Here is a 223,257-nt window from a genome sequence, read left to right on the forward strand (position 1 = left end):
GAGTCCTTTTGTGACCCAAGAGCTTTGGAAGGGCCACAGTAGGAAAACAATCAGTCCCAGTAAATTTGATCACTCCTTTTTAGTGCAGCTAATAAGCAAATAATGGAACATGGACATCAATTTTCCCCACAGAAGAACAGTGCAGCACCTGTGGCATCTCTTCCTCATCCAACCTGCACAGCATCCACTCCTGGCTGGAGCTGTGTGGCAGCACAGGGACATCTCCTCCTGGCAGGGCACCGAGGAACATAGGCACAGAAAGAAATGGGTGCCCTGTGCCCACCCTGGTGACAAGCAGAACTCAGCACTGGGGGAAAGGAGTTGGGCTGTTGGACCGTGCTGGTGTCTGCTCCAAATCCAGAGATGTTTTGGGCTCTTGGCAAATTCTGATTGTTTCTTGCCAGAGGGATGGATAATCATCACATTGTTTCCACAGTCATTCTACAAATTATTTTGATAATAAGGGACCTCCTGTGACATTAAGTACATTTTAATTACAACATTGTCTGTAATGCATATATCTAATTGCAAATAATTATTTTATCATATTTTGTCTGTAGGCCTGTTAGATGTATCAGATATTATCTTCTGACTCAGTGGTACAGGTTAATTAAAATTTCTCTTTTAATACTGTTTCAAAGCTAACCACATAATTTCATCTCAACACCAGCTGTGTTGGTAAAAAAATATTTTTTATGTTTTGTCATGCTTGTCCATGGAGGAAAACCCGAGCTGTTTCTGCAGGCTGTAATTACTGCACTGCTTTCTGCAGTTGTTCATTTGCAAAGGAAGAAAAGAAGGAAGAATGTGTGGAACATCAGTGGCCAGTGGTTGCTTTGTGTGTTACTCGTTCATTTTGAAGGATTTTTTGTTCTCCTTCTCATGTACAAAAAGCATTTGAGATCTTCTCTTCAGAAGGAGAACTGAAGATACCACACAGCCTGGTCTGTCAGAATAAACTGCACTCAGGGCTAAGAGAATCAGAGTGATCATTCTGGGTGTAAACAAAGCCCAGCTTAAGGGCGATCCCAGTCAGCTGCTTCCTTCCTCATTTATTTTTCCTCTGAGTGATAAAGACCCAACACAAGATGAGAGAAAAATGAAAGTATGAACATAATGTTCAGTCAAAGCCAAAAAAGAGTTTAGGTTAAATACATAGCAATATAAATCCAAGAAAGCTGAGGAGGGGACAAGAGGAAAACAAAGACTCTTTCTGCAGATGGCAGGACCCTTCCTGTGTAACTTGCAGGAATAAGTGACCCTTATTTCACCCTCTGAGCATCATTTGCTAGGAGCAGAAGTGTTTCTGTAAGTCTGCCCAGCAGCATCTTAGCACTGTTTCAGACCCGACACACTGTGCCCATGTGTTCAGAGCCAGCCCCGGGAACGCGGCCGGCAGGGACAGGGTTAACAGCATCCCCAAAGGAGGGGAACAGGGCTCTGCCTTACCAGGCCAGAGGTGATCGCTGCCAGAAGGAAATTGCTGCTGCAGCTCCACTGAGATCACAAGTGACCTTTCCTCTTGGAAAGGGGCGAAGTAAACAACACTTATCTCGGATTTAATGCGGTTGAGACAAGCAGCACTTTATCTCTGTTCTTCCCCACAAGGAGTAGGGAAGAACAGGGATGATTTTCCTGATTTTACCACATAAGCCATCTCTTAGCCCAGTCTCAAGTTGAGCTGAAACACTTCCTCATGGAAAGATCTCGGTTGCAGCAGTAGGTTATGGGCTTGCACAACGTGCCACAAACTTCTTTGCGCAGTTCAACCTCTGGCAAAGGCACTCTGAGCTCTCCTTAGTGGGTTGATATTTTTACTCCATGAAATTTTCACATCCTCCATAGTGTTTCCTTTAGGAAGGTATCAGGGGACACGCAACCCCTGTTCTTTCTATTTTGGAATTTTTTCCATCAATAGACATAAATCCTTCCCTTTCCCCCTCTACACAGTTGGAGATTCTGGCAGAAGGAAATCTGACAGGGTTTTTTGACAGTGGATTTCTCCTCTCTCTCATTTTTACTATAAGAATGACATCTGACTCTCTCATCTGCTGCAATGGGTGGAAATTTTCCACCAGGTTTTTCCTAAATAAAACTCCACAGGCCAACGGACAGTGAGAACTCCTTTGGGTGCCAAATGAGAAGGGCTGGAGGAGTCCCTCAGTGAGGGTTAAATGGATGAGAAACCTTTGCTTCCATAAACTCCAAACCTTTGCAGAAGCTGATCCACGGAAAGCAAATCGCAGGATCCAGACTTAGAGGAAATCAGGCATTTAGCAGAAATTCAGCACTTACTGTGTGGTCTGAGCCTGAAAGCAGAGCTTTGCAGGAGCAGGGGTCCATGGCTGCATGCCCTACAGGAACAGTGTTAGGAAAGTAACCCCTCAAACCCAGAGCCCACTGGAAAAGTCTTTTCCACATGCTTAGTCACACCAGGGCAGAGAGGGCAGTGCCTCGTTTCCTTACGCAGCACGCTGGCACAGCACCAACGCTCTGCCAAGCGCCTGTACCTGAGCCAGGAAGCACCCAGGGAGCTGATTCCAATGCAGGGATAAGCAGCTCGGGCACCTTAATGGATGTGTTGGACCAAGGATATGCAAGGGGACACAAAACCAACTTTCAAAACACAATTTGAAGCATTTGGTTTGAAGGACAGAAAGTCAGTACTGGCATTCCATGCTAAGGAAACCATTACCTCACCTGTAGGTTGTTCAGGAGGCAAGTCTCCTGTGTTTACTTTTCCCCTGCCTTTTTTCCCAGGCTCAGTATAAAGCGTTATGTTGACACAAGCAAGTGGAGAAGTTCCGTAATTTAATCTCTGCCATTAAAATTTCAGGCTCCACGGGAAAAGAAACCCTGCCTGTTCATCAGGTCCAGCAAAATTCAGGTGGCAGCTGGTGTCACATTTCCACAAATTCCACAAACTCCACAGCACCAGGCTGCTTCCAGGATGGGGGGAGGAAGGAAGGGCATGAGGTGTGCAATTCAGGGAGAGCGTGCTGGCCCGTGGTGCAAATGCATATTAATAATTCAAGCCATTCTATTTTGGACTGGGAATGTGCTGCCCCTCACCTGTACTGCTTAAGGCAATGCCTGAAATAGAAACTCCTTTAGGAGCAGCCCAGAGGGCAGTGCCAGCAGCCTGGTGGGGTGGGCACTGCAGGGACAGCCTTTGCAAGGTCAGCCCTTCCCTTTGATCAGTGAGTCTTGGCTGAGCTATGACACTCCAGAACTCTCCCTCAGACTGATGGATGCTGGTCTTCCTCCCTTGGGCCCAGCCAGGGAGGCAGGGTCCCTTGGGATTTTCCCAAGGAATACTGGACCCCTGCCCAGCGCTGCTGTGCCTGTGCTGGTATTGTCACCTCCTTCAGGACACCACACGGTGCTGGGGCCCGTAACAGTTCAGTTCTGCCACAAGTGATTACTGCTCTGTTGCCTGAAGTGACTGCTTTATATAGATTTTACCTCAGATCCTGAAAGCAGAATGACCAAATCTCTTTCAGGAAATTATTCTACCTTAAGCACTGGCTTTCGGAAGTGCATCATCTGACTTTCTGGGAAATTGAAAATGTTATATTGGTAGAAAATGCAAGTCACAGGACTTCACAAGAGGTTCTCCTGCACAGGTTGAAGTCACTGCTGCAGGTTTACTGGCATTCTCTGGCTTGTGCTGTCCTACGCCATCTCCTAAGTGAATAATTAGAAAAGTTGTGTTTGATGATGTTTGAACACAAAGGGAGAGAGCAAGGACTGTCCTAGAGCACTGTGATTCCAGGCATGGCATCTCTGTTCCCTGGAGCTTTTCACAGGCAGAATTTCTGGCACACCTCAAACAACTGAGTGCTTAAAGCTATGCAGTTTGGTGCTAAGCACCATAATGATGCCCTGCTTATCAAACAAGTTATCAGGCATCAGAGCAACTGTATCACCACAATTCCTGAATCTTCAATGGCTCCTTTTTTAACAAAGCAGAACATGATAAAAATGTGGTATTGTAAATGCAGGTGAACCTGGTGGGAAGAAATTATGTTTGACTCCAGTTCAGAAGGCTGAATGATTTCTTTATTATAACTATGCTATAATACATTAATATACTATTTAAAGGAAATACTAAAACTACGAACCTACTTGTTCTAACTACCATATCTAACGCGTGACCCCCTTCGTGAGAGACCAGACACAGGTGGGTTGGATTGGCCATCAGGCTCAAACAATCCTCACCAGAATCCAATCAAGCAATCACCCCAGGTAAACAATTCTCCAAACACATTCCACATAGGAAAAACAAGGAACAGAAATAGAAATAGTTTTCTCTCTCTTTCCTCTGTGCTGCTCTATGAAAAAATCCTGAGAGAGAAAGAAATGTGCTTACCACAACGTGGAACAATCAGAAACCACTAGAAGAGACAAACTGGAAGCTGATAGTTTTGTAAATCAATTAAAATAAAAGGGAAGGAAAAAAAATAAACAAGAACAAGCCTAGACTTGAGCTATGTGCTTCCTCAGCCAGAAATTGATTTGTGCCAATGGAAGGGGAGAGCCAGAACAGCCCAATTCACTCTGCTCAGGAAGCTGCTGATGCTGAAATCACATCACATGACCCAAAATTTGAGACAATTGCTGGAAAATGATAACTGCTCCAGAAGGAGATGGTGTGTCATGGTGTGATGGGAAGGGTATGCAACAGGAATTACCGGTGATGGGAAGGGTGTGCAATAGGAATTACCTGTGATGTGCAACAGGAATTACTGTAAGCCTGAGCCGGGCTCCAAGGCAAGGGATGATGTGACAGCAGCAAATTTTTCTGTGACTGACTCCAAGCATTCAGCCTTTCTGTGTAAGAAAAGGGATTAATCAGTTTTTTCATTTTCAACGCTGTGCATCATCACTACCCATCTTCCATCATCTACAAGTGATTTCTCAATTCTTACCAGAGGATTTGGTGGCACAGCCAGCCCCTGCTCTGCCCCTTCCAGAATCCAGCTGTGCTGCAGAGGGGGAGACCTGTGCCATGCTCAAAAACAGGGCGTGCAGGAGCACTGCCTGCAGCCCCCTCCTCCAGCCTGCTCCTTTATTTATTTGTCCACTGCAACTTCCATGCAGAGCTTTTCCCCGCTCCTGCATGCATGGGGCCATCCCAGAGCTGGAGGAGCTGGGACTGTCCTGTCCCCAGCAGGACGTGTTGAGGGCTTGTTGACCTGTTACTCTGGTGACCTCAGGCCTCTGCAGCAGAAAGGATCATTGAGAGGGCTCAGAGGAAGTGAGATGTGCCAGTGCTCTGTTTTCAGCTTCTAACAATAGTAATTCCGGTGACATTTTATTTTCTACACCAATTCATGGCTGAAAAACAATTTCTATGTGATGTGTAAATTTATTTTTAAGACATTTTGTTAAAAACTAAGAAGCATGTATGCAAACCATTTCCCTGAAACCCCTTGTTTTCTTTTTTAGGACCACAGCCTGCTTTGAAACTTACTAGAATTTACTTTTTTACCCAGGAATTTTTACTGAGAGCATCTGAGGGCCTTTAACTGAAACCCTGCTGGCTTCTGCTTCTGGGATGGATCGTGCTTTTGCTGTGTAACTATGAGCCTGTTCTTTTCCCTTCCTTGTGTGTAAAGACAGCACATATTATTTATATACTTCTATATTTATATACTTACAGTGCAAGTGATTATTCAAAACCTGAATGTTTTCCAGTGGAGATCTGCACTGAATATCGGGGAGAATTTTTTCCCTGTGAAGATGGGGTGGCCCTGGCACAGGTTGCCCAGAGCAGCTGTGGCTGCCCCTGGATCCCTGGAAGTGTCCAAGGCCAGGCTGGACGGGGCTTGAAGCAGCCTGGGATATTGGAAGGTGTCCCTGCCCATGGCAGGGGTGACACTGGAAGGGCTTTAAGGTCCTTCCCACCCAAACCTGTGGTTCAGTGATTCCATTGCAAATCAAGAGCCTACCTAAGAGCCAGCTCCCTACGGCGCCTCCATTCCAGCTACCCTGCTCGGAGCATTCCCGCGCCTCTCTCGGGATTCTCCGCTGCGCATCGCGGGGGATCCTGGAGCCGCGCAGGGCCCCGCGGTGCCCGGGGCACCGGCCGGAGCTGGCACTGCCGGGGCCGGGGGTCACAGGGTGGCCCGGGGCGCGGGCCCCCGGCGGCCGCCGCGGTGACGTCAGCGCCACGCCGCGGTGACGTCAGAAGCGGGGCGGGCGGCAGCTCCCGGCGCGCCCCGCGCAGAGCGGGGGGCGGGAGCGGCAGCGTGGGGAGCGCGCCCGGTGCTGCGCCTCCATCCCTGCCCGCCGTGCCGCCGGCATGTTCTCCAGGAAGAGCCACGCCGACGTCAGGAAATCCACGCAGAAGGCGCTGGACCCCAAGCGGGACGTGCTGACCCGCCTGAAGCACCTCCGGGCGCTGCTGGGTGAGCGGGGGGTGGGCGCGGGGGGACCCGGACCCGGGGCCCCGAGCCCCTCGTGGGGTGCCTGGGCAGAGGCGCGGCCGGGTCTGCCAGCGCTGCTCGCCCTCCGCTGCGGTGTCCGGGAAGACAGCAGCGAGCCCGCGGTAGCAGCTCTCCGTGCTGTGGGCAGAGAGCCTCCCCACCCAGCCCCGGGCTCCCGAGCGGCTCCCCGGGCTCTCTCCGCCGCAGAGGCAGCCCCGCTGCGCGTCCTCCGTGGGGCGCTGCGGGAGAAAGTTTGGGGTGCCCGGGGAAAGTCGCGTGTGCCGCTGTCCCGCGGCTCGCGTTGGGCTGGGTGCGGAACCGCGGGGAAATGCGCAGCCCCGGTCAGTTTCGGAGGCGCGCTCGCAGAAACTCTGCTCTTGTCACTAACATCAACTCGGGGCTCTTTGTTGGATGTTTAAGCTCTCAAAGAAGTCGCGGTGTGGTGTTTTGTGGTGACCCCATGTTTGGGGACGTGCCTAGGGGCGCCTTGCGGGTGACGGCTTCCACCTTCATCGTCGTGGAAAGCCGCTGATGAGTTTCAGCTGTGAGCTGCGGTTCCGGGAGGGTTTGGGTGGCCTCTGTTCGCTGTTCAAATGCGGCAGGAGCAGGGTCTCCTGAGGGGAAGAGGCTGTGCCCGGTTAGTGCTTTACGGGCTCCTGCTGATTGCCAGGTGATGCCGGTTTGTTCCAGGGGCGAGCGATCATCGCCGATGTGCCGCACTTGTTCCTTGTGATCTGCCGCGCTTCGGGAGCTGACTGGGAGCAGCCGCTTGGGAGACGGAGCGTCGGGTAGATGTGGCCTGGTGTCACGCTGTTGCGTTTGGTGGCTTCTTAAAGGTGTTTGTGGGCGCTGGTTTCAGGTGAAGGCTGTTGCAGAGCCGGAGGGCTGGCAGGGGCTGTGATGTGTCCAGCTGCCTGGCGGGTCAGTGCAGGCACTGTCCGAGCGGCTCTGGGTATGCTCCCGACATGTCTGCTCTTGGCAGCACCAGTGTAAACATGAGAGGTAGCACGGGAGTGGCTTCTGGAAGATGCTCTCTTGATAGATACCCTCATCCGGGTGTCTTCCGTGGTACTGTTCAACACTGAAAAAAACTCCGCACGTGGGAGTTGGAAAAAGAAAACTCCAGTGTGTAAAGCTTTTGGTATAAAGGCTCAAAAGTAGTTAAATTTCCTTTTTTTCCTTCTCAGATGTGTCTCTCCTTGCCCTGGCCAAGGGTAGGAATATGTGTGTCTGTTACTCCAACTGCTTCCCTCAGCCCACAGTGCCACACGTTCTCCAAATAGCTGTTCCTGCTCTCCTGTTTCCTTGGGAGATGCCAACTCCTCTTCCTTTGTTAGTTTAAATCACAGGAATTTAATTGTAAACAAAATGTCAGTTACTTTTCTGTGATCCCACTGGTGCAGGAGGATATAGATCAGAGGGAAGATGATCATAGGGGAGGGATGAGCAAAAGGAATGTGTGTTTCCATAAATAAGGGCTCACGTGAACTTTGGATTGCTTCAGGTCCCTTAGTGGCACCTATGTAAGTTTGTCCAGTGTCCAAAGTGAAAGAAAAGATTCCGCTTAACTTGGTGTTGGTCATGACATCTCTCAAGCCCCCAGTGGCCTTTAGGATCCGAGTTCCAGCTCTGTGGGGTGCTCTGTCCACATGGCAGGACAAAATGCTACCCAGATCAACAACTGGACTTAAAAGTGGGTGTTCAGGTGTGTTTGGGAAATATCCAGAACATTTCCCTTATTTCTTTATTGCTATGGAGATGTAATCATGGCCGGAACTTCTGATAAAGTTAGTAAAGTTCTAAATACAGTTTGTGGAAGTGCCACTAGTGTGGCCTTTTTTTTTTAAGATAGACTTAAAAAGTAATGGCCTGACAAAGAGTGGTGCAGGTGTACAGATTTGGCTCTTCCCCACTGCCTGGCCACAAATGAAGCCTCTGCTCTTTCCCAGAGTGGTTTCTGTGGGACTTTTGTACAACAAAAATGGATTGCTGCACCTTAAGAATTTTTTCTCAGGCTCTTCTTGGGTAAAAATATCCTTTTTATATTGAAACTTCTCTTTCTATAGTGTTTTCTTCTTGGGCACAGGAGTCAGAAGTGCTGCTGCTAACAGATGTAGGATGCTGCTTTGTCCAGTGCTTTCAGTCATTTCTCTGTTGACCAGTGGGCAACGGCTGTGGGAGACACACAGAGTTAAGACTAAATGTGAAATTTGTAAGGTTTCCAAGTGCAATCCTTAATTGTTGCCTTTAAAACATACCCCTTAGGAAAGCCCATGCTTTCCATGGAGCTGCCTTGATCAGAGAGGGATAACAAAGGAGAGTAGCGGGGTTTCGGTTCTGGCACTGCTTGGCCTCGTATCTGTACCAGGACAGGACCAGTAATGGCTGGGTAGAAACTTTCATTTTCAGGTAGGGGATGTGTGCAGACTTCCTGCTGAATTCAGGGCTGAGATTGTTCCGTAGAGCTTGTGTGACATTTGAGGTGTTAATGTTATTTTGGAAGTTGTTCCAGTTGGAGGGCTGTTCTGGTAATGGGCTGTTTCATGCTGACATACTTTTTTTGAAGATAAGTAAGAATTGTACATTATTTCTGGGGTGAGGCTGGTCATAAAAGTTTATCATTAACCAGGGTGTGGCTGCAAAATTCTCTTAATCTCCTTTAAATTTTCAAGTACTTGAGCATTAAGAGAGCTTTAAGAAAATAGCATAAAGTGACTTTGGAAGTTCATGGAATTAAGGGATGATTTCTAACAGGTGACCGTGATAACATTTGGCAGTTAACAGGAAAATAAAAGGCAAATCTGTGTGCTAAGGACAGGCTTATTGTCCCCTCTGGGTTTTTTTTTAGCATGAGGAAGAGCAGTGAGAGTTTGTCAATAGACTCAGGCTCTTACTAAGTGGTACCTGAGTATTACCCTAAATTTAAAATTTAATAGTAAGGCGAGTTATGTGACTGACAGTTATCCAGTGAGCCAACATGTCCTATTTATAGAGAAGAAATAGGGTGTGACCCTCGTGAGTGTCTCACTCTTTCCTCTATGTTGCTGCAGCAGCTACTGTCAGGTGTTAGCTAGACTTGTGAGTTTGTCCTGTATGGGAATGGGGGAAATTACTCGGGTTTGGGATGGCTGCTGGTGCTAGCCTGAGGGGTGAATGCTGGGTGCCTGTGTGCAGCCTGTGTGTAGAAACCTGGGAGCTGTCTGGGAGTAAATATAAAAATAAAATTCCTGTAGTTCAGCCCCGAATTCCTGTAGTTCAGCCTCAAGCTTGCTGCCTTGTTTCCTCAGGTGCTTCTAAATACTCCTTCAGTCAGTGCATTTCCCCAAAGTCAGGGTTTTATTTTGTTACCTCGGGTGATGAATGGCGCAGAAAACTTTCCCCGATGTTTCTTCCATGTAAGAAGCAGGAGTGAGCTGTGTCCTGCTGCACTTTAAACACATCTCTGAGAAAGGGCTGTGGCTGTAGGGATGCAGCTCAATCACACTCACCCGTGAGTCACCACTGAGATGCCACATTTAGAAAAATGGAGGATTTGCTTTCTTGGTGAGGCAGTTCCTTTCTCTTCCCTTTGCAATTTAGAGGGAAAGTTTCCTTTTTGTTTAGATTTTAATGACCTCATTCCCTCATATGAAATCCTTGTAAATGAAAGCCTTGTTTTCTCCTGGAGTTGTGTTTAACAGGATGCATTCATGGAGAGGAATAATTACACTTAGCTTGCAAATTCAGACCAGTAGTTTGCAGGAAACAAATATCACGTTAAAGTTTCCCTGCTCTAATTGTTTCCATAGTACAAGCAGCCAAGCAGAGCCTTACTGCTGGAAAGGTACTAATTTAAATAAAAATCAGGTTGTCCAGGGCTAAAGTTATTCTTTCTTCCATAGCTGTGGGATATTATTGAGCCTTCTTGCTGGAATTGGCTTTATTTTGGGTAACAAATGGGTTTCTTGCAAGGTGAGGCTTCAATGAGAAGACGTGATATCAATTTTGGCCCTTCACCCTCTTCTGGGGGAAGTGACACAACTTTCCTTGACCAAATCAGCTGCAGTAAAGACCAAAGGGAGGAATTAATGTGTATTTAGCAAGTGTCAGGCTTAGAAAACAGTGAACTTTTTTCTTTGTACAAAATAAACTTATTTGAAATTTCAGACCCAAATTAACATAGGAAAGTGCTACATGCTCGAGTTTCCATTATTCTAAGAAATGTATTGAGAATATGCTGTTTTCTGGTTTGATCTGCTTGCCAGATGAATGCAAGGACTGAATTTTCATCCAACAATCTTTACTGGTGTTTTTCTCCAGCAGTACCTGCTTGTTTTGGTGGTACAGAGGCCATGTGGTTATACAGCTAAGACTCAACCCATCTTTTTTTTTTTTTTCTTTGTTAATGGAAAGCAAATGAACCAAAGCCCCACTGCAGACTCTCATAAATTCAGTGAAATTCTTTGCAAGGATGGACTGACAGTTTAGTACAGAATACTCAGTGAACTCACTAAAATAGTTTTGTATTGCATTGATTTCATTCTCTAATGCTAAATTTGCAGAATGCATGAAATTCTTGTCTTTCTGCTCTTGTGTAATTGCTCTGCTCCTCTTTTCAGATAATGTTGATGGAAGTGACCTGAAGCAGTTTTTTGACAACAATTATTCTCAAATTTATTTTATATTCTATGAAAACTTCATAACACTGGAAAACAGCTTGAAACAAAAAGGTAAGTTTTAGAGTTTTTCCAGGAGCTGTTGGTCAGTGTTCCATAACTGTGCTCTAGGGCATTCCATTAAAGCCTGTCCAATGGTTGTCTAATCCTTACTTATCTGTATTTACACTAATAGTTTCCTGCAGTACAGTGTGAGTATTAATCACTTTAATTTTATGGTAGCAGGAGAGATGAGCATGGAAAATCACTCTGAAATGAGAGCAGCAGCTGATTGCATTTCTAGGTTCATTTCAGCATTTACATACCCGTCCTCTCACCTTGCTCCAGGCTCCTGCAGCTCCCTCTGCTCAGCTGAGACACGGCCAGAGCAGAGAGAGGCATTGCAGCTTGGGCACAGCTCACACTTGGGATTTTTATTTAAGATGAGAAATAAGTTGAGTAGCATCTTTGACTTTAGCTGAACAGCAACAGCCTCATTCTGCTGTCTTTTATTGTATATTTCTGGCAAGCAATGTTGTTTTGTGTCTTGCAGGGAATAAATCACAAAGGGAGGAGCTGGACTCCATCCTCTTTCTTTTTGAAGTAAGTTTTCCATACCACGAAAACTAATTTGTATTTTAAATCTCACTGTCATTCTGTGCTTACTTAGTGCTTTGGAGTGAGGGGTAAAACCAGGTGTCAGTTGCCTGAGTTAAGAGATGTTATCAAAATGCCTTGGAAATCCAGCTGTCCTGAGGATCTGGGAGCTGATGCTCTGAAAACAAGCCAGGGGTTTTGGTGGAATTTGGGAGCGCTACTGCAAACAGTAATTGCATTGACTCTGTTAGGCTGAGGCATTCACAAAGTCTGCTTTTCTGTTTTAATTAATCAAGAGTTTGCTCCTGTGTTTCATGGAGGGCCAGTTCAGAAGAGCAGCACTTTCCCCCTCCTCTGTATTTATTTGGCATGTGTCACAGCAGGAGGCTGGGCTCTGCTCCTCACATGGAGGAATCTGTTACGATTGCAGTGTTGGCTCCTGCAGCTCAAGGGAAATAAAAGGACAGGAGTTGTCAGCTACTGCACATCAGTTTGATCTGAGTGTATGAAATGCTAATTAATTTGGGGTTTTTTCTTCAGTATAATATCTTTTGCTTCCAGAAGCATATCCTTCCCTCCTGCCCAGCACTGGCCATCAGAGCATTGGCAGTGTCTGGGGAAGAAATGTTGCCTAGTTAACTTTTGCATAATCAAATTAGGATTGTTTTAATTTAAGTGAGAATAGTCTGGCATAGATCATTTTCCAAGGTACCTCTTTGACTGGAGTTATTACCTAAATGTTTTTGGATGTGAGAAAATATCACTGGACCAGATGAAAGACTGACACATTAAAATGTTCTTATAATGCACACTGAAATTCTCAGCTTAAGCTTTGCCTGTCTCTAGTCAAAAAGGTCTGGCAGTTAATTAGGTAAATAATTGGCCAGATTTCTCTCTTAAGGTTAAACGCACATCATCTACTGATTCCATTCTCTTTTCTTTATTTCTTTCTCTGTTATTCCAACTACTAACATTTTACCTGAGTATTGCATCATATAAATGTAATTTTTGTTTATATTTTGGTGTTTGTTTGGTAGGAAAAAGCCTTTCAAACTTTTAGTGGGACTCTAGAAATTGAAGCTAAAGGTTAATTGTTCTCAACTCCTCTCACTCCCTCTGAAACACCCTCCAGACCCTCAGAAGTATGTGGCTTCATGGTTTTTTATTAATGAGTAGTTTGTAGTTGAAATGGTATTTATAGTGACAAGAAAAATGATGCCGTTTAGCCTAATGTGCCTGTTGTGGAAAAATGGCCATGAGAATGATGACGTGGTTTCCCGGGGTTTTGTGATCTTGAATTCTCACTTTGCTGTCTCCCTTTTCCTCTTCTCCCTCATTTCCCCCTCTATGAGGCCGCATTTTCACCCTGAAATCCGAGTCGTGCTTTCTGCTCCTTGTGACATTAGCACAGGTTTGCACTAGGGTTGTGCCTGAGGCAGTGGCAAAGAACGAGAGCTCCTAAGTTTTCCAGGACCCTTTCCAGGAGGAGAAACTCTTCATCCTCCTCCTGCTCCTCAGTGCCCAGCCCAGCAGAGAAGGTGTCACTGTGTAGCTGAGCAAGGCTGTGCAGGTTAATGAAAGCTCGTTAATGCACTGGGCCTTGAATAAGGAATGACATTTCTGTGCTTGTGCCATTGAATAGGAAATAGCCAGTGCTTGCTCATCCGGGTAGAGGGAGTAACTGGGCATTCCCAGGCCTTGGAAAGGGGTGGCGAAAAGCCACCCCTTAATACTCCTCAAAAGCAGTGGGAGAACTTGCTGTCTGAAGGAGAAAAGAATCAGTGGTTGTGTCTGAACCAGGAGCTGCTTGGGGGTCCCAGTGGAGGAGAGCTGTGCAACAGCCTGGTCACCCTGGGGGAGAGGAGATCCTTTCAGTGTTTGTGTGGGATTCACACATGGGATCCCCCCCCCATGGTGGGGATCTGCTGGATTGAATATGCAGTCCATGGATAGCTAACCCTGGGTGAGAACAGCCCAAGAGCATCAGCACAGGACAGGGAGTCAGAAATGTCAAGTGATGAAACATTCATACTCTAAGCCATAGGAAACAGAACTAATTGATTGTTAAGCTTTCCATATTTAGTGTGATGTCAGCGGGAGCCAGGGGATGCTGCATTTTCTGCTAATTAGCTAAATAGGTAGTTACTTAGGATTAACAAATCCTGAGTCCCCATGCTGAGAGTTAACAGCTTAAAAATCAATAAAAATATTTATGAGGGAATTACTGCCTTTGCCTTTCCTGGAGGTTTAGTGGGATTGTGCTGCTGTTGTGGGGTGACACCTAGTGTGTGTATTGGGCAGCAAAGCTTTTCCCACAAATCCTCTGGAAACTGACTTGGCTTGGTAGTAATTTATGGAAGTTCTAATTTTACACATAAGCTGCACAGCTTGGCCACACAGCAACAACTTCAAATAACATGTTACTCAAGAAGAAATGTCAACCAGCAGGGAGGAATGCGAAGGGGTAATTGTTGCAATTAATACTGCAAAATGCTTGGCTCTAACTCTCTAAGGTGTTTTAGCCTTGTCTTTTCCCAGATAGGTATTTGTGATGTGATATGGCAGCAGTGCTGTTATTTTTCACTGTTTCAGCTAAAAGCCCAAAATTATGTGACACTCCATTTTCTTCTGCTGAGGCGTGGCTCTGTCTGTTTGCAGCGCATTTGCAGAACAGGATGCTATTGTTCCTTGTGTCCCCGCTCCCTTTTGAAGGAGCAGCTCAAAACCTCAGATTTGAGGGCAGCTCTGAGCCCTGTGTGTCACAGACTTGCCAGGAGGTGCACTGTATTTACGTCCATTTTCTGGCACCACAAACAATATTGTTAGTTATATATCTATATATATATATATATATTTATATCTATATATCTATCTATCTATCTGTATCTGTTTGTGAGAGTTTGGGGTTTTTTTAAATAATAAAGTGTTTTTTCTTTGTTGCAGCATTAGGTACTGATTCCCTCTGACACTGTGTTTTTAATTTCTAATTAAGTAAAAGCAGATTGATGATTTTGAGATACATAGATCAATTTCTTTGTATTCTCTATAATTTTTCTTCATTAATTAAGAACAGCCACATCTGTTGTGCTGATAGTGTCATAAAATTCATTCCACTGATCTAACAAGTTCACCGGATGAAATGTTTTATGCTCAGAATTTTTCAGATGTAGAAAAGCTTCCCCAAGTCTGTGTTTTGTGCGGAGTTTGTGGTTTCTTGAGCCTGCTGTAGATGTGAGCGCTGAGTCTCAAGCTCAGTAGAGTAACAAAGGAGCTTTTTTGTTTATAGCAGTAAAAGTGCTTATAGCTCTACTTCTCTACACATAAAAATTACTTTTAGAGTCATTTTCAATTTGTTCTGCTGTAATTCCAATAACATTGCTGCTAACCCTAATCCTATTCTTACAACATTCTGTGCTAAATGCTAGCTATATGTTTCACATATTTTACTTTAGAGATCTTACTGTTTCTTGTTATGCCTGGGACAGTGATAAGTGCCCTGGGTGCTTTGGGCAGCATTTTCCCTGAACAAATAACTGTAAATAATTTATTAATGCAATAAATGGAGTATCCCTTCATTGAGATTGAGCTGCTGCAGGCACACCGATTCCATTGGCCTCTTGGCTTGTCTGAGTCTCTGAATAGGAGATGGAAAATTTCTAAATTGATGCAAGTTTTGGTAGCTGAACACCCTGAAACCACCAGCAGCGCTTGACCACAGAGGCCTGGGAGAGCTCTTCTGCCTTGACTTGGCTTGAAGTAGATCCACCTGCCGCTGACTCTTGGAAATTCTGAATCCGTTCCCCTGGGGGGGGACATGACTGCAGGCTTGCCATTGGCACCGCCACTGGTTCTGCCTCCAGGAGTGGGTTTGCTCAGCGAGGGCACCTTGGGGGTGGCCGTCATTGATCCAAGGCCAGCCTGGCACATCCAGAGCAGCAGAACGGCAGTGCTTTCTGTCCCCCGTGGCCGTGGGGCTGGGAAACATCTGCTGGGATCCCAGGTGGGGCTTGGGCCCAGCCTCAGCCTTCCCTGTGTCCTGCAGCAGGGCGGCCAGCATGCGATGATGGGTACAGAGCTACCAGTCACAGCGGGATTCAACCAGGGGGGCAAAACCAAAAGGCTTTTAAAAAGAAATAGCAGTTTTGGTTAAGTCAGAGTGAGTCTGTCGAAATACGAACCTTGGTGGTTTTTATTTTGCGTCAATAAAAGAGAGAGACACAGCTTTCAAAAAGCAGCATCCTTTGTAAACTAAGGTTTAAACTTAACATTATTCCTAGTCATGCAGGAAGTCCAAACGAAAAAGAACTATGGATAATCAGTTAAAAGAACTGACAGATACCCTGATGTGTTGATCAGTAGTAATACCTAATTTCTATTTCAAGTGTGTTATAATGGATTACCATATAGATGCAGCAAAGCACTAAGCATTAAATAGATCTATGTGTTTTCTGAAAAAGCAATATTATTTCGCACTGTGGGGTTTCTTAAAATATTTCTTATTAGTGTAGTGTGAAACTAGGAACAAGATGTCAATAGCCAGCTCAGATTCACAGCGGTGTGGCTGACAGCCTGGGCTGGAGGGGAAGAAACTATCATTTGTTATATAGCAATAGCAATGCATGTTCTTTAGAGCACCAGGGGTGGGGAGGGTGTACAAAATATTGTTGGAAACATGAAGTTGCAAAGGGAACAACTGGAGCTGGTTCATAACTTGTGCAGTCTCGTGTCATGCTGCAACACTACCTCAGTATGGGACTGCAGTGCTCAGGGCAAAAATCACCGGCTGGAAGTTGTGCTGGTGGGACTGGGGCTTAGCTTGTAACCTTCAGAATTTATATTTAGTGATGTAGACTTTGCACCTGGGTGACTTCTTTTTGCATTGCAGGAGGAGATGTGAGCTCTGCATTCCTATCACTTAAAGTGGCCCTGCTCTGCTGCAGAGCTGTTCTGTCTGCAGTGCAGGAGGGGGACAAGGCTGCTTTTTCAGAATGCCTGGTTGCTGTGGGGCAGGACCATGCAGGTGATCAGTCACACCCTTGCATTTTTTCAAAATACATATAGTTATTGTTTTCCTGGTTTTGAGATGATGTAAAGGAGATCACAAGGGAAGTGACTTAAGTGTCTACATTTTTTTGCTGTGTGAAAAGACTTTGGGATATGGGAGCTTTTCTCAGATAGGAGCTTCTGTCCTCTTACTGATGGTTTGAACCCTTGAATTGTTTTTGATTCAGTCACCTGACAAGGGTGTTGGATTCTGTGTTTTGTAAAGAGAAAAGAATGGTAAGCATGTTGTTTTCTGCCCTGACCCCACCAGTTTTGTGCAGTTTAGAGTTTAGGCTTGGTTTTCCTGCTTGTTGTTGAACTGTGCAACAGTATTTGTTTTTCTGCTTTTCTCTGGTTACAACCTAAAGTTCGCTGAGACTTGGATGTGAAAATTGTTATCAAATTCTTTTTCAAATGGGTCTTTATTATGGAGCTTTGCACTTTTCCACCCTTTGTAAGTTATGCCTTGTCACAGCTCATTTTCTGGTCACAGCTCACTTTCTGGAAGGGAGCCTCATTTTCAAATTTAGGTGAAACTGTGTAACAGACTAAAACAATGAAAACAAAATACGCATGGTTTTGTCTGGTTTTCCATGATAAATGTGCTTCCTTCCTGCAGTGTGTTGTGTGACACCTGAATCCAGCCCAGTTTTTGTTGCTGGCTTGCCATAGGGTTTTGTTTCCTGAAGCTTTTCCTTGCACACCTCTGGCACGCGGCTTGTGGTGAGCCTGGGCACAGACCCAGCTTCCATGCAGAGCTCCTGGGTTAGGCTGGGTTAGAAGTGCTCCTGGGCTAGCTTGGGATTCCTTTCTGCACCGTGCCAAGTTAAGTAATGATTAATGCCAGAAATAGTCTGGAGGAGTGGTGGGCTGCCAGTGTTTTAATGTTTAGCTAGATAATGATAACTCTTTGTCCATGGATCCTGCAATCTGATCGGCAGAAGCCTGGTGCTTAACTAACAGCTAAAACCCCAGTGTAAGTCGTGGCCTCATTTTCAGCCAGTCAGATCCTTCATCCCAAGCATTCCTGCTGCCCATGGACAGGGAGCTCGACCTCTGGACCCCTGCTTCTGGGGTCCTGCTGCCATGGTGTGCTCGGGAGGGAGCTGGGGCAGTGACACTGAAACAAAATACAAGGAACATGGAAAGGACATGCCTGGTTTGCATTTTTATTCTGGTAACCTTTCAGAAATGCTATTTACTGTGTGGGGAGCACATGCTATGGTGAAGGTGTGGAGGAGGACCAGCCTGTCTGTGACCTGAGGTCTAGCTCCCTATGTCCACGAACTTGTCATGACTACCATCCTCTGCCGTGGAGAAAGGAATGTTCCATGTTCAAAAAGACTGTTTTGAGTGTTGAATATAATTTCTGAAGCCCTTTATTGTCAAAAGCAAGAGGTCTGTCCTGTTCCACATCTTGAGCTCACGCTCTGGCAGTGGTGGTGACTCTGTCACCCTGGCTCCCAGGGCTAGCCCACAGTGCCAGCTGCTTTCTGGGCTGTGATGCTTTGTTTTTTCCTGTGAGCTTCTGTGTGCAGAACACCCTCAAATGGGCCACTGGTGCTTAGGTGACCTACCATCCATTTGCATCCTGCATGTGGTATTACGGAGAGCTTAGAGGTGCTTTGTTGTGCAGAAATGCATGCCAGTCATTTTGTTTGATAATTGCAAGGAGCTCTGTCAGTCATTTATAACATTGTTTAATTTCATTTGCTTTCCAAACGGAAGTGTTCAAAACTAGTTTCCTGTTTAATTATATCTTCCTAATTTCTCATTTCAATGGCTGGAAAGTTGTAAGTTGGAGACATTTTTTGTGTGGAACCTGTGTGCTGCCAGACCTTTGCGAGGCAGGGCAGCAATAGGTGAGCTGTGCTACTGCCACACCCGTGGCCGAGCCCTAGTCCGTGCTGCCAGTAGTTTAAAAAGAAACTGTGTGTATATTCCCATCTCATTTGTATGTTGTGTATCTCTTTCTCTGTACTCCCTGATGAATCAGATTTATTCCAGAATATTTGACTAGTTTTGTTTCCTGCAGAAAATATTGCAGCTACTACCAGAGAGGATTTTTTATCGATGGCATTTTCGCAGTATAGGTAAGAAGAAATTATTTCTAAAAAAAATACAGACTTTTTAGTAGTTTTTTCAGATCAATTTTTCTTTTAATGAGCGATATATGAGTAGAGTTATGGATACATGGTATTTGTGCAAGTTTGGCCCAAGGTGTCTTTCCCAGATTCTCATGAAATGGAGGATTTTCCTAGTATCCTGTTAAAATATGGCCTTGGCCATGACAGACACAAGATAGTCATGGGTAGTTTCCTCAGACCAAGACTATTCTTTCCCCACACTCTGGTAGTATTGAAGCTTCTGGAAGAAGGGAGGGAGTAGGAGGAGTCTGGCAGAGAGCAGCCTTGGGTGGCCAGAACACCGTGAAATCCAGTGAAGTGGTTTAACTTGATAATTCCCTCTGAATCAAATGCCTTGGATTCGTCACTACTTTTCAAATTCTGCTTCCAAATGCCACCAGTGTGGCACCAATGGGTTTTTATGCTGCTTATTAGAATTTTATGGGAGGGGTTCCCTTCCTTCCAAGTAGGACTTTTTGGTTGATGTTGGTTTGCAGCACTGTCTGACCAGCTGCCATTTTTGTCATCAGAACAAGGAATTGCTTTTGCAGAAGAACAATGAGCGGAAGTTAAGGGTCAAGGGAAGGGCTGTTGTCACATTTCCACTCAGCACTGACAAAAACAAGAGGAGACATCTGCCTTGCCACTTCATAACGGTTCAGCTGCACTAGTCCAGACCAAATTGTTTCCACTCGGTTGCTCTGTAGCTGATATATTCATTATTCTTCTGTTGAGTGGTCATAGTGGCAAAATTTTTAATTGGTGTCCAAAAAGTGATGTACAAAATTTGGCAGAGCATTTATTTACACCTCTGCCTTGTGATTTTCTTTTGCTTAACATTCATGTGCCTTAATGTGAATTTCCTATATATGTCAATAATTTCTGTATAATCTTGTGAAATGGTGAGATCTTGCGGGAAGGAGGCCATTTAAGGAATGCGTATAATTCACAGATCTCAGTATTAATGAAAATAATTTGAGACATGGTCCTCTGACGAAACCCAGAGGACCTCACTCCTGTGAAATACACATCACATTTAATCTTGGGTGCTGGTGATTGTAGCTAGATTCAGTTGGAGGTTTCCCCCCATAGTTGTCTTAAAACCCAGCGCAGTGGCCCCAGAATAAATTAAAGTAGGCTTCCATGAAATATTTTTTAAAACATTGTGGTGGGAAGTGTCTGATAATGTCTACTTAATTTTCCTAATCCAGGGTCGATTCTGAAGAAGCTTTTGCATACTGGAAATTCTCTCAAGGTATCGTGTTGATGTTTTCATATTTCTCTTCACTTTAATTCCTGTGAAGTATGCTACTTTGGAGCTTCCCAATAGCAGTGTTTTCCAGATTGTTAGGCTTTGTAATTTTTTTTTATTTACCTTTTAATAGTAAGTTTTATTATTGTGATCCTTGATTATTTTAATATGGGTTTGCAGTCATTTTGCTGCTCTCATGACCTTTGTGAAGTTACCTGGAGAAGGTATTAATGGATATTGCTTAATATCTAATTTTTGAGCTTTGTCTGGCATTAGAGCTAGGATTATGTTGATAATGTGAATACCCTTGGTATGATGGCAAGACCTTGCAATGGGATGAAGCTCTTGCCCTGCCTGTTGTGAACTATTTACCCGTGTTACTGCACTTACAGACCTGTGTAACTGCCTTTTTGCCCAAATGCACCCCCTTGCAGCTCAGGTGTGAAGGAATCCGCCTGTTCCTGCTGTGGCTGCAAGCCCTGCAGACCAACTGTGGCGAGGAGCAGATCCTGATGTTCGCCTGCCTGGTGCCCGGCTTTCCTCCGCTGCCGTCCTCACGCGGGCCCTGCACGCTGGAGAGCCTGGTCAGCCCCCCGGCTGCGCCTGACGGTGAGCCTTCTCCTGGGGTGCCTCTCCTGGAGGAGGAGGCAATGGGTGCTGCTAGCTGCCCCTGGAATTTCGGGCTGGCCGCAGCGTGTGTCCGGCTGCTGGGCTGGTGCGGCTCTAGAGCCGCCCGCTCCTGTCCCTCTGAGCGGTCAGGGTTTGCTCTTTGGCTCTGGGGTGGTTTTAATTCAGATGCAGCAGCAGCAGGAGCATTTTACTGCCCCTGAAGCAGCTGTGGAGGTTTCCTCCTTGTTGGCTCACTGCTGGCATCAGCCCTTCCAAGCTGCCAGGAATCTGGTGTCATCCTCGCTGGGATGTGTCAGGACTTTGGACATCCGAGCAACTGATGGACTTGCACAGCTTGGTAGTGCCCTAATGGGTATTTTCAAATCAATCTTTTACAGAAAATCGCTTTTATTTCAGTATTTTCATGTGTTCTATGCTTAAAATACTTGATTTTAGCCAAGATATTTCCAGAAGAAATAACACCACTTTTGCCAGCTGTCTCTGGGGAGAAAATTGCAGAAGACCAGACCTGCTATTTTCTCCAGCTCCTGCTAAAATATATGGTAATTCAGGTGAGGAGGATGGATGTTTGAAACTGTTCATATTTGGAGGATGTATTTGTGGTAGAAAATTACACTGCATCTGTGTGGAGCTGGGCTTACCCGTCCCCAGCACATTTTGTACTCTTAAGTGGAAAATAATCCCAAAGGTAATTCCTTGTGCCTTTTTGGGTGAAAATAAGAAGTTTGTCACACTTTGGTGGTAAGAATTATTGAACGTTATCCAAACTTGCAGAGTAACTGACTGTTTTATGTGCTCGTGGTTGCATTTAGAAAATTGATGTGGGGTAAAGATTAAGTTTGTTCTCTTTGGACACATACCTAGATGAAAAGGAATGTAAAGGACCACTGGAGGAAGAGATAAAGAGAGATGGTTTCTGTGATGTTTTTTAAATTATGCAAGTAACATGTACATAAAATTTAATTAGAAGTGGATCTGATGAATCTGTACAGGAAATAAATTAAGATAATGTATATATTTTAAAAGTACAAATTAACCAACATTTGAAATAAAGTGGAAGCTGTGCAGACAATGAACATTAAAGAGCCTTGTTATTAAAAAAAGATAAATTATAATTAAATACTTTGCGATATACTTTCTAATATGAAAAGGCAAGACCAAAATAATATTTGGAAAGGGTTTTGTCATCTTGAATAAGTGCTTTATTTTAAAAAGTGGCTGTATGAAATTATCAGCTTCCTCCACAGCACCCTTTGTTTTACATATCAGAGTCTCACAACACTTTAGTTAAAAACCAAAATGTCACTCTTCTTTTTATACTCTTGTTACCTGTATGGGATCTAAACAAGCCTGCTTACTCTACAAATCCCATTGCATAGTGGTTCCAGTGTTTGTTTATTTGTGTTTATTCTGACAAAGAAAATACTAATGGTAAAAGCAGAGCTCAAAGTGACTTTGTCAAAATGTACGCGTAAGAAGCAAATTTATTGAGAGCAGAACAGGACAGTTGCTGTCCTTCTCTGGTTAGAACAGCTGAAATACACTGGCTTCCACTGAGCTTGCTGGCTTTGGGGGGATGCTCTATTCTTACTTTCTATTCTTACTGCAGTTTGTAAAGGTGGTTTTGGGGCTGTGCTGCTTTTTCTTTTCTTACTAAAGTGTAGTTGCTTGTTTTGTTGTGTTGAGGGGGAAACAATTGTCAGTATAACAGATTAACTTAAAGCTTTTTGTTTGTTTCTCTCTAACTCTGTGACAAAGGCTGCCAGCTTGGAGTGGAAGAACAAGGAGAACCAAGACACTGGGTTTAAGTTTCTCTTTACTTTGTTCAGAAAATACTATCTTCCTCACTTGTTCCCATCTTTTACAAAGCTAACCAACCTCTACAAACCTGTGCTCGGTAAGTAGTGGGTTTTGCCTTTGAAGAAGAAAAAGCCAGAGCCTGCTCTCGGCAGCATCTCTGTTACCTGCTGATGTATCGCTACAGCTCTGAGGGATGAGGAGTTTTTTCTCCCTGGTTTAGTGTAAAACTAACTTATGTTGTAGCAGGGCTGGTTCTTTGTTTCAGCTTTTGCCCTTCCTTTTGCAGCCCTTCTCTTTTGCTTTCCTTTGTTTTGAGTGATACAAGTGATAACCTCAGGAAGGAGCTGTGCTGTTACGTTCTCCTGAGGAGCGATAAAGTTAGGATAGAATACAAGCATTAATAAAATAACAGCAGTCAGTCATTGCATCGGTTATTTCTTGGGTGATGTCTTTGGTACATTTAGCCACAGCTGGGAAGCAATTGCTAAGATTCCACTTAGTTTCTCCCTTTTTGTCCCCCCAGACATCCCTGATATCAGGCCGAGGCCAGTGTATGTCACTGCAACACGGAACAATGAGAGTGTCTACAGCACAAAAATCCCCTACATGGCAGCTCGAGTGATTTTTATCAAGTGGCTCGTTACCTTCTTCCTTGAAAAGAAGTATTTAACTGCTGTTCAGAATACAAAAAATGGAGGAGAAATGCTCCCTAAAATTATTCAGGTGGGCTTTAAAGTTTACCTCTCTTCTTGCTTGTGTGCTAACCTTGCAGGTGATCTCGCTGCACTGACAGCTGAAGCACAAAGAAATGCTACCCCATAGAGAATAAATGATGTAGCTGTTTATTTGATTTTCTTTTTCTTTGATGGAGGAGGGAATCTCCAAGCAAAACCCTTCAATAATTCACTAGAAGTTTTTTTTCCCCTCATAACTTCAGCAGTATTATTACCAGCTTCAGCAGTATTACATTTAGATTTCTGGAATTTACTCTGTAAACTGTCATACTTGGTGGCTCCATGGACCATTTCCCAGTGACACCAAAGGCTGCTTTGCTTTCTTTTCAGTTATAGCAGCTGTTTACAATGAGATATTAGAGAAATATTTCATTTATAAAATCATGCTTGAGACTCCTCTGGTGTCAGATACCTCCCAATGAATTTAATAAATCAATACTTTTGAGAGACTCTCCAGCTTTCTGTTAAGAATTTAGAATCAATCTCAGCTTACGTTTGGTCTTGAACCATAGGTGAGTGTCAGCTGTGGGCTCAGCAGAGAAGCAGCACAGTTTGAGAGGTTGCAAAATGTGCGCAGTGTCAGAGCAAAACCTGGCAAAAAGGTGTTGGGCCTTACAATGTGTAGTGCTACAATCCATCTTTTCCCCAAGATAAAGGGACTTGGGGATTCCTCTCCACTGTGTCTGTGCCTTCCTTTACACTCTTAGTGTGGAGTGGACAGTTCAGTTGTTGTGTGCTGTAAGGAAGTGTCCAGTTTATAAAGACCACGTTCCTTCTTGGATGGAGTGGTAGACTGAAATCTGTTGTGTCTGACTGCTGGGATGGCAGTGTTGAGCCAGACAGGGTGTCCTGAGCTCTCCATGAGGATCCCAGAGTGTGGTGGGTGCTGCTGCAGAGGGTGATGGGCTGTGCTGTGCTGTGCCTGCAGACAGTTGCCGTAGGCCAGGAGAAGAGCGTGGAGCTGGAGACCGTCGCAGCGCCCGCGGGCGAGCAGGAGCACAGCCACTCCAGCAGCAGCAGCCTGTCAGACAGGAGGCTCAGCAGCTGCAGCCTCTGCAGCGTCGAGGAGCAGCACCGCGGTGTCTACGAGATGGTGCAGGGCATCCTCCTCTCCACGCGCGGATACGTCAACTTCGTCAATGAGGTGTTCCGCCAGGTCGCTGCCCGCGGCTGCTCGCTGCCCTGGTTTTTGGTTCTGAAGGGAACGGGTGTGGCAGACACCGTGGGGGGCTGGTCACTGGGCAAACTTGGTGCTGGTCACAGCAGCAGCCTTTGAGGTCAGGCTCCTTCCTAGGTCTGGTTTAACAATCAGATTATGGAATTGTTGAGGGAACTGAAGCTTGGTACTTAAAATGGCAGTGTGGGTGGTGGTGTGTGTGTTTGTATGCACCACATCTGTGTCCTGTGTGGAGTGAAATCAGGGATCTTTCCTTTTCAGGCTTTTCTGTTGCCTCCTTCTGATATATCTGCAACACGGAAGGTTGTGAAAGTGTACCAGAAGTGGATACTGCAGGAGAAACCTGTGTTCATGGAGGAGCCAGACAAAAAGGAGGACAGCCAGGATGCTGTTGCTCCCTTGGAAGACTCCTCAGTGCAAACAGATGGTAAACATGTATGGTATCCCTGTTCCTTACTTTGTCTGCTGCAATATGGGGCTTTTCACCTCACTCTGTAGAGGAATAACAGTTTAAGGTGTGGGGGGAATAGAGGTTAAGAAATGCTTTTAGTTAAGGACTCACAGTTGAAATAGTTACTGAGTAGCACTTAGAGTGCAGGGAGGGTTGCAGCTGATTTGAGAAACATCATTTGTGGTTATTCCCTGCATATGTAAATATGACAGCAGGAACTTCTTGGGAGAAACACTGATGGGTTTTACAGTGCTAAAATTGACTGTCTGCTGGCCTAAGGCATGGAGAACTATTTCATTTTGGTGATGCTTAAAAACTTGACAATATGTATTAATTTCTGTATATTGTAACTGGATATCTGAATCTAGAAAACTTAACTGTAGATACGGTTCCTGTGCATCATCTTGTAATATCCTGTTTTGAACTATCAGTAAAAATTCTTTGACACTGTTGAGATGGAGACACTGTTTAAAAGGGAAGTTTTCTAGTATTGAATAAGAGGTTTGATTTGTAAAAGAGGGAGGATTACAGGGTTTTTACTTTTTGTAGAGAATTTATAGTTTTGCCAGTCTTAAATTCAAGTGTTAGTACAATCAGTGACTATGAAAAGTGGTGAAAAATATTTTAAGTAACATACCTTCTAAAACTTTTATGAGCCTTCAAATTCCATGTATGGAAATGAAGAAATAATAGCCAAGAATTCCCTGTGGAAATGAGTGTATGCCATACCAATTCCCCTACTTTTGCTGCTGACCTGAGGGATGGTTTTGTTTCAGTCGTGATGTGTTCCTTTGTGCCCTGCCACTAACCAGGCTGTTTGGCAGCTCTCCTCGGAGCCCTGCGGACACAAGCGCTCCTCCAGCTGGGGCAGGACCTACTCCTTCACCAGCGCTGTCAGCAGGGGCTGCGTGCTGGAGGATGAAGACAGGGATGTGAAGGCTGGTGCTCAGGCCGCGCTGCAGGTGAGCTAGGTGGGAGCTGTGTGGGAGGGGGACACGTGGGGCCGTGGCCTGCCTCGTCACAGAACTTGCACTGCAAGTTCCATTACAATCTCCAAGATGGAGGGAAAGAAATACCAGGGCTTGACTGGTTCTGTAAGACACAATTTGGACTTCATGTGTCACATGTATATTAAACCACACGTCCATGTCTTAAGGCCAGAGATCTGTATTTTAACACAGAAGGATAATTTTTTTCCTCCTGTGAGTACTAGGAATTAATCAGAACCATGCATTTACTTTTTCTGAACTTCATTTATCGAAAATACTGGTGGTTGTTTAAGCATATGATGGCAGGAAATGAGTGGCTGAAGGAATGTCCCCTTGCCTGCCCAAGCAGAGGAGACACCCACAAACTACATACTGAGCCTCGGTGGGTATGTGACAGCAGCCACCTGGCTCCTTGCTGGAATAACAGAAAAATAAACTGATGGGTAAAACATGAAACTTCCTCTAAGGAAAGGGGAAGATTTAACTGAAGGAGCACAAGTATTTTGTTGTAAGTTTTGCCTGTTTTCATTCCTAACGCTGTTCAAATGGACTGTCAATGCCAGGTATTCCTGACAAACTCAGCGAACGTTTTCCTGCTGGAGCCATGCACTGAGGTCCCTTTGCTGCTGAAGGAGCAGGTGGATGCCTGCAAAGCTGTTCTCAGCATCTTCAGGCGCATGATAATGGAGCTGTCTATGAACAGAAAGACATGGTAAGGTTAAGATAGCATCATTTAAGAGAAAATGTTGTTACAGTACACAACCAACCAAGCTATTTTATGAATGATCTGTGAAGTCTGAAGTGTGACTGCATTCTCAGTAAATCAAGCTTTGCTGCAGGATTAATGAGCAGGTACAACTAATAGAACACCTTTTGTTTTGGAATCAGGGAGCAGATGCTGCAGATACTCCTCAGAATAACAGAAGCTGTGATGCAGAAGCCAAAGGAGAACCAGACAAAGGACACGTTTGCTCAGAGCATGGCAGGGCTGCTGTTCCGAGTGAGTGAGTGGGGCTGGTTGGTTTGCTCTGTCACAACTGCCCACAGTTTTAGTTGAGTATGAAACCTACTTGCATTACTGTGTAGGAGAGGTTTCTCATGTTTTGCTAGTGATTACTTTGTAAACTGTTACTAGCAGAGGGAGAGTTGGGTTTGCTCTGTTCTTCAGGGCTCTGTTACAAACTGTGGTAACACAGATGGGATATTTTCAGTGAATGTCTCTAAAGTGTAAGAATCAAGTAACTGTTTTCCTAGAAGTCCAGCTGGCAAGTCAAAACTGAGTCACACTGAGTGAAAGAAACATTTATGCTTCCTACTATACTTCCAGCCTGGATAGTGTAACTGGGTGTGTAGTGCTGCCCCAGGGCTCAGTTGCTGCAGTCTGTGGGTGTGGGACAGTCATTCATTCTGCTGTTACTATAGAATGTCTTATTTCAGTTTTCCAGACAACATTTAGCCTGAAATTTTTCTTAATTTCCTTCATCAGTAACTTTCCCTATTATTTCTGGGAGTGGTTTTTGAGGGAAAATAGCACTGCACCTCAGTTGTGCCTCACCAAGAGCCCGTGCTGACGTGCAGGTCGGAGTTGTGGGTTGGGCTTGGTGTGCTGTACTCATCTTGTCAGCCCTGCCCGAGCTGCCACTGGTGTCTCTTCCCTCAGACCCTCATTGTGGCTTGGATCAGAGCGAACCTGAGTGTTTACATCTCCCGGGAGCTGTGGGATGAGCTGCTCAGTGTCCTGTCCGCCCTGACGGATTGGGAGGAGCTCATCAACGAGTGGGCCAACATCATGGACTCCCTGACAGCAGTGCTGGCCAGGACTGTGTACGGCGTGGAGATGACAAACCTGCCCCTGGACAAGCTCAGTGAACAGAAGGAAAAAAAGCAGAGAGGCAAAGGTTCATCTTTGTGCTTCAGTGCTTTTTTGTATCAAACTGGTTAAATATTGAAGTTTAACCTTAAAAATTAATTTAATGTTAAACACTACTTAATCTGGTGTAAGAACCTGTTTAATCAAATGTGAAGCAGTTGGGATTTGTGTGTTGTCATCCTTCACTGGGGAGGAGAGGTAGTTGGGGCAGGCTGGGGTCTGCACCTACTGTCAGGATTTTTTGGATAGAAGAGATTAAATGTGGGTTCCTGTGCTGTTGGCTGGCACTGGCAACTCTGTAAAAATTCCTTTCCGTGTATTTTTAGTAAAGTTTCTAATTTACAGTATTTTAGGTGCATTTGCACGCCACCTTGAGATCGATGCACATAGTTTGAACCACCAGTTGGTTTTGATTAATAGTAAAAGTTAACCTGTGTTGTTTAAAGTACTAATATTTGCCATGTCTGAGTCCATTCGTATTTCAGCAAAAATACATGCCAAAGCATCCAGTGCCAGAAAATTTTGTGTTCTTTGTCCTAAGGTGGTGTTTTAGAGCCTCAGAAGACAGCTGTAGTAGGAAGATCTTTTTCCTTAAGCTGGAAAAGTCACCCTGAAGTTGTGGAGCCAATGAGATTCAGAAGTGCCACAACCTCTGGGGCCCCAGGAGTGGAGAAAGCAAGAAACATTGTCCGTCAGAAAGCCACAGGTTAGACCACAGCTGAGTGCTTTGGTACCCAGACACTCAGTAACACTCAGGTTTTAAATCTGCCTCTGAGGGGTGGCTGCTGCCAAAAGCAACTCAATAATTAACTACCTCAACAGAAAGGTTGCACGTCCGTGTCAGGATGTCTTGGCTAGTGTAAATCAGAGAGTCAAAGTATTTTGGTCAAAACTATGTTAGTCAAAGCTATATAAGCTTTTAGCTACAGGACATTGAATTGTGAGTTAAACCTGTTCACGTTAGGGGTTTTTCTAGAGGTACATGGTTATTTTTATCAGCTCCTAAGAGAGCATTTATTACTGTCAGGCAGATAGCAGGTATTGATACAGCTATTTCCTAGGAGCACAAGGTAAATCAGGTATTTAATAAATAATATTATCCTTTCATAGTTGCTTTATGTGCTCTCTTTTTCTTGGCATGATGAAGTTTTCCTCTCATGTGTACTTCTGGAAAGAGGAAAGCAGGAAGGGAGACTGGGGTGAGGAATGTTCGAGTAATGACTGAGTCCCCAGACATGGAACAGATCTCGGTTTGTTCAAGCATTTCAGCAGCCTGAACCTGGCCTATCTTTATGTCACGTCAGCATGTTTCCATGTGCTGGTTTGCTGGGGCAGACTCCTGTGGAAGCCCCCTGCTTTGAGCAGGAGCTGCTGAGCTGCACAGCTCCTTCCCCAGTTCCTCAGCAGGGGAGCTGGAAGGAGGGAGAGCACTCGGGGTGGTTTGTGGCTCCATGGCTTAGCCATGGCCTCCAGTCTGGATCACAGAGTGCTTTGGCAATAGAGCCAGTTCAGTCTGAGTTTTATTTCTAAATTCAGTGAGTCCCTGTTTGTGCTCCAGTGAAGGGTTCTCTCTACTGCTGCAGCATTTTCCCCTTTGACACCCTGCCAGAGCAGTAGGGAGAACCTGGAAGTGTTGATCCACAGCTTTTCTTGTTTGTGTGTGTTCAAATAAAAGACACTTCCACACTTGCTGTGGATCAGAAATCCCTGATTATTACCATTTCAGTGTGAGAGAGTGTTGCACAATATTAACTTACATCTCAGGGGAGAGGGCCCTGGGCTTACTGTTAAAAAGCTTTATCCCAAAACTCTGGGTTTTGTTGTGTTGTGACACTCACAACTGCAATATTTCACTGTTTTCCTGATATAATTGTTGCTCTATTTTTTCCTGTAAGCTAAGCGAAGCCAGTCTATCAGCAACTGTGTCCATCTTTATGAGGCTTTGCCAGCCACTAAAAGTGTACCTCTTCTGCTTCACACTGTGAGCTCTCTCTTCCCTGGTATCTCTTACACTTCTTGCTCTCACAGACTGTCAGGTACTGTACTTTAAAGTCATCTGTGATATCAGTGTTCTTTATATTTTTAAACTGCTCTCTGTCTGTTCCCTTTCCGTCCGGTTGGTTCTTCTCAGAATGTTTGCAGCAGTGCAAGCAAAGCAGTTTTTGTTCGTGTTGATATTAAAGACTGCCATCAATTGCAATTAAATCTATATTGCCTAGTAACTAAAGTAAAAATTCCCATGTTTCGCTTTCTGGGAGGGATTTGTGACTCCTGAGTCCTGCCCAGACTCATTACCTACAGTAGCAAGAGAAAAGGAGTGTTCTGTACATGGTGCTTTATGGCCCTGTGGGGATTCCTGCTCAGTGAAACATCTTTGGTGTGTTTTCATCTCAAGTTATTTTGGGGGGAACACTGAAATTGTTCCAGTTAGTGAATTGCATTGAATGTTTTATTTTATTGCTTTCTGTAAGACACTGAAAGTCAGCTGAAGCCAGTCAGTACCAGAAATGTTTGTTTTTGTGCATGTGCCTCCTGAGATAACTTTCTGAAATACCTACAGTGTTTATTAAGTAGTACAGCAATATTAAAACTTGCACGCTGCTGGGTGGAAACACCGGAGTGTTACTAGCTTTTTTTGTTTTTTAATTTTTTTTCCCTAAATGCTAAGATAAATGAATATCTAATAGCTCTGTGTTGCTCTGCAATCTCAAGAGTTCCCGTTGCTCCTTCCCCAGCGTGCCAGTTTATTTTCTCTTGGGGATCTTCGTGCCTCTCTCTCCTCCTTTTGTTTCTCGTTTGCAGTTACAGTCAAACCAAAAGCTGCCTGGTTGGATTTGTCCTCACAAGCTAAACCCAAGTTATATGTAGCTCAGAGCTTTTTTTACTCTTAAGTTTTTGCCTTTCTTTATTCCTCCTCCCTTCCCCTCTTTCTGGAGGCACGCAGGGAGCGCAGCCGGCTTTGCCGCACACTGCATTTAAGGGAGTTCTGTTGCCTCTGCTCTGTCTGTCTCGAGAATGAACAGGGTCCAGCTGGGGTCTCCAGCACTGAAAACCCAGCTTTGTTCATGGGACCTCCTCCTCTTTGTTAACTCCCAAAATCACATCTCTGCTTTTCTAGACCTTTTATGCTGCTCATGCATCTCTAAACTACAGTTTTTCTAAGGATATTTTATAGAACTTAAGTTATAACTTGTCAATTTTATCTTGGGAATTTTAAATATTTGCAAGGGTCACTTTTTCATCGAGCTTAGGTGAGGAGTTCACAGATGTACATATGAGCTCCTGCAAATATTTTGTGTTGTAATTAAATCAACAGAAGTTGAAGAATCTCAACAGCTGGAAAATTCAGAAGGAACAGAAACTGCAGGCCTATTTGCAGACCAAGACCAGCAGCTAACTCGAAGCAGCAGCACTTCAGATATTCCATCTGATTTTTTTCAAGGTAATTCTAATAAAGTACAGCAATACTGTGTTTTTCAAGGAAAAGATTTGAGACTTGTTCAGCCTCACAAATGCTGCTCTTAATTACTTTGGTTTCCAGCTCTCCTCTAAAATGCTTTTTTAGCTCATTTTCTTAGTTGCTGCCGAAGTTAGAGACTATCAATGCAAGATGTGACCTTTTGTAAAGCAGAGAGGCCAAAAATGAAACCTGGAATGTGTGTGCACTTTGTATGTAACTCTTTGACTTTTCCCCTGACTTGCATTTGGATTTTGTGTATTCAAGCTGCAGTTGGAGTTCACTTCTCTCCTGTATGTTGTGCTTCTGAAGGATTTGTCAAGCTTCTTGTATCCCATTTAAGTGTTGTATGGCCCTTAACTATAAACATGAGATGAGTAAACATAGCTGAAATTTACATTTATAGTTCTTGTTTCCTTTCTGAAACTTGTAGGTAAAAAGGCTGGAAATTCAACTTCAGACTCCAAATCAGTTCAGGAAAATAAAGGACATGCAAAGGAGCATGAAGCCGAGCAAGTAAGGCAAACCCAAAAGTAATGTCTGTAATCAATGTTTTCTTAGCAGTGTTTTGTTTCTAATCAGAAGCTTTTTAGCATTCAGAAACTCTAGGAGATGAAAGTGTGAAAAGTGATTAATGTCATTTCTGGTGTGGAATCTGGAAGTGAGCCCCATAGCAGGTTATTGTCCTGCTGAGTGTGATCAGTTTGTGTCTCCCGATCTCATCAGCTGCTTCTGCAGTTGTATCTCTGTTCTAGTCTTACACAGGGCTTTGGTCCTTTTTTGAAATAACAAGACGTTCGTAACTTTTAAAAGATAAATAATTCATGGCTATTACAGAGCTACAGTACACTGAAATAAATGTTTGATGGTTTAAAGCACTGATGAAAATGCTTCTGTTCAGCACAGTTCCTATCACCAGCCTTGCATGGCATATGTTACTGTGAGTTGACATTAGCACAGGCAAACTTCATACATTTTTAATGGCAACTTCTGACTGAACAGTTGAAACAATAAATGACTTAGCCTGATCCCCTCTGTGAAATATGAAGTCTGAAAGATTTTTTTTATACCTTAACAAATTATTTCAGCTGTGTTTGAAAAACATAGGTTAAAAAATCTTGCTTGTAGGTGTGAAAACAGGTTGTGAAAGGGAGGATACAGAATGAAATGGAAAGCCTGATGTTTTCCTAAGGACACTGACAAACACTTGGGTACTCTGAATATTCATGAGAATGTCTTGACCAGATTGTGGTTAATTTCTAATGACTGTGTGAGTGTGAAATTTGCTGGAGTGTGGTGTAGTGCTCAGAGCTGTATAAGCTGAGATGAATTCTTACTCTGCAGGTGCTAATGCAGAGGAGCAGCAGTACAGCTGAGTTGGATCTGAAAGCAGACTTGCAGCAATCACATGGGTATTACAGAGAGAGAGAGAAAAGTGAGTGCCCTGAGAGTGTTTTTGTCAAGCGCGGCGCCTGAAATCTGCTGTGATTTTGTTGCAGACAGCCGAGACGCTTCTCTGGGGCGCTCTGCTACCGCGGCCTGGGGCGCAGGTGTGAGCAGCGCTGTGCTGTTTGCAGGTGAGAGCGTGAGCAGCGACACATCCCTGGGCTGTGGAGCTGACGTGGACATCACGCTGGTGGCCTGGCAGGCGGCCGAGGATGACCCCGAGGCCGGGTCGGCCGCGGGAACGGGTGAGGATCCTGCAGCGCCACGCTGGCTCCAGCTCAGCCCCTCGCAGGAGCCCACCAACCTCACAGGTACCATATGCCCCACACTGTGTGTGAGCTCACACGTGTGCCCCAAAGAGGAGCTTGTGCTCCTCACTCGGCTTAGGTGGCACATGGCACCAAGTACCCTTCCTTCATCGTGCTCACTCAGAATAGTTTTGCACACCCAGAGTGGAAGGGGTTTGGATCATCCATTGATTTGCCAGTAAATGATGATCTGGAAAGCCACCACCCACCCAGCTGAAAATAACTGTGCTTCTTACAGTGCCCAGCTGGGCTGTGGTAGCTGGGCACTCATGGGCCTGCCCCAGTGTTGAAGTACAAAACACTAATATTTGTTTTAAGTGAACAGGTTTTATTTCATAGCAGCATGGTCTGAGGAAGTGTCTTGCTATATTTTTTGACTGATAGGAAATAAGTGGTTCGTTCTTTGCCATTTGTAAAGGTATCCTTCATCTGGTAGTGCGAGTCAGATGCTAGGTCAGGAACTTAATGCAGTAATGTAGGGATGTCTTACAGGCTGCTTTCCTAATGGATACACAATTTCAAGGGTAGTTTTTCATGCTGACTTTTCCTTTGAAGTATCTGTCCTTTAATGAACCAGCACACCTAGTCCTAACTGCTCGGACTGCTGCTGTAAAAAAGGTAATGCTGCCCATGGTAAGAACGATCACGTATGGTAAATGGTTTTGGCTGTGGTGCAGGAATTGCTCCTTTGGGGGTACAAAGAGAAAGAACCACATGTAGCAACCTGGCAGGTAATGTGGAGTGAAAGGAGAAGTGGGTTAACAGATGTGTCATTGCCCAGCAGAGCCGAAGTGCCGTTAACTGCATTCCTGCCTCTCAGCCAAGCCACAGCTCGCTTTGCTGTGGAAACCTGATAGGGTAAGGCAGAAGAGCACTGACACTGCCACTGAGCAGCAGAGATGCCTTTTCCCTGAGCACAGATCTGTGGGAGGTCATTCTAATGTGCTTAGCACATTCTAATGTGTGGTTTAGCACTTTGGGACTTTGTAATTCTACAAAACAAAAAGGGGGAGGGGGGGGGATCCCCAAAGTTGTTTTTTAAATATATTTGAACATGAAAGCATCTAAAATGCCTTTTATTTCACTAACCTTCCTTGAGTCCTCAGAGGACATGAGTTATTTCCTTCTGCCTGTGTAGAGGTTTCCTGCAACTTCCTTCCATGCCTTGGTTGCTGCAGGTACACCTGGAGCATGGCTGTACTGCTGTGACAGGAGAGCAGCTACCAGCTCTTGTCATTAAAATGTGCACTTCAGTGTGGATTTGTACTGTTTAAGAGCATAAATCCATTACCCTGACAGCCTTCTCCGAGCTCTGCTCTCTCAGGAGCTGCTCTGCATGAGTGGTGGTGCCTGAGCACATTCCTCAAGACTCTTCAGCTGTGGTTTTTTATTCCTTTGTCCAGTTGCATTGCCAGGTCTTGGTACACTGTGTGATCTTAAAAAAAAAAAAAAAAGGACTTTTACAAATATAGAAATATTGCCTGTAAGAGCGAGTTATTGATTGAATACATCCCTCAGGTACCTGAATGTTGCATTTAGCTGCATTTGCCTTCCTGCTGAAAAGCCCTCTGGGGTTGGGACAGTGTGGTGTGGCAGTGCTGTGCCCTGTGGTACTGTCACCTGTGAGCCCCTTTGCCTACGTTTGCTGCCGTGTTTTCCTTTGACTCAAAAGCAGCTCCAGCAATGAAGGAGACAGATTTGGGGGAGAGAATTCTTGTGAGATGGAAGATGGTTAGGAGGAGTAATGACCAGATTTTGTTGACCAAATTCATACTTAGGCTGCATTTCTAACTTGTGGAAATGGAACACTTTAAATTTACAGACAGCAGTGAGTTCCTGGCTGACGATTGTAGTGTAATTGCTGGTGGAAGCCTTATTGGTTGGCATCCTGATTCTGCTGCTGTGCTGTGGAGGAGAATCCTGGGAATTCTTGGAGATGTGAACAACATACAGTCACCTAAAATCCATGCAAAAGTTTTTGGCTACCTTTATGAGCTGTGGTATAAACTTGCAAAGGTATGTGGTACTTACAGCTAATGATAACAACACATTTCTTTTGTTGTGGAAATGATTATTAAATGGGATTCAGTGTTAGCACCTGGAGCATAAACATGGCATGGGAGGGCTCTGTCATAAAGGAAGCTTTGTCTCATTTGATTTCCAGCAGCAAACTCCAACAGGGAATCCTGTCCAATGACAAGAGAATTTAAATGGGGTGAAGAAACAGTAGCAAAGGAAAAAGAAGTACAGACATTGGTATTTGTGTAAAGGCCCACAGTGTGACTCAAACTGGCAATGTTTGCTTTGGCCAGGGAGCAGCAACACAGAACAAGCTTTTCTGGTGGCTTTGGTTAAAGTGGGAGCTCTGTATAGCCCCAGGTGTAGTACCTGAATGTAAATAAAGTAAAAGTAAAACATAATCATACAAAAAAAAAAAAGAGTGTTAAAAAGATACTGGTTTTATTAACTCTCTTCTTTAAAAACTGTCAGATCCGGGACAACCTCGCTATCAGCACTGACAGTCAGTCAACTCCCTCTCCTCCCGTCCTGATCCCTCCTCTCAGGATATTTGCATCATGGCTGTTCAAGGTCAGTTCTAAAGTTCTCACACAGGAGTATCTTCTTCTATATCAGAGCTGAATGGGTAGGCATTTAGTTGCCTTATTTTTAACTTCTACAATCACTACTGGCCAAGACAGCAAGTGCCCTCTAAAAGCTCTTTGGAGCAGAATATAAGGTAATGCGCGCTTTGTGGGAGAGCTGCTGGACACACATTGCATGGGCTGGCTGGTGGGGAGGGCAAGGAGTGATGCAGGGTTTGTTGTTGTTGCAGGCAGCCATGCTGCCCAGCGAGTACAAGGAGGGGAAGCTGCAGGCATTCCGGCTGCTCTGCGCCATGATGAGCCGGCGCCAGGACCTGCTGCCCAACTCTGACTTCCTGGTGCACTTCTACTTCGTCATGCGCCTGGGGCTGACCAGCCAGGACCAGGTACAAGCTGTGCTTCCTGTGCTGCTGCTGTCCCGTGCCATGGCAGCAGGAGAAGCTGCCAAAACCTGCTGCTGCTGTGGGCACAGCAGTTGTTCCAGGTCTCCCTGTCCTGGGGTGGCCTCAGGAATAAAGTGTTCGGTGCGAGGTGAGGAAAACACTTGGTCGGGCTGTTAAATGATGGTTGTCTCACAGAGACAGCTCAGTGCTCGTGGAAACTCTAAGAAATATTCTTTGGACAAAATAAAGACTATCTAGGAGCACTTGCATGTTTTTATATCTGTAGGAATGAGAGCAAGGGCTGCAGCTCTCAGGGGGTTGGCAACAAAGGGCACAGGGACTGCTCAGGAAATTCTGGGAGTTACTGATTGTGCCTTTAGGAAGCCAGACAGGTTTGGTTGTTTCTGAGATGATAGAGGGAAAGAAGGAATTGTTACCAGATTCTTGCCCCTTGGTTTCCCTCCTGAAAAGTTAGAGCATTTACAAAACACCCCTTTTAAATAGATAAGAATAGAGAGACAAAGGTTTTCTCCTGGAAAATCCTAGAAGTCCTGCTGCAGCTGCCCATCACTCCAGGGTTCCCCAGGTATTTTGCATCCCCCACACTGCCGCCCCTCCATGGTTTCCCTGGATATTTTGCAGGCTGCCGCTGCTCTTTGTTCTTGCTCCCCACTCTTGTGGCTGCATTTTCCTCTTGGTGGCACACTTGACCACAGGTTGGCTGCTGTGTGTGTGTCCTTCCCGCCTGCTTTCCTTAGCTGTAGAACTGGATGAGGTGTTAAGTGGCAGTGTCTTGGAGCAAGGTGTTGATGGGAAGCAAGATCCTTATTCCTGCTCCTCTATTTCCAGCTCGATTGGCTCCAAGGTGCTTGCTGGGTGCTCAGAGAGTGGGAGCCTTTTTATCAGAGAGGGTGTGGAATCACGGGGAACAGGATCATTGGAACAGGGATCCTAGCATGCTTTCCGGGATTTCAGAAATAAAGTAAACTTGGGGTGGCCTTTTTAACACAGAAAGGGTTTGTCTGCTAAGCTCAGGCATAAATTTCTCCCTTGTAAGGAATGTTCACAGAAGGAAGGGTAGGAGGTGTCTCATGGAGGAATTATCCTTCTGTATGGATCACTAGTGCAACTTCTAGCATTTATGTGGGAAAGCCACAGAAAGACAGCTCAGCTCCAGGCAATCACCTTGGCTACTTCAGAAGAGCTTTTTAGGTGGCTACATAATTAAAAGTATTACAGTCAGCAGGAACCTCTTCGACCTGAATGGTTTTCAGTATTTTGGTTTGCGTGACAAATGTTTTTTTGAACTGTATTTCTCTTTTCACTCCTTACTCACTTAAGGATGTGGAAGTAGGAAATTGCTGCTGTGGTGTGCAGCTTTTGGTGCTGCTAGAAAAAAACAAAATAATCTGATTTTGAATATGCTATAAATGAGTACAGTATTATTCCCAGCAAGTGCAGCCCAGCTTTGCAGCCTGGTCTTGGGGGGGGTGTGTAAAAGAGCAGTGTGAGGGTGTATTTTACAGGAGGCTCCCGTGGCACTCCGAGCCCGGGGTGTAGCAATTAACTCAGCAGAGACGACAGCGGCGTAATGAGCTGCAGCTAATTTATCCATGTGGAAGTGTCTAACAACAAACATCCCTGGAGAAGTGAACAATTCTCTGCAAGAATTGCATCACCTCTCCAGGTGGGAGAAGCCCGGCACTGGTGGCTGCAGGGAGCCAGCCGTAGTCAGGGAGCATGGGAGGGGCCCAGGGTCAAGGGCCGAGTGACCATCTGTGGGGTGCCTCCCTCCTGAACTGCTCCAGCCTGTGGCACTGCTCTGCTGGGCTAGTCTGGGCTTTTTTCCTGTTTTTTTATGAATGACGTTCATTTTGGCTCACAGCCTTCCCTCCCTGGCCTGCGGCGTGAAGGAAAGAGAGCTGGGATGTTCACTACCGCACTGGGGATTGGGGAAGGTACTTTACCTTTGGTTAGGGGGTTGAAAAGCAGGAAATGTTCCTGGGGAGTGGTTGGTAGGGATGCTGTGGGACAACCTGCTGCAGTTTGGGTGGGCATAACTGCCTTCTGCTGCCAGGTGAGCCTGATGGTCAGAAAACTCCTGCTGGAGCAACTGCAACCGGGTTTAGGTAATAAATGACCAAGTCTTTTGGTTTGGGCAATAAATGTAGCTTTGTTAATCAACCCAAAATTTGACACTGCAACGCACAGGTTTTGCAAATACCTGAACCAGGAAAAGAAATGTATTTTATTATTGCTGTTTTATTACTGTTGCTGGCTGCTTACTGTAACAGTACTTTTTGCTTTATTCACCTGAAAAAGTCGATAAGCATCTCTTTGCTCCACAGCTTCCTCCTTTTTGCTGAATAACAAAAGGACCAAAACACAATCCCCAAAAGCTACCAACACTTCTCAGAAAATCAACTGTTGCCATAATTGGGATTCTTCAGCTTGGGTCTTTCTGGCACTTAAATAATCCTTTGAGGTTGCTGGTGGTTGTCTCCTAAGAATTCTGTGGACTTCTGTGTTGCCGTTTCTTATTTCTGTCTGAATTTCTGCCCTAGTCTGAGAGAAGAAGGAAGTGCAGGTGAGGTGCTTACCTTGTAGAAACACTGTAAAAAGAGGCAGGTTTTCAATCCTTTTTCAGGTTTCAACCTGTGGGAATCCGGGGCATCCCTGTGGCTGCCCTGGAAGGTCTGGGACCCTGGCAGGGGGTCAGGAACCCCCCTGTACGGAGCCCCGAGAGACACTGTCTCTGATCTCTGTCCATGGAAGAGTTTTCAATCTTACAGGATGAATTACAAGCTCTGAGTGTTTGATATAAGTAGTAATTAGTGTGGCACAGGTGCAAAAGTAGAATTTTAGGATTCTAGATAAGGGGTTCAAAGGGGGCAAGATGGAGGAAACTGGGCGTGCCTTGTCCTTTTTCTTCTTCTTCATGCCCTCCATGTTTCACTGTGGTGTTGGCATTTTTCTGTTGGTTTAGGCTGGGGACACACTGTCCAACATGGGTGATAGGTATTGGCACATTATTGTAAATATAGCACACGTAGTTTTTGGTATATAATGTTTGTAACATCCCGCTGAGGGGCAGAGCCCCGCACACTGTCCTGCAAGACAGACCTGCTGCAGGTCAGAGAGAAAACATTTTAGATAAGAAAGAATAAACAACCTTGAAAACCAGCATAGATGGATTACGACTCCTTCTGTGGCAGTGGGGCTGAAAGACAGAGACTTTCTACAATCTCGGGATCATTTAAATACCGCAGATCCCGACATCAACCCTCTGCTGCTCAGTGTCCTTTTTTTAGCCAGTCCCACCCTTCTACCAGGGTGAGCATCAGTTACTGTGCCTGGTGCCACCTGTCACCAACGCTGAGGTGTCACCTGGCACTCAGAGGTTACCAGCAAAGTGAGCAAGAGGGTCACTTGTATTCTTGACTTTGAGAGTGAGTTTAACAAATAAATTTAAATTGTAGTCATGCTTACTTGCCAGAGGACCTTTGGAGTGGACACTTCTGGTTTTTGAGAACATAATCAAAGGTAGAGACTTCAGAGGTTCTCTGTGGAAGGGACAGTGGATGGCCAAGGGAGGAGACTCTGCTGGTGGCTTTTTCAGTTCAGTGATATGAAGAGCAGAACAAACTTTAAATATGGAATAAGAGGAAAATCGCCACAGTCCAGCCAAGCTGGCAGATGTCCTGGGTGATTAAATGTCAGCACAAGCAGCAGGCCTGCCTGTGGAGCACAGCCTGGCTGCAGCCAGGGCACTCAGCAGCTTTGTTTTAGTTCAGTTCCTTTTAGCAGTGCAAGGATACTGTGGATGAGCAGCTCTGTCAGTAGAGGTGCTGAGGTACCAGTGCCCGTTGTCCATAAGCCTCTTTATTTGTTCCAAAGGCATTATAGGTGATGATGGAAAGGAAGCTGCAGCAGCTCTAAGCTTCTGTAGAAACACCCACTAGAGCTCTCTGTATGGAAAACAGCTAATTTGTAATAGGAAACATTTCTCAGCAGAGCTGCTACTAGAGAAGTCATTAATTATCTGTTTGTGTTAACATAGGTCTGACATTAAAAAAAAAAAAAAAAACAAAACAGCATTTGTGGGCTTTTGTATCTTTCTGCCTGACGGTGGAGGTACAACTGACACCAGAGAAGGCTTCAAGCATCAGCACTTTCTTGTTCTTCAGTAGAACCTTTTGTACCCCTCATGTTCCTGCATTACACCTGTCTGCTCTCTGTTCCCTTTGGTGGTTGGTCAGTACACCTGGGCACTCCATGGCTCATTGCCTTCCATACTCTTCACCTGTCCTGCACAGCTGTGGCCCCACTCCCAATTACCACAAACTGAGTGCCTACATCTGCCCAGTTGTCACTCAGCAGCCAGGAGCAGGGTGCAGCAGCAGCCATGTTAAAGGTGCAATAAATGAGTAGCTTTGCTTTTGTTCCCTGTGGAATGAGTGCTTCTTGCCTGGATTTCTGCCTGATGGTGTTGCACATGAGGGCCCTTAGTTGTACAGAAACCATTGTGCTGTTTAGATTCTTTAAACTGCCATTTAAAAGGAAATAACCTTAATGTAGTCTATTAAGGCTTAGATTCCCCTATTTTAGCTTCTCGAGACTTCTTTCCAATGGCTGCCATGATTTTCTCCCTCTTTTAATTCACCCTTTATCTCATTTCCTGTGGAAAATTTGCCTGTGTGCTCCCATTATGTTCTTTGAGTGCTTTGAAAAAGTGTTAACAGACAGCATGTTTCCAGTGGGGGCAAACAAAAGTCCAAATGCCAGGGTCTCATAGGAACTCTCACGTCCCCCTCTGCTCACCCACACCAGGCTAAGTGGGAAGTGCTGGATAAAAGAGCTGGAAGATTGACTGGAAGCAAGGGGGAGCCAACTGCAGGAGCTGTGCATTCCGGAATAATTTTGGTAGTTTTGTTCTTTTCTGTTTATTTTGCTGTAATTCATTTGCCCTTTCTAAGTTGCATCCATCCCACCCAAATTCTGCTGCTGTGGTCCGTGTTCTGTCTGTCAGAGCTTGGAGCAGTGCTGCCCCAGGCTCTTGGGAGAGATGTGTGTGGCGACACAAAGGCACCTCCACATTCCAGGTAGTGCCGTGACCTTGGCACCCACACCCTTGTACCTGTATCCACTGCGTGCTCGGGGAGTGCTCTGTGTGTGCACAAACCAAAATATTTATTCTAGTCCTTTATCCTATTGCTCTTCCCACTTGTGAAAATATCAGACATGCTCCAAAATGGGAGAAATTAAAAAAACTCCCTCTATTGTATTCCAGCCTCAAGGGACTTGGGCTATAAAATGTGTTTTGGGGTTAGGTTTTACCTGGCACATGGAAATGGAGCTTTCTGATAAATTAATCCTGGGTCTCTCAAGGTTGTCAAAATACTTGATAAATTTGTGTTGGATCTTATTTTTTGACAAGTTAATTCTTACATAAAACTTCATGGTAGGTAGGAAAACTTGGCATAAATAAATGGAAGCATTTGTTCCTTTAAAGTAGAAAAGAGAAGTCTTAAGCCTTCTGTAAATTACTAATCTTTCCCATGCCATAGATCTCAGCTGCCAGTGAGGTGTCTGTCGGTGAGGAACAGAGTGAACTTTCAGTGAAAAATCCATGTTGTTCCTGTCGAGGGACAATTGGAAACATGAGGAAGGCAGCTGGCAGGCTATTTGGTTACACCTGTAATCTGCAAAATCTTGAACAAAAATTAGGTGAAGAATATTTTTGCAATTGACCTTTCAGTGAACTTGCATAAATTTATTTCGCTTACTCAGTGGATGTTTACGACCTTATAATTTGAATTACTAGATTAACCTACACTGAAATATGATGCCATTTATAGGGTTAATGCATTTGAGCAGGACATGCATGCAATTTCCCCCTCCTCTCCCCTCTTCCCCAGCTTTAACACCACAGAGCATCATTCTGAATTGAAATAGTCCATAATGGTCCTTTTTTTCACTTTTCTTTAACAACATGAACACTAAATTATAGCTGTGCAATTATGTAAACAATGGAAATGCTTCCAGAATGAATACTTCCTTTTAAATTTTCATTTTGTGTAATTGCTGAAAGGTTTGGAGCCATAATAAACCAAAATTATTTTACACATTTATCGTTCTAAAGGTCAATTATGAAAGAAGTAAAGCAACAACACTGTGCAGAATGAGTAAACCAATTTCCACGGCCATCACCGTATGTTTTTCTTATGGCTTGTGTTTTCCAGTTGCTGTGTACATAGCATTCAATTAAAGTGATTCATTGACCAGGCTGGGAGCTGCTACCCGGAGTTTACGTTTGCAGGAAGGGAAGGAAGCCCGGCTCTGTTTGAATTACCTGATTTTGCCATATCACTGATAGCACAGATGTCCTGGCTCCCTCGCCCTCTCACAAGCCTCTCTCTGCTGATAAGCTCCCTGAGCCCCCGGATTGCTGCCCCAAATTCTGTGGTGTTGTGAGCTGGGCGCTCTGCTGACTGGGAAAGGGGACAAACCTGGCAGGCTACGTGTGAGCGCTGTCCTGGGCTGGTGCTGACCTGCCCGAGCAGAGCCATGGTGCCAAGGGCAGGGGACAGCCTGCCCGGCCCGCGTTGAAGGGCAGTGACCCGAAATGCCCAGGGTGATGTGCTCAGTGCCTGGGGTGAGCCCGGCTGAGCGGGTTTTTCTGCGGGCCCTCCCTAGGGAGATGGTTCCTGGGTGTCTGTCACTGCAGCCTGTAGCCTGTGCTGGGAATTTGAAGGGAAGCTGAGGACTGCTGCAAGAGCTTTTCAAAGGGAATTTTTGAAAGGTTTATTGCTATGGGAAATGATTTATTTTTAGTAGCACTACATCTCGTAACTGGCGAGTAAATCCCTGCAGCCTTTTGGACCGTGTGTGCTGTCCCAGCGTTCACGTGTGACAGTAATGTTTTGTGGCTCTCCTTGCCCCACTATGGGAAGTGTTCTGTGCAGGGAGCGTGTCTGGGATCTGTGCCCTGGTGTGTGACAGATGGGAGCTCTGGGGTGAGGACAGGACTTAATGCAGTTGTTTGGAGCAGCTCCCTGTGCCACCACCTCCCCGGCCAGGTTAGCCCGGGCTCTTTTATTGTGGCATATGTCAGCAGCAGCCTGCTCCCATCTGCTGCCCTGCTCAGGGCTAGCCCAGCCTTACCTGGCCCTGCTGTACAGGTGTGCTGTGTTGGACCAGCACAGAACGTTAATCAGCCCTTAATTATAACAAGGTATGTCCTTTGTTCTGCGCCAACCGAGAGCTTACCACCCGCTTTATGAGCGGCTACGTCCATCTGCTCTGCTTCTCAGTGTTTGCATTGACCCATATTGACTTAAAATGTATCAAAGGAAGTGATTAAAACAAGTTTAAACATTAACTTGAGTGGCATTTTATCTTATTCAAGAAAGTGAAAGCATTATCTGCTACTACGTTAAAAACTAATACTGTATATTTGAATTTATAGCAATTTCTTCATAGGGCACTGGTGTTGCAAACACTTAGTGGAACACTAAGTAGGGGCTGTGCAGGTGTTTAGAGGGCTTTGAGGAAATAGTGGTGATGTTCAAGCTTCACTTTGTGAAAAGAAAATTGGGTTTGTCAGCTTTAGCTTCTGCTATAAAGATTGAGCATGTGGGCACATTATGGGGGTCTCTAGCTCAGGCTGTCTTTGGCACATCATGAAACCAGTAAGGATGGACATGGAAAAGGGTTTTCCCTTGAAAGTTTTCAAGATTTTATTGAATGGAAAATAATTATCTACTCAGTATAGAAATAGCTTGATGTAACTTTTCAGCAAATGCAGTGTCACAGATAAAGGATTATATAGATTTTATGCCTAATTTTAAACCTGCTGAAAGCTTGCCGGGAAGAAATATTAACTCAAATATAGGAACTTTGGTCTAGTTTGGAGAGACTGTGAAGACTTAAAATGTGGAAGGACTAAAGACGAAAGGCTTATCTGGAATGTGTTCTGTACCACAGGGTGATGGCGAGCAAAGCTGGGGCTGCTGCTCTGTTCCTTCAGGGCACCTGAAGCAGAGAGCAGGCCTTGGGGGCGAGCAGCTTGTGTTTTTGTGGCACAGAATTCTGAGAGATTTGAGGAACTCACTCCTCTGGACTGCTGCAGTACTTCATGTTAAGTCCATTAAATGTTTGGATGCTTGATTCCAAAGTCTTGTTTAACAGAATGGTTGTGCTTAGGCACTAAGAGACCTGAATGGCAGTGTGGGCTTTGAATAGGAATTTGGGGGTACAAATGTTTTACCAAAATACCAAATGCACTTTGGCTACTCCACACCCCTGAAGTGGAAGGTGGTGATTATGTGGAGGTCAGTTTGCACACAGTGCTCTGGGAATTTGCATCTCAATCAGTGTGGGACTAGGGAGCCTCAAAGTTAAATCTTCTCAAACCTCAAAGTTAAATCTTCTGACACTCTCCCTTTTGCTTTTGGGCTTCCTGGATTTCCTCACAGGTGCTTTCTCTTGCAGGACATCCTGAACACCGTCATAAAGCACTGCCTGCCGTGGTTCTTCTTCCTGGGGCTGCCTGGCTTCACAATGCTGATCGGGGACTTCCTCGGAGCAGCGGCACGCGTGCTGAGCACGGACACGCTGGAGGTGAGCGCGGCTGGCTCGGCACAGCCCTGCTGACAGGGCTCTTGGGGTGGATCCTGGGGCAGCTGGGGTGGGAAATCCTGGGATAAGGCAACACGCTGGTGCTGCAGAGGTGTTTGATTCAAATGCTGAGGAAAGCGTGTCCCAGCTGCCGCTGCCACACACCTGTAGAGTCCCGTGAGTACCACTGCAGCAAGCAAACACCGAGAGAGAGCGGGGAACTCTCCGGGTGACGCAGCATCTCAGGCTAAACGTCAGCACTAACAGAAATGTGACTCTAAACTATTAAATTATCAAAGGATAAGTAAAATAGCAAATCAATGAGGGGTTGCCAAAATAAAGGTAAAGGTCTGGCAGTCCTGGGAGAAACAGGAAAGCTGTGTTGCATGTGAAGCACTGGCTCACAAGAGACCTTTCAGTCTGTTCCGGCTCAGGGCTTTTGCTGCTGCTCTTGACATTTGCATGGCTGAGCAGGTGGCCCTGCGCAGGGCCACAGCCCTCTCCTGTTTCAGCAGAGCTGGAATGGTTATCCAGCCACGCTTCTTCCCTTGGTACTCAAAGAGCTTGGTCAGCCTTGCTGTTGATCCAAAGCTTAAATGCTAATAAGAAATGGATGCTCAATTTTCCAGGGAAAAAACACAAAGCAAAACACCCTCTTCCATTTCTCCAGCATGCATAAAACTGGGCGTGCATTGCGTTTTCAACATTATAGAGTAGTTAATGTGTTTATAGCTTATGCTGTGGTGCTTTTGATGGCTCTGTTGGAGTAGGGATCTCTCTGCACATTGGTATCATCTGTGCAGTGAGTGTGAGTGGGTTCTGCACTCACTTCTCTCTGTGCCGCAGGATCATCTCATAGCAGTGCTGGATTAGTGCTTCAGCTCCTCACTCAGCTGCTCTTCAGGGGGTTCTGTACTTTCTGTTGGCATCAAATGGCTGATTGTCAGATTGAGTAATGGGGGGAAGTATTAAAGATGTGGGATGTGCTCAGGAGTGGGGCCAGGTGCCAGTGCAGGGGCAGTTCAGCCTCACCAGGAGAACAGAGCAGCACAGCAGAGAAAGCACGGGCAGGAAGGTGTGTGTTAGCTACTGCTTACACACGGCTCTTGCTGGAGTTGCAGAGGAAAAGCTCCTGGGTTGTGTTCCCTGGGACAGCTGAATGCTGCAGAAATCCTGTGTGAATCTAACAGGCTGAGTATGGCAGTGCACACTGGCCTCAGAGCTGAAGGCATCTCCACATCTGAAGGCTTTTCAGTGACTATTTTAGTGAATATTTTTTTAGTGACTATTTCTGCCTACTTGTCCTTTGCCAGGCTCCCCGGTCCGAAGCTCACACCATCCTTGGTGCTCTTGTGTGCTTTCCAAACACCTACCAAGGAATCCCAAGCTTGGGACCCATCTCAGAAGCTGGCGAGAGCATCACAGGAACTGCAGATTTGAAGGTAAAGCCACATTTATTGTAAATCCTTAGGTAGCCTAACATGGTTTCCCTATGCACTGACTTCATTCCTGCCCAAGTGGTTTTCTTCACACAAGCTTCTGTTGCTTTTGATAAACGTGAGGCACCACAGTGATCCACTGCTCAAAGTTACGGATAGCTGGAGAGGAATCTCCGAGTTCCTCATGTAGCCTGAGCAGGCAGAACCAAAGGGGATGCAGAAATCCCTTCACATGCTTGGCTCCTGTTCTTGCTTCTTCATCAGGCCTTGGAGAGTCACTGGAGGTGTCTTACTTCTAAAATTAAGACAGCTTTATCTTTTCTGTACTAAATAATACACTAAATTCTTTGTAACGTGTTGTGGTTAGAATCTAAACGCTACAGTTTATATGGAGTGACCACCACTTGTTTGTAACTGCCCCTTGACACTGTAAATGAATTGATTTCCTCTTGCTGCCTATACATTAATTGTAAGCTGATTTGATTTGTCCTCAAGGGCCTGTATATTTGAGTTGTAATCCGTGTTTTTCCCTTGACAAAGTACAACTAGCATGAGGTAAAGATGCTTTAGCAACAGACAGAGAATTAAAGTGACTTCACCTGTAACTATGTCAAAATTAAACAACTTTAAAGTAGATGTATGAATAAGATGCTTATTCTAATTTATTTTGTTATTTTAGTATTGCCTCATAAATATTTTATTGAAGAATGCTACAGAGGAGCCAAGTGAAGCTGCAAGGTAAAATACTGAGTAAAAGAAATGGAAAAATATAGTAGAATTAGTTAGGTTGGAAAAGACCTTTAACATTATCAAGTCCAACCATTTATGGCTTGGAAAAGTCTTTCTTGCTGCTTATCTTCTGCTGCTGCCTTGTGGTTTGGTCCTGTGAAGTTAAGCCTTACTCTGCACTGTGAAGGTGCTGGCCTGTCGTGTTGGAGGGGAGAGAGAGATCTCATCTTTGTCCGTTTTTTCCCCCTGAATATTCCTCTAAATCTCATGACCAGCTCCCTTTTCCTTTTCACAAAGATGCATAGCCATCTGTGGCCTCGGCGTGTGGATCTGTGAGGAGCTCACGCAGTGCACGAGCCACCCCCACGTGAAGAAAGCCATCAATGTCATAGGTGTGACACTGAAGGTATTGCTGTGGTGGGCTCTGATCAATGTGCTTTGGGAAAAAAAGGCATTTTCACTTTGCAAATAATCACTGATAATCTGAGGCACAGGCTGCTGCTGTGGTGTCCTGGGCAAGCGTGCAGGATATTTGCAAAAATAGCCTGTGTGCCTATAGACTCCTTACCCAGCAAACTCACATAAAAGATCACACAGACAGTGTCAAACCTGCTGGTTCCTAATGCTGACAATGTGCTCTCACAACACTAACATTTTTTATTGTTTGCAAAGATGCCAAATAATGAAATGTAGAAAAACTGAATGCAGTGTATTGTACCTGAATGTTTTATTGCACTTTTAATCACCTTTTTTCTTCCAGTTTTCCAACAAGCTGGTAGCTCAGGTAGCTTGTGACATCCTTCAGCTGCTGGTGTCTTACTGGCAGAAGCTTGAGGAGTATGAATCCTCCCTGTGCCGGAAAATTACGGAAGTACGTCATATTCTTTAAAATATTTGTATGGAAATCGTATGCAAAGTTGTCTTAATCCCTTCCTTGGGCTGCTGTGACTTTAACTCCTGTTTTTTATTGTTAGAGAGGTACTTGCTACACTCCCTGGACCAGTGTCGGTCCCCCGTTTGTAGTGACTTGTGTGCAAAGTGCTCAGTAAAATGTTTTCATTGATTGGCATGGGCATTTGGATGCTCCTAGGAGAACTTAACCTGTTCCACGCCCTGTGCAGTGAAGGTCTGTCTCTGCAGAGGAAGAAGCTGAGTACCTTTCTGATACTTGGTTTGTTTGGCTGCAGATCCTGGCGGCTACCATCGCGTTTCTTCTGCCCGGTGCCGAATACTCCTCCGTGGAAGTGGATAAGAAGGTGTGTCACTGAAAAGAGCTGTCTCCATTCTTTGTGCTGTTTGAGGGGGGGTTTTAAATGAGGTTGCTCCGAACCAGAGCTGAATTTTAAACTTTCCAATTCATACCCTAAAGTCTGGGTAAATTTAATAGAGTGTACCTAAACAGTGTGGTCCGTGTTCTTGTTCAGTTCATAGTTTCACTGCTGCTTTGCTTGCTGGACTGGTGCATGGCACTGCCCATGAAAATGCTGCTGGAGCCCGTGTCTGCTGGTGCTGTGGAGGATCAACATGCATCCAGAGCTCCTTTGCTGGATTATATTTACAGAGTGAGTAGCGGGAAGGAAGATGCTTTACTCTGCCTGGCTATTTAAAGATGCCTTTCACACACCCAGAAGGCACAGAAGCAGCTTTGTCAAGCACTAGAAAATCATGTCATCCAGGTGAGAAGTTACAAATGCAAAATGTTAAGAAGATAAGATTAGAGATGTAGAACAGACAGGGGATGGTGAAGACAAAGGTAAAATGCTTAAAACAACGAGCCGGGGAAAATAATCTTTGCAGAAATATTTGGATTATTTGAAGTGGGCTGTTAAAATACAGAACAAGCCCTGAAGTGAGCTGTTAAAAGTACAGAATCGGTGCAGATGGAGACTGTTAATTTGGAAATGCTGATTTTGGAGGCAGGTGGATTGTGTAGTGTGTCAGAACTGGGAGTCCTGCTCGCTGGGTGTGTTGGGGACTGTGCTGGGTTGGTCACTGGCTCCGTGTCCCTGCAGGTCCTGCACTGCTGCATCAACGGTTCCAGCACCTACACGCAGCAAAGCCACTATGTGCTGAGCCTGGCCGACCTCTCCTCCTCTGACTATGACCCCTTCTTGCCACTGGGGAATGTCAGGAGCTCCTCAGAGCCAGCCCAGTGCCCCTCCTCCACCGATTTGGGCAACCTGCTCACCGTGGCTGAAGGTAAGGGTGTGCCCAGAGTGTGGGCTGGGTCAGTATATCTGTGCAGCAGTGGGAAATAGTGTTCTAGGTTCCATCTCTGCCCTGGAAACGTGCTTCTCCTTACTGCATGTAGCAACTGTTCCTTCAAAATTGAGCACAGCTCTCTCTGGATGAATTCCATTTGCCTCTGTGATAGGATGTTTGATTTCATTGCCAACGCTGCTCCTTAGAACAAATTCATGTTTAGAAGATGTAAAGGGAAGGAGAAACACTGTAAACCACAGAGAAATAGTTTTACACTGAATATGAAAAAACCTAGAAATGAGATTTCTGGCTATAAAAGGAGCAACATTCCCATGGGAGAAGTGGAGGCACAGCAGTAGCTCAGAGCACAGTCACTTTATGAAATTACTGATGGATGTGCCTGTGCTGAGGGGACCATCTGAGCATCCACGAAGTCTCTCCCTGCCTCACTTTCCCACCTGCCAGGGATGGAGGGGCATTGCTTTGCAGTGATATCTCTGGTTTTCCTTGGCTTTTCTGTGGTATCACCCTCCTGCTCTGATGGCTGTGGGGATGTGGTGAAATAAAATAAAACTGTGGGATGGGTGGGATTTCTTGGGAAGCTGTTGGAAATATTTCCTTGAACAGGAAGTATCAGCAGGTCACATAGGGCAAGCTGCTGCAATGTGGCAGAAATCTGCGCGTGCTCCTTCTGTATTGCCTCTTGCTGCTCTTACTGATCCATTGTGTTTTCCTTGATGGTTTCAGAGAAGAGGAGGCGGAATTTGGAACTGATCCCTCTCACAGCGCGGATGGTCATGACTCACCTGGTGAATCACCTGAGCCACTACCCGCTCAGTGGGGGCCCCGCCATCCTCCACAGCCTCCTGAGCGAGAACCACGACAATTCCTACGTGGAGTCCTCTGAGCTGTGCTCAGAAGTCTTCCGCAGCCCCAACCTGCAGCTGTTCGTGTTCAACGACAGCACTCTCATCTCCTACCTCCAAATCCCCGCCGAGAAGAAGGTGGGCGCCGAGCCGGCAGCGGCGCCCTCGGACGTGCGGGTGATCGTCCGGGATATCTCAGGGAAGTATTCCTGGGATGGCCGGATCCTGTATGGGCCTCTGGAGGGCTGCCTGCCGCAGCGCAGCACGGCCGGTGCCTTCGTCATCTCCAGCGACCCGCAGCAGCATGTCCTTTCCCAGAACGATGTCTCCCAGGTGGAGGAGGGAGAGGATGCCTTGGACCAGCTGCTGGAGAGGATCGGGAGCAGCAGCCCCGAGTGCCTCCTGCACCCGCAGCGCAAGCTGAATGAGCCGGCGCCGCCGCCCTGCGGGATGAGCCCCGAGCAGGAGCGTGCCATCACCGAGGCCCTGCTGCAGCAGAGTGCCCAGGAAAGGGAGTTCATTCTGAAATGCAGCTCAGACTGCAGCATGAGCGTGGCCCGCCAGGAGCCACCGCCTCCTGCCCAACCCCAAGCCTCCTTTTATTTCTGTCGGCTGCTGCTGAACGACTTGGGAATGAACTCCTGGGATAGAAGGTAGGAAGAGAGGATCCAGAATGTGCTTAGGGTACTCTTCTCACTTTTTACCCCTGAATGTGGACATGTTTAAGAAAGTGAGGATCATATAGCTGGGGGTTAGAGCAGACTTTTGAACTTCAGTGATTATTTGAAATAGACACCAATAGATTGTGTATAACAATAATTCTAAGTAATCATATCATGTTAATTCTCTTAGTTATTTAGATGATGAAATACTGTGTCTCCACTGTGTTGCATTTGCCTTCAAACTTTTTCTGTTTATTTTTAGAAAAAGCTTTCATCTGCTGAAGAAAAATTCAAAGTTGCTGCGAGAACTGAAAAATCTGGATTCCCGCCAATGGTAGGTGATGTGTACTGAACATTGATAAGGTTAGTGTTTCCCAAGGAAGAATGAGTCACCAGAACCAAAACTTCATTCCTGTTGAATCCAAATAGTGGTATGAAAAATGGACTGTTTGTTTCTCCAGAGTTCTGTAGCCTGAATGGAGAAGCCATCTGCACTGGCACATTCTCTGTGTAGAGAACTCCAAATCAGTGGCAAAGAATAAGAGATTTTTTTCAAGTTTGCTTTAGCTGAGAGGGAAGGGAAGGGAATCAAATTGATTGTGACCTGGGTACAGCTGATACAAAACAGTATTTTATACAGAGTGATCCTGGTGTCAGGAGAAGTACTTTTGAGCGGTGATCCACCCAGAACTGCTCCCCAGCCAGGAAGTGGCAGAATGAAGTTCTGCATGTTACGGTTTTTTTTTTTTTTTCATTATTTGACATAGAGCTGTTTGAAAAACATCAGCAGCATTGCAGAGTTCTCAGTTTCTTCTATCCCAACAATTTCCACATCAAATGTGCTTTGCATGTTTTCAGATAAGCCAACTGAACCTGTCAGCCTTGTAAAACTTTGCCCAGGGTCTGAAAGTCAATAATGCCTCTTCTGCCTTGTATGTCATCACCCTGTAATTAAAATTCTGTAGATGAAATTATGCTCCCATTAACACCTGTGCCACCTCGCTGTCTGTGCAGTGCTGCACAGATCTGAGTCATTAACCCTGTAATTGGAATTTGGCCACCAGTTCTGTGGCTGATGTACAGGAGGACCAGGCTTGACTCTGCTCTTGGAACTGGGGTGTCTCTGCAGTGAGGTTTTTTGCTGTGGCAGAAAAAGTGGGGGGAATCTGAAAGTGAGTGATGTATTTGTGTGCAGAAAAGAAGTCAACACATGGAGCTAAATGTGGGCACCTTGTCATATGTTTGGAGTGCAGGGGGATCGGAAAAATAATTTTGAGTTGAAGCTTGTTTAATTTTGATTTCTTTTTCCATCGCGTGGCAGTCGTGAGACTCACAAGATCGCCGTGTTCTACATCGCTGAGGGACAGGAGGACAAGTGTTCCATCCTGGCCAACGCCAGGGGAAGCCAGGCCTATGAAGATTTTGTTGCTGGGCTGGGCTGGGAGGTAACAGCCATCATTTAGACAAGCTATCTTGTTGCTGATGGCACTACGCAGTTTTTAATTCACCAAAAAAAAAAATTTGCTACACACTGATGCTTAGCTGCTCTTGCCATGTTCAGAGCACACTGAGCACAGGAGTTCTTTATGAGATGTGTGGGTTTAATTTGCTTTGTCAAAATGGTGTGTCATAATCTAAATGCCATGAACATTTTGGTGTTTGGGAAATCCAGAGTAGCTGTGTATCACATTTAAGGATCCAAGTGCCACAGCAAGATGCAGCATCCTCAAGCTGCTGCTGTTTGGAAAACAAACAAGCCTTTGGACTCAGGCTTGACTTCAGAGAGGTGTTTCTTCTGAATAAACTTCCGGAATAATTTATTCTAAGGGTGTTTTTTCTGTACAAATCTTCAGTTTCTTCTGCAGTTTTTCTGGTTTTCTCTCTCTGCCTTTTGTGATGCTCCTGGAAGTGTGCGTGCTGAGCCCCACAGAACCCTTAGCCAGCAGTCTGTGGCAGAACGCTGTTGTCTCCTTGCTGCTATTTGCTGGAGGGAGGTAAAATAGCTGGATAGATAATGACTCAGAACCTAGTTCAGAGAGATTTACTTTTAGTAAATGTCAAATACAGGCACGGTAAAGACAAATCTAATGGAAAGATCGCAGAGCTGTAGGGGAAGACTTCTTTTTGTCTGGGATGGCTATGGAAACCTAGGGTGGTGATTTCATCAATCTTGAGGGAGAAGCAAATCCTGATGATTTGTCAGTGTTTTCAGACGGCTGCTGTTTGTGCCTTTGGCTCCCTCAGGTCGATCTGTCCACGCACGGCGGGTTCATGGGTGGCCTGCAGCGCAATGGCAGCACGGGGCAGACCGCACCCTACTATGCCACCTCCACTGTGGAGATCATCTTCCACGTGTCCACAAGGATGCCCTCCGACTCAGACGACTCACTGACTAAAAAGGTAAAGGCTTTCCAGTCTGTTTCACAGCACTGCAGTCACCCCTTCCATAAAAGTCTGAACTGAAAGCAGCCTTTGCTGACTGGCCCTGGCAGCCTGTCCCTGCGTTGCCACATGGTGCTCTGCAGCTGGGTTAGCTGAATTAAGTGGCATCTAAATTCTGGGTTCTGAAACACAATTAACATTTCCATGGTAGCCTCAAATGCCACCATGAGTAATAATATTAGCAATAATTTCATTTGTACATTGTCTGCCTGCCAAAACTGCTGTAGGTTGGTAGAACAAAGCAACCAAATGCAGCATCATCAAACCGTCCCGTGTGATGGGAACAGCGAAGTGAAAGAGGGCTGACAGGCTCAGGAGCCCAAGCTGTGGGAACCCAGGGCATGGGGAATATCTCTATGTCTGCCCTGGGGTGCTCTGGCTCCCAGGAGGGCACTGACCTTGACCCTCATTCATGGAGAAAGCTTCCAAATCTTCAAAGGAAACTAGAAACCACAAAAGTGTGAAACAGATCGTAGAGAGTGGTTTAGTATATCACATGGGTGAGAAATTTAGGTTTTAGGATTTTTAGCATAGTGTAGATGGATACAAGATGGAGGGTACAGGGTCTTCTCTTGAGTTCCTTTCTTTTTTCTTCTTCCTCCTTCTTCGGTTTGGGTGGTGTATTGTAATTGGGTAGAAAAATCCACATTGCGGGCCTTTAGGGGTCAGTTATTGGGTTAGAAAGGGAAATAATCTAGGTGTCACTCCTTAATTGGGTAGTTTAGTTTTAGATTAGACTTAAAAAGGCCTTGCAACACGAGGTTGTTAGCCATTTTGTGCTGTTTTCCTCATGCAAGGTCTGGGTGCAGACAGTGTGTTGGAGTCATGGTAAGATAACAATAAAACAAGAACACGAAGACCAAAAAAAATCCTGTGCATCTCCTTTTCCTAATAAAGAACTGCTTCAGGAGGGTTTCCCCCTGCCAGGGAAGCCCCCAGGGAGTTGCCCAACTTGGGGCCTGCAAACTCACACCAAGCAGCCAGCTCAGAGTTCAAGACAGTAGCCAGTTAGGCACAAGTCTGACAGGCAGCCTCTGCTTCAGACAGCCAGAACCCAGCCCAAAATTCTGTTGGTATTGGTACTTAATTGTTTGTCTTTCCTAGCGAGGAGTGATTTCAGATTATGCTGCTTGCCAGCTGCTGCTTAGACTCAAAGATTTTTGGGGCATACAAAATCTCTGCCTTTTAAATTAGGATGGGCAACTTGTCCTGCAGAAGTTGTTAGCATGCATCAGTAATTCTGCAGCAGCCATCCAGTTGGTTTCAGAATGATGTGTGCTTTTCTTTGAAATACAAAGGTGGGATCTCTGATTACTGGTTCTGAAAAACTGCCCAGTGTTTTGTATTAAAGTCAGATCTTGTCTTTTTTATTGTGATATCTGCCATTAAAAAAAAATCAGCAAAATGACGTCTCTCTTTTTGTATGTAACTCTCTGCCTTCATGGGTGCAAGGCTATGGAGAGAAGTACTCTTGAGTGCTTCAGGATGGAGCAGAGAGGTAGTGGTGTGTAGGACAGGGCTGTAGAGTCTCTGTGACCATACCAGTGTAGGATTGTTTGTATCTTTATTGTTCCTGACCAGTATTTGTCCAGCTGCTAGACCAAAACTCCAGTAATGAATGATTTACAGTTGCCCTAGGCAACATATTCCATATACCTGTGCTCCACTTCTTGTACCACGAAAAAATCTCTGGTAGTGCAGCGCACTTATGCATGTCTGAGAGCTGCTGCCATGTCTTTCCCAGATTTAGTTTCCTACACAAACTGTGGCCATTTGTTTAGTCTAACCTTCCCTTGTAAGTCCTTGGTTTTGGGGAAGCCTGGCAAAGACAATGGGATATGGTCTGGCTGTTGAGTAATTCATCATCTGGGAGAGGAGAGCACAGTGGGGTAGAGCTACCACAAGGGGAAGAGTGGGATTTAGCTGCAAACAGCCCACTTATTCTCCTTATTTTTATCTATGTTACGGGTTATCACAGACTCTGAGGCTCTTGTTATTCTATTTGTCTTCTCTGTGTTTGCTCTAAGAGAATTCCTTCTCTGTGAGAAACAGAAACCAAAAGCAGTTAGTAGCTGCCAGTCTCCAAGTTCTGTACTGCCAGGAAACCAGGCCAGCTCCAGCACATGCTGTCTACAGAAAATAACTGCAAAGGAATTGCTCCGAGACCTTTTCAAAAAACCTGAGATCTGCTCTAGGAATGGAACCCTGCAGGGATCAAACTGGGAATTCCAGCGAAAGACAAATGTCTGAGCAGGCTCATGGGCCTGAGGAGCTGCAAGAGTGGCTCAGACCAGATGACTTCCAGAGGGCTTTTCAGTGTGTACTCGTCCATGGTTCCACACACAACAGTTTCATTCAGTTTGTCGCAGCTTCTCTTGTGAGCAAATATGCAGTTCTGTGGAGATCAGCATGGACTGTTGACAGATTTTACGGACCTGCAGTTGTGAGTGGAGAAAAGGTGCATTTCAGAAGCACTGGAAGGTGAACAGCTCTCTGAGCTTAGGTCCTTACCTCACATTGTTGGGGCAGAATGTCCAGGGTAAAAAGATTATTTCTTACTTCATATTTATTACTTCTTGCCATCAATGCTTTTGTTTTGTGGGAGTGTGGGAGAGAAAGATGGAAGCCCATGTCATTCATTCAGTTCCTGCTCCTACAGTTGAACCGTACCTGGTGATATAGGACAGTGGTGCTGGGAGGAGAAAAGTTCATCAGGATGCAATGGGGGCCACAGCTTCTTTTTTTCTTGCCCTCCCTCTGGGAGCTAAGGTTCCCCTAATCTCTGAAATCTTTTTGATTGCTGGGGTTTCTTCCCTGCTTCTTTTGCCTCAGACCAAGAGAGGCTTCATCCCTGTCAGCACACTCCCAGCTGAACAGAAGGACTGACCACCTGCTGCCCTGGGGAGCCATAGCAAGGCCATAAATTCTGGGGGCTGGGGAATTCAGCAGATGTAGTAATTTTACTTAAATATGTTATTGTGGTTCTTTGTTTTTACTGAATGCAAGGATAAATTAAGTTCTGATATGAATTTTCCAGAATAAGTGCATTTCCACTGGGGATGAGCTTGGCCCCTTGTTTTTGTGCAGTAGAGCTGTGATTTGCAGTCTGCATTTTTTTATTTGAGGTATATGCTGTCATTATATTGCTAATTCAGAAGTGAAGAAAGAAAAATAAAAAAGAAAGAAAAAGAGAAAGAAAAACTCCTCTCCAAATAAGTCTTGGCCCCAGCAGAAATCTTTCCTAGTGGAGTAAACAAAATTCAGCTGATCTCTTTTGCTGCTGTAGGGTTCAGCGTCATTGGTTCCAAACTTTATCTGCCTGTCTTGTGGCAAGAGTGAAAATCAATCCCAGGAATGGCATCCTACCACCCCTGTCTTGTTCTGCTCAAATTGTGCTTAATGGTTTAAAGATGTGCTGTCGATTTTCTCAGTGATTTATTTCATCTTCTCCATTGTCAGAGCAGAACTTTTTAAATTCAGAAATCTGGTTGCAACCCCATACTGAACTCTTGCTCCTTTGCTGCAGAGATTTGTTAGCTGGGGCTAGATTAGATTTTTAGCAGCTAATCTGACTGCTGTAGGGGTTTCCAGAGTGGGGACAGAGCTGTGCTATTGGATTTGTCCAATTCATTTGACTCCAGGACTATAATTGCACTTATGTCTTACAAGGCTTTTATGGCCTCGGGCTGGCGAGCAGCAGAAAAACAAATTGGCAGTGATACAGTGAGAGTGAAAGGGAATGAAAGGCACACATTATCAGTCTCCAGGCAGCCCTGCTCTGGCAGGAAGTTTCTTGCTTAATTTACAAATAAAACTTAGATTTTAGGATGGGCACACAGTCGGCCAGACAATGGGGATGTCAGGCCCCACTGTTACTTAGCAAAAGTAGCAGCCATGCCTCCCCAAAAGCAGGAATTCTTCAGTCAAACAGACGACTCCTCTCTGGAGGCAGCTGGCTGTGTAATGCAATTAGAAGGGAAAGGAGGTCATGCTGGAGGTGTGCACCGTGACCAGTGTCAGCACTGCCTGCCCAGGGCTGGAGAGCGCGGCCCCAGGCAGGGACAGTGGGGCTGACCCGGGGCTGGGGCTGTGTCCCTGCACCCCGTTAGCCAAACTAGGGCCAATTCCTGTGCCTGCCGAAAATTCCTGTGCACCGGGGAGGACACGCCGCCGGTGCCAGAGCAGCAGCACCTTGTTGTGCGCAGAGCCATCGCTCCAGACTGGTGGTGGGGTTTGCTTTTAAAACCAATCTGATTTCATGTCTGCTTTGGGATTTTTTTTTAAATGTAGCTTTTTTTCTTTATTCCCCACACCCCTAAACTGCGTGGGGAGCACAGCCTGGAGCTCTGGCTCCACACGTGTTGGCCGTGGGGCTTTGGACATTTCAGCACAACTTGAAGTCCTTCAGGGCACTGAGTTTGCCCCACAGGTGCTCTTTTGAATAAACAACACAGGAAAATAGCAGCTGGCTTACTGTCACTGATGAGATTATTGTAAAGGCTTTTTATCAATGGAGTTACCCCTCAAAAACAAGCATTTTTGATTAATGCCTATTTTTTCTTTGTAACATTATACCTCGTAACTGGTGCTTAAGGATGTGTGGCTTCAAAACAAGGGCAGTAACTCAAGCTCTAAAACAAGTTTCTGGCACACACTGGGGATTGTGGCAGTCTCGTGAGCACAGCAAGTGTTGGTTCAGCTAAGTTCCCTTCTTCACTGAATTTTGTTCTGAAAGGTGCAATATTGGTACAAAGTGTTTGATTGTTATCAGAACAGTTCCTTGGGATCTTAAAAAGGGTTCATCAAGCAGTATTTGGACATATTTTGATGACTGTTTTTATAGCAGTATGTGCGATTTCTCACCCCAGAAGCCATAGGAGGCACAGCAGTACAGAGCCTTTTCTTCAGAAGAGCTGAGCTGGGTTTGTGAATTGCCTTCTGCACCTGGGCAATGGAACTGCCTTATGGAATTTCGTGTCCACATTTATTTGTTGCGCTTCCTTCAGGCAGAGGTTGCTGGGTGCCACCATTGTAGGCTCTCTGTGCTGGGAAGCCAGTGCTGGAGCTGGCTTGGGCTCAGCCTGGCAAATGTGGGCACTTCCAAATCCCTGGTGGGGGTTCCCTGAGCTCAGCTGGGCTGAGCTGGGCCCATCCTGGAGTGGGACAGCCTGGCCAGGCATCCTCAGCATCTGGGACCTGCTGTGCACAAGGTCTGCTCACCCAGATGGATTTTAGGGATATGTCCGACTAAATTTGACGACTCGCTTCTAATCACTTTGGAGGTGACCTGGCTGCACCTGGTCACAGAGTGAGATCAAGGTTTTGTCCTATGTGTAAATTCCTGCTGCCTTTGGTAAGTGTCAGTTCGTGACATTACCAATGTGAGTGTTTTCTTGTGTGTTGCTTTGTTTTTATTAAGCTTCTGCACAGATATCAAAGTGACCACAAGAACAGCAATTTCTACTTGTTTTGTACCTGTAAGAAGCTATAGTAATGGTCTTGTTAATGTTCCTGTGTTTTTCCAAGACAAAAATAGTTCATGTTTTCTTCAAACAGAGCTAAAATTACCTTTATTCATGGGTGTAAATAAAACACAATTATTATCTTCTGTTTAATTTAAAATAAACTGAGAATCTCAGTCCTTCTGGGAATTGAGCTTTACTTCATTCTCCTGGAACATGAATTGTAAGCCGAGTTCACAGTTGTAACTTTTTAAATTTTTTCACAGTATGTTGGTTTTGCGACGTTTCTCTCGTGACTGAGGGGTCCAGTTTGCCACCAATACGTAGGAGTGAAAGTTTTTCCTTCTAAAGGCACTGCCTGCTTCTGAATAGGGAAGCCTCATCAGCACAGTGTAGGCTGATCCAAAGCCTGTTGGGGTTAGTTGTTATTTACCAGTGAAAATCACCACCTTCTTTTCCCTTTTTTCTCTCCCTCTACACAGAAGTAGCAGAGCTTCGTTTTGGCTTCTTTGTTCGGTCTGTTGTGCGCATTGTTCCGGGGGTAGCACCAAATTGGAGGGGGGGTGTCTTTTAAGCTTTAAGTGGGACTTAAAGTCTCTTTATGCTTGGAGCTGGCATTGTGTGTGTGGATTACATTTTAACTTTAAAGCTTACAGTTGAAACCATTGTGTGAGGCTTGTACGTGATTGCCAAATAGTTTTTGCCATCTGTTAGATCACCTCCAGCTCCTCCAGCAGCAGAGCAAACACACACACACACACACACACACACACACACACACAGGCTCTCAGATGCTTTCTGTGTATGTCATGTTTAAATTTTATCCGTATTTCATGCAGCTCTGCTCCAAATGAAAAGGTGTAACTCCCACAGTATTTCCCATTCTTCTGTACTTCACACTGCCCAGATATTTTACTGACGTTTCAGGCAGGAGACCCCTCCAGACATAGTCAGTGAGGAGATGTTTGTGGATAATAAATTCCGTTATAGTGGTTCATGACAGGCAGTTTCTTGACATTCTGAGTCAAGGCATTTCATATCTCTGTGACAGCTGCCTTATTTTAGCTGGAATACAATGCTCTGTTGGTTAATGCTTTGTTCCAGTAATTCAGTTTTCCATCTTAAATCACTGTAGGTAATGTACATTTACATATCATGCTAATGGCTAGTTTGATAATGACTTAATTAAGCCATCAGACAACAATGAGTTCTAAATGAAGCAAATTATTGAACTGATGCTTTCATGAGCAACTGGAGAAAAACAATATTTTAACTTTTCTGTAATGAAATATTCCTGCTATCGAACATTGTAATTCAATTTGTGAGCCATGACCCTTTGTGCAGCGTGGTTATCACTCGATTAATAAAGAGCCAATTTATTGTTGCAGCTCCGTCACTTGGGAAATGACGAGGTTCACATCGTGTGGTCTGAGCACACCCGCAACTATCGCAGGGGCATCATCCCCACTGACTTCGGGGACGTCCTCATCGTCATCTACCCCATGAAGAACCACATGTTCTTCATTGAGATCATGAAGAAACCCGAGGTACGTTCTAGGTGCTTCACTGGCTCTGTTGTGCTGTGCCAGTGAACAGCAGTTCTGTTGCTTTAAGAGGGCTCAGTGGTTTAGAGTTTGGGGGCTGTTTTTTCCCCAGAGAGTATGAAATCAGTCTGTCCATGTCAGGTGAAAGATAAGCTGAGCAATGAGCTAACTTTAAAACTGGACTTACTCATCGTGATCGGAGTGATTGCTCGTTCATTTTATAGCCATACTTAGCGCTGAGCGAAATACTCCAGAATTCTCAACCCACAGAAGTTACTGGGCAAAGAACAGTATTTAAACCATTGTGAATGTCTTCTGAGGCAGTGAAAGCAAACCATTCATGATTTGAGTTCCTTGTGTGGTGTTGGGTCACTGCTGTACACACGGCACCAAGCAGAACCTCACACATCTGTGGGACTGTCATTGTCACCTGACTGAGTGGGATGATGCAGACATTGGACATCCTGTCATCAAACAAAGTATGGGAGGTTCACAGTTGAGACGTTTTTTGGAAAAAAATGCATTTTTTTGCAAAACGTCAGAGGTGTGTGTATGTACATCTGTGCATGTGTGTGAAAAAGGCACTTCAGTAAATACTCGTCTGGTACATTATGGATGCAAAAATATGCATAAAATATACTTTGTGAAAGTAGTCATTGTGATAAATACCTTTTGCCTTATACGAGGGACAATATTTGTCCAAAGGAATAGCCAACTTTGGTAAATGCCTCCATCATACCCCATATTGACCAGGTGTAGACACTATTTTTTGAGTTGTGCATGATGGAGTTGTTGGATATTGAAAACCAGTGCCTTGTCAGTAGACATTTCAGACTTGAAAATTTTCTAATAGTGGGTTGTTGGGGTTTTTTTTACGCTTGGTGTTGAGCTGTGCAGTTTAGTTTTTGAGCATTTTAGCTTTTAGCTTTTTTTAATGTTCCATCAGGGAAATTAGAATTTAGTGTTAGGAACACGCTTGAGACTTCTCTGGAGCGATGGAGAAAAGCTGTGTCATCTTACATGTTAGTCAAAACCACCCGACGGGCAGCCAGAATAAGAGCTAACTGGAAATTTAGTGTTATCCCTACATTTAAAGTACAAACCATTACAATGTAATAAAATTAATCCAGACATTTCCAGGCCAAGTGTGGCTGACCTTTTGTTCACCAGCTACTGACCCCAGGGTGAATGAACGAGCCTTGCAGAGAGAAATGTCTGTTGTTTGGCTTCAGTCCCTGGCATTTAAATTGCATTCCCTAATCGAATGAAAAGGCTGTCCTCTCTATCAGGTTACAGAATCCATGGCAACATTTGGCCTTTTATATCCATAATGTTAGCCTTTTTGTTTGCAGCCAAGTAGAGACACCTGGAGCAATGTTAACATTAACCGCTTTAGCATTAATAGCTTCATTATAGAAGAATTTCTGATCAGATAGCTGTTACTTTTGTTATATTGCTTCAGCTTGTATTGTTTTCATTTTTGATCTCCCTGCTTGGCAACGCAGCAATGATTTGCAAATTTTTTTGTCTTGATTAATTAAGCAATATAATTATCAGGAACTGTGCTGCAGTCTTTGCCCAACAAAGCTTCGGAGGGAAGACAATAGTAAGTCTGTTAGTGTGAATGCATTCCATGCGTCACAGATGCACGAGGATATTGGGAACAATGAGAGGAAAAGCTGCCTGCGAGAGGGGACAAAGCATGCCAGGCAAGCTCCGCACTGCACATACCGCCAGGGACATGCTGAGGGTTCCCTGGGACACAGATGCCTCGTTAGATTGCAGCTCGTCATCAGAGATTAATTCTCAGCCATTTGGTACAATAATTTACCTATTCCCCACTCTTTTAACTAGTGCTGCTTGCTGTAGAGAGGAAGTCTTTGTGCTCAGAAGGTTTATTTAACCTTGCCTACTTTTACTGCGGACAACAGAAATAAAGGTTTTGCTGTTGGAAATTGGAATGAAGCAGGTGTTTGCAGTGGGCTGAATATTAATTTTTGCTTCACGGATAACTTGCAGTGACATTTGGAGTACTCACAGAAGGGGATCTTTCCCTCTATTTTTTTAAATTGATTCCTGTCAAAGCTGGCTGATTGTGGTGGCCACCGAAGCCCTGTTTTCCTGGGCAGGGTGTTGGGTGCCAGATTCGGAGCGGAGCCGAGTGGGGAGTGTGCCTTGCACGTTCCACTGGCCTCCCCCCCAACCCTTGTTAGGGCAGAGCCCCCGTGCAGATGGAAGCTGACGAGATGCAGCTCCATTGACTTTAATGACCCTTGGCAAGGCCGCTGTATGTGCTCAGGATTGAATAATTCCGAGCCCTGTGCATGCATGTGGTCCGGCTGTGTGGCGCTCGGATCGAGGCGGGCTCCAAAGCCCTCGGCTCTGCTGCTGCTCTCCCCGGCTAGGATACACCCACCCTGTCCCTGGGTTACATCTGTAAATTCTGTAGTGCAGTGGTGAGAAAGTCTGCCCCGCTCCCCAGTTCCTGGTGGGTGTGAAACTGTGAATACAAGTGCTGTAAGCAAAATGTACTTGTCCAAAAAGCCCAGCAGGGAATTTCCCTGCCCCAGTAGCATCTGCTGATCTGACTTTACATGTCTGGTATTTGTGTGGTGGTATCACTTTAATACTAGTATGTACTTAACCTCCTTATGTGTACTTTTGCATTCTTTTCTCTTGCTGTCAATGCTTCTAGACAGTGCATGGGATGAAAATTTCACTTAAAAACATTACTGCCTAGAGAGGCAAAACTTGATGCTCCATAATGCTATCATTTTGGTGGCATTGATTTTCTTCTGTCCCCTTCCCTTCCAACTGCCTGGATAGCAATGCCAGCAGTAAATAAAAAAATTAAAAGAAGGCAAAACCACTATGGAAACATTTTACACTTTTCTGTTTTATTGGGGGGTGGGTAATTATTTTAAGTAAAGGAATGACAGAATAAGTGTGTGCAGGGACAGCTGTCATTTCCAGATGTTACATTAAACCAAAATTTCTTCTGTAATTCATTGCCACTTCTAATTAGAGGAATTCCCTAGATGCAGGGGATTTATATTATTCCCTTTGTCCATTTATTGAATGACTGTCACAGTCGCCCACAAGCAGTTGGAGAAGAATAATAAAGGGTATTTATTTATGTGATAAGCCTCTGTACAGATGGAAAAAATCCGTAGCTTAAATATTGATAATTGTTGCTGGCTTCTGTCTAGGGCTTTAGTTGGGGGGTTGGTTGTTTTCATTTTGAGTCTCTGAGAAGGAAATCAATCAGGTCTGTTTTGTGTCTGCCGTTCTGGACACGGTTTACTTTTAGAAAGCATCTCTTGTTCGTAGTGTGGTCTTTATCTGCAGAGCCTTAGGTCACCAGAGGATGTCACACAGGGGTTTCCTGCGGAGGTGGCCCTGAAGGAACAGCATTTGGGTACCTTGACCCACTGGGCTGGGCCCATCTGTGCCTGTCCCGACCCTGTGTCCTGCCCTTGAGAGAGCTCCTGCTCTGCCATCTCCTCTGCTTTCCACACACCTCCTTGTCTTGGACCAGCTCAAGGTTTTTTCTCTTCTATGAAGTCCACGGAAGGAGTTTATAGAGGATTATCTGAAGTAAATACATCTTTGCAAAGCCTCCTGGCAGTGTTGGAGTCAGCCAGTGAATCAGGGTCTCCTGTTGGGATCCCAGATGGAAAACAACTCCTAATATTCACTGCCAAAGGCATATTGATTGCAAATTCATAGATGGCCTCAGTTTCTACATCACCAAGCTCGTGCTTAGCCAGCAGAATGTTCTGAGACATGTGGACATGTGTGTGTCTGTGTAGTGTGCTGAGGGCAGTCAGGGGGAATTTAAACACTCACCAGCTTGGGAGATGAATGTCACACTGCAAGTCTTAGTGTGGAAAACAATGTGGTCACACTGTTGTCATGGCAAAATGCTGTACCAGTCTCCTGCAGTGGTTCTGAAGCCTGCTTTTCTGTTTTGGGGCACCCAGGTGCCGTTTTTTGGTCCCCTCTTCGATGGCGCCATCGTGACTGCGAAGCTGCTGCCGAGCCTGATCTGTGCCACGTGCATCAATGCCAGCAGAGCTGTCAAGTCCCTCATCCCACTCTACCAGAGCTTGTATCCTTTCTCCATGGGGCGAGGCTTCCCTTGGTAGGGTTCTCACTTGGAGCATCATCCTGCAGAGAGGTAGGCTGGGATGAAAATCCTTCCTGTTTGATTTCATTGGTAAAGGTCAGAGCTTTCTTTGCATCCAGCTGGATGTTCTCAGTGATTCACGTCCAGCTGCCATCCGGCGTTTTCAAAATAGAATGGTAACGTCACAGGAGTCTCTCACCAGCAGCTTCTGTCTCACTGCTGGTGGGCTTGGGCTTAGCACTGGTGCTTTGATCTGTGAGAAATGGTAACTCCCAGCTTTCTTTCACACTGATAGAAGTTGTGGACTGTGTATGTCAGGCTGGTAGCCAGAGCTCAGCCATGCTCTTATCATCTCCAATTAACTTTACTTGGACTCTTTACATTAATAAGACAGATAGGATTTGTCCTCAGATACAGATGTTTCAGTTCCCAAATTCCAGTTTCTTTCCAGTCACGCCTGTTTGGGCAATTTCAGAACCTGTTTTCCACCAGTGGCTGGAAGGTAGCTGGAGGATGTGCTTCTCTGGGACAGGAGTCGTGACACAGACTGTGGTTCTTGGGTGCTACACAGACCCACAGTGTTAGCAGTGGTTTGCATCCATGCTGGGGTCTTCTCATAATGCCATCATAGCTTTCATAGCTTGTTTTGCTAATCACATCACTTACCTCAGGACAAACACTCACTGCACTTTGCTTTCTCTGGGGAGCATTTGATTTGAGTAATTTTCTAATCACGTGACTTTGAGAAAGAGTTTGTGAAATGTTTTGATCTTTGAAAGAACATTGAGGGATTAAAGATACACATTTTTAAAACATGGAATATCCTCAAGTACTCGTTAGGGTTTTTCTTAAAAATTAAACTAAAATAAATAAATTCTATCCAGTATTCTTTGTAAAAGTCATTGGAGATTAAAAGTAGCATTGCGGTTAAATAGGTTTGTGTTAATAACTAATTGTGTACTCGCTGTAAAGCAAATGGTGGTGGTTGTGCAAACTGTGGCAATGCCTGACAGGTGAGTCAAGGCTCACTGTGCTTTCTTCTGTTTCTTGAGAGAAATCTAACAAATTCCTGAAACTGTGCTGTGCAGAATTTAGCTTAATCTGTCTGTTTCTCAGTGTTTAATACTAAAGTAAGAGTGTAGTAAAATGGACATAAGTAGCAGCAGTTATAAGAATGAAGCTGTCCCAGCCCCTCACTCCCAGCTGGAGTCCTCCCATGTTTTGGCACTGAGCATTTTGTGAGTGAACAGCACTCACCAGCTGGCCATGCTCCTGCTGTCCATGGGGGTCTCCCTGAGGGTCCCTGTGCATCCCTGGGGTGACAGAGCTGCACAGACACTGCAGCACAGGGCACTGCTCTGCACAGGTCTGAGGCAGCATCTGTCGTCACGTTCTTTTCCGATTTTTATTTGTGTCCGCTTTTGCACCTGTGCTGTCCATAGTGAATCAACTGCCACTTCTCTGTCTGATAAATGGAAGTGGATTGAGAAACTCCTGAAACAGCACAAAGGGGATGTGGTGGGCAGATCCCTTCGGGGCGATACTGGGGCAGGGAGCAGGAGAGAAAGCTATCTGTAATTCATTCCCTAGATAATGCAGAATCTGAGATAGCCTAAAGCCAGCAGCTGGAATGTGAGTGTGTAGATGTGAAAAGGTGATGTTTGGGCCTGTCCAATGCAGCTCCCAAAGGGTGAGGGAGTCAGGTCCGGTGTCTGCTGTGCCAGCTGCTGCGAGCAGGACAGGAGGCAAGCAGACCCAGCAGTGCAAACAGTAAATGGAAGTGCCATTATCGGACTGGAGATGGAAATAACTCAAAAAATATCAGTGAGAGGGAGAAATAGAAAGCAGTGTTCCTGGCAATGTGAGGGATGATGTTTGGCACACAGCAGTCATAACTGTAGTTGGGATGAGGGCTGCAGGCCGGAGTGAGGCAGAGCTGAGGAGGATCTGCAAGCTTCTCTTTGGCACACTGGTCATGTTAAAAGGCAACATCCCTGCTAAGGGTCAATAGCTGAAGACGTTTGGACTCCAGTGTGGTTACAAATGGATCAAACACTTCATCTGATGAAGTGCTCGTGCTGGAGCACTGGTAGGGTGTAAAGTACCCTCAGGGACTCATCCCTGTTCTGCCCTGGTGGTGCTGGGAAGCCGGGGCAGCTTCTTGCCAGCAGTGACAGCTGAAGTCACTTGTTGGAAAGTCTGTAAACTCAGGCTACAGCTGCACTTGTCAGGAGCTGTAAGGGAAGTGTAATCAGCCACAGAGATTAATTTGCATCTCAATTAGGAAAGAGTCAGGAGGAAGCTGTAGGGTCTGTTGCTGGAAGGTTGTGGAAGAAATCTCATCAGGCACAAAAGGCTCCCGACTTGGTGCTCCTTCGAGCGGAGGACAATATCTGAGTCTGGTTTCCATGGGGACCGGGACTGCAGAGCCGCGGGAGCATCTTGCTGCCCGCAGTTGCTTGGTCATGATGACACAAATTCCACTGCCGTTCCCAAACACAGATTTCTGTTGGAAATCTCTTTGGAAATTAAGAAGGTAACTATGGCAGACCACATCAGACTTTTTTTAATTTATTTTTTTACGTTTATGTAATGCTTTTGGTTTTAAGGAATTCATTAGGGCAAGAGATTAGTTAAAAAACAATTCACTATATTTAAACTTCTATTTAGACCCGTTCTGGCTACAGATTCTTTGTGTCCATCAAAGGGCACATGATGGCACTCCCAGGGTGATGCATGCACAGCTCAGTTGTCTTTGGAACAGTGCTGTCTCTGCCACTGCCGCAGTGCTTCCATGGGCGGGGATGATTGTACATCAGTTTATGTTCCAAATTCCCATTTTATTCCTCCTTGGTGCCATGGAGCAGTGAGGCAGAGTGGCTGCAGCCCCTGCTAATTGGGACTCTTGCCATCCTTGAGTAACTGCTGAGCGTGAGGCAATGTGCTCCAGCAGCCTCTCCAGGCTGCTTTTTCAGGCAGTATCTGATTTTAAATATGACTGGGACTTAAAGAAATCATGAGTAATAAGATGACTTAAATTTTACAAGAACAAAAAATATTATTTAAGCTTACTGCAATTATTGTTTTGAAAGGAATATATTTATGCAGGTTTTTGAGCACATCCGAGCCTCTTTTGTATGTGCTGGGGAAAGGAAGGAACAATCTCTCTTGCAAACAATTAATTACATGTCATAACTAAGCAAGGGTCTGTTCTGTTTCCAGCAATGCTGAATTTTTCAAAAACTGGTGGGAGTGGGGTTGTAAAAGTGCATCTCTGAATGCTCTTCCAGCTTGTGTGAAACCAGCTGTGTGCTGGGAAGGATTTCTGAATACTTGTGTGATCTGGAGTGCCATGGCACTAAGCTGCAGCAGAGCTCCTCTCTGGGAGCTGCTCTTGTCTGAGGATAAATACTGGGGGAAACCAGGGATTGCCTGAAGTATTACAGGTGTGATTGGCAACTGCTGTCTAAGCTGACTGTTCCTAAGCTCAGGTGCTAGTCAACCTTCAGACATGCAAATGTAGCTAGTTTGGCAGGTATCAAGGCCTTTTGGTTGGCCCGTAATTCAATCCCAGTCTCAAAAAGGACACTGGGATTTGGAGATAGTGATGTCTGAGCAAAAAGCTCCTCTTAGAATGTCCAGGGAAATGCAATTCTCACTGCCCAGCTTATCTTTCCAAATTGAGCCATTTGTTTTTGCCTCAGATTGAATTGACTTAATTTAAAAATTGCTTCAGTGTTATTTTGAGTATCTTACCACTTTGGGTTTTTTATTTCCTCCACCACTTTAAATCACTCTTGTACTCTAAGTCCTTCCTGACTGGGATGCTAACTGAATTTAGAGAAAAGTAGGAAATACCCCAATGTGTCTGAAACGTTACCTCAGCTTTGAGGAGCTCTTTGTAATCTGCCTTGGGGAGGGTGGAATGTGTCCTGTGTGCCAGCACCAGTGGGTTTCTTCCCTGTGTTTTTCAGTGACTTCTGGTAGTCTTCAAATTATGTTCTTAGCAAGTCAAGCTACTACATGTACTTCCTGTGAATGAGTAAATAGGGAGCTAGTTCTTGTTGGGTTTTATTAACACACTGATTATAAAATTGTCTCTGTGCAGAGTCTTGCTTTTGGGATGAGTTGTTTGTTTTTATGGGCAGCAGAGGGGTTTGATCTCGTGCTGCCTGTTGACTCCTGCACTCTGCTTTGCTGTGACATCGGGCACTGGAAGTGTCTGTGCATTGGAAGAAGCAAAAACGAGCATTGTGGGGATGAGAGCTCCTTATGTAATATCTGAGCACTGGATGTCACCGTTTCCCAGCTCACAGTTTGCACTCCCTTTTGTGGACCTGAGGAAAAGACAGCCCTTACCCTGGAGAAGTAATTTACTACATGAGTCACTCTCTCACTTTTTCTCCACTGTAGTGGCAGTGGTGTGCCTGCTGACCTGTGCCAGCCAGCAGCTCATGGGGGTAAAGCCAAAACTCCATCTAAACACATAACCAAAAAGACATCCATAACTTTAATTCATTACAACTCATCCAGATGTTGACATACTAATATATCCTAGATGTGTTAATATCTGGAACCAAGAAGATTAAGCAAAGAACATCAGCTTCAAATTCTGAATTAAATCCCTTTCTTGGCTTAAGCCAATTTCTGATTAACCTAATAGAGAGTGCCCAATCTGCTTACCTGCTTTTCTGTGAAAGAAAGGTATTTGCTATGATGGGCGTAATTGTGTGAGTGGCTGTCAAATGTTCCGGAGGCTCGTGTGGTGTCAGACACGTTTTGTGTCCCTCTCAGTGTGTGTTTTGTGGCACTGGCATTTGGAGCTCTGCTGTGGGTACAAGGCAGTGTTTGATCCTGCCGGGGAAATGAGATGGAAAGCCTGTTATTCCTTTCAGAGAGGGTTCACAGTTTGTCCCCTTTATTTCATCCCAAGAAGTGGTGCCCTCCAGCTATATCGATGCTGATAGAAATGGCTATGAAATTCTAAAGCATGTGTCACAGGAGCTGTGACAATTTATGTGACATGGCACCTGACGGTTTTCTGCCGAGCGGCCAGCCCTGGCTGGCTTGAGTGCCTGTCAGTGGCCAGTGTTTGTGGGGAGCAGCAGGTCCCACTCAGCGCCCTTGGCCAGGGTTGCCCAGACCTGAGGGGGGCTGGGGCTGCACGAGCAGGCGCTGGCAGCTCTGCCGTTCATCCTGCGCGGCCCCTGCCGCAGCCAGTCGATGGCCAGGCTGCCTGTGTCCCCTGCCTTCCCTCCTCACAGCCAGAACCTTCTCCAGGCAGCGATCGATGCCTCTAATCTGCTCCAGCCTGTAATAAGTCATGCGAGGCAAAGCTTTTAGGTGGCATTACATGGGATTGTGGAGGCGGCTCCTCAGCTCCAATTCATAGAGCTCTTCATGGACTCGCAGAGAATCCACTGCGTCCTGTCGGTGCATATCTAAAGAGTATGAAATGCTTCTGCAGGTCTAAACTCCACACGCTGCTGCACTGTGCAGACACAATGGGATCACATTCTCTATTTTCTGTTTCGTGTCCATTCCTGAACCTGCTGGCAGGCCCTTGTTAGACACACAGCTTGTACCCGCATTGCTGGGGTAGCAGGGAACAGCCAGGGGGGCTGCACGGCAACAGTGCAGTTGATTTTGTCACTGTAACATGAGGCACCACTATCCTCCCCCAGGGCTGGGAGCTGCCAAGTTTGCTGAGGGCTGCTGAGAAAGTCCCAAGCTGATTCTGACATGGAGTTATAAAGAGCTGATCTCTCGGCAGCATCTGTGCTCTTCAGTAGCACTAAATAAACCCCAGCAGTGGTAGAGGCTCTTCTTTGCTGGCTGATGTAATGGAGAGTTCCAAAAAGAAACCTGGAGTTAAGTGACATCGAGAATATAATGTGTTTTTAAATGGAAAAAACTGAGTTCACTTTGTGATACGTGTCAGGGAAAAAAACAAAACAAACTCAACCTTGGATTTCTAAATGACATGCATAGTAGTATGTGTGTACTGGTTGCAAACAAGGGTCCTAAAGCACACAGCCACGCCTCTTTAAGCCCTGCCAGAGCCTGGGAAGTTCTGATCTTGCTGGAAATGGTGTGCTTTGGGTGGTGTAATCGTGCCCTTCCCTGGAGCCCAGGACCGGGGTGGGGGGTGCCTTGCAGGCAGCTTGCAGGGCTACACTATGTGGTACAGGGCTTTGTTTATGAGCAGCAAATATCCCTTTCACGAGAAGGTGTGGAGTACACAGAGGTGCAAACACCTGTCCCACGGTGCTTAATGTTTTCTCTTGGGTTAGACAAAGAGCCTCCAATTCGCGTTTCATGAGAGGAGCTTGCTCGTTCTTTGGTTCTTTGACAGAAGCAAAATTGGTATATTCGGGTTACTGACAAGTACTTCATCACATCTAGTGGTGGTTCTTGCCGATTTGCAAGGGGTTCACATTCTGTGTCTTCCCAAAGTAATTTTTGCTGTTGCCCCCCCATGAACTTTGAAGGGATGTGCGTAGCTGAAGCTCCATTGTGTCTTTCAGAAACTTCACCGCGAATTCCCGCTTGCACTCGGGGGCTTCCCGAGGTTGCTTTTGTTTGGGTTTTGTCACAAACGGGTCGGTGAAAGGCAAAGCGGCTAGGGTTTCCGTGGCCGGGCTGTGAGCGGGTGGCGGCGGCAGGAGCGGGCCGGCGATGCCAGCGGCGGGGCTGGCGGAGCGGGCGGCGGGGGCGCGGGCCGAGCCCTCGCACGGCTCCCGCGGGCCCCGGGGTCGCTCCCCCGAGCGCGGGGCTTTGTGCGGCCTGGCCGGCTCATTAGCATGCGGGCCGGGCGAGCGGAGCTCTGCTGGCTTACCAGCTGTTCCTGCTGCTCCCGACAATGTCCGGCGGGCCGGGCTGGCCGCGCTGCGCGGCCGCCGCTGCGCTCCAACAGCCTTTCCGCTGGGGATGCCCACGTGGCACCGCAGCGCCGGCCGGCCTCGCATGGCATATGGTGTCTGGATTCATACAAGATGCAAAACTATTCTGCCGCTAATGCACAATGACTCATAGCATTGCTAATTTTTCCAACAAAAGCCCACTTCCACACCCACACTTTTAACCCCTCAGGCTAAAAAGCCTCTTCTTTAGTTTCAAAGCCATGGAAATGTAAGGAGGTGGCTTCTGGATCAATATATGAAACCCTATATTTATTTAAAGCATATGCACGCTCTAACGCGTATTTTAAATTTCAGTGAAAGCCGGTTTGCAAATTGCCACTATAACGTGCGGCAGGTTTTTTGTTCCAAAGTGGATTCGTTGTCAAGTGCTAGGATTTTTAAATTTTTTGGTAGTTAACGTATTAAAAAATAATCTGAAGTCGCCACCACAGATAATAAAAGGTTATTTTCATTTAAGACAAGGGAATCCAAGCATTGTAGCCAGTGGATCTACAAGGATTATATATTCCAGCACAAGTTCCCAAGCCGCCTGGTGTAAGCAGTTTGTAGTATTCGGGGATCTTTGCTATTTACTGGCTCTTCAGGGACAATAATAATGCACTTTCCAACTAGAGGGAGCTGCTGGTATTCCCGACGCTGATTCTTAACCTTCCTGTCTAATTCCTTTGTGCTGAACGTATGGCGATCGTTCCAATGTTTTAATAAAATCAAGTTAAATTACCCTGAGTCATTTAGATTAAAAGTACGCGTCTCAGTTCTTGCAGTGCAATCATCAAATTAAACTGTGAAATTCGGGGAAAACTGAAGCAGATCCTCGTTGCTTTTTGTGGAATTATATAGGTCATGAAAAGGCTCGTGCAGAGTGTAACAAGACAAAAAGCGTGCGGGAGGTAGGAGTGCGGGGCAGCAGCGGCGGCGCTGCGGGAAGCGCCTGCTCCCGCTCCCTCTGGTGTAACAAAGGAACAAAGGGACCTGTGGCCAGGCTCCGAGGTGGCCGAGCTTGGTGCTCAGGCTCCCCAGGAGTCACTTGTTACAGGGTCCCCTGTGGGCAGCGCTGCAGCAGGTGAAGGCTCCTGCCAGCAGGGATTTAGGAAGAGTCTTTCCTAGGGAATGGTTTGAGGGCTCTTGGGGGGCTGATAACTCCACGGTGGCCTGTGGTGGGTCCGGTGGGATGCACTGTGTCCTTGCCAGGGCCAAAGCCCAGGTGCTGGCCTTGGAAAGGCAGTTTCCATCCAGCAGGGCTGTTCCCTTGTCCCAGAAACAGCAGTGGGAAGCCACAAAGGCTGCAGGAGAGCAGATCCACTTGTGGGCATTTCCATGGGTACTTCCCCAGCGCTCCAGGAACTGGTGGTAACATAAACATGCAATTGCCAGTACAGGTTTATGGCATTTTTCAAACTTCTCTTTTTCTCTTTTGAAGAGACACTGACTTCAGTGTGTGGTTTTCATGAGCAATGCATGCTGAAATTGCTTAATGAAGAGTTAAGGAATAACTTTCTAAACAGGAAAAATGTTTTTAGGCTTAGATTTGTATTTTCTTTATGACTTTGTTTCTCTGTTATTGAAAATGAGTGGCTGAGTTGAGTGCTGGCCATGCTTTGAGGAGGCAAGACAGATCTGACTCCCCTCCAGCCTGACTGGCTCCGTGCAGCTGATACCAAAAGGACGGAGGCACAGAAATTTTTGTGCCTGCTATAAAAAAGATACTTTGATGGGCAGCACCATAATCCTACATCGTCCTTTAGAGAGGGAAGGCTTCCCCTCCACCTGCACTTGAAAAGCTTTCAAAGCCATCCTGTTACTGGGGACATGAACATGGTGACATCAAGTGAGAGGAACAGGAGAAAGCTACTTTTTGTAGCAGGTTTTCTGGCTGGCGTATTCAATTTTTTTTTTTTCCTCAGTATCGTAATTTTGTGTGTATTTCCCAGTGCTTTTAACTGTCAGGTTCTACTGTGTAAATGGGAGCAGATGGCTTTTGATGACTTCTTAAACCTAATGTTTAGTAACAATCTAGTGCATGTACAGTATTTCCTATTAAACAAAGACTGAGGTAATTTACTGGGTTTTAGTACTTCCCTGAATTGGCCTGGCCCAGTTTTTTGGAGAACTGTATCTGTAACTTGTGCTGAACAGCTGGATTTGTGGCACCTCTTTAGGGTCATCCACCTGGCTGATTTTCACCCATGAGACAGTGTGGATTATCTGACACCTTGCTGGCCTATGGTTTGTGGCTTCCTGAAGTAAAACAGGCTGCACATTTCCAGCTGGAAATTCCTGAAGGGTTGTTCGGGGAGCAATTATTTCTCTGAAATCTTAGTGTCACCTGTGTAACAAACTTGGGGTTAGCTCAGCATCTCAGTACTGCAAAGCCTCAACACCAAAAATGTGCCGTGACAGTGAATCCATTACAGCTTAGGGAGAAAGCTCAAGCTCCCATGCCCTTTGCTTTTCTGTGTTTCTGAAAGCTCTTTCCTGAACTTGTGCCATCCCTATGACCCTGACTGGCTTCTTGGTATTGAAAGGGGCTTGTGAGGACTGTGCTTGCCAGATTGGCACCCTTCAGGCAGTGTGGCAGTGCAGGCAGGATCACAGAGGCTCGGAGCACTTTGGAGAACAAGCCCTGAGGCTGATGCTCAGACGGTCCCCCAGATCATAAGTGAACAGGGCTTTGCACTTTGAATTTCTGTGTCCAGCCCACCACCTTCCTCTCCCTACTGCTAGCCTCTCTCAAAGCTGGGAAATGTGAGGCTTTGAAAGCACCTTTACCCACAGGCAGCTCCGGTGGTAAGAAATGGAAGATTTTTCTGTCCTTAACTGTTGAACACAAGTCTGTATTATCTGAAGGTTTCAAGTTGTAGGAATAGCAGTTGCACGCACATGTGCCAGGCTGAATAATTGAGGGAGAGCACAACCCTCATGGTTAACTCCCTGAGCCTGGCAGGAGAGAGGGATTGTTCCAGTCCAGGAGAACGGTCTGAATTCAGAAACCTTTTCTTTCTAGGCTTTTGCAGAACCTGTTGGGTTTTGTCCTCCCATGTTTTATGACTTGTTGCCATGATAATTCAGCTCATCTTACAGGTTTCTCTAATTGTGATTGATGTGTAATCATTCATTTTATTGAACCTCATTAAGGTCTGTGAACCTCTGTCCCAACTTGCAGTAATTAGAGCCCAGATAGCCATTCCATCTGTTCCCAAGCACTGGTTAATTAATGAACTTTTAACGTGTTCTTTGCCTTGTAAAAGCCCTCAGTATTCTCAAGTTGCTGAATAGGATTTGCATGCCAGCATTTCCGTTTGTTTCAAATGCCACAGCAATGTGCAGTTTGGAATCCCAAAAGTCAACACACAAAGTCCCAGGATCTCGGAAAGCAAAGTGGAGAGATTTTACTTTCTGTTCCCACTTTGTGCATCAATTACAGTATCTGTGAAACTGGAGTTTGCAAACAAATGCCTCACAGGGTCTCCAGTGTTCTTTACTGCCCAAACCAACAGGTTTGAATCTTCCCTTGTATTGCTAAAGAAAATACACAGACATCAGTAAACCAAATGTTTCATTTTTCATGTTAGTACTTACTGGAAGAACATTAGAAACATGATACCTACAGACACACATTTTCCTGTCCTCATATTTCATCCTTTTGTTGCATTTTGAGCATCAGGCCCGAGACAGCTTTGCTAGTTTTATGTAGCATTCACTACAAGGAGATTTTTAGGATGGAGCAGAATCCACCACTGCTGCTGGAGTTGTCAGAGAGGCTGCTGTGGTCCAGGACTGCGAGAAATCAGCAGGACCCAATCTTCTGAGAGTTTCGCTGCTTCATATCTGTGCATTCTGACTGTGCAGTAACATGCTGAGTCAGCGATCTATGTGCAGAGACTAAATCATTGCATTTTTAAAAAAATCATTCCATTTCTGTTTGCTGAGCAGACAGGAGAGGCAATATTTCCAGTGGCAGGAGTTACAAGAAAATGTTGGGGTTTTTATGCATTGTTGCATTCATGATCTGCTGCTGGTTTTTACACACAGGACAGTGGTGTAGGGCTGTAGCTGTGCTCTCATTTGGATTGATCTGTGTTTACCTTCAATATTCAGGACAAGAATTAAGTCATACTACTCAACTCCCTCAAAATCCCTTTAAGCATCCAAAGGCCAACCATCTGTCCGGTCCAGCCATTCTTTCCTCCCCCAGTTTGCATTTCAGCCAGTGCTTTGAGCAAGGCTCAAAGGTATCCTGAAGAAGCAAAATATGAAGGGAAATAAAGGGCCTGGGGCCATGTTGAGCAATGCAAACCCTGTAAATTGCAGATAATTTTTGTGAAAGAAGTGCAGAGAGCCCCTGGTTCTGTGGTACTTCAGCGTGCTGGTCTGTGGCACAGTGGGTGTCCAAGGCATAGGCAGGCTTCTCTGTGGAGAGGTTTCCAGAACAGCTACTTTTAATTCCTTTTCCAATATTTCTGTGTGCCAGCTCGTCATCTCACCATTGATCCCACATTTCAAACAGTCCGCTTGGCGAATCTATGTGTGCTCCCCTGCTCCTTTTTAGGACTGGAGTGTTTTAAGTTACTGGCAGATCTGCAAGAAAAATGGATTTTTTTCTCAGGCATTTTGGGAAGTGTGGGTGTTTTGTCTGGGAATGTGCTGGCCTGTATGCAGTGTCAGGTTTGTGGGGCTCAGTCATGGTTCCACCTCTTCTCCATTGCTGATGTTCTGCAAGTCCAAGGCTGGGATCTTGTTGAAGTTCTTCCAACACGTTGTTCCTCTGGCTGAGATTTAGTTAGGAACAAATCCATTCAGCATGAGCATTTACTAAGGCATGTTTGTAAATCATGCCACTCCATTACAGCTGATATTTAGGGGGTGCAGTTCTGTTTACATGAAGAAAACTGGGATGCTCTTCCTGGGCAGTCCCTCTCCTGCTCTCCACAAGCATTTGCACTCTGTTTAACCCATTTTCAGATGAAAAAATGTGCAGACAATCTTGGTGAGGTTTGAGCAGCAAACAGGGCATCCCGGTGAAGGAATGAGAGGAGGGACCTCTTGCCCCTCTCTTGTGGGATCGTGCTGTTGCCTGTGCTCTAGTTTTCTGGATGTGCATAGATGTCCCAAGTGTTCACTTCCTGAGGCTGATGGATGCGAGTCCTACTGCAAGGACACCTACAGGCACAAGTCTCTGCTTTAATGCAACAGAATGAGTTTAGATGCTGCATACGTTTTTTAGCAATATTTTCTTTTAAATCTGTAAGCAGGAGTCACATTCCACCTTCAGTTAGCTAAATGGAAGTGCTAATTAAGGGAATTACACTTAAGGCTGTTCTCTGTCAGGTAACTGATTTTATGTAACAGGCATTTACATTTAGATTTTAATATTGCCTGTATTTTGTTTAATATAACTTATTTTTATTTTTAGATTAAAATATTTTAGCAGCCTTTCTGTAGGTTGCCTGTAAAATGTTTGATGTTATTTGGGTTTATTAAGAGAGATAAGAAGGATGTTGTTCTATCAGCTGTTAAATATTATTGTATGTTAATCCATATTTTAAAAGTTCAAAGTCTGTGCTAGCTCATGTTTCTCTGTTCTTGTTGCTGTTGGTACAGAAGTGCTCATATGGAGCATTCCCATTTGTGTGAAAAATAGAATTCAGCTCAGGCTATGCATAGATTGTCAGAAAGATTAAAGTGTGCATCGTGCAATTTTTCCTCTTTCAGAAAGGGGCCTTTGATGTGCTAATGTTCACTTTCTCTCTTTTCATGGCGAAGTGCTGGGCATTGTTTCCGGCTGCAGAGCAGTGTCTGCTTCAGAGAGGCAGATTCTAACACCCCAGAGCCGAACCTTGCACAAGGTAGCAGCATCTGCAGTGATACTGCTGGCATTGTCCAGGGGATCAGATAGCAGTGTGCCTGCACAGATAAACACCAGGGCAGGCAGTGAGGTGTTGCCAAAAAAGCCAGATATTTAATATCCAATATCCCACTTCTGTGTGCCAGTGTTCCTGCTGTTACACCGAGTCACATGCTGCAAGTCCAAACTGGAAAGCTTGGCAGTGCAAGAGGCGCTCACTGTAGCGCCTGCCAGACACCCAAAGACAAGGTTGTCATGTATTTCCAAAGTTATTTGGCAAGTGAAATTATTTGGATGGGCTCATCTTGGGTTGCAGTGGGCATTTTCCAGCTAATGGATAAAATTCTGCAGGCTGCTCACAGGACCACAGGACCAGCTTAAGTTGATGTAGCAGGGGCCTGATGTGGGTGGTGACAGTCATAGTGACAAAGTTGTGTGGAGAATGAGCAGCTATGAACAGCCTTTCTTATGCCAAAAGACACCAAATCTCCTTTTGTAATAGACTGGGAAGAAATTATTTCCTAAGTTCCTCAGAATGTAAGAATGGGAAGAGACAGTGTGTAACTGGGCAGGAGTGAGTGGAGCTGGTTGTGTCCCGCAAAAGACGGATTAGTTGGTATTTGAATGATAAAAGCCTTTCTTTTCAAACTGGGTGAAATTTGAGACAGTAAGTTAAACAAAACCTGGAAAAAAAACCTTGAATACAGGAAAACCTGACAGCAGCACGAAGTGTTCCTGCTGTGTAGCTTCTTTCCCGGGTTGCCATCCCTGCATATTCCCCCTTCTCTTCCACCAACTTTGATGCTTCATTAAAAATTCATCCTGTGCTCTGTGCCATCTCTTTGGGATACTCACAATCTCCCTTTATACCCGACATGACTCAGCAGTTAAGGATTTCAAAGAACTTCAGAAGTTTAGCTTTTAAAGGGCACTGGCTGGAAGCAGCAGTGAGAACACTGAGGAAGTGATGGGCTTCAGCGGAAGCTTCCCAAGGTTTGTGCTCAGGCGGGGTCTGTGGGGAGGCTGTGGCATCTAGGCACTGCGTCCCCTGGGCACCAGGACCGAGCTGCTGGGTGCACACGCTCCCTTAGGGTCCTTTCTGTGATGTGTGGAGCTGCAGACGGTGCTTAGAGGCACGTGCCGGGGAAGGGTCCGCCTGTGTGGTGATTTGTGGTCCCCTCACAAAGGAGCGTCTCTGTGCTGGCTGCAGAATGAGACGTGTCAGAAGGGCCTGGCAGGAAGCAGATGGAAGGGGCTGTGTGCAGCAGAGTGGCTGTCGCCGGGGGCTCCGGGGCAGGTTTTTGGTAGCCTTGGAAAAATGACTGGAGCAGCTCACTTGTCACCAGTTGCCATCCACCTCTCCTGCCTACGCTGGTTTGCAGGGACCCGTGATCTTCCTGCAGGATTCCCCCCCTCCCATCACAGCTGTCTGTGCAGCAGCACTGGCTCGCTCATTTGCCAGCTCAAATCAGATTAATTGTCCATTTTAACAAAGTGCTGCCGCACTGCGAGTCAGCTGTAATCTCATCGGGGTGGAAGTGGGTGTTCCATAACCCAGACACCTCGGGGATGCAGGAGTGCATAGCCCCAGTGCTTGCACAGCACAGTTGCTCACTGATGCTCTTCCCTAGTGTATCTGTGTGACCCCAACCTTGTGAGCACCTGGCGGTCTCACATGGGCACAGGTCATCGCACCTCCCCCTTGGTGACATGCAGCTTTCCGGGCCCAGCCCCAGCCTGCTCTACTCCTGCACTGCTCTTCAGTGGCTTTTAACCTGGATACACAGAATGCCCCCAGCTGGGAAGGGTTCCATCAGCACCTCAGCTTTTCTTTGAGACTACCTTGTGTTTTGTCACTTCTTGTTTCTGCCATATTTATTCCAATAGGCAGGAATTTCTCTTTTGCACTGCTGGGTTCAGCAGTTCCATTCCTCTTCCCCTGTGTGTTAATATCTGTATACAATATGTACCTGTATACCATCGTCTGGTTTTTGGTCTCATCCTCACTCCTTTTCAGAGCTGGTTTGAACCTGGCCAGTCCTGGGTGCTAAAGCAGGCTGTCAGCTCAGGTGTGCAGCCAACCAAGCAGCCCTCCCCACTGCCCTCTCTCCACTTCCACCATCGTTTCTCTTGTGCTTGGATTTAGAACTTGGTTGTTTAATAGTGTATTGCACCGCTCACTCAGGAACTTATCCTGTAATTAATTGTAATGATAAGACTTCATGGCCATCCTGAGTTACTTAAAACTTACGAGGAAATTTTTTCAGAAGCAGTAGAACATTTAGAGGAACTTAACAGCAGTGAAAGCAATGCATTGACTTGCCTTTTTGTGAAGAAGTCACTTATGTTCTCAGTTTTGTTCCCTCTGCACTCACACATCCCACCTCATAAGTTTAAAAAAGCAGATTTTATGGGAAATGGGGAGCCATCACAGCATGCACACTAGCTGAGCTGTGCTGTGGAAGTGGAATCCAGTTTCCCTACTGGGAGGTCATTTTCAAGGGAAAAAAAATGTTATTTTAAATGCTGACTGAATCATCTGCTTTTGGAGACGCCGTTTGGCTGAGGCAGCCGGCAGTGAGTGCGTGCTGCTCTACCTGTTGTGGGCTGTCCGTTGAAAGGGTATGTTCATTTAATGGATTTTAAGCAACATTATTCAAAGATCAACAGAAGGCATTCTGTGTTATATGAATAAAAGATTTCCCCGTGCTCCTTGTTAACCCTACAATGACAGTCAGTGTCATTGAAGTGCAGCCACCTGGCAGGGTGCTCTGGCCTCAGCTGCTGCAGGACCCGTGCTGGAGGCAGTGCCAGGTGTTGCCGTGCGGTGCCAGCCGCTGGTCACCGTGGCTGGGGTGGCCAGAGGAACCCGCTGGGAGGCACAGGTACAGCATGGAAAGGGACACTGAGAAATGGAGCCCTCGCTGAGCCCTTGCAGCCTCTGGCACTCAGTCAGACCTGGGAGCTGTTTGTCTATGCCACCCACAGCCCCGTGCCTGAGGCAGCCCATGCACAGTCCCTGCATTGGAATATCTACAGATGTGTCAGGTGATAATTTTAAACCTCTGTCCTCCTTATATTGGTTTAAATTTAAAGCTGGGAAATCCCCACTGGCTTCTTGCTTGGCTTTCTCAAATTTGTTCTTCCTTCCTACCCTCTAACATCGAGCAATTTCCCAGCTTGTCTCACCACAGCAACAAGTCTGTTTCGTGTTAAGCATCTTGCAAATGGTGTCACTCATAATGGATGTGATAATAAGCCCCAGTTACTTGTCCCTGATTGTAATAAATGTAATATATAGACCTATAATAGACCTGAAACTGAGCCATTTAGTGTTAGACCTAGAAATAATGAAAAGATCTGTAATAAACTAGAAGGGGCAAAATTACTTTGTGTAATTGTATTTTGTTCTGATTGTAGCTGCCAGATCATCATACTCTTATCAAACTGACAGGGTTTGGTAACATTTAGTAGGTGATAAAATATATTTATAAATTGAAAAGACTTGTTCCTTAATGACTGAGTTTGACAGTCCATCAGTTATATCTAACGCACAGAGGTGCCCCTTTCTGAGATGTCATTCCACTGACTGTGATTCAGTTAAAACTAAATTAACTGAGCTTCTTTTAGGAACAAATTCACTTGGCATGTGCATTTATATTCCATATAATTCCAGAAATCCCTCTATCTGTGTGCTGCTCAGCAGCAGCTCGGTGACGCTGGTCTCCTGAGCACATAAAGCCACCTTAGTGTCACTGCAGTTGCTCTGTGGGGTGAGACTCACACCCCATGAATGGCAACGCAAATAATTTTGTTCTAGACTGTATGTACACATTTTTGTGGCATATTCTCATTTAAAAAGAGTCTGGCATTATCTCCCCTTCCCCTGTCTCTGGCAATTTAGGTTCAAAGCTGGGAATTGCAGAGGCTGGCACCTTCAGGTTCTGAATGGTTTGGAGTATGGCATTATCCCAGGAGATTCTCAACTGTACCTTCACCTGGGTACTGCTGTGATGGAGCTTGACCTGTTCCTTGTCTCCAGGTGGACTGTGGAGCAGATCTCGTGTGGCATGTGAACTCTTTTAGTGACATTTCTGGCTTTAGAATATTCTTGTGTTTGGGGAGAGGAGTGGCAACAAGTATAAGGAATGTTAAATATACATGGCTGTTAAACTGGAGACATTGCAAGTCTGTGTGTTTGTGCAATGACCAAAGCATAACAGCACCAATTCAAAAACCTTTATAACTCTCTGTCTTTTGCTTTTTTGGGCATTTTTTTAAATTATAAAATTTTAAGATATACGTGAATACCAACAGCATTTTTCATCAACGGATATAATTCATAAAATAAAATCACAAACCTTGTGGGCAAGTCTACGCCTTTCCTACATGTCTGGGTACAGGGTAGGAAGGTGTAGCAGGCCCAGCACCCCCCTGCCAGCAGCTCCTCTTCATTTATGGCGGGAGAATCTCATTGCCCAGCTGTCCTGGCTGCATCACCTTGAGATCTGGAGTTTGGCTGGATCTCTGTGAGCTCCACCTGGAATTTCACAGTGGAGCTAGTGCGGTTCCCGGCCGAGTGGCTCGCTGTGGTCCCAGCATGGGTTCTTGTTCTACCCAGTGCCCTCAGGAGAGAGGAGCTCAGCATCACTGCTCTGGGGCACTGGGAAGATGGCTCTCAATTAGACCTGGACAACTCCTGTCCCTTTATCTCTCAGGATTGAGTAGGGAACTGTATGGCTACTTCCAGAGAAAGTATATTTGTGAGGAATTATGCCCACTAATTTTCACAAGGTGAAAACCTTGTGCCCAGGTGTCACGGTACAGAACTCTTTCATAAGCAGCCTCTCGGTGGTTAGATCTTGGTGTGCCCTGCAGAATGAGTTACCAGTCAGAGCTCCTGCAGCTCTGAACTGGTAACAGGCCATTATGTCATCATTGTAATTGAAATATTTTCATACAAGCCGTGTTAGTACTGTGCTAATCACAGAATGCAGTGGCCAACTGGACCTTGGATGGGCAGAGGGGTGGTTGCACCATGGAAAATATAGAGTGCCATGTTTTAGGCACAGTTGTGTGTGGTTTGTCACCTCTGTAGTACATGAGGAACATGCTTAATGAGAATAAAGTTAATGAAGGGAATGAGGCCCAGGCCCAGCTTGTTTTTCAACAGAGCAGGTACAAGCACGACGAGCTGGGAGGAGAGCATTGCAGGGACTCTGATAGAATTACAGAGCTTTGGGTAGGGATGAGCTCTAGTGCTGTCAGAGTACAGAGTGGAATGGGAGCAGGGGGGTGACCCAGTGTCCCTTTGCTCCTGCTGCAGAGCGGTTGATCTGTAACGGTACGTGTGTCGGCTCCTGAGGGCTTCCCGCCTGTGGGAGTGCTTGGAAATTTAAATGAAAGCTTCTTTTCTGCTTTATTCCTAATAAATTCGAGTTTCTCTCCTGAAGCACTTGCCATGACTAATGTGCCACATATTCTTGCTATCCCAGAGCAGTAGGCGAATGCTTCTGCCAGACAGGTGCTCGCAGCACACCTTGGGCCCCGCGCTGCCCAACCATGTCAGGAGCCAGGTGCTGGTGTGGAACTCCCCACAGACAAGCGTGAGCTGGAGCTTTTAGCCTCAGGGCACCTTCAGTATGGCTTTGCTGTTACACTGCTTGATTTCCACAGAGATGCTTTGAAACAGTGTGAAACGTGTTTCTGTTGTTGTTTTGCTGCACTTTCCCCTTTAAAGCAATTACTGGCGACCGTCTGCGTGGGAGCCGCTGTTTTGCACCATGCACACTGGGATATGCTGTGGCAGCGTGCCCTGTGACTCGGAGCACTCGTGGGTTCTCGGGGACCTGAGGATCTGAGGCCCACCTCCATCAGTCAGCACCGAGGTTCTTTTGTGATCTTTGTGAGGGACCCAGGTCCCGCAGTGGGGAGGAAGGTGGCAGAGCTACAGGCACCATGCCGAGGCGCTGGGTAAACAAACGCTCCACAAACGAGGAATCCATTTGCAGACCTCTCTGTATACTTGCTGGTCTCAGGGAGAGTCATGTCTCTTCCACACCAGGGTGTTCTGGGCTCCAGCCATCCCCCCCAGCACAGAGGGCTGCCTGACAGTGTGACTGGTGGCACAGCAGCAGAAAATTATGCTGCAGAGAGGATGTGCTCTTGGTTTTGGCAGCAGAGAATCATCTGCCTATTTTGGATAAGGAGGAGGAACAGCAGCCCTGGCACAGGCCGGCCCGGCTCCGCCAAGGGAGCCCTGGCTCCCCTGGCTGCAGTGTGGACAGATGGCCGTGATGGGGGCTGGCTGTGGGGAGAGGGGGCCCACAGACCCCATCGGTCACACAGCCTCTGCTCACATGCGTCTCATGTGTTACATGGACCGATTTAAGGCAGGCGTCACTGGAAAGTTTCCATCTCAGATGCTTTGGTTTATAAAAAGCACATAAGTCTGCGGTGGCTGACAGGTATAGTTTAATTGCACCTGTTTAGTGAAGGATATACGTTACTAAAATTCCCCCAAAAGTTCTCGGTGAAATTCGTACGGTGGTGGTGGTCACTAGACCGTAAATGATGGCGAGCCCAATCAAGCAGATGGAGTTTCACACCAAAACTGCCTAACACCACATTTTAAAAGCACAGTAACTCCATCCTTATCAGAGCTGGGGAGGACAATTAGGTGCAGAAAGGTCATCAGCCAACACATCTCTGTTAACCTCACTTTTATGGTTCTGGCTTTAGTCTGCTTTGGTAAGTCCCAAACATTTATGTTCTTGTTTTTTTCCAAACCACTGTTGCAGTGTCAGGAGCAAACCCTTTTTGTGAAGCATCTTTGGGCCCTTTGATACAATCAGGAGGAAACTGAAATAGATATTTCTTGCATTGAAGAGTAAATTCAAAGATTTTCTGTAGGTCTCTCTAATTGGATAAAGAAGGAATTGGCATTGTGGACGTATAGCCAGCCTTAATGTCCGATGGGCTGGAAAGAGCTGTCTCCCTCTATATTTTGAGCTTCTCCGCTGGCTTGATGCCCCGAAAGCCCTTCTCTGGGTGGGCTGCACATCGCAGATGGGAGTTGCAGGAGGTCCATGCCAGCAGGCCGCATTAGGGTCCCTCTGGAGCTGCAGGAACAGGCGTTGCAGCAAGTGCTCTCCATAGACCCTGGCGGTGTCCTGAGTGCCAGTCATGGCACTGGTGCCCTGTGGTGTTGGCACGACCTGTGGGCCATGGAGAGCAACCAGGCATTTCTCCCCAGCCTGGCCACAAACACTCCTGTCTTTTATTTGCCCGCTGTGTCAGCAGAGCGCACTGTTCTTTCTATGTATCGGTGACAGCATATAAATACTGCCAAAATGTTTTTATTTTCAAACAGTAGTGTGCAACAGGATGGGTTGCCCATTACGATCAGCAGGAGTGGGACCTTCAGAGCTTTGCTTGAGGTCAGCATGGAATTAAGGTTAATAAGCAAAAGTTCTGTATTTTCATGATCTGCTTGAGTCATCATCTTTATATTCCCTTGTTTCTCAACAGGGCAGTTTGGTATGGTTTAGTGTTGTGTATGTGTGCAGGGAGGGAAACAGTGGGAAGATCCTGGCCCTGGGATGGCTTAGGTCACCTGCAGAACCCAGATTATAGGGACTTTGAAGGGTTTTCAAGGTCACTGTCTTTTAAACTGTGTGTCTGAAACTGGCTCTGTGTTGTAGAGGTTAAGCGTAGAAGTGATGCTGGTGCGTGAGAGCCGAGTGCTGGCTGGTATTTGCCTCTCCAGTGAATTTTCAAAAGCTTCTGCCTTTTGTCTTCTTTTGCATTCTCCATCTGGAAGGACATCCTGCGTGTTTCACTTTGCAAGTCATCCTGCTGCTACAATAAGATGTGGTTTTTTGCAAATAGCTGATGTTTACACTCTAATATGTTGGGTTTTTTTTTTCAAACAGCCTTCAATGTGTGGTTGAAATGTTAAAATAATTGGTATGCTGATAAAACACTACTAGACGCTCATAATATTCAAATAATGAGATTTGATTGCTGTATTCAAATAGGACCTAAATTCCTGCTCTCCCACAGTTTTATGTGTTAATATATATCAATAATTCACACCTTGTCATGGCTGTCAATGTCATTATTTGATATGAAATTAAAAAACCAAACCTGTTTGTGTCTGTCTAAAAGATTTTGCTCTGGAGTTTTACCTTGGCAGAAGCAAAATGTAAAATAATGAAGCCGTGGAGGGGTGGGTCAAATTGCCATACATATTAAAAGAGGAGCTTTTGATCAGCTTCTTTGAGGGTCTGGTATAACTCCATTTATCTGCAGATCTCAGGGGACACCCCAAGCCCCCAGATAATGGGAGACTTAGTTAATCAGGGCAGCCAGCTGTCCAGCTTTCCGTTGGGGTAGGGTTCAAGCTCACAGCCCATCCTCTGCATCCAGGCCTGCCACAGCAGTGGATTTGTGTGTTCCCTGCAGTGCTCCAGCCCTGAGGCTGCTCTAGGAAAGCCAGCCAGGCACTCGGGGCTCCCTCCCGGCTCTGCTCAGAGCTGAGGGGTTACTGATCCATGGTTGCATTTTAAAACCAGTAGTGGCACTTGATCTAAATTCAGCTTGGTGTTGGGGCACCTTGGTGACAGGTAGGCTCTGCCCAGAGCTTGCAGGAGAGCCGTGACACAAAGGTCAGGCTAAAGAGGTTCAGAGTGAGGTTCTCATGTTTGTAACTCAGTGATATTTCATGGTTGGCTCTTAGGCTGAAGGCACAGCACATTTCCTTGGGTCGGCTCTGACAGAAGTATTGCTCCAGAGATTTTTGGGACAGACTCATTCCTACAGGGCAACAAATAGGAAACCTCGTGATGCTTTTTTTACAGGACTGAGGTGTTTTTCAGAGGGTTTTTTACAGCTTGTTCATGATACCTCCACATTCAAATTCCTAACTTCAGTAAAATTTCATCTGACTTTCTCTTTTTTTAATGAATCCCAACTGTTTTCCCAAATGTGCGGGTATACTGAGTCAGAGATAGCAGGGAATTTAATTTCACTTTTCTGCAGTCACTTAACTCTCTTCTGATTAAGCTGTGAGCACAAACAAGCACGGGCATCCCGCTCACTGCCCATATTGCAGGAGTTGCTGTGCTCCTGCTGCTCCAGAGAGGCCAGGAGGGCATGGGGAGCGCCAAGCCAAGGTGGCTGGTAGGTGGAGCTGGGCTGTGCAGCACTAGGCCTGCACTAGGGGTATCTCCACCCACTGCTTTTGGCTTTTCAGCGTGCAGGAGAGGTGCTGAGCTAGGGTCTTCCTTGCGTGCCTCCACAGTGCTGGTGGATCTGCAGGGCTCTCCAGATCTTGGAGAGTTCTTCCTCGGCTGCCTCTCCTGTAGCTGCTTAGCTGTTTGTCCAGGCGGTTTTTCCCAGCCTTTCGTGTGGTGAGCAGCATCCTCCAGCCCATCCATGGGATTTTACCAGGTGCAGAGCAAACCTGGGCAGTGTTTCTGTGCAGCATTTATCTGAAGCCGGCAGCCCGGCGCGGTGCTAGGGTGTGCTGCTGTGTGAGATGTGCAGAGCCGTCCGGGACCCAGCGGGGCGTTATCAGGCTGAGCCTTTTCTCATCCCCCCAGCCTGGTTGGAAGCCCATGAGCAGCCCCGGCTGGGGCCGAGCGATGAATCGAGCGCTGATGGCTGGCCCGCAGGCTCAGGTGTCGCTAGCCCCCGGTGTCGCTGAGCCCTTTCAGCAATTTGTCACGCCCGGGTCTGCTCCCGTTGCGGCAGCACGTGCCAGCTCCGTGTCACAGGGGCTGCTGCCAGACGGGCGCAGCCCCCGCCACCCTCGGCCGGCGCTCGCCAGGCAGCACGCTCCACACGGCCCTGGCAACAGCCCAGCGCCGAGGAATCAGCATCTCCATAATGAGGAGTGAATGGCATCCATCAGTCCCTTTAGAATTGGGCCCAGGCGTGTGCCTCCTCTCCGAGGAAGTTTGGCAGCCTATTCATTAACAAGAGTCATCAGGAGTTCAGCCCATAAAGGGGAGGCAGCCCCGCATGCTGCGGGCTGGCGCTGTCAGGAATGCGTTCTCCCGGCTTCAGGCAAGGCAGGAAAACTGAGCAAATAACGCTGTCAGCAGGTGCAAACGCTGAAATGCTGGCTATTGATTTTCTTTCTTTAGGCTTCCACGGGAAGTTTATAAGAAGATTTATCACATATCAATCGTTCTCTGCGAGTGTTAAATGCAAAATTCTTCCTTTCTTTCTCTTCCCTTTGTTGCCACCACGCCTGCAGGAACTCGCCGTGCAATGAGAAATGCTTTGCTTATTCCCTTCGAGGTCGACACCAGACCACTGTCTCCTGGCTTTAAGCACTGCTTTTCTCTGATTTTTTTTTTTAATAGTGTTTCAGAGTGGTTTTGTTAATGTACTGCAAGTCACAAATGGCACTTCAATATTAATTAGTAATGCTTTTCAATTCTAAATACCCTCACCTGCATTCTGTTGTCACTGGTGTTATTCTCTTGCTCCTAATTTCTAAATTCAGCTTGGCCTTTGCTCCCACTGAACAGCCTTGCGGAGCTCGAGTGCATTTCCCCATAACAGAAACACAATGAGGCACTGAAAACTTTTGTTTTCACTGAGGAAACGGAGAATGAGATGTCATCCTGGCTCCTGCGAGCCCTAATTCATAAAGTCATACATGAGGCTCTCCAGCCCATTGTAGGTTTGTCCCAGGCGTTATCCTGTTATTGGAAGTGTATGATTCACCTTCTGAGCAGACAGAAGCTGCACACAAAAGGGGAAGATTTGCTTTCTCCGCTGTGAAAGGCTGCCACAAGCAGGGGTCCTATTAAGACAGCTGGAAAGTTGCTTCAGCTTGTTACGCTTGTAAGTTTTATTGGTGACTGGTTTTTGATTACACATATGAATGCTGTGTGTTCCAGGTTGCCGAGTTTTAATTAAAAGGCAATAGTCTCGATGTTAGCTCGCTTTGTTGTCTGCATTATTCAGGCCATAATGCATGCAAGTTGTGGGCTGGGTTTGTCCACTGTGGATCATTTATTTGGGATACATAAGGTTGCACCTTCTAGCACCTGCCCTAAATACAACCGTCATGCTTTTGGAATTGGTTTATTGTGCTTAATTTCTTCTAAGAAGTCCAGTGATCAAATGAATGTGGGGGGAGGGGGGTGTATCCCTCTGTCCTGTAGCTTTTTTTTCTCCAATCTAGTTACTTTTCTGGTCATTGGAACAGGAATATTGTGTGCCAGGAGCTTCCCATAGTGCCACAGCCTGTCTCCGATGGTGGGTTTTGATCTGGGGCTTTGCTCTTGTACTCAACAGCTCGAAGCTCAAGAGGTGTTATCCTGAATTTCCAGCCCTGATTGTATCCCCTCCTTGTTGCTCCCATTCAAAACCGTTGGACAGTTCTGGTCCGGTTCCCTGCCCATTCCAGCCTGGTCAGTGTGGATGTGGGGCTGGGGGCTGGTGCTCAGGGATGCCATGGGACAGCCTTGAGTTCTGCACGCACCTTTCCTTAACGGGGCATCGCAGCTACGAGGAGAGAGCTCTGTATCTCGAAGCCATCATCCAGAACCATAAAGAAGTGATGACGTTTGAAGATTTTGCGGCTCAGGTCTTCTCTCCCTCTCCCAGCTACTCCCTCAGTGGAACTGGTGAGTTCTGCACATTATTCTTTGTAGCCCAAAGAAGCACTTGAGCAGCAGATGTACACCTGTTTTTTATAGATAAATGCTTGCAAATTTAAGACAACTATTCTTCCTCTGAATCAACTAATGAATATCAAAAGGAATGATGACATTAATTTTAATTTGTTTTGCATCAGAGCTATTCACACTGCTCCTTTCTTCAGCTATCCTGTTAACCTCCAACTCCAGCAAGGTTAATGAACTTTCTCGCAGTGATAGGCTCGGGCTCATTCAGGACTGTGGGTTCTTGCTGAGCTGGGAATATGTTGTTCAAAAGTGAGGCCTGAATTGGGGCTCACTTATCAGAAATAGTTCCTCGCAGGGGAAGCTGCTGTTAATGCTAAATGGGGATTATGCTGCTGAGCTACCAGGGTCAGGGATTAATGCACAAGAAACGCAGGAATGGGGTGCCGTTAGGGAATCGCAGCAGCGTACAGGATGCACAGGATGCAGGCGTGTCCCTTCAATGCAGGCAAGTGCATTGCAGGCTGCCCTGCAGCACCTGGCCTGGAGCCTCTGCAGGGTTTGTGATGGGGCTGTGGGTGTGGGGGGCGTGTGTGGTGTCTGTGCACGCACATCAGTGCTCATCAGTCATCCGCCCGCTGAGAGGTGACAGCATTGTGCTGAACTCCGGGAATTTATTCCTCGTGTGCCTTGTGGAGGGATAGGTTAGTGTGCAGTCACAATCGCTGTCCGGCTGGTTTAAGTTTAAGTGAACCTCTCCTGAAAGGGAGCTTTGGCTCTGAAATGCACATTTCTAGTGCCTTCAAAATGTGTTTTTCTCCAGCATCCAGAAAGTATCTGGTCAACATGTGCTGGACTCTCTAACAAAGATTCCTTAATCCGTCGTTGACACTCCTAGGGTGACACTGGCACTTTCTCATCATTCCCTGCTTCTCTTTTGGACTGTTGAATAGATTATTTCCAACCTGTATAAACGTTGCAGGACATCTGCTCTATTTCTCTTTAGCCTGACTTGTTAGCAGATATCTTCCATCTAAACTGAAACACTGAAGGAAGAAATTAAATTTGCTCACATAAATCACTTAGGAATAAAACCAGCCGTGCAGCATTGTCTGGCGTTGCTGGCTCCAATCCTGTCGTGCTTGGAGCTTTGTGAGGAGATAAGAGGCCTGTGCTGGCCCGGCAGTGGTGGCCAGGAGCAGCAGGCAGAAGGCTTTGGAGATAAGCGCTGGCAGGAGGGGGGAGGATGCCGGGCCCATTTACATAATCGCACCTCTTGTCCTGGAGAGGAGTCAGGGAACATGGGATGGATCTATTGATCTCTGCTGAACTGGAATACTAAACAACGCTAGGAAAGCTTATAACTTAAAGCTTTGATTAATGTTTCCTACATTAAAAAGTAGAACAGCTGTGCATTAAATTCTTTTATACACTGTGCCAAAAGTCTGAGACAAAAAAAATCACCCATTTCAATAGGAGTGCGGTGCGTGCCCAGGGCTGGTTGTTAGCACTTGAATCATTTATCTGTCGACATATCAGCAAATAGAAATGTAGATATAGTGATCTGTTTTAAACGTTTTGCTCTGTGCATAGTTGTGTTTCATTTTCATGCTGTTCTTAGCACATGGTGTTGTGTCACATGTGGTTTGACAGGGCAGACCCCCTCCACAGCCCCACTTTCTGAAGGATAAGCTGTGTATGCCAAACACATTTAAACCGTTTCCCAGTAGCTGAGGATTTCAGAACACTGTTCAATCAGGACAGAAGTACCCAGGTATGATTTCATTATTTTAATCGCTTTTAAGTGCAAAGCCTCCCCCAGTCAGATCCCAATTTTCAGACTTCTGAACCTCAGAATTAATTTCCTGCTCATGAACTGGAGGCCAGCCATGACTTCTGGTGTCAGAATCTCCGCTTCAGAGAGTCTCCTCACATTACCTGCTGATTCTCCTGCATATTTAGTCAGTGATGAGCAGGGGCAGTGTCAGCTGTGGCCATGGGGATGTGTTTTCCATCAGATGCCCCTCAGCAGTCAGCAGGGAGGCTGGATGCAGTCCCAGCAGCTCTACTGTTCCCCACCCAGGCCTGCTCCAGGCATAGATCCACCTGTCCTGCACCTGCAGGAATCACCTGTCTGCCACTTTGGAATACAGGGGGCATTTTTATATTCTGTAACAGAAAAAAGGAGTCAGGGAGCAGTTAATAAAAACAAGCACTTTTCCCTGAAGGATGGTCAGGCACTGGCACAGGGAGGCACTGGGTTCCCCGTATCTGGAAGTGTTCAGGAGGTGTCAGGACATCATCTTGGGGTGATGATGGTGTTGCTGGGTTGGCCACTGGACTTGTTGATCTCTTCCCGCCTTGATGATTCTGTGGGATGCAAGAAGCAGGCACAGGTGGCAGTACAAGCCAGCTGGTACTGCTGACTCTGCTGAGCATAAACTGCTCAGGTAAATTTAAGATTAATTCTCATCTGACCCGATTCTTATAATGCCCCTCAGGTGTGATCCTGTCAGTGCTGCAATTGTGTGTGTGCAGCAGAGAGGGTCAGGGAGTAAGAGTGCTGCTTATCACAGTGCAGCGTTCTCAGGAGTTACCACAGCGTAGGGAGAAATCAAACACAGCTCCCAGTGGACATACTGTGGTATCACTGATAATTCTTGGAACTGGATGTTTTTGTGTTTTCTGATGCTGTCCCTGGGGATGCATCCCCAGACTCATGTGGGATGTGGTCTTCCTGCCCTGGTTTAGTCTTCCTATCACCAGTCTTGCAGGTGCTGCATTTTCTGCAGGAAAATTGTCCAGTTGATTTCCTTTCCTATTTTGAGGAGCAGAACCTTAAACTCCCCGTATGGATTACAGATAGCCCTGACACCTTCAGCGTTGAAAGTGCAGCCTCATAGGCAGAATGGCCATCCCCAAACTCGTGCAGGGGATGTGCAGATTAGGAACAAAAGCTGGGAATACGGCCCTTTGTTGTTAAACTGGTGCATTACATGCTGTATTTTAATTAGGCAGGGATTGAGAGGCAGCCCAGGAAATCCTCCATAATCCAACACTATTGAATTATTCTCATTCTTTCCCTCTGCAGATTTCTCTCCTTTTAGTGGACAGGCTTTAAGCTGCTGTTCTTGCTCTCTCAGCCAAAACCAGAAATAGTTATTCAACAAAATACTTGTGCGTTCTTTTAAAAAAATCGGTGAAGCTGAAGTGGGCAGAGCAGCACCCCAACTTCAACTGCCTCTGTGGCTCCTTGGGGCTTTGGTCTGGTTTTGTGTAAGATCAGCAGACAGAAGCACAGTGTTAACCTTTGGAAGTGAAAGGGGCCGCTGGATATTCCAGGAGAACTCTCCAGTCATAGCTTTCCCATCACAAGGATCCTGTCCGAGGGGCTTGTGCTGGCCATGGCAGGTTCCTGCATTCCGGGGAACCCCCTAGTGGCCGGCACCTCAGGGGTTAATGGGAACGGGGCACACTTGACTGCTGAGAGGACTGATCTAATCACTGCCATATCCAAGTGCATCTGTTCACCATGAGGTCATTCTTGTGCATGCTAATGACTTGGAAAATAAAGCACAATGCTCAGCGTTATCAGGGAGGATATAGTGTAAATCTTAGCTTTTTTAGTTGCTAATGGATAGTGTGGAATGGGCAGAGAAAGCATCTCGGAATCTTGTGTTCCAGCTTAATGTTTTTAAAGAATCCTTTTCAGTAGATCATCAGAAGAACTGTGCTGGAAAACTTGGACATGTGGTATCTGTTGATAAATGGATTCTTAAATGAATATTATGGCATTGCCCAAGCGAAACACTTGAGTCAAGGAACTATTGAGGTTTTCAGCATTCCCCGGTGTTAAAGCCTCGGAGCTGTGCCTGCTGATTTGCATAAAACCGAGATTTTGCAGCCTTTTTGTTGCAAAGGTGACACATGCTTTTCTTTTGTCTCTGGACTTTTATGTGCATAAAGTTCTTGTAGAAAATACTTGAATGTACAGCAAACATGATCTTTATTATTTAGTGGTTTGTTTTAAACCACTTTTTGTTCCGTGTTGAGCTTTATCTTTCCCACTTTAAAGCAAAAGAATTATTTGAATTGAACATGCAGGTTTAAAATATATTTTTGAGAAAAAAGAAAAAAACAAACCCGGAGTAATTCTTCTTCTAAACAGGACTAATGTTTTTTGTAACAGTTACTGAGCCAAGGATTAATTTTGCGTTAGTTTGGTTCTTCTGGGGTTTTTATACTACTGTGGGGTTTTTTATCATTTTGTCTTTTTCATTGAAGCTCTGTAGGGTGTTTTGTCAGATTTGTGTCCATGTTCTGCGTGCGTGTTTGTGTGTGTGTGTGTGTGTGTGTGTGTGTATATATACACACATAAATATATATATGTGTGTGTGTGTGTAGAATTTTTGCCTATTTTCCTGCGAATATTAAAAACATACACATCTGAAACTGAGTGCCACGGTATCAGAGCACGTGCAGTGTGTGCCAGGGGTTGGGTTTTAATCCGTGTGTCAGTGCTGCCTGAAAGTGATCAATTTATTTCTAATATATGGGATTTAGGAAATTCTTGACTGTCCTGGTTACTAGCAGAACAGGGAATTGCTGCTAGCATGGAGCGTGTGTGAGGTCTGCTGGGCGTGGTGCTCAGCAGGTGAGGTGGGGCACTGTGCAGCCCTTGGTGCTGTGTTGCTGCCACAGTGGTGCAGGTTGTCCAGGCAGTAAACAAAGAGGAAAAGCTGAGGGAAGTGGAGCAGAGGAGCCAGGACAAGTTACCACAGGAGGCAGGACTCAAGGGCTTTCTCTTCTTCCTCCTTCCCTGTGAGGACTATTCAGGATGAGGCACGGTGGGCTGTCTGGCTTCCCGTGTCTGTTTAATCCAGGTAGTTCCTCATCCTCAGCAGACTGGAGCCTGCTGCAGTTGGGCTGCCCTTGGGAAGTTCCTGCAGTGGCACCAGCAGATGTGGGAGCTGCTCCTTGCCTGGGTGCTCTTAGTTATCAGTGCTCTGCCCATGTTTGGCACAGCTGCTGCCTTAGTGTCCCCATGAGGGTCAGGAATGGTCTGGCATTAAGCAGGGCAGGGTCACAGGTACCACAAAGTGTTGGAGGCAGCAGCTCTGTCCCCCCATCCAGCTGCTGTGGCTGAACAGGCTGATTGATGCACGCGTACGCCCAGGAGCCCAGGCCTGGCTCCGGAGGGTCCAGATCCTTGCAGAGCCCTAAGGAAGTGGCCCCAGTGTGCTGAGGCTGTCCCAGTGCCACCACTGAGGATGGACAGTCCAAACTTGTCCCCCGAGGTTGGGCAGGTGCTGGGACTGCTTCCCCCTCAAGCCTGGTGTTCCCCTCAGGATCTCCAACAGTGGGGCGGTGAGAGCCACATCAGGGTTCTCAGCCTGGCCCCTGCCTTTTCCATGTAATTAATTGGCTCAGGGGGTGCTCCCCCAGCTACGCTCTCCAGGAGAGGAGGTGGGGAGGGAGGGCTTAGCCTAGCAATCAGTGCTGGGATGGGCAAAAATATGAGCTTGATGGGCCATCTCTTCTGCTGGGTGACAGCTCCAGCTGCTCGAGCTGTCAGCTCACAGAAGGCTCCAGGCAATATGGCCCCTTCCTATTTTCCCTCTGCACTGAGGCGCTGGCAGAGACCTGCAGCAGAGGCAGAGCAGAACTGGGGCAGAGCCATCCTGCGGCCTCGTGCCGAGGGCTTGGGCTGCCCTACCTCTGACACCCGCATAACCCCCAGCACGTGGTGGGGTCCTCCTGCCTGAGTTTGAGCCTTGCAAAACTAATCAGCAGCTGCTCCAACTTGAGAGTAATTAAACTTCAATGTGTACATTTCAGGCTTATTTCTGAGGTGCTCAAACCATGGAGGCCCACAGTGGTGCCAGGCACTCCCACCTGAGCTGGGAGCTGTGGGTGTCATTTTAAGGTCTGTTCTGCCCCAGTTATTAACCTGCAGTGTCAGATTCTCTTTACTGTGTCACTTACAGCTTTCCAGGGCACTGGAGGAAGTGTGTGGCTTTGATTACCCAACTTCATTTATCCATGGGTTTTTCTGTGCAGGCTCAGGATGCTGCTTATAGTGTACTTGGAGCCTGTCTCTGGGAGTTGGAAGCAGGAACGCTGTTTATTTTTGATTTATGACAACTGTTCTCTCTGGAATTTTATTACCTTTGCATTTACTATGAAGGAAAACAAAGATTTCCACAGACCTGTCCTGGCTGAAAGGCTAATAGGGGGTTGGAACAGGTCACAGCCCATGTGAAAACTTCATGGTTCTTCTCAAGTACCTTCAGCATCCTTACAGGTCATGGTCTTACCCACCCTTGCTTTCAGGAGTGTTCAGCTGCTTCATGAGCAGTGGCTAAAATGCCATTCCTAGAGCACATGCCCTGGGGAAGGAACCAGGTTTATTCTGTGGACTGGATTTAAGATGCAATACACCATCTCTCTCTGGCTTCCTGCAAGGTAACCTTGCATTTAAAATGCTATCATCTATATTTTAATTCTGTTTTTAATCCCTCTTGCAAGAAATGTGTTTTAAAAGCTTAATGCTCTTTAAGCAGCCTCACCTGTGAGAGGCCCTCCACTCTGTGTGTGTGTGTGTGTGTGTGTCTTGTCTGAGTGCAGGTGTGTGACTGCTCATGGACAGGTTTTATGCATTCAAGGAGTTCCTCTTCTGGTACCAGGATCGCTACGCTGCTCGCTTCCCGGAGTTTTAACCTGGCTGTAGTGTCACAGACAGGTCTCTATGAACCCTCAAATTTTAGCCAGTTTCAAATGGTGTGGCCAGCAATAGTGCTGGATGTGGAGCTGAGGCATGAAGCAGCTGCACGCTACCATCCCACAGCAGCAGGTTTGACAGAAGGTGAAGCACAAATGAATATTCATTCCAGTTTTTGCCAACATTCCCTCCCTTGGTTGTTTCAGTCCTCAGACCCCAGGAGAAAGTGTATGCATGCTCCCATTCCCGCCTTTAGTGGGGTGTGCTGTGTCAGGTTGATGCAAGCGCAGCAGTCACAGGGTGCTGGTCCTGCACTGACATGGTTTTGTTCCCCCACTTTGGTCCTTCACTGACATAGTTTTGTTCTCTCCCTTTAGATTAGAGTGTTAATGCTCTCGGTACAGTAAAAGCCACAGGTAAGAGCAATGATTCCCACAGGCCCCTCAGCTGCTGCTGTAGTTCATCAGTAGCAGCTCTCCTTCCCCTCCTCCTCCCTTGCTGCCTCTGCTCCATGTTCAGCTCACGCCTCCTCTGCTCTGCCTCCCAAGCTCTGGTTCGCCTTGTACCTCCCATACTCCGCGTGCAGTTCTGCCTCCTCTGCCCTGCGTGCGGTTCTGCCTCTTGCGCTCTGCGTGCGCCTCCTGCGCTCCGCACGTGGTTCTGCCTCTAGGGTGCAGTTCTGCCTCCTACAAACAACGCAGTGATGCCTCCTGCAATCCTCATACAGTAATGCCTTCTGTGATCTGCGCACATTAATGCCTCCCATATGTGGTAATGGTTCCCACAGTATGTGTACAGTAATGGCCCCAGTAATGCCTCCCACGATCCGTGATCCGTGATCTGTGATCTGTGAACAGTAAAAACTCTTTATGTGCCAGGTAATGCCTCCCGTGATCCACATGCGGTAATACATCCCACGATATGCGCCTGGTAATTATTTTTTACTTCTAAGCTGCTTCAGCTTGTCCATTTGGAGAAAACTATTATTTTGACCATCTGCCATTCTGCCTCACTGCAGGAATGTCAAGCACAACACCTCCCTCAAAGCCCTTCCCTCCCCCATGCTTTTCTCCCCAGCCAATAGCACCACAGGTTTTGTTTTAATCTAAAGTTGACAGCTCTCCATTTTTCACAGAAAATGCCTTTACAGGCTAAGTCACACTTTCCACCTTTTTAAAATGTGCTATTTCCCCTCAGTCACTTTTCTCAAAGAACCAATCTGGTAAGTAAGGGCTGTCTTTGAGATGCAAACGCAGGGCTGCAGGCAGGCTGAGGGGGTTCACACTTAGGGCTGTGCTGCTGCTGTTCCACTCTTGCTTTCAGTCACTCAAACACCCAGAGCTGCTCAAGCAGAAGCACAGGTTACACCTCACCTTGGAAGTGCAGCCCAGAGCCAGGGTGAGTCTTTGTCCTCAGAGAGCAGCTGAGGGCTCATCCTGCTGCCACACTGACCTATGGCCATGTCCCCACCTGTCCTGCAAGGACAGTGCCCTGCTCACCTGTACCCGAGGGCTAGCTCAGACATGGGCAGCTTCACCCAAGGTCCTGGCTGTGGTCTGGGGTATTTTGCGCACGTTTGGGATTTACCTGAGCTAGGAAGGTGAAGAGAGGATTGAAGACTTGTGGCCTGGCCAGGCACAGCTGAGAATGGAGTCAGTTGTTGCACTGGAAGTAGGTCTATGCTTCAAAACACAACTATCTCTCAGGTGGTTCAGAGGACGTGCCAATGGTGCCAGCCTTCACAGAGTTCAGAACATTCCTGTGGTCTCCCTGCCTGGCTGCAAGGCTGTTTCTCCCACCTACCTGTAATAAAAAACTTGTGTTTACACTTTGGGAAACAATTGCAACATGGTTTAAAAATACTGTTTCCTTAGGGAGCTGATGAAACAGTTCCCCCGGGAAATGCCTTGGGACAGGGCATTTCAGGAGCAGGGCAGGGCGCATCCCTCACAGAAGCTCCACCTGGTTTTGGTCATTAGTGTCTCATTTAATGACCATGTGCTCACCTGTTTCCCCTCAGCCAGCCTGGGCAGGCCTGGCCTCCAGGGAATAACCAACAGGTGACTCCACTCAACAACAAAGCGTAAATCCCCCCATACCCAGAGCCCCCACAAGACCCTTCCCCAGTGGTGACCATAAGCACCAGTAACAAGGGTACCTGTTAAGTAGTGGAAGAAATAGTGATTCTGTAGGATTTTCCCAGAGGTTAAGGCACCTTCCTGGAGAGTTCTGTGCCAGCCCTCACGCTGGGAATGCTTGTTTCCAGCTCTTTGTAGCAGGCCAAATACACAAGAACAGTTTAATGACACACACCAAAAACCAGTTTTGTATCCCCCAGACAGAATTGTTTTATGTTGGAGCTTCAAGTGAGCAGGATGGGAGCTTCCCACCTCCTTCCCATAGGGCTGTTGGGGCCCTGAGAGCCATCAGGGGCTGCAGGGGCTGTGCAGACCAAAAGGGGGTAATGCTGGGGGGCTCAGTGCTCACCTGGACACTGACGGCCTCTCAGGGCCCCACTGCTCCTCACTTCTGGGAGCTGGCCAAGAGAAATCCCTGATTTCTCTGGGAAGCACAGTATGGCAGTTCTTCAGCTGCCTACAGCAGCTTCATCCTCTGGAGGTCAAGTTCACCTGAGTGATCCCCAGGAGAGGCTGGGCAGAGGGCTGCACTGTGTCACACAGTTATTCTGAGGACACAGGCTGTTTTGTCCTGACCTGGGTTTTCCTTGCCCATTCTGTTTTCCAGGCTGCCTCATCACAAGTGCGAGCGCTGACCTCACTGACACCACTGGCGTCGAGCTGGTGGAGCCGCCCTCGCCCACGCTGCCACGTGCCTCCAGGAGCAGGGTCTCCGGGAAGCTCTGCCACTCTGCTAGTGCCCTCAGCAAGATGTCCACCTGATGCCCTGGAGAACAGAACTGTGGCCGGGGCAGCCCACGGCACCTGAGCACAGATCAGAATGGGCAGTCTGGGTGAATATGTCTTGAAGGGGCCAGGCTTTTAAAATTTGCTCTGTGAAATGGGCCTTCCCCAGTCTGGTCAGACATGGCTGAGGATCGGATGTCACCTGTGTCACCATCACTACTGCTCTGGCACCAGGTGAGCAAGGGTCCCAAACCCCTGGGTGCAGGTGCTGCAGCCAGAGGTCATTAACCAGCACTGAAATTAGTTATTTAATGTACCCTTAGAGCATCGCTTTAGTCATTCCAGGCAGCACTTACCTGTGCATTAGGGAATTTCTTCTAAAGAGAGGTTTTCCTGTGACTGGCCAGGTAGCAAATGTTCCCTGCTGAAGCACAGGTGGATGAGGGAGGAGCTCTCCAGTTGGTGCTGTCCCACTCTGGGAGTGCTGTGGCCTTTCTGTGGTGTGTGCAATGGCTGTGCACTGAAACTGCTCCCTAGAGAAACAAAAATAAGCAAATCCTTTTTAGAAGAACAAAAGCCGCACTCCTGCCATGACCCCTTCCCAGCACAGTGTGAAGAACTGGGTAACCTCCTCACCTTGTCCCAGCAGGCTGTGACCTGTCTCTAGCCAGAGTACAACACAGCTGAAGGCTTCTGAGGACTTGGGGTGTCCTCCTGGCACCGCTGTAGTGAGCAGAGCTTGTATTGGCAGTAGCTGATATGTTTTGGTTTACACGTGTTGTAGGTTGATGGGGTGAACATTTTTATAGTTAAATCCCGAGTATTTTAAAGCAACAGAAATCTGAGATCCAGCAGCCACAGAGCCCTGTTCTGCTGCTGCTTGGCTGCTCCTGGGCACACACACGCACACCACCCAACAGAACGGGAGTTGCTTTAAGCAAAGAGATCACGTTTTTTTGGGAAATGCGTGGTTGGGCCCCTCTCTGTTTTTGCACTTACACTTGGTGTTACAGCCGTCTCTCTGGCCCTCTGAGTGCCAGCACCTGGCCAGAAGCCACCCTGTGCCCGTGGGGCACCCCCCAGCCATGGCCAGTGATGCTGAGGCAGCCCTGGGGCTCTGCAGTGCGCTCTGTGCCCAAGGGGCAGTAGCTCAGCCTGGTGCCCAACAGGAACTCACCTGGTGCAGATGCAGGAAGGAACCTCTGTCACTGAGGGCTTGGACAACTGGTTTGATTTTCTGCCTCACAGCTGGGTTTTGCTTTCTGTTGATTTTCTGTCAGTGAAGGAACCTAGAATATAAAACATGCATTTTAATTTATTTTACATTCAGGGCCAGACAGTCACAGCTGTCTGGCACTTAAGTAATCCAATAGCTGGTCTGAAACAATTTCAAAGGCATCCTTCTGAGTAAGGAGCCCTTTCTCTGTAGAGCAATATGTACCTCTAATTCAGGGAAGAATTAAGACATCAATGAAAATCATGTTTTCCTGATGTCAAAAAAACTATTAATTTGTATAAACTCCGCTGTGGTTTTGCACCCTGGATGACAAAGCCACTCTGTCACCCCTCACAAAATTAATAAATCTTTGCTCACAATAAAATTTCTCCCCAGAGCAATAAAAGGCAGTACCTGTGTGGTGTGTGTGGCGGCGGGTGGGAGGTACTGGGGCTGGAACTCCAATGACACTGGTGGTGCTGCTGGGCCCGGCTGCTGGAGGTGCCACGGGTGTGCAGGGCTGGCTCGCAGGGGACAGGTACAGTCCCTGCTGGACGCGGGTTCTGTCCCTCTCTGCTGGGGCTGCGGCTGCAGGAACAGCCGCCAGATGTGGAGCAGGCAGCGGCGTTCCCAGAGCAGAGTGCTCTTGAGGAGTTCACACCATGCTGTGACTGACAACAGGGGCACCCACGGTCGTGTCCTGCGGGCCCCCACATGGCAGCAGTGACCTTTGCCACCTCCTGCCAGCCCGACCCTGGCCACGGTGCCAAGCACAGAGACAGACTTTTGGGGCCCCCAGAAGCCACTGTCCATAACCTGCTTCCCTGCAATGTCTCATAGCCCAACCATCTGCATTAAAAACAAGAGGTTTTTAATGGTGATTTTGTACTCTACAGCGATATTCTTTAAGCAAATGCAGGGGGCTGCACTCAGCCATAACGATGTCTGAAAAGACAAAGGAAATCTCCCTTCCTTTCCTGAAGAGCCACAGCAAAATCCTCTCCTAAATTGCTTTCAGGTGCTCTAACCAGAAAAAGAGTTAATCCAGCTAGCTCCAGATAAAGGTACCTTTGCAGAAGTAACTCTGCACACACTAATGAGCTGTTGGGAACCTGGCTTCCACCTACCTTTCCCAAGGAGGATCCCTGCCCCAGGCCCAGCACCACCACCCTCGAGTGAGTGGAGAGCGGGCTGGGGCTGGCTGCTCTGTGGACCAGGGCTCACCGCTCAGGGGCTGCGCTGGCAGCACTGAGCCGGCGGTGCCCCTCACGAGGGCTGGCACAGCCGTGTCCCCACTGCCCTGGCAGCAGGCAGGCTCAGGCTGGAGGGCATGTGGCTCCCGCACAGCTGAGGGCCCAGCACGGCCTGGCACGGGCACCCACGGGGCCGGGGGGCACTGGGGCCCCGCCAGGCAGGACACGGCCACAGCCAAGGGGCTGTAGCGGCGCTGGCAGAGCCAGTCCAACATGGGGCAGGAACATGGGCCCAGGGCACCCCCAGCTCTGCACCTATGGCAGCAGCTGCAAAAATGGCATTAAAAATAATATACTAAATTAATTAACATATAGACTAGTTTATACTTAACATGGAGTCCCAGAATGGAGTGTGTTGGAAAGGAACTTAAAGTTCATCTCATTCCACTCTTACCATGGGCCGGGACACTTCCCACTATCCCAGGTTGCTCCAAACCCTGTCCAACCTGCCTTGGAACACTTCCAGGGATGGGGCAGCCACAGCTTCTCTGGGCAAACTGTGCCAGGGCCTCCCCATCCTCACAGCTAAGAATTTCCTTCCAATAGTTATACCTTCCTTCAGCTTTAGAAGGATGCCTAACATTTTTTACAAACATTTGTATAGGTATTACCTTATTCCTACACCTATTAATATGCTCTCTTTCGCTACAGAATATATAATAGGGATCTCATCCTATGTTCTATATACTGTATGCTACAGTATTTCAAAATATATATCTAATATTTGATGTTATGCATGTCAATATGTTTCTATTAGCCAGAGTATATGTGTAAGTATTAAAAACACACAGATACAATGTGTGTATATTATTACATTAAGGAAAATATATGCAATCTGTGATCTATAATCTAGGTATAATACAAGATATATAATGTGATATGCATTATATATTATACAATGTATTATATGCACCATATATTTTATCCTATTAATACCTGGTTTTGAATATTAAATATTGACTATAAAGATAATAATTATATTCAAAAATTGGTTATAGTTTACATAAATACAACATATCACCTTTACATTATACGTGTGTATCTACATATGCACCCATCCCTGGGATGTATTTTAGCTATATGTACATATTATGGCAAAAACTATAACATTACTTTGCTAACTGTAATGTTAACTGTGTGCAAATACATGCAGTATACTTTTATTTAAAATGTATATAAGAAAATAATATAAATCATATCAGCAATGTATGAATTCTATATAACATGATATAATGAACATGTAATATTTGGCACATGTATGATGTGCATCATGGACTATTCAGTGCAGTATATAGATATAATAACAGTATTTCAGACCATGAAATGTATGTATAGTGGATATGCCAGGTGTGCACACATATGAGCACCTACACTCTGTCCTCCACAGCACACAAATCCTGGCTGCAGAGCTGACAAAACCTCCTGTCAGACAAGTGTTTCATTACATCAACTGTACTGATAATGTATCAGTAATTATGTATAATGCATAGATGATATTATGTACTGCAGATAATATACTTAATATGCATTGTCCAAGTGGCAATATATAACAGACATATATTAGTATCTATTGTATAATACAATATGCTTTGGTATAATACATGTAATATATTATTACATGTGTTATTACCTACATATTCTGAAGTGTACTTATATAAATCACCTATATTGAATATACCGCTATAAAAGGAATATGTTTTTTACATTTATTTTATCACAGAATCCTAGAATAGTTTGGGTTGGAAGGGCACAATATAGCTCCTCTCATTCCACCCTTACCATGGGCAGGGACACCTTCCACTATCCCAGGTTGCTCTAAGCCCCATCCAACCTGGCCTTGGACACTTCCAAGGATCCAGGGGCAAATGCAAAATATAATTTATTGTATGTAATAAATTCTGATTTTCTTCTCTGTGTGTGTAACTAAGCCAAAACCTCCCAGCTCAGACACCCCCAACTGTATATCATTTTCCTTACATTTGTCATTGAACTGGTGTTGCACTATAGGTAATTTCCCTGTAAAAAACTGTAAAAATGAGCCAATAAAAACACCATGGTTCCATATCTTGAGAAAGTAGAACCTGTTTTAAACTGCAGCTAAACCATGCTCCTTCTCTCCCCCGGCCCAGTGCCCTCAGCAGCACAAGCAGAGCCTTTGCTCTGGTTAAATTCTCCCTGTCACTCACCTTCCCCATTGCCAAGGGAAGGCTGAAAAGCCTCAGCAGAGTAGTACAGCACAAGAGCCAGGCGGGAACAGGTTGGGCTGTGCATGCCCTCGCCTTCAGAGCTGCGAGGGGGCTTTATTAGAGCTTAAAAACAGTGGTTCTTTTTTAAGAGGAACAGGTAGTTTAACTGGACCTGGCTGCTTCAAATAATGTCCCAATTACCGTGTCAGGAGGATGTGCTCCTAGGAAGGTTCCTGTGCTGGTGTGGGGCTCCCGCGGCCGCCACTGTGCCCAGCTCTGCCCGGCTTCAGTCCCTGGCTGCCTGTTGAGGAGAAAACAGCATGGTCAGAACAGTGCTAGGGGCAGCCCAGCACTTGGATTCAATGGCACAGATAAGAACCAAGCCTAGCAGTGTCCGGTGTGGAGCTGGTACCACATTACAGCCCACACTTGGCATGTCCCATTTCAATGATTAATGCATCAAATGTTGCCAGAGGCAGACCTTTTGTTATGTGGACAGTAAATGACATTTTATTTAAACCATTTATAGCCCTGATGAGGCTTCTTACCTGCATGGAAGGATCTGAGGTGTTTGTCGCCGTTTGCAAGGATGCACCTGCAAACCCAGATCCTTCACCAAGGGGAGCTGCCTGGGTGCTTCAGGGAACTGCTGTCACACCCAGCCTAAAACACCACAATCCAGCACTCCTGACCCAGGAGCAATGGGGCAGGAGATGTGTTGGCACCAGCACACCACAGCACCCTGTAGCACCCTGCAGGCACGGCACACCCCAGAGAAACACCTGTGACTCCATGAGCCATTTCCCAGCTCATCAACGGCAATACCTTTTTTTAAACAGGCTTGTGTTGTGTGAGGAAGAGTGAAATCCAAGGCAAAAGCCAATGTTTGCCCTGTTTCCAGGCATGCCCTAATTCCATGGATACCTCCCAGCTGCCCACTCCAGAAACAGACCAGGAGGTTTTGGGCAGGGCCCCCCAAAACCCTGAGCTCTGCCCAGCTGTGTTTCCCAGTGAACGCATCCAGCAAGGCAGCTGACAGATGCCTTACTGCACTGATGGCTACGAGGGACTGTAGTGTTGGTACCAAAACTTGGAAAAACCTTCCCTGGGGACAAGCATCCTCCAGAGAGTCTTATCCTGTGGGCAGGAGCAGCTTGCCCCATCTCCCCACCAGCTCTGAGCCCATGGGGCAGGGATGGCGTCTGTGCTGTGTTTCTCAGGACCCTGCAGGTTCCTCTATCTAAATCTCCCAGTTCCTTTCCCTCTGCTCACAACACTCGGTCCCAGACCACATATTTCGCTCTCAGCAAGCTCAGAGAGGAGGAAGGCTCCGGCACAGCAGGGAAACCCCTCTGCCTGAATGCATAGAGTATGAGCAACCTCTGCACCAGCTGCCTCCACTGCGTCATATTTGGGACAGGATCAGCGTTTTCCATGGTGCCCAAACCTGTTTCTGCTAGATGCACCGAGAGCCATCAGCAATTGATTTGTTAGCTGACAGCAGGAGGCTTTGTTTGCGCAGCGCTGGCTGGCCGTGCTGCCAGGTGGCCAGAACATAACACCCACCAGGCAACACCTGCATTCCCAGGGTCTGCTTCTGAGAGCACTCTGGGTTCAGCCGCACTGCTCGGCCCCTGGGACAGCCACCAAGCTACATGTGGGCTTGGAACTTCACAGACACAGAGCAGGAGACAGAGCCCAGCAGAGGCCCAGTGCTGGGAGCCTGGGCAGTGGGACAGTGCAAGGCAGGAACTAGTGAGGGGCAAAGACAGATCCATCCCCAAAATACTGTCCAAAGGATATTGGTGTAAGTGGAAGGCTTTGTAACCTGTCACGGTGGTGCAATGCCCTTCACTGCCAGGTGGCATGAGATGCAAAACAGTAATGCTGATGGCTCCCTGCAAAACCCCTCACAACCAACCTCTCCAGAAACCCCTCAAGCCATCGGGGCTCACCCTCACAAGGAACCTCTTCAGAAACCCCTTGGCTTGGCCTCACAAGGACCCAGCGGAGCAGATGAGGGGAGAAAGGCTGCAGACACAAAGGCACAGCCGCTCTGCCCAGGTTGTTGCAGCCCAGGGATGTCAATAGCAAATTATGTCCATTTTACAGGATGCTTGTGAACAGAGCTGTTTCCAGTGTACTCTGCTGTCACCTCTCCTTACTCCTCCCCAACACAGGAGTCTCCACTAATCACCCTTTCTGCTCAGTAGGAGATGCAATACATCAGTGCCGATGGTTACCCAGACAGTTCAAAAAACCTGGGGAATTCTGGTCCTCAGAAATTTCAACTGATTCTTAGCAGGACAGACATGGATTTATCTGACTATTAGGAAATGGACAGCGGTATGAAGCTGTTGTTTTGTGGCCTGCTGGTGCCACAGGCTTTGAGCACGGATTTCAGCAGGGACACTGCTGTGACAGTGTGGATGGAGCCATTAGGCTTCTCCAGAGGATGTGCCGGGCATCATCTGGAAATGGTGTCCAGTGGCCTGAGAGGATGGCCATGTGTATTGGCAGAGTCCCCTCAGGGAGCAGAGAGCCTGCTCCAAAGACAGCTGCAACACCGTCTGCAACAGCCCAGGATCTGGGGCTTTCCAAGACCAGGGAAGCCAGGAAAGGCAAAACTGCACCTCTTGCCAGGCAGGCTTTGCTGCCTGTGTCTCTCTGGCTGTGCTCTTTTCCAGTGTATTGATTTACAGCTAAAACCACAGCTTTGCCTAGGCCTGAAGTCAGCCCTGGTACTACCAAGTCAGTTTCCTAGGAATCAAGACAACAGGAGCATACCCATACACTGGTACTGTTCAGCCTGACTGAACAAAAAATCCCCAAAAAAACAACAAAAAACCCCAAACAAATCTTTCTCTAGAAAGACGTTCTTTCCCTACAAGCTTTGCTTTATCATAAAATACCGAGCCAGTTCCTGGGAAACTTTTCTCCAGGAAGCTCAACCACCTGCCTTTCCCACAGTGAATCAGGGTTAGGAGTCTTTAGGTGAGAGAAGATAGCAGGAACAGGCTAGAAACCTCTTCCAAGGAGCCAAAGTCTCAAAGGCATTGCTACCCCAAGATGGAGCAGCCCCTATGCCCACACCAAGCCCTCACATCTCCCTGGCCTTTCATACACCAGTTTGGGAGCAGGGATTTGCTCTTGGGGCTGCCAAGCAGATTTGCATGCCGTGAAGTTGGCTCTGTACCCGCTCCTGCTGGCAAAGGGGGAGATCATATAGGTGCATACAACACCTGTCTGTGAGAGGGGTTTCACAAACCCAGCATGCACCTTCCCCACTTACACAGATTTTACAACAATTCTGACCAAACCCGTCAGGATTCCCACATACAAACACAAGCCCTGGAGATAGATCCATCTGCACAGATATGTATATATCTATATATAGAGCTATTGAAAGCTGCTACAGAAAGCCCACTCCAGGGCACAAAGGACCAGGCAGGAGCCGGCTCTGGCCCCGCCAAGAAGCAGAGAAATGCCTGGCCTTCCTCGCACCAGCTCCACAACTCACGGACAAAGCAAGATGCCGCAGCAGCCACCCAGCAAACAGCACAGCCCTCGTAGACAGGGATTTCTACAAATTCTCCACTGACAGGTGCTGCCTCTCCTTGAGCTATCCCTACATCACCAGGGAAGGTACCTTGCAGCTCTCCCCAGCAGCAGAGCACAGGGCAGGCTGTGCCCACTGGTGGCTAGAGCAGGGGCAAGGCTGGGGCTCCGGCCCATGGCGAGAGGACCCCTTTGCTCAGGGGGCAGCCTTTCCCCAGAGCAGCCATGCTGCACCCTGCTCTTCTTCTCCCTTTAATTCCTTTTTAATTAATCTCATCAAATGGTGCAGAGCAGGCTGGTGCCTATGGAGGCACCCTGCCAGCTGCAGTGTGGAGCCGGGTGCCAGCCCACCCCCCCACCCCCACCTCCCACCCCGAGCCCCCAGGGCCAGCCCAGCAGGGAGAAGCAGGAGGGGTGGGGGCATGCTTGAATTTGAAAATATTTTATTTGAATAGTAAATAATTATACAGTTGAAACAGTTCTATTGAAGCACTCTATAAATAGCTAACAGTTAAGAAAATAATGTGTGTAGAAAAAGAGATTGCATCTAAAATTAAGAGCTGTTGGTTGCACGGGATAAAATGGTTAAGATCATGTGTTATTCTAGGTATAAAAGTTAAAACCTTTTTAGCAGATCCCTTAAGAAAAAAAGATCTTCTAAAACGCACAGTGAAATGGCAGGTGGGGAGACAAAAAAGCACATTAGAATATCTGCAATCAAATAATATCAATCTTCATAATTAATATAAATAAATAACGAATAAATAACATAATTACTCAAACCAACATATACAGACAGACAACTCATGAGCTACCTTAGTAAGGGCAAACGAACAGAAACAGAAAGTTGGCATGTCACAGTTAAGGCAGTTTCTACAGCATTTTCTGGAGACCATCAACAGCAGAGTCAAGGCATTTGTGGCTACACTAAAGGAAACGCTTGTTTCTCTCAAGCAGTTTGATCTGTTCACATCGATAAAAACAGAGCAAAGGAACAAAATTAAAAAAAAATAAAATAAGAAAAAAGAAAAAATAAGAGAGAGACCCCGGGAAGGTAAGTGTAAAGCCAGATTCCAGCAGGTCACAAGCTGTATTAAAGCTAATTGTGTGGCGGCCCCGGGGGAGCAGCGCGGGGCGGCGGGGAAGGCACGGGCGGCTCAGCAGGCAGGGCGCAGCGGCACCTGGAGCAGGATGACCTGCCGGTTCTCCGAGGGGTGGCACTTGTTGATGTGCCGGGTGAGGCCGGGAGAGCTGTAGAAGGTGGCCGGGCAGTACTTGCAGGGGAAGACCTGGGCGGCGTGCAGGAGGCGCAGGTGCCGCTCCTGGCTGCTCTTGCTGGGGAAGGTCTCCCCGCAGACGGGGCAGAGGCGGCACTCGGCGGCAGGCAGCTCCTCGGCGCTGGGCTCCGGGGCTGGTGCGGGTACCGGGGCTGGCGTGGATGCCGGTGTAGCGTGCCCCAACAGGTGCTTGCGCAGGTAGGCTTGCCGGCGGAACCGCTTGGCGCAGCGGGGACACTCGAAGAGCCCCTCCTCGGAGCCCGCCTCCGAGGCTCCGCCAGGGCTCGGTGTGTCCCGCTCGCTGCCACTGCCACCGCTCGCCTCCTTCGGTGTCTCCTCCGCCGGGGCCGGGCCTGGGCACGCGGCCGGTGCCCGGCCTGCCTCGGGGCCGCTCTTGGTGGCGGGCGGACGTGGTTTGTGCCAGCGGCGGTGGGAGGCGAGGTTGGCGGGGCAGGAAAAGACCTTGTCGCACTCGGGGCAGCGGTACTCCACCCGGACGATGCGGGAGCAGCGGTGCTGCGCCAGCGCGAAGGGGTCCCCGTACTCCTCCTTGCAGAGCTGGCAGATGAACTCGCCCAGAGGACGGGCGCAGCCGCCCCGTGCCTTGGCCGGCACCTCCACCGGGCCCTCCTTGATGCGCAGCCCCAGCACGGGCGAGGTGGTCACTTCGTCCTCGAAGGTCAGCTTGCGGATCGCCTTCGTCTTCTTGCCCGACTGGGTCTTCTGCCGCCCAGGTTCGGAGGCACCCGGCGGGCGCTTGGCGGGCAGCGGGCGGCCCGAGGCAGGCGGCGCGGCCGGGGCGGGCGGCGCGGGGACCCCACCGGGGCCGGGGTGGGCGCCGGGCGGCTCGGCGTGGCCAGCAGCGGCCCAGAGCTTGAGGTCAGCCGGGGCGAAGAGGATCGGGTCCATGGTGCCGGGCACGGCCGGCGCGGGGAAGGACTCGGCTGAGACGGGCGAGCCCAGGCTGAAGCCGCGCTCCAGGTACTTGTCCCTGCTGACGGGCCGCGTGGGGCTGTACAGCGCCTGCACGGCGGCATCGGGCGTCCCGAATGGCACCGGCGGCGGCGAGTCCCGCGGTAGGGGCGGCGGAGCGGCGGGGCAGGCGGGCGGCTGGGCGGCGCCGGCGGGGAGCGGCGGGCCGGCGTCGGCCTCGCGGCAGCAGCGCGCCCGGTAGGACACGGGGGTGGGCCGCCGGCTGCGCTTCACCAGGAAGCCCCGGGGCATCTTCGCGCCGGCTCCGGGCCGGCGGCGGCTATGACGGAGGCTCCTAGCTCTGCCCGCGGCGCGGCCGCCGCCGCCTTTAAGCGGGCCGGGGCCATTGTTCGGGCCGGCGGCGGCGGGACGGGCCAATCAGCGGCGGCGGCGGCGGCGCGGCCGCACCTGAGCCCGGACCGGCACACGCCCGGCCCCGCCCCCGCCCGCCCGGCACGCGCGGCCTTTGTGTGCCGCCCCCCGCGCCGGCAGCGGGGCCGGCAGCGGGTGGTGCTCTCGGGCCGCCCGCCAGCCAAGGCTGCACCTCCGGGAAGCTCGGCACGGAGCGCCGTCCGCTCTCGGCGGGCGGACTGCTTGCGGGGGCGGCCGGCACCGGGGTGCGGGGAGAGGGGAGTTCGGCGCAGGAGGAGGCGAAAGCGGCGCTTGTGGCAGCGGCGGCACAGAGGGGAGCGGGGCTGCCCGCCGGGGGTGCTGCCCAGCGGCGGCAGCAGCAGCAGGTGGCCAATGACGGGTCTGTCCGAGCGGGAGGAATAACGAACGGGTCATCAGGGCCCGGCCGAGCCCGTCAACCCTACGAACGGAACAACTCCGCGCTGCTCTGGGGTCAGGGCAGGCGGAGCCACAGCCCCGGCCCGGGGGTAACCGAACCTGTTACTCTAACCCGAACGGGTCAGGCCCAGTTCCCGGTACAGGCAGGGACGGCGATGGTGGCGCTCGGTTTCAGCCCGAAACGCTGCGCGTCGGGTACGAGGTGCGACGGGGAACGGGCAGAGGGTCCTCGCTCCCCGCGCTCCCGCACGCCGCGGTCGGTGTCTCAGCAAACACGCCCGAAGCCCCCGAGGATGCGGCAGGTGCAGCCGTAGCGGGGAGAGCCCTGGGCTGCGGCCCCGCTCCCGCAGCCCTTTGTCCGCGGCGCGGGGTTGCGCGCGGGGGGTCGCGGGGCCGCCCCGCAGGTGGCGGGAGCGGGGGAGAGGAGCCGCCGCCAGGCCGGGGGCGCGTGCGGGCAGCGCCCTCCCCGCCCCCCGCCGGGCCCTTTGTGGGGGGCGCGGGGCACGCGGGCGGCACGCGAGCGAGCGGGCACCCCCCCGCGCGCGCCTTTGTGCGGGCCATTAGCATAAAGCTGCGCGACCCTCGGCACAAAGGGCGGCGAGCGGGGGGGCGCCGGCGGCCGCCGCTCCCCCGGACACCCCCGCGCCGCGCCGGGCCGGGCCAGGCGGCGGGGGGGTTCGAGGGGCCGCCCCGCCCGCCCGGGTGGGACAGGCGTGCGGCGCGGCGGGGCGGGGCGGGGCGGGCGGGCCGCGGCGCATTAGCATACAGCTGCGGCCCCGCGGGCACGCGCCGCCGCCTCCCCGCCGGGGCTACGGACTGAGACTCCACCGATGGGGCTGCGCACCGAGATCTCCCTTCACCGAACGGGCTTCGCATCGAGACTCCCCGTCACTGGCGGGGATGCACACCGGCACCCCCCTGCCCACGGCTGGGGCTGCGCACCGAGATCCCCATCTCTGCCAGGCCTGCTCACCGAGACCCCACGCCACGGCGGGGGCCGTGGCCCCAGACCCCGCTGTCCCACCATCTCTCTCTTACCTGCAGCCGACAGCACTCTGTAGGCATCGGTCGGGGCGTACATGGGCAGGTGGGCGCGGTGGTGGCGCAGGTAGCGCAGGACGGGTTCCCGAAGCGAAGGTGTGCCGGGTTTCTGCTCAGGGTGCTGCTCGGTGGCGGTGGGCTGCCCGGGCACCTGCAGGACAGAGCTGTCAAACAGACAAACGGGACTCGGGGCACGCTCCAGAGACACGGAGCATGGCAGCGGGGTCCAAAACCAGCCTGAAAACACGTCGGGGCTAGAACACAGGGGGAAGCGGGGTGTGGAGTGGGGCTCACGCTGGTAGCACTGAGCACACCTTGGGGCTGGTGGTGCTCGACTGTTTGTTCACCTCTCCCTCACAAACGGCTGGCCACAGGTGCAAGGGTTGTGGAGAACAAACCCGTGTGGAACCCCTGGATGTCCGACACGGCCGGTCAGAGGGGTTTTGCCAGAGGAATTCCACACTTCCCCCTCGCCCCCTCTCCATGCCCTATATTTACTGTGGCTTTTAACCGAGTCTCAGCATGGCCCAGCTGCAGCCAGAGCACCAGGCCATTATTCCTGATGGACGACAAGTGCTGTTCCGGTAGGTCTGGCACGGCACATGTGCCCACGGCGTGCGGCAGCATCCAGCAGCTGATGGAGGTGCAGCCCCCAGCCCTGCCATCTGCATGTTTGCATCGCCGAAGCTGCGCACGCCAGCACAAACACATGGCTGTGATCCCCGAGGGGTAAACATGCCCCGTGCCAGCGGCCCTGCGAGAGCCCCGCACTGCCCCTGTCCCCAGAACATGACTGGCTTTTCTATGCAGTTAGTGCTTCGATTAGCAAATATTTCTGTAAATATTACCCCTATTGCAGGACACTGATTTCCACTTTCTCTGGAAACTAACCAGAAAGATCTGATTTCTGTGCATTTATGCCCACAGCTCTTAAACATCTCTTTCCCTCATTTTTACATTTCATTAGTAGTTTTTCTGCATGCTGAAATGAGCTAGAATATGAGCATCTGGAGGCAAATACAGTAGGTCTCTTACTTCATACAGAAATACAACCAGTCTTGAGGCATTTAAGAGATACTCCAAGAGCACATGGTACCTACTCTGGATCTGGGAATGTGCCCAGAAGGAACACCCAATGAAAACATAAATTGTGACATTTAGTAAATATAGTTAAAATCACTATGAAAAAAAAAAAGTCCAAAATGCCAAATTGGAGATACCATCACCTATGTCCATAGGAGTCCTGACTCACACAGAGCTGCTTCCAGGCCATGCAGGGAGACTCCCTGTGTCAGGACTGCTGCCACAAAGACAGGGTAAGGCAAGTGAGTCCTTCATTTGTAGGGCACAAATTCCCCTCTCTCTCAAGTTGTTCACACTTACAGCAAGACAAATAAGTTTGAATGATGGCAAGAAAAACACATCAGGGCCCTCATTCTGCACAGAACTTAATTTTGTACTTTTTTCTAGAGGTCTTCCAAGAGAACCCAAATTAAACTGCACCAAGGCCCTTTCTGGGTCAGGACAACAGGAGGCAAATAGCTCTGAGCCCTTCGGGGAGGAGACAGGGCTGAGTGCGCGTGGCTGCAGCTGGGATGCAGCAGCACTGGGCCCTGGAGATGAGTGGACCATGGGCTCCACTTCCTCCTGCCACCCTGCCTCCATTTACACTCAATTCCGTTCATTTTCCACACAGTTAAAAACTCCATAAGCACGTGTTTAAAACCCAGTGCCACCATCTGCCACCACATGGGGTTAAACAAAGGCAGAAGCAGTGTGAGCTGGGTGAACTGGTCCTGGGTTGGAAGCACCGAAATCAGACCACAAACTCTGGTTTCAGCCAGAAGTTCCTCAGGAGGTGGGAAAGGCAGTTCTGGGGGCTGCTGGACACCTGCTGTTGTTATTAGTTCTCCCCATGGAGCACAGTGACTTTGGATTTTGGGCAGGCAGTTCCAGGCTGCTGAGGCTTTATGCCTCTATTATGGTGCTAGGGCCAAAGCTGTAAAACAGCATTGGCAAACATTTTAATTCCACCCTTATTCAGGAAATCCACTTATCACTGAAAAAGCCAGTTGCTTTCACCCTTTGGACTACCAAAGCCACTCCGTGTGGGTAGGTGTTGAAAAACCTACCCACAGGCTCAGCTGAGAGAGGTGTAGGGTGGCCCGTAGCATATTCCTATTAGGGAACACTCCTAAATCCAAGGGGGATACATGGACAAGCCAAGCTCCAGATTCCACTGGGTACTTGTACTAAATTACAGCTATAATGCAAAAATGCAGTCACAGACAACAAAGCAAGTTCGAGTTCTTCACAGACAACAAAGCAAGTTCGAGTTCTTCACAGACAACAAAGCAAGTTCGAGTTCTACTGGCAGATTTGAGAATATACCCAAACAAGAAAACTGAACACTGTGCTGTACATGGTGACCCCCGCCGTGAGGTACACAGTCTGCCCTGGCTTCCCCGAAGAGAAAGGTAAACAGAAACATAAAGCTTCAGGATACAGATGGGAGAGTAAATCAAAGTGACCAACACCAACAAATTACCTAAATAATAAAATGCACTCACCAGTCATTTTTCTTACCTGTTCTGACATCAGGGTTTGGTGCAGTTCCTTCTGCAGATCAATAAACCGATCGTGATAGATGGCTAAGGACCAAGGTTCCCTGAAGTAGCTGGGTAAAAAAAGAAGAAATTTAGTTATCTCGTGAACCTCTCATTAACCACTAATAAAGTATTTACCTGCTTTTTTGCCTTTATAAATTACAGTTCTGGACCCATCATGATCGTTTGTTCATAAAATGCCTCCTTGTAACAGCATGGTCAATCAATTCTTTTAATGGATGTTCCTGATGTACAGCCAGCTTCAGTAATTACATTTAAAGTGGCTTAATTCAGAGCTGTGGCAAGACCCAGTGAAGAATCCTGATTTTATCAGAATTTAAAAGCCTGAAGACCTGTAAAGAATGGTGTCTCCATTATCTGTCCTCATTTGAGAAAAGCAGATTGCAGGATTAACTGAACTACTGCATAAACAAATTAAATTTGTGTAGACAATGACACAAATGTTGTTCATCATTAAGATTTCTGGATTAATAAAAGCCAGAAAAACAGGCCACCACAGCGCTGCAATATGTTCTTTGCACTAGTGTGATGAAGCTAAATTGAACCGATTCTTGGAGGAAGCTCTTGTAACTTTTTCTTTCAGTTACAGCATTCACAGCAGCATTTTTCCATGAAAAAGGAGGAAAAGGATGGAGAGGGCACTGCTCCCTGTAGAAACTCATGGCTGTAAATATAACTGGGGGCAGCCAGATTACAAAGCTGTGATTTATTTCTCTCTATAATGAAAGATAATTTTTACAGCTCGGGTGAGATGCTCGGAGTGTAATTCTTGTTAATGCTCACAGTGGTCAGGAGGTGCCCCACGCTCATCTTCATAATGACCGAGCAGATGTCAGCAGGCTCACCCAGGAAGTTGGAAGAGGGGGGCATTTGTGTAGTTGCCACCAACACTCATGCCTTGGGAATGGCATCAGGACCCTGGCACTGCCCTCTGGAGCACAGGAACCTTCTCGCCTGGTTCAGTTGTGTGGCATTTAAGTAAGCACCTGCATAAGGCAACTTAAACACACTACACAGATTTAATAATCCCGAGATACCTGTCCACAGAGAATTAATGTGCAGTTTCCTCTCTGCAGATTTTACTTCCTCCATGTCCAAGGGTAGGATTTCCCCCTCCTGCTCTGAAAGACACCTCAGCTCTCCCTCACACCCATTAAAATGCTCTGTGCATCTGGCACAGCTTGGCTGGATGTCCATGTGCTTGGCCCCTCTCTGCCCCAGCACCCTCATTCCCCTCTGAGTGCCAGGCTGGCTGGGGCTGCCTCTCGGAATCTGCTTGGTCTGCAGCACAGCAGGGCTCTCTCTCTCCCACAGACCTTTTCACAGTATAAATATTTACGGACACCATTCCAAGCATTGCATCCTTGCTATAGCAAGTGCTGCCTAGCCCAAGATTTACTGGGACTGAAGCTTGCCTGCTCATTTGGATATGCAGATTAGGATGAGCTCAGTTTTAAGGATCCTTGTTTCAGTAACTGCACACCCCAAAGGTGGAGAAAAACACAATATCCCCTAATATTTAAAACCTCTTCAATTTCAGAAGAAAAACCCCACCCAACACGAACCTTTAATTCACTGTTGATAATAAATACCAAGGAGAGAAAAGTTGATGTTATACAAGAATACATTAAGGTAATTGAAGACTATTTTTACTGATATGCTGTGGTAAAAGCCATGTTCTGCTGGCCAACTGTTTTGTCTTCAAGATGGCATCTTAATTTAGACTATAACCCTGAGCAGATGACTTCCTCTCTCAGCTAAGGTACAACCTTCCCAACTGCCTTACCTCAGTTAAGGGGCTCACCTGCCTCACTGAGGTGTTGCACTTAATGCTCTTATAAATGTTTCAGGGGTGCTACATATTCCTGCTATTGTCACCAGCTCCATCTATAACCACAACTTTACTGCTCTGGTCAATATCCACAGATTTGGAACTCAAAACCTGAAATGTGCCACCCACTTTAATGCAAATAAAATGCCTGTTTTTGGGGAGCAGAGAATGCCTCATCCATATTTTCTAGCTAGACTGCCAGAAGGAGCTCTTAGTAACCAACATTTGCTCCCAGACTTCCTTCACTTCACCTCACCTGAAGACCACCAAGGCCCATTTGGAGATTCAGCTCACACAAACAATTCACTTTCTTTGCCAGCTCTGTGCTCCCATCTATTTATCTTTCCAGTTTGAATCACCTTTCTCAGGGGGTACACGGTGTTTTTGACAGAGCAGCTCTACATATGGCTGCTAAAGGGAAGCTTAATAATGAAAAACCCCATTTGAAACCAACAAGTTGACTTTCTGAGGCTCATTCTGAATTTTATTACCACTTCAGCAGCAGTCCCTCAGGGCAAGCCATGGAAGGCTTCAAAGTATAAAGCTCTTCAGTGTTTGAGACAGAGCTGGCACACTCCCAACTGGGGCTCAGTGGCTCCTCCGCTATCACAAGAACGGCATCTGCCACATGCGTTTGCACCATTTAGCCTTTCATAACCTGCCAGAGTGATCAGGCTAAATATGTACAAGATGACAGTGTCTGCCAGGAACATAAGGGGTGTGCAAACTTGGTCACTTCCTAGTGGGGATCCCTGCTGGAAGCCTTTATGGCGATGACAGCAATTGCAGGAAGGCGTTTTTGACGGATGGGATGGAATGGGCTCCTGCAGAAGACAATGAACAACATCCTTTGCGTTGCTAAGGAGCTGGTCTCACCTTTCATTGACAAACAACATTTCAAGTCTGTTCTGCCTCATTTGTGAGGTGTAGCCTACATTAGATGAGAGGCAAGGAGGAAGGAAATATTTAGTGGTATCCTGTACAGAAGGCACAGAATCCTTACCTTTGCAAGAGACATAAATAAAATGGACAGAGCTGGGCACTGCTAGCAAGCAAAAATGGAGTGTACACATGGTTGTCCATCCAAGAGCTGCCTAGAGTTACTCTCCATTTCATTTGTAGGAACACACCACATTTGGAGAAGAAGCCTCTGCCCCTGTGGAAGATGGTTTTATGTCCTGGCGGCAAGGACCCAACAATGACCTGCCAACTGAGTCAGGTCTGGTGGCACTGGCAGCAAGGTGTGAAGCCAGAAAAATCTTAAAAACTGAATGAAAAACCTTCAGAGTAACACCCTTGTTTTGTGCAAGGACAAAACGAAAAGGAAGCTAGAAAGATAAAAAAAAGAGATTAATAATTTCAGCTCTGTGGTACATCCCCTACCTGCAGGGGAGTTTGTCCATGCCAAATGTCCCATGCTGTGGCCCAGGGTCTAGTTCCAGGGATCAATCCTGACCCCTGAGCTATGCCTGCACTTTGGTGCCTTCTCACTGCAAGGAAGCTGGGATGAGGAGGGGATTTTCCACTTCTTAAAGGGTAGGTGGCATCTTGTGATGGTGCCTTTGAAAAATCCCTCTGCAGACTGGAGTGTCAGTGACTACAGGTTTGGAGGATGATGTGTCCGTGGCTCTTCTTATGCTTGCTACTCAGAACTTGCATGGATGGAAACAACAAACCCAAATTAGACTCCTTGCATCCCTCCTACCCCTGTTCTTCCACCAACACACACACTCAAGGGAAGTTCAGAAACTCTGACAGCCTATGATGTGGGTTGAATCTGCAGCTCTCAATAAATGTCTCTAAGCAATCCTGAATACAGATCTCTTGAAATCCCATTTGTTTCTTCCCACAGCCATCCACGAGTCATCAGTGCCCTGCCCTCGGTGCCATTAAGCCCAGTGGCCCTCTGGTGATGGCTGTGCCCTCAGCACCAGCACTGTGAGCACACACAGAGCAGCACTATGGCTTTTAGTACACAATACAAGCAGAGTCGCTGATCAACTTAATCTCCTGGTTATCTGTAAGGAGTGGAGAGTCTCCTTTCCTCTCTGTAGCTTCCCAAGCTTTGTACAATGCAGGGAATTTTTAAGATAGACATTCACCTTCCTAGGTTGAATTTTTTTTCTAAGAAGAAATGTAATGCTTGAAATGCAAAATTCTCCAGGCTGTACATCTGGAAGATACTCTGTCCCTTCTCAAATCCTCAGACTTCAGGACCCAAAAAGTCACTCTCCAGCACGTGTGGATGGCTCTGGAAACTGAGTCTCTCAGTGATGCCTTTGGCAAATGATGGCCAAAGCTGGGGTGCTTCTGCTGAGAGCCCAGTGAGGCAGAGAAAGGCTGCTCCTCGCACATCCCAGGAACTACCTCAGGAGAACAAGCACAGAGGAGATTGATGCCGTTCAGCTGACATGGGCTCAAGTGGAACACAATTACCCCAGGAGTAAGGGACACAGAGCAGGGACTTATACTTCTAATGAGTGGGAAGAGTAAATAAAGTATTGTGGAGGGATGGGATGCAATGCAATTTCAATTTTCAGGCCATCCTGACAATACTTCCCAACCACAGCTTGCAGACGAATGAAAGTCTTTTCTCCAACACAAGTACACAAGATGGAACATCCCATCTTGCCAGGAAAATTCAAAATAGGTTGTTTTGAGAACAATATGTGCATGTCTTTAAGACTCTTAATTACAAAGATATGGTAATAACAGTAAAAGATATAAAATGTTTCCTGATATACCTTGGATAGCTGGACCAGGAATCAGTGTGCTCATTTAAAGAAAATATAAATAAATGCTCCACTGAGCATTTCCTACATTCATATGACCAACAATTTCAAAAGACAGCTTGTTTACATAGGTAAAAAGCAAGACCAATTTGTGTAAAACCCCTTAGAGCACCACCCGAGAGCATTGTTCTTCAGCACAAAGGACATAACATATTCCCTGACCTGCAATTTCTTAACATTCACCTACAACTGCTGAACAGCAAATGCAAACCAACAGCCTGTTTGTAGCAATAAGGGTCTTTACATCCTTGCTCTGCAGTTCTGCTCCCTGAACACCTGCTTGTCCAGGTGTTAAAATATCTCCTGTTAAATTCAGTGATCCAGGACTCTGTTACTGCTCCCACCCAGTAATTAGTGAAACCAACAGCCTTATGGACAATAAATCTGTGAGTGAATCCACCAAGCAGGTTCACAAAGTAACAATAGTGTTCACAAATTCACAAACTGACATTTCTTCCTTTTGAGAAGCAAATCCTGGAGAGGAAGCCTGTGCTTTTTTACCTCTTCTCATAGAACCTGCAGTGTCTTGTCTTTGAAAGATGACTGGTTTAAAACTCATGGTTTACAATCCCCTTTTAAACATAGCTGCAATGGCAAACCAGAGCAAAGGACAACTGCTCTTGCAATTCTTATTCTGGAAAAATGGCCACTGACTCCAGACCTCATTGAGGGTGACACCACTCCCTCTGGCCCAGACCCAGCCTCCCCGGGGCTGTTGCAGGGACCTGCTGACGTCAGAGGGTGACACTGCACCACTCACCAGCATCCCCCCTTCAAATATGCCAGTGATCCATCATGACTGATAAATCAGCTCTGCTGCAGTTTTAATATCCTGGAAATGTTACAGCACTGTACTCAGAGGCACCTTCAGAAAGCAGATCCTGGCATTGAGATAATGCAGCCCTTTCCTGTTCTCCTAAGTGTCCTCAGGAGAGACTCTGTTATTTCAGCACTGCTATTTGGTAAAGTTGAGACACCTTAGTAGATCACGGCAGTTGTGGTGTACTGACTTTCACTGAACTGTTCTCTGAACTTTCTAACCTCTGTGCTCTTTAAAGCTGACACTGAAGCACTACTGTCTGTGCTCTCTCTATGAGCACTTTGTGGCTGACCCTGAAATCAGGCTTACTGCATTTTTTTCACACAGTATTATTTCACACATAATGTATTATGGAAAATGATTTAAAGGAAATTAAACCCGAGGCACAAAACCATCAAACAGGCTGTGTGCAGGACTATGATTGCTTTTCTGCAATTGTTTATGGATTCAATCATTCATAATGGTTTGCATAATTACTAATATGAATCAGCAAGGTTTGCCTGCAAATTAATGTGGCAGGGTTCAGCTGACAAGCTTTAACTTACTAATTTGAATGTGGGGTTTCTTAGTAACATGGCTCTTCATTGGCAAGTTAGCTGCTCCTTTAAAACTACTTAATATCTGGAAATCTCCAGCCATTTGTATCAATTTGCTCTCTAAGTGCAGCTGTACCAGTGCACTGCAGGGTTAGCGGTTAATTCCGGGAGCAAAAAAGCTGTTAGTGCTTTGATATCCCTTCAATGTGTTCCTCTTTCCTTACCCTGTCTCTCTCTCTTCAGGAAAAGCATATGCATTTCCCTCTAATTAGGCTGCAGAATGTACAGAGCAGCACTAGTCCCTCTCAGTCATGCTCACTACCTGTTACAGTTCCTTTCTGGTCTTTTTTAACCCTGCAGAAAAAGCATCTCACAGTCTGTCCAATGAACAAAAGCCTAAGGTGAAGTCGCTCAAATGTAATCCCAGTGTGCTAATGGTGTGGGAATCCAGCAGATTCCAGACAGCAGCAGGGCATTCTAATGTTCCTCTTAACAAACAACCACTCTTCATTTCAAAAGCTTGGGTTAAAACCAGCATTTCCATGTAGCATGCATTTCACGTTTAAATAATCACTGATTATCCAGCCTGTAAGTAATGAAATTCTCTCTACTTTTCAACAATAATGCTGAAAACATCTAATGTTCTTCTTTTCCTTAATGCATTTGTTATATTGTGAGCTTTATTAGCGTTGAGTCAATAAACAGTCCAGTGCAGTGTTTCTGCTTAACAAATCACCTTCAGCCTAATGTTAACGGCACCAGGATGTGGGAGTTGAACTTCAGTGGAAAAACCTAAATGGTTACTTCAAAATAAGTGAATGCAGCTCAAAGTACTTTTGAGCATTTAGCTTGTACAGCCAATATGAAAATGCAATGTGAAAATAAAAGACAGGGCTTGAAGAGAGCAGCCAAGGAAACATCTGGTGCTGTTATCCTTGTTTACTGTTTCTGGGTGGATTTTCCAAAGCCTCTCAGGGAAAGGGAGCCTGACTACCTTCATATATTCCTGCAGCATGTTTGGCAGCCTCATGTTCCATGGCCTGTCAGTACCTGGTGCAGTTGGAGCCGTGCCACTTTATATGCTATTTTCTGCAGGGTGCCCACCTCCTGGATAGCAGCATGTAGGCCTGCTGAGAACCACCTGGCATGGATCTCCACAGATCCATGCACAGATCACCTGTTCCCTTCCTCAGTGAAAACTGAATCCTACCTGCATTCTGGCACTGGGGAAAAAAAACATTCCCTTGTGACTACAATTCACCTAAACCCCCTGTGCTTTTTGTGCTACGCACAAGTACTGCCATAAAACCCATTCTCCCAACTCCTTCTTGCCAAAGAGCCCTGGTCATGTCTGCTGGGGGCTTCTCCCCCCTCATGGTGCCCAAGACCCCTGTGCAGAGCAAGCAAATTGTCCAGTTTGACAAGTCCTTAAAATGCTGGAAACAAAGCTATTGAAACAAGAAATAACCAAGTGGTTTTGAGCTCTGCCTGGATGACCATGCCTGTGAGGTTTCTCTGCTCATCCCTCATTAAAACATGCCCTGCCTTTGTGCACTGCTCCCCAGGCCTGACCCTGTGCCCCTGCCTTGTGCTGCTCTCGCGTCACCGCCGCTGTTAGTGCCACATGAGTGAGACACAGCCAGCATCTTCTGCAGGTCATGGCTGACAACGAGTTCATTAATACACAATTACAAAATCCCAAGTAAAAGCCACTCACACCTCATTTGCAAAATAAGCTCCTTAAGTATTTTAGAAACTAGTGGGTCAGATTTTTATGCATTTATGCTAGAGTTGATTTTCATTAATGCCAAATGAACCTTACATGAAGCACTTCTATCTCACATTAAAGGCATGATGCCAGTGAGCATTCGTTTGGTTGCTAACAATCAGGAGACTCCTCTAATTATCTGTTTTGTAGTTAAGATGCAGCAGAAGGAGATTCCACCGCTCTGTGGATGTGTTCCATAACTTGGCAACTGCCTTGCAGCTGCCTTCAGCTCAGGAGGACACAAAAGGAATGCTGGTTGCATTCCTCCTCTCTGAAGTAGTGTGGAGGACTGATGACCAGTAAATCTATAAACTTGAAAAGAAGAGAAAAAAAGCTTAAGACCTCTCTCTCCACCCCTCTCTTTTGTCTGCTGCTAGGGCAATAATAATGGAAATAATCTGAAGGCTTTTCAGCAAGTGAGGGGGGCCAGGAGCATGCTGTACAGCATGGTATCCCTTCAGAGCGCACCACCAGAATTTGCTTTCTTTTTTCTTCAGAAGAAGACTCCCTGCAAGAAAGAGCCTTGCTCTTGGGGACTCAAATTCTAGTTGACTTTTTGAGATGCAGCCTGATGGGAAATGAATAAAAATTGCAGAAAACTCCTAGCTGAAGTGGATTCCAAATCTAGTGAGTAATGCCATTCAACTCACAGTTGAGTCTTTGGCTCCTACATTTTTTCCTGCCCTGGCATAGAAGAAGTGTGCTGTCATGCCCCTCTGCTAAGAAATGCACTGGCTGCAGGCCCAAATGCAAGTAGAGCACCCACTGCATAGCACAAGGCAACTAGAAGGGAGGGCAATGTGTGCCCACTGCTTCACTTCCTCCAAGAGCCCAGGTACTGAGGCAGAGCAGTGACCAATCCTTTGGTTGTGGGTCAAGGCCTGCAGCTTTTAAATCCTGCTGAACTCATACCCAAATCAATGAACTTTTCTCCAGACAAAAGGAAATGTTGTTTCTCTCATTATTCCCATTAGCTGTGGTTCCAGGCACACAACCAGAAGGGGTGACTTTGTCAAGTTTGCTGGATCTCAGAGGCCGGTTGTTAAAGCTAATTTGAGAATGGCACTGGCACATTCTGGCCAGGAAATCCAGTACCATGGGGTTAACTTTCAGCTCTTACACCGAACGCAAATCAGTGAGGAAATTCACTGCTAGGTGCAGTTTCTAATTATTTAAAAGATAATTTGCATGCTACACAGAAATAAATTAGCTCCCAAGTGACAGCTGTTCCACTGTGTCCATTCCTGGAACGAGATACCATGCTGGGAAATCTAAATGCTGACCAAAAGATTAAAGCACTGCACTTTCTTGCCTCGTAGGAAGACTCTTCTCAAAAGAGAGGCATACAGAAGAGAGGAGGGGAACAGATGTTTCAAACAATCATGTTTACAAGCTGAACTAGCACACCACATTTTCACAGTCTCTATTTCCTTTTCACTAAGGGCACTTCACATCTTGCTGTAGAGGTAGATGCAAGTGTAACAGGTACTAGTTTAAAAGGAAGGTTTTGAAATCCAAAGAGATGAACTCAGTCCTAACATCAGGTTTGTGTTCATGTGGGATCCTTACAGACCACATGAACAAGGCTGGAAACAGTTGTTCTTTTATCACACACATAGAAATCAGTGAATGCATTTTCCTATTCTGTACCAAAAGCCAACCAGGCACCACTTTTTTTCTACATAAAAGTCTCAGGACAACTCACAAGAGGTGGTAAACCATTTTTCAGTGTAACGGTTTTCTAAGAAACAGTCTTCTCATGGCTTGGTTTTAAGAGTGTCTATTGCACACTGCACCCCCATGTATGCACATTTTATGTGACACTGTACTGTGGGGAGGTACATGTGTTACAGATGTGATATATTATGAGAGTACATTATACTGCCAGCCTTCCTCCGTTGCTCCATGTCCTTCTGAAAGCAGCAAATTTCTGTGCCAGCTTGCTGTGTGCCAGGACTGCTCCATGGGGATGCCAGGCAGTTCACCTGTTACAGCTGCTGGAGAATGCTCCCTCCTCACAGGATGGACACGAGTAACAGGAACACCAAGTTGGGATGAATGAGAGTGTGTGTCTGTGTGTGTGTGTGTGTGTGTTAAAGTGCCACAAGAACCACACGAGCAAGGATTAAAGAGCAGCATATGATCACTACTGCAGAGTGAGCAACATGGGATTTCATTCATATGACCAAAGAGCAAGAACAGAAGGAACAAATCTATCTAAAGATAAGGTAGAAAGAAGACTAAAAACAACTGGAGGCAATAAAACAACCAGATAAGAAAAACCTGGCAACTGTAATTCAGGAATTCTGCCACAGGCTAACAAGAGAGGCAAGATAAAATAATGAGGCAAAAGGTCCTAAAAAACATCACTGTCCAATGGCTGTTAAAGACAAGTCCAAAATTAGTTCATCATCACTAATTAAGGAGAGCTGAAGGGATGTGATGAGGCCCTGATATGTGGTATCCCTCTGCGCAGCACACCAGTGATCCTTTGGTCAAGGTCAGGAATACTGCTACCTGTGCTGCAGGCTGAAATCCCAGAGCAGGATGATTTATTCTTCCAGATGTTACTACTGGTGTGAAACTTGCTGGTGCATCTAACAAATGACCCTGACACCTCAGCATGGTTCACAGAAAAGGTGAGCTCACAACGTGTGTGCGCACTGTAATGACCTCGAAAGGACTGATGGTACCTTGCACAGCCTAAGGAGTTCTTCTAGTGCTCCAAATGTACGATCAGCATGAGCCATGACAAGGAGAGGAAATCCACTGCTTAGCCCATCTCTCATGCACTTGTGTCGCCCTCCTTCAGTTCCTCTTTCATGCTCACTGACAGTGTGCTGTTCAGGTGAACTTCACGTCGCTGTGCCCCGTTCCTCTCTTGTAAAACAACCTCAACAACTGCTATAAATCGTAATCAAGCCCTATGGCAGCAATATTCACAGGCATCTTCTGGACCGCAGTACACCCTTCACAGCAAACTTTTACAAACTGTTATCCAGATAACAACATTTAATCTGAAAATTTTGATACCATTTGTGCCTTTCTTCTAATCACTTGTAAATAGAACAAAATCAAACCTGGAAATGTTTCAGGCACCACTATCAGCTTTGTATCACAGTAAAAACTGATCATTCGTTCCTGAGCCTGGTTTTCTGTCTTTACCCAGCTGATGTAAGGCAGTACTTCACTACTCCATCTGTGACTGCTTATGTTCCAAAGCACCATTCGTGAGGGATTTCTTCAAATGAAAGTCAAAAGCAATGAAACATTCTCTCAGAGGAGATGGCACATGACTAGAACTAACCAGGCCCTTCAGTCTCTCTCAACAGATAAAAATAGGCAAGTTGTTGAGTGTGACTATCACCATGAGTTATTTAAAATCTTCCTACAAACCTCTGGCTTAAAAATTTGATTCAAAGCAATAAAAATACTTTTAAAAGCACATTTTGAACGTGAGTCTTCAGTAATAAAGGATTCTTCAGGTTCAGCTTAATGATTAACCTACTGAATATTCTAAACAAAAGTGATAAAGACACCAAAATGCTCATTCAGATGAAAAATAGTCAAGTAAACCACTGCTCCTCCTCTAAGAAAATCTCGGATCCACAGCTCTTTCCATGAAGGTCTTTGGGACTTGCATTTTTACTGACAATTTTGCTAAGTAGTGGAAAATATTTTTATATCTGTTTTTCTACCTTTTGTTCCAAGGGAAAACAGCCAAAAGACAAAGCACAATAAGATAAACCTTCAATTCTGCCAGAAGGTAGATTTTGTGCAGTACGACGAGCTCCTCTCACCTGTAGAGGTCTGTGAGCTGCCCGGCCCTCCAGCGGTAATACAGGTCATTGAGGAGGCGCTCGTGCTGTCCGTACAAGCAGATGTAGTTGGAGACAGGGAAGGGTTCCTTGGAAAAGCAGGTGATGCTGTCCACCATATTGTATCTGCTGAAGTGCATCCTGAAGTAATTCCCATGACCAGCCTCCCCGGTTACAATCTCCATCCCCTGGAACAGAAAACACCAGGAAAGCTGTGGAGACAGAAGAACACCTGACCTGGCAGCGTCAGCGAGGGCTTCCCAGCCCGTAGTTCTCACTGCTTAATATCCACAAGTCTTCTGTTAAAATTGAGAGACCACTCCTGGCACAGCAGGTCATCGGGCATGTTGCTGTGGCTTGGACACAGATTTTCCACGTGGTTTGGTTTGGTTACTGCCCATCCCACTGGGAAGCACCAGCTGGGTGCCACTGCAGACACCTGGGGGACCCAGGCCCTCCGGCTGCGCTGGCAGCGTGACACCAGATCCACAGGGACCTGTGACCTCCTGGAGCAGGAGGGATGACCTGGGGCATCCCGAACAACTCCGGATAGTTCTGTTTGGGTAACTCAACTGAACTCTGTTCATGCTCCTTTACAACACAGAGCATACACATGCTGTATCACATTTACTGTCAATAAAAGAACACCAATATTGGATGTTCATGCTCAAGCTGCAGCATTTAGCTTCAGCTACTTAAATCAATCACTTAGACAAAAATTTAAAAATTTGCTTCAAACCTCACATTGCAGTGGGATGATCAGATAGCTTGAAGCTATTTTTTCCAGCTGTATTCCTGTCACAGTTTTATACATTTCTACAACCTGTTGCTAGGCTACAGAAACCTTTAGTATTTCCACACCTAAGCTAGTCCCTTTCACTAGCTTCTCTTACTTCTTTCTTAGAAAATTCTTTTAGGATTTACACGAAGTTTCTGGAGTGGCTTTTAAAAATATCGTCCCTTTTCAGGTAATCAGCAGGTAATCAGAGTGGCAGCAAAATAAGTCTAATAATATTCTAGCAATTTGGAGTAACAAAACCAATTCCTCTCTTTGACAGTCCTTTCTGCTCTCCACTACATGCTGCTTTGGATGGCTCATCCTGGATCTGAAAAGCAAGATGAGCCATGCTTTGATTCCTCTCCCTAAACCATTTTCTTTTTAAAAAGCCCATTTTTTTCATTGGTGTTCAGGTTTTAGAATCAGCACTGAAGAAGCTTTTTAAAAGCTGCTCTTTAAATCAACTGCAAAAATGGGCTTGATGCAGAAATTCCCAAGGAAAATGGTAGAATCTATGTGAAATAGGATCTTGCCTAGGTGGAAAGTCCTCTCTGGCTTTAAAATACATTAATCTAGTCCTTTTCTTGCCTCAAATCAGGTTCTCCAGTAACAGAAACACCTCCATGTTTGTATCCCGGGAAAATATCCCATGCAGCCCCAGCATGGGGAGTGCTTCCCTGTGCCCTTTTCCAAGACAACTCTCACAGCTGCATACTTCCTGCTCTTCTAGAAATCAGCTGAATTTCCCTGCCAGACTGCCATATCTGTATGCACTTGCAGCACCATACTGCAGGGAGCAAAGAGGTCCATCACAAAGGCTGAAAGTATGAAATGCTGCTAATACTGTCCTGTGTCCTCTGCATGGAAACCAGGCGTTTTTGGAGAAAGCCAAATACCAGGAAGTGTGGAAAGAACACCCAAGAGGTTCAGTTAGTTCTGTGACTGCTCCTGGTTTTCTCTCCAGCTGTACCTGATGCGTACTGTGCCTCCAGAACCAGCTACCCTAAGCAGGAACATCTTTTCAAACAAACAGGGAAGACAAAACAAGAAAAGTTCCATTATTTAACTTACATGATCACACAGGTCATGTTCGACATCCAAGGGCATGGGGATTCCGGGCTTGGAAATGTGCAAGTAATTATAACCTCCAGGAAGAATACCACCTGCCATAAATGAAAAGATGAGATTTATTAAGTCATTAACAATGCAGAAAATAATGTATTTGTTTGTCCTCCTTCTGCCATTATCTTTTTCCAGTACTTAAGGAGCTTTGAGTGCTGTACTGCCATGAGATGTCACCTGAGGTGAGATAGACCTGCCTGTACTATAGAAGAGCAAAAATACCTGAGAGGGGATGGAAGTGTAAGAAATCCAGCTGCACATACCTTGAACTTTACACCTTCTGTATATGGGGATGAGTCTGTCTGAGCCTTCTGGTGGCTCAGAACTGGGCTGAGGGGTTGAATCAAAGAGACTCAGCATGGAAGCAGCAAGCTCAAAGCCAATCTCCTTGGAGTTGAAGTTACTGTGTGTTAATTCATCCCTAAAGTATCTCCTGGAGAACTTTGTCAGAGGACCTGCAGCCCTGATGCTGGCATCATTGGTGTGGAATTTGGCATCAATCACAACTCTTCCATCAAAAACAAGGCAAGCATCACTGATGGCCTTAAAGGTTTCATAATCCAGTGTCCTGTAGGCAAAGCTAAAAAACGCCTAAAAATAGATGCAAATATGTGAAGATAATTGTATATTACTTAGTGGCTGATTTCATAAATCAAAACCCAGACCTTATTCTGAATGTTATTTTACAAAACAAGAATGTGAAATAGAGTGTGATTTTAGCAGCACTGTCACAGCAGAGAGATCCTTCTGATACAGCATTTACAGCTACCTAAGTTAAGACTAAGACAGCAGAAAGGAGAATTACTAAACTAGACTCATCTGCTTCTGGTTATTAGATAGTTTAAAAACTCCACAATTTGCCACATCAAACAGCCTGAGTGGCTCTGCATATTTTCTGTGTTAGTCTAAGCATGGAACATAGACGTGAACCTTTTGTGAAGTTTGTTTTCTTTCAAATGCTCAAGCCAGCCTGAAACCCCAAGGAACAGAAAAGCACCAATGTATTTGGAATTTAGCAGGATAATTGTGCACTACAAGTGTTTTCCCAACAGTTGAGCCTGTTTACCAACAAGCTGAGTTACTTTGGCTAACCAGCATAGGGACAGTCAATGAAATGGAAAGATTGTAAATTAAACTTGTTCAGAAGGAAATGTCATCCTCATTCCAGCTACAGCAGCGGAATTTCAGTCTGTGGAAGCTGCAGAGGCCAAGGACTCTAAATCCATAAATTCCTGCTCTAAGTCTCAAAGAAAAAAATTCAAGCAATAATTCTCTCCTTTTGTTTTCTTGTGGCGTGGGCACAGTCCCTGTCCTGGAGCACAAGGAAGCAGAGCTCTTCTCCCTCCACAGAAGCTGGGGCAGCACGACCAGCACTGCAAAGCAGGTGGTGCTGGAAGCAGACAGCAGATGTGTGAGAAGCAACAACCATGAGCAGCATCCTCAAAGCTCTCTCTGGCAAAGGATAAACTGAGAGCTGGCAGAACATGGTCCCTGAACAAGTGTAAGTCAGGAGTGCCCACTGGCCACAGAGGGGTGAAAGGAATAAGAATGACAAGGTTGAGAGATGTTTTGAACAAGATCACAGCCTGTAAAAGGCCCAGATGAATATTGTCCCACCGCTCCAAGGGTTTATGAAGTCCCAGAGCCCTCACACAGAGCTTTTCCTGCCATGAGTGCCCTCAGCTTTTAAAACCATCAGACAACAAGTTGCTGCCCCTCTAGCAAGAAATATTCCTTTACTGGCTGAGGAAAGGGTGGAAATGGTAGAAAGAAAAATTTCTTGCTGCCCCTCCAGCAAGAAATATTCCTTTACTAGCTGAGGAAAGGATGGAAATGTGCTCAGATGAGCACATTTTCACTTGCTGCCTTCATTCTGAACAACTCAAGACTTAATTGTGGCAGGCCAAAGCAGCATCTGTAATGTGTCCTTCCCTTAGCACCAGCTCAGGACAAATCTGTGACTGGGGCAAAGCTGTTACCCAGCTGTACCCCAAAATAGCTTTCTTGCAGACTAAGAGCAAGTGTCAGATACTCAACTGCCTGAAAGAAAAGGCACAGGAAGCTGGAAATGTTAGCAGTCCTGGCATAAGCAGAGATGCGGCAGTGAAGGAACCAGAGCCCCTGGGCTTGTTCATACATAAACTAAGTGATTAACCATGCACAGCTAAGGGAATTTTGACCATCTCAGGGAGCCAAAAATCAAGGAAGCTCTGCCCATGAGGGCAAGAGGACCACACAGCCCCACATCCTGCCAGCTGACAGGCAGGATAGTGTCACCGGAGGGGAGGGCTGCAACCTCCAGGTGGGAGCCATCTGTCAGCCTGGGCAGGAGGTAGGGAAGAGGGAGGCTGCTGCTTTAGGGAAAGAAGAGATTTTCTCCTGTTGTTTTTATCCTGCAGGACTCAACAAATTAAGTCCCCAGGAACTGCCAATCAACAGTTGATACTGGCTGAAATCCCAAAAGGCCCAGAGCTGCTGCAGAGACGATTCCTGCAGAGCCTGGTCTCTCGTGAATGCAGCTGCCTTCCTGGTGGAGCTGCTCTCCAGAGCCTGCTCCTCTTCTGAGTCCAGCCTCCCACATGGCTGGAGGCAGATACAGGAACCTTGCATGGCAGCTGAACTGGTTTTGGAGAATACAAAGCCCTTGACATCACAAGTAATTGCCGGTCTTTCATCTTAGAGGCTGTGAAAGAGAGACAGGGAAGGACTGTGGATGGAGGAAGGACTGTGGATGGAGGAAGGACAAGCATAGGGCACAAATGGGCAGGAGAAAGAAACCCCAAGGCAAGGGGCATCTGAAGGAACAGTGCAGGGCACGCAGACAAGGTAGTGGGGAAAAAGGAGGGGGCTGAAGGGGAGCTGGTCAGTGGATACCAAGTTGCAAAAACAAGAACCATGTTCAGATCTTTGTGGAAGGATAAAATAAAAGATTTCAAGGAAAAAGAAGAGAACTTTAAAAGCTGCATACAGAGAGAGGGTGGGAGGAACATCACTACTGATATAGAGAACAAAGTCAGGAGACTGCTATGGATAAAAGTGCTCTGTGCTTCACCCCCATCACTAAGGGCTTAACCATCCCGATGTGAAAAAGAAAAGGGCTGCAGAGCAGGGGGCCAGAAGGGACCCCAACACCTGGGGAGCTCCTGAGAGAGGCACAGGGCTCACCCTTTCCACAGTTAACTCCAACAGCTGCACAGAGGAGAGCACGCACTGTGGAGAGTGCAAAGGGTCTTGGTGGCTCCCTACAGATGCAGGTTCTGAAGTGATTCACCCCTGTGGATTAGCCCAGTAAAGGAAAATAGAACTATGCTGACCCTTAGCAAAGGCTAGAACCTGCCCCCAGTGTCAGAGCAGAGCCACACCTGTGAACATGCCGACAGCTTCCATAAGACATTGGTACTGTAAGTGAAAAAAACTGCAATCATTGATGTAGATGGAAAGGAACTTGCATAAAATGTATTTTCATTAAGTTACATACTATCCCAGTGTTTTTGGCTTCTACTATGACAATTAAATGCACATAACTATAGACAGGAGTAACTGCACATTTAAATAAGAAAAGGATTTCTGGAATTACTTTGAAAATTAATTAAGAGTATTTGTCACTCAGCAGTCACAATTACTTGTGTGTCAGGTGACTTAAATACATTTTAATCCAAATCAGTCAGGACATTAACAATAGGTTTATTTGGATTTTTAAAAAAGTAATAACTGAGACTAACAAGTGAATGTTCAATCTCCTAGAGACAATGAGGAAATAGATAAATCTGTGAAGGAGCAGGTAAATTTGATAACTTCTGTGTTAAAAAACCTACCCTGAAGGAAAGGTGCAGGAAGCGTGTACTTACTGAGCACTGCAGCTGGAGGAGGTTTGAGGCAGTGGTGAAGGCAGCCCAGGTGATGAGGCCATGGTCACCCTGGCCCCACTGTGCCAGGACGCTGCCCGGGTGCACAGCCACGCCCGCCTCTGCCAGGGCCTCCCCCACTGTCCGCTCCAGGGTGGTGTCTGCGAGGCAGGGACTGGCAGAGCCGAGCGGAGCCTGCACGAGATGGATGCGGGAACCATCAATCCCAAAGGATAAGAGAGTTTCTACCGTGGTGTAAATGTCAATTGTATTCCCATAGACAATGACGTTCCCTAAGAGGAAAAGAAAGGGCGAAAGATTTCTAAGACATACAATGAAAACCTTATTAGTATAACTTAGATGATAATAACATGGAATTGCACTCTTTGACCCTCTTATTTCTCTGATGCTATGAAGCAAACAATGTTACCTAGCAACAGCAGCTAAGATAATTTAGTGAAGAATCTGTACAAAACATCCCATAAAGTAGGAAAGTACTTAACACAGAAGTATGATATTCATCCTGACCTTATAATCTAAATTATTTTGATTGAAAAGCCCCTAGGGGCAAATAAATAAATAAATAAATAACCATTTTTATTTTGTTCTCCCCTCTCTCCCTAATTTTGCTCATTCAAAGGACTGATGGAGGGGGGAGCGGACAGAATCAAATTCAATACAGCATTCAGAAAACCCCCACAAACCATGGAAAGGCCAAATTATAGAAAACAAGCCCTTATGCCACATGGAGGTCACCAGTGCTGCCACTCCCTTCTGCCAAAGCCTGATCTCCAGAGAATGGAGACGGCCCCGCAGAGGTACCTGTCCATGGTGGTGAGGAGAGCTCGGCACAACTCTGAAGGCAGCTGCACATGGGCACAATACCCAGCTCAGAGCCAGTTCCATCCCTGCTCACAGCTGGGAGCTCAGCAAGCTGCAGGCAGCCATCCATCCGAGCAGCTGCCATGACAGCAGCATGTAGGAAGTGCTGCTCCTTCTGCAGAGCATCAGCACCAGCACAGAAACAACTCCTGAATCCAGCTCCATCCTCCTGCCCTGGGCAAAGGGAGCTGAGACCTGATCAATCTCTCCTGCCTGGCACTACAGAGCTGCAGGGCAGGGCCCTGCTCATTCTTATCCCAACCTGCTGCCACTTCAAATGGCACAGTCAGAGTTGAGCAGGAACATGAGGAGGGGAGGGGCTGTTCTGTGTGAGCAAGATGGGGCTCTCCAGCCTAAGGGCTAAAGCCCTCCTGACAATAAGAGAGGCAGAGCTGGGAGGCAGCAGAGCAGCTGTGTGTTTTATCTCAGGATGGTTTCATATAAAACACACTGACATTCCTCTGAGCAAGACTGAGACGTGCTCCTCTCCCCTTCATTCCCTCTGCCCCCTTCTTGGAACAGGAAGCATTTCTCTGTTGTGTGATCCACTAAGCCTTTAAGAAACCCAGGCAAAATGGATCTCCTCTCCTGGGGCTAAGGATCCTCATCTGGGGTCCAGAGCCCAGCCCTGCAAGCTCTCTGTACACCACACACCCCGCAGCCGTGCCACACTCAGCTGCCCCAGCCCCGAGCAAGTAGCGGGGTCTAGAGGGAGGCAGGAACACCTCCACCTGCCTGCCCATGTCCACATCAGCTCCTTTGTTCCAGATCTGACCTGTCAGTACAAGGATGCCTAAAAACCACCTTCCCAGTGCTTTCATGTTTCTCACCTGGGCAGTGCTGCAAGCAACGCGCATGTTTGTCTCAGCGGTGGCATTTCTGTCTCGCCACAAGTGACAGCATCCCCAATGCTCTGAATTGTATTATTTCATGGGCTAAACTAATCTCACTGGACCATGTTTTACTGCATGAGATGCAGAGCAATACTAATCTGAGCATGCACACAGCCCCAGCTCCCAAGAATATTAATGATAAAAATGTTAACAGATGTTCTACTATTCCCCTTTGACTACAAAGTTATTCATTCATCCCCATCAGTTTGGCTACTTGTAGCTGCCAAAGAAACATCTCCCTTCATAGCTGCCAGAGAAGAGACTTGCCCCATGAGTACAATGCACACCAATGACAGAAAACATGTTTCTACTGTTCACAGCAATGACCCGAGGGACAGAACCATTTTACCTACAAATGTATCTATTTGAAAACATAAGAACAAGATCTTACTACTTCCATAAATATCATATAGAATACAGGAATGCTCCAGTGCGTCCATCACTGGCCTGACTTCCCAAGCCAGAAGAATCTATCCCATACCTTGTGCCTGCCAGGACACCTGTCTGCAGCTACACTGGCCTCAGGAGAGTGCCAAAAGAGAAGACAGATGTAAGCCTGACTATTTTTTCCCTGCTACAGCAGGGTGTAATGCAAGAAGCAGCCCAGCAGAACCCATGGGTAAAGACCAGCTTTGCTATACTCATTTTCATTAATGCCACGTGCTGACAGTGCAGGCCAGGATGTGGTGTGCAGGTGCTGAACAGACCCATGCTACATTTATGTGTTTTCAACATGCAGGGAGTGAAACGTATAAGGAGTGAAGAGGATGCTGTGGCTGGAAAAGGAGGATGAGGAGGGCTTCCCTGAGGCACAGCCAAGAAAAGCTCCATTCTGACTGCAGGGCAAGGCTGGGCTGAGACCCTTCACCCTTGGGCAGCACAGCCCTCTCAGAGAGAAGCTCAGTTCCTGCATTAGACACTGGCATTTGGGATGGATAAGATCAGATGAGAGTCCTACATTTCTCAAAGAAAATTAAAATTCTGGTTTATATAGTAATATTAAATACAACTGCATTAGATCAGGAAAAGCAATGCTCCTTTATTGACCTCTTGTAAATCAACAATTTACTGCTTCTGCTTACTACAGTATTAGTGGCTTTTTAGATGACAGTGCTAGTAGTCTACGAACTGCAGATATTCATTATGGACTGAAATTATGTCCACTGAACAGAGAGCAGGTCCTCAGGATGTTTTTATTATTTAACTACATGAAAATGTATGTATCTGTGAGTAAACATAATTACCTTCTACAGAAAAAACAGCCATAAATAAAGATCATTACAGAAGTTTTATTGTTTATTACCTGAATGTCAGTGTCCTGCTGCAGAGCAGACTCATTAATTTTCCACAAGTAAGAAGCACAAGATTTCGGTGACCCTAATGTGACCTGAATCTTTGCAGTTTGCAAAAGCTAAAGCAGAAACCCAGTATGAGCTAAAGCATTAGTGGCTCCAGTTGGTGATTCATGCACTGGAATTTTAATGCAAGAGTATTCCTACAAACACACTTTTAATAAGGCAGTAAACTATGCTTAGGTGAAGAGAAAAAAAAATTGCTTTATTTTGGGCCATTAAAGCAGTTTTGTTCCTTTACTTCCATCCTACTTTTATTTTCATGGAAAGTGCAGAACTAATAAGTGATGAATTTCAATTAGTCCAAATTACAGCTGTAATAAGCTCCATGCATTAGGTGGCTGGGTTTCATCAGTAAGCCACCATGGTGGCTGTGGGGCCAGTGATTGCCCTGCTCCCAGGCCCTCAGCAGCAGAAAGCCCTCCCAGAGCCCTGGCACAACTGTCAAGACTGAAGGAAGGAACAATGTTTGTAAGAAATACAGCTGGAAGAAGCAGGGTGAAGAATAAGAGAAACTGAGGTCAATGGAGGAAGACCTCTCCAGCTGGGCACTGCACAGCAGCAAAGAATGTGATGGGAAGAGCAAGGAGAGGGAACTGAAGCCAGAGCAGGGGGAAAGGGGAAGGTGTCACATCTCTCCTAGACCATATCTCCAAAAGTGCCTCCAGACCAACCTCATTGGTGGTGTGAATTTACCTTCTCTACGCATGAAGCCAGGCCAGGGCCTCATTAAGAGATGCAGCTCCACCTTGCAGCCAAGGCCAGCAGCAATAACAAAGTGAAGATGAACATCCCATGACTTCAGCACTGCTGCTGGAGCAGGTGCACTCATGCCAAGGCAGGTGAGACAACATGATTGTGCCATTTGCTGCAGAGTGACTGATCCTCCTGGCACTGTGCATCCCAGCCAGCGGCTGCTCCCGGGCAGAACCCTGCGCAGGGGCACCGGAGCACATTCCAGCACTGGGCACACAGGGAGTTACATGAAGGACTAGCAGCAGCAAACAGGGAAAGCTAACACCCTCATCTGTCTATGCAAAGTCAGCTGCTGTACCAGCTGGACTATGTGGGCAGGGCTGGTACCAGCTGGAGGAGGACAGGTGGAGCTGGACTGCTCCAGAGGCCAGGAAGCTGGCCGAGAAACACTGCCATGTGTATGAACCCCTGTGCTGATCACAGCAAGACCTGGAGGATGATAAAGGAATCCCCAACGTTTTTAGAACTTCCCTAAAGGACTGCCAAGCAGGTGTGAACCTTGCACCACACCAAAACACTGCCAATTCTCATTACACTCCACAAACAAAGCAGGTAAAACACATCTTCAGAAAAGTCCTGCTCTTGCACTCTGCCAACAGGAATTCCCCACAAAGACAGCTTTCCTGCTCTGAACTGTCCTGACTCAGAGCCAGCAGGAACTGACATTTCATGAACTCACTGAGTCTTTGGTCCCTGATTTTCTAGTTCAAAGTTGACTCAGAAACCTGGATGGTCCCAGGTATTTTCCATAGCACACATACAGTGGATGAACTAGTGAACATACAAACAGAGCACCCACAACAAAGCTGAGGAAATACAGGGATGGTGCACATCGGCATAAATGTCTGATTTTAAGGGTTAAAAAGTACCAGGGACTTGCAGCTCTATGTGAAAATCTGCCACTGATGCAACTGAATACAATGCTGACAGACACTTCCTAATTTAGGCTTATTTTCTTTGTGTTATGCCACAAATCTAGATATTTTTCTATACAGTAGAAAACCACATCCACTAATTAAATTATTATTTCACTGGTGAATTAATGACTCCAGACAGATTTGCATTTGGGACTCATTTGGTTTTCTATAATAACTGCAGATAATTAATCTATCTCAAACCTTTCTTTCTCAGCTAAGTATGCTGGGTATCAAAAATAACAAAAAATTCTAAATTAATCTGGAAAACAAAGCACAGCAGATGAAAGACTGGTAGAATTCATCAGGCGCCAATTATACCAGGGAATAAAGGAAATAATAAGCCTAGGAAACATTTCTGTAAGTGCGTGTGCTAATGAAGCTCCTTACCTCTGGAGCTGATGAGGTTTTCCTCCAGCCAGAGTGCTGCCTCCAAGCAGTCCTGGGCATCATTGAGAGTGAAGTGATTGGAAGGCACTTTCTCCATGTATCTCTGTGGCCACTGACTCGTGACTTCACTGATATCTGCTCCCATGGGAGCCAAGGCCTGAAGAAATGAGTCCGTGAATGGATATGGCACAGACCTTGGAGATGTTAAAACACAATAACGCTCTCACTTTGGCTACCCAAGGGCTGCAGTTCTGGCACATCCCAACTCTTTGTCACAGCATTAGCAAACACACCCATGGCCACGGGGAACATGGATCCCATTGATCTGAGTGTACATGTGTGCAGGTGTTCCCTATTTCCCGTGGGATGTGGGTGACCACTTCAAACAGTGCTGCCAATGCAAGTGCATGGGGCAACGCCAGGGACTGCACAGCAAACAGCAGAAACGTCCCAACACACAGTGGGGGATCTCAGAAGCTCTCTGCATAACAGATCACTTTTAACAGCTCTGCCTCCACCTTTTGTCAGCAAAAATCAACCTTCTACAATGACAGATTGTGTCCCAAAGAAAGGGATCAAAACCTGCCTGAAAGCTCAAATGTGAAGATTCAGTAAGGTGTTCACTGTGTAATGCTGCTTTACAATAACAAACTCAGTCTGAGCTGTACAAAACAAAAAGGGAATCTTGTCTCTTGACTTCCTCAGCACCACTGAGCTATGTCCTGAACCCTGTTCTCACTGCCAGCCAGATCAACTGAAATACTGCTGGGTCATATAAAACCAGGCATGACACCAAAAGATCTTACTCAACAAGTAAATCTCTAAATCATAACACAATGTTTTACTAAGCACTAATTTGACTGCTTACCAAAGAAGAAGCAACTTACAAAAAGGATGGACTAGAGCTCTGTATAATAAAGCAGAAGCCACTAATTTCTTCTTATCCTTTTGTATAGCTTGAAAGTGAGAATAGATGATAATGATGGAATTTCTTATCAAAGGCAGATAAAACCTGCCTTTTCTCTTGCTATCTGTAGCTTTCTCCCCCACTGTAGTTACTTGCCATAAATTATTTTGCGAGTCAGAGTTACCTCCAAACTCATTTTCCTAGGAGCACTTTTCCAGCCCACACTTCAGCTTTTGTTTCATCCCTACTGAGCAGTGCCCATGGGCTGCTGTTTAAGTGTGCCTCTGCTCTGAGAAGGATCACAGACCACACAGCCTGCTGCACACAGGTGGCCAGACACCACTCTGGGACGTGGTACAGCACTGCAAAGCTGCAGACATTGCTCACATCCATCTCCTGATTTTAAAGGCAAAATGCCTTGCTCATAACTCCTACCCCAAACCACCCAGGTAAAGCAAAGCCCTGCAACAAAGGGGCTGTACCAAGCTGCCCGTTTGGTTACGGGGCCTGATGGCCTCATGGGGAGACAGGAGCCAGAAGCCACCCTGCCCAGGGAGTCTGAGAGGAAGCTGACCCTGTGGGGCTGGAGCTCAACTTGATTCCACATCTTATGTGCAGCTAAAATCTCACTGGAAACTCAGCTGTGTGCTACAACACCAAGCAGCACCATGGACGTGCCTAGGCATGGTCATCACGTGAGATGAGCAATTAATTTAATTTGATAAGGAATTCTCTCAGTTTCCAAAACTAGGTCAAATGGTGTTAGACCAGCTGGAGTTAAGTCTCCTTTGGCTGGGACCACATGTCATTTGAGCCTGCTCCTTAGCAGGTTTAATGGTTATGCTGGCAAAAACACCAGCAGCTTTGCCTCCTGCCCAACCCTGAGCAGTAAACTGCTGGTGGGACTCTGTCCGACCCTCCTCTCCTCCAGCTTCAGCAGCAGCACTGACACAGCCCTACAACCTGCTGCACTACAGGGCTGCAAGCTGCTGGTGCTACCCTTGCTAAGGCTGCTCTGCCTAATCTCAGGAACACCACTCACTGTAGAAACCCTGGGAATACTCTGCTGGTTCACTCTGCACACAGCTCACCTGGTAGCTCTGTCCTGTGCACAAAACCAGGTAGTCGTATGGCACTTTCTTCTCCTTGGAAACAACAACGTATTTGGCACTGCGGTTTATGCCCGTCATTTTACCAACCACAACATTAACCCAGGAACAAAGTGACATCTGTGCATAATCTTCGTCATTAAAACAGTGGCTGCAAAGAAAAAATATCTGTAAGTGACATTTCAGCAGCTGACAGCAGGCATTAATTAGACATCTGGTGAGCTCAGCCCAGGCCCCCAGTGGTTCCACCTGCTCCCTTGCTGTGAGTTTACTGCAGTCTATGGTAAAAGGTTAGGTATTAGGAAATACTCAGTTACAAATTGACAGCTTTCTACTGAACCCAAACAAGGTCTTCCAGCATTGGGCCTTACAATCATGTAATTTAAGAACAAAATCAGAAATCTATGCTTTACTCCGGTTTTCCTTTGCAGGCTGATGCAAGGTAGAAGCTTTTGAACCTGCAAAGAAAATAACTCAACAGTACAATTATTTCTCCAAGACAAGACTTCTTTAGTTCTTAACTGAGCTTTTCCTCAACTTTCCTTCCTTTCCTTCCAATGTCACCAGTCATAGCTAAGGTGAGACACAAACGCAGGGAATACACGCTACCATTTTAGCATCTGTATTCCAAAGTATTAGTCCAAAAAGTTTAAAAATAAATAGAAAGCAAGGAAAATGGTTGTCAGAGCTAGAAGTAAAATGTAGAGATCTCAAGTCTCCTATTGGTGACCCTTTTCCAAAAGAACTTTTCCACAATGCAAGAATGAAAAATATTGAAAGCACACTAAACTGGTCCTGAGTGGTGCACTCCAGGATGTTTAGGTGTGAATGAAGCACACATCACAAGCAACATGCTCTGACAGTGTGAATTCCCTATCAGTACCCTAAAAATCGCATGTTGGCTTTGACAGTCTCAAGACAAAACACTCCATGTTTTAGGGGCGTTACAGCCTGTTCCAAACAAAAAGCATTGGATATCCCTATGCATGAGAGAAGTATAAAAGATCTGGAAGCTGCTACTTTAAAAAGCCAATTTTAAAGCAAAATCCAAATGGAACAAAACCTCTTTTAATTCGTCAGCAATGAAAATTACAATTATTTCTAAAGGCTCGGAGTGTGCTCCCACCAAGGATGTCCAACCAAGTAAATACCAAGACACTTACTGATTACTGCATTTGTTCCACACTCTCTGCTTAATAATAGCCTTCAGCAAAGACAAAGATTCCTGAAGATAAAATACTTCCATACAGATGTTCAACAGACCCATCACTATAAAACATGAGAAGAACATTCCCAACTAGGTTCATCATGACCCCCGAATGCCACTGAGCCTGGCAATGGCCCACCACGGAAATGCACAAGAGGTTGCTGGCCACTGTGCAGATCCAGCTGGGCTCAACTCCATCCCTCCCCAATACTGAAAACCTGCACCAGGAGGAGCCCGTTCAGTTAGGTTCTTTCAGTAGAACTGGACAAATCCATTCATAGCTTTGTAGAGCAATAAACCCACAGTACCTAGTGAAAAAGAACGCAACAGGTTTAAAACATGCAAAAAAAAAAGAATGGCTGGTGTCACACAGGTATCTGGTTTGTGAGACCAGAGCAGCACTGCAAGAAGAAACACTATGAACAATCTATATGAAAGACGCTGAGTCTCACCCCTGCCAGGGCCTCAGGAGGGGAATGGCCAGTACAGAGACCCTGGGCTTCACCCAGGCTGTCAGCTCAAGTCACCACAGAAAATACACGGCCATTTAGAGGCCTGCAAACTTCACTTTCTATGTATATTTAGTGATGAAAAATATTCCACTTTCTCCCACAAGCCTCAAAGTATTCAACAGAAGGGGTTGGACTCATGGTTAAGCATTTGATGCTTTTCTGTGGCACCAGCAACTGCAGCAGAGAGTGCAGGCAGAGACCAGCACTGACAGCTGCTGCTTTGCCATTAATACCAGGACACACATCCCAACACAGAGCTCCTGGTTCCATGTTAATCATTGCTACCAAACTCCCAAAACTGGCATTCAGGATGCCACAGGATCAAATACAGTTGATTTCAAAACCTGGGGAAATTTAGGATTGAATTGCCAGGCTTTTTGTGATGCTCTGCATCCTCTGTACTCACAGATACCAGAGGAAAAAAAATAAGGAAAGAAAACCACTGACAATTCTGAACTGTAGTAATACAGAAATCTGTAAATAAAATGGACATTAAGGACAGAGGAAAGTTTTCAAAAGCACCTCTATAATTGAGGTGCACAGCTCCCAGGAGACTGACACTCCAAAATCACAGGGATGCTTTTAGAAATCATACCCTGCAGAGTTCAATTTTCACTCTTAATCTGCTTTCAGATTTTAACAGCTAAATCTGTTGAGGTGGTTCTGAACGGCAACTTTCTGTCAGGAATGATGCTTAGTAAAACTCTTTTCTACAGTGAACTTAGGGAAGAGACTATGTGCATTTATGTGAGAATATAATTCCTTCATTTGCTAGATTTGCACTTGAACACACCTCTTTCTACAGTACAAAAAGTAATAAAGGCAACTACTTTTCCAAAATGTCTTGTCAGGGCAAAATTCTAAATGAGATCAGATGGTTTTAAACAGGTTCCCACTACATTATTTTCACATCTTTGTAGAGATTCCGTTTGTAAGGTTCAGCAAGCAGACATGGAGCTCGTTTTAAAGTCATTTAAAGAACCAGCCCTTTAGTGCACTGCAGCTCACAGAGGAAAAGATTTGGTAAAATACAATGTAAAGCCTCCAAAGAATCACATGCCAAATCTAAATAACTTAGTACAAGTTCACTCCCCAAGTATTCAGAATAACTGATCTATTTTAATTCTATGCTTCTCAATGTTCAAAACAATCATGTTCAAGTCCACAGCGATGATTTAGTCCAAAATAAAACCCAAAAATACTGTATTTAAATGAGAATTATGTACTATGAACTTTAAGGAGGTTAAGATTTTATCTGACTAAATGGAAGCTATTATATTTATTGGCAAACAAGGAAGCCTGAAAAGTGTTTGACAGTCTCTAGACAAGGCTCTTCCACCATTTCCCTTCACAGCCCTACACAGCCCTGGTCTGGGGCAGTGCTGTGGCTGAGAATGGGGACAGACTGCCATAGCCCAGGGACTGGCACTCACAGCCCACGAGCAGCAGAACTGATGCAGAACAGTTCTGCCAAACTGATCAACAGCAACAATTCCCCCCGTACCCAGCAAAATCCCCACCAGCACTGGTGGGCTCTGCATCCCCCCCACACGCTGCCCAAAGTCAGTCCCTGTCACATTACCAATATTAATTCTTGTACATTCTTGGGTTCAGCATTATTTAGAACAAAACTCATGGAAACTAAAAACCAAAAAAGATTTAAAAAGCAAGCAGCCATCTTGTGTCATTTGTCTTCAGCCTGGAGATTTAAACAATTTAAAAAGCCTCAGAAAGCAGGGCCCACTGTCCAGGTATAACACAGTGGATTGCTCTCCTGAAGTTACTGCTTTGGCACTATTATCCTACTCATAATTCTATCCAACTCCTCTTGTAGGTGAGTGCATGCTGGATAGACAGACTGGAGTATTTTAGGGCTCTCTACGGATGTATCTAAAATTCAGGACAAGTTCACAAGAATTGCAGTGTGTTATGTTTTCTGCAGGAGCTATGGAAGTGTTTAGACATGAAGTCAAACCTGTTAATTAAAAATCTTCTATACTTGGAGCTCTGTGGGTCTTTTCCTGGAAGGCCATGAATGGAAATCAAGGTCAGGTTGTTAAATTTCAGATGCGGCCTGTGGAAAGAAAAACAAACAGCCCCAATTGAAAGAAATTCGAAGGGCACATCAAAGGAACAGTTTAGCTCAGAATTCCATGTTCAGGAGGATATAGAAAGCAATTCCTTTACAGAGGGTCAAAGTGTTTCACACTGCCCAGGTGCAGGTGTTTCTGGATACAAAGAGAAGAACAATTTCCACCACAGTTTCAGTAATGCCGGGGCGAGGAGGGGGACAAGACTGACAGTATGTTGAACTAAATGTGATCTGACATTTGAAAACAAGTAAATATGATGAGTGATTAAGCCTTCTAATCTTCAAGGCTTTCTCTAAGTTAAGGATGGACTGATGCAAATGGTACAAAGGAATCAGAATGTTTTTTATCAACCAATGTTAATTTGTTATTCATACATTTAAAAAATATATTCAAACAAAGTTAAAGGTCATACTTAAACCAAGGAATTTCAAGGTTATGGCTGCCCCTCTCAAAATGCATATTAATAGTTTAATTCTGGATTATGGATTATCTGTGGTAAATCTCCATGCATACTCAGGCCAAACACAAAGTAATAAATAACCTTAATGTAACAGAGTGCATATATTTATACAGATTATGGGCCTGATTCTCATTTAAATTAAGGTCACTCTGCAAAGGTGGATGTAAATAGAATTTGCTTTTCATTTATGGCCACCTTATGCTGAGTGATACAAAATGGTCTTCATGTAAATGAGAGTGAGCCTGATCCACAAAGCTGAAGGCAGTGTAAGAGTGATACCATCTGCACACCAGGAACATCTCTCGTGGGGTGCGAACAACAACTACAGGAACTTCACACACCGACAGAGCACAGCTCCTTGGCATTTATTTACATGGGTTTAATTACATAAACACCCTACACATCCTCCCAACCTCATAGCAAGGAAATTTCATTTCAATGTAGAGCTGAAGTCGTCTATATGTGCTGCATGGTCTCTTACCAACAGGAACTACAGTAACATTACATTTAAATATTGTTAACATTTAGGATGGAAACCTTGTGAGCCAGCATCAGAAAAATGGCATAATCAAACTTCTAGGCACTATTAATGTGCCTCTTTTGCATGACTGCACAATGATGCACTTTATTAATCTGGTCACATACCATTTTCCTCTGCAGATGCTCTACCTCTCTCGAGTCCACACGCTGGCATCCAGGATTTCCCCAGTCATATGGTATTTGTTCCCTTCTTCCTCACCGAGTGGGAGGCTTCAATCAGACCTCTCAGTCAGTACGATTTACTAACTAATGATTTACTTCTACCTCAGCGCTCCCATGGTATCCCCATATTAATTCATGTTTCCCACTCATTCATCTTGTAGGCATCAAAATGTTGATTAGCATCTTCTTAGATGAAATGAGATGAGACGAGTCGCATCTTTGATTTCCCCTTTACAATGAAAAAAAGGCAGGCACAAAGCGTGGTGGCTGGCAGCTCCCCAAGGGCAGGGTCGCTCAGGGGCAGAGCTCCAGAGCTGCTGGGGCTGATGCCTGTGCTGCACTCTGGCTCTGCGGAGCCGCACGGCTCCCCGCAAATAACGGCCCCATTTCCACACACAGAGACAAATCCCTGCTGCTGCTAAGTTCAGAATTTGGTCAGTGTTTAAGCACTGGCTGGCGGTATTTGTGCAAATTATCAGAATCGTTAAATAAGTAACAAATGTTTTATGTTGTGTTCCAAAGGCCTGGCTCCAGACGCATAGCTGGCACGTGCGACCCCAGGATTTAAAATACATTTACACACACACAGGCACTTGAAGACAAGCCTGAGCACTAGAGGGGAGCTGCAGCTCCTGCTGGCACTGGCAGAGTCACCATGTGGTGACAGGTGGGGGATTTTGCGCTTTATTATTTCTAGGCTAACAAAAGGATGGCTCATTTACTACAGCTTTGGACTCCTTACTGGTGCCTAAAAGCTCTTAACTGAAGAATAACCAAGGCCCTGGACATGGGCAGTGGTGTCAGGACAGAGACTGACTTAGATGCTGCTAATAAGTTTAACAATGAAACAGGGCAAAGTGGAGGTTCCCATTTGATGAAAAAGTCTTCAAGTTAAGAGCCTGAACTAGTGCAACATTAAGCAAGTGCACCTGCATTTTAGAAGCAAATAATTCCAGCAGGGATTCACGTTGCTGTGGATACAGAGGGAAGAACAGCTCGAAGATACTGGTAAAGCAGGGAGAGATTAGAGTATCTAGGTAAATAAGTAAAAGGTGTTAGGTTTCAGTGCACATCTCTAGAGGACAGCTACAAAAAGAATCCAGAACACCCTTGTTCTCAAAATAACACAGGGTTACCAATCTACTGAGCATAATCAAAAGGATACACAGAAAAGTTTTAGTATAGTTTTTACATATATCCTGGTGTTTGTGAATCTGTTAGAATATTCCTTGCTAATTTTGCTGGATTTTTTTGCCTGATGTCTATCTGGTTTTTTTTTCCTTCTGTGTGTGGCATAATGATGGAAGCTTAGATGGTGGAAACTGCCTGAGCAAATAATTTAATCACTTGCTTTCATTTAATCCCTCATTATCAGAACAAGTCAAACCATTTTTGTTACAAAAAATAAAGTGCAGCAAAGTAGTCTCCATGAACCCGTGATTTCAATTTATTTGAAACCTTACATTTTTAAGATTATTTTCCCAGTTTTCAATAAAAATTAAAATAAAGAAATGACAGAAGATAATGCTTTATCTGCCTTCTAAAGTTGGTAGCTATGTGAACTGTTCTCCTGTGTACATAATCTTTAAACAATAATATCTGAAATTATAACCTATCCAAAAATAAAGTCCTAATGACACTGGATCCTCAGCTTCACTGCAGCAGAGCCCTTATAAAAATAGCAGCTGGAGATCATTCTGAAAATGGTTAAAAAAATCTGATTGCAGCACTAAACACTGAAAAGTGAGATGTGATAAAGTCTTTCATTAACAAATCTCTGAAATCAGAAAAATCTCTGTCCTGAAACAAAAAATGAACAATAAATTTTTTTGCAGCGAGGAAGGAGCCCAGAAACAGAGATGATGATAAGAGTCCCAACAGGCCATAACCTGTGGTCACAGCACAGGAGCTCAGCATGTCCAGGTGTCACTCCCACTGTACAAGGCAGATGGAGACAGTTCTCCTTTTCCCCACAAATGTAACAATTTATCTAAAGCAGGACTTTTTTTTTTTAAGGAAACATTTCAAGAACACTGCAGTCAGGATGTGACTTGGAGAAGACACTTCTCCAAAAAGAAAAGGTATTCTAACAGATTTCCCAGCTCCACACCAAACTCCAGCTGGAAGTGCCCAGCTTAACATAGGTTGTCCATATGAATAAATAGAAAGAAAACCCGCTCACTCAAGTTGTCCCTCTAGGATAAACGTGCTACTCAGTACTACAGCCTTGCTTGAGCCCCTCCCCAAGCAATGTCTTCCCATGTTGTCTCTACACTGAATTCCTTTGCCAGCCCCAGCATTTTCCTTTCCCTCTGCTGCCTCTGCCTCCCCAGACAGCCCTACTTAGCTGCAGCAGCAGCAGAAGGGTTTGTTGTTTGTATCAACACCTACCAAAAGCACCTCTTCTCAAGAACCTACTCTGAGGGCATCAATCACAGCCCCCAGAGCAGGATTCCAGATTCACTGCTGACCAACAGATGTCCTTTTCCAAGATATCCCTCTTCAATTACCAGTAAACAAATACTAGCCAGTTCTCCCTTGGATTGACCTTAGGAAAAAGTGTTAAGATTGTGACTGAATTTGCTCAGCAAAAGAAGGGATAACAGCATAGTGCTCACTGGGACACTTGTCAATGCAAGGGTCAAGAAGGGGCTTTCCACACAACCTGGCGCATGACAACTCTTCCTCTCTCAGCAAAATATTTCATCATGCCCCAGTTGCTTCCTCCTGGTATTAAAACAACAGGGTCCCTTCAAAAACTTCTATTTTCATGAAAGAGTGCTTTGGTTTTTTGGGTTTTTTTTTCAGAAACTTCCTGCCAGGTTTATTGGTAATTTTATCAGATGCTGTCATCCTAAGAAGAGCAACCACTAAGCCCAGGCCATGAAAGCCACCACTGTGACTATTTTTGACATCTTGGCAAGAATCCATTAGAGAGCTAAAGAACATTTCCTTTACATTTTGACTAATACCCTTCAAGGATGCTTGGGAATGCTTCTCTCTCCACCACTGATAGCTGGGTCTTTCACCAAACTTTGAACTTGATGGTTCACTACTTAGTAACAATTACATCAGCAAGTTATCAACATTATTCTCATACTCAATCCAAACATGGCTACTAGAAAGCAAATTAACTCTATCCCAGCCAAACCCAGGGCAACCTGTCTTAGAAGCTGTTCCTCTCCAGTTAAATTTGGATTCTCCTGCTAGGTCTACTCCTCTCACTCTTCCCCCTTCAAGTGGTTAGTCTTAGAGTTCCTTCTCTGTGGTTATTTTACTGTAGTTATATTGCTTGTTTCTCGTCCTCTGTGCTGATCCTTTTCCTAGACAATACAATTAAAAACACCAGCAGCTCTGACTCTGTTGCCTTCCAATTCCTTTACTAATTCCTAGTTTTTTAGTTGGCTTTACATCAGCCTATAATCTTGATTTCTCACTGAACATTACCAAACATGTCTTTTTCCAGTTTCTTCTTTTTAACTCCCATCCACCTTATAGCTCATTACTCTGAAACACCTCGACCCCCTCCTGTGGCTTCACTGCTTTTATCCCTTCCAGTCACCTCTCACTTCCCAGAAACTGGCTTTGCTTACAAAAACTAGAGCATCCACATAGGATTTACAGCATTTTCACAATCTAGGTTACTAAAACCAACATGGCAAAGTTCCTACTCTATGAATTATTCTGAAACAGGGCAGGGAAAACTGAAGAGCTCTTTTCCTTGCCCACTCAAAACACAAAACTAAATCAGACCCATCCATATCCTTCCACAGCTACAGCATTCACAAGGGCAGCCCTGCCATCCCAAATCTTAGCTTTGAGTCTGACCTAATCAAAACATTATCCAACCACTGCTGCAGCGAGAGTGCTTCCTTCCTAAAATTACGATTTCCATTCCATAAGTGTTCCAGCATTTAATTTTCTTTAAAAATGGAACTTTTTTTTCTAGATAGAAAATGAGAGATATCTGATAATAGCATTGGTAGTTACAGTCTCTCACTGTTTAATCACCTTGCAGATTCCAAACCACAGCTAAGAGACATCAATACCATTTCCCACAAACAAAGGTACCATAAATTGTGCAGTAAAACTAAAGCGTGGTAGAAACTTCATCGCTTTGCCCACTGCTGTGCGAGTGCTTCGGTAACACACAGTGCAGATTCCAGCTTGCTAACAGGACATTTTCAATATTATTGGCCAATTATTGTTTAAAACTAAGGTGGTGGGGTTTGTATGGCTGTATACTAGACTCCAGTTTTCCAAACTATTGCAGAGAAGATAAGTATTCTGACTTCATGATGTGGCCTGGTGCAAATCTGGCAATGCTGCCTTCAGAGTGGTCACCCTTGAAATGTTCCCAGATGCCACCAGGCAGACAGCCCTTAAACCTGGAAGGGTTGACATTTAACCACATGTTCTCCTCTTGCCAGCAGGAGAACACAAAACTCATCAAAATTGCACATTCTGAGGCACCCCCACAGTGCCAGGTCCTCACAACATAAGGCTGGCAGCCCAGGAAGGACAGGGACACAGTTGGCAGAGAAGTCAGCTGGGCCAAAACTCCTGATCCCAAACATGCATCTTTCAATTATTGACCTCCACATCCCAGCACCCTCACTCTGGCCCTCCGAGTACACACACGCGCAAACAGGAATCAAATCCACGCTAATCACTAGTGGGAAGGATCACGCTCTCTCCACTGCAGCAGCCTGCCCAGTCTGCTGTGCTTCCAAGCCAACCCTCAGGCAGCCTGGAGACTGCTCTGGAGAGCTCAGCCCTGCACCTTCTCCACAGCTCTGGGAACAAACTTCAAACCAATGAACAGAAGAGAAAGTGGTGACATCTCCTCCATAGCTTTAGCAGAGAGCTAGAGAACCTCGGTGCAGCGCCTGCACTTGGAATGCTGCTGTATTTGTTCTGAAGTGGATCAATCAGAGGTACCAGGTTACCAGGCTCAGAGCTGTGGATGTCCTGCTGAGTCACCAGGAGATGATGGATGCAGCCCAGCATTCTATAAAAACCCTTGTGACTCATTCCAACTTTCAGCAGGCTTTTTATAAGAAAACTACTATTTCCAAGATCAGCTTTACCACTCACCAAGAAGTTAGGAGTATTCAAATATAAATAGTAACAAGAAAAAAAAAATTTACAAATACGTACAAATTTCAAATGTGAAAGAACAGTTTGGACTCAGAGAAGTGTTTGCATACGTTCTAAGGGCAAGGATTTCAAGTTGAAATAATCTTATTTAAAACTGCAGACAGTCTCAAAAGCAAGACTGTAACTATAAAATAAGCCCATATTGATGCTAATTGAGTCTCATTTTCTGGCAGAGGTTGCTGGAAAGACTGACCCTGACCCACATCCTCTCCCCAGTTTAAGTCTTGTGTCAGTCACTGCTAGTGTTCATTGTGATGCCCACTGCGTGACAAGGCCAGCTCTGACCCATCTGATTTATCTCTGTCAAACTTGAGCTCTGCTCACCAGAAGTGATGGAAGGCAACAATGACTTAGGGATACGGCCCGGTGACACTGAGCACATGGCCTGGGCTCACCTTGCCTCTGAAGGGAAGGCGGAAGGAAGCACATGTGTGTCAGCTCATGTGGCAAAGACAGATAGGACAAAACAGGGGGCATCACTAACCCATTCATTGCATGTTAGCTCTGTGATCAGAAAGTAAGCACTAACTATTTAATTAGTCAACTAATTAGTGACAGACAACATGGAAGGCTTCAGATGTTCCCAGACAAATGCAAAGATAAAAAGCCTAATTAACGATCAAGCATTATCAAGCTAACTACAGCCAAACAGGCCAGATGTGCAGGGTATTTTGTGCCCCAGTGCTGCCAGATAACCAGCTCTGACAGGAACCCTGCTCAAACCTCACCACCTCAGAGCTGATCCTGGGTACCCTGAGCTCCTCCCAGCAGGAGACACCGTCTTGCAGTAAAAAACTCAGGCTTGCTGTGCTGGATTCCAATTCCACTTTGAGAAAAAAAATTCAGGCCTTTGACAAAAACATACTTAATTCCATCTGGTTCTTAAATGCAATAATTATTTTCACACACCCACAGGGAAAAGGAAATAGATTTCTTAACAATTTCACATTAAATATTGTGATTTTAGGTACCATTCATTTATGGCTATCTGATGTAGCATGTTATGTACATTCCAACGTCCTCAGAGAAGAAGTCATTGTTTACATCAGGGTTTGGATTAAGGAGTTTTTCAAGACCATGGATTAAAACCGGTTTTCCCTATAATCAAAGACAACAGTCATTTCCACAGCTATATACAAAGAGGTGGATAAAAGCCCATGGGTTCCCTGCACTGGAACCAGCGACGAGACACTGCTGGAAGCAAGCTCCATGATCCTTAAGCCAAACTTCCATCCCTGCTGCCTGGGTTTGCATTCTGCTCCAGGAACCAGGCACTGGGACTAAGTGGAAACACTGGAGTTTGTAATCCTATGTCCTTTTGGTCTAACCCTGTTGCCCTGCCCATCCCTTTTAAACTAGCAAAGGAATGAAGAAAAAAAAAAACCAAAACCAACCAACCAAGAACCCACCCACTGTCACACTTGCACCCCCAGAGCCCCTGTCACACTAACAGCTGGCCAGGCAATGGGTCTGTCCCCCTGCTACTGCAGCACTGCTGCCTCCACCGGTTACCTGGCCCTCTGGCAAAAAACCAAAAAATCCCTGTGCATCCTCAAGAAAAGCAGCTCTACAGCTGAAAACATACACCTGCACATGCTGCCCAAGCAGCATGGAAAAGTCTAAAGCTCCTTTGGAGTTCGGGTGTGTGAGTAGTGGTGCCATGGCTGCTCCGTGGCACTGTGGCCCGGGATGTGCTGCCCATGGCAGCGGGCAGCATCCTGCCATGGGGCAGCTCATTCTCAGGGTCGTTTCTCTGCTTAATGAAAAATGGATCTCTTCAGTCTCAAAGAAGTTGAAAACACTTGCAAGATCGAGTTCCAATAATTGCCACATCAGTAAGTGAATTACATTTATGTGTTTCCATGGCGACTGGCAATGTAAAATAATTAAGTATGAAGAATAATGATGAGAAAACGACTTCCTCTTTTTAAGGATTAGGGCTCACAAATTGATTCAGTCCAGCTATTTTTAGTGCATGTAACCTTTGCAGGGAATATTAGAAAATTATGAGTAAATTAAATTAAATTGTTTTAAAAGGCCTTCACACTGATCAGGAGGCTATTTGCTGCTGATGTGAAAATTAAAACCTAATCTTTTGCAAATTTATACCTCTATTAATATAAAATTTGCGACACTGCACTAAGTGCTGGCTCTGTGGTTCTGCAAGCAGCACCCCATGTCTGAGGCCAGGTGCCAAGACAAGGTCAAGGAGCATGTGTCCTGCAGCAACTCTGGTAGTTGGAGTTTGGTTCAAATTCAAGCCCTGGCTGCAAAGGCTCGGCTGAGGGAGATCCGAAGGCAGCACCTGCAAAGGCCTGCTCACTATAGACAGACTCAGCTGCCACACCTGGAGCACAAACACTTTGGCTTCCCCACAGTGCTTTATAACGAAATGACAGCAACAAACGGCACAGGATGAGCAACAAGAAATGGGTTAGAAGCTCTAAAGGACAGGTTTAACTGAATTTGGGGTGGAACTGAAAGCCTAAAAGGTGCTGAGAGCAAGAGGATGAAGGGAAACTATTCTGACATGGGATGCTTTACAGGAAGTCAAAAACTAAGAGAAGGGCAAGAAGCAGAAATCTTCTTCTACACTGCTCCAGCAGTACAACATCTATAAAGCACTTAAACTTATTCCTCTCCTGATGAATTGAAAATATCATTTGTGATGTTATCAATAGTTGCCGTAGAAATACAAACTCCTGGCTTAACTGAAAAAAGAAAAAAAGGCAGAATTTTCAATTCTCCGCCCCCCCCATAAAAGCACCAGACAACTCTCTCAGTTCTTGTTGGATCTTGTAAGAATCATGTTCAGGTTTTGAATTTTATATTCATTTCTGCAAGTCTTTCTAGTATGTGTGATTAAACTCTGCATCAAAGGATTATTGCCCAGTAAGCCCCTGGGGAGTACAACAGTGAGACATCAGAGAGAGCACCCTGTCCTCGTGTTGGGAAGACTGTTAAATAGCAGAATTCATCCACAGGTTTCCCTGCCTTAGACTTAGGGAAAGGGAGATTCAGACAGGTTTGGGATCCCACCAGGGACAGCCAGCTTTAAAGGCCAATACTGCTTGGGAGCACGTGCCAAGGGCCATTGACTCCACGTCCCCTCATAAGACTGAGGTTTAATAACAATGGCCAAAGCGACTTTAGGTGTTTTCAACACACATTTTCAGCATGTCTTCGCCTCAAGGATCCACATGCAACCGGGAGTTGCTTAGAATCCTGTGAGTCCCAAGGCATCCAGGATGCCAGCACCCATCTCTCCATCCATACATGCTCAGACATTTAACACCCAGTACATTGAGGCCAACTCAAGGAAGGCTTTAAAAGCAAGAAACAACCCCCCTCATACAAAAGGGAACACATCCTTTTCGGCGAAGGAAATAAAATTTAAAACTTACCAAAAAATCAGCGTTTCCAGAAAGGAGATTCCAACATCAGATGCACCAACCACCACAATTCTAGTGTTGATACACACTTTTGATTCCAGCACCAGCTTTCGATTTGTGTGGTTCAAAGAATATTTCAGCTGTTAAAAAATATGTAAGACATAGAAATGCATTAAAAAAATAGTCAAAGCCTGCTAGGAATGACTAAACTCTCAGTGATGCATTACCTTGCATTCACACAAAGCTTCTTATGGCTCACTGACATGACTAATACCATTTTTCTGTGCATGGCACCAGATAAGTGGTACTAAAATATGTGGAATATGTGCATGTTTAATAGGTCACAGAAAATTACAAGAGCTGAATGGTCTGGCTTCGCCTGAGCAAGATGCTCTATAATCCTTGCAGGAGAAGACAAAACACTGCCTCTGCTATCACTCACTGCATTTATCAAACACCTCAAGAACTTGTATTTACATACTGCTAAGGCCATTTTTATACCTCCTAGAGCAGTTTTTACTCTTGCTGGTTTATTTATGGAAATGGTTTTACTTGTAAATTAATTAGGAACTTACGTTTTGAGTGGTTGTGTGTTTAATTGAAAACTCCCTTTCCAAAATTATCCCTCTCTTTTCTTAACTACAGTACAGGAGCAGCTACCTGGAAAGCCAGGTTGCCACACAAGTAAAAGAGTAGCTCAATGCCACTGGGACTAATACTCCAATCACAAATCTTACTGCCACATTGGCAGTTATTAATTTCAGCTTTCACACCACTTCATGCACATTCTGGCTAGGGGAATAAACTCCATGCGGGTTTTTTTCCATGTGTCTAGGTCTCGCTACCTAACAGAGATTCTCAAAACAAATATGCAGCTAAGAGACAAGAGATATTATTGCATTTGACAGGTTGTTTTTTCTTTTCACCTTGACTATATTTAGCTTTCAAATTTCTGATGAAAGACAAGGAAATACTTTCCATCTCACGGTACAACACACTTTGCATTTTTCCTACTGCTCTGGGTTGCCTATATTCCCATTTCACAGAGTGGGTAACTGCAGGTTCATAAATGCACTGGGAAGACCAATACAAAAAAGGAGCCACTTTTGTTATTTGTCAGACACTTCTATAAATTCCTGCTGTGGCACTTAGGAAGGAAGAAATCTAAGGCTTCTAACAGGTTTTCCTCTACTATAAATAGGAGACAGCACTAGTAAAATTAAGTCCTCTAAATTCCTCCTATGGAAGTACAGTAGAAATATATTCTCTATATATCAGCTGACAGAGTAACTCACAAGATAAGGAATACTTGACAGACTAACTCACAAGATGAAGAATACTTTCTTTAAAAGCTGTGGTAATTATATGGGCCTTCTCAATAAATACATAGCACACTGAGATCCCCAAGAGATCTGTAATGCCATGTCTTTGCACTGATGGAGGTCCACAGCTGAGGTTTCAGCACAGCCCCACTGTACCGTGTAACTCACTAGAGTGCTGTCCTGTTCCCTTAAGGAAGCATTATGGATCAATTCCCTGCCCTATGGCATGACTGCACAGCAAGTCATTCAGAATGTGACAAAATTAAATGTCACCTTTGGTCAGGCAACATTATTTTTTACTGCCAGATAAATGTTCTTTGAGCTGCAGTTCACCACAGTGCAATGACGACATCCAGTGGTGAGCCAGATTCAATCTCAGGGACTGGACTGCCCTGGGAAAATTCCAGAAGATATCTCAAAAAGTATGCCAGCCCAGGGTAGCTGCTTAACGGTGGTCAACTGTGTGGCAGCCAGCACAGGCCCACAGTGAATAATGCCTGGGCAAGGGACAGGACCACCCTGCTACTCCAAACCAGGTTTACAAAGGACACAGGCAAGTCCCTACAGAGAACCTCCATAATCCCATTTAAAGCCAGTGCTCTTGAAATGGTTGAACACTTCTGACACAAGGATCTGCCAGCAAAATAGGTTTTAATCATAAATTAAGTAATACAGACTACCATCTGTAACAATTCCACATTTCAGAAGCTGAAAAAGCCCTTTATATTTCCCTGGAAGTATACATCTTTAGAAGAGATTTTAGGAAATGAGAAGAACCAGTGCCAAGTATTACAGACATTCCCCATGACTTGAAATCAAACTCAGACTGTGTTTCTTATAGCACACTAAATGGTTATGCCCCAGCTACAGGAGTTGCTGTTCTGCCAATGCTGACATGTGTGGTGCTCTCCCACAATCAGGCGTGGAGGACTCTGCGCCCTCACCTCAGAATTCACATTCCTGGGATTGGCAGACAGCAATTCTGACAGGCTGGGTTTTGCTGCACACACAGACTTGCAACTTCTTAGAAAAGCAAGAGTTTTCCTCCTTCTGGAGGAAAAATGACTAAGTGATATTTGTGCTGAAATGCAGCTCTTAATAAATTAATAAAATGGTAAAAATCATGAAAAGAAACTACTTGTAATGTACCTAATCAATGCAAATAGGCAGGAATGCCAGCAGCAAACAGCATAAACCCAACAGGCCTCAAGGCAATGCCAAGCTCAAACATCTCCTTCTACTGCTGTGGTGGTGGTTTATTTTAATGCACTGCTACAATGAAAGCAGGAATACAATTTCCCTGGTAAGAGCTGTCTAATTTACGAAACGGCTCCTGTATCAGTGACACAAAGGCAGCCTATGAGCAGAATATAACCTGTTTTGTTCCCCACACAATGGCCCCAGCACCAACAGCTGTCATGCTCCAGAAATCACCTTTCTACAGCTAAGTACACTAAACGGCCCCAGGGAGTGAGGAATTAGGTGGACTGGTCCCATAATACCACCTATTTTAGCAGAATGTCAGGACAAATGGCTACCTGTGTTCCCCAGAGGTGTAATCAAACATCATAATTGATAGGTCAATAGCAAACGAACGTGTTTGTTTTGTATCCAATCTATTAAATAAACCAGTAATCATTAACTAATGCAAGGTAAAAAGCATTAATTGCCATTGGTAGAAAAGGCATATGTAGAAAGGAGGATTTTCTTTGGTTATCAAATGATTATTTGGGGTATTGGCACCCCTACCCGCCATGCTGCTCCTGTCTGGGTGCAGAGGGACAGAGGAGCTGGCAGGGGTGGCCACGGGCAGTGGTGGCCCTTTGGCATCAGCCCATGGGGCTATTCCTGCACATAGACAGCCAGTGCCATCACTCTGAGCCTTCAAACTGGACCTCATTAAAACGCAGCTGCAGCCCCCAGACACTGACAACACACATCCTGCATGGAACCATGGCTTTCACTTACAATTTCACAACACAACACGGGCCAGAGCAGGATTAATCTATGCATCCAGAATTCACACATCCTTCTACCCCAAGCAACCAATGGAAAAAGAGTCATGAAATATTGATTAGGTTTCAGCAAACACATTATTTCCTTTGCACTTTCCAATCACATAGAGCTTCATGTCCAGCTTTCCTGTTTGCTTTGCACATGCCTTGGGAATGGATTCATGGTACATTTACCCATGACTTTACATTAGATGTTGATGGTACAAACTCACATCCAGAATATTTTGAGGCTCCTTTTAGTTTTTAAACATTGGAACTGGGAAAGCTGTAGGTTTTCTAGATGTATTTATAATAACTGTCCTACAACAGGTCAGGGTTTATAGCAAACATTAGCTTCATTCTAACAAACAAAACCATGGAAATTGAACACCCTAAAATATAAAACCAAAAATTTGGACCAAGTATTTCAGCCCTGACAGGAAGAAAACAGCACTGTGCTCTGAACTGGGCACTGTAAAGTCTAACCTAGTAACACTCAGTGGTGTGTCAGAGCTGCTGCAGTCCTCTCTGGGACTCCTCATGCAAAGGCTCCATAATGCTGCAGAATTTACAGCACCACAGAATCCTTTCATTTGGAAAAGACCTCTACGGCCATCAACTCTGACCATTAAACTTAGACTTGACTTTATTAGACCCTGAGGACTTGGGCTTTGCCCAGCTGAACACACTTAAGTGTTGGCTGCAGTTCAAGTACCTAGCAGTGGTCCACATTCAGAAGGGCTGCTCGGGGCACTGCATGGCAAACATGGGGTAGCTTTGTTTGTTATGTTCTTGGCATCTTCACTGATGCCTCACTACTACTTGGAGTAGCCCTCCCAGCCCTGGCTTGTGGGATTCTACATCTGCCTGCAATGCTTTTGTTTTACTTCAACAGTAGTTACTGAGAAATCCCAGTGATAGTTACTGCTCTAGAGGATCCGCGTGATCTGAACCGTTACTGCAAAAACCATCAGAAGTGGTGAAAGCAATTAAAAAACCTGTTAGCAGAGTAGTGCTGAGCTCAGCGACAGTGACAGGCAAACAAGAAGGTGAGCAAACAGAGCTATTTTAATTTCAAGCTCCATTTGAACCACAAGTTAAAAAAAGAAACATCAATGTTTACCAAGGCGATATGAACAAAACTGATTGGAAAATGCATGTTTTTTCAGCCTGCATTAGGAATTGTTTTCTAAATACTAGCTACATTCCAAAAAGCCTCATTAGAAATCTCTGCAAACATGTTTTCAAAAACTGTTTCCAAGTATTCACAGATTTATACAAACACCAGAAACAGAAGTAAAAGAAAACAGAAAAAGAAACAGTGATGAAGACTGCAGCCTTAATTGTTTCATCTTTGTCAAAGAACCCTTCTTTAGGAACTGTGGCTCGGACAGGTAACAGCTTGCCTTTACAGAATATTTTATTCCACAAGATCCCCAAAGCCTTTATGAATGAAGTCAGTATTATTACACCATTATTATGCCTATGTGGATAAATGCTGACCTTCAGCTTCTGGAAAAAGCCACCTCTATATTGATAACCAATCATATGCCAGTCCCTAGGGCTCCATATGAGACCAGGGATTTCCTGCTTAACTCCAACCAGCAGCAGAAGACAGCAGAGCACAGAAACATCTATTTAATTTCCTCACAGAACCACTGTTACCATGGTAAAAAGATGCTCTTTTTCCCTTTGAGCACTGACATTTGGATCCCCAGCCCAGAGAGGCTTGGCCAGTTCACACTCACCTAAGGACCTGACTATTGCTTGCTGATCTGCTTCAAAGGCCAAAGAAATGAACTCAGAATGGTGCCACTTTCAGAGAGCTCAGTTCTCCCCCGTTTTTCTGGGACGAAAGGGAAGGACAGGAAGGCATAGGAATTCAATCAAAGCATTCAAGCTGGCAAGGCGGTATAGCACATGGCTGGCTCTAGTCCTCTGACAGCAGTCATTGCTTCCCAGGTCACCTGTCTATGGCTTATTCCTCAAGGCAGGAGGAAAGAGAGTGGCAAATACACACGTGGGCTTTGGCCAAGGACTGACCCATAAGCTCCACATCCCTCTGAGAGAGAAGCATGCCTGGCAGTCCCTGGGGAAAGGAGCCCTATGGAGACTCCTGGCCTGAGCACAGGAGCAGCAGACAAGGGGCAGCTTGCACTGGTCTCTGGGCTCACTGAGCCAGCCTGCAGAGGCAGCTGCCCACACACACGCACACAGCCACAGCAGCAACAGAGTGGAGCCAGAGCAAGAGAAGGCACGGGCACTTCATGTACAGACTCAGGGCAACAGAGGCAGCAATTCAAATATACTGAACTCACTGGAAAATATAAGAGAGGTATAAAATTAAAGTTTGGAAAAAATAGAAAATCATAACATTTCCTACAGAAAATAATGAACATGAGGTAACAAATAATAGCCAAGGATACGAGGGGAGATTGATTTGTAGGGTCAGCAAATCATGTTTTGGTGAAAGCAGACATTCTTCTCCACTTTTTAACGGTAAACGTTACTTTTCTGTGGCAAAAATATCTGTTTCCTCCTTATAAACTGGAATTATCAATCTAACAAACAACTTTGGAAAAGCTTTAAGCCAAGTCTGACCTGTTTGTAAGCAGAAGTGCCTATTTCAGTTTACTGCAAACGTCTTTAACACCTGTACAGCACTGACACCACGCTTTCAAAACAAAGATAGGTCATCTTACTTTTAATTTCACACATGCACATAAGTGGTAAACATTCCTGTTAATGATGCCATCTGGTGCCTCCCATAACAGCGTGACACTCAGCCTTCCAAACAAAATGTAATGGCAGCATTGCACGAACCCCACTGACATTTACAGTGAGGAAATTTGTTATCAGCCTCACTTCAGAACGCCTGTTTGTGTGCCTACTGGTGCCATAAAACCATCACCTTCACCAGTCAAGGGGAAGAACAATAAATAATGCATTTTCATCCATACACATACTACAAAAGCATTAAAAATTAATTACTCAAGCACATGAACATCTTAAGCAACAGTTACTGCTTTAAAAATTAATACTACTTCCCTGGTTAAGTGAAAACTATCCACACCAAGCCTTTGTTTGTAATCCCAAGTGCTCACACACAAATTGTAACACAAAAGAACTCTGCCGTTTTAACTTTGATACATGAGCCTTGATATTTAAAATGCAGGGAATTCTCTTGCCCATCCTCCCTAAGCTCTCTGCTTTATTTGCTCTTTATCTTAGTAAAGGCCTAATGATGAAAAAAAACCCAAATCCTGAAAAACCTTCCATATTTTAGCCATATTCAGTACATTCCAGTGCTTCAACTGCACATAAATAGAACTGAAACTGCCAGAATAAACCTTTATTTGCTGCAGGTATTCTACCAAGCCAGCACATGCTTAGCTCCAAGGCAGAGGGTAAAATAGCAGTGACCCCTTCCCTTGAGTTATTCCAGGCACTGCTGTTCCAGAAGCACCTCCAGGAGCAGAGCTGGCTGTTCCTGTGGTCGTGCCTGCAGACCAGAACAGGGAATGGCCAGTGCCCAGGATGGGCATACACTTCAAAGCAGAGGTTCTGGTGCTTCACAGAACTTGTGCCTCTACCTTCTTGACATTTTTCTGTGGACATATAAGGTGACAAACCATGCAGTTTGCAGCTGCAGTCAGAAGCAAAGAGCTGTGTTTGCTCAGAACGGACTGTTCTGCGGCAGCCTCTCCCCCAGGTTTTAAAATTTGATTTTAAGTCCTTGTTTTTATAACCTTTGAATTACAACTGAGCTAAAATTTTCAGGCTGTACACTGTGGACTGGCTGGGACTGGACAGCAAAGTGTTGTTAACAGTCAAACTATCAGTTCTGAGTCTTTTCTGTTCCTCTGCCTGCACAGGTCAAGGTAAAGGCTTGTGCTCAGTCTGGGCACTAGGTTCAGACAGCTGGTAACAAACTGGTCTGAACACCAGAAAACAGAAGCCACAGAGAGTGAGTAATGAAAGTAGAGCCCCAGGAGTTTACTGGAGGGGACACCAGCATCTAGGGAGGAGTTTTCTGTACAAACACTCCTTTAGATCAGTTTCATTTTTGTTTTTTAAGAACGCTTCCCCTCAAGAGAAAAATTGTCAAGTTCAAAACCGTTTCAGATTTTTTTTTCTGGTTCTACCTGATAGTCAATTTCTCCTTTTCTTTTTACAAAACATGGTAAATATATAATCTTTTAGAATCTTGCAATTTTATAGTTGACATAAAAAGCTCAGAGAATAGAGAATCATCCAGGATGGCTCCTACATTCACAAGTCATTTGAGTATGTAATTGTGAACATACACTGCAATGAAACAAGTTCTAAGATAAATCTAAAAGCAAGGATGTATTTTCCTCTCATGTTCTTGTTTTAATTATTATTTTAAATTGGTCTCAGCCCATTTATTCATAGCCTTTACCATAACCATCATCATGGAATCAGACAAACACACAAAAATACCACCACACTTGCACTGGAAACTGTTGACTTTGCAGTGCCTTGGCCTCCATTTTCTATTTGAACATCACACTGAACTAACTAAATTTATACAACACTTCATGGGCTTCAGCAACTGTTCTGTCTTTTTATGAGCTAGAGCAGAAAAAACAATTCTAAACTGTGCAATAGAGCCTGACAGCTTGAATGCAGCCATAAAATAAAAACATAATAAGCCCAATACCATGAAAAATAATAAAAGGGCAAAAAAAGGGAAATAATTCAACAGATGTGTGCCATTTTTGTTCTTCATTGTGGATCAGTTATTCTTGTTAATTATATCACCTATTCTTCCCTTACATTGACAATTACATGAAGCAGATGGAGAACAGAATGCTCCCAGATGGTGAGAACGCAAACAAGTTTATAAATTGTTTATTTATGAAGAAATAATTAAGAATTATTTCATTACCTATAGTTTTCTACTCCACCAATAATGACATGCATCGTGAAGGCCAGCAGCACTTTATAAGATATTCAGGATTCTGTTGTAACCGACTGTTTTTCGTGTAACATGACTGCAGTGACTGACAGATGTGCAAACCAGAATAACAATCTAATCTGTTTTAACGCTGAGGGAATTAAGAGTTTGGATCTTTGGCTCTCCTGCCAGTTGGCACGTCAGCACTGGTTGCTGATCCAGAATACAAAAATTAGAGATTTCCTTTTGCTTTGGCACAGCTGTACAAAGTGTTTTCTCTAATGAGTAGGCAGGAGCTCTGTCAGGTCTGTGCCTTGAACCCCAGCATAGCAGACATGTGGCCAATGCAATTCTGAGCCAAGATGTGGCACCTCTGCCACACTTGCTGCTCAACAGGTATCCTAAAGTCTGGACACCTCAGGACCTGATGCAAATCAGCAACTGTGTCATTCCAGAGGGCTGCAGTGGGAGATTTAATGGGAGTCAAGCTTAACATCTCCTGCTTTGTGCATTCTCAGACTAGTCTTACCCAATGTATCTGAATCTCTTTGGCAGAGCAATGGGAGACAGTTTGGTAGAAACAGACACACAAAATCAGCAGCAACATGTATTTCCAACCTCAAACCATAAGAAGTTAAGGAAGAATTTACAGCCCTTCAGGAAATGGAGCCACTGCTTGTGGGGGGAGTGACAGGATTACTGAGGCAAAGATGAAGCAGCACAGAGCTGTGGTTTAAGAGAATAAGGGAAAAAACATGTGATGGCCTGAAAACCTATGGCAAAGCGTTCATGAAAAGGATGGCAAACAGGGGAGGAGCAGGGAGAGCTCCTAAGCTCTGTATTTCTCCGAAGTCAAAATCATTTTAGCAATAAGCCACAACACACACCAAAAGCCTACCTCAAACCAAAACCAAGACTGAACCAGGGGAAATGCCTCAAGCGCATGGAGAGAACAGGGCGAGTGAAGAACTGCAGGTAAATGGCCCCACAGGTAACAGCTGGCTGTGGAGTTATAGGGTAAGTTCTTGGAGTTTAGGGGTACCTTTCTCCAGCTGACATCTAGCTCTGCCAGAGAGCCCACGGGAGGAAAGATCTATGCTTCCTTTAAAACCACAAGACACAGCTCACACTCCCTACATGAGACAGGAGGGAGCAGGCCAGGAATCCATGGGAGAGCAACACATGGCACTTCCCCTTTGGTGGTTTTTTCAGACACCCCAGAAGAATAGAGAGGGTTGACAGAGGGACAAGAACAAGTTGCCACACATTGTGCTCATCTGTCTGTAACAACTGATCCAGACCCACAGGAAAAGCACCACTCCGGCACAGATGAGATCCATGTGGACTGGCAGTGCTGAGGAAGTAGTTGAGAGCAGAGCTTCTGTGGTTTAGATTGATGGTTCCTCTTCAGGCTTTGGAAGAAGGAAGCAGGAAAGCGCCCACGCCTGCCCTGGATCTGTATCTATGAGTGAATTCCCTTCATGCCCTAAGCAGGCTGGGGTATACTGGGGAAACAGCAAATGACGGAGCCCCAAAGCTCCCACCCACACTCGCTGAGATATGGAGCTGCTGACAGCTCACAGACACTCAACACACAAATCAGGAGCTGTGCCCCACATAGAACGGTTGAGCTGCTCAGCCCCAAGCTCTTACTGGGGAAAAAGGGGAGCAAGAGCTCGAGAAGGGCTGGAACAAGAGGAAGGCAGCTGAAAAAGCAACAGATGAGAGGCAGATGTTTATTTGTTGATTACTAGATATCAAGAGGCATCTTGGGGGTATCAAAGCAAAAATATCACCACAATTATCCCCATTACCAGCAATAGATACTCAAGCAACCAATTAGGGCAGGCAATCAATGACAATTTTTACATTTCTGAAATCAACTTGCATTTACAATCCTCATCCTGTAGTTCATGTGACAAATCCTGCCACTACTGCAGAGCACTCTAAAGCAGCAATATTACAGTGATAACCTGCCCTCCAGCTCAGGGGAAAAAAGTGGCCACGGATTCACCTCTAGAGGAGCTGCTTTCCAGTAGGAGAGGGCAAAGCCCCCTTGGTTTAAACCAGCTTGGTGAGCTGGGATAGAGACATGGGATAAAGAAATAATGCTTGGAATCCCTGCTTGCCCAGTCTAAACATCTTGCAAGAACCTGCCCTGATCTTGTTTGAAACCACCAAAACAAAGATGATAGGAGACATTTTCTCCTTACTCCTCTGCAGGGGCTGGTCTCAGATGCCTTCCCACTAATTCCTACTCCAGACTCTTTGTCTGCCTTTCACCCTTCTCCCTCTCTTCTCCACACTTTCTTCACAACCTTGTTCTCCCATGTCATTTTTCCCTCACTTCCCAGCCCATTAGCATCTTCCACAACCAAAATGCGTTTTACCTTGTCTCACTGTATTTCATAAGGTGACACTTCTCAGCCTTTCCATTCTGCAGAGCTAGCACATTTATCTCCTTGGTGAGACAGGCTGTTCTCTGCCTCACAGATTGCACCTTACTGTTTACAGTAGGTCTGAGAAGCCTTTTAATCACCACAAAAAGGCAGAAAGAGAATATTGTGCCTACAGAAACTCAGTTGTATTAGTTTATAAGACACACCTCAGTTTATTTATAACTTCACTACAGTATTTGGCAAGGTAGTGCAAGATCATTGATGGGGATCAATCTTCCTTTACGAGGCATCTGAGCAGAGAGAGGGCAAGTGCCTTGTGCCTGGCTGCAAACCAAGGTCTAAAAGCAGCACCACCCTCCTTATTTATGAGTACACTCAGTTTCCCATGGCAGGCTGCTCCTTATGTTACACAGCTTCCCAATGTAGGGTGGCCAAAGGTCACTTCATTCACTCAGCAGAAGAGTCAACTTAGCTTTACATGGTTTCAAGTTCTTGGTATTTCAGAGAAGTCAGAAACAGCAGCAGACTAGCTTTATCCTCAAGTTACGACCCAGCACTTAGCCCCAGATGTCCATTCTGATAGACCACAGTCTGTCAAAAATCTATAATTCATGCAGAGGCAGATGCATGGATACTTGGCTGGCCCTGAGTTGGGGTTTTTCCAGTACAACTTCTTAGCAAAAATTTCACACATTCTGTTGAATAGAAATTTGAATCTGAGATTTCAAACCATTATGCCACTACCTACAGAGAAGCTCAGAAAACCTCAGGAAGAACATGAGCAGACAAAAGATTTGCAAATTTTTCAAACGCAGGATGTCTGTCATTTTCCAGCTTCAACAAAAAAGCTAAGACGAGCTCCTTTTGGAAGAGAGCAATCACTTTAAACATTAAGAATAAGAAGCAGTTTAAAGAAAAGCATCAGAGTTCATTCTGCAGAGAAGAGAAAGCATGGGAAGTGCATATGAAGGGAAGGCTGTTGAACAAAGCCAAACCCAGACCAACAGCCTTAGCCATGTTCTGGATTTCACTTTGCCAGCTGCTGTCTAATTAAGAGTTTTAGGTGCCAAAACCTACTGACTAACTGAGAAAAGGACAGCTCTAAAAATATTATATGGAAGCCCATCTCAGCCAAGTGGAAGTTAGTAGACAGACAAAGTTCCCTAATTATGTTTCTCCACAAAATTATGACTACCTACTGAGAGAATCCATCACTAATTGTGTTTTTCCTAATATTTCAGCTTCACTAGTTACTCTTTTGAGTAATCACCTTCATGCCAAATTTTAGTTACTTAAAAAATGTAAGAGAATGAGGTGTAAGTTACTTTAAAAATGAAATTTTAAGAGACTTTTCATTTAGAACCTCCAGGTTGCACCAGTTCTTTGCAAGTAAAACCATTTGCTAGTTTAAACAACCTTTTCCTTTGCTGTTAAGTCTCTTGGTGTTTTAAGGGTATCTCGTGCATGGAAGAAACCTGACTTTGGGACTGAAAAATAAAACGTACTGAAGCAATCTCTACAGAAAGTCAACAGCATGACATTGTCTTTTTTCCACGTGCAGAGCGTGACACCTAAATAAAGCTAGCAGGAGAAAGGGCTCAGCAGCAGGCAGACCATTTAGAAGATGCTGGGAGGCCATGACAAAGCGCTGCCATCGTGTCGGCACGATGGGAAGTGGGAAGGGCTCTGCTCCAGCGGCTGCCGCATGTGCTGGGCTGCAGGCCCAGCCCGGCCGGGCGTGGCAGCAGAGCGGGATCGGCCAGCCAGCGTGGCTGCTGTAATTAAGGAGCAGCCCGTGAGCACTGGGAGGTTAATGCCAGCCCATCTGCCAGGCCCCACACGAGCTGGCATCGTGCCTCCTGCCTGCTGCCACTGCTGTTACCCACCTGATCCTTGGAGACTTGCTCCGACGGAGCGTTTACGCCAAGTCCTTGCAGAGGATAGACAATCTGTCGTCTCGGCCGCACGGGAGCCATGTAATGAAGGGCAGATGTCAGGGAATGAGCACAGGGATGCTGGAACTGAAATACACCAATCCATATTTCAGCAGAGAGGATGTCAGAGCAGTGCATCACAGATGTCTGCTGCACGGCTTCACAAACACACAATTCTTAGTTCTGTTGGCTAAATCTGAGACAAAAATCACCAAATAAACAAACATACTCAGAGCAGAGAAATGAATTGCAGATAATTCCTGACACTAATGAAGATAATTATGAGAGTAATTACATTACTATCTCTGTGGGAATGACAGATAAACAAGTGGTTTGGTTTATGGGATTTTTCAGCACAAGTATTTTCCCCAGGAGGATATTTTTCTCCACAGTGATCATGAATCAGCTTGATTTGACCTCATTAAGCTGTGTTATCTGCTCGCTGCTAACCTTTGCTCACCTGGCAAGGAACAGAGATGAATTTATATAGAAATTCTATACCAACTGAAATGTCTGGTTCACGCAAGTGATAAATGTTAATAAACTGTCAGAAATTTGAAATTAACAAAACCCTAATGCTCCTCTGAACAGCCTCTAGCATTAGAAATAGCTGCATCTGTCTATTACACCATGACTGCCTCTGGCATGACTGATAACATGAAAGGCAAGAAAATGAGAGAATTGCAGGAAATACAGAATTAACATTAATGCAAACTAAATTACACTCATACACAAATACTAAAAACTTGAGGTTACTATGAAGTAAGTAACTAAGAACTAAGTAAAATATCACACTTAGCACTTATTAGATAATAATATTAGATAAGCTTAAGTAACTTAGAGTAACTCTGTAGCCCAGTAGCCTGGAAACAGTCAAAACTGGAATCACTGGTAAGATTTAGCTTCTCTTCCATCCAGTCCCATTAAATGCATTTTTGTGAGTGCCTCTTCAGAATCTGAGAGCCTAATGCTACGCAGGAACATTGGTTCCTCACGGGAACACTTAGAACTCCACAAAAGTGCATGGGAAAACACATCCTGCAAATGTACCCAAAGTCCAACCTGTCAAAGAGTTCCCATGTGAAAGCCAGTGGTGGTTTCAAAAACACACAAGTCACCAAGGACAGAACCCAAGAACCCATCTCAGACACCATCTAAACACCAGGTGCCCAGTCCAGCCAGCCAGGCAGAAGCCCAAGCTGGTGGTCAGTCTCCAGGGGAAAATTCCATCTGTCTGAAGACAGCCAGGTACAACCAAGGTATAAACTGCCGTCGGGGTGCACCGTGTGTTTCCATCAGTGGTGCCAGGAGCCTGCGTCATTGCCTGGGACATACTGCAGCTTCAGAAGCTTGCAAATTTTACCTCGTGATCCCTTTTCTGACATGAGACTGATGACAAAACACATATGTGAGTGCTTCTGAATTACCTTCTTCTCAGAAATAGATTTTCTCCATTGGAAGTTCAGTTCTTACAGTTCTCCCATGACACTTTCAGGAACACAAGTACCCCCTTCAAAAGCCAATGAGGTGCCTGAGTCCCACTGACTTTTGGTGAAACACAGTTCAGAGTACCTGAATCCCTTTGGAAGGGTTTTTATAAGCCACCTGGATGTGTTCAGGATGATCCCCTTGCATTTACTCAGGCTACATTACCCTTGTGCTGGGCAGGGAGCCAAGGCCATTTCCACTCTCTGCTCCCCACCATACTTCCTGAAGACACCAATGGACACCATGGATCAGCCCTGCTATGCAAGAGCTGTGTCCACAGGTTCAGAATATGTCAGGCAGGAAGAAAAGAAGGTACAGATGCTGCAGATTGACAAGAAAATCCCTGTTTGCAGTCATTCGTGGAAGCAAAGAAAAAATAAAGTGAGAAAATATGGCAATATTTAATACAAAAAATACTAATCACACTCTCCTTACCTTGTCCTCCACATATTCTGGATAAATAGGGTAGTAAAGAGAAGATTTGTGACCCAAGCGAAGAATCTCCTTTAGAAAGTATTTTGTATAGTGATGAAATACAGGATTCAAGACAAAGTGGCAAAGATGTCCGTGTTCCTCTTGCTGGTGGTGATTAAAATGAATGAAGTCCTCAATATTGTAATGTGATCGAATATACTCAATATCCTGGAATATTAGGAATTTGTGAGTCAGCAGTGATCGGCAGCTACCCTGACAGGATTTTAGCAAATACCAACCAATGAGTCACTTTCTATCAATCAGGGAACTACATTTGAAAACTGAAATCAAGTGTCTTTGGAAGCTGTCCTCAATTGAAGGGCATTGACTGAACAGATTTTTCTTGAAAATCTTTTCATTGTATCAAAACCTCTCCTTGCAGCTTGCCCTTATTTACAAGAAATGCACACCCGACCCTTATCCCACAATGCCTGATACAAGTTAACAGACATCCAAGGTGGGAGAAAAAAAAACCCCAAATGTTTTTCTGCATTCAAGGCACAGAAGCCCAGGCTGTCCCCCTCGCCAAACTCCAGCTGAAAAAGGGAATTCCACAGAGCAGAGCTGTGTAAGAAATGCCCTCTGACAAGTCTTCCCTGTTGAAGTGATAAGCTGATATTTTTGCACATTTATGCACTCAATCTATCCTCTTAGCTCTTAATATAACCAAGAGAATTACTCTCAGAAACAGGAGTGACTGTTCTTTTGTAAAAACTAAGCATTAGAACTGAACAACCTAAAATCCACCTTTTCAGTCCTAGCAGAATGCCACTAAAGTAATACTTGGAGAATGTTTACTATTCAATAATAATGTGCAATGTCTTTTTTTACTCCATCAGGGAATAAGCTTTTGTTTTCAAGTACATGATTCACAATCACTTAGACTCTACTGCTGGGCAAAAAAGTTATGAAAGCAAATATAGAAGAAGAATTACTGCTTTTTGCAGGATTTGTGGCAAAGCTTCTTATTGACTTGGAAAGTAGAAGCAAAAGAGGTGATTAAACACCTATTTAGAAGCAGAATGGCTTTGTGCTAAAGCACAAAAAAAGTGCAGGAGGAAAACTTTCAGGACATAGCAGTAGCTTCTTGAAAGTAACAGGATCATTTTTTTCATCTGTGTGTCAATCATTATCTACGAGCAGAGAAATAATGCAGTGGGCATAAACTAGACAGATTCTACAAGCAGCATTTTTACAGATACTTTGTTAGGCACAAGTACAGTGCCAAGCATAAAACTCAGCCTCACTGAGAGCACCACACACCACAGAGCTCAGTGGAACACAAACTGAATTTACCATTTCATCCCTAGTGACAGAAACACCAACGATCTGATCCAAAACTTCTGCTACAAAAGCCTGTACTGGCATCCCATCCTGCAAAGTAAAGGCAACAGATGCACATTTCCAGCTTCAGTAGAATCTCTTTCTAATGGTAACTGGGTATTTCACCACAGAATCCCAGTTAAAACACTCTCCTCCCAGTGCAGTTCCCAGGCACCATCCCAGTTTAACCAGCCTGCTCCCCAACAGGGTCCTGTTTGAGCCAGGTGTGTGGCTGGACTCTGGACCACACAGATCTTTCCTCACTGACATTTCAGTTTGGGTACAGTTGCTGCAGGAGTGCTACAAGCTCAGCCACTGCTTCAGTCCTGGGTTAAGTGCCGATCTTAGGACAGAATTGAACACATATCAGCAACAAATACTCACTGGATCCCTGCGAGCCTCAGTGAATATCTTTGAGTCATTCCATATCCCTTCATTCAAGCTAAGAGTTTTAACAAGAACTTTGATACCCTGTAGGTCACTGGTTGCTGCTTTTCTTACATTAAATGACCTAAAAAAGAACAAAAAAAGAATTAAAGTTGACCCTGTGACAAAATAAGGACAACTGCCAAGCTTAAGACAACACACCCTTCACAAGTACCAACAACACCATTCAGAAATTGTAGCTGATTGCTAAATGACACTTGTTCCAAAGGCAGATATGAACTTATTGCATAGTAATAGAAAAGATCAGAGCATCTACCTGAGACAACTCCAGAATCTTGCTTTATCTGCTATTAAACACTCAGCCCAATCTATAATCCCCGGTATCACTTGTCTTCAAGTGAGTAAAAGTTAACAATAAAAGGAGGCAAAGAACCATAAAATGAATGTGGAATCTGTAGCTGAACATTGCAGCACATTGCGACACATGGGGAAAAGAGCTAAAATAAAACAGGGAAAGGCAAGAAAAAATGAAAAAATGACAGAAAAATATAACTGAGCCAGCTGTCATGGTACAAAGTAAAGCAGGAACATAAATTTCTCCGAGAACAAAATTATTAATTTTTGCATTAGGCCTTGGCGCCTCAAGCAGTAACACATGAGGATAAACTTACATGACTGCAATGCCTCTGCTAAGTACGGAGTGTCAGCTTGTAAGGACACAATAGTGACTTGGTACCAGAATGCCTGTGCCACACATGGAACACCTTACCTACAGACAGCTGTAACCTGGCACTTAGCTCATTTACAGACTGTTAGCAAACATCTCCCACTTAGTAGTTAGGAAGAAAAATCACTTCATACTTCAGAGTCTACAGCAGCTGAGAAGCTCTCCCACTATATGCCAAAGGCATCAACCCCTTCCTAGATACACACAGCTCGTGCAACCCACATTTGTGGAGTGCTGTTCAAGAAGCTGAACTACAGCTTCAGTTCCAAGAAATAAGTTATTTCACCCACAGATAAAAAGTTGTGATTAATGTAGTATAATATTTTTATTCCTGTTCTTCTGCCTTTCAATTTAAAAGTGGATGGGTTGTTCTTCAGCCAGTCACATTGAGAGGCATCTTGTGAAATTTGAGCTTAATGAATACCACTGGTACCTTTAAAAACCAAGATTCTGATATGCTATGAGAAATTTCACAGCTGAATTCACTGACCATTTTTGAGCGCTCAAAAGCACACATTTGGTTACTAAATTACAAACTAATCCTGACCTTCTAAGCAAGCATCAGCTGAGCTTCCACAGCTTCTCACACGTTTCCACTGTCGATTTCAAGACCCAACAGTGCTGAGGACTGTGGCTCACTCTGCAGCCCGAGTGTGCTGTCCTCCCATCGCTCCCAGCCCAGCCCAGCCCACCAGCTTTGCCCCACCCATGCCCCAGGGAAAGCAGCTGTGCCTACAGGGAACTGCAACTTGAGCATGACAAAAACAGAACATGTGAAAAGTTGAAACTGCCTTTTTTTTTTAAATAAGCAGATCCATCAGCTCCACTGGGATTATGGAACAGGAGGAAGGACTATCTAAGGTCTGTACTCGTTTCTCTCCCAGCAATGAATTAACTCATTCTAGATGCTCAAGTCCTTTGACTGCTCAGGGACAAGGACACTATTATTATCATGCTTTTTTGTGAAAATTGAGGGAAAGTACCCATTAAGAACCTCAGCCTATGCCTTGTCATCTGTTATTTTTTTTCTCCTACACTGTTAAGTAGCAGACCCACAGTTCCATTTGCTGCGCTCTTGCTTTTTGTGTACTTAACACTTTTTCTTATTCCTTTTTACTACCTGTACTAATCAAGAGCTCATTTTGTGCCTGTGCCTTTTCTGACTTTGCCCTTTCACATCTTCATATTCCCCTCTTCTTACCCTGTTTTTCTTTTAGTCCATTTTCTGTGACTTCCTTTTCACTCACATGCTTTTGAAAGCTGTAGGTGCAAGTACAATGTGTTGATCTTTCACTTTCATGGATTTTGGTTATTTCCAAGAGGGTATCTGTTGCACTCTGTGGGTTTTGTTCTGCAGAAACTTTCCAAAAGCTTACTCTGGTTTCTCCCAAAGCTTTTCTGCTCTTGAACCTCAGTGAACAGCTATTTTCCCTTTCTTTCCTGCAAAGCTGCAGGGGGATTTGGAAAATACTACTGATGACCCTATTTTGTTTTCATGAAAAGACTGGTGTCATTTGGAATATGCACAATGTAATCAGGATGGTAACTTTTTTTTTTTTTTTTAACAGCTTTGATAACAACTTGAACTTTGCCCAGAATTGCAAGAGGACATATGACTCCCAACACTACTGATGGATTACTGAGCAGCTGGGCTTGAGATTACCAGGAATTACTCCAGCAGCTCTCTCTCCAGCCAGCTGGATTTTTACTCAGGACCCAGAAGGAGAAGTTTCATCCCAGGGCAAAAAGCTTCTGCCTCAGTCCAAGAGTAGCTGGCCAGTTTGTGCATGAAGTATTTGTGTACCACCAGAGGTGATTAGGTATACAATTAAACCTAGAAGTACTTTGCTAAAACCACACAGTATTTACGTACATTAAGACCAAAATGAAAAAAAAAAGAAAAAAAAAAAAAACAACTATGTCACAATTTAAGCTTGGTGTTTGGGCTAGAATAGGCTTGATATACAAGCAAAGCTTTGGAAAACTCATTCCACTTAATAGAAGTCACAGCAAGACAGGTTTGGTGTCGCAGTACAATGATATCTCAGCCTACAGAAGTGTTCAGAGCATCACAGATACTGAAGGCGTGAAATAAATTATTCAACTCCAAAAATAAAAGAGAACTTATATAGAACAGATACTCAGCAGTGTTCCTGCTGTGATCTGTATGTCCCAGAAACACATGATTACGAGTTCTCTTAAGAAAGCTACATCATATTTCCAAGAATCAAACCTACACTAGGCTATCAGGTGCCAGTGTCACACAACCTGACCCACATCCCCAAGGCCAAACACAGCACCACGCTTCTCTGCTGGCCCACAACCAGGGAACTTGGAGCCACTGGTTTATACCAATGTCCATCTTCCCTACCTTAGTACTGTATACACAAATCCCAAATGAATCCTCTCACTGCGCTTGGGTTTTACTGAGAGGACACTCCCTACAAATGCTGGCAGGCGCATCCCACAGCAGCCCAGAGCACAGAAGGGCTGTCCCGAGGCATCACTCACGTAAGCAGTCCTGCTCGGTGGAACACATACAGCTCCCGACCCAGCCTGGAAGTGCAGGAAGGGACAGCCCGAACAAAGCTCCGGATCAGAGGGAACTCTGGGACATGATGTGGCACCAGGATGACACACAAGTCTCTGTCCTGAAAGACATTGGCAGGCAATAAAAGTGTTCTCTAAGCTTCACCCATAGCCCTCCGAGGGGACAGACAGCCCTCAGGTGTCTGAATGCAGGGTTTACACGGCACATCACCATGCAGGGAAAACCCTTGAATGCAGGGTTTACACTGCACACCACCAAGCATGGCTCTGCCTGGCCAGCACAAAGGAAGTGACAGCTCAGAAATGGCTTCACTTTAAGCAAACTATGGGAGGAACCTTCCTTACTACATCTGGGGATTCCATCGTGGCATTTTATTTCAAGACTGACATTGTTGGATGGATAAATTACATAAATTTGAAATGCTTTCTGGGTCGGCTCTCTCTAGGAACTTTCCTTGGTGGTAAGCAGTATTTTTGAGTGTGCTGGTTCTTAGGGCCAAGACAGTGTCTGTGGTACACAGGGCCTGTCTCTAAGGCACACTACCATGCAGTGCTTTATGACATGACTTTACAACACTAGTGTGCATTAAGAAAGTCTCAGAAAGTGGACTTGGTTACCTCAGACAGAGGGATCACACAGGCGTGAGTGGGAAATAGCTACTGCACTGTGAATCCACAGTGCCACAGTTCAGTCTCTAGGTAAATATTATGAATCCCCTTAATACCATTGTTTATAGGCTTTAACTCCATCTCTTTTAATAAATTTTGCTGATTTTGTTTTTAATGTAGGTACGGTCTGGATCTGTACATGGTTTTAAAGGAGTTTGAAACATTTCTTTTTCTAAATCTGCATCTTAGAGAAGTCCCTATGGAACATAAACTAGGGTGACTATTTACAAGAGCACACAGTGGCAGGGAAATGCCTTCACATTGACAGAGAGCAGGTTTAGATTACATGGTACAGAAAAATTCTTCCCTGTGAGTGTGAGGAGGCCCTGGCACAGGTTGCCCAGAGAAGATGTGGCTGCTCCATCACTGGAAGAGTCCAAGGCCAGGTTGGACAAGGCTTGGAGGAATCTGGTCTAGTGGAAGGTGTCCTGCCTATGGCAGGGGTGGGTGGAACTGGATGATTTTTAAGTTCCTTTCCAACCCAAACCATTCTACGATAAACAGAGGACTTGGATATACATTCCATGAAGTCCAGAAGCAGCCAAGGAGGGGAGTAGCTCAGCCCAGGGTAACCAGGCCCAACACACTCATGTGGGGCAGACTCACTGGAGCAGTAGACCCACATCCCCTGGCTGCCAGCTGCACTGCTGTCCCACCACACAAAATCATTCCAACTTTCGTTATACTCACCGGGAAAACGTTGAAAGCATAATGCAAAAAATCCAGCGACCTGCAACCAAGAGCAAATATTGGAAAATAAAGCACATATCAGAATGATCTGATACACTATGATATTGACATCCCTGCAAGTGCAGGAGCATTTATTCGGAGCTCATCGGACAATCCCGATAAATCATCAATAACCAACTGTTGATGTTGCATGCTGCACAGCAATTTCTGATTTCTAGTGTTTAAAGCATTGTTATTAACAAGAATAACCAGGACGTTTGACAGAATACATGAGGCTCCTCACTAAAAGGACAGGGGGAGGAACTAACAAAACACTGGCTCTCATATTGTTGACTCCAGCCTCTTCAGAAGCCATTCCTGGACTATCACAGCAGCATTAGTATATAGCAAATATTACTTCAGGTTACAAACAGTTGTTGCTATGTTCTACAGTATTTTCAGCCAGCACCAAGGGCTCTGTGACTTTCCACTCAGGAAAACATGCCCGATGTGCTCTGACTGCCTAACAGCAACATAAATACTTAGAATTGTTTTTAAACACTTCTTTTCACTTCTCATCCACTGACTTAGAGCTGTCCCAGTCTCTTTTCCATGGTGACAGCAAATTGTGACATTTCAGTTTAAAAAGACTTTAGAAATCTCACCAAAGCCCTGCTGTTTCTCCCATGTGTAAGGCTATCAAAGAGCTCAAAACCCAGTTATGCTGAAGTTTCATAAAACACTTTTCCACCACACAGGATGTATCTTTTGAAGAAATTCATACAGATATATGTTACCTTATAAATACTGATAAATCCTCTCCTCCTTTCAGAACTGTAATTAAGCTCCCTTTAATTACCTCTTTAATAATATTACTTAAAAGAGAAATAATTTCGAATTGCAGTATCTATGCCTGAATGTAAATGTAAAGCTGCAAGTACAGATCAGGATTGGAGCATTATATATTCACCTATATAATACATAACTAAGACTAGTTAATAGAACAGCTATTCAGGGGAAAGGAAAATGCCATTGCAACTATACTGCATTGTCATTTTCTCTCTGGTATCCAGGATCTTGTTGGCAGCAAGGACCACAAGAACTGAGGTGGGACATTTTTCAGGGGGCTTAGAAAAGTATCAAGTATCAGCAGATAAGCCAGTAGTTCAGTTCCTTCACATGTCACTCTCAATGCACTAACAAGCCACATAACTCTGGGTTTAGGAGATGGAAACATTCAGCAGCTTTAGTGGGTAACAACTCCCAAGGAGCAAACTTCCCTCAGGGCTAAGATGCAATCACACCTACACTTCAAGACAACAGCTATTTCTGGGTCCATGCTGTGCAAGGCCAGCAGTGCCTCCCTCAGGACAAGATTCCAGGCTGCAGCCAGCATCACCTCGTGCCCTCCTTTACATATATTTGCTTTGCTAATATTTCTTCTACAGGCAGGTGGATCAAGCAAAGGCAAGCCAGGGAATCACACAAGCAAAATGTTTGAAAACACCAAAATCTACAGATTTCTCAGCTCAGGAGGCAAAAAACCCAGACCAATCCTTATCCTAAGCAGGAAACTGTGAGCAGAGAACTCAAGAAATCTACAGTGAGATTATTTACTGACACAAATCTCTAGCAAAGCTCTGAAACGCTGTTTCAGTATAATGGAATCATTCCAGAGCAAACCCCTTGCCTCACTAATATTTTAATATAAAGCCTTCTTATTCTGCAATAAGTATCTTACTTGAATTTTTACACTAGATTGTCCCTCAATTAACTGTTCTGGCACAGTCTCTTGGCAGTGCAATTGTTCTTATAACACATTAGTTGGTCAATGTTTCTAAGTACAACACAGATCTCCTATGCTGACTTCCTGCACTTCACTAATTAAACTAGTTCTTAAAGCTGAGCGCTGTTACTGGGTATATCACTTGGGAAATATGTACACAAAAGGCAATGTCTTTACTTTGTTTTGGTAACTTTGTGTATTTGCATTTGCAGCAGATTCAGTGTTTGATCCCCTTGGGTAGGTGCCCTCCTTAACCAAGAAACTGCTCAATAAACAGAACCAGTTTTCAAGGAATTCTCATTTTTCTTCTCAGTGAAGTTTACTCTTACACTTCTTTTAAGCCAGAGTTCAGAAGTTGCTACTCACTAATGACTGAGTAGACAGATGTTTTTTCAAACTGTACCACACATGTTCAACTCATCTATCAAGCCCTACTCCTGTTGCTTGCTGTCTGCAGATATGACATGGATTTGAAAGCATGGAAGATCCTGGGTATGCTCAAATGCTTCATCTATCCTGTATCTTCCTTTCTACCACCACATTGAAAAGGAAGAAAGTTCCTGGAGAAGTTTCTGCTGATGTGGTTGAATATATTCCAGTGTGGAGAGAAATTTTAGAAAAAAAGTCTAAACCCCATTTATAGCCCTATTCTAATCCACCAGGATCTAAGAGTGTGAGGTCAGCAGCAGCAATTGTGTTGAGAGAAAATTCCTTTCTCTCCCCCAGCAGTAGAGGATTCTAGGAAACAGAATAATTTCGTTTAGTAACTGGAGAAAGTGTTTAGAATGGGAACATTTACCTGCAGAGCTAAGAACAGCTTTATTGCCCCATGTAATGAGAGGAGAACTACTGTAACATGTAGCTCTTCTTGCAGTTAGCCAGCTTCAGAATGAGTGTCTCCATAGAAGGAAACAGCAGCCTTTTTCACAACCTCAACTCACATTTTTTCCAACAAAAATAAATTCTTCACGTTTTGCCCCCACAGACCTGTCAGAGCTAAGAAGCTGCAAATGGAGGCTGAAACGTTATTACTGAAGATAAAAGAAGCAGACAAGAAAAAGGTCAAGGAAAATCCCATCTAACCACTGTAGGTATTGTCACTTTCTGATTTGTCCTGAAAACATAACCTCGAAAATGGTTATTAATGGGAAAGCAGTGACTCTTCCTCTACACTTACCTGGTTTCATACTTCTCATCAATACAAAGCAGACGGATACGGAAAACATTTGAAGCTCCTCTGTACACAGGATGCAAATCCCCCTCCTCATCAGCCTCCAGCAGAGGTGCTGCTGAGCCTTTAGGACCTATGTTGATGACATTACCTACTGGCAGTTCAGCCTGGGAAACGGTCACGGCTCCATCTTTCTGCAGCAACAGCAGACAAGGGCTCACTTACAACACTTCACAAAGTGTTTTCATTAGTTAAGCCCCATCCATTCTCTCCTCTGTGACCCTTTCTTCCCGCCCTGATGGCTGCTTAAGGGGAAGTGGATAGGTAAACTCACCCTGACCAATAACTCTGATCCCCTCCCCTCCAGACCCCAGCCAGAGCAACTTCTGAGCTGTGCCCCACAGCAGAGGCACATGTGGGCCAGAGCAGAGGATGGGGCATGAGGGAAACTCAGCAGTATTTTCTTGTCCTCATCTCTGCCAGCCTTGTTCTGTATCAGCTCTGAGAGCCATCGGCACTGCTGGGTGTAGGAGCATTACCTGCACAGCTGCATCTGCACCAGGAACAAGTTCCAAGTTTTGAGAAGAAACAGGCTTTGGCTTTTGACTTGTTTGGTTGTTTTCATCTTTATCTGAGTGAAGTAAAAGAGAAAGTGCACAAGGTTTAATAATGTGAGCTTTATGCTCAGAATCACAGCAATAGCTGGAGTGGGCCAGGATACCTCTATCAAAAGGTTTCATTTTACCAACCACAGTTAAAGCAGACCCTCCTACAGTTACTTGGCTAGAGCTTCATTAGACTATTTGATTTCAAAGCAAAAAAAAAACCAAAAAATGCAAGGAATTGGTTGTAAAATAAGACCTGAACAAGACAGTTTGGAAACAATTTCTAACTTGTGTTTATCTATATGTCAAATCTTTACCCATCTGAACTGAAAAACAGGACTCAGTGTATTGACTGATATCTTAAACCCCATGTGTTGCTAACTTGCCTTCTGGTGATCACAAGGACAAGCAAGGGCTCTTCATTCTCAGATTAGTTCTTCTAAAAGAATTGAAATTCGGGTTAAATCCCAGTCAAACCAGAGCTCTTACTGGTGCAGTAAGAGACAAGAAACAGGGATTACAATTCCTTTATAAATTTCACACAAACTTTTGAGATGTAGGTGTTGCTGCTGAAGAAAACACATCAAGTAAGAACACCCTTACATTTGGAAAATCCAGTAACATTAAGGAAGTCAAGGTTTCTGAGCTCCAAGAAGAACACAAAATAAGCGTCAGAAAACAACAGAATTCATGCCTTATCCCTCTCAACTTTGCCTTGGGACACCCATGTAAGCTACACTCACAGACAGAAGCATTTCTTCACACACTAATGGGCATTTAAAAAAATACCTCAAAGGTTTAAAATAATTTAGCCAGAAGTAATTAGAAAAAAAAAAAAAAAACTTGTCTCAAAATCTGTTTCTCTTCAATAAAAGAGTGCAGATGCAATATGCAGGACAAGGAGAAATGCGGGGGTTAGGAATCATGGATTCTCTGGGGGTATCACAGATGTGAGCCTTCACAGAAATGATCAAATGTCATCTTGATTAACCAGCTCCAGTTCTCATTACCAACAGCCTTGCAGGTGTCAGAAGTTAATTAATACAAGTCTCTTGTTGTCGTGTAAATATTGATATGTTGTTTCTGACTTTATACTAAAATGCAAATCCTTAATGACTCCACCATCCACTCCTGTCAGACGTGGCTCCATTGCTGTTTACAGACATGCTGTACACGAGTGATGTGAAGAACTGCAATACTATCACCAAATCAAGTAAAGACCACAAACAAAGAAAATTAAAATAATTCTGTGATTGCTGGGTTGTTAGCTGAGGTACAGTCATCAGGATCAAGAAGCCAGTTCACCATGAGGCCTGATGAAAAGCCCTTGAATCATTCCCACTGCATCATGTATTCTCGCAACTAATTCATGACACCATATAGAGTAACAACCAAATTACTGTAATTATCCTGAAACCTAAGTGGCATATCAGTACAGACTGTTATATACTCTTTCATTATTATTCAGCATTACATTTTGAAAGGAAAAAAATATCAACCTGTGGTCTCTACTTAAAAGCCAAAGAGCTTGAAAAAGTAACCTTTTTATATGTAGGAATATAAAATTACAAAGGAATGTAGCTTGCATTTTAAGATTTCCAGCTTTCAGATTCCATAAAGCCAAGTCCAGATCTTCTGTTGATGACAGGTCACTGAACCTGCTCTGCCCTCACAGCAGGACACCCTCCAGCAGCAAGTTTTCAATGCAGCCACTAAAGCAGCCTTCATGGAACACACGTGGCTTTGCAATAGCCACAAATGCTGGCTACAACATGGGACTAACACCACAACAGATTTCAAGGACACGGGCTGGCCTTTATGCTGGAAAGGCTTAACAATGGACTACTGGGATGCAATTCTTCTATTCTAAAATGTGCAAAGCTACAACAAAAATTTTAACTACTACTTCATGGTAACAGAATGAATGTTCCTGAGCAGTGAATAGACAACTTTGCTATTAGGTTTCTAGTGTCTCTCTCTAGGAATAGCACCAAAGTCAGGCTCTCATCATATGATACTCAAGTTTCTCCTCATGTGTCCAAGACCATTGTTGTGGTTTAACAAAAGCCTGGTTTTTCAGCTAGGGAGGGGGAGGGTGGCTCCCTGTGGGGACCTGCCAGAGCTAATGAACTGGCTGGTTTTGAAGGGCTAATCAGCTGGCTAAGTTTGGAGATTGACACCCGGTTAGAGCACTTGAGGGAGTTAAACATGCCCCTGTGGAAAAGCACATTTAAAAACAAAGGAAGCCCGGGAAAAACTCTCTTGGCTTCTGGCCTTTGAGCAGGTCGGGCCAGGCTGGCCCCGTGCAGCCAGGCTCACGCAGCCTGGCACGGCCAGGTCGGCGCACTGCTCAGCTGGGATTTCTGCCATCGCCATGCCGCCGGAACAGTCCTGGCACTGCGGACGACTGCGCCGCCAGGACCGCTCGGCCGAGGCCAGCATGGCCGGGGCAATGCCACACAGCTGGGACTGCTCTGCTGGGGTCGGCATAGCCGGGGCCTCGCCACACCGCACGACCGTGACTATTTCAGCACGGCTCGCAAAGCGAGCTTGGTTTAGTCTGGGACCCGCGCCAGGAATGGCACCACGGTCAGCGCTGGGGGCGGCCCCGAGGCTGGGAGGGGCCGGGGCCAGGAGCAGCCGCGATCAGAGCGGCCGGAGCAGTGGCGCACGGCCACGGCCATCTTAGAAACACACGGGAGGCGCTGGCAGCGGCGCGCCTTGCGCGGTGCCAGCGGAGAGCGCGTGACCGGCGGCGGGAGGCATGGCAGGCGATTTTCCCGATGCAGAGCCTGGAGGAGATCAACCCTTCCGCGCTGCAGAACTCCATAAAAAACTGCTTCGGTTGACAACGCTCGAGAACAAACGAACCTACGAGCACAAATTCTCTCCTGCATCAGGAAAAGGAAAGAGCGGAGACACACAGAGACGACAACATGGGACTCTGAGGTCAGTGAAAAAAGACTCTAGAAAAATTCTAGATGGGAGCAGATTGAGGAGATGACTTATTCTTGGGCTGAAGTGCTCTTGTAAGGCTATAGAGAAGATATAATTGATACATCAGAGTATTTTTCCCTGTAACTTATAGAAATGCATTAAGGGGACGTAGTGTTCTACCACAACTGTAAGCCAAGGCACCAGTATTGAAGCAAACAGATGTTACTGTAATCCAATAAGAAACTTGAACAGAGAGAGATGAGAAACTTTGCCCCAGAGGCAGTAATAGAAAACCTCTGTTCCCAGAGATGCATTAAAAGAACTTCTGTTTTTATGGTAGATCAGCTCATCTTTAAAATAGCACCCTAATAAGTTGACTGGCCCATGAAAGCAGCTGTGAGATAGCCGCAAGGTATGGGAGGAGCTTTTCACACCGCAAGCAGATTTTTGCTTTCCTGGGCAGCTGATTCGCTGTGACATTGAAGCGACAAGAGAACTGTTTATTGTGGCAAAGTCTTCATAGCATAACAAAAGAGATTCCTCTCCCTAAGTAGACTGAAGAATGACTATTCTAAGTTTTGTCTTCTTACGTTGTCAGTGGGAAAGGAAAAAAGGTGGGGAGGAGGAAAAGTGTTCTGAAGGTTTTATTCTGGTTTTTTCTTATTATTTTTCTTTTAATTGTGTTAATAAAAATTTCTTTATACCCTTTAACATTTGTGCCTGTTTTGCCCTCCTTCTCCTAATGCTTATCTCACAGCAAGAAAATAAGTAAATATATTCTAGTAAGTGCACTGGCACTTAGCCAGCACTAGACCCACTACATAATTGGTGCATTGGCCGGGAAATCGAACAATTGGCAAGCCAAAACCTCTACAATCATTAATGTTTTGCACTCAAGCTACCTGAAAGTCTACAAGTAATTATTTTTCCCCAGAGCTGCCCTTTTCATTCCAAATAAAAGGATACTACTACATTAAGAAGTCTTACTACCATCAAAACTAATAAAGTTTTTACATGAAGAGAGAAAAGAAGGGAGACAGATACACAGAACTGCTAACTATGCTTCTTAAAACATTTCTAAAAAGCACTCAGATGTCAGATTCTCAAGAAACTGAACAGAATACAGCTGCTTATGGTAAGTTTTAACATTTAGAACAAGTTCCATAGATTTCCTAAATGGTAAAAAGCATATAACAGCGGTATTGTAAAACCCTGTAACCACATTCTCACTGAAAAGCTCAGCAGCACAGAATTTGCCAGAAAACATAGACCTACAGCTTGCAGGCTCTGGAGAAGGAGAGAGGACACCAGAACCAGGAACAGCCCAGGGATGGGTCAGGCTGGGAGTCAGTCCTGGTGGTCAGTCACCTTGCGCAAGCCTCTCTCAAGCAGGGTCACCCAGAGCAGACAGCCCAGGACTGGGCTTTGGCTCCTGAGTGATCTCTCTGCCTCCTCAGTCTCATTCCTCCTCCTACCCACATCTGTCACCTCTTCTGAACTAATACTCCTGGAGCTGAAGGAGCACAGGATCAAACAGAAGACAGGCAGGCTCCTCCATCTCCTATGTGCAAGATGCTTTCTTGCAGGGGAGGGGAACTCCACAGGAGCAGCTACAAGGGGATCCTCTCCCTTTCCTGTTCTGTGACTGCTGGCTTCGAGTTACCAGCTGGTGACAGCCCTGCAGCTCCCTTGTTGCCTTTTTCGCCTGCTGCTTTGTGTTCAGAAAAGCAAATACATGACCTAGTGGTGGAGGTGTTTTATTCCACTACTGATAATTAGTGGATAGCAAAATGTTGCCCTTCTGCACAAAATGACCTTTGACACTGATAAATAAAGACAACAATTGTAAATCATTTACATGACACTTCTGTTCTACAAACAGGTGACATATTTGTGCTACTGGTTTTTATCACTCGCAGGAAGTGGCTTGCATATGCGTTGCTATATCGGGCCCAATATAAAAGCGGAATAAAGAGATAGACTCTGATCTTCCAAAATCTTGTAACACAGCAGACTGCAAACAATAAGCAAAGAGCAGAAGCTGAACCACAAGGAAAAAAGATGACGTAAGTCAACAGGACAATGTAACAGACACAGCCAGCTGCTCAGCTACCAACAGACCTCACTTCACCACCAGATTTTACAATCAGATCTTCCTTTAACAGCACAACTGTATCTGATAGACAGTATACGCCACACAACAGCTTTCTGAAACTTCAAGCCCACATTTATCCCATAGTTGGTACAGGCCAGCTCCCCACAAACAACAATCACTTCTGACTCAGAGACCAGGGCTATCAAAATTCCCCTCCTCAATTAAAAAACACCAGGCATCCTACTTCAAAACCAGGTACGTTAATTTGTGTTTTCTTCCTAGTAAACCTATTTATCCTTTTCCAGCCTTCTGCAAAACCTACTCAGAAGCTAGACACAAACACACCTTGAATTTATTTAGCACTTTAGAATATAGATACCTCCTTGAATGCTTGGCTTCCGTGGCACTTTGAGAATATCTTCAGGATGTGGTTTACAGAGTCCATGGAAAGGCCCTAAGTCAAAACACTCTTGAAACAAGGAAACGTTCACGTCAGAACATAAGCTCATGAATCCTACTGCAGTGCCACCAACCTGGAAGATAAAACCCATGTCACATGAGCCTGTCATTCTAGGAAAGGACAAAAAAACTGAACAAAAATTTTCTGAAATACCAACTTTTATGTTCCATCTCTGACTGTGCATAATGGAAAACTATAAAGGAACTGTTTCAGCAAAAGTTAAAGATCCTCTTTTATTTTTTCTTTGTAACACATGTACTAGGACCTCTACAGTAGATGTTCTAATTCTTTTTTTAGCTATGTCCTGCGGGAGTATTATGTTTTTATATATAGTCTAAATAATGATTTGGAGTTTCAGTAAAGCATTTGTTATGGCAAATACACAACATACTTCCAAAAACATATAATTTTGTTTAAAGTTACAGTGCAGCTGAAGTAGAACCTTCATTCAGTTAGCTGTAAAAATTGGCTCATTACTGGTCACTGATTTGGACCCAAATGGGGCTCAAACTGAAAGGTGTATTTTATTCTCCTAAGAAATTAACTCAAGAAATCAATTATGTATAATATACGGAGTACCTAATGCAGTATGTATTATTTGCAGCACTTGTAAGCCCCAAATATTTCTGTGTTATGAAAAAAATCCAAGAGCTAGTCTTAAATGCTCTGGCAAACATGAAAGTGATGGGATCCCTGCAATGCTGGCACCCATGGTACTCTGGGTGCCTGATTGCTGCTGGAGTTCTCAGCGAGCTGCAGCCCTCAGCAAGACACGCACTGGGACCACGGAGAACTGGCATGCTGGAGAGCTTCTGGCTTTAACCTGGGACAAGTCTAGAAGAAGGAAGCTCTTAAATTTTTAGTAGTGTATGCAACTTTCTGGTAAAACACATTATCAAAGCACTTTTTTTCTTCCTCAATATACATAATGAAAGCCTTCATAAACCTAATGAAAATTCAAATGCTGGATTTGTACAGCTGTTTTATCAAGCCATCAGCACATCAATAAAGACTTTTAAAAGTGTGACGTTTAATTTTTCTGCCCTCAAACAACAAGTGATTGTTTGTTTGCCTTGTTTGCATAACCAACAAAGACGGGGTGCCACAGTTGCCTGGCTGCTGTGTAATTTCAGGCCCTAGGCTCAGCAGAGGCTGATTAACCAATCCATCTACCATATGTGCAAAAAGAGGCTGCCAGCTTCCTTCTCCACAGGGGAAGTTGGCATCCATCATGGTTTGTGTGGAGGCGCTTTCCCAACCCGCAGTGGCAGCTGAGATAAACTGGGGGCTTGGAACACCTTTTGGTGGTCTCACATTGAGCTCTGAACATGCCACTGGAATGTCTTATTTATAGCAACAGCCCTCTGCAATGTGCCATTACACTAATGGTGCATTGTTTCCCATTTGGCTCCCAATGGCAGTGATTACATGTTGCAATTTTATAAAAACCATTTGCCACAAAAAGCAGGTTTCAGGAATTAAGGAGGTTTATTGCCTATCAGCTTGCACTACCATGCACAATTACCAACACATAAAAATCTTAACAGGAATTTTCAGCAGGATAACTATTACCACTCCTTTCTTATTAAAATTAATTACTGGGTTTGTCTTCATTTCAGCAAAAATTTGTTTGACCCAAGAGAAAGAAAAATTATCTACAGGACTTTAAACTGTGGAAGGATTACTGGCTACTCATTTTCATATGCAACATTAGTTTCCACTGGGAATGAAAACAGGTTACCTGTAATGCAAATCTAAAATGACAACATGGCTTCATCAAGACAGTCTGTCCATATTATCTGAAAATAATCTGCACTAGAACTGGGAACTACTGCTTCATTTCTGAACTGGAAACATCACTCCTGAGGACAGACACAAACTACATAGAGAAGGGTACTCACTGTGTGGGTATAGAGCATGAATTCTGCTTCTCACAGGTGGGCTGCTGATTTTATCCCCTGAGCTAGAGTGAGCTATCACACAGGACATCACTAAGGCTCTGATCAGACAAAACCAGAGGTCATGGCAGACTGACCTCACAAACAGCTGCCTGATTTTCTTCACCTTCATGTTCTATGAGATCAACAAGAAGATATTCACCATAGGTTTCCTTCAGAGTCTCACTCTGAGGTGTCCAGATTAGCATGAGATCATCATAATCTTCCATCCTACAAAAAAAGAGATCAGGTAATGTCCTAAGTCTCTGCCATTAATAGGCCCTGATACTTCTGTTCTACTACATTAACATATGGAAAAAATATTACAAATACTTGTTCCAAAGCCTGCACCCACAAATCACTTCACCTAGGACAAATTCCCAGTGCACACTCAAGTGGGAGTCTCAGCACCAGAGAGACAACCACACCCAAAAGCCAGCAGAACCCACCAAAATCTGCACTGCTCAGTGGAGATGCTTCTCTTGCCCTAAGAAAATATATGGGAATCCCAGCTCAAAATTCCCCTGCCTCACTCTCCTACAACTGTAGTGGAGCACTCATACAGGTCCCAACCTACATGGATTTTTATTTAAACAGGCAACAGAGAATCTTTGCCACTAGACTGCTATTTATAGCCAGGGTCAATGTAACTCTGAATAAGGAAATCCAGCACTTTTACCAGAACAGTGGTAGAATGCATCAGTCACCCATGCTGAGACTATGGCACAAAGGCAGGCGGCAAATCAGCTTTAACACTCAACTGCTATCAGTAACACGAAGCCACTTGTATTTGGAAAAATGCCGGAATTGAGTGGCGCAACCAAAAGCAGCAGAGAGGAGACTTTGGCTGTGTTAGGCTGCCAGAAGGAACAACTGCAACAAACTGCAGGGGAAACCCTCCCTGCTGTGGGCCAGGGGCAGGCGGCTACCTCGGCTGTCTCACCAGCCCCCAGGAACACGCGTGCTGGGACCGTCCCGACGAGCCGGTCCCGGCTCCGGGCCCCGCGCAGCGACACCGGGGCTGGCGGAGCCCCGCACGGTCTCTGCCGCCGCCCGGCGGCCCCGCCAGGCACGGGCAGCGGCTCCTTTGCTTACTTAGGATGCACAAACCTCCTCCTTTTCCTGCACGGGAACCTGGACCAGCCCGCGGTGCTTCCCTCGCTTACCAAGGATGCACAAACGTGCTGCTGCAAGGAGAACCAGGAACCTGAGAGCTTCCCGGGGTTTTGGGGAAAACTCCTGTTGTGTTCCAGGGTCCCACTGCTCAGGTAGGGAAGTGCCTGTATGTGATACCTGTAAGTTGGAGACCATGGTTCTGCACAGGCAGGAACCCAGACACAATAAACGGATTCTCAGTGCTACTCTTTACATGTGTCCAGATTTGGAAGGGGCTTTAAAGACAACACAGCTGGGCAGAAGATGTTCTGTTTCTCGTTGTATCAAACAGTCTGAGTTCCTAAGCACTGCCTGACTCCAGCACAAGAGGTGGTCAGGGGGTCTCTGGATTATTTTCATCCTCCTGTGCACCAGAATGGATGTGACCTCTGGGCAAGACCATCTTTGTAACCAAGGCTAGGGACCCCTTGGAGTCTGACCTCGTTTCTGCTTTTTTTTCCCCCCTCAACTAAAATGAAGCTCCAGCAACAATGAAAATTCCATAAAAACTTACAGTAACTCTTTCCTTATCCTTCAAACCAAAATGGTTACCCTCATCGCCTTCACAGGGAGTATCCCAAGGGAAAATCTGCAGTGAGGTTCTCTATTATCAGAACATCACCACCTCAGCACAATTAATTAGTACAGCAAATCTGTTAATAAGCTCTCAAACGTCAAAAAACCAAACAAAGAGGGGTAACAGAATGAGACTGTATCCTAATTGAACCCTCTTATTTCATGGAGTCCGTAACAGACACACACCTCCTCCAAATGGAACATTGTGCCAAGTGTCTCATGTCATTCTGCTCTGTGGGACACAGGGCAGGATCACACACAAAGGTGCAGATGGCAATTCCTGAAGACTGACCCTATGACAGTCAATGGGCCTCTGCACATACCCATTCATCTCCCCGCACCCTGCTCTGTAGGAACACAACCATTTTAACTGTTTATTCTGCTTTTAGTATCTTCCACCAGTTTCACAATATTTAAGAAAGTAAAGAAACCCTCCAAATCCCAGTAAGCTTTCCAATACAAAAATGCCACAAAATTCCTCTATTGTGAGTGCAAGCACAGAGCTGCAAATTTGACTCTTGCCAACAGGGCACAAACCCAAGAATGGCAGAATCCAAACAAGACACCAGCAAGAACCTTAAATATCAAAGCTTAGTGGGCTGCATTCTGACACACTGCAATGCCTCACATTATAGAGGCCAGACGGAGAATAACTTCCAAATCGATGGTTATCAGTTTACAGCTGCTTTTCACCCTCTGTAAGCAGGGGAAGAGGGGACAGAGATTACCCTAATCTCCTCCCACTGCCCCAGAACATGTTGCTAGGCAGGTGGCTGCAGACAACATCCACAGAGGAGTCTCTAAGGGCTCCCACTGACTGTTACTATGGATGCCAGTGAAGCACAGAGGTGAATGCAGAGGGAAAGGAAAGGCAGAACTCCTTCTGCAAACAGAAATTAGTCTTACCTGTTACCAACTGATGGACAACACCGAAGTATGAATTTTGTATCGTCACTGTGTAATTTCATAGGAAAACCAGTTTCCAAGTTAATTTTCTAATAATACCAAAGCTAAAGCCACTTTTACTTTTTAGAATAAACTACCAAAATCCCAGACAAGATGGTAGCTCTTATCAGGAATATTACTATGGCCTAAGTGACATTTCCAGTCATGAAAAAAAAACATTTCAATTGACAATATCCAATGGCCACCAAAAAAAATTAGCTTAAACTGAAAAAAAATACAAACATGATAGTCGGAACCAAGACATGTGGAAAGACTTCTAATCTTCAGGCATTGACTCACCTACTGATATCTTCTCTGTATAAAAGTCCATTCACTTAGTTATAGGTGAGAGACAACTCAAAAGAAACACTCAAAAAGCCTAACAATTGTACATCGAGTTAGTATGAGAGACATTTTTAACATATTGAAATATCCAGAGCCACAGCAGGAGGATGTGAAGTGGCAAAGGTCAGGCCTCAGGCCTTTTTCTTAAAATGCTCAAAAGTCAAGCAATAGGAGAAGTTCAAGCTGCAGATTTGCTTCAGACCCATGTGGTAAAATTCCATATGTGCAATAAAACATCTCTCAGAGACAGGCTTGTGTCAGAATGCAGGCCAAGCTGGCAGCGCAAATCAGCCCATAAACAAATGGCGTGGCTATACCAATCAGACACACTCAAGGTGGCATCACCATCTGCAAGTACAAACCCCCCACATCCATACCATGTGCTAGAGTCTCCAAGGAATACAGTTCTCCCTAAACTTCAGTCTCCACTGCAGGCATCAGAAATGCTAATTTAATCACCACTCTGCTACCTAGCCACAAAGTAACACTTACATTTACTACCTGCAAAAACTCCAGAATAAATCAGAGTTAAAGCAAACTACTGCTTCATAGAACATTACCCTACCAGCAGTCTTCCTAGAGTGAAGAGGACAACAAGTAACCCAAAATTTGACGGATACATGTTCTATTTCAACCACACTACAAGGAACCCTCTCCACAGCAACAACAACAGGAAAATCACCAGGCCCCTGGGTCAGAAACTTGACATTTCTCATGTCCTGGATGCAACACTGGCACAGGCAGAACACACATGGCAGGAAAAACCAAGAGTGGCAACAGCAGTCTAATTCAGCCAGCAGATCACAGAATAAACATCACTGACAAAAAACAGTCTTCCTACATAGCTAACTAGCATTCAAAAAAATAGATCTTGTGATGCAATAGAACAAAACCAGCATAATCCTAAACTACCTAGTTTGGTTATCACAGAAAACCAGAGCAGCCAAGCGAAGCTGCAAACCAAAGAAGGAGAATGCTTCAGTTTCCCCCAGCCAGATGTGCTCAAGGAAACAGAAGCAAGGAGCTGCATTACCTTGCTTGGCGCACGTACAGCTGTGGGTGACACCGATGCCTCGGGCATGCCAACAAGGTGAAACCTCTCTCCATGGGTGAGCCTGGAACAGGCATGATCCTTTCAAAGACATTCCCCATGTCCAGCTCTGAATGACTAAAACCTGTCGGGGCAACAGAGAGACTTCATTATGCAAGCTTTAAATTAGCAGCAAAACTGTCTGGGGAAAATGGAGTTTCAAACTTAAACCACAGATAGTAAAATGCCTTTTAAGTTAGGCAATGAGGCTGAAATGACAGCAGCATAAACATGTAAGAATTGTCACCAAAGTCATCTAATTAATCCAGCATTCCAAACCTGAATAAGCTTCAAAGCAAACAGAAATTGGTAGAAAACAATCCCTATAAAAATAATACAGCCAATTCTCTATGCCTGTGGAGAATCTCTGTCAGGACTCACAATGCTGAAGGAAAACTAATGTTGGTTGCCAGGGTGGATTTGACAGAACCCTTAATTCAAGCCCTGTTTTCTGCAGTTGACACCCCACTACAGTCTTTTAGTGTGACTTGGAACCAACATGTCTAGAAGCCAGCATATCAGAAAAGTTCCAGCTTCCTTTTCAGCTCAATTTAAGAGCATGCTTGGCTTATTAGTCGGAATTCAGGACCAAAATTCCACATCTGGTGCTGTTCTCTGATTAACACGTGTATTCTCTACCTTTGTATCTCTGTTCTAGAAGAAATAATCCAAATTTCCTTCTATGTCTCCAACAGCCCCTCTGAGTCTCACCAAAGTGTTCTCTTCCAATCTGCACTGACTTGGCTAAGTAAGAGAAAGTGACCAATTTCAAGTCTCTTGGCTCTATTCAACCAGAAATTTTCACAAAACTTGTAGGTATTGATTTTTGAGATCTTTACTCCTTTCTGATGTCCTCTTTCTGGCAAATTTAAAGAATGCAGGGAATGGACAGACTGCTGAATGCTGCTGGAGTGAGCATGGAACCACAGGTACCTCTTGCACATGGGATCTTCACAAGAAGATACTTATGGATTATGTTTTTCACATGTCTAGAAACTGATAACCATTCTCAGTACTAAAAAAGAACACCACAGCAAGCTCAGAGAGCATATTAACTAGGTTTGCAATTGCTCTCACTTCAAGAATAAAAGAGTTTTAAGCTCTTACCTAACCTCTCCTCAGGTGGTATAAAGAGAAGTATAAACTGCAGTTCTGGTAGTAAGATGAAAGCTCTCCTGGACAAATAACAAACATATTCAGTCTTTTATTATTACACCCATCAAGGACAGACAGCAGCTAGCTTTTTTAATATATAATTTTTTTTCTCCAGTGTCTCTAACCTTCCTTCATAAGTCCACATGGCTCAACAATTAAAACATTTCTGACAAACAATATGTGAACTTTATCTGGGTAATTTTGACTGGTTTTTCCTACCTTATTTCTTTCAAATTTCCCAATCTTTACATTTCAAACATCCTCCTTTTTATAGCAGTTTCCCAGTGGTGAAATATTTAAGCTATCAGGCCTCTTCTGGCAGATCTTTGATGGGGCATCTGGATAAGACTGCTTGACTTGACAAATTTGATTTGACAGCCGGAGAGGGCATGTGCCTCACTACCCAAGGCTCCACAGAAACTCACCTAACAATTTCTTGGGAACATCCAGCTGCATAATCTTCCTTTGCCACAAAGAGATGCACAAAGAGCGTGTTCAAAGGCTACAAAACAAGGAGTGAAAGCCTACACACCATGCAGCTCATTTTTATTCCATCAGCTCAAGTATTAGTACACATATACATTTCCAACATACATGATCTGCACTCAAGGAGCAGCAAATATACATAAGTAACTTCAAAGCATGTGTGGGTAAAGTTATGTGATTAAAGTGCTTTATATAATTTTGTGCTTTAGCAACATTTTTTCTTTCTACTCAGTTTATTATTGTTTGACTGCAATATACACTGTACATTTCATATTGAACAGTATTAATTCTTGACTAACAAGATTCAACCACATTAAACATTCAACATGTGTCTGACAAAGACATTATTTTAAGGTCAAAAGAAAAACCACAAACCAAAAGCTCACCTGCTTCTCATAATCCTAAAGTGGTTTTTCTTTAAAGGTAGTAAGAAAAATTACATATTTTAAGATGACATCATTAGACACACAAATACCAGGCAAAAACAGGGCAGACTAACAGACACCTTTATCTTGTGCACCTCCAGTTAACATGGAAAACCCCTGTGCTGGAATGGCAAGGGCTATTAAATCAGCTGTTCTCTAGCATATTAATTACAAGTGCTGGGTCAGTGAAGGTCTGCCTGAAGATAGAAATAATTTAATTGGAAAACCTGAGATCTTCTGAATAGTATAATACTCAATTAAAACACCATAGCTAGAGGCACCAATAAACTTCAGCAATTTAAGAGCAATAATGATTTCAATAGAGGCTGCAGTACATGGACCGCCATCAGGACAATAAGCTACTGAAACAAACATCTAAAGACATCCCTAAAAATTAGGCTGTTTGTTTGTTTTTTTAGAAGCAAAGGTAAGAAATAAAAAACTATATTACTGTTGAGGTCCAAGAGGACACCAAGTAAACCAGACATGGACTGTAACTGTTTCTGAATAGTGCTAGTAACCAGACAATCCAGTACAGCATTTTCACATATTCCTTTCTGCACAAGTCAGCTCCCACTTCAGACCCTGAAATTATTTCTGTACTTTAGCAAAAAGACAGGTCAACTATACTTCACAGAATTCCTATGTTCAGATGACCTCAGTTTTGAAAAGCACACCTGCATGGATTTAACCTACTATTTACCAATGACATCTCATCAAATTATACCCCAGAAAACGTTCAGAGTTTCTGCCAATACACAAACATAAAATACTGAATCTTCTATACCTCCCTCAGCAAATAAACTCCATTCTAGAAAAATAGAATGCTGCCTGTATGTTTCAAGGTATTTTTCACTACTGGTTCTGAACAGTAATTAATTTTTCTTGTCTATTCTCTGTAGGCCCCTACACCAGATCCTGCAGAGCCACCAGACAGCCTGAGGGAGATCATAGCACAGCAGAACCCCCAGAGCAGCTGCACCCCGAATGAAGTGGCTGCCCACAAAGTGCCGCTCAAGGGACAAACAAAGTCCATTACAAGGAAATCACAGGTCCTTTCTGCACACTCCCTTTGGCTGTACTGGTGGTGTTTCCTTTAAGAGCACATATTTTCAAACACTGTTTTTGTCAGTTTACCTCCAAGCCATTGCTTAACATTACAGAAGACCCTAGGCAACTGATGAACAAAATGCCCAGAGATAACTGCAGCACTGGCAACACCTTATTATGGCACATGCTGCTCACCTTATGAGTGCTTGGGGTTTAACATTTTCTGTATTTTCTCAACAATCCCACAATCTAGTTCCCAGCTGGACTTGGTGATGGGGGAGCACTTGAGTGCCACACTCGTAAGGGCCTCTTTCTTTTCTGTAGATCCTACCGGAAAGTCACAAACTCACCCAAGGAGCCCGCGTGAAAGTCGCCAGCATGCAAAGGGCAGCAGTCTCCCCAGGAGCACTAAACAAGTTCACTGCAGAACTAAGGTTCCCCTTGTCAGCACAAGGGTTTGACAAGGACTCCATCACCTTCTGTATCCTGAATGCCTCAAATCTACTGGAAACAGATTGTAGACGCCCACGCGTATTTTCCATACCTGAACCTTAAATGAAAACTCAACTAAAATCACACAATTTACTTACAGTGCACTTATTGTTAGAGTAGTTTTCATGCAGGAATGGTTCCCATTCAGCCTGATCAGTGATATTCCAATTCGGATAGTCCAGAAAGGCAGCATGAGCTATAACCTCATTCTTCTCATTGCAGAGTGTCAAAGCAAGATTTGATAATTCTCTATGAAAACAATTTAGTTTTGCACAAGTTGAAGAAACTCCACATAGAAAAGTGACTGAGAATTCAGCCTGCTGGAACAGCAAAAGTAGCCATGTTCAAGAGGGTTCCCAGGATCAGGCCTCAGTTAAACTTCATCATCCACATGCTAACTTGGAATTGTTACTTCAGTTCCACACATTTGTGCTCTAACATTATAAAAATTCAGGTGGATTTTCAAATCCTCATATTAGTAAATTTGAGATGCAAGACTTAAACATTCCCTTCCATTTGTATGTTTCTTCGCACATCTCTTTTCCCCCAAACAGCTGTTATCCGGGATTTTTGCTTTTAAGGGGGGAATAACATAAGCGACCCAGCAGTATCTGTCACACAGCCTGTCTGCTGATAGCTTTTTTCAAAAGCATTTCTTCTGAGCTTTTAGAAAAGGAAGCTAGTACAGAATTAAACCTTCCCCACCATGGCAGAGACCCAGGTTTGCACAGTCATGCATGTGACAGACATGAAAGTAGATTTTCTTTCCATTTTTAGAAACAGCACAAAAAATCATTATGTCACACCATGGCAAGGCTCAGAATGTTATCTGCCATTTTAAGTGCAATTTCCTGAAAGGTGACAACCTAAAACACCATTACTTACAAAAGGTAAGTGACATCAATCCTTCCAAAGAGGTCTTCTGTGACAGGGCTGAAGAGGCTGATAATGCCCGGGACATCATGTGACTCTGTCCTTCTGGCAGTGACCACATCTGTATCTCCCCTTGATGAGGTTACTGTGGCCATCCCACAGGCTGCACTGAGAAGCAAGGAAAACACTGCTGGCTCCAGCCGTCCCACTGCCATCCCCTGCCCAACACAGTCACTTCAGGTGGGTTTTCATAACAACTCTAAATTGGGGCAGCTTCTATCGATTTGGTGCCTGGTTCCTGCATACCACCACACAGACAGGCACTGCCTGTCCAGTGCACACCTGAAATGCAGCAGGCAATCACTCTCATGGTCTGGATCCTACAGAGGAAATTAATTGTTTTAATAGGCTACAGCTGCTTTCCTATTTATTCATTTGCGTGCTAACCAGCTCATCACCAAGAACTTCAAACTCAAAGGCCTTCAGTGGGAGGCTCAGCTGTGGGCAGTCAGGGGAAGCAGGCTGGAGGTTCAGCTGCAAACAACCGGGTACACAATGTCCCGATTAAACAGCAGCTTCAGGTGAGTTAACTGTATTTTGTCCAAAACTGCTCCTCCGATTTCTTTTGAGATCAACAGTAGGGCTTAAAGGCTATTCAAAGTTCTACTGCCCTCCTACGCATGGGAAAAAAAAAAAAAAAAAAAAAAAGGTGTTTTTTTTGTGGTTCCCCACTGAGAAAATGTGCCAGGCACAGCAGCTTTAGAATACACGGGGCATCAGATCCTCAAACCACCTGTGACCATCCCCTCGGGTCTGAGACCCTTTAGCTGTGTGCCTCCGCTCAGTACTGCAGCCTGCTGTGACCCAGCCAACAACCAAGCACGTGAAATAAAGCGACCAAACAACGGCTTCCCGCAATTTCTTAAATATAGGTGCAAAACATAGCAGTACTAACTAAAAAAAAAAAAAAAAAAAAAAAAGCCTAAACCAACACACCTAGACCAGCACAGCAATTTCACCGCTCTGCCAAACACGACAGCCACTTCCAACAGTGACTCCAAATGCGAATGTGATGCTCAGTTATCAGGCACCGCAATTCCCAACGAAAATGAAAAACCTAAAGAAATGCAGATTTTCACACCTTTTAAATACAGACAGAGTCACACGCCCTCCTACAACTTTCACAGACAAACAAGACATTCCAGCGCCAGCGCGGGTCCTGAAATTAACCTGGAGGAACACATCCTCTGGAAACATGCGTCAATTTAAAAAACGAATACTAACACGAACTTTAAAGGGCCATTCGCCGGCTGAGGCTTAGCGCACTGAGGTGACTCCAAGTGAGGAAAACTGTTTGCCACATTTTCACTCAATTGTTTAACTTAATGCAAAAAAAAAAAAAAAAAAAAATATATATATATATATACACGCATCTCCACCGGCTCCCCTAAACGCTCCCGCAGTCAGAGAAAGCAGCATTTTCACAGTAAAAATGCACCATTTCCGTAAGGCAATGCGCTGTTCCTACAGTAACTCCCGCCCTCGTCCCGCGGAGCGGGATCCCAGAGACACGCAGCAGCAGCAGAGGAGGAGGGCGCTCCCGTCCCGAACGCGGAGCAGCTCCCTCCCGCCTCCTCACACACACGCTCTCTTAAAGCACAAGTAGGACGCCACGCGGGTTTTTTGGTGTTTGCAGCCCAGAACGCACACATACCTCGGCAGGGCTGCCAAGAGCCGCGGAAGGCTGCTGCAGGTGGCTCTTGAGGGGCACCCCCGGTGGCTTGGGGCAGGGCCCGGGGCGGTACCGCGGGGTAGGGCGGGGGCTGGACACCGGGGCTGGACACCGGGGCTGGACACCCGCGCTGCCCATGGACACCCCCGGGGCGGCCTCGCGGACCCCCGGGCGCGAACGACCCCCTCGGGCACGCGGGCCACGCCTACGCACGCGGACTGACCCGCACCGCCGGGCCGCCAGGGGGCGCCCGCCGAGCGCGTCCTCGCACGGGCACAGCGCCGGGCGCTCACCTGCCCTGTCCCCGGCGCAGAGTGCAGCGGCCACAGAGTGTCCCAAGGACAGGAAAGACGGGACAGATGGAACAGCTGAGCCCGCGGACGAGACTAGACCGAACAGACGGTCCCACGGACGGAACGGACGGTCCCGCCGCCGCCGCCGCCGCCGCCCGGGACGCGTGGCCGTTACCGCGGCAACGACGCTCGGGCGGCGCTGCGTGAGGTCAGGGGTGCCGGGGCGGGGCCCGCGCGCGGCGGCGGAAAGATGGCGTCTACGGCGGCTGGGAAGCAGCGCATCCCCAAAGTGGCGAAGGTGGGTGGCAGGGAGGGCGGCGGGGACCCCCCGGCAGCCCTCGATCCCCACTGGCCTCGGGCCGGCGGGTCCCGGCGGGTCGCGGCGGGCTCCGGCCCGGCCCGGCCCGGCCCGCGGCGGGCACCGCGCTTAGCGAGGCGCGGAGGAGATTGGTCGTGTCGGTGCTGCGTTAGGAAATGTGAGCCGAGACGCCCTTGCGCTCGCCTTGCAGGTGAAAAACAAGGCACCCGCCGAAGTTCAGATCACAGCAGAGCAGCTTCTGAGAGAGGCAAAGGAGAGGGAACTCGAGCTTCTCCCACCGCCTCCGCAGCAGAAGATCACAGATGTTGAAGAGCTAAATGACTATAAACTCCGGAAGAGAAAGGTACAGTAAAAAAAAAAAACAAACTGGTTTAATCTTGACATTCACATAAAATAACTAAAATTCCACTGTTTTTAACTTAAACAAGATGTATTCTGTATTCCTTGTGGACTTTCCAATTGGACACCAATTCTTTAAAACCTTTCTTCATGGTGCTCTTTAGCAGAACCTACAATTTACAGATGTGTTGCTTGACAAAATCTGGTAGCAAGCAACATCTCCCCCGTGCCTGTGTTCAGAACACTGAAAGGGTAATTATTTACACAATGAATAGGTGTTTTCTTCATTACCAGCAGTGTCTGGCCAGCCAGTATAAAAACATGAACAATCAAAGTAGATAACATTACAGTAATGCTGAGTTATAAATCTTCTTTTGAAAGAATTGCTTTGCTTGTGCAGAATTACCCATGGCTTTTGCTTGGCTTTTTGCTGTGAAAGTACCTAAGTAAAGCGAGCATATTCCTGATGGTCATTATAATACCCCCTAGGCCATTTTTATGCGAATTGTGTGCAGAAGGATTTCTGACTTAGAGATACCATTTTCTCCTCAGACTTTTGAAGATAACATAAGAAAGAACAGGACTGTTATCAGTAACTGGATAAAGTACGCACAATGGGAGGAAAGCCTGAAGGAAATACAGAGGTAACGATGATGTAGCTGTAGGCATCTCTTACGAGCGTTTTTAGACACACACCAAAGACTAGGAGGCACATTTTACCTGCCCTGTACTCATGTTTTCCAGAGCCCGTTCCATTTACGAGCGTGCCCTGGATGTGGACTACAGGAACGTCACCCTCTGGCTGAAATATGCCGAGATGGAGATGAAGAACCGCCAGGTCAACCACGCCCGGAACATCTGGGACCGGGCCATCACCACCCTGCCCAGGGTGAACCAGTTCTGGTACGGTGGCTGAGCAGTGAGATCCCCTTCTAGCCCCAAGACCCCCACAGTATTTGGCTGTTCTGGGGTTATGCAGATTATCCTGCTTCTCTAAGTCTTCAGGCTAGTCTGAAAAAAAATGGAGGAAGACTGAAGTTTTGGAAAGGTTTTGTACTTTTTAAGTGGCAAGAGCCTTGGGAGAGAAGGATATTTGTGTGACTGGATGCTGCCAGTTGCTGGTGTGCTTACAGACATTTCTGGAGTGGGAGGAAATAGGTGAGGAGAGCTCAGGGATACTCTTAGGAAGCACTCCAGAAATCCCTGAATGGACGTGTTCACCATGTGATTGCAGGAACTCAATCTCCTTTCTCCAGGTACAAGTACACGTACATGGAGGAGATGCTGGGGAATGTTGCTGGGTCACGCCAGGTGTTTGAACGGTGGATGGAGTGGCAGCCAGAGGAGCAAGCCTGGCATTCCTACATCAACTTCGAGCTCAGATACAAGGAGGTGGACAGAGCACGAAGCATTTATGAGAGATATATCCTTTCCAGAGCCTTGTGACTCCTGCCTGGGTTAAGGTCTCCATTCTTTATTTCCTTCCCAAATATTCCATGTCCAGCAATGTCCCTGTACTGCTTTTCACTGTGGTGTGCTGGGAATGATCCAGCACCCTGGGAGCCAGCAGGAGGTGTTAAAAGCATGTTTAGGGAAAGCCTCCAGATTCAGTGCAGTGGCTGCAGGTCCTGCCACAACAGTGTCTGTTTAACTGCACTGCTCATGCACCCAGCTCTTTTGTAGCCATCATTTGTTTCAGGCTTCTCCTCAGATTTTCCCTGACCCTTATCCCTTTTTAAGTTCACAGTAAGGCACAAAACCTTTGCGTGCTTATACCTGTCAGCATCTTCTTCCTAGCTGCATTTATTGTTCCCCATGGGTACCATCCTAGGAGGTGTTTGATGTAGTCCTTGACCCAGTAGTCCCTGGGAAGAGCACAGCTGGGGATGTGCCACTCAGCCAGCGCTGTTTCTTTAACAAGAGCTGTACTTGTCCTCGTTCACCCCGACGTGAAGAACTGGATCAAGTACGCGCGCTTCGAGGAGAAGCACAGCTACTTTGCCCACGCCAGGAAGGTGTATGAGAGGGCAGTGGAGTTCTTCGGGGAGGAGCACATGGATGAGCACTTGTATGTGGCGTTTGCTAAGTTTGAGGAGAACCAGAAAGAAGTAAGATCTTCTTGATAATGCATCTGAGTCATGCCAGTGTTTCTCCTTGAATATCAAACTAAAGGCATTTAACATTCAGTGCAATACTTGCAGTTCCCGGCACCTCGTGACTGTAGTCCGAGTTAGGGAGACGGATTTTTGCTCACCTCTAGTCGCCTTTTGGTGCCATCAATAAAATGTGCTCTAAGGGAGATCTGCCAAGCCCAAGACCAATAGCATTGGCTCAAACATGTATCATCAGACTGGAGAGGTTCTGAGAGGTTATGGGCCTACATGATAGAAAACTGGATTGGTCTAGATGTTTTTCAGAGTCTCTAAGTTTCCCAGGCTGTTAGGAAATTGAAGACATTCTGTGAACCCCAAACCACAACCTCTTAAATTGGTTTAAATATTCTAAACCTGTAAATGAATAAGAGATGATGGGGGCTGGCATTTTCAGGTTTATTTTTTTTCCCCCTCAAAGTTTACTCTTCAGGGAGATCTGTGTTAGTCCTGTTCTAAAACAGTTGCTTACGTTGGGATGTCCCACAGTTCTGTATTCTATTAAATATTGCCAAAGGCTCATTGAAAAACTGTCAGGGAGGACAGAAACTGCTTTTTAAATATTTTTCAAATGTTATTTAATAATTTCAGTTTGAAAGAGTGAGGGTTATCTACAAGTATGCCTTGGATAGAATTCCAAAGCAGGATGCCCAGAATCTCTTCAAGAATTACACCATCTTTGAGAAGAAGTTTGGAGACAGGAGGGGAATTGAGGACATCATTGTCAGCAAGAGGAGATTCCAGTATGAGGAGGAGGTGAAGGTATGTGGGATAAGTACCCTCCAGGCTCACTGTACAGCCAGCTGGTGCTTAAGGGACACGAGTATTTTGTGATATCTAGGCTGATGAGTTTCAAGTTACCCTTGAAAGTCAGTCCGAAAAAACACCAAGGGAATGTTCATTTTAGAGACAGAATTCCATCCCTGGGGAAGAGAATGATATCTGCATTCACTGCTTTTTTTTGTTTCTGCTTTCTAATCTAGATTGTGCAGGTGAGGGTTTGGGATTGAACTCAAGGCTTGGTACCCTTAAGGATAATGCAGTTTAGCTTGTAGTTACTACTTAGGGAATAGCCATTACAGGACACCTCACCTGTGCATACCTTTTTGTGAGAAAACACCTGTGCCACACCTGTCTGCTGTCCAGTCCACACTGCACATTTCACCACTCCTTGTCCTTTCTCACGCTTTACTTGGACTGCCTTCATTGAGACAATGCTGAGGGCAAAATAAAAACAAAACTTAAAGAAAAGTAACTTATAAACTAAAAGCTCTACCATAACCATCCCCAAGACTGACAGTTTTCGTTAATATTCCAGTGATCTGTTTTAAAGGGGAAATTCTGACTAAGTAAAGGATGAGGCTCTGTTAGTTTTAGTGACTGCAGTTTGTTTGCTGTCGCCCTGTTCCCCTGTCTCTGGAAGGCAAACCCCCACAACTACGATGCATGGTTCGACTACCTGCGGCTGGTGGAGAGTGACACGGACGCCGAGACCGTGCGGGAGGTATACGAGAGAGCCATAGCCAACGTGCCCCCCATCCAGGAGAAACGCCACTGGAAGAGATACATCTACCTCTGGATTAACTATGCACTCTATGAGGAGCTGGAGGCAAAGGCAAGTAGTGACAATTCGGGATTTCCCTTTCTGTATAGTAAATAGCTGGTGATATTTTAATAGGAAAACCAAGAACTAAGTATTCTCTGATTGTTTAAATACAGAGGCTTTTTCCTCTTCCAGTTTTCCCTCCTGTGCATAAGGGAGGGGAAAAAACCAAACTCATTTTATCCCAATTCATTCAGAAACACACTGATAACAAAAGCAGGAGTGGGTATTTCTGCTGGCCCTGGCTGAACTGCCCACGGCAGACTGTTACCTGAACTTGTGAAATAGTTTTATAGTTAAAAAAACCTGTTTGTGAAGCAGCCACGTTGTCATCATTGTGATCTTTGAGGCTCTGCAAGTATTTATTAGAACATTAGAGCTGCTCTGAGTACGGAACACCTGTTACGGAACACCTGTTCAGTGTCTGTTAAAGGAAAAGACTTATTTTTCCTCCCACAACCGGGACACTCCTTCTTTTTTGTCGGTTTCCTAGCACTGAACCTTGCTTTGAAAAGGTGAGTCTTGTTGATTCAGAAGCCACCACCTTTGAATTGTGCACACTAAGTAGATAAGCAGTGCTGATTCTAACCGGCTTGACTTAGATACTGTTCTGCGGTTTTGCAGTCACTGCAAGATTCAAAGTCAGCATAATCTCAGCAGTAAATGAAGTGTTTTACATGCTGCCTGTTCTTACAGGATGCAGAGCGAACCAGACAGGTGTACCAGGCATGCCTTGAGCTCCTGCCCCACAAGAAGGTATGGCTCCTCCATCAGTTTGGCTTGAGTTTTGGATTAAAATGCTCTAGATAAGATCCTTTCTCTTCCCCTACTACATTCAGGGGTGTAAGCAGCTCCAAATGGCTGTTAGTGGTTTCATCGGGACTTTGCTTAAAACTTCAACTATCCCTTCCAGTTTCTCAAAACGTCCACCTTCCATAATGGTTTTCCAGCTAGAGTGCAAGATGTCTGTAATTTGCATCACAGAGGGAAACTGCAGGGCGAGCACTGGTGTCAGGATTCCCTCATACATATGAGACACAAGGGTTTTTCCAGTATTTTCAAATTACTAAGTAGTTACTAAGCAAACCGTAAGAAGATGAAATTGCACATAGTCAGAAAATAGGCAAGACCACTTAGATTTTGCTTGCTTGCATTCCTCATCAGGCAGGATCGTTTGTAGCTGCTCACAGCCCAGTCTCTTGCAGTCTCTGTAGGGCACTTGAGGCTCTGCTTAACTGGGTTAACACCTTTTATAGCATCCAGTGTCCTCCGTGGTCACCACCCCTGAGGCAGCTACATTTGACAAAACAGCTTTCAGGTCTGTCTTCCCCATTACAGTCGGTCTTCAAGGCTGATTGATTGGGGTTTTGTGGTTTTTTTTTTTTTGCTTGTGAACTTTAACTAAAATATCTATGTGGTAAAACCCTTACAACTTAATTGACTTAGAATGTCAGAAAATCCTTGTTCATGTTCATTTTCTAGTTTGTCATTTATTGTGTCATTTGCGTGTCAGATTAATCTCTAGTTATTAAGAGCTGATTAGTTATTAATTGATTCAGCAATAGCTGATGTCTTGCCAGTTGATGATTGGTTGAAAAACTATTTTCTGCAGTTTAAAAGACTTCTGTCCTGGCCATTTTTGCTTTCACCCCAATAAATTGTCCTGTTGTAGAGGCTGTTTTAGATAATGAACCCTAAACCTTTCATCAGGAAAACTCTTGAGATCAAACGAGATTACCTGCAGTAGCACTCCTATCTTGTATAGACAGAATGCTTATTTTTTAAGCAATGTGTACAGTATTATAAACTGACTTTCCAGCCTAAATAGCACTTTGTTCTTTTTCTTCCAGTTTACATTTGCTAAAATGTGGCTGCTGTATGCACAGTTTGAAATTCGACAGAAAAACCTCCCCCTTGCCAGAAGGGCTTTGGTAAGTTTTGTCAGAGCCATAATTGACTTCACAGAATAGTAACACAGGAATGGAATTGAAAGGTCTTAAATTGTCTTCTTTAAATTGCTGATTTAATCCACTTAAAATAAAGCATCCAAGAAGTCTGCAGGGGCCAGCATTTACTGTCATGTATGATTAAAAAAGAAATGTAGCTTGTTCTGATGAATTAGCCCCGGGCAGAAACGACAAAGTGCTCCTATGAATGCAGAGCACCCACATCAGCTCAGTGTTCTTACAAGTTCTTAGCTGTTGCTGATGGCTTACAGTGATACTTGTTCTAACAACAGTGTTTTAAAAAGCCTTGTAGATGAATGGGAAGTTTGCCTCTAGGAAATTAGGACCTGCCAAACTTTGTGCCAGTTCCAACTGCTGACAGAAGCAATCACAGGGACTTCAGGCAGGCTCAGGAGCAGGCTGAGCAGGTTCACTCTGTCAGCACAAGGGGACAGCAGGGTGTGATGGGGCAGCAAGAAATGGCATCTTTTGAAATTAAAAACTTCCTTTCCTTTCAGTTCAGATATTCTTAGTAAGCTCAGGGGTAGCATCAGGCATTTTGAGAGAAAGCCAGTGTTGATAGCAGTTGAGGTGGTTCGACTTTCACGAGCAAACTGATGGGGTTTCCACCCAAACAGTGATGGAGAGCACATGGAGAAGAACTGAGCACATTCTGAAATACCAGTGGCATCTGCAAAGGGCTGTAATAGTGACCAAACTGATAATCCCAAGTGGTGGTTTCCTCCTTTTTTCATAAGTTCCAAGGTACTAAACATGTAGGAACATTCTGCAGGAGAACTGTAGTAAGGGAATTCCATCTCAAATTACCTCACATTGGCTTGAGGGAGCAGAAGCCACATTGCTTAGTAAACAATACTTGTCTATAGAAGTGACTCCAAGGCCAAGTACACTACAGCCTGTCTCAGGTATGCCCATTCTTAACAGTTGTTTTAGGAGTTTCCCAGACTAAGAATCCAGAATTGCCTCTCACAGCTTGGCTCAGGACAGACAGTTTTCTTCAGAGACTGAGGTGTATAGAAACAATACTTTGTAAAGACCTTATTCTCCACCTGTCCATTGCTGCCAGCCACCAGGCAGGGGTGGGCAGCCATTCTCTGTGCCAGGAGGAACAGTGTGGGGCCACAGTTTGTTTGGTATCATTTGTTTTATGAGATGCTTGGGAGCTGCTTACCTGGCAGGCTGGTACAGACTGGTACCGTGCTTCCTTCAGGTGCTTAGCTGGTGAACCAGGGTAGGTTCCACTCACACTCCATGGGGAGCCCACATTCTGTAAAAGAATGATAAGTGACAGATGTCTTCTGCTTCCCAGGCTCTTGGTGTTCATGGATGCACATTTGTTCTGCAAACACTCGTTGAATTTACTACTGCCCCTGAACTAGCTGAATAAATGGCCTAAAAAAATGAGTTGTAGTTCAAACACTTAGAAAATCGAGTGGGGGTTAATTTTCCTGCAAGATCACTAAAGGTTTGGTTTTTTGGGATTTTTTTGCACAACAGGGGACATCCATAGGTAAATGTCCAAAAAACAAACTGTTTAAAGGTTACATTGAGCTGGAGTTACAGCTGCGTGAATTTGACCGTTGCCGGAAGTTGTATGAAAAATTCCTGGAGTTTGCACCAGAAAACTGCACATCCTGGATTAAGTTTGCTGAGCTGGAGACCATCCTTGGAGACATCGACCGTGCCCGGGCCATCTACGAGCTGGCTATCGGCCAGCCCCGGCTGGACATGCCGGAGGTGAGCAGGGAGGGGACTGTTTTTAAGGTATTTATTGCACAGTGTGGCTGATGAACCTGTGAATAATCCACGAGATGAAACATGAAGTGAAAGCTGAGTGCTTGATGGGGCACTAGGTTTGGTGCTGCTCAGCTCTAATCCCAGCCCATGCTGCCAAACACCCTGATCCCTGAACTTTTTCTTAGGGGAAATTTTACCTTTATCTGTTCTTTTCCCCTCCCAATGTGCCTGGAATGTACATGATGAGAGGCTTCTCTGTTGCAGGTGCTTTGGAAATCCTACATTGACTTTGAGATTGAGCAAGAGGAGTATGAGAAAACCAGGAACCTTTACCGGCGGTTGCTGCAGCGCACACAGCACGTCAAGGTGCGTGTGGGCACCCAGGACACAGAGCCAGCCCTGAACTTGGCCTGTGGGCAGGGAAAGCCTGAGCTGCCTTGGCTCAGATCAGCCCAGGTTCAGGCCCATGCCTGTGCTCTGAATGGGGGGAGGGAAGTTCCTGAATTCCATAAATTAACAGGCCTATCTCAGGTGAAAGAAGCTTTTCCAAGCAGCCCTCTTTGCTGAGCAGCTTTGGGATCTTGGTTGCTAAAACATTGCAAGGAAAACTGTGATTTTTCCAGTGTCGCTTGGTGCTGTCATTGACAAAATTCACACTGATTTCTCATGACTTGAAACAGCCACAGGAAATTGATCCACACCCCGTACGTGGATGTTGTGTCCTGCTGCAGTGGGGAGAATCTCACTCGTGTGAAAAAACCTGATTTTCTGGGTACCTGCTGGCATTGACGTTTGCTCTTTTTTACTTTTTTTTTGCTGCTTTGTTGTTTTTAACCTCTGCTCTGGCTGTGGTGGTGCAGAGTGGAGGCTGGAGCTGGAGTTTGTGTGCTGTGCCCACAGGTGTGGATCAGCCTGGCACAGTTCGAGCTGTCGGCAGGGCAGGAGGACCGGCTGCAGCGCTGCCGGCAGATCTACGAGGAGGCCAACAAGGCCATGCGCAGCTGCGAGGAGAAGGAGGAGAGGGTAATGCTGCTCGAGTCCTGGAGGAGCTTCGAGGACGAGTTTGGCTCCAATGCCACTAAGGAGAGGATAGATAAACTGATGCCTGAGAAAATAAAGAAGAGGAGAAAGCTGCAGGCTGAAGATGGGGTAAGGAAAAATTATGGCAGTAGTGGCTGTGAGCCCTCAGTGGCTTTGTGCTTTTTGGAGTCAGCTGCTGGGCAGGGGATAGCCAACTTGGGCTTTAATTTTCTATTATTTCTCTAATTTCCCTTTCATATTAGAAGCACCTCCTAATAGCCAGCGTTAACATGCAAATAAAACTTGCTTTGTGGTATTTTTCTCTCTAGTCTGATGCTGGATGGGAGGAGTACTATGATTACATTTTTCCAGAAGACACTGCCAATCAGCCCAACCTCAAACTCCTGGCTATGGCAAAGCTCTGGAAGAAACAGCAGCAGGAGAGCGAAGCTGCAGCCACGGATCCTGACAAGGACATTGATGAAAGCCAAACTTAATACCTTGCCTTTTCCCACCCCTTTCTTGGCCCATTGTACAGTATTTTCATTGGTGATAAATAAATGTATTTGGAGAGTTTTAGTATTACTGACTTGAGACGGATTTTGTGTGGAAGACAAGCACCATCTTGAGGTCGGTTCCCTTTAACAGTCCTGCAGGTGTCCATCAGTTAAAGGAGAGGTCCTGGGAGCAGGGGTCTGCAGCTGTCACCAGTGACGGAGAACTGGGTGGTGACTTCATTTTCAGCACAAGGGCCTGTCCAAGGCTCTCACAGCCTATCCCAGCACTGCTCAAGGACATTCATGTGCCAGGGCAGCAGACCTTGAGTGAGAGAGAGGTCTCCAACCATCATCCCTAATGAATTCTCCAGTAATTCTGTTAACTATAAGAGTATTGTGAGAATAGTTGAAAACAGAAAACCCTGTTGATCACAGCCTGGTCAGCTTCCTATCCAAGGAAGGATGCTTTTATCCCAGAAAACTGTAAGGGAGACAATATTAGAAGTTACGTACACTGAAGGTAGGCCCTAGAGGACAAAGCTGTAGACATCAGTACTGGACAGTCAGTCTGTGTTTGAACACGGACGTTTGAACATGTTTGAACATGTCCTGGCAGACACCAGCAGAGAGCTGTGTCATTGCTCTGGGCTGGGCATCACTCTGACCTGTCCAGATCTGGCCTGTCCAGCCGTGACCGGAGCAGCCTTTTTCTGCCCCACCTGCACCTCTATAACATGTGCCTCCCCTCCCTTGCCCGCTCATCTCTGAGTGTTTCTGCTGACCCACACCCTATTAGATTATAAATCTCATTCCTATTTTCCCTTTTTCAATTCCTCCTGCTGCTCTGTGCCCCATTGCTTTTCACAGTTTATTTTGATGTTTCCCTCTGCCCTACTCCCTATCTCTGCTTTTACTTTTCATTTAATTGAATTTGTTACGGAGTTTTCAGAGGTGGTAAGATTGTTTTCTTGTATACATCTCGGTGAGGTTTTTTGGGTGGCTTTTATTTTGTGTGTGTGGGGAGAGGTTTGTTTGTTTCTTTGTTTTTGTATTGTTTCATCCTCTGAGCACTGCATTTTCCAGGAATTCCTTCCTTTTTTGAAGATGGAGCCTTGCCTCTTTTTCTGCCAGCTTTGCTGCATACTGTGTCAGTTGCTGGTATTATCTCTCTTAATAAGGCCAATAGTGAGGTTGTCAGCAGGGACTCAGGTGAGCATCTTGTCTGTGTCCGCACAGCTTTAGCAGCTCTCCAGAAAGCAGCAGGGCTACAAGGCACAGGGTCTTGCAGGGGAAGAGCCATTGTTACTCCGAGTTAAAAAACCAGACTTTTGGATTTTCAAGCTGTGTTGATTATTGTGGGGTAAGAACAGGATTTGGATTTTTTTTTGCTTTTTCAAGCCCTGAAACTCCTGTCAGGAGTGATCTGGACTGACACCCTGAGCACAGCACTTCCAGGAGTAAAACTATTCCCCCTTTGGAGCACTAGTGAGACTTGGGGGTTTAATGGATTTTTCACCTTCCACAGGCATGTTCCCACCCCATTTCTCTCCATCTGCCCTCTCATTTACAAGCCCATCTTGAAAAGGGCAAACAGGAGGATTTTATTCCACAACAAGTAACACAGAACATATCTGCTCATGTGACTTCGGGGCAGTGAATGGTTCCAAGTGATAATGGACACAGATTTCTGCCCTCTTTTCCCTTAGAACGTGTGAGGCACCTGTGAAGCAGAAGCTTTGTGCCAGAGATGCCATGCTCTCCAGGAGCACTTGCCCAGACTCATGCCTCTGTTACACCAAACACGAACCTGAAGTGATCCTTGAACAATTTCAGCATTTATCTTTTTGCACATTTCCAAAATGGGGAAGCCGAGCTCAACAGTGGGGCTCAGTTTTCCAGGGATTTACAGCAACAGTTTCCCCTCACTCAGACTTTACATTGCTGAACTGAAGAAGGAAGGAATTCTTCCCTGTGAGGGTGGGGAGGCCCTGGCACAGGATGCCCAGAGAAGCTGTGGCTGCCCCTGGTTCCCTGGCAGTGTCCAAGGCCAGGTTGAAGGGGGCTTGGAGCACCCTGGGATAGTGGAAGGTGTCCTTGCCCATGGCAGGGGTGGCACTGGATGAGTTTTAAGGTCCCTTCCCACCCAAACCATTCTGGGGTTCTCTCACTGCTTTGTGCCCTGCTGTCTGACTCCCAGTAGCCTCTGTCCTTTCTGAGCTTGTGCTCTAATGGGTGCTGCGATATTCCTGCCCCTTTGATTTATGTCCCTTTGCCTCACTCCTGCAGAGCTGCACGTTCTCATGTTTAAGTTATGAAACCCCAGTGCCCTCCTGGCTCCTGCCTGGCCTGCCTGGATTTATCACCAGGCTGGGTGGAAGAGAAACACTCCTGCTGGAAAGGCTTCTGGCAGCAGAAAGGAGAAGGGGACACCCCACTGGGGAAATAGCCCCCTGGAGAAAATGGCACACCAAGGTTTAACCCGCAGCAGCCTGATACGTGAGGGGCTTTGGGAGAATGGCAAGCTTTTATATCTTTCAAAAATCAGGTTTTCATGTGGAAGAGGGAACATGGAATGTGGATTTGTGTCGTGGAAAGGTGATCAGCTTGACTGCTGCCTGGTGGAGAAGGGTCCACAGGGCAGGCAATGGAAAGACGTTGGGATTTAGGATGCATTTATTCTGGGACAGCTCTTTCAAAACAGATTTGTACATGGAATTGCTTGTTTAAGAGAGGGCTGACTCCATCACTAAGTAAGGAGTAAACAGATTTCATGCTCTGGAACTTGTGTGGCACAACTTAAACTGTCCTTGTCTCCCACCAACTGAGCAACAGCTGCTGCTGTATTGGGGTCTGGAAATTAGTGAGTTCACAGGCTGAAGGCTACCCTTGGGTTTTTAGGGAGCATATTTTTTATTTCCTGACTCTGTTCTGCAGGGTATCTTTTGTGAAGCTGCCTTTTCACCTGTTTTCATGAAAAATATCCTTCTTCATGAAGGATTTAAAGTGTTTGTGTTCATTCCATTTCTGTAGATAGCATCAGTCAATAAAATGCTGCACTTGAAAGAAGATAAATGCTTGTCTGTGCTTGGAAGTTGTATTCTATTAGTGATGGTTTATCTGCTGCTACAAGAGCTCAGAAGTGAGATAAATCCAAGGACCATGTATGGAAAATATCCTTCCTCAATGGGAGCTGAGCCCTGTGCAGGTGGGAGGTGAAGGCTTCTGTTGCTCTGGAGTCCTGGTTGGTGGCAATTTGAGGGCAATTTAAGCTGTTTTCTCCTACCCGTGCCACAGGTGCAAGGGTGGGCAAATCCCTGGTGGATACAAGGATTCCACGTGTCCAGGGAAAGAGGAGGGGCTCAGCAGTGAGGCCGCAGGAGTCGTACCAGCTGTAAGCTTCTCTTGAGTAGAAATGGGGAAAAATCTGAGCTGTTTCATGGGAATGTGAGTCAATTGGCTGAACGTGTAACCTTTGAAGAGGCAAAGTCAGGGTAGCATGGGTGGCAGTAGTGCCATTGTTGTTGGGGGAGAATTCCCAAGAAATCATCCTCCAGAGAGGAGTAGATCAGGGATTTCTTTTTGCTCCTGGCTGTGATACAGAAAATGTAACATCTGTATTAATGGTCTGCAGCAGCTTTGCAGTTCCCAGCATTATTCTGAGAAGTGGGTTCAGAGAATGCCTTTTGGGAGTTAGGTGTATCTGTTTGGATGACACTGGAAAATACTGATTTTCATGGAGAAAGTAAGGACCCGGGGCAGCAGCTGTGGGATGGGATCTGGACCCAGAGGCTGTAGCAAATGTCTCTGCTCTCTCTGTGAATGTCCATGTAGGGCTCAGCTAAGGTTAGCTCTGCCCATGATGATTTTTGAGTCTTCCCATTTGGGGAAGGCTGGGAGTGGTGGAATCTGTCTGTTTTGTGAGGAATTTGTACCCAGTGAGAGGCAGGCAGTAAGAAAGGGAAGAGGGAGAGGTTTATGAGGTTTCTCAGGAAAGTGACATGGTGACATCTGAAAAGAACAGAAACCTTTGAGAGCATTATGGATAACTATGGAATTTAAATTGGGAATGTTCTGTGCATTTTTCATATCCCTACCAGGAGGAGTATAGCAGTTCTAATGTTTAATGCATGTACAGAAATAGAAGGCTGAACTGATCTCCACGGGCCTGTTTGTTCCATTACTGTCCAGAAGGAAATAAATTAGATTCTATTAAATTCTAAATTCTATTCTATTCTATTTAGATCCAGATGCTGCAGAGGGAGAGATCAGAAGAAGGAAAGCTGGGTTTTAGAGGGTTGATGTTTGGGTGACGTCAACATAACCCACCCAAGGTGCAGTTTAGTTAAAACCAACAGCAGTGAGTGCTGCTCTCCTTCGGGAGTGTGCACAGGACCCTTAGGCTGAGCTCAAAATCTAAAGATCCTCAAGAGGAGCCGTTTTATTCATAAGAGGATTTTATATTTGGTTGGACTGACATGCTTGGTGCCTACCATGCTCCAAGTCCCAAAACTTGACTTATGGGAACATTTTGGAGACAAATGATAGTGCTGCTCAGTCTTTAGAGAGGTTGGTAGAACAAACCTGGGTTTTCTTGTTGGGTGTTGTGACTGAGACTGTTGAAAAGAGTTTGCAGAGGTGTCTGTGGAGTTCTGCTCTCAGAATAAGCATCAAATTGCACGAAAATACCAGAGGAGATTTTGGACAGTTTGGGGTATTTTAAAGCATCAGCTTCTATGCCAGTCTCTGGCCAGACAGGGGATCTTCTCCAAGATAAGGAAATCACCCTTTATACACACTTGTCTGCCCCATTTTAATCTTTCTTTCCCAGTTATGTAAATAGCACCAGACTAATATTCCCTGTGTACCACTGGTAAGCTGATTCACTCGCTCCACTTTATCAGACACAAAAGCACTGCAGGGCTGGTTTGTAAATTGAGTTGGGTTTTTTTTATCTTTTTTAAAATTTTTTAAATTTTTTTTTACATCTGTGTTATTCCAAGCTCTTATGTAAATACATGGAAAGCAATTTCTATATATACTCAGTTTGTTATGCAACTACTCTGCGCAGTGATGTCAAAGGGATTTAATTTTCTTATCAGTGGTTTTTAGAAGAAGTGATCAAGCATTCTTTCTGTGGAAGGCTCAGGGAATCATAAAGTGAAAACCAATAATAAATGGCAGAATACAAGGGCAACTACAAAATTAAAAAGAGGGGAAAAAAAATGTTCTTAAGTCACAGAACTATTTAGGGGGGCTTTCACTGAAGGCCTGATTATTGCTCCAGTGTGAGTTGGCTGCCTTTGTTCCTTTGTTCTTTATGGAAATGATTGAATGATTCAATCCATACATCTGTGTTTCAGCCCTGTGTGTGTGCTGCTGATGGAACGTCTTATTTAGAGCAGATGTTGTTGGGCTGGCCACTGCTAGCCACTGCTGGCCACTGCTCTCCCAAAAACCTCTTAGAAACCCAAAAACTCCTTCACATACAAATCAATTTTTAACTGAAACTGATTTAATTTTGCCATGAGTTAATGCGTTATATGCTGAAAAGAGAACTTTGAGGGAAAAATGAAGGCTGAAGCTCTGAGCATTGAGGCTGCTCTAGCAAAGCTCCTAGAGTCCCAGAGGGCTTTTCTGCCCCTGTTACAGCCAAGCCTATAAAGCCACTGGAGAAACCCAGTCCTGATTCCTAGCAGGCTCCTCTGACAGTGAGCTCCCTCCGTGCATCCCAAGCCACTGCTCACGTGCAGCTCCCATGCACTTGGCTGAGCCTGCAGGATGTAGCTGGGTTGGGACATCTGTGCCACGTGTCCCAGAACCTGGCTGCTGCTGAGGGACGTGGCTGGGCCAGCTGGGCTGCTCCAGGAGCTGGCTCTGGGATCCCCATCAGCTTCAGGCTCAGTTCTGGGCGTTACTAGGGACAAGGAGATGATGAGGAGACGCTTCCACCAGAAGCCAAGCTTTGGCCACCAGCTGATTTAGTTTAGCATCCTCAGTTGGATTTGCACAGCTCTGGGAGCCCAAAGTCCAACACATCATTTGCTTAATCCTTTGGAAGTCAAAGTGAACACATGGATTTTAGAAACAAATGTCCATAGTTTTACACATTTCTCTTTTCAAAGTAACCATACAAGTTGGAGGTTAAACTGCAGCAAAACATGGGTGTCTTTTGCCCCCCAAAGGATGGGAAGAGGACAGAACTGCATCTCCTGTGCTCCAGAGTGATCCTGCTATTTTGATTCGTGGCTGTTGTGTCTTGTAAGAGCAACAGAGCTGAATGCAAGGGCTCTTGGGCGCTAATCACGGAGATTATCTGACAGCTGCTACATCTGCGCGCATCCCCGCATCACCACTGGGAATGATGCTGCAATGCCACGTCATCCAATCAGACTTTTCCCCTCTTTTCATTAGGAACATGCCTCATCCAAATGCTGTCGTATAAAGCTGGGGGTTGCTCATGAGGTTAGTTTATGGCTGTCTAGAACCCAGCTAGCTTATTTCCTCATTTACATAATGTTTTGGTGTCCCAGGACAATCTCTGCAAACTCAGATGTCTAAGTTGCCACAGGCTGTGGGCAGGAAATAAATTTGCTTGTTCCTTCTCGAGGCTGATGTGAATTTCATTTCAAGGGGAACTAAAATGATTTATTTTTAACTTCATTGCTGAGTTAACAGTTGGACTCTATGGTCTTAGATGTCTCTTCCAATTTAAATGGTTTCCTAACTATAATTTTCTGTATTTGAAGAAGGAATACATTTCCCTTTTACCACTTTAAAACACTGTTCCTTCTGCATTTTGCTCTGTTTCAGTAATATAAATAGTGGCATTAATTACATTTTGTATTAATTTTCTCATGCATGTAATGAAATCCAGTTCCCTTGTTAATCCAGCAATCTAAGCAAACATAGTATAGGACCATTACAGGAGAGCAATTAATCCCCTCTCTTGTTTCTCTCTAATGTTGCCTTTGATTTTTTTAAGGGTGCAATTAGAGTGTTTCTGTGCAGACAAGAATACTGTCTTGATATTACCTTTCCACCTTTACTACCCAATTTAAGTTGTTAATGTGTTGCTGATACACATCCAGCAGCTGGTGGTGGTTTCTGTCTGTACAATTTTTGTGTTTAGTAAACCAAGCCCCTGCAAAGGGGCTGGCACATGAGAGTTTTAGACTGGGGTAAGAAACTGCACCCAATTCCCAGAGAATTCTTGTTGGGTTGGGTTTTGTTTTGTTTATTTGTTAATTCTGAGAGTTTTTGTAAAAGACAAACGGATGGTGGAGGTGATGTGACACCTTTGTCTCTGCAAAGACTCTTCTCCGTGTGCTGCCAGGCTTCCTACCAGCAGCATCCAGTTCCCAGGGCTTTGTGTCTGTTGTGTGCTATTGAATTTTGTCAGGCTAAAATTTGGCAGAGGAGCTGTGAGCCCAGTGTCAATCCTGACCTTTCCCAAGGTGGCTGCTGCTCCGTGTGGCTGCCGATCTGCCTGGGATGTCCCAAAGGTGTGCGGCTCCACTGGTGCCGATGGCGCTGCTCAGTAGCAGCCTCTCAGCCAGGTGGAATGGCTGTGGGAGAAGGAGAAGGTCCTTCCACACATTGAGACCAGCTTCTCCTTGTGATGAGAGCAGCATTTCACTGCTGGAGGAGCCAAGGGGGTGTCCATGGCTTTTGGCTCCAAACAGGGTGTTATTCCAGACTACTGTGGCTCGAGGGGACAAAGATCAGCGTTTGCTGCTTCTTGTCTGTCTGGAGGTATTTTCCCAGCGAGTGTCCAGGCGTAGCCTCCTCCAGCTGAGATGGTCTGAGGGGTGCTGGGTCTGACACGCACACGTGTGACTTGGCCCCCAGGCAGCAGCTCTGCCTCTTGTGGGATGTCTGCTCCCATGACACAAACAGGGTGGATGGGGCTTGGTGTCCCTGCCCATGGCAAGGGGGGGTCAGAATGGTGTGAGCTGGGGGTCCCTTCCCACCCTAACCACGCTGTGATTCTGATTTAAGGTCTTATGCAGACACAGCTCAGCTCTGTGTTGCCCACCCCATCCACATCCATGCCACTGGCGCTTGTTTAAATGCGAACCAAATGCAGAGACCCTGGGGTTGGCTGAGCTGAAGCAGAATTAAGGCTCTGTATCAAAGGTCTTACCCACTTCCAGGTCCCTTCTGCAGGTCTGAAACTCTAAAATCACAACCTTCATTAGCTCTGCAGAAGCCAGTTTGATTCCATGGGAGCCTCCCCCTGAAGATGTCTGCTGGCCCTGATTTGAAATTAGTTACGGCTGTGCTGGATTTGGGGTGGCTGTGGTGGAAGCAGCTGAGCAATGCCGTAGATCACAGAGACTGGCTGATGAAGTGTCCCAGGAAAGCATCCATGACCACTTAAGGAGCTGTTGATCCGTGGTGTCCCCGAGCCTCCCGCACCCCGCTCCTCTGAGAAATGGGAGAGAGAGGGGAAGTGATGGCCAGCTGCAGCTGCCTGGCCACCCAGCATTATCTCCACCTTACATCCAAAGCACAGCACTGTACCAGCTAATCAGAGGAAAACTATACCTCAGCCAAACCCGCGACAATCACAGGAAGCATCTCACTGAATAATTTGTCTGTTTTATTGCTGCATAATAAAACAGAGCCTGAGCTGCCATTTTTTATAGAAATGCTAAAATTTATCATTTCTTAAATCTCCTGCGAAGATATTTTTATTACCTTCAATGTTTTCTCCTTCTCTTTTCTTTGTGCATAACGAATGAAACCTCTCAGAAACAGCAGCAGAAAAGAGAGAAGACCAGAAAAAATGGAGCAAGACACATCCCATGACAAGGGTGACCTCAGCCCAGCAGGAGCAGATGTCACTCAGGGAGAACACTGGGACAGAGCCCCAGGAATGTCTCCCTCTTTGCAGTGAAGCAGAGCCTGGAGCCTGTGGAGAATTACCTGGGATGTGCCAAAGGGTGAATTATGACAATGCTGTTAATTCTGGGCTGGTAGCAGGGCTGGGGTAGGTCCCCTCGCCCTGACATCACCCTCTGCAGCAGATGACAGCTCCTGAGTCTGGAGTTCCAGGCACCACATGAGCTGTCCTTAAGATGCTTGTGGGGTTTGGGGGTTCTTTCCCTTCTCCTCCTGACTCAAAACTTTGCTTCCAGGTGTCTGGGCAGAGAGCTCAGGACTCCATGCCCTGGGAAGGGAGCTGAAAAGCACCTGTACATTGAGCACGTGTCAGTCTATCTTCTCAGGCTCATAAATAATGAATTGTATGGATTTGAGGCTTTTTCTTGAATCAGAACATCTGAACCTGGGCACTCAAAATGTAATTTAAACTTCAAATTTGAAGATCATCCATGCTCCTATCTAATTTTAGATGTTAAACTTGTTCCCACTTGCTCTTTAAAACCAGTGGAGATGCCTGAGGGGGCCTCTCCTCTGCCGACTCCAGAGCAAGCCTCGGGGTGGGCTGCTCCTGACACCCCTGGAAGCAGGTGCCATGATCTCAGGAAGTAAAGGAGAGCTGTGTATTTCAACCTCTTTAAAAAGTCTGTCAGCTCCCCAAAGTGCATGAAAGCAGACCATCTTCCTTTTTCCTTGTTTTTTGCTAATGATGCCTGTGTATTTTCACTTATTGGTTCCCTCATTTGGCTTCAGTTCTGCCAGATGACTCATGTCAAAAGCTCATAAAGCCTGCAGTAAACAGCCTACTGTTCATCAGAGCAATTTGGGAGCTCCTTCTGGGAATAGTTTCAGATTGTTCATGTTCCAGCCCCAGGGGTGTTACAGTACTGCTGCTTTCAAAATCATTGGAAATCCTTGAGTGTCCTATATTTTTGTTCCTCAGATGTCTAAGTGTGATGTTTGGAAATTAATAACTACACCCTTTTCCTTTTGAAAGCAATTCCTGTCCCCTTAGTCTGGTGTCCTTTGGACTTGAACTGTTCCTCACTAGGGGAGGTGTCCATGGAATCATGGCATGGTTTGGGTTGAAAGAGACCCCAAAGTCCACCTAGTTTTAACTCCCTGCACTTTCAGCACTTATGTCTGGGCAGGTAACTTGTCCAGCTCTCTGTCCTTCCTGAGGAACCAAAATGGAAACCATTGCATGGGTTGCAGAGGCACCACTTCCTGCGCTTTTCCTGATGCCTCCTGTCCCTTCCAGCCCCTCGCCCTCTGCTAAAACAGCCCTGATTTCAGACTGTCAAACACACACGGAAATAGTGCCAGGTACTGAGGGATCAGCATTTCTCTCATCTGGGTAATTAAACTCTCAGCTGGCTGTGCAGTTGGATCTGAGCTCCACTGAGCTGTTCATCAAACCATTCCTTCCTATTCCCATACGTGCAGCTCAGTCTGGGTTGTGATTTACGCGACCCAACATCAAACACTGCTCACAAAGCTGCTGGGAATTTTATTCTTCATTCCTTTTTAAATCCTCCCTGGCAGTCAGAGATGGAGGGGGGAGGGATGCCTGTTTTTACACAGGGTCATCTCCTCTATGTGGCATCAATTTGAATGAATTCACACAAGGTGTTGAGTAGACTTCTTAAAAGTTGAGATCCTGTTCAGGATGGAGCTTCAGAAGGAATCAGGGCAACTTCCAAGCCTCTGCTCCTGTTTTCCCTGGGCTCAGAGAGCAGCCCTGGCCACATGGGAAGGGCTGTTCATTCCCTGGAGTGGCTGTGACACCGCAGTGGCGTAACGCAGCAGCTGCATCAGATGGGCTCCTGCTCCCATGGGTTTCGTGCTCTGCAGCCAGCGTGCTCATCCGTGCCCCTCTCCAGGCCAAGGCCATGCTGGGAAGGAGAAGGGAACCTCAGAAAACAGAGGGAAAAAGGCATCGCTGCTCAGCAGCTGCTGGGGCTTCCCCCACTGCTCCTGGATGTCTGCTAGGAAAAGAGCACTGCCATCAGTCTCTTCTTCTCAGCAGCATTTAAAAACACAGAAGCTGGGATGCTTTAGGAATGTTAAGTAACAGTTCAGCACTGGTTTTCATGCCATAACAATAAGATGCTTTTTTCAGCTGAAAGAATCCCATTTTTCCCTTTTTCTGTGTGTTTCTTTGCAGCTCTTCCTCATGCAAAATCTCCAAAGGACCCTTGAAGGGTTGGTTGATAGGAGGCCTGGCCACTGCTCCCCTCAGGGCCATTCCCCTGGCACTTTGGAAGAGGATAGAAAATGAGGAAGGAGCAGCAGGACCTGAGAAGGCCACGCTTTCTCAGGGTGCTGAAATGTCCCAAGCCAGGCGTTGGGCTTGTGGCTCAGAGCAGCTGGAAGATGTCTGCAGGCAGCTGCTGCTGGGAGAGGGGCTCCGGCTGCATGTCCTCTGCTTCAGATGTAAATCCCTGATGTAAGGGGCGTCTTCTGAGAAAGAAGGAAGCAGGGAATAGTCCCTGCTCTGGTGCCTGCTCCTTCCATCCTTGCCTGGGAACACAGCTGAGGACCAGACTGGACTGGTGCTGGGGATCTGATCTCCTTTAATTGCCCACTCCCAGTGCTCCAGTTTGTTTGGAATATTGTCTGTTCCACAGGCTGTTCTGGAGCCCACAGGGCAATGCTTGTTACTGTGATAGATGAGTAATGCAATGGTTGACTCTCTCAATGAAAAGACAAATGTTAAGTTTTATACTTGTGTACCACCCCCCTCCCCTGCCCTTTGCATTGTTGTCGTGGGGTGGCCTGGGTAGTTGGGACACTTGGGAGGGTCGGCTCATTACTATGAGCACCTGACCTCCAATCCAGATGTAAGGAAGTGAACAAGGAGTCAATGGACAGAACTTTGGGAGGGGCTAAAGGGTTAAAAGGTGAAACATCCATTGTGTGGATGAGCACATGGTGGGAAAAATCCTTTGCTCCCAGTAATGTAATAATTTCTCTATACAGTCTTCTGTTGTATTTTTGATTAGGTTTTAATAGACCTTTTACATCTTTGGAAGTGAGTAGCATTTCTCACATTACTTTCTCCTAGTGCTGCCAATGTTGTTATTTAGAGAAAAAGCACGAGTGTGGGTTTGCTCATGCATTTATAAATTTTCAGGGAGGAAATTCACAGGTGTTGAGTCAGTTTCTGCTCCCCCAGCCCCCCCTCCTATGGATTCACCCCCCTGCCACGGGCAAGGGATACTTTTCACCAGACCAAACCCCTCCAACCTGGCCTTGGACACTTGCAGGGATCTGGGGCAGCCATGGCTTCTCTGGGCACCCCTGTGCCAGTCGCCAAAGAAGATTATGAGTGCAATGCAAATAATAAATATGCCAAGGTGGGAAGGCATGATAGCCCTCCAGCACAGCAACCCCATCGGTCTGTGGGTTTGCTTCTGGCTTTGACTATTTCCAGCTCCCCGTTTTCGGCTGCCCCTCACACATCCCACACAGCTGGGTTCTAAAGACAGGTTGTGTGTGAGCTCCCAGTGAACACGTTCTTCAAACTCCAGCCAGGGCCTCTTGGTGGGGTGTCTGTGAGCCCCCGAGTGCTCCTGTGTGCCAGGCAGGCAGTTTTCCTGTTGGAAATGCCCACCAGTTACCAACACAATGCCAATCTGAATACAAACCTTTTTTAGGACTTTGTTAAGTGCTGGCAAACAACAGAGTGGTTGCAAATTACCGCTATTGAAATTCACATTCGCATTTGTGCTTGAGCAATTTACTGCAGTTTTCTTTAAAAACTGCTTTTATTTTCTCAATAGAACATTCCCCAAGGAAATCTCCATGGAAACCAGAGATTATGTTAGGGGTCCTATGAAAATGTGCTGCTGGTTTGCATGGACTCTTGGAAGAGAAAATAATGTTACTAGTAAAAAATCCTGATCAGCTAGTATCTTGCAAATGTTTCAGTCCAGGTGCTGAATTGAAGGGCCATTCTGCTCCAAAAAGCAGGATTTTAAGGGTGGAACAGCATGAAGAAATGATGCTGCTCTGACCAAAGGCCAAAGGAACTGGTAAAAAGGATTGGAGGGGCTTAATTTGATGTTTAAACACCAATGGACTAAAAGTGGAATAATTTCTGACTCTCAGTCAAGAAAACCAATCTCCAAGTGCCACGATTAAGGTGGAATGGGTAAGTTTGCAGGTTCCAATCCTGAAGACAGTGTGAGCAAGGAATTAAAAAATGGTCTCATTTATACAGGGTGTGTGTTGCAGCAGCAGGCCCCTAGCCAGATAATAATTAGCATAGACTGTATGATTCACAGAAAGCCGATCAATCTCTCCTTATTATATTATTTCTAAGAAACCCATTGCTTTTCTAGACAGTTACAATACAGGTAGACCTACTTGATATCCAAACATCATCACCATTGGCCAATTAAGAAACCACCCTTTGGTAAACAAATCTCCATAACACATTCCACTTGTTCACAACAACAGGTGCAGCAAGTGAAGAATTGTTTCTCATTCTTTTCTCTGACCTTCTCACAGCCTTTCTCAGGCGATGCCTGGGAAAATTGTGTGTTGTTCCCTGTGGCCAGAGAGCTGCTGCTGCAGGTGTGGTTCATGCTGGATCCCTGTTGGGAGCATCAGCTGCCCCTCTCCATCCCACACCAGTGGCTGTGTGACAAACAGGTTTCGGTCTCACCTTCATTTGTGGCACTGCCCTAAAATCCATCTCCAGGTATTGCCATAAACCAGCAGCTGTTAGTCTGTCTGAAAGTGTGCTGTAATTTCCTGCTGAAATGAAGTGTTCCCAGGGTGCATAGCAGTTCTGGTTTGAAAGCAAAACCAGTGAGAGACTCCAAGACAGAAATACAATTTATTAGGAAAAGGGAAAAAGAAAACAAAATACATGAAGTAATACAAAATTTAAAACCACTGATAGAGTCAGAATACAACCTGACATCCTTTTGGCCAGGTGGCAGTCCAAATTGAAATGGCTGCAGTCCTCCTGGAAATCCAATGGAAAAGCCTGACTCTGGTGTCCCAAACACCCAGATTATATCCAGTGAGGAATGCTTGGCTCCTCCCTCTGGGTGGAGCATCTCACAATGGGATGCTGTAACTTTTATCAGTCATGCAGTGACATTCAGTAGGCCATTAACAGCAGATGTCTCCTGGGGTGGGATGATTGGTTTGTGGAAGAGATAAAGAAAACTGCCCAATTAACAGAAGACAACTGCCATACAGGTGGCAAATGGAATACATCTTGCCTTTCAATCTGGGACAGCAGTGCAGAGAGAACTCTGGCTGCTTTAGGGCAGCTGGAATGGGAATGGAAATGGGAAAGAGAAACAAGTGCTCCAGGGCAGGGTTGGCACCACCACCTCATCTTAGGTCTCCATGGGCTCCTTTCTTCTACTCCTTCCTTTAGAACTGTCCTCCTGTTCTGCTGCCTTTCCAGAGAGGTTGTTGGGTCTTTTTAACATCTTCCCTGCTGGGAGTATAGGTCTGGTGGCAGGAGTACACAAAGGAGATGTAAAGGAGCTACAGAGGGACTTTGGTCAAGAGCCTGGAGTGCCAGGACAAGGGGGAATGTCTCCCCACTGTCAGAGGGCAGGGTTAGATGGGATACTGGGGAGGAATTCTTCCCTGTGAGGGTGCTGAGGCCCTGGCACAGGTTCCCAGAGAAGCTGTGGCTGCCCCTGGATCCCTGGAAGTGTCCAAGGCCAGGTTGGACAGGGCTTGGAGCAACCTGGGATAGTGGAAGAGGTGGAATTGGATGAGCTTTGAGTTCTCTTTCAAACAAAAGCATTCTGGGATTCTGTGATTACTGTCAAAAATCCTTCCCCTGACAATGGCTCAGCTGCTGGGAGTTGTTACTTGGGAACATTTGGCTGTCAGGAATCTTGTCTCAGCATGAAGTTACATAAAAGTGTTTCTTTGCACTTGCAGAACCACTTCCCCTCCTGATGACAGATGACTTTCTGCTTCCAGACTGCAGTGTTTGGGTGAAAAAAGAACATCAAACACACCTGTTCTGTGGCAACTGCTGGTTCCAAAAGACCCTGTGAGGACAGCTGTCCCATTCCTTGCACCAAACTTGGGTGATATTTGGTAGGGGATGGAGGAGTTGAGAGTTTAGATGTGAGTGTTTGTCTTTGCTCTCCCTGAAACAGCCATAAAGAGAAGCTGAGAACCCAGGATGGGGGAGCAGAACTCTCCAAAGTTGTTGATGGACTGTTAGCTCAGTCCCAAATGCTGCCAGTCCATCTCTCTGTGCTTTTGGCCTCTGCTTGCAGAACGCTGGGATCATTCAGGTTGACAGGTAGGTGACTGAGCACCCCTCTGTACTGGTGCTGTGGGATGCTCTGGTGGATGGGGTTGTGGTGCTTATGGGACTGGGGTCTCTCATCCCTGGGGGGCACTAAACAGGCAGGGGGTGTCCAGGCAGGAGCACAGAAATGCCCCAAACCAATACAGCCTGAGCTGCAGGGGATAAACACTAGACACACACACAAAGAACTGATTCATGTCTTGCCACATGAGAAGTGCCATTTGCCACAGAGAAGAGCAGCTTGAGCTTTTCTGCTTAAAAATGGATGAAACGAGAACACCTCTCTTACACGTTCTTTCAATGAAACTAACAATTAAAATGGTTTGAAGATGCTGTGACAACAAGGCTTAACTCTCCAGGGGTTGCTCAGGGTTTTGTTTTTGTGGTTTTGTTTGTTTGTTTGTTTGTTTGGGTTTTTGTTTTGTTTTTTTTTTTTTTTTTTTTTTTTTTTTTTTTTTTTTTTTGTTGTTGTTCTGCTTGGGGTTTTCTTTTTTCCCCTCCAGCTTTGCTCTTTTATTGAACAGTTATCTGAAATCAGTGGAACCTTTTTGGTTGGTGAGACCAGCTTTAAAAGCACCTTTGGGCTACAGCATCTTTCTAGGCAGCCTGGCATAGCTCTGGCTGGGTAGCAGAAGATTTCTGCATGTGAGAAATGCCCTCTGTGCCCCAACAAGTAATGCTGGCTAGGGATTTTCCAGGGAAAATTTTCCTTCATTTCTCTGCCTTTTGCTGGTATCAGGGAAGACCTGATTTTGGACCTTTCACCTCTGGTTTTTCCCTAAAAGCAGTTTGCTGTCAGGCTGAATCTGAATCAGGCCCTCTCTGCCTGCCTGCACAGGCCTTGTGCCCGTCCTAACCCCTCATGCCTTGGCTTCTTGGTATTAAAATGCAGAGATGGAGCAGTTCAAAGCAACTTTGCTGACATGCCTCATTTGAGCAGGGGTATCTCTGCTCAGTCCCATGTCACAGAACCATGGGATCCTTTCTGCCCAGGTCCATGTCATGGAACCACAGAATCATTGAGGCTGAGCTCTGACAAAACTCTCAGTGGGCACTCCTGAGGTGAACAAACAGAAAGCTCTGCTGCATTTATCCTGTGCCAGGAGGTAGCAGGGCAGCCCCTCCTCTCACTTGCTCTACTCTCCCCACAAGCTCCTCCAGCCCTCTGAAGCACGGGATTTATTGTCGGTAAACCACAAAAGCACTTTAAAGTGTTCCATGCCTTGTTCCCTTGTTAGCACAAAGAACAGGCACTCTGATGCCTCAATTATTCCCCCTGCCAGACTCTGGAGCGACCCAGCTCATTCCCTTGCCTAATTCCAGGCCGCCTTCATTCCCTTCCTCCCTCCCTCCTTCCCCATCACTTCTATCTTGTACTTTCCTGCAGTCAGAATAAAGGCTGGTACATGCAGTGAAATCAAGTTGGATTGCAGTGAAATCAGGTTGGATTGCAGTGCTTTGGAGTTGAAGGGCTTTTGGATGCCTGGTCCAATTGTTTTGTTTGGGAGGAGGGAACAAACCCCACCATTCAAACACAGGGGTGGGAGTGAAAGCTGGTGTACTGGTGAAGCAGAGCTCCCTGGAAGCAGTCCTGGACAGCAATCCATTAGCCTGGATCCCAGGGATTTCTGCATTAATGGGCAGCCCCGGAGCCATGACTCACTGGACCACCACTACTGTTGTCTAAAAATACCTCAGGAGAACGTTTCAGATGGATATTGCAAGTGAGTCACTCTTCCCAAGAAAAGGGCTTAAGGAAAACTATGTATACTGATGGAAATTACTCTCATCTCCAGGGCAGAGGTTTTCAGGGAACACACAGGCCTTGGTCATCCCACTGCATCCATCCCAGCTGCTCCAGGTTGGCTGTTACCCTGGGGCCTCTGTCCTAGAAGAATGAGAACCTAATTAACATCGAAGGTGAGGGGATCAATAAGCAATGGGAAACCAAACAGTAAGAACTGTGTAACTTGGCACCAATGAACATTGAACTAATTAATTTCTCTGGGTTTAGATTGTGTAAGTATGGGAAATATCTAGTAAAAATTCTGTGTGATGAAATGATTTTCCCTGCACAACCCAGGCAATGTGTGGATGAAATTATTCGTGTTGCACATCTTTGCCAGAACAACATCCTGGACAGAATAAAGTAATGCCTTAATTCTCTAACACTAAAAATTGTTGTTGTAGAGTTTTTGGTTTTGCTGCAGTTTCAGTGACATGCTTGGAGTAGGGACACGAACAAACCTGGACCAGCAGAGGGATGTTCCTTGCAATCCCAGCCTCTCCCATGGGCTTTTTCCTGATGGATTTCCAGCACAGCTGATGCCTTTCAGTGTGGCAGCTTGGAGATCCTGCTGCTCTCCAAGCAAGGAAGCTCCTGGGACAGACGGTCCCAGATTTTGAGCTCTAGGAGCTCACACTGCTGCCCAGCCATGTGGCCACTTCCATGGGCAAACCGGGGTTTAAAGTGGAGGCTTAAACCCTGTTCATACTGATAAAAATCCGGAGTGTGTCCAGTGATCCCAAGGGACACTCCTTCCCAGTGCTAGAGAGGCTGTGGGTAAGTTGTTCAGTTTCCTAAAGACTGTGAGGAGCAGCTTTGGAGGCAGGCAGGGAAATGCCTGCTGAATTCAGGCAGCCCCATTTCCTCCCGTTGCACTGCTGCCTCCCATCCAGGAGCCCACTGCCTGAAAATCTGCACTTAGAGTGTTAAAATCTGCTCTGGGAGTGTTAAAATCTGCTCTTGGAGTGTTACCCATAGCTTTAAAATATTTTCCTGTGCCACTGCTCACGGGGACTTGTTGGAGCACAGTGCTCAGCCTGGACAGTTCTGGAGCTCAAAGCTCAATTTATTGTGTTGTTTGGTCACTTTCTGACATTACTCGGTTCCTTGGAGATTACATTCCTTTACAAAATAGCTCCAAAATGAAACACTGCTGTTTTCTATGAGTTTTTATTGTGGGTAGGAAAAGAATGGGATGGGTTGGGATCTTGCCTGAGGCAGTTTGTTAAGCACAAGGAGAAGGCTTATAAACAAAAGGACAGTGAGGGGCTGGAATAAGGCTTGGGGCAGATTTAAGAGCAAATTTCGTAATTTTTTCCAAACATTAAGAGATTTTCTGCATTTCTACAGCTACTTGAAAGGAGGCTGTGAGCACAGGTGGGGCTCAGCCTCTTCTCCTGGTTAACAAGTAACAGGAAAAGAGGAAATGGCCTCAAGTTGTGTCAAGCCCTCGGACACTGCCTGGAGAGATCATTAGGGGTAAAATGAGGGGCCAGCACACACAAATACAGCAACTGTGCAGAAGTCTCCTTATGGAGCTGGCTGGCCTGGAGCAGAGTTAGTACATGGATCCCTTCACTTATTTGGGCTGCTCCCTGTGCTCCCAAGCAGTGGAAATGTCCTATGTTCCTTGTAGCAGCGTATAAACATTCATCCTCTCCTTCCTGGCCCCATCGCTTTGATCCGTGTGCTTTTCCAGCCATGCCTACTGGCCATGGAAAAACACATCAGCCTGAGCTGATCTGTTTTTCCTTTACAAACAAGTGCATTGAGTCTTGGGAAGTGGGACAGGGAAGGGAGATCATGGAGCTGCTGGGCAAACCAGCGCATCCCTGACAAGGCTTCAGGCGTGTTGGTTATTGCAGGCAGTGGAGATCTGGGGTCATGGTACCTCTGCTTCTTAGAAAGATTTGCTGTTTCTTCTTTGGTGCCAAACAGGAAGCTGTTTGTTCCTTCTTTTGCCATAAGGAAAACAAACCCTAAGGTGTCTAATGACTCTGCCCTTTCTGAAGGCTGTTTTGCTTCAGCAGAGATTACCAGGAAAAGAGAAACTTAGGAAATTGTATTAGCTTAATTCCTGGGGCCAGCCTGTGAGTGAGCAGGGAGCAGGTGCTCCTTTTCTGGATCTATTCTATTGCTTCTGAGTGCTTATCCCCATCCCTTCCCTCCCCCTAAAGCTTGCGGAACATGAAGAATGAATGTGCCCTGCTTTCTGAATCTCACAGCCCTCAAGGGAGCCCCAGGATTTGGGGGGCTTGACACATAATTTCTGCATAGCTGAGGCTGGCAGCTCAGCATTTAATAGCTGTGTGCCTGGAAGAGTGACTATAAAAAGTCATGTTTAGATTTCTGCAGCATTCATCATTTATTTGAGAAAATGCAGCAGCAAGCGTGTAGGCAGACCCAAATATGGGAATTGCTCTGCCATCTCTGTCCCAGACAAAGGAATAATCTGGGTTCCAATGCCTTCTTCTCACCCTGACCCACAGCTGACACTAGTGACACACCTATTAAGGCTGTTCAGCAGTCACCATTAACCACTGAAGTCATGGAAAAGCAGGCCCAGCAATTAGTAGTTTAATGCCTAGAGCTTGGAAATATTTTCTTGTTTTGTTTTTGTTTTGTTTTTGTTGTCTATGTAAGTGGATTGCTTAAAGTGCATTTAACAAACACAGAGTCAGTCCTCTCTGATTGAAAGCTGTGTTAATATTATTTAAGTTTGGAAATGACTGGAGGTAAATCAAATTTAGGTAATTTTGCTTCTGAATAAGAACTTGCATTGAGGGATTGAATGCATTTTAACTAATCCACTTAAAGTCAAGCAGTGACTTAATTTAGATTATTTTTCCTGAGCAAGTTTGTCTAGGTAAGACCTTGCACTGCTTTCCAACTCATCCTGCTTCACTCTGGTGGAGCGGTGTGCCACCAGCAGAATTAAATCCACGTACAAAAATCACAGTGCTGGGTTCCAAAGTGTGAAATTAAATACTAAATATATATCTGGGAGCATGAAGTCATGGTCTAGATGAGGTTTTATTTCTCTCCTTTCTAAACAGCCAGTAGAAATACAGCACATTATTTGGAGAAAAATACAGTACATAGGACAAGAATTTGAAGCAAGTCCAGAGATTGTCTTTGCTGTCCCTGAGGCAGTACACAGTGCAGCAGCTGGGTAAGGGTCTCAAGTGATTTCATGGTCCTACCTG

General features: G+C 45.8%; 4 protein-coding genes and 1 long non-coding RNA gene across 16 annotated transcripts; 2 read left to right on the forward strand and 3 right to left on the reverse strand.

The window, feature by feature from the left end:
* Window positions 1–6,222: 6,222 nt before the first annotated feature.
* RALGAPA2 (Ral GTPase activating protein catalytic subunit alpha 2) lies at window positions 6,223–97,997 on the forward strand. 6 transcript variants are annotated; one of them, XM_068186276.1, is made up of 41 exons: window positions 6,223–6,413; window positions 11,030–11,140; window positions 11,619–11,668; window positions 18,741–18,798; window positions 20,043–20,086; window positions 20,518–20,692; window positions 21,149–21,264; window positions 22,472–22,610; window positions 23,037–23,236; window positions 24,176–24,403; window positions 24,686–24,859; window positions 25,700–25,837; window positions 26,428–26,576; window positions 26,753–26,864; window positions 27,525–27,762; window positions 28,276–28,440; window positions 29,630–29,770; window positions 31,051–31,182; window positions 31,619–31,707; window positions 32,536–32,626; window positions 32,769–32,948; window positions 34,768–34,961; window positions 35,436–35,534; window positions 35,779–35,934; window positions 44,425–44,553; window positions 45,864–45,992; window positions 46,669–46,727; window positions 47,016–47,124; window positions 47,479–47,589; window positions 47,906–47,974; window positions 48,143–48,280; window positions 48,731–48,917; window positions 49,668–50,439; window positions 50,711–50,782; window positions 51,770–51,893; window positions 52,693–52,848; window positions 59,741–59,899; window positions 63,880–64,007; window positions 88,320–88,441; window positions 95,537–95,575; window positions 97,905–97,997. In XM_068186276.1, the coding sequence occupies exons 1-40, from the start codon at window positions 6,308–6,310 to the stop codon at window positions 95,539–95,541; spliced, it is 5,754 nt and encodes a 1,917-aa protein (XP_068042377.1). In that variant the 5' UTR covers window positions 6,223–6,307; the 3' UTR covers window positions 95,542–95,575; window positions 97,905–97,997. The 6 variants fall into 6 exon arrangements, with proteins under 6 accessions (XP_068042377.1, XP_068042378.1, XP_068042381.1 ...); XM_068186277.1 differs by having other exon boundaries at window positions 31,051–31,176; window positions 31,625–31,707; XM_068186278.1 differs by lacking the exon at window positions 29,630–29,770 and having other exon boundaries at window positions 6,224–6,413.
* LOC137471743 (uncharacterized) lies at window positions 89,269–95,675 on the reverse strand. Its single transcript, XR_010997814.1, has 2 exons — window positions 94,648–95,675; window positions 89,269–90,607 (listed from the first exon to the last, which is right to left on the reverse strand). It is a non-coding gene; the product is annotated as an uncharacterized lncRNA (long non-coding RNA).
* A 145-nt stretch (window positions 97,998–98,142) lies between the features above and the next one.
* On the reverse strand, window positions 98,143–191,751 carry CFAP61 (cilia and flagella associated protein 61). 7 transcript variants are annotated; one of them, XR_010997813.1, is made up of 29 exons: window positions 191,728–191,751; window positions 191,434–191,589; window positions 190,647–190,797; window positions 188,521–188,597; window positions 188,048–188,115; window positions 186,884–187,025; window positions 182,928–183,060; window positions 180,812–180,965; window positions 175,335–175,426; window positions 174,802–174,989; window positions 171,860–171,899; window positions 170,462–170,601; window positions 167,221–167,347; window positions 166,810–166,887; window positions 165,475–165,681; window positions 163,504–163,638; window positions 150,994–151,121; window positions 141,150–141,248; window positions 137,438–137,606; window positions 135,440–135,596; window positions 130,256–130,545; window positions 126,671–126,998; window positions 126,357–126,448; window positions 124,490–124,695; window positions 112,902–112,992; window positions 110,313–110,466; window positions 102,880–102,979; window positions 99,201–99,312; window positions 98,146–98,556 (listed from the first exon to the last, which is right to left on the reverse strand). XR_010997813.1 is itself a non-coding variant. In XM_068186282.1 (28 exons), exons 2-27 carry the CDS (start codon window positions 191,574–191,576, stop codon window positions 102,900–102,902), a joined length of 3,669 nt encoding a protein of 1,222 aa, XP_068042383.1. In that variant the 5' UTR covers window positions 191,577–191,589; window positions 191,728–191,751; the 3' UTR covers window positions 98,146–99,312; window positions 102,880–102,899. The 7 variants fall into 7 exon arrangements, 5 of the variants coding, with proteins under 5 accessions (XP_068042385.1, XP_068042384.1, XP_068042383.1 ...); XR_010997812.1 differs by having other exon boundaries at window positions 98,660–99,312; XM_068186282.1 differs by having other exon boundaries at window positions 98,146–99,312.
* INSM1 (INSM transcriptional repressor 1) lies at window positions 106,663–109,408 on the reverse strand. The gene is given in 2 exon segments (XM_068186287.1): window positions 106,663–108,775; window positions 108,778–109,408. Coding segments are annotated over 2 exon segments (1,437 nt in total). The 5' UTR covers window positions 108,833–109,408; the 3' UTR covers window positions 106,663–107,393.
* A 1,858-nt stretch (window positions 191,752–193,609) lies between the features above and the next one.
* On the forward strand, window positions 193,610–203,163 carry CRNKL1 (crooked neck pre-mRNA splicing factor 1). Its single transcript, XM_068186289.1, has 14 exons — window positions 193,610–193,744; window positions 193,956–194,108; window positions 194,657–194,748; window positions 194,849–195,007; window positions 195,361–195,527; window positions 196,034–196,212; window positions 196,846–197,016; window positions 197,678–197,869; window positions 198,554–198,613; window positions 199,708–199,788; window positions 201,322–201,561; window positions 201,826–201,927; window positions 202,462–202,710; window positions 202,911–203,163. The coding sequence occupies exons 1-14, from the start codon at window positions 193,697–193,699 to the stop codon at window positions 203,076–203,078; spliced, it is 2,061 nt and encodes a 686-aa protein (XP_068042390.1). The 5' UTR covers window positions 193,610–193,696; the 3' UTR covers window positions 203,079–203,163.
* Window positions 203,164–223,257: the final 20,094 nt, after the last annotated feature.

This window comes from Anomalospiza imberbis, chromosome 3 (genome assembly GCF_031753505.1).
Source record: "Anomalospiza imberbis isolate Cuckoo-Finch-1a 21T00152 chromosome 3, ASM3175350v1, whole genome shotgun sequence".
Classification (NCBI taxonomy): domain Eukaryota; kingdom Metazoa; phylum Chordata; class Aves; order Passeriformes; family Viduidae; genus Anomalospiza; species Anomalospiza imberbis.

What these genes read in the sequence shown, in the direction of transcription:
- RALGAPA2 (XM_068186276.1), top strand. Translation starts at nt 6,308, where the DNA reads ATGTTCTCCAGGAAGAGCCACGCCGACGTCAGGAAATCCACGCAGAAG. An exon ending in ATGGCATTTTCGCAGTATAG is followed by an intron (nt 18,799 to 20,042) that starts GTAAGAAGAAAT and finishes TTCCTAATCCAG; the next exon opens with GGTCGATTCTGAAGAAGCTT. An exon ending in ATCCCACTCTACCAGAGCTT is followed by an intron (nt 64,008 to 88,319) that starts GTATCCTTTCTC and finishes GGGGCATCGCAG; the next exon opens with CTACGAGGAGAGAGCTCTGT.
- CFAP61 (XM_068186282.1), bottom strand. Translation starts at nt 191,576, where the DNA reads ATGGCCACAGTAACCTCATCAAGGGGAGATACAGATGTGGTCACTGCC. An exon ending in TGTTCCCAAGAAATTGTTAG is followed by an intron (nt 188,116 to 188,520) that starts GTGAGTTTCTGT and finishes TTATTTGTCCAG; the next exon opens with GAGAGCTTTCATCTTACTAC. An exon ending in AAACCTCATCAGCTCCAGAG is followed by an intron (nt 130,546 to 135,439) that starts GTAAGGAGCTTC and finishes TTTTCCTCTTAG; the next exon opens with GGAACGTCATTGTCTATGGG.
- CRNKL1 (XM_068186289.1), top strand. Translation starts at nt 193,697, where the DNA reads ATGGCGTCTACGGCGGCTGGGAAGCAGCGCATCCCCAAAGTGGCGAAG. An exon ending in ACGAAGCATTTATGAGAGAT is followed by an intron (nt 195,528 to 196,033) that starts ATATCCTTTCCA and finishes CAAGAGCTGTAC; the next exon opens with TTGTCCTCGTTCACCCCGAC. An exon ending in TTGAGGAGAACCAGAAAGAA is followed by an intron (nt 196,213 to 196,845) that starts GTAAGATCTTCT and finishes TAATAATTTCAG; the next exon opens with TTTGAAAGAGTGAGGGTTAT.